The sequence below is a fragment of the Talpa occidentalis genome, unplaced genomic scaffold (genome assembly GCF_014898055.3).
Source record: "Talpa occidentalis isolate TD23 unplaced genomic scaffold, MPIMG_talOcc4v2.1 talOcc4.6, whole genome shotgun sequence".
Classification (NCBI taxonomy): Eukaryota; Metazoa; Chordata; class Mammalia; order Eulipotyphla; family Talpidae; genus Talpa; species Talpa occidentalis.
In genome coordinates, this window is record NW_023604972.1 from 121,197,982 (window position 1) to 121,425,852 (window position 227,871).

The 227,871-nt window shown below is 35.3% G+C and overlaps 1 protein-coding gene and 1 pseudogene across 1 annotated transcript; one reads left to right on the forward strand and one right to left on the reverse strand.

Annotated features, from left to right (window-relative positions):
* Positions 1-551: 551 nt before the first annotated feature.
* Positions 552-171,314, reverse strand: NIPBL (NIPBL cohesin loading factor). The gene is made up of 47 exons (XM_037529284.2): positions 170,843-171,314; positions 100,401-100,543; positions 97,870-98,035; positions 95,646-95,773; positions 93,314-93,413; positions 92,669-92,820; positions 88,665-88,825; positions 87,703-87,799; positions 83,168-83,794; positions 75,767-77,392; positions 65,411-65,593; positions 60,461-60,658; positions 60,138-60,209; positions 59,955-60,044; positions 58,388-58,491; positions 55,003-55,089; positions 52,437-52,668; positions 51,215-51,366; positions 50,587-50,667; positions 50,102-50,202; positions 47,640-47,778; positions 45,817-45,899; positions 44,823-44,955; positions 43,877-44,020; positions 41,261-41,350; positions 39,838-40,052; positions 39,635-39,737; positions 38,964-39,062; positions 38,715-38,861; positions 36,245-36,379; positions 34,596-34,694; positions 33,745-33,798; positions 23,069-23,177; positions 21,443-21,579; positions 17,781-17,921; positions 17,577-17,670; positions 16,847-17,001; positions 16,253-16,343; positions 14,132-14,305; positions 13,526-13,716; positions 11,015-11,122; positions 9,921-10,121; positions 7,015-7,161; positions 4,937-5,211; positions 3,630-3,804; positions 2,416-2,604; positions 552-1,848 (listed from the first exon to the last, which is right to left on the reverse strand). The coding sequence occupies exons 2-47, from the start codon at positions 100,462-100,464 to the stop codon at positions 1,483-1,485; spliced, it is 8,415 nt and encodes a 2,804-aa protein (XP_037385181.1). The 5' UTR covers positions 100,465-100,543; positions 170,843-171,314; the 3' UTR covers positions 552-1,482.
* LOC119260288 (protein S100-A10-like) lies at positions 126,196-126,490 on the forward strand (annotated as a pseudogene).
* Positions 171,315-227,871: the final 56,557 nt, after the last annotated feature.

Sequence of the window (227,871 nt, forward strand, 5' to 3'; positions counted from 1 at the left end):
GTTTAATAGGTGTTCACAAAAAGGTATTTTGTGGCAATGTCATTCTTCCTCACAAACTGAATTATCTTCATTTATTAGCCAATTTCATAAAACTCAGCAATCCAGAGGTCACTCTTTAAAAACTGACTTAAAAATAAGTACACATTTTTAAAAAGTTAAATTTGAAGCAGACCTCATTCCCTGTATATTTTAGGCATTACTATTTTTGAGCATCAACTATGCAAATCAACTGATTAAATAAATACCCACCCAACCTCCCCATTTGTAGTTAACAAATAATTGCTCCCAAAAGATGTATAAAATTTTTAGAATAGAAAATGAATAAACATCTCAACTAGTAAAATTACTTCTTTTTCAGCATTAAAAAATAAATTGTGAAAAGTGTAAATACGAAGTGTCATACTCATCTCTTTCTAAAATAACACGGTACAGTTTTAACTAAGACAAATGCTAGTTTCCCAAAATAGTATGATTGTTACCTTTCCCCAAGGTTTAAAAAATAAATATTACCATCATGACATCACTAGAAAGAAATTGAAGCATACAAAGAATAAACTATAGTTTCTTTTTATATCAAAATGTACTCTTGAAAATGTGTTTGGCACAGTGCTAAATCATATATAGTTAATACTAAATATTGCAGGATACAATAAAACCCTGGAGTTAATTGTTTACACCCTCATATGGGATTGAAAATAATAGATACCAATTATTCAGAAGTCAGCCTATACAAATTGTATAAACAATATTTTGTTTTGCTTTGAAAACCAGTGATATAATAAATTTTACATAAAAGACTGCAAAATAATATAAATGGATTTAAACATATCTTTACAATAAGAAATTCAAATGGAAACAGACAAGTAACAAAGAGAAGTAAAAAAATTTATTGCAGTATTCGCTCCACCAGATTGCCTGGGGATCCCTTTTCTTGTATTGTTTTCAGGGTGACCTAATACATCAAAATCTACATTTACAAAAACTCCTTCTGCAGATAGGTCATAGATACTGCATGCTTTTTTTTTTTTTTCAACAGAATAAATTATATATCCAGGAGATTCTGTCATTTTACAGCCTGGAAAAAACAATGCTTCCCTGGAAACTGGGCTAAGCTAAAGAAAGCCATCCGCTGCTAGGTTAAACTCCAAGAACACTTTATTAAGAACATTAACAGACTAATTTCCAACATTCACTTGTTTATTTTTTAAACAGAAAGTTTTTTTTCCAAGATATAAACAATTTTTGTTAAACTATAATACAGTGGGAGTAAAAATGAACTGAGAATCTGTTTCTGCTGCACAACAGCGAAGGGAGCTCCCACAAAAATGTTTGCCCAACATTTCCTTCTTTTGTTCCTGCATCCCAGGTTCCATTCTTACTCTTCATAAAACTGATTTTTTTTTTTTTTGCCAGAATGTTGATATTTCAAGTTTTTCTGCCTTTAAAAAAATTCCTGTAAATTTGGCTGCATGTACAAATTCATTAGCTGGAAGTCCCATCCTTGGCGGCATACAGGGATCGTAAAGTCTGAACAACTTTATTAGTCAGCTTATTAGCACTCGTTAGAGCAATTTTTTTGTAAATTATGTCTGACTCTTTAATAGTGTCTACCCAAGGCACCAGTTTGCGGCCATCACGGCGCTTAGCCTCAGTCCAGGAGCCACTGTAGGAGCCTGCCATCCACTGAACACTGAAGCCATTGCTGGTTTTCTGTACTACTCTTGCAATTTGTGGTCGATCTTTGTACTTTGGACAGCAAATAGCGATGACATCCATGACGTCAACACTTTCATTCATCTGTGCTGCCAACTCCGTAGAGTCTGAATTTCGTTTTGACCTTCTCAATGACTAAAACATTGGGAGGGGGGAAAAAAGACCAAGTGTTACACAAAATAATTTTAGTGAAATTATTGTTTTTATTGCTTTTAATCCCTTGACGCCGGGAGTTGGGATTTCCCAGCACACTTCCATTGCCGGCAATGAGACGCACCGTGACCGCCAGCGCCAAGGGGTTAACATATACTTGTAAAACCATATAACTCTTAATTTGTACCCGTCTTTACTCTTATTGAGATATAAAATTATATATACATATGAACCATAAAGCTACATAAAACTTAGCAACAATAAAAAAAGGATAACACACATTAATACAATCCAAAGAAAAATTAACCCTTTATACTGGATAAATCTCATTTCTGTTTTTTTCTTTTTTTATTGTCTTTTATGTTAAACTTTCTACAAAAGGATGTATATAAATGATAAATGGTTAAGTAGAGAATCTCTATCTACAAAACGTTTTCTCTTATAAGTATTACATTACTTGTGTACATTTAATAGACTGACATGTATAAGCACATAAAAATCATTTTACGTAATACGCTGCGAAATACGTTGACTCCTCCTCCGCCTCACCCCTGAAGTGCCTCCTCCTCTATCCTCCCCATCACTTTCATCATCTTCTGTCTCTGCTGCTGCATTATTTTTAGGGCTGCCTCCTCCAAGCAGCGAGGTAATTGCTTTGTTCCGAGCATTTGTGCTAGCTGACACCTCCCCTTCTTCCTCCTCTTCATCAGGATCCAGATGTTCCATGAGAAGTTTGAACTACAAAAATCAGATGGTAATTTAGTGTTTTACATAAATATTTCAAGCAAGATTATTAAATTCCTGAAAATTTTTTTCTCAATGTTTTTCTAGGACAGTAGTTTGGTGTGGGTGAAATAGATTTTAGCAAGCAACAAGTGATTAATAATTAAAAATGGACATTTTTTAGTGTTATGCCCCCTTTGTTCTTTGTCAAGATAAGAGGATACAAAAAAGATGCAAAGACTATTGAAGAATTTTGAATGAGAATTAAAATAATTTTCAACTAGAGAATAAGGTTTACAGTGTATGAATAATATAAAAACAATTGTGAAGATTTCATCTTCGGTCAAAAAGTCATTACTAGTTATATTCAGCTACCTGCTTTAAGGTAGATTAAAATAAAATTAACTTGAAAAAGATAGTATCTGACAACATTTCTAAACATTAAAAACCATTACGTATTAGCTTCCCATTCCTCCTTCCCCACCATCCCCTGGTAACCACTATTTTATTTTCTGCCTCTATGGATTTGCCTATTTTTAAAAAAGAACATTTAACACACACACACACACACACACACGCTTGTTAAATGACTATACATGCAAGAGAGATACAAATAGATATACTTGTATTTTTTGTGTAAATACATGAAAAAGTAGTAAACACTGGCTGCCAATAAGGAGAGGAACAGATGGTTGAAGAAAATAAGAGGATGATTTTGTCATGGTTTTCCATTTTATGAAATATAGGTCATGTAATTCATTAAGTAAAAAATTCCCAGGCATGGCCTTTTCCTAAAACCTTTCATTTTTGTAAAAATAAAAATAATGATGGGATGGCACTTACTAAGAAATAATTAATAAAGCAGTGGATGAAACAGGAACAGCAAGCTTTAAGTAACTCATTACAACCAAGTAGAGAAAATAATTATGACAGTTCATAAAGCTTACCTTCAATGTAAACAAGACAGCTATGTCCCCCAAGAGTTTACTTTTCAAAAAAAGTCAACACAGAACGAAATACATTTTGATGTTACTACTCACGTCTAGATATTGTTTGACTATACTCCTCTTCACATCCTCAGTGATTTTGGAATTAGCCATATCACTCCGCAGGAAGTCCAGTGTTTGTTTGGGATGAAAATGAACTCCTGTTTTTCGGTTTATCGCTTTATCATATACTTTTGCAGATTCGGATGGAGAGTATTTCTGAATTTTACTGTTTGGAAAAACAAAACTATTAACTTTAAAAACTTTTCAGGCATTTACATTTAAGTAAATTCTAGTTAAATTTCACTTATTAAACTTTTTGTTATACAGATTCAACCAGTTAACCACAAAATAAATATAATTTTAAAAGAGAAGTTAAAAAGGCAAAGATTAAAAAGAATAATCTTGTTTCCATCATTATTTATCCTGACCAGAGTCATCATTTAAATGAAAGCAGTTTCTCATGTCCATTTTCTAATACCCATGACTGTGACTGTAAGACACTTTTAGTGTAATTACTTAGTACCACTTAACTGGTTTACCTCTCACTTCTCTGTTCTACCACCACAAACTTATTTGTTAACTATGTAGCAGCCAAAATGACTGTTTACAATCCTGTTTAATATTATTAATACCTCTCCCTAAATTTTTTTCCAATTTCTTAACATTGTCTTAAGACCTTATATATTTTAAATTAGTTGCCAATGTTTAATATCAAAATATTTCTCATAAAAAATCTTTATTTTCTAATTTCTCTTGAAAAAGTAGAAACTCTGGTCATATTGTGTCCACCTTCTGAGGCATCAAGCTTAAGAACGCCTGAGAAGTTTGATGAAACAGTTCCATCTTCTACTCAAGTCCACTTTATTATGTCATGTTATTATCGGCCCTTTATTAATAACTGATTTTGTGACTCCTAATGGAAGGTTTCAACAAATATGGAAAAATAAGCAAAATTCCATGGCATTCACAATTAGTACCTTTTTTAATCTCTTTATAGAGCACATTATAGACTATTTGGATCTGTTAATGCTTAGTCTAATCGATCTCCATCTAGTCTTCTTTCAGTTTTTAAATAGCTTAATTATCTAATATAAGTTTTAAGGAAATCACCAAAATAAGTCCTTAAAATATATGATGCATTACCATCAAGAAAAGGAATCTGTTTTTCCTCTCTTTAATAACAGGACGGGTGAATTATGGTATATCATATATCAAAATACCACACAATAATTAAAAGGAACAAACTCCATTTTTTAAGGAGCATTTTTAACATTACAGTATACAATTAAAATTGGGTTTGATGTTTCTTTATTATTTAAACAGAATAAAGGTCTTTCTTTTACTGCTTGTAACCTTACCTATCAGAAAATCCACAAAGATTCTTCAAATGCTGTTTTAACATCAAAAGCAATAAAATACCCTGGGAGACATTTGCAAACTCAATTAAAGGAGCTGAATTTTCTGGCAAACATTTCATCACCGAATTTATATCATCTTCTGAATCTGAATCTGAATCTGAATCTACACGTTTCCGTGACTTCCGAGGCCTGGAAACTTCTTCTTCACTCTCACTTGACTCATTTTCTTTATTGGGTGATGATTTTCTCTCTTTCCTTTTGTCTTTTACCATAGACTGAAAAAAAGAGAAAACTATTCTGTTTGAAAAACAATAAAAACAAAATACCACTAATAAATATACATAATGCTCCATTTAATGGTTTCAAAATACGTCCTTAAATTAATGTTTTCCGTATTGAAACTCTGACTAGACAATTGGAGATATTCATACCACCAAGCAACTTCCCCTGCTTTCCACCAAGTATCTTGTGAAATACCATTCAAAGGAAAACAACTTTCTTATAGATAGCAATGAAAAACAAGTTAGTGATATAAGTTACCAGTATGGTTTATAGTAAAGTTATCATAGAGAAGCAGTAATTATAATCTAACTGGAGGGCAAACAATGCCCTTGAACAATCTAAGCTTCTATCAAACTCTCCCTTTTAAGATAATATACAGCTTTTCGTAAATACTTAAACCGTTTCTTTGCTTTATGAAACATTTAGTTCTTAAAAAGAAAGAAGGGGGGAGGGAAGTCCAGATTACAAAGAAGTAACTCAAAACTTAACTATCAAGAAATAAAATGGGGGCCTCCCCGGTGGCGCAGCGGTTGAGAGCTGGGTTGCGAAGCTGCCCGCAGCCTCTGCAGCACCGGTTTGATCCCCGGCTGCTCCCTGGCCACCAGAGGAGGGTCCCACTTGGCACGCAGACCTCTCCTGCCGCCCGCTGCTCCCCTTAGCAGTGTACTTCGGTCCTTCTGCCTGCTCTGCTCCCCGCTCTGGCTCTGGTGAATTCTCTCACCCTCCCCCACTTCTGACTGTACCCAGTGCTTGTATAAATAAATAAATATTTAAAAAAATCTAATCTATAAAAAAAAAATAAAACGGGGTCCATATTTACATCCACAGGAGCAAATAAAATAAAATTATATGCTGGCAAAAGTTCCTGAGAAATTATTAATTTCCTAAACTTTATGCACATAACAAACACTTAAGGATTTTGTTAAAAACAGACTGTTTCAGCAGGTCTGGGGGTACCTGAGGTCCTACAGTTCTAACAAGCTCTCAAATGAGATTCAGTGCTTTGTTCCACACTTCAGGTAGCAAAGGTTTATATACTTCTGTATTTCAAACCTTTGGTACTAAAATAATCAAATTATTGGTTCAATCAGGTTGAGTTTCATGACTGTGTAAAATGAGGTCCATTTGCAACATCAGGCACATGAAAATATTCCTATTAATTTATAGAGAATTTACTGAGAGTCTACTATATGCCCAGTGTCACACCAGTATTGAAAAATCACAATAGAAAAGATATATGGCTTATAATGAAAGATGAGCAGCAGACATTTTTGGGTACACAATATGCCATTTTTGGGTGAGGAAATCAATAGTACTGTAAATATTTGTGTTTCCTTGTAAGCAAGCTTTGCGCGCGCGCGTACACACACACATTAAATAAAAAATATGTATCTTCAATTGTACTACTGTGATCTATGACATTATCAGATTTATAGAATAGCATGAGATTTAAAATGGAATTTAGATGAATACATGAATGAACATCAAACACTAAACGTCACTGCTTAAAGTGAAGGAATAGAGAAGTGGTTGCTTAGCAATACAATAATTGATATATAGTGTTTTATAAAATCTGCCTAGATGATATGGAATGGAATGGTTTTAGATCTTTTTAATAGTAATGAAATGGCAACACTCATCTCCCCAATTCAAGCACTGCCCAGATTTCAATAAATTCACTTAAAAATATTTTAAATACCTGTGAAAATATAAAAAAAAAAAGAGAGAGAAAACAGTGAAAATAGTATGCTATCACTTTGACAGATGCATTAAGAATAGTAATGTGTGTAACTTACCTCCTTGAATGACTGGAGTAGGTTACTACCAGAAACTGAGAGTGTAATGTCTATATGATGCATTATAAACAACGGTTCTTCTTGTGTCTGGTATGGAAAACAGGCTAGATTGTCTGCTATATACAAGAGCATATTCACTTCTGTTTTCTGTAAATTTTAAAGAAAGGTATACATATTTAGTGGACAATCTAGAAATCCACCCAAAAAACCTTTTCAAAAAAAATACTTTCACCTCAGTTAATGTTTGGGATGGGAGGGTGGAGGTGGGGAGGTGGGGAAGAATAGAGAGTGAAGAAAAATGGAGGAAGGGGGAACAGAAATGGATTTTATAAAATAATCTTATACCCATTTTAAGAGATTTCATCATGTTACTTTATACCATAATACCTGTCAAACTTTTTAGTACAGTTAAGCAGAATTCCTTGAAGTCTCTTTATAGAGTATATTAAATCTGTTATAAATCATAATTATTTGCCATTGTGTTTCTAAACCGTTTAACCCATATGGAGATCAGTTACACACAATTACTATTCTGTCCTCAAAATAACTAGTAATACATGGGTTAAAAAAAACTCATATACTTATATAAGAGTTGTTAAGTCAGTGCTACCACAATTTCACACTGTAAAAACTGAGGTATGCAAGATTTAAGGGGAAAATTATGGTAACTACCAGTTGATTGCTTTAAATAGAAGAGACTATCAGCATTTCGTGATCACAGAATATAAACAGAAAGACATGTACATAAATTCCTTTAAAAGTTAGTTCATAAAAAAGAGAAAATCTAGCAATCAAAAAGCATCTCCCTTCTTATCTTAGCCTCTATCCTACCATCCAAACAACATAAAATCCAATAGCAGCAGCAACAATAAAATAAAATCCCACAGGACTCATGAAATAAACTTGCTATTAATAATTATGAGGTTATTTTTTTATTTTTCAATATATGCCAATACTTACATGTTGATGTTGAGAAAATGCAGGCAAAGAACCCTACCTTTTCTATTAGTTTTATATATCAATATATTTCCTCCTAAAACTGAAAATGTTCAGGAATCCTCTAAACTGTCTTAAAGCCCTGAAATTTAACTTGTCTTAAAAGTTCTATATTGCTCCATCCTTTCAAAAACTAACTTCTCAAAAGAATAGTTGAACGTTGCTTCCTCCTATGTCTTCCCCACCACGCATTAATTACAATAATTCTGCTGTTCCTCACCACTTGAATTTCTGTCTATCAAATATTCCACCCTGTTTAATTAGCTTCTTATTATCCTGGGCTTCTCTAACATCAGACACTATTATTCATCTTCTTGAAATGTTCTTTTTTCCCTTAGTTTTCTCTTTGTAACTCTCTGGTTATTCCTCTTTACTTCCTTTTCTAACCAATTCAGCATTTAATAAATTAAGTGCTGAAAATATTTTCCTAAAATGGCCTGTGGAATTTTATTCAAACACTTTAAATTGTTTTCTATTACCTACAAGATATTCCATAATCACACTTCACTATGACCTTTCTGCTCCAGTCAGATAACAAATTTATTCAATATTTTCCATACATATTTATCTTTGTAATTTTATCCATGTTTTTACCCTGCCTAAATAGTAGCTCCATCTCACCTAATCCCCTTTGGTCTTCTTTAGTGATTTTTCCTCCACTGAGGAAAAATTCTTTGTTACACTTCATCAGAAGAAAGCACTGCACTATGAGAGCTGTATTTCCAGTTTAGCATTTCACATGTTCAGGGGACAGAACATTGAGCTAATGACATATAGCAGATAATGAAATCACATAACAATGAAGTTCAAGAGAGAGATGAGGACAAACGCAGAATCACTGTTACAAACCATCTGACATTCAGGACATGCTAACCTTAATTATTATTTATTTCCCTTACTCTGTCTTGTACCTCAATAGAAGATCCACAGAGGGTGAGAGTACTACATCGTCCCAGTATGTACTTCAAGTACAATGTACTACACGCAATGAAAGTTTAATACTGACTACAGAACGATGTTGATGAGATTATATTCTAATATTCTAAAATGTGTGTGAAATTTACTTGATACATCAGCTATCCAAAAGAGAGGTCTAGCAGGTATTTACGTTCTGGTAATTTAAATTTCGCCCCACCAATCAACTCTGGTGTTAGAATAGCAACAAAATCAAGCCATCAAGTTAATCAAAACAGAAAAAAATTCTTTTATTCTTTTTAAAGCTTTTATACAAGGACAAATCAGCAATATCTATGTGGGCAGATACCACATTTGCCCTTGTTTACTATTTCATTTTTACTTCTTAGCACGGAAGCTAGCACATAGCAGATGCTAAATAAATATTTATGCAAAATGAATGAATACATTAAGAAGGTTAAAGAACAGAATATTTTACTTTCTTTGCTCATGGTCCTGGCCAATGTAACTTGCTGTGTAACAACCCAAAGTTCAAAATTACAATTACATAAAAGTGGGTTCTTCATTAAGGAAGGCAAGTTGAGCAAGTGGAAATATTAGCAGCCAAAAACCTAAATAAAGCTTGAGCTGTTCTTCAAATATTATTCAAGTCCAATAAAAACAAGGACAATTTCATCTTACTTATTTAGGTAACCTAACCATGAAAATAAAAGTTTAGTAATGTAGCTTATTTAAAGGTATGCTTACAAGAACTACTATCAAAGTTTCTATGATAATCAATATGGCAACATAAATTTTATCCCTCAATTTATTTTCATACCAAGATTCCCCTTTAGTTTTGAATCTATCCCTTGTAAGTAATATAGGAGATTTAAATAAAACAGTTAATAGTCACTATTATTTACTGAAATGGTAACATTTAAAAAGTGCTGACTAATCAGGCATAAAATTTATTGAACTTTTTTTTTTTAAAGTAGTAAGTTTTTTATGCTTACTGCTGTATCATCAAAGAGGTTGAGTAAGGAAATTAGAAAGGCTCGTCTGTGCTGGCGGTTTCCACGGATCATGGAGTAGAGATGTGAACACAAAGCACTGGAGGATTCGTCTTGCCTGAAGCCCCTTACAGGGTCTTTTAGGCATGTGTTGATTGCCTGTTGTACCTGGTAAGACATCTTCATACCAGCCACTGCTTTCATCTGAAATAAATAAATTCCTCATTTTTTTGTCACAGAAATCAAAAGTCAAACTAAAAACATATATTTGAAGAGATGGGAAGTTGCACTTCTAAAACTTCCAGTATTATAAACCAATGTTTCTTTTTTTTTTTTCTTTTTTTTTTTAATTTTTCTAGAGGCATGTCTTATTTATTTATTTATTTATTATTTGTTTGTTTGGTTTATACATGCACTGGGTACAGTCAGAAGCGTGGGAGGGTGAGAGAATTCACCAGAGCCAGAGCGGGGAGCAGAGCAGGCAGAAGGACCGAAGTACACTGCTGAGGGGAGCAGCGGGCGGCAGGAGAGGTCTGCACGCCATGTGGGACCCTCCTCCGATGGCCGGGGAGCAGCCGGGGATCGAACCGGCTGCAGAGGCTGCAGGCAGCTTCGCAACCCAGCGCTCAACCGCTGCGCCACCGGGGAGGCCCCATAAACCAATGTTTCTTGAATAAAAAAATAATAAAATTAAAATATACTTTGAGCATTACAGTCTGAGGCTAACTTCATTATTTGGTTTCTTATTTAAAGTAAGGTTAATTGCAGACTGCAAATACTAGAAGGAACTTTAGGGATCATCTATTGCCATTTCCTCATTTTACAGAAGAAAAAAAATCAAGACCCCAAAGAACCACTGCAGCCACATAGTATACACTAGAACAGAAGCATGCTGATTTTTAGTTGGATGTCTCCATTCTTAAATGTTATCTTTAATATTGAACAAGAACAAACATGTTAGGGGACAAACTTAGAAGTAGTTAGTAGTAAGCAAAATATTTTACTATAATTGAATTGTGGGTAGAACATTTACCAAAGAAATGGTTTATCAAAGAAAGCTTGTTTACATTTAGGTTATATGGTTTAAAAATACATACGTGAATGAACCCAGCATATTTTTTGTCTATTTCCACAAGTTGCTGATCAGCCTTGTTCCGCATAGCTGGCTCTGGGTCTGTGCCCATAGCAATTAAATATGGAACACACTAGAATAAAAATAAAGGATTTATAAGACACTGGATTAGTAAAAGCCATATATATGTAACATATGTTAAGAATCAGTGCATTAACAATGAATTTAGTTCTCCGCCTTCCTATAAATACCATGTTTTTAAAAAATAATTATTAATCTTCCTTTAGATTTACCATAAAGCATGAAAGTACAGGTCAAATATCAGCAAATACTGATATGATGAAATTTAAATAATTTTAGCATGAGTTTAAAGGTCTCCTATACTAAGAATAATCATTTGAGATTATGATATGTACTACAAATCAGGCAAGTTTGACTGAATTTACTATGTAAAGCTAATATAGGGCAAAAAGAAATGTGTCTTCCATACTCAAAACTAGGAAAATATAAACTCTTTCCTCAAAGTTGATTTTAGATATAGCCTCAATGATCCAGAGAGTCGGACCCTTAACGTTAGATAACAGTCATATCTGTTATATTCTAAATTCCAGAAATCCCACCATTTAATGTTAAATTAGTATGAAACAGAGAGCCGTGGAGGCCAGAAAAACACCACCACACTAACTTGAAAAAAATAAAGTATTAACTGAAATGGATGGTTGCTAGTTAAATTCTGAATGGGGAGGGTAGAGTTGGGGGGGGGGGAAGTCCATGAAGAATTTTATTGGTTAAATTGGCATAATTTGAAACTGGACTATAAATTAGACAATAGTGTATCAATGTTAAATTTCCTGAATTTGAAGACTGCATTACTGTTTCTAAAAGAATGCCTTAGGTTTTGAAAATATATGCTAAAATGTATAAAGGTAAAGAATCACAATAGCTGAAACTTACTATCAAATGATTCAGAAATAACTATGTACAAACAGAGATAAAGCAAATGTGGCAAAATGTTCACAAATGGTGAATACAGGTGAAGAGTACAGAGAAGTTCATTGTATAGTTTTTGTAGGTGTTAAATTTCAAAGAAAAATTTAAAGATATAGATATGATTTAAAAAAAAAAAGACAACCACTAAAGGTCATTTCGAATATAAGCAAAGAGCCTTAAGTTTCTCAAATGTGAGTCTTAACATACTCCTGTATATTTCAGTAAGTGATTTTGATGATGATAAACCACTATCATGAACAGACTAAATATTCACATTCATTAGTTTATTTTGTTTTAGGTCACATGGAAAAAAAGCAGCATATTTTAATAAAGGATGTTTTAGAAAAAGTTTGATAAAAACAGCTAAAATAAATTTTTTTAATTTTATTTTTATTTATTTTTTTTTAAGATTTATTTTTTATGCATACAAGAACTGGGGTACAGGACAGAGACAGATTGGGGAACAGAACAGGCGGATTGACTGAAAAATACTGCTGAGGAAAGCAGTGGGCGAGAGAGGAAAGGTCTGCTACGTCATGTGTATCATCTCCCTGGCCCTGGCTGGGGATCAAACTTGCGTTGCAGTGGCTGTGGGTAGCTTCACAGCTCTGTGTCTTAATCCCTCACGCCACTAGGGAGGTCCCTAAAATAAAAATCTTGAAGGAAATATAGGCTTTGTTTAGCTAATAAATTCATTTCTGTAACTCTGGTATTCTCTTGAACATGTCAAATGATGAATACTGCTCCATCAGCATTAGATGTTAATTCTTAGTAGTACCAGTTTTTTTTTTTTTTTTAAAGATTTATTTATTTATTTATTTATTTTATTTTATTCTGGGTACAGTCAGAAGCGCAGGAGGGTGAGAGAATTCACCAGAGCCAGAGCGGAGAGCAGAACAGGCAGAGTGACAAAGTACACTGCTGAGGGGAGCAGCGGGCGGCAGGAGAGGTCTGCGGGCCATGTGGGACCCTCGCCGGGTGGCTGGGGATCAAACCGGCACTGCAGAGGCCGCGGGCAGCTTCGCAGCCCAGCGCTCAACCGCTGCGCCACCAGGGGAGGCCCAGTAGTACCAGTTTTTATTACATCAGTAATCCTCATATCAATGCTTTCAGGTAGTAGATAGCTGATTTACCTCCAATTTATATATGAGGAATTTGAGATTAGATTATATAATTTACTTTTTCTCCATGAATTAAAAACTACCCTGTTTAAGTTACCTTATATTTATAATCGCAGTTAATTCTCTTGACACTGTGTGCTGTTGATTCTTAGGGATAAAAGGCAACATGGATTAAAACAAACCTCTCATCCCTACTTAGAAAAATGATTCCAAGTGTTTAGTCTATAAAGATAAACAGGAAACTTGTTTAAGAAAGGCACTATGAATATCTGAGAATCTGGCAGCAAAAACAACCTAAAACTTGGAATCTAAATAGTTTAAAACAATAACTAAGATGAAAAAATAGTTATTTTCTAGTTACAATGTATCAAATGACATCAACTCTGCCTCTTTTAATACATTCTGCTGCAATAAAACATACTTACCTGAACTGGATGAATTAGACCTTGGTTTAGAGTCAATGCAATGACATTTAGGGCAAAGTGGCGTACACTTGATTGGGTGTGAAAAAACGCCTCAAGCACCTGTTTGAGGTAAAGCTGCATGATGGAACTACTCATCCCTGAGGAAACATCACCCATCTCTTTTAAGTCTTCCTGTTTTGCAACTTTCTTCCCTACAAAAGAAGTAAACATACTTAAGAACAAATATATCCTGACTTAAACTAAATATACCAATTAGAGTACAACCCAAAGCACAAAATATAATAGGAAGTGCTCTAGCATAATGGCTTTCAATGTTTTTTGGTTTGGTCACTGTCAGAGGCCCCTCTGAGAGCCTGCTGAGAACTACAACTCCTCTCCTACCTCAGAATGCTAATCTGCACATATATTAAAATTTGCAACCTATTTTAAGGAGTTTAAGACTACCTTAGTATCAAGCCACAGAAATGAAGATTCATCTTTAACTGAATTCCTTTACTGAATAAAGAAATTTAGATATCTGAATTTAAAAAATGTCCGTATCACAACAGGTTGTATTATTTAAAAAAAAAACAAAAACAACAAAGCAAAACACATGTTTACACTTACAGTCTCTATCTGCCTGCTGCATACGTGTATCCTCTTCTTGTAGGTAGGTCTGGAGATTTTTTAACACTTGTATTTTTAAATTTACTGAGGAGTTCTTATCAGATAAAATATTATTATACAGATTTTTCACCTCTTGCTCAAACATTAGACTTGGATGCTGAATAAAGGCAAATCCTAAAGAGAGGAGAAAAAATATCTCTGGAAATATTTATATTAAAATTAAACATAACATTTAATGAAAATGTCAATAAATTATATAAAGAGCTCCTTATTTCAAAAATGTAAACTTAAAATGACTGGAAGAATATGCTGGTGGCCTTACCTAGAGAAGTATTACAGCAGGTACTTCTTTCCCCATGAATTAAAAACAAGAAATTGCATTTCAAAGGAGAATTTCACACAAGAGGAAACCTTGAGGAGGGAGCAGGGCCTAGTGGCTAGGGGAGTGGATTAGGAGTCAGGAGTCTTGGGTTCTATTCCTGGCTCCACCACTGACTTGTAGTGTGACCTTGGGTGAGTCACATAATCTCTCTGTGCCTCAATTCTCCATCTGTAAAATGGGGACAATAATATTTACCACCCACCTACCTCAAAGGGATGTTTTCAGGATTTAAGAGGTAATGTCTGCAAACATTTTTTAAATCCCTAGCAGAAGATACTATATTAGCATTATTTTTAAAAAGTTGAAATATATCTATTTGATGAAACAAGAATAATTTTAAAAATAAGAGGTAAAAAATAGAATCCAGTTATTTCTCATATGGCATTATAATGAAGCCACAATGCTAAATTCTAACCACAAGTTAATAAGTAGCAAAATAATATTATCCATGTTTATTTGCACAAAATGGTTATTTTCATATGAAAATAAGATTCTTGATGACAGAAAACATTATTGATTCCAAATAACAAATTAAACTCAAAGCATAGAGTGATCAGATAACTAGCCCAAGGTCACACAGGATAACTATGGCCCAGGCAAGATGTCTTTATTAACTGATCTGGAAGCACTCTTTTCTGGAGAGTGATGCTTAAGTTAAAATATCCACTATTTGTTCTCTGAATTAGATAACACAATTATTTTTGCCACTTTATATAACTTATGTCCAGATTGACTATTCAAAGGAACACAAAGACTTGAAGGTACTAATGCATCAGTACAACTCCCCAGTAAGTTCTACATGAAATTTAACTATAGTTTGTTATATGTGATTCTCTGAAAGAGATGGAGTAATAAGATTTAATTTTTTAAAAATTAAATCAGTAAACATTTAAGGAGATTTGAGTAATTTAGAACATTTTATTACTCATTTTTATATAATTAATTATAATGTAAATGATATTCTAAGCATATTAAATTATAATGCTACCAATATCAAGTTTCCAAATAAGTTACTAACCTCATTGAGTAACTTTACATGTACTGCACAAAGTAAAATCAAAAACAACAAAACAAAATATAGAGTTCATCATTCAATTCAGGCACTTTAATTCTATTCTTTTTATATTTCCCCCAAATCCCAGTATTTTTCCAGATAAACCCACAAAGACCTAAACTTCTGTATAGATGATATGTGTCTATTACATCAATGCTCCTGGAAAAATAATATAGATATTATAAATGGACAGGTATATGTAAACTGTCCCTTCTAGGTTGCTTACCATATGCTTCTATATAAATAAAATGAAAGTATACCACCTATTGTTTTAACTGGAAGTGGCAGATATATGTGACAAATCATGGCAAAGAAAAAGAATAACTGAAAAAAATCCAACAGCAAAAAAATTCTTCTACATAATCTTTCTTTTTCAAAGTGCTTTAAATAAATGTTGTTATGAAACCCTACGAAGTAGATGTAGGAGATAGTACTGTCATATCTTTTTACTAACAAGGAAACTGATGAACAGAGAAATTATGTGACTTGCTCAAGGTCACCCAGGAAGTCATTGGCTGAGCCAAGAATGGAACCCATGTGGCTTTAACCCCTGTCCTATATTCCATACACCAGATCCTACTGAAAATAGAAACATACTTAAATAAGTCAGTAATTTAGCCTCACAATATTTTAAAGTATTGCTCTACCTCTAATAAAAATTATAAAGAAATTATATTTAACTTACCTAGACCGATGATGGCTTTTGTTTGTACTTCTTCATCTGAGTGTTTTGTAAAATACATCAATAGTTCAAGAACTTTATCCTTTATGTTAACCTAATGAGGGGTGGGGGAGAAATCACATTAAAATGTATAAAGAAGATAATTTTGATCAGTTTTCAACTGTAAAGGAAAAAACTAAAAGAAAACAATGAGAAATTCCATATGTGAACTTAATTATAGAACAAATCACCAATAAATTTATAAATTCATAATTTTAGAACAATGGCATTTAAAATAATGGACTGTGACAAAGAACTTCATGCCAGAATGTATGTCAGTATACTGCTTACCCATTGAGAAAGTTAAAAAAAACAACAAACAAGCTGATAGAAATAGTGTGTTCACTGCTACAAATTTGACAAAACTTTTATGTAAACTTTTAATTTGTTACAGACCAGTAACAAATACTTCATGGATCAGAAATCAGTCGGTGAACCACATTTTGAGTAGCAATGTTTCAAATTTCTCTTTCCTGGGTTATTACAGTTATTTCCATTTTAGTGTCACACAGCTCTAATTTTATAGCATACAAATCAATTAACTATTAGACTTTTTACCTTACTGTTGCCTTTAAAATCTTCCAGATCAAAATCAAAATGCCGACACAGTGCTCCAACAGTGAAAAGGGATCTAAGAAGTGCTGGTTTGTTTGTTAGAAGTGAAGTGTTATTTGGGTCCTCTTGGTGCTGACTTTTTAATTTTGAGATGGCACCTGATAAACATGAGTAATATTTTTGATAATAAACCCATTACCCTTGAACTATTAAGTCCAAGTAATTTCCATTATTGAGTTACAATTAAATTTTACCTATGGTTTTAAGTATTAGATATATCTAAGAATATGAGGGTACTACTCAGAGTATAAAAGAATTAATACTGGGACCCCTCTGCTGGCACAGGGTTTAGTTTTAGTGCTATCACTGCTATGCCCTGAGTTTGATCCCTGGCCAGGGAGCTAACCTACATAGGGTGCAGCAGATCTCTTCTGTCTCACCCACTGCTCTCTTCAGATTTCAGTAGATCTGTCTGTTCTGCTACCCACTCTGTCTCTGGAGAATCCTCTCACCCCCTCACCCGCCTCTGGCCTACACCCAAGGCCAGAGGGTGTAGATAAATAAATCTTTTAAAAAAAAAGAATATAAGAAAAAACATTTAAATTCTACTTTGTAACAATGGGCACAAAATTTGCCAACATTTACTTATGAGGGGAGAAATTTCTGAACTAGATTATTAAAGGGATACAAAATAATTAGCAGAGTAATTTTAAAATCTAGGCACTGAACTTACCATAGTATCGATTGAAGCAGGCCCATACAAATTTAAAATTCTGTGTCACTTTATTTACAACTGCCCCAAGACAACTCACACAATGTTGCACTACCTAAAAGATATAAAAATGTTACTATTTAGATAAAGGTAAAAATACAAGATTAGGTTGCAATTTGTGAATTATATACTAGTTGGTACAGAGATGGTAAATCAAATGCTTACAGTCATGCCATATTTGATGATAAGCTTCATTAGATCTTCTTCAATTGTGGCAAGGAAAGTTTCACTTGGATGTTCCATTAGTGGTACAACCAGCTCTAGGATTTTTGCGACATTGCAGATAACCATGAAATCATTTTGTGTCTATAAGGACAAAATTAGTGTTTTATGAATGTCAAAATCTAAAAAAAAAAAACAAAAAACTATACACAAATTTATGTATTGGGGGTTGAGATACTATGTATGAAAAGTTTCAGTAAAAAAAAAAAAAAAACTATTAGAAAAGAACTTTTTTAAGGTTTGGAGGGAAGAATACCAGACAGTGTCAAGAATCTGGATTCTAACTCTGTTACTCACTAATTTACCATGTAACCTTTGGGCCATTTAATTATAATGCTATAAAAAAATTATTCTTCTTTCCCTTAAAATACAGCACAAGTCAATTCTGAACAAAGATATTTGACAAAATCACACACATCACAGAATAAACTTATAAGGCATAATAGATGTACTGACATATCTAAAAGTAATACCATAATGGGTTTAGTTAACATTTATCATCATCATATATACACAATAAAAAGAATAGATAAAAATGTTTTCACTGTGATGAAAGTGCTTAGATCTACTTAACTCTCTACTTAACATCACACAGCATAACATATAATGTTAACTAAAATCTCATTATTCTATATTCTATCCCTAGTACTATTATATATTATAATTGTTAGGATTAGAATTATTCAAACTGGGATATGTTAACCCTATAGCTCTCAACTGGGGATGAGTATATCCTTTAAAGGATAGTTGGCAAATCTGGAGTTATTTTTGATTGCCAAGACAGGGGTGTGGGGTATCCCGTTGGATAGAGGGTAAAGAGCTGCTAAATCCTATAATGTTCAGAACAGTTCTTGACAACAAAGAATAATTAGGCCCTAAATGTCAATAGTGTTGAGGTCAAGAAGTCGTGTGTTAACTCTCTTTATGATAGATGAAAACATAGAATTCCAGAACTAGGTATAAGATCATTTATTTTAAAATTTAAAGCATTTCTGAACTTTAAAGCATTTTAAACTTTAGTTAAAAATACTAAGCAATTTCAAAAATATACACAAAGCATTTTTAAAAAAAAACTCCAATACTATTAGAAAATTTATAATTAAAGGTCCCTGTCCTCTCTAGTCACCTAGATTCTTTGCCCAAAAAGAAACCAAAACTGTTTTGTTTTTTGAAGGAATAAGGTTTTTAAGATGTTTTTATCTAGCATTCCCTATTCTTAGCAAGATGTGCCCCTATTCTTAGCAAGTAGTGCCCCTCATTTTTTATTTTTAGTTTATTAAAATCACTAGTTACTTTCCCACCTTACATTCATTCTTCAATTCCATATTCACAGGATTAAAAAAAAAGGGAAAAGATGAATACTTTTAAGAACCAGAAACCATGTCAGTTCATGACATCTCCCATTCCCACTTCCTTAACAAATAGGGGATCAGTTAAAGAGGTAGGTTTAGGGAATGGAAGAATGTTGTCCAATAAGATAAATTCATTTGAAATCACTGCCAAGATTTTGAAACCAATTTTAAAAATCCTGGAAAACCAAGTAAAATGTAATCTTAAAATCCAGAATAAAAGTTTAAAGAAAAGATGGAAATCATGAAATAAAAGAGCAGCAGAATATAATGCTAAATCTGAAATAAATATCCATGTAACATAACATGGTTCAATATCTAAAGCAGTTAAAGTTTTCAAGGAAATAAAAGGACAATTCAAAGATAAAATGGGTAAATGATACAAATGGCTCCAATCACAGAAAATCAATTCAACTGGCTAATATAAAAAAGCAACTCAACCATCTAAAAAGTCTGGGAAAGCAAACTGAAGCAACAATGAACTATTCCTTTACACTTATTACAAAAACAACAGATTATTACGTACTGCTCTCTGATTTAAAATATGTCCATCAGCAATCTGGCATGATCTATAAAAAATTTCCTCAACCTAGCAAGTCCATTCCTCAGAGTCTACCCCAAAGAAATAAAAGCACCAGTATTTAAAGGTATAAGAATATGTTTGTTAAGGAATTATTTGTAGTGGCTATTAATAGGAATTAATGTGAATACTTGCCAAAATGGGAAATGATTGCATATATCATGACATCAACAAAATGGATAATATGTAACTATTCAAAAGAATGGAATATATCAATATCAGGTGACTTAAGATTATAAAAATGCCTAAAAGTTATGTATATAACATGATCAGATTAAAAAAAAAATGGTTGGTCAATTTATAAATGAATGCCTGTGTTTACAATTACAGAAGCATGGATAAAGCATGCAAGGATACTACAGGGTGCTTATCCTGAAATGATAAGGAATAAAAATGGAGTGGGGAATGTAGGCTATATAAACCCCCCAAAAATTAGAAAGTATTATCAGATATAAAATGATCTTGTTTATATTTATATGTATATATACATATATGTATTAAAATTATACAAAATGTTTTCAAAGTAATCTTGCTTTAAAAAAATAATTGTTCAAATGAGGATTATTTATACAGGTTAAATTACTGTCCAGAATCTAGATACAAAGTGACACAGGACTGAATTCTAGCTTGGGACTGGTATTAAACAGTGGGCACATTATATTCTCTAAGCTTTAGTTTCCTTTGTAAAACTAAGATAATAATTGTAACTTTTTCACAAAGTAAATGAGCTAATGCAGGTAAAATGCTTCACACTGCTTAATACCATGCTGAATAAATACTGGCTATTATCATTAGCACAGATTACACTTTAATCAATTTATTTCTGCAACTAATATAAACCAAAAGAATTAGGGTCTCAGAAGTGTATCTATTTTTAATGCAATTTATTTATCATATATTGTGCTTTTCTCAGTTTTTAAAATTTTTCAGGACATCTTGAGATTTTCACTTAGAATCTGTTCATTTAGATCACCAAACTCATAACTGCAAAATAAACTTAGTAAAGTTAAAATTAGCTCCAAAAGAAAAATGGGAACATAGTAAAAAAAAAACCTATTTAAAAAAAACAACCTATTTACATTTACAGTTTTTAGAATGTTTTAAAATTTAGCATTTGTAATGAACCACTTAACATATTGTCTTATAAGATCTGGATTATATTATTTAACTAATGATTATTTAATTTTACACCTGATTTTATGAAAATGTAGTGTGTGTATTAGCTTGAAACAATAGCCTAACATAGCTGATAAACTAGTTTTTTCTGTATTCAATGTTAGTGTATCATAAAAATGAATAAAATGTATTTATTATATAAAATGTATTAAAAGTGCTAAATGCAAAGCAAATTCAGAATCTGTAAGATACTAAATTTTTTTATCAATAGGAACTCTGGCATATTTACAATTACCTTTGTGGTCTTACAACAGTTAGACATTATTACAACATTTATTAAGTATTTATTGAGTTTGGCTTGAGACGTTAAAGAGAAATGGAATCTGAACTTTATAACAGAAGAACAATGTAGATAACTTGCCATAAATATTATACTATATATATGTGTACGTGACACTGTTGATCTGTTAGTGATAAAGTGGATGATAATATGTGAATTCTAAATTTAAAATACTACGTGATTTATGTAAGACAGAAAAATAAGACAATACTATACTTACACTACATTTAGTGGTAAGATATGGTTGCATAGTCATGGCATGTTTAACCATGAGCTGGGGTCTTATTTTGCTGAATAAAAATAAAGTGGTTATGCAAGCTACCAATCTTCCAGAATTCACACCTTTATTGTCAGAGTCTGGAAAAACAAACAGAGAAATAAGACACTAAAATATAACAAGGCAAAGGAAATTATACAGATTATTTAAATTGTTCAATATCATCCCCTGAATAGATTTAGCAGATGCTTTAATACAACAGATTAGCATCCTACCATACCAGACTTCCTGTATTTCATTTCTTAATAAACTACATTGATTAAGAGTATAAACAACATATATTAAGAACAAAAGACAATGAGGCTGTACTATGGAAGGCAAGTTTTACACTGAAGAGAGTAGGACTGAAGTTAAAAAGTGAATTTAGGAAGTTCAGGCACAGGTTTTTGGGAATAAATAGCTGTTGGTTGTATCTAAAATGGATGGAAGTAATTATGGGAAAGAAAGTTAGCAAAGGGTGGAGACAAAAACAATTTAGCTAAGGATACTAGGGGGAAAAAGATGCTGCTGTGACTGAAGAATGGTAAAAGATGGGTGACAAATTAAGAAGTTGGACCAAAGTTACATTAGAAAGGGAAAGTAAATAAAATGTTATTCTGGAGGGAGGAAAACGTTGCTAGGTAGGAGATACAATAGTTCTTAGGAGGAAAATTAGTTTTTAGAAAAGATTAACACTTTTTAACATTGTCAACAGTATCACCTTTAAAATTCAGGACAGGGAAAAATAGGGTAAACCGAACAAGGAAATAAAAAAAAGAGGTACATATGAAAAATGAAAAAAAAAATTAAAGGAAAAAACTGTGTAAAGAATATAAAGTATATCAGTAATTTCCTGAAGTCCCTCTTATTAGTACCTCTGTTAGAGGTAATTCTATTAGAGGCTCTGGTCCCCAATTCTGGAGAATGAGCAAGGCTGTTGTTCCTCATTTGTGTACATTAGGACAGGGGAAGTTATGTTAATCTTGTGTGCTTTAAGCGGTATCAACTATGACTTTTATAGTTTTATATAATTTATATTTTGATTAATAACATCAGGATTGTGACTGATAAATATGATAGATAATAGAAAATTAGGTATTTAAAGAATCTGTCAATTAAAAAATATTAACTTTCTAATGCAAGATTAAGCAACATTTATTTAACAATTATAAATAATATTAGAAATGAACTACAAATCTTTAAAAAGCATTTTTATAGTAGTTAAAAAATAATTTCATTTTGAGAGAAAATTTTACATGATTTAAAAGATACGAATTTTTTTTTTTTGATGAGTGCCACTAGTTAAATTCATAGTGGGTCCTGAACTTTTATTTCTGTTCAGTATGACATTTAAAATTATATGCTATTGAAAGATACGTGGAAAAGATGAGGTCTGAGCTTTTATTAAATTTCTCTAATAATCTCAGTCAATCTTAATAACATAATCTAAGATGCAACATCAAAGAAAAACATTTAAAAATGAAGTATTTAATTATGAGGCTAACCAGAGGCAAAAATGAGAAATGTGCCTGAAGTATTTTAAAATAGCTTATAATATCAATTTAATGACCAATACATAAAATGTCTTACCAGCTAGAGATTCCTCATATTTAAGAATGTGCTCAACTAGGTTATCAACAAGTTGAGTACAAGCTTTCTTCACAGGTTTATATGAGGAATCCTCTTCCGACTTCAACAACTATATATGTATATATACAAAAAAAAAAAATCCAGTATAATTAATAATTAGGCAATTATATAAATGCATTAAATGTGTTCATAATAATGAGCTTTTAAATATTCATTAACAATTTAATGCTGAAAATGCACATAAATAAAACAAAAATATTAAGAAATGTTTTAAAATATAAACCATTGATTTATAAATATTTTCAAACAATTTTAATATGAAGCATTTAAACTGCTGTGTGCAGGACCTGGAGTAAAATATGAGAGAAATGAGAAATGTGACCTTCCTTTAAGAGTATCATTCAATGCCAATTTTAATTTTTTTTTTAAGAATTAGAATTCTATTCCTCATTTCAAGTCCTCTGATATCTCAAAAAAAGTATATTATGGGTTAATTACATCTTTTATATAATTATAACTACATATGAATCGCACTTAAAATTCTGCAATTAGAAAACAATTATAAGCCTAGTTTTCTGCTCTATGCTATCTTTTACCAAATTATTATTAATAATGCTAGAAAAGTATTATGAATAGTAAGACTGGGAAAGAGATCTAACTAAAGCTGAAAAATGAAATCAATCTAATTTTACACACCCACAGGTCAACAGCAACATCTAAGATATATCTGTTTTGTTAATAAAAATCAACTAAAACAATTCTGGGAATATTAAAGTTGAAATGCACATTTGATTTCTGTGACGAGTTCTTCCACTATTATTCAATATAACTTTCTGCAATGATAAAAATGTTCTATATCTGTTCTGTCCAATATGGTTGTCACAAGCTACTTGTAGCTACTAGACACTTAAAATATAGCTAGCGTGACTGAGGAGTTAAAACTAAGTAAAAATTCAAATAAAACCCACCACATATGGGGGCCTCCTTGGCGGCCCAGGGGTTACAAGTCAGTGCAGTTCAATCCCAGGCCAGGGAGGTGACCCACAGGGCACAGTAGACCTCTCCTGACTTGCCTGCTGCTCCCCTTAGCAGTGTATTTCATTAAATCCGCCTGTTCCGCTCCCCACTCTTGTCTCAGGTGAATCCTCTCACCCCCTGCACCTCTGGCCAACACCCCAGCTTTTCTACACAAAAATAAATAAAAATCTTAAACAAAAAAACCCCATCACATACGGCTAGTGTTGGAAAGCACAAATTTAAGCTTTCACTACAAGAGGATTAAAATAACTTAGAGCAATCAACAACATTCATTGCTCTCTCCAAATCATTGCTCTCTCCAATTTAAAAGACAAAAACACAAAATAAAGCAGAAAACTTCATTTTACTTAGTGTCAATCCTGAACCACAAATTTTCCTTGTTCTGCTCCAGACTCAACTCCTCAAACAGCTATTAAACTAACAAGCTAACCTGGTCTTTTTCAGACAGACGTAGAAAATAATCCCGTTATCCCTGCTTTTTATTTTTCCTCTCCAAGATACCAAGTATACACAAAGATAATAATCATAAATTTTGGCTCATGACACAACATCAACACTGCTATGTGCCCTTCTAATTTTTTACTTACAAATATAATGATGCATGGCAATCAGATTCTAGAAATAGAATATGTCCTATGATTTATATTTTCCAAAATGCTTCAACCCTTATTCCATCTTCCTATTTCACTTTCAAAGTAACCAATGACAGGAATTTTATTTTCTTGCTTCAAAAATTGTCTAAGTAGTACATTGTTTATATAGCTTTCTTCGATTTTCAACTTCTGAAAATATCATGCTGGATGTAGTTTCCTAAGACCTGCCTTTTTCACGCAACATCATGCCACTAACTGTAATCCAGATTGTTTTGTGTAGCTCTATATTTTATTCATCTTTACTGCTATACAATAGGCCATCACATATCTATACTGCAATTTATCTATTCATTCCTCTGAAGATAAGTGAACAATTTTAGTGGTATAATGAGCATTCTTTTGTTTTCTCCTGGCACGCATATACAAAATACCTTGAAGTGGAACTGCTGAGTCACACAATATATGAATAGTCAGCTTTATGAAATAATGCTACATTGGTTTTCAAGATAGTTGTATATTTTCTGAATTACTAGCAGCTTTTAAGAGATAACTATTTAATCCATTTCCATTATTTGTTATCAACTGACTTCTCAATTTCGGCAATCAAATGGGTGTAAAATCTGATCTTGATTTGTCTATCCTATATTAATAAGGCTGAACATCTTAACAGCCAAATGTGCTACTTCCTCTATGAAATGCCTGTTTACGAATGTTATCTGTTTTCCTGCAGGGGCTCTTGTGTTATATAGGAGAGTTCTTTATATAATCTCAATGATACTTCCTCAGTCATATGTGTGTCTAATATCTTTTTCCAATTTGCAACTTTGAAAGTTTTCACTTTCTTTAGGATGTCTTTTGATTTATAAGTGTCTTCTGAAGGCAGTGAAATTTATCCATCTTTTAGGTTAATTTTTTTGTGTCAATTGTTTAAGGTAAAAAGATATTCATATATAGTCTTCTAAAAGTTTTGAAGATATCTTATAATACATATGGAATGAATAAGATCAAGAAGAAATCACTATTTAAAAAAAAAGAATTCCCTATAGATAGCCATATATCCCAGCCCATTTAATGAAAAGTTTACATAATCTGCAGTGCCATTTCTGTTTTATGAGAAATATATCCTGTATCTCTGTAGGCTTATTTCTGGGCTCTTGAGCTTATTTCACTAATTTATTACTGTAGTAACTTAATTACTATATCTTTAACATTTTTAGAAGTGATTTAATTATCTATGGCTCTTTGCTTATCCATATAAATTTTACAAACTCCCGGATATATTGGATGAATATTTTTTGTTCTTGAATTTGATGAGATCTCTTAACATTTTCCCATTTAGCATGATTTTCATTTTGGGCTTTGTACCTTTTTGGGTCAGATTTTATTACAAGCTATCACTCAAAAGGTATTATATTTTACCAAAAATTTTTCCTGTGTCCTCTGAAATTACTTCTTTTTTAATCTTAAATATACATAAATATACTCCTGAACATGCTAATGTTAAACCAGCCCTGCACTCATGATATACATGTATATGTGTATGTATATAAGCATACATATATAGACATACACATATCTCTATCCATCTTATTTTTGAAGCATTTCAAAGATTGTAGAGATCAGTATATAGCTTTTTTTTTTCCTTTTGAGATGAAATTACATGGAGTAAAATGAACAAAATGTGTTTTTGCTCAATTTTGTTAACTGCTTTCACTATTATAACTCAAACTTTTACCAAGGTACAGTGGTTTTCCAGTTTTAGCTTGCATCAGACCCATCTGGACAGACTATTAAAATATAGAATAATGTACTGCACCTTCCAAGTTTCTGATTTATTTTGTGGTAAAAGCCTTAGAACTTGCTTTTCTAACAAGTATTAGGTAATCTTGATAATATTTAGAACCACTGATAAAGATTATTACCATCGGCCTTGAAAGTTCCCTCATGTTCCCCACTAGGCAGATCCAAATGGTGCCTAACCTGGCATGACATAAGGATGCTCTGAAGTATTAGATGGGTGAACCTGTGAAGTATAAGGCAGTCCCCATTGGTGAAACAAATGTAACCCCCTAAGAGTTTAGAAGCAAAGCCCTGCCATCCTCCATGAGTAACTACTCTTCCTTTTGAGAAACGGCTCTTGGTCTGCTACTGAGCCTCAGTCAATATGGAATGTCTACCCATGAGACATCAAATTACCATGTAATCTGAGCTGCTGATCATGAACTGGGTGTCAAATTACCCACCAAATCATACAGTTGAGTGTGCAGGGCAGCAATCTATCACTCAAATGGAAATGGCGTATATGTGTGTGTGTGTGTGTGTGTGTGTATAATGGCATGTGTGTGTGTGTATATACATGTATATATATGTATATGTGTATATATACACACATATACATTTATATGTATATGTATGTGTACACACACACACACACACACACACACAAGTATGTGTATATATATGATTAAGCCAGAGCAGGCCTAAGTGCACAAAAGAAAGTTACATAAAGGAGTGATGCAAATACCTATGATCCCCATTTTTGCCACAATACCTATTCTTTTCCAGCATGTTAACTATGGCTTCATGGCAAATTCCCATGATCAGCAGGCAGATGAAAAGAACACTTGGGTATGGTTTACAGGTGAGTCTGTACAATACACAAGTACCATCAGAAAGTGGATAGTTACAGCACTATAGTTCCTTTCTGGGACATCCTGAGGAACAGTGGTGAAAGTCTCCCACTGAGCAGAGCTTTGAGCAGTATACTTGGCTGGTTACTTAGCTTGGAAGAAGAAATGACATCCATGTGATATATATTGATTCATGGGTTAGGGTCAATAACTGGTCTGGATGATTAGGGACATGGAAGGAACATAACTAGTAATTCAGTGACAAGGAAATCTGGATAAGAGGCAAATAGAAATACATTTCTGAATAAGTAAAAAAGGATGAAGAGATTTATGTTCCATGTAAACGATGACCAAAGAGTAACTTCTATAGCAGAAAAGGATTTTAATAATCAAGAGGATAGGATAACCCTTTCTGTAGATACCTCCTCTAAAGATAATAATCTCAATATTGATTCACTGATTCACAGATATTGTTCTCTGGGTAACAAGTCAGCTACATGTTGGCAGGTTGATAACAATGGACCACACTTCCATCATGGAAGAGGCAGTTTTTTGTTCTTACTAGAATAGACACTGTAGCTACAGATTTATATTCCCTGAATACAATGTTTCTGCCAAAACTACCACTTATAAATTTATATAACGTCATAGTAAATTCTGACCAAGAAACTCATTCACAGTAGGTTCTCGTCAACAAACTCATTTCTCACCAAAAGAAATGAAGGAATGGGCCCATGCAAATGCTTATTATGTTCTTCACCATTCTGAAAGAGATGGCTTGATATGAAGTAGAATGGTCTTTTGAAAACTGTTATAGCACCAGATAAATGGCAAAATCTTGCATGGCCAGGACAAGATTCTCTAGAAGATGTTTGGTCCAAAGCCAGAATTCTAAGTCCAGTAATCAAGGGTAGAAAATGGGAGAGGTGTCACTGTTACTCCTACTAACATACTATCAAAACTTTTGTTTCTTGTTCCAGTGACTTTATGTTCTGTTTGTCCAGAGGCCTTAGTTCCAGAGGGGGGACTATTTCTATCAGGAAACACAACAATGATTCCACTAACTAGAAGACTGCCACCTAATTACTTTGGGCTCCTCATTCCTCTGAATCAACAGGCAACAAATTCAGTTAGGAAGCTGGCTGGGGAGATTGATCTTGATTACCAAGGAGAGCTGGACCACTATTCCACAGTGGAAGTAAGAAACAGTATTTCTGAAATATAGGAGATTCTTTACAGTATTTCTTAATATTATCAGTCATACAATTAAGGTCAGTGGAAAACTACAGCACCCCAATTTAGGCAGGACTTCTAATGGCATAAGATTCTTCAGATATAAACTACAATGAGCTAAGCTAATTTGCTTGATAATAGCAAAGAGAATACAGAATGGGGTTTGGAAGAAGCTAGTTTCAAACACCAGTCATAACCATATTACTAGTTATAGAAACAAGGACTTTAACTGCCATTTCCTACTTATTTTGTTATGAATACATTTTGTATGTGTATACCTTACGTACACATATAGGGGGATAGAGAGAGAATGCAAATATCTTTGATTTTTACCCCCGTCTTGTTCTCTTACCATGTAACATAAATTGTACTGACTTCATATCAGTATTTAAATGTTGCTAATCTGACACCACAGGATTTTAAATTATGGGATATCAAAGTAAAGAATAAATATCACTCAAGGATGTTAACTCTTCTGGGAAGTGGTTAGTTCATTTTTGGTTCTATACAGGATGTTGTATGTTATGTGAAATTATGACCTTGCTATTGTCTTTGGAGATTAAGTGTGGTTTAAGGAGATCTGTATAAGTGTGCCAAATGAAAGGTAGATTTATGATGGTTAATTTTATGTGTTAACTTGACTGGACCAAGGGATGCCAAATTACCTGGTTTAACATTATTTATGAGTGTGTTGGTTTAACATTATTTATGAGGGTATTTCAGAATGAGATTAGCATTTGAATTGGAGGAGGATTCAGTAAAGCAAACTGTCCTCACCAATATGGGTGGGCACCATCCAATCTAGAAAAGCCGCAGGAAGGAAGTATGCAATCATTCTCTGTCTGACTATTTGAGCTGGAATATCCTTCTCCGGCTCTCAGAATGGGATTTACACTATCAGTTCACCTGGTTCAGGTTTTCAGATACAGACTGAACAACCCAGCAGTTTCTCTGCCTGGCCTCTAACATACAGATGGCAAATCATGGGACTTTTTTTCTTTTAAGATTTATTTATTTATTTATACAAGCACTGGGTACAGTCAGAAGCGCGGGAGGGTGAGAGAATTCACCAGAACCAGAGCCACTGCTGAGGGAAGCAGTGGGCGCAGCAGGAGAAGTCTGCACGCCATGTAGGACCCTCGCCGGTGGCCAAGGATCAAGCTGGCGCTGCAGAGGCTGCGGGCAGCTTCACAGCCCAGCGCTCAACCGCTGCACCACTAGGGGAGGCCCCAAATCATAGGACTTTAGAGTCTCCAAACTACACAAGCCAGTTCCTTATATTATATCTCATTTTGCCTCTCCCTTTCTCAGTATTCTGTTAGTTCTGTCTCTCTGGAGCACGCTCTCTCTTTCCAGTTTATCTCTGCCCCCTAAAACCATTCTTTTGATTTTTAAAAATATAGATTAATTTTTATTCTTCTAGAACTTCATATAATGGAATTCATATACAATGTTTCTTGTATAAGACTTTTTTATTAATTAATCTATGTTGTTGCAGCTATCAGTTCCTCTATATTTGAAGTATTATTAAATTATCTGGATAGATCAGGTTTTCTATTTATTCACTCTTTGACAGAGATTGAGATTTTGATTGTAAATTTCAAGAAGATCTTGGTTTGGATTACAAAGGCCGGGAACAAATGAAATATGGGTCACTTGGTTTTGTTCATTGCCTGTATTTTCACATAAACTAAAGGACTATGTAGTCTTGGATTATAAGCTATTGAAATAACTGGCACTGTAAAATCAATTCAATTTTTGTGTATCTCTCATAGGCTATGATAGTGGTTTGAACCAAGTGCATCGCTTTTTAGAAATTAAAAAAACATGTAGAGAACCTTCATAATAGAACTTTTTCTTTCACACACTACTGAAAAAATGACCACTCCCCCATCAATTTATTAAAGGTTATAAAGGAAATGATATCTCTATACATTTAAAAAGTGTGTATATGTATATATTTATGTATATATGACTTAACAAACTTATTTAGTCAGTAACATAGTTTGGTGCAGGTGTAAATTTGAAGCTATTTTATGTAGTATGACAAGTTACCCTAGGAAACCACATTGGGAATCACCAATATGTAAACATACCAACCCAAGACAAAAATAATAAGAAATGCATGAAATTGGATGAAATGAATTGTGTGCATATATGCTTATGTGGAAATGGTGGGCTCTTAACTCAAGAATTGACAATTCCGGTAGCCTATTGTCTACATCCTTTCTAGTTTCTCTTAATATTTAGGCACATACACTGTTTCAGTTGCTAAGCGTAGACATGGCACTGCCACATTTATGTATATAAATATTTCTGAGCTTTCTCTTTTCATTAAACTGAACTCTTCTAGGTTAATGATAACATCACGAAGTTACATCATCACTGGTAAACAAACTGTCAAAACTAAAGCAGGAAAGTATTAAAAGGGAACAAGGACTCAAAGAATAACTGGGATTTTCAGATAAAGAAAAGATTTCAACAATATAAAAATACTACCATTAAGAGATCATAAATCTAATAATGTTCTTCATGCTTCTAACTTGCCATTAACACATGGGAATATTATCCATAAATATTATCCATAAATAAATATTCTTTAGTAATATTAATAACATTTCTGATAGTTACACTTCATTTTTACTTAATTATTTATTATAATTATCAGGTGAAAATATGGTTGTAAAGCCTTCTAGAAATCATTATGTCTCCTATGGAATTTCTGACAAAATTATAACTAAGATGTCATAAGGTCCTATAATAAAGGATTAATTATTTGATTTGTTGATATCAATACATAATGTAAAAGTGGAAAATGGGAGATGATTTATTATGACAGGTCAAGACATTGTATATTGGATAACATAAACAAACATCATGAAGGATTTTTAAAAAAGGTATCTTGAAATATTTTTAAGAGCAACATATTACTAGATACCATCAGAATTGCTAAAGTTAAAAAGTCTGATACTATCAAGTTTTGGTAAGGATATGGAGCAATTGAAAAACTGCTGGTGGAAATGCAAAATAGTTCAGTCATTTTTGGGAAACAATCTGTAGTTTCTCACTTAACCACACAACTCAGCAACTGCACTCATTGGAATTTACCCAAAAGAAATGAAAACACACATTCACACAAAAACTATACATAATAGCTCAAACTAGAAATAACCCCACAGTCAAAGTCCTAAGTGAATTAATAAACAAAATGTGATACATTCATATTATTGATGCTACTCAACAATCTTTAGTGAGTAAGAAAAAAAAAGAATTACAAAAAATTCTTAAACTATATGCAGTAATATTACTGTTCCAACAGCAGGGCAAAGCAAATAAGAAATTATATACACCAAGAACCAATATTTTTAGCCTAAAGGAAAGAATAAAATCAAAGAAGTAGGGTCTTATAATCTTAAATTTGAATTAAAAATATCAATATAAATTCTTCATTTTATTTTTCCCTTTCTAAAAAATACATATTTCATAACTCTCTTCTCCAAAGACTCAAACCTATAATAATCTATTAGTAATAGCTAAAGCACCCAGATTGATTCCAGTGAAGGGAAATAATAAGGTACTATGGAAAAATGGCTGATTTCAGTTTTTGGTACAGGGAAGATTTAAGAGAAGTCTGTGGTTCCTTGTGAAGGCAAAAAATAATCAAGTTACAAAAGAGTAGTAAGGTTTTATCAAAAGGTTAAAAAACAAATTTGAGGGGACTACCACTGGATTTAAAAAAAGCAATTTGAGCTTCACAAAGAATTATGACTAAAATAAATGAAAGTAATCAAAGATACAAAAATCTGTTGGCTTCATAATGGTACTGAAAAATGAACAAACTCATTAGTCACCTTTGGAGTTTGATAGAAATGGTCATTATTTTTAAAACTGAAAAGTATTGAAATCAAGCATTTTCCCTACCTGTACAAACTATACGTCATCACATAACCAAATAATCAGATCAGATTCTTTTTTAAAGAATCCCAGCTAATTAAACCCTAAGTAATGAAATAATTAGAAAAACTATTCATTTTACAACTTTCTAAAGGAAATAATGATCATTTGAAACCAATAATGAAAGATTTCATAATAAATGTATCAGGCTAAACTCAAAGATCACTGAAAATGGGACACCAAACATTATGTCTCCCTTGAAGTGATGTAATAAATAATATTCAGAATGACTTATGAGTGAATCTTGTCTAAGCCCCAAAACTGAACTTCATTATTATTAAGCCCCTACATCTATGAGTTTATGGGGAAAAAAGGTAGACAGAAGAACAACTTAAATTACATGAGAAGGGAGAGTCGATGAAATCCAGAATGTAGGACAATCTCAGGAAAACAAATAAATGGCATGAACAAAGGAGGGGTGAGGTGTCAGCTATTATAGATTATGAGACATATGAGCCAAAGCAACTGCAAACCATCTGTAATCCTACATTTTTTAAATAATGAGGTAAATGTGAACATTGTCTAGGTATTAGATACTATGGAATAATTTATTAACATCTAGTTTGATATAGATGATAATGATATTCTGGTTATTTTTTAAAAAGTAATTTCTATTGGAGACAGACATTATTTTTGGGTGAAATGAGAAAGTATGAAATTTGTTTTAAAAGTATTACAGTTATAAAAAAAAGATGCAGGGGCAGGACAGAGAAAATAACATTGAGAAAATGCTGGTAATTTCTGAAAATGGATAAGGGTATTTCTATGTATTTAAAAATTTTGAAATCAAAGAAAAACTCATACAAAGATAAACATTTCCATTTATAAAATTTAACAAAAAACACTGATTATAGTTTAATTCTGCACTATAAGAAAATCTACATATTTTATAATGCCAAGTAATATAAATACATATTTAGTCCAATATACTTATAGAACTCATGTAATCATATAGATTAAAGGGATAAGAAAAAACAATTGTTTGGAAGGAAGGGAAGATAAAATTTGAATTAGTGATTTAGAAAATTTACTTTGTAACAAGCCACTGAATAATAAGATAAGGATATTAACCAAAACATTCAGCCTAAAATACTGAAATAAAATTCTCTATCAAATGGTAAATACTTGAGAAATAAATGATTAATCTTTTAGATCATAAAGTCTACAAAAAACTGACCATCTATTAAATTTCATGTTATATGTTATCAGTAGTCAAAATAACACTCACATTTTGAAGGAGTTGCTCAAACCAGTCATATCCAGTATCTCTGCATGCTGCAACCTAAGGGGGAAACATGGCAATCTATCAAAGTCAGAAGTTTAAAAATCTGAATAAAAATATACCTTTTGCTCTGCTTTCACCTAAAGTATAAAAATGTCTCAATGCTTATAATTATTTTTTAAATAAAACTTTTTTCAGTAAGTTAATTATTTACCAATGAAAAATATTTAAGATGTTCAAGAAATTAGCCTAATGCCAGGAGGTTTAAAATTTTACTGAATTTTGAATAGCAACGTGAATTACTCACTGTTCAGAAAAATCTGTAATATCTAAAATAATAAAATTGGTAATTTTAAATTTTCTCCTAAATTTCAGAATTAAAGATATCAGTTATACAATCATGCAATTGATACCATTTTTTTATGCTCAAATCATGAAATGTAATCTGGGTCAAAAATAGATACCGCTTATATATGTTTCATTAAACATAATGAAACTAATCTTAATTTAGATTTTCTGAAAAAGTTAGGAATTATCTCATTGCAGGTTGCTATTCTTAGGCTATTCTACCTATTCATCCACTTCTTTCCCCCCTTCTCAGTTTTCAATCACTGGAGGAATTTGGAAAAATTCATAATCAGTACTTATGTCAATAAATGCGAATAAGTGAAACATGTAGAAACACACCAATCTCTTTTTACTTGCATCCTTGGAGTGGCATGTCCAGAATTAAAGGAAGTAGTACTTACTAACTGTTGATATTAACTATCTCATCACGGTCTTTCCCTTTGTAAGACTACACAGGCCACAACTAGATCTGCACCCAAGGGGCCATACTTTGGTCCAGTCTTTCTTACCACATCGGTGATGTTTAAAATTTTCCTTGTCATTGCTTCTTTGTCATTGTGTGGTGTTGGAGTAAACCAGAGTTTTTGGAATGTTTCATTTACTAATTTCTAGAAGAAAAAATTCAAATAATAAAACTACAACAAAATGGGCAAAATTCTCTATCCCAAATACACATTAAAGTTCAAAACAAAGCTATAAAAAAAAACCAAAAGAGTAACTACTGGGAGTTTTTTCTAATCACTAATTTCTCAAAATTGTAATCTTTTTTCAATTTCAGTAAAGATTTTAAATGGGTGATTCTATGCATAGACTGGAATTTATGCATAATACAGTATGCTCAAATGTTTGTGATCCAAAACAATTTTTTTATGAATTTTGAGAGAGAAGTTGCTAAAAAACCAAACAGTCATAGTGACAATCATATCAATTAACTAATGCACTCTGGATTAAATTTTCAATAAATCATCTACTAATTTTGAAAACAAGCATATACCTTCTGAAAATCAAAACTTTCTGTATACTATTTTCTTTATAATGATACAAAATATAATTATGAAATAGGTTTGAAAAGATCAGATTTTATTAATTAGTATAATAACTAGAAATTAAAAAATTAGATTGTCTTTTTTAAGGATGGAATTTTATAAATCACTGTAAATTAGTAGAGATTTTGTTGAGTAAAAGGGCCCTCTGCTTGTCTCATTCTATACTCAATTACACATTTGTAATATTTTTGCAGCATATGCTCAATAGAAGGCTGAAGCAAGAATAAAAAAAGAGATCTAGTTGTAAGAGTTCTCCAATGGATGTCACTCACAGTGATGAGACATGTCATTTGAACAATAACTAAAAAAGTCCCTAACATGTCAAAACAATGTCCCTTTGAGAAACTTACAAGTGGATGAACGTTTTTTTAAATGGTTGGAGAAGCCAAGAGAAAAAATAGTTTGGATTTCCAGTTTACATTAACCACAAAAATGACTAAGCGTCAGGAATTTTAGAAACTGGTAATATAAATGTACAAAATACAACAGTAATCCTAGAAGTTTAATTCTATCTTACCTTAACCTGTAAGCACTTATCAAGTACACAGATTCGTCTGACAATAAATGTGAAGTCAACTCACCCAATTTTGTGTTTCTCAATAATTTTTTATTTCCCTTATGTGGTTTAGTATATCCTACTTCTTCAAAATAATTTTAAACCTTAAAAATTTCTCCAAATTATTTCAAACCTTAAAATCTTCCCACAAGTCTCCTAGGCATATATCTTCCTCCACTCAATTCAAAGAAAACTATCTTGAGAAAAACTTTATTATCAGTATTTGAACTACTGTAAATTTCTACCCTAAATTTACAAAAATATCTATTCTTCTATCATACATTTTCTTTCACAATCTTGGAAAGTAAGAGATTCTTTCTCTTGTTTAAAAAAAAAATAAAGCTCCGCATCTGTGTAATTCATCTTAGCCTTTCCTATCTGCTGCATTACTTGTAAAAGTATGCCTTTTTCTTTGCGTGTATAAACCAAAACTGCAGATTCACTTGTAAAGTTATAAATGAATGTAAAAGCAACAAAATTTAGACATGTTAAACATTTAAATTATTTAAAGCACCAATGAAAAATGAATTTTAAAGTACTCAATGCTTCAACTTACCTTAATGCCTTCTTCATCATTAACTCTGCGAATCATTTTTACACACATTTCTGTAATTTTTGGAAACGTTGGTTGTTCAATACAGATGTCTCTTAAGATCTTTATTACCCTTTTCCTGACGCTGATACCAGTATCCTAAGAACATAAAGATATTTTTTAATTTCAGAAAAATCAAGATGCCCAGGTGTATGAAATTTGATAAAATGAAATTAAAAAAAAAAATCACCAAAAAAAAAAATTCAAAAACCATGGGAAAAAGTGGAAATTACTCCCCCCCCCAAAAAAAAAGAATAAAAAGAATATATGACCTAGTGAGTGATTGCATTTCTGGGTATTTATATGACATATGCAAAAGTTTCACTCAAGTGGAAAAGAAACAAAGCAAATGAACTAAACAAAACAGACACTAGAATAGCGTCTGTTGGTTAACAGAAGGAAAAGGGATGGGCAGTGGTTAAAATGGGTAAAGGAGGTTAACTGTATGGTGGTGAATGAAAACTAGACTTTTGGTGATCATACTTGTGGACTACATAGATGTCAAAGTATAATGTTATATACCTGAAACTGAAAGTTACTCCAACGAAAAATTTAAACATAAATACATTTCTATATATTTCCTTCCTTATCAATGGTAGTATAAACGTGGATTATTTTATTATATTGTCAGTATAAACATGGGTTATTTTATATTGTCTTTACTCTTTTTAAGATTTTATTTTATTTATGCCTACAAGAGTTGGAGTGTAAGCCAGAGGTATGGGTGTGGGGGTGGTGAGAGGATTCACCAGAGACAGAGTGAGGAGCAGAACAGGAGGACTGACTGAAATACACTGCTGAGGGGAGCAGCAGGCAAGACAGGAGAGGTCTGTTGCGCCATATGGGTTAGCTCCCTGGTTGGGGATTGAATTCGTGCTGCGATGGCTGCCCACAGCTGGACAACGCTGAGACTTTAACCCCTGCGCCACCAGGGAAGCCCTATATTGTCTGTACTTTTAAAATATAAGACTTAGAAAAGTGTTAAAAGCACTGAAGATAAGACCAAAGTATAAGTTTACTAAAATTATATGGGATAACAAATGTCAGCTTTTACAACAGTGTCTGAGAGTTTATTTTATTTATTTATTTAAAGATTTTATTTATTTATACAAGCACTGGGTATAGTCAGAAGCGTGGGAAAGCGAGAGAACCCACCAGAGCCAGAGTGGGGAGCAGAACAGGCAGAATGACGGAAGCACACTGCTGAGGGAAGCAGGGGGCGTGGCAGGAGAGGTCCACATACCACGTGGGACCCTCGTGGGTGGCTGGGGACCGAACCAGTGCTGCCCAGCGCCCAACCGTTGTGCCACCGAGGAGGCCCAGTGCCTGACAGTTTATAAAGTATTTTTAATAAAACTGTTTAACCACTAATCAAATTGTCACTATCTCATGGTTTATAGGAAATACAAGAAACAAACAAGTTAACAAAATCATGAGGAAATAATGACATTTGACCTGGTCTTTCAAAATTAGTCAATGTCATGGGAGACGTAAAAAAGATTGAAAAAATAAAGTTTAAAACACCACCAAGGGGCTTCCCCGGTGGCGCGGCGGTTGAGCGCTGGGTTGCGAAGCTGCCCGCGGCCTCTGCCGCGCCGGTTCGATCCCCGGCTGCTCCCCGGCCACAGGAGGAGGGTCCCGCATGGCATGCAGACCTCTCCTGCCGCCCGCTGCTCCCCTCAGCAGTGTACTTCGGTCCTTCTGCCTGCTCTGCTCCCTGCTCTGGCTCTGGTGAATTCTCTCACCCTCCCGTGCTTCTGACTGTACCCAGTGCATGTATAAACGAACAAACAAACAAACAAACAAATAAATAAAAAAAAAAAAAAAAAAAAAAAACCACCAAAATGCAATGTCTGATCTTTGATTTAATAGTTTTAAAAGAAAAAGCTGAAAAACAATTTTTATGTCCAATTTTTGAGACAACGGAAGAATCTGAAGATGAAACAGTACTTAAGTATTAATTTGAGTGGGTGAGAAAATGTGTTTATAAGGACAGTAACCTTATTTATTTTTAAAGATTTTTACTTATTTTTGTGTAGAAGGACTGGGGTATAGGCCAGAGGATTCACCAGAGACAGAGTAGGGAGCGGAACAGACAGATCTACTGAAATACACTGCTGAGAGGAACAGCGGCAAGACAGGAGAGCTCTGCTGTGCCACATGGATCAGCTCCCTGGCCAGGGATTGCACTCAGGCTGTTGTGGCAGAAGCGCTGAGACCTAACTCCCGTATCCTCATTTTTTTAAGATGCAAGTTGAAGTATCCACAGAAATAGTAAAATGTTTGTATAATTTAACTTAAACGAATGTAACAAAAAACGCAGATGAAGTATGGTGGATCTATGGGTACTAGTTATACTATTTTTTTTTAACTTTATGAATTTTAATAAAGGCAAAATCATATTCATAAATGAAAATAAAAATGACAAACATACCAATATTCTTTCAATCAGCATATCATAATACTGTTCAGCAAGCTGAGGTCGACAAAGCACAAATCGACCCAGTAATTCAACTGCTGCTTCTCTGACACTAGTGGAGTTATCCATTAGACGTCCATGAACTCCTCGCTGCATATCAAGCTACAGAATAATATGGAAAATAATAATTTATACTAAGTAGAACTAACATTTTAATTTGAATAGAAAACTTAAATAAGAAGAATCATTTATGCTCCTCTTTACCCTTGCTAGAATACTGGGGTCTACAGCAACAACCTCAGATAAACACTTCATGGCTTTTGTTCGAACGGCAATTGCATTTTCACCGAGAACTCGTAGGATCTGCCAAGCAAACATTGACATTTTCACAATTTTAGGGTAATATTTAACAAAGTACAGTAGGAAAAAATGCAAAAGAAATGAAATACCATTCACCCCCTTTAATTTTTACTTATGTGAGCAAGCGGAAGATCTTACTGATCCAATGGTTTAATTAAAATCAGTACATTAAGTAAGGCATTCTATGTTTTAGGACCTTTTCATTTATCCTGGAATTCTTAAGTCTGTTTTTTACTGCTATGCTTCATTTCCAAGGAAAACTTGATATGTATAAGTTTAATCACAGATATTTAGTATCATTTAGTAGTTTGGCAATTTAATAATCATTATAACATCAGTCTACCTATATATTGTGTATATAATGATTCAAATAATATCCAGTTATCTGTAAAACAATATATAAAATATCTGCAGAACAAAGACATTTTAACAAGTATAGAACATAGAAATGCTACTTTTCATGGTTTTTAAAATGTTTTTTTCTCAACAATGAATAAATATTGTATACTACCCCATAAATTATCCAGGATTAGAAAAATCAGTATCATGGTGTAAGGAATTCCGGTTCAGTTTACCTGTGTCAAATAAATATCAAAGCTCTGGGCAAACGGCCTCATAGAGGCCAAGTATCGAACAATCAAACAAGCATCATCATAGTCCACAGTATCAGAGTTCATCCTGCAACAAAAAGTCATTACATTTTTTATTTTTTTTTGTAAAGTACATAAATAGACATCAAAGTGATAACTGGAAAAGATGTTTTGTCTCTGGAACTTACTTTAATGTGCTGAACTGAGAAGGTGTGGTTTTGATAATGCTTCTAAGAAACTTTTTCCGATTTTCAGCTCGATGCATAATTTGACCCGTTGTTTCAACTTCCTTCGCATGATGTGTTCCTTCAGATGTGTCTTCATCTTTTTGTGATTTCATTGCTTTTTCTGTTTCTAAAGTCGTGTCACGGAACCACTGGGCTATATAGAATTTACGAGAAAACTGGAAAGAAATTAGACAGACTTGAGTTTGATGGCAACAAAATTATCCACCAATAAAGTTGAAGTGCTCACAAATCAGGAATTAAACATTAGGAGTTTCTTTTTTTAAAAAAGATTTATTTATTTATACAAGAACTGGGGTACAGTCAGAGGCACGGGAGGGTAAGTGAAGTCACCAGAGACAGAGCGGGGAACAGAACAGGCAGACGGACCCAAGGCATTGTTGAGGGGAGCAGCAGGTGAGGCAGGAGAGGTCTGCCATGCCATGCGGGTTGCTCCAAGGCTGGCCAGGAATTGAACCCACACTGCAGAGGCTGGGGACAGCTTCACAGCGAGGCGCTCAACCCGCTGCGCCACCAGGGAGGCCCAGGAGTTACTTTAAATCAACTTCCATCAGGTAAACACCAGATTTTATGAAAGATACATAGTTTAACTATGATAGAATGATAGAAAACAATACTGTCCTAACACTTCTATCATGCCAAAGATAATTTGGTAAGCAAACTGCATTAAATTTAAAATACTATTATGAACTATTTAAATACAGTATCATGCAAGGAGACAGTAAATTTTGACAGATAATAGGTCAACTACAAAAGTTTAGAACAAATAAATAAAAAACCGAAGGTGGAAGACTAGCTATTTTCAAAATCTCACCTTCTCCAAGAAATATACAGCTAATTATTATTGAAATATTTTAACACTGAGTCAGACCTACTAATTTGCTCCTTTTGATTGATATAAACTGAAACCCTGCAATAGTTAGCTGAACAGCTTAGTTATCTCAACATGTTTTGCTTTTCTATGTCACCAATGAACCAAATATTAAAAAGTACTTTATTACATGTGTACTCTTTGCTAATAGTTTATGAATTTTAATATGAACTTATCTTGTGTACTATCTGGGTCATGCCCACTGTGAGGGCCAAAGATCTAGCATGGTCTCAAAGATAACCTCTGGAAAGACTTCAAATATTTCCTGTGTCACACAATGTTAGTATACAACAATAACTGTACCAAAACTTTTAATAAGACAAATCAATTTTTAACCATTTTTTTCCGTTTAGGTTACCAAGTAATCTTTTTTTTAAAAGATCAGTATTTCAAACAACTTTTTCTCTTCATGATACTTCTGGATTTTCTTTCAGAGCCACATGTTTGAAGAAACTATGTCTCAAAAAGAAAAAATGAAAAAGAAGAGAATCCTACCACTAATGAAGGGTCAGTCTCAGTGTTTTCATCCAAGTAATCAAGCAATGCTTTTTGCAATTGTTGGATTTCATCTTCACCTCCTGAAACCTAAAAAATAAACCAAGTAAGAGTCAAAAGATATTGCTAACGTACTTTAATAAATCATCTAATTGCAAATACAAATCAAAGGGAAAAAGCTGATAAATTATAAAAGTGAAAATATAAGTATGCAGCTAAAGGGAAGAAACACAAGAATACTAATTTTGAGGGGGACCTTTGTTTTATGAACTACATGTCATCTTTCTTTGAAGGTGTTCCTAAGTAGCTGAGATAAAAATTGTTAGAAAAATATGTTAAACCGTTAGAGGTAGGAAGGTCCTACCTAGCACTGATTTTCTGTTTGGATAAAGATAATTCCAATTTTTTAATTCAGTAAAAGGAAACTGTTATTAACTATATTATTATGTATTATAGATTTACCTTGGGATATTTAAAGGGAACATGCTGGAAGGCAAATGTTTTCATTTGTAATCACTGCTTGTGTCTATGGGAGGGTATTCCCGTCTTTCTTTTTCCTAACAAACCTGCCCTTTTAAAAAAATGTAAACAAACAAATAAAACCAAAGTCCAAAATGAACAGTGAATTGTCTCATGTCTACAGCTTATATTTCGCAGCTCTAGGGTTACCATGCGAAATTAGGCTAAATACATGGTTTAGAAAATATCTGAATAGAAAACCCAAGTTCAAGAATCCAAGTTCTGGGGCCTCCCCTGGTGGCGCAGCGGTTGAGTGCTGGGCTGCGAGGCTGCCCGCAGCCTCTGCAGCGCCGGTTTGATCCCCGGCTGCCGGTAAGGGTCCCACATGGTACAATAGACCTCTCCTGCAGCACCCCCTGCTCCCCTCAGCAGTGTATTTCATCAGTGTTCCCCGTTCCGGCTCTGGCTGATTCTCTCATCCTCCTGCGCTTCTGACTGTACCCAGTGCTTGTATAAATAAATAAATAAATCTTAAAAAAAAAAAAAAAAAAAAAGAATCCAAGTTCTTAGGAGTGGGGTGAAATGGAGACATTCAGAAACCTGTCAGAGCACTGTAAACTAATACATTGTAAACTTTGAAAAAGTAATTTGGAAGTATGTCAAAGCTAGAGAAAAATTTATGAATGATCCCTCCTCCCTTTATGTTTTAAAGTGTTCAATCTACATGGCATATGTGGTAAATAAGAGATTCTAGGTATTCTCTAGTAAAACTGAAAGTAACCTAGTCCCTAGATCTTGGTTTCTAAATTACTATTTTCTGATAAAGGAAACAGCAGGCCTTCTAAATGGCTGATTCCAGAACTGAGTTCAAGAAAGTAAAAGACGAGGCTGAAACACCTTGTAGTACACAAGATGAAAGGGAGCCAAAAGAATGCTGGTAAACATGTCAAAAAGAAAACAGCAAGCTTCAAGGGGCACTCAATTTGAACACTGAAATAATGATAGCAATAAATTATAACCTATTAAACAGAACAGAATGGTAACATTATTTAGATGGTTGTGCTACCTAAATTTAAGTTCTTGCCTTTGATACTTGTAATGTGGACATTTAAGTGAGAGTTCTTGTTTGTAGAAAATGTATATAAAGTAGTGGATCTCAAACTTCTGCATTCATTAGAATTGCCTGGAGGGTTTGTTAAAACAGATTTCTAGGCCTTACTCCCAGAGATTCTCATTTGGTAGGTCCAGGGAGAGTCCTGAGACGTGCATTTCTAACAAATTCCTAGGTGATCTTAATGTTGGTGCTACTTACCCATAGAATCACACTTTCAAATTTGGGAGGAATGGGACATCATATTTGATAAAACAGTTCAGAAAAAAACACATATATGGATACACATGCATGTATGTTTTGAAAGAGAATGATAAAGCAAGCGTACATTTTCAACAATTAAGGAAATTTGGGCAAAAGGTTTATGAGAGCTCTTTGTACTAGTTTTATAACCTTTTTCTAAGTATAAAATTATTTAAAAATACAAAATACATTTTAAAAATTTGAGGTATTTCCAATGGTCACCACAGATATAGTTATAGACATTAAAAGAGTAGAAAGAGTAAAAACAGTTGTATATGGTAGTATTAAAGATAATTTGCCTATCAATTTAATTAAGTAGCTTTTAGTATTACTACACTTCACACATACTTAGAAAGTGAAGCAATAAAATATACCCCTCAATATGAAATTGAACACATAAAATGAAAAGAAGGCATCTTCATTACTCACAATATAAAGATTACACAACATTTACAAGTTACAAATAAATTAGACTGGACATAGTAAATCATCATCTCAATAAATTAAAGATTTCAATAAAACTTATGTTAAACCAAAGAGAAAATAGCATCATACACACTCATAACAATAGTTCGAAAAAAGAAATTAAACTACTGATTTGTTTAAATCATATGAAAGTTCCTATTAGACATAATTCACCATAAAGTCTTAAATTTTTATGTGGAGTTTTTAAAAGGCTGCTTTTAGAAGTACAGTTCTTATTTTGAATCTACAAAATGAAATGCACACCAATACAGGAGAACACCCAAAGAAAGTACTTAATTATTACTTATCCTCATAATTTTATTTCTTTATTTCAATACCTGTTTTAAAATTCTTTCTATAGACCCTTGATCCATTTTGCTTGTAACAGCATCTTTCCTCAGTCGTGCAGCAACAGTTCCAAGGTAATCAAGAGATGCCACTCTTAAAGCCATCTCTGTTGACTTGTTACTGAACTGATGAACCTACACATCAAAATAAAGAAGCTTTTGATTAAACTTAACTGATTTATAACAACAGATATCATAGCAATTTGTCGTATAAATTTTAAATCAATGTTACACTATTTGAAACTTTTGGGGTGATATTTTATCATAAAGTGATGGCCTTTTGAGTTTCTAACATCTGAAAATTTTCATTAAAAAATATTACACAATAACATTCTTAACTGCTTATATGTACATATGTTAAAAAAAATAGGGTGGAATACCGAAGTCCAATGAAACCTAATCTTGGTTTTAGAATAGTATTAATATATTTTTCAGTTCACAGAAAGTTAAGGTCACAAAAGCTTTGTAATAATTTGTATTGTACAAGTTCAAATGTAATTTAAAAATAGAGAAATCACAATAATATATCTTTGAGTTTCCCTGCTATATTAGATGAAGAATAGTGTCATGTTTTTGACACTTGTCATGTTCTCAACGATGAGAGTTCACATTTATCAGTTTCATGCTTTGAATAAATTAACTATAACTTATGACTTAGTGTTGTGATGCTTTTAACTAATACAATTCTTGCAAACCCCAACAAGTAACTTCAAAACATTGTTATCTTATGTAATGAAATGAAAGCATCAAGTCACAAGATTTCAGTTTTCTACAAGGTACTGACAATATTGTGTATAGTTATGCACATGCAAAAATAAAGATGCAATGGTCATATTTCCTTACACATTTTTAAAGAATTCATCATCTGTGAATCAGAGTACATCCTCATTATGTTGTCTTCTAGTAATCTAATAATCTTTAAAGGCTATACTCTTACCAACAGTCTCCCTAACAAACTAAGGAGTAGTTCAGCAGCTGGCCATTCAGGCTTATTGACTGTTGAAAGAAGGTCTTGAACAAAATTTTCAAATAGTGGTCTGTAATCTTCTTCACCTTGTTTACTACCACATCTGTTCACAGATAAATAATAAAAAAGCTGTGAGTTTAGGTGACATGTTAACCAATGTGACTGAAATTTTGTTAGCAAGTTTTCTTTGTATTTAATAACAAGGTATAAAAGATGCATTAAATAAATATAGTTTAAGATCAATCTATTTCTCAAACTTAATTTTCCTCCACATTATAGGAGATTCATTTATTAACTAGTGTTAACATTACTCCCTGACAAGTGTAACACATTTAAAAAAATTACCCATTTTGTCTCTATGAGATTACTATAAATTCTTAGGAAAGCTAAGTAAACTTCTGTCCATAAACTGATTTGTTCAATTAGAATGCTCCAAAATTTACCAAAGGAAAATTACAGAATTTCAATTTAATTTTTGGAGCCCAGCACATAAGCAATTTAACAAAGATGTATATTTTTAATACTTTAATTGTCTCATTTTTATTTTTTTATTATTATTTTAAAGATTTATTTATTTATACAAGAACCAGGGTACAGGCCAGATTCGCGGGAGGTTGAGAGGATTCACCAGAGACAGAGTGAGGCACAGAACAGGCAGACTGACAAAATAACCTGCTGAGGGGAGCAGTGGGTGCGAAGGAGAGGTCTGCCACACCATATGGGACCCTCGCCAGCGGGCCGGGATCAAACCGGTGCTGCAGAGGCTGTAGACAGCCTCACAGTGCTGCACTCAACCACCTGTTCCACCAGGGGAGGCCCTAATTGCCTCATTTTTAAATATTAGGAATCAAGGGCTAGGGAGACACACTGAAGGTTCAGAATAGATTGCAGGAAATTAAGCTTTTACTTAAATGAACTTCTCTCTATATTGCTGAAATTAACAATCAGAATACACAATTCTCACTTTTTAAGGAAGATGGAAAGGAAGTTTTGGGCTGTTCGCATGGCTGTTTCATAAGAGTTGGTAATGACAACATCTTGGTCAACCTAGATTGAGAAAAATGAATTTATACAGGTATAGGAATTAACCAACAACCAAAGTTATTTGCTATCACCATGTTATTACTGAATAGAATTAATACAGTTAAACATTAAAATGCTTAAACTATTGATATATGTATAAAAGAGAAGCTATAATCAGCACACTAAACATGTTTTAATACTATATAAAAACAAATATAATTGTAGTTTTTTTAATTAATAATCCAAGAGTGACAAATGTGTTAACATATGTAATATTAATAGTGTTTATTATGATCTAGATTAGAATAAGAAGAAATTATACGAAAATACAAAAGAATTTAGAAGAAGCATTTTACACTCAAAGTTTATGAAACACTGGAATATAATACAAAAGAAAATTCAATGTCTTCATTAGAAATATAGAGACTGGAATATAGTCAATTCTAAGTTGTGGAAATCTAGGAAGTGAATAATGAAAAAGGGCTTAAGTTTACTAGCAACCAGGCTAATGTGAAATAAAACATTTCAAAAACAAAAAGAATTTATACCGGAACACTACCTCATTAAACAAACTGGCAAATTCTAGTATAGCAGGAAAAAAATGCATGTAAGTGCTGATTGAATAGTTAATTCTAAGTAAAAATAGAGAAAATCTTGCTTTAAGTTGTGGTATACGACTTGTCTAACCCAACCAAAAAGAACCTGGTATAAGTTATAAATGTATTAAAAATGATGGCCCAGGAATCTAATTTCAAGGAAATGGCTTTACAGTATTGCTGCAAACCAACACTGTTTTGAAGCTTTAGTGAATGGTTAAATCCTTAAAATATCATTTTGAACCTCCTTTATTTTGGAGGGAAATATGTTAACATTAATTTTGTTTCCAACCACAATTCCTTTGTCAACTAGTATGTGTAAAAATAGCAGATTCTTGGCTTCTGTAGCCCTCCACTTGATAATTTTAAAAATTTGGTTAATACATACTTGAAAAAAAAATGCATGAAAAATTGACTGCAATATCACTATATCATCTGCGTAGTGTTATAAACACAATTTCTATACCACATTTACGCAGACAGATAAGTAAATAAAGCACTATTGGGGCACTGCTCACCAATGGAAAGGGAGGGAAGAGAGGAGAACAATGGGATTAGTTAGATGAGGGGGAGAACAAGTCACCTCAGCTTTTTTGAGATGCATTTTTCAGTTAATTTACCATATAAGTTTATTATTTCACACATACACACTTTTATCTGATTATGAAAGAATAAAGAAATGAAATTATTCTTTTTTTTCCTTTCCTGAGGTAATCCTATAGAACCTAGAAAAATTATAAATGTTGATGGGGAAAAGCTACAAAACCAGAAACAAATCTGACCTATGAGTTACTCAATAGTGAAGGAAAAATTTCCTTATGAATTGTATTACAATTATATATTATCTATTAATATAGCTATTGTGATATTCACTTTCAGATTCAATGTCTCATATGGATTTTACAACTTGTTAGCAGGCTTGAAAGGCATTACATCACCCACATTTTATAGCTGGAGAAACAAACTCAGATTCAAATGATTCATGTGTTTCATGACTGGGTAGATATAATAGTCAAAACCAGAACTCAACTCTCTTAACACTTAATCAAGTGCTTTGCAAAGATCCTAAAGCCTTAATGATGAAATTCAGTTTTGTAAGAACGGCAAAGAATACAGGTGCTTCTTCCTATAAAATACAAAGTTATAAAACTTATAAAAGGGTCCTTACTTTTTTATTTGAGTCCTCTTCTGAATTAGAGTCCTTCTCTGATGATGGTAAGTGGACTACACATTGAATGAGTTGTAAGACCAGTGCTGTAACCATCTGAATATACATAGGTTCTCCATCCATATCACTACTGTTTAACCTTAATTAGAGAAGAAAATATTTAAATCACGCAGAGTATGAAGAGAATTTCATTTGCTTCTATCAAAGTGTCAAAATATTTTCTTACCAGTATTTCTAGGCAATATTTCTATCTTTACACCAATATTTCTAATCTTGTTGCTTATAATAGTGTCCTATGCTTAATTTTTTTAAATTTATTAGAAAACATACCAAGTCTATTCATACTTAGGCAATAAAAATTTAAATATTGAAGGAAAAATACAATATTTAATATGAAGTTCTACACTACATATGCACCACAAGACATTTATAATTTAAAAATATCAAATATTCTGAAAAACGTTATTTAAAATGAGAAAAGTCGATTTCCAAATGCCCATGCATTCTGGTATTCATTTTCTTATTAAAATCTGCTACAAACTCAGTTCTTAATTATCTGTGCTCAAGACACTGTCATAGAATATGAAAAATCAATTTCTAAATCCTTTGTATTAGAGATGCTGAAAAACGTAAGCATTTTTTTATATGTAGATAGCTTTTTTTAGGTTTAATAGACAATATATGTTTACATATACTATTAGTCCAAGAAACTAAAAAGCTATTATTTTACAGAAGACAGTTTTCAAAACAATTTAAATATAACCATTTAGGCCAAGTCAACATATTTAATCACTCAGGATTATTATGATAATAGTTATGACAATGATTATTATGATAACAAAGGCAATAATACTAAGCACAGCCATGGATAACACTCTGTAGTTTCTCTATGCTTAGTGATTTAAAAGTATTTAATCTCTATGTGTATTTTCTATACTGCTGTTAGAATAATCTTTCTGCTCTCTTTCAAAAATATCATTTAATGACTTACTATTGTATAAAGGATTAAGTCCAACTTCCTTAATATGGCCTATATAATTCTCTTTGAACTGCCTCTGATTCTTTTGAGCCATATTTCCTACTGCTTTTCTTTTTTTTTTCTTTTTCTTTTTTATTTTATAATAAATTTTATTTTTATATTCCCCATACAATTGCAACCCCCCCATTCTGACCCCAATCCCTCCCCTCCCGCCCCCCACCCCCAAAAAGTGTCTCTGGTTCATAGTTTTTTGTTGATTTTGATTTTCACTTTCTTATAGTTATTCATTTTCCTGGTCCCTTATTTAAGTTTTCTAGATTCCTGCTATGAGTGAGACCATCCGGTATTTTTCTTTTTCTTTTTGGCTTATTTCACTGAGCATGATCCCTTCCAGTGTCATCCATGTTGCTGCAAATTGCATGTGTTTATCTTTTTTGAATGCTGAGTAATATTCCATGGTATATATGTACCACATCTTCTTGATCCAGTCATCTATTTTTGGGCATTAGGGCTGTTTCCAAAGCTTAGCTATTGTAAACAGTGCTGCTATAAACATAGGTGTGCAGGTGCTCTTTGGAATTGATGTTTCTGTGTCCTTTGGGTAAATACCTAGGAGTGGAATTGCTGGATCATATGGAAGTTCTATGTTTAGTAGGTCCAGAAATCTCCACACAGCTCTCCATAGTGGTTGGACCAGTTTGCACTCCCACCAACAGTGCAGGAGAGTTCCTTTTTCTCCACAACCTCGCCAACATTTGTTGTTGCTAGTTTTTTTAATATGTGCCATTCTCACTGGTGTAAGATGGTATCTCATGGTAGTTTTGATTTGCATTTCCCTGATTACAAGTGATGCTGAACATTTTTTCATCTGCCTGTTGGCCATTTGCATTTCCTCTTCAGAGAAGTTTCTTTTTAGCTCTTCTGCCCATTTTTTGACTGGGTTATTTTCTTTGTTGTTGTTGAGTCTCATCAGCTCTTTGCAGATTTTTGTGATCAGTCCTTTATCATTAGTGTTGGGTGCAAAAATTTCCTACTGCTTTTCTAAGATCAGTGGTTCTGAACCAGTAATGATTTTGCCCCTTCGAGGATATGTGCCAGTGACTGGAGAAAATTTTTGTTGTTACAAATGAAAAGAGGGCTTTTCCTCTTTGTATCTAATATATACAGGTCAGAAATGCTGCTAAGCATCTTGTCATGTACAGGACAGACTGTATAACAATGTATTGTCTGGCCCAAAATGTCAACAACACTAAGACTGAAAAACCTTGTGAAAGATCTTTATACTTTTCAATCACTGAACTTCTTTGAGTGCCCTGAATTTGCACTGCCATTTCACACATCTATTCTTCATGCTGCTCTAATGAACTGTATTTCTTATATTTGATCATGAAAATAAAAGTCAGAAAGAAATAATGAAGAATAAATATATGACGGTTACAATATAATGGAGTTCTTCATTATACTTGGTCTTTGCTATAGTTACCTGAAATTCCTTAAACTCCTCTTGCTGGTTGGTAATCTTGCAAGTGAAGTAAAAATTTCTTCCAAAATTAACTGTCTATGTTTTTCATATCTTGAGAATACCTGTTTAATAATTATAAGATTCCAAATTAAGTTTGTTATAATTATTTGAAAACAAAAATACACCATGTGATAAAAAATATTTCAGTAACTTCAATATCAATGACTTAATTTCCTCATCTTTTCTATTATGAAGGATAGCATTCCTTATAGACCTCAAGAGTATACTATTTTCATTTAGATGGGTATGGTTATCTCAGATATGAAAAGTAGGACAAAATTTAAATATTAAATAATTCCAATTTTATTGTAAATATTAAGGAATTATTAAATGAAATATTAATCAGTGTGGAAGATGTGAATCCACGTTAACTTTTGGAAATTCTTATTAAATATTAGTATTGTTTTTATGGGGATAATGAAAACAATGAATTGATAAATACTTACTGCAGTGACTAACTTAATGGCACACAATTGTAGTTCACTGACATTTTCCACAAAAAATGGCGTTATTCCCATTGATGATACCTGCACACACATGCAAAAACAGTAATTAGTCCATATCTCTGGCTAATTTCAGTAACATTCTACCTTATTAAACTCCAAAACATTGACAAACTTACTGGGAAATACTGAGGGGGTAGTTTCTTTTCCCTCACAAATAACTATCTAGTTTTTCCTCTGCTCTTCAAGTAAGATTAGTACATATGTCCTTCATAGCTGTCATATTAACCTAATCTTCAACTTTTGAGTTATTAAATGCTACAGCAATATAAAGAAAGAAAAAAAAAGTTTGTTGTTCTTGATGAAAACATTCTGATAATTATCACTTCCTCTAAACATATCTTTCAGGAATATAGAGTTTAGAATTTATACTACATTCACCTATCTCTTGTTTCTTTTTAAAACTTCCCTGAATTTTCATTTCTTCTATTTATATGTTAACATACTCTGAATAGAAAAAATTAACTGAGTGCTATTATTATTACTAACAAGGTTATACTGAACTTTGTAAGAATCTCTATTCTTTAACTATTTGGTGTGGAAATATACAAAATGCTTCAAAAGAGCTTACCTGAAGAATTGTTGTATCTGTAAGCAGTTGTATCTCTAGCAATTCTGATAAGCTGCTAACAATGTCACATACTTTATTATAAAGCATCACTATTACTCTCTGTTTATGGGTAGAACATTTGGCCCGTTTTGCCTTTGAACTTAATAAGCCCCCTAAAGTGAAAAAAAAAAAATTCGAAACAAGGAACATATTAACTTTTCACAGTTTCATAAATGGTACTAAAATTTTTCTGAATTAAAAGAACACTTTTATTTGGCCTACTTAAAAATACAAACTGACAGATAACGTTGGCTCTTTATTTAAAAAGAAAATTATAATCTGGGAATATGTATAAAGTAAATATTCTTATAAAAGGTCGTCCGTGGCACGTTTTGGTGGCTATGAAATTTTTTTTTAAAGATTTATTTATTTATGCATACAAAAGCTGGGGTATAGGCCAGATGTGTCTGGGGTGAGGGGATTCACCAGAGACAGAGCAGGGAGCAGAATAGGTGGATCTATTGAAATATACTGCTGAGGGGAGCAGCGGGAGAGACAGGAGAGTTCTGCCATATCATGTGGGCTAGCTCCCTGGCCAGGGATCAAATTCATGCTGCAGTGGCTGCTGGTAGCTTTAGAGTGCTGAGACTTAACCCCTTGTGCCGCCAGGGAGTCCCCAATTCTTGTATCTAAAATATTGATCTTTATTTCTTTTTTTCTCCATTGGAGCAAGACAGTAACATTGTATTTCCCTTTAAATTAACTTGCAATTATTAAACAATAGGTAGTTAAATACAGATTTATGAACCTAAGCTTGTTCTCCTTCCTAAAGTGTGTATATGTTAACAATTTCACTGTTCATTTATAAAGGTTATAAATAAGAGAACTAATATTAATCTTAAATCCATTTTGCAGATAACTAATATTCTGAGTAATACTAGTGGGGGCTGATAAATGCAACCAAAAGAATTAGTATCTGGAGTTTACCCTGACCAGTAGAAGTTACTTCCATTATGCAGAAATAATTGCTTAATAAATGAACCAAGTATTAGATTAACTAAAAGTTCTATATTTTAGTCAAATCCAAAAATCAAAGCCAGTGTTTATTATAAATTTATATAATTCATAATTTTGGTGCCATTTTAATCTATTGCATTTTGGAATCATCCAACATGGTAAAATTATATAACAAATAACTTTGATGTTCTACTCAAAAACAATCAACATAAAATGGTAAACTAACCTCCATGAGGATCTAATCTGTAAACAGGATCATACTGAGGATAAAGTGTATTCTGCAAATGAAATTTAGTGTATTGTATAACTCTTTCGATTACATCCTCAATATATACAGCTTTTGGCATGTTAGGGGATGTCATAATGTTGATAGTTGTAAGACAGGCATCTGCTGATTTTGTAACTCTCTCCATAATAAGGTCTCTCCATAATCTTTCTTCTTCTTCAGTATCATTATTCTATAAAACAGCACATTGTTAAGGAAATGAAAATAAACACACCTATAGTTTTAAAATACATAAACATTATGATATATCTGCTATTCATTAGTGAAAGACAAGACAAAGATTTGATTTGTATACATGCTTTAAAAATATAAGGAATGAAGTACTACTATGGGATTTAATATTTGTTTCATTGTTTTCAAACACAATATACTCTCCTAATTTCACAAATAGATGACATGTCACTGCAGAAGTTTTAGTTACATTTATGTTCTGTGTACTTTACTCAAATCTATGATTTTAGCTAAAGAATAAAACTATATGTAAATCATCTTGTGTATGTGTTATAAACATTATGATAGTCAAAAAACTTTGTTAGTTCTTATTGGTGTTGTGAGAACAAAGCAAAAATAGCTAACATAGGGTTGAAAGGGGAAAGGTGAGAAGAGGGAGGGATGAGGGAGTAGAAGCACACAATGCACTGTGGTCGACAAATGTGGTGCTTTGGTGGTGGGAGTGCTATGATGACTACATTTGAGGGGGGAAATCCTATACTGTCAAAACACTAGCAAGGATGTAAAATAATGGTATTTCAGTAGCAATAATAATAAAAAAATACTTCTATTATATATTTAGTTCTGAAGTATCAACTTTATATTCTAGGTACACTTTCAGCTTATACATTGGGAAAAGGAACAGATAAAAAGCATTAATATATGGAAAGCACAGAAGGACTTTCTAATGACTAATGCCCAAAAATTTGACTACATTTTCCTAATTCTAGTTCTCCCTCATTCAAAAAATAAGATTAAGTAACTTTTCTTAGACATTAAAATTTCTTTTCCAAGAATCAGTTAAGGAGGTTCATCATGTATGCTAAATATTATGGCTACCTCCAACACATCAAATAGTGCTAAGGTTTTCAGGAATGAAAATAGTTTCATTAAGCTGAGTCATCAGCTCTCCAGAAGTTTATTCTTTTTTTTTAAACTGAGAAAACATAGGTTTACAACGCTGTTTGCAGTTTAGAGGTACTGGATCTTCTCCCTTCAGATGCTGTTACAGAACCACACCCACCACCAAAATACTCATCGTCCTCCTCCATTATCAGTGTACTCCCTCCCTACTTGACTTTTTCCCCCTTCCCCCTCTTATAGAAGTTCAGATTCTTGATATTTATCACAACTTCTTACTAAAATGTTTTAAACAAAACTTGTACATTAAAGATGCAGTAGATTACGACTACAGATTTCTCCATAATCCAAAAAAGTAATTTAAAAAGAGGACACTAGAAAAATACTGACATATTTAATAGCCATAGAACTACCACTTGAGATTATTTTCTAGATATTTCATTCCAAGTAGATTACTTTGCAATCCCATGGCTTCTGAAGCACAAGAACATGTCACTCATGGGATAAAATCCAGTGTAGCTCATAAATATATATAGTATATATGCATATATGAGAATGAAAGTATATATATCAAAAAGGATTAAATGTGGTTTTTGCCAGACCTATTTGAGCTCTGGACATTTTCTACAACAAATACACTACTTTTGTAATCAGGCTTTTAAAAATAAAGAAATTTAAATAAATCAAAACCTTCCCAAATTCTTACCTCTTATATTAAATGACTATAAACATTAGTGCTTATATTCATTAGAACAGAAATATCAACATCAACTTGAATGTACATGATTTTGAAAGCCTGCTGCAATGCTAAGAAAGTAGACTCAGCAATTTACTTTAATTAGTTCATAAATCATTATACCATGTTGCTACTGCTTTTGATATAAACATACAAAAATACAATAACAGCTGCAGTTGATATCTACTGAGAACTTCGGATGTGCCAGTCACAGTTTAGCACTTTACATGAACTGATTTATTTAACCCTTTCAACAACCATATGTTAGGTATAAATATGGTACATAAGGATCAATGTTTTGGGATACATTAGGAAATCAGTAAAAGGTTTCTGTTTCTCCAGGGAAGTTCAAGAAGAAGAATACTACCATCAATCATTTCATAAATGAAATTCATTTACACACTGATACACTTACACAATGAAGAACATAATGATAGATTAAAGAACAGTCCTTTAAACTGAATTTACATACTTATTTATGTCAAATCTGTAAGTTAACACTGTAACATTAATTTTGAATATCTAAAAGGTGAAATTCTAAAAGCAATGCTAACGAATGTAACTTGTAAGTAGTGGTAACAAGCTCAGATTAATGACATTTGGAACTTTCTCTATAAATCAAAGTTCCTAATGAAAAATTTATATCTCAGCAATAACAACAATATATGTCAAAATTAAAAGTACAAATATTGAACTTACATGATTTAACAAAGTGGAAAGCTTTGACCCATCCTGAATATTCTTCTCCAAAATATTTAAGACTTTCACAGTTTTATCAGTAGAAAGCTAAAATAAACAACAAATTCTTTCATCAGTCATTGGTAAAAATGAATTATTCAAGAAACAATTACCCTCTTTAGGCTATGGAATATAACCCATTACCACCCTCTTGAAGAGTGGGAAAAGACAAAGCTTCTCTCTTTGAAATATGTAAAGAATCACTTGCTCTGAAAGAAGAGCAAACACAGAATGGACACATATACGTATTACTAACTCAGCTCTTACTATACAGCTAATCAAGACTCAGTTTGTTTGAATGTTTGGTCTCTGCACTTCTGGCAGTGACAGTGAACATACATATGAAGACACATACACACATGAGCTGTCTCTCAAATTTTCACTTGTTGACTTAATTATAACATGGTTTCCACACTATAATGATATTCAGTATCTTAAGTATATTGATTCAGTATACCAAGATAGTATACTGAATAACAGAAGTATGAAAATGTGAATGACAAAAGTTACATTATGTGAAATAATATGCTTTATTTAATAGAAATCTTTTCTTTTAAAAAATATCTATTTAATTTCTTACAAAGGATGCTTTCTCTATTTAAAAAATTAATAGTTGATTTAGAGGTTCTGCCGGGAGACATGTTACTAATCTTCTCTTAATTGAATAGGTTTGCTATTCTAGTAGGCAGTCAAGGCTTCTAACCATATCAGGCACAAGAGTCAAATGGGAGGATCATTAGAGTAAATGACATTAAGTACATTGTGATTATTTAAGCTTGAATATAGAAGCAAGTTCCCACAAATATTGCTTTAGATAATTTCACAGCAGATGAGACTACTGAGACTTTTGGTAAATCGTCCTACTTTGAAAATACTCAGCAAGTTCACTTGGCAAATTTTAAATAGTTAGAAATAAGTAGTTATGAAACTTATAAAACAAATCCCTATTATCACTCATTGCACATCATAGTAATATCAATGTAAGTAATAGCATCTTAATTCTTGGTTAACTCTATGCTATATATGTATGTATGTCAAATTCATGGGAATCTTTGTGTCCTGTTCGTGGAAATACAAATTGGAGCAGCAACAATGGAAAATAGTATGGAGGGTCATCAAAAATTAAATACAGAACTGCCGGGCCTCCTCAGTGGCGCAGCGGTTGAGCGCTGGGTTGCGAAGTTGCCCGCAGCCTCCGCGGCGCCAGTTCAATCCCCGGCTGTTCCCCGGCCACCAGAGGAGGGTCCCACATGGCGCGCAGACCCCTCCTGCCGCCCGCTGCTCCCCTCAGCAGTGTACTTCGGTCCTTCTGCCTGCTCTGCTCCCCGCTCTGGCTCTGGTGAATTCTCTCACCCTCCCGCGCTTCTGACTGTACCCAGTGCAAGTATAAACAAACAAACAAACAAACAAATAAATAAATAAAAAACATGCCTCTTAAAAAAAAAAAATAAATAAATAAATACAGAACTGCCATGTGACCTATCAATTCCACTTCTTAGTATATATCAATGGAAATAAAAGCACTAACTCAGAAAGTTACATGCACCCCCGCCATGTTCACTGCAGTGCTATTTACAGCAGCCAAGATATGGGAGCAATCAATGTTTATCAATGGATGAATGGACTAAGAAAATGTGGTAAACAGTCATGCATCACTTAACAATGTTTCAGTCAATGGCAAACTGCAAACTTGATGGTGATCTCAACAGATTATACTACACAGCCTAAGTGTGTAATAGGCTATACCTCCTACCATATAGACTTGTGTAATTATACTCTATGGCATTTGCACAGTGGTGACATCACCTAACTATGCACTTCTCAGAATGCATCCCCACATTAAGTGATGCATGACTCTATACACAAAGAACTGTTACTTCACCATAGGAAGGAACTCTTGCCATTTGCAACAATATGAATGGACCCTGAGGATATTTTGCTAAGAGAAATAAATCAGACAGAAACAGACAAATACTATGTGATCTCACTATGTGGAATCTAAACAATAACAACCAATACACAACTGAACTCATAGAAAACAGATTGTTTTCCGAAGCAGGAACTGGGGTGAGAGAATGGGTAAAGGTGGCAAAAGGTACAAACTTCAGATATAAGATAAGTCAGTCCTTGAAATTTATGTAAAGAATAGTAACATAGTTAATAAACACTATACTGTATGACTGAAAGTTGCTAAATGCAGATCTTAAAAGTTGTCACAAAAAAATTTATACTTTTGTGGTGATGATGTAAACTAGATTTATTGTTGAGATCATTTCATACTATATACTAATAATGAATTATGTTTGATGCTTGAAACAAATGTTACATGTCAATTTTATCTGAATTTAAAAAATCAAATTTATGGCACATTTTTACTTAGAACATGGCGCATACATAAATAAGCAAAAAGGAAATAACTGATTATTTTGTAACTAAAAAAATAAAAAAAAAAAAATCAAAAAAATCAGAATCTTTTCTAGCCAACTTTAAAACTGGGTAATTGAAAAACTAAATTGCTCACAATAAATTCTACAGGTAAACATAATCTTTATTCTCTTAGTATCTTTGAAGATCAAATCATTACTTCTCTATTACAGATCAGGAAATTTATGAATTGGAGTAGAAAATTCTGTGTAAGAGAGCCTGGTTAGAAGAGGAGTTGCATTAAAATTATTTACACAGCAATCATGCTATAGTTTATGGGGTAAGAGATGGTTTTATAAAATCATGGGATGCAGTCTCTTGATGCTGTCACTATTGTTTGAAGTTACTATCATTAACAAAATATTCTACTATTTAATTAGTGCAAAAAAACTATTTAGCAAGACTTCAAAAGAAATAAAACTCAAAAGTTATTATAAAGCTTCCAGCAATGAAACTATGCTTATCAACTGTTTTTGAAACTATACCTTTACTCTTTCACCACTATGAATGACTACAGCAAATATTAAAGAAAAATTAAGTGTATTTTTGCATTGACATAATCTAAATATTTGAGATAATCCAGGTCTTCCATTTTTCTTTCAATATGACTTTCTTTGGAATAATGTGCAGAATGCTACCTTGATTCAAGTTTGTTTGTTTATTTATTTATTTAATTTTGGTGGGACCCTCACCGGCGGCCAGGGAACAAATCGGCGCAGCCCAGTGCTCAACTGCTGCACCACCAGGGGAGGCCTGATTCAAGTTTATTTTTTAAAGAAATAGCTCACTGAAGATTCTCACAAAGCAACCATGAACGTTCTTTTAATTTTTATCTTTTCATAAGCTTTGCAAACTACCTTAAAACTTTAATTTCAAACACTAGTAATTACGTAAATTTATGGATTTGACTTTAATGAGTTACCTTATCCATTATACCCATCGCTTTAATTTTAGCGGATTCACTGCCAAGTTCATTAAGCTGATGTTTTCCTAACAGCAGTTCTTGAGGAATTTCATCATCATCACCTGAAAAACGAAACAAACACAACAATTCATGTGAAAGAAACACTTCAAAATAGTAAACTTAATTTTTAAAATTTCTGGACTCACAAACACATTAAAACAAACAAACAAACAATAATAACCTAAGAGTCTCTGGAAACCTCGAGAAAACCCTGAATGAAAGAGCACAGGGATTTTAATTAAGAGTTCTGTCTAAAATGGGAAGAGATAGAGATATCTTCACTACTTTAAGTATACTGTGGACCCTCCTTAACCATGGTCTTGGACGCTGGAGGCTGACCTGTATGGACTACATCAACAGTCTCCCATGCCCTCTGGCTTCTGTTTGGGTTCAGCCAGTGGGGTGCCCTGTCAGAAGATCAAAGAGAAGGAAAGTGAGGTCAGGGTATTTATATCCCTGACTCCTTCCTTGCAAGGTTTCCTCAGGTTGCCTATGTCCACCGACCAGCTTTTTCCCCCTAGGGCAGTATGCTGTACAACTTTTTCCTAATGAGAAAATTTTGGTGACTTCTTTTTATCCTTGTTTCTGTGAGTGTCAGGGTTGTAATGGTTCCATAGCTGTTAACCTGTTAACCAGCACTACTCTGTCCCCAACATTTGTAATGGATCTCTTTGTAAATAATTCCCCCTCAGATTATCCTGATTTGAGAGTGCCAACTGTCTTCCTATTGGGATTGGAAATGACATGGAAGACAGTTTCTCAGAACAAAACTGGAAAATTTTAGAAATGATCAGATACTCCCTCCAAATACTGCAAAATGTATTAATGATATAGAAGTAATGCTCACAAAACAAACAACTAATGTTTGACGCACAGCTGAAGGTGGCAGATAATTGTTTAGAGTAGTTCTAAACACTATAGAAGTGTTTCATAAACTTAACATTTTAAAAATTTACAAGCAAGATCTTTACATATTATTATAAAAGTAATATATGAATATTACATTAATCCCACTGCATTGCTGTCCATATTAGATTCTATATCACCTAAAAGTCAGGGGCTGGGATATTTATCTTTGCATCACTAGACTTTAACATACTATAGACAAAATAATAAGTATTCAATTAATATTTGCTATTAGAATAAAAGAACAGATGGATGGAGTTCCTATTTCTGCATCTTTATTCATATTAGGACCTTCCTTATCTAGGATCTACTCAAATCTCATCTGTATAAAGGCTTTCTTAATGACTCTAATTAACTGTGATAATTGCAATCTCAGCATTCTTAAGACAATATCTAAATCTTAACTAATTCAGTGCTTGATTTTTATACTAAATTTTCAGTTTCTTGATAACACAGGATAGACTTTACTCCACAGCTACATTTCAAATTTGGTATACAGATCATGCCTCTGTTTCCTCTATAGTACAATGGCAGAAAGCTAGATACATAGGCTAATAAATATATTTAAAATTGATTTTATATCTGGAGGTAAGAAAATATATTTAAAAACTGCTTTTACCAAATGCAGTAAAATCCATATCTTCTAAGTTGTCTAAAATATTCTCTATTGAGGCTGTGAATCTCTTAAAAGTTGAAGAATCCATCATTTCTGCAACAGAGAAAACAATGCGAAACTTATATCCACATTTCAAGTGGAAAACAGAAGTTGAACACTGTGAATAAAGACAAACTAAAATGTTACCTTCAGGTGTTAGCTTTGGTTCATAAGCTTTCCTCTTCTTCTGTTTTTCTTTTTTCTTCATTTTTCTAGCAACTAAAATTAACAAACAGAAATACTGAAAAGCAGTAATGACAACTTAAAATATTTCCATTTTTATTTCTTCCTGAACATTAAATACTTAAACAATAATCACTGCTAATCAAAATATATACTTCTGTCTTGATTAAAAATTATTACTTGTTAGTAACAGAGGATGGTATCAAAGTTAGATCAATATTCTTCAAAGTTAGAGCCCGAAATTTAAATTGGCTTATGTAAGAAATCCGTTGACACTGATGAATTACCCTCACTAAGGCTGGGAGGAGGAGAATAATCTTCCATGTCAGAATCTGATGGACTTCGGTTTCGATAACGACCACCACCTGAACTCCTTCTTCCTTCATGAGAGTGGCCACTTCTCCTATGATCCCCAGAGCTTCTTCTGTCACGCTCTTCATATTCCCAAGCTTTATCATCATCTTTTTTATGCCGTTTCCTAGAGGCTAGAAGCAAATCCCCATGACAAATAATTTACCTTATTTAAAAAGACAATTAAAACTTGTACTTTATAAATGTCCCACATGTACCAAATGTACTTTATAAATGATAACACTTATTTTAGTGTTATCTATTTAGATTTAAAGATTTTTACATGAAGTTGCATTGCTAAAAATATAGATAGGAATATTCTGGGAACTGAACCACAGTGCTCATTTTAAAGAAAGGTACTCAATGAGTCAGTAAAGAAAATATCTAAACTTCAGCATTAATTAAGACATGTAAAACAATCTATAAAGATTTTGGATGAGAAATAGAAACACCTTAAAGCATCTAGATTACTGATAGGGAATGAGTTTTGGAGGAAAAGGAAATTTTGAGAAAGTGTTACAGAATATGGGTAACCATGTATAGCAATAATTAACAGCTAAGTTAAACCCCTAATTTAAGTATAATTTCCACACTCTGCTAACCTAACATCACAAGCCTCAAGACAGAGAATAAATCTGTGTATCTGCAAATACTCATTTAATGAATACAGTTCTCTTAAGAACAGGCTTGCCGAAACCCAAGGAGAAAGCCTTTTTAGATTTATGCATCCTACCTTCAATGCCTCTTTTGAGAGGTCTTAGTACTAATGCTAAAATCACCAGTATGGCAGAATCCTCTAGGCAGAATGGGCAAACAAATTTCATCTGACATATCAAGTCTAATCAACTGGTTAAGAGTTGCCTGGAGCATTAGTAGTTGAGAATAATTCTGAGTCTGGAGGAAGCATCATAGTTCAGTAAGAAAGACTGATTAGAAATGTCAGTCCAATGAGAGTTGGAGGACAGAACAAATGACAACTATTTACCACACCTGCTCTTGGGTATCATTAAAACAAAACAGAGAACTGGTGTGCACTACATCTTGGGCAATACATGGGTTGTTGTGGTGAATACTTGTTGCTAACAAGGAAACACTTTCTAGTCTGTTAATCATTTGACTCCCTTGCATTCTGGTGATTGACTTTTATTCTGAATCCCTAAATATGATCAATACATAAAAACTTAAAACTCTTGAATCTCCCACCTGGCTTAGATTTAAGGATGCTAAACTTTGGTCCATGTACCATAAATGCTTGTGCTCATGTCCTCACGTCAACAGCCAACTAAGCTACACTTACACACTACCCTAGCTATTCCTACTCAAGATTCTAGTTTGGTTCAGATTCTGCACACCTCTGTTCAGTCTACTGAAAACATAGCAGAGAAGGTAACTTTGTTCCCACTTTTTTGTGGTCATAGGTTTGGCACAGTGAGAACGTTCATAAAAAAAGAACAAAGGTAAACGGATAAATTTAATATTCAATGATTTTCTTTATAATTCAGTTTAAATTTGAGTGAAATATATGGGGAAGAGGAAGGGTTCTGCCCCTCCTTCCGTATTCTCTTAGTGAGGGGCTGCCTCATGTACTATACAAATAGGCTTGTGTGCAAATACGTGTCAGAGAAACAGGTCATTTATGTATATAACATACATGAAAAAATTTTTCAACAAGTACTGAAATGTATATTAAATATGAAGAATGATAACCAACATACAAGCTTCTTCAGAGAAAAGTATCTATGACTTCAACTTTGACTTTAGTCTTTTTGAATTATTTTTTTTAGATTTTTAAATTTTTTTTATTTTTATACAAGAGCTGGGGTACAGGCCAGAGGCATGGGAGGGTGAGAGACTTCACCAGAGACAGAGCAGGGAGCAGAACAGGCAGATGACAGAAATACACTGCAGAGGGGAGCAGCGGGCACGACAGGAGAGGTCCGCTGCACCGTGTGGGATTCTCGCTGGCCGGCAGGGATCAAACCCACACTGCCAAGGCTACGGAAAGCTTCACAGTGCGGTGCTCAACCCGCTGCGCCACTGGGGAGGCCCAGTCTTTTTGAATTTTATTTCACATATTGACTGTATTATTTTTATTGAGATAATGCTGGTTTACAATATTATATATCATTTATATTTTTAAAAGATTTTATTTATCTATGCATACAAGAATTGGGTTGTAGACCAGAAGTGCAGGTGTGGGTGTGGGTGAGAGGATTCACCAGAGACAGAGTGGGGAGCAGAATAGTAAGATCTACTGAAACAGAGTGGGTGAGACAGGAGAGGTTTGTTGCACCATGTGGGTTATCTTCCTGGCTGAGGATAGAACTCATGTTGCAGTGGCTGGCGAGAGTTTAATAGCACTGTGTCTTTAACCCCTGTGCCACTAGGAGGCCCCATATTATATTGATTTAATGGCACAGGTTCACACCGCTTCAGATGTATGTTACCACATTTCACCCACCACCAAAACACCCATTAACCTCCAAAAAGACATTCATTTCAAGCATTCAATTCTATAATTGGAAAATGCTTGAAAACCATATAGCTATTAGCAAATACATTCAGGATAGTAATTGGTGGTAATTTATGTAGGCATTAGAGATTTGTTTCCTATTTATTAAACTTTAGGCATTTTGGATAAAAATGGGATGGCAACTTAAAATGACAACCCCTCACCTTTTATGATACATTGTATATCATCATAAGGCTATCAATAGTCCAATTCATTATGACTGGCTTGTGCTTTTCTCATGTCTCTCATGACACTTGAATAAGTAGGAAAGCAGTTCAATAATGAGGTATGTAAAATGGCTTAGATGTTTTCCACCCTTCCTTTCCAAATTTCACTGTACCTCTTTTGCTAATCCTCCCAATAACCTAGTAATTGTACCATGGGTATACAAATACGTGTGGTCCAACTTTGAAAATGACCCTTTGATCCTTCCCCTTATCCTTCAATAAAGAATTTAATGAGAACAACCTGATTAAACTGCAGTAAATCTTAAGTTTCAAATAGTCTCTTAAATCAGTATAATAGTTGATACTTATGTTCTCAGAGTACTTTCACAACTTGCATTGTACTATAATTTACTACATTGCTTTTGTTCCCTTTTTCCTAGTGGGGGTTAAAGCACAGGTTCTCTATTATTAGCTTGTAACATACTAGGACATAGATATAATGGGATCCATGGCTTTAAAATGAATCTATGTGCTTCCATTTGATGAGACATTAATTTCAAAATAAAAAGCAAAGACACTGATGTACTGATGACAAGAGGAATATGTGGTTCTCTCCCCTGTTTTACACTTGGTGAGCATATATGATTAAGCTCTCCTTCCCACTTAACTGTGATGCAGCTTTTGAATTCTCATCAATATAGCAAAGCAGGCAGCCACTCTCAAGTTTATGGAGTTGAAATATGATTTGAAATCAATCTACAATTAAGGAACTCCTTCCCCAAGGCTATTCCCTTTAGAAAGGGGCAATGTATCAAGGGAGAGAGAGAGAGGGAAAGTGAAGGAGAGACGTGCATATATAACAGTGAATATATAAGTGAATTTCTGGGCCACCAAATCTCCTTTCTCCTCTCTTCAGAGCCTATGTTCCCATATACCCAAAATATTCAATTATAATAAAAAAGAATTTAGCCATTGAAATGTAATACATGTAAATATATCTCATGATGATACAAATAACAATCATACATATAATTAAATGTCAGGTTAGCTTTGCTATATATTTTATTTCAATTTTAAAACTTTTTGTTCAGTCATAGTCTAGTGCTCACAGCTCAAGAGCTCACAGTTTTAAGAAGATCAAAGTAAATGAACATTGATTAAAAACTCTGGAGGTGAAGGGCTTCCATTAGCAATATACATTTAAAAATGGCAACATGCATCTGTCCTTCCTGCCCTTGCTTGTCAGACCTCAATCTATGGACACTAGGTGGAAAAGGTAGAACACACTGGTGGTCTTCCCACTTCTTTTGGTCATAATGACTAAGTCAGTTGGCACACAAGTGAAGATCTCCCATAGTCTGTTTCCACTGAATGCCGTTTAAGTCAAACAAGGTTGCTGACCCCTCTTGGCTAGGCTCAATTCTCTTGCTCCAGAAGAAGGAAGATAGGGATAAAAGAGAAGAACTTTTTCAGTGGACCAGTAGGAAGACAGGCGAGGTATAGCAAGTCTAGTGCAAAGACAGGTGATCACAGTGTTGTAGAGAGGTAGCTGTGTAGTGAAGAAGCCAGCTCTGGAAAACAGTGAAACAAGGGAGGAATTCCAGGACACAGCTGGGCAAAAAGGAGAAGCCAGGTCCAAACCACAGAGATAATCGGCAATGTGGCTAATCCATTCATAATTTAGTGAAAGTATGGTTTTAAATATTTCTTCAACTGGCTATGTCCTGTCGTTCAAGACTCAAGTGTCACCTCTTTCAGTGTTCCCTGAACCCCCACTATGATTCTGATGCCAATCCAATGTGTTCCCATAGCACCCTATTATCACTGTACTTTTCTCAGTGTACATAATGGCTTATATATTTCCCCCAACACACTGAAGGCTCTTCAAAGACAGGGATCACATCTTATTTGTATTTTTATTATTAATGTCTAGTATAGAATAGGAATGCAATAAATGTTTGCTAAGTGCATAGAGACACATATTTGTGTTATGTGACACTAATTAGAGCCCAATAAATTTTTTTTCTTGGTGCCAACTGATCTCATTTTTTACACATATTTTAAGTGTAAAGAAAAAAAAACTAGCTACAGTATATTATTAAGAATTAGGATCATTACAATCTTGCTAGTCCAAAAAATTATGAATGAGACAAACACATCAATTTGCTTTTTAATTCTAGGTAATAATAAAGTTACGTGATACTTACATTCAAAAGCTTCATCACTATCATTATCTTCATCTGAACTGATTTCAGCATATTTTGGCTTTTCATTAACTGTGCTACGCTTGCGTTTATTCATTTTCACACGTTCACAAAGTGGCATGGTGGATTCAATTTCTGCCAGGAGTTCGGGGGGTAATTCTTTTAACACTGATTGATCTATACTGCCTATTAATGAAAGGTAAGAAAAAAATTACATCTGAAGATAAAAGGGAAATTTTAACAGTATCAGTGCAATAAAAACAAAATAATAGTATTGGTGTTTTCTAAGTCACATTTGTATTTTAATAAAACATATTCATAATTATAATGGTTTTACACCTAAACCGAAAATATAATTCTTATACATTATCATTACATAGTAACTTTAAAAATGATACTTATTACTATAGTAGTGAAGAGTTATATGTATCATCAATTTTTTGTATGCCTTCCTTTGTTTTTGCACTGATTGAAATTTTCTGAAACTAGAGTTCCGACATTTTCGTATATTTGCAAGTAGGGAGAACATCTCACAATCTTGGTACCACCCAAGTTTGTTTCGTAAAGGTCTGGAGTAGTTATAATTAAGTAAAAAAGTAATGCTGTTACTCAATACAAATGAGAAGATTTTGAGGACATTCATCACCTCCTTTTCCTCTATGATGTTGGTGGTCCTGTATGGTGGCTGGGACAAGACCTTTATATGCTAACACCTATCACTGTTTGAGAGGCATGGTAATGCCTTTGGTATTATGAAGAATTTCCTCATACAGGTAAACCAACATATGCATATAACTAAAGATAACAAAAGAAGAAAGGCAGGATAAACAGGACAAAAATACCATATATATAAATACCACTGAAAATAGTAAATTCAAGTCTATTATGAAATAAGTTCATTATTTCCTCATGAATGAGTAAAAATAGAAATATATCAACATAATACAATAAGAACTATTAACATAATACTACTTAAACCTACATAGAAGTACACAAATGCATACAAAAACAGTTGCTATTTAGAAATAAATTTTTAATCTCCTGTTGGTGTCCTAAAAATAAAGTAACAAAAATTATTTATTCAGCACAATTCATCCTTAATGACTACTGAAGATGACAATTTTAATTTGCTTTACTTACCCATTTAAATCTTTGAGCGGAAGTATAAAAATGATCTCTTACCTGCTAAATTTTAGGAACTGGGAGGAAAGAATTCCTTAGTGGTTTACAGCAGGGAATATTAGCAACTATAGTCCAATTAACACTATGACATTCAAATGATAATAGTGCTTATTATGCAAAGAACAAAAAATCATGACAAAAATATACAGGTACTGATTAAGATAATTTCAAAGCCTCAAAAATATCTAATACTAATTTAAAAATATAAACCAAGAATTATTAATCTCAAAGGAAAAATAATCCTTTTTAATTCTTCATGAAATAATTCAACAACATAAAGGAGTTATTTCAGTAACTGTCAGCCTTTAATTCTTCTAAGGACATGCACTAAAAAAATTTTACCCTTTAACAAAGACGTAATATTCCTAAGACTTTATTGCTGAGATTCTTGACACAGAATTTAACTTTAATATGTCATTTTCAAATCATGGAAAATTTCTCTGAATTGATTTTCTTAATTAAGCTACATTTTATCAATAAAGTCTATTTTTAGAGTATTTTTACAGGTAAAAGAAACCAACTTTAGCTATGGATTGTCAATATCTTCAGTGCCATCCTAAAACACACTTTACATCTCATTTAAAAGTCTTTAATGCTTTGAGCACTTCTAATTAAATATGTGATTTTCTGATGGAAGGTCATATGTTCTAGTATCCAACTACCCTTTCCACATATCCTGTAATATTAACAATGTTTACATAGAGGTCAAAAACATTCTGTATCTCCCTAACTCCTCTCTGTTTACAATTTCTTATGTTCATTTACAGATGTGGTTTCTCTCTGGATAGTTTCTGAATTGCTATATTATCTATTTACAGTCATTTCCAAAATGTTTTAAAATGGAAATTCTTTACTGCAATTTTCTTTTACCTGAAATATTAGAATCTTCTGGGGTCCTTAAATATAAATAACCCAAAGTATCTGACCTTTAGTCCATAATGACATTTTTAAAAAAGCAGATTTACAAACTGATTATGTTCTGCTTAAATTTCAAAGACAAGCTGACTCACTATTAAAATCCTGGAATTAAAATTGTACCGCAGATAAATATGCAATAGATAATCAAGGCTTAAGATATGTACTGGGACTTGTTCTTTCTTTACAATAGCTTATTATATCCCAGAGCAAGGAACCTGCTTTCTTCTTTCTCTTAAAAATTTTTTTAAAAAATATTTTTATTGCGTTAATATAGCATACATCATTTGCATTAAAAAAAATTCCTCACAATAGCCAATTACAGAAAACCTGTTTTAGTCAATAAAGCAGGGCAAAGTTCATTCATTGTAGTTTAACATCACTTGATTCATAAAATAAAAAGAATATTATCAGATTTAAGAGTGTTACTATTCTGTAGATCATTTGAACTTCTGCAAAACTCTGAAAGTTATAGCAACATAATTAAATGACCAAAAGTTTCATTTCTGAAGATGATCCAACTTAAAAAACAAAATAAAACCCAGTCACAGTTAATGTCAGTTAATGTCTCTTAATGTACTATCCTCCACAAGTGAGTCTTGTTTCATTTTGAGTAGAAATGTCTATTAAACAGATTCATGCATTTTCTGAATTAATCCTATCCTTTTTAAAGCACTTTATAAATTGATTCAGCTAAGGTCGCTTGTTACCAAGAGTAGGAAATAAAATTCGTGACTTTCCTATTTCACATTCAGGATCTTTAATATACTACTAAAGGCTAGATAACTGACTCAATTTCGATACAAATGAATAATTAGTATTTTTCTGTGATTCCTATAATGCATTTTGTTATGTTTTTTCCACTAAATAAGAATTCTCTAAATGAAACATAATGTCTTGTTGATTTTTTTTAATACACTGATGATTTTAGAAGTTATTGTTGCTCATCAAGCTATTTGTTGTTAAATATTTCAGACTATTAGTTCTTTATGATTACCTTTCTACCTCATTTCTCCCAACCCAATTTCTTTAAATCAGGTGCCTGAATTACCATAAGATTTTATATTCCTGTGTTAAGGGACAAAGCCATGAAGTGAACAGTTTTGTAATATACCACACGCACAGCTTTTATTGATATATATTCCATTAGATATAGTGCAGCTCTACTTTCTGACACTAACAAGGCTAATGAATACATTTACTTCTAGATGTGCTACATTTTACCAATCTTGGGCTTCCAGTATAAATCATTCATACTACCACATTTACCAGATTATTAAAACCATAAGTCACCAAAAGACTTAAAAGTCCCAATGAGTCACTGATTGACACCAACAATGTGTTTTGTTTTTTAAACAGGAAAACCACCCCAAGTTTAAAATAAACCATCCTCAATGAATAAATCTTTAAGGACTGAAGCTTCAGATAATGTAAACTAGTTACGTTCAGAAACCAAAAAAACTTACATAATCCTCTAAAATTTTTAAGTCACAGAAAACATGTAGTTCAGTGACAATCTGTACAGTAACCCACCCATATTACTAAAGAGGAACATCAAATGGATCTTTAACTTCAAATAGGGGTAAAAGGAAAAAATGCAATAGCCTAGGTTGTCAGTCTGCCCTCTTGTGATTCCTAGGTAAGTTAATATGGTTTGAAGATACATATTTTAGAAAACAAGTAAGTTCCTAATGCCAGCCAACTTCTTTATTCAAAGTCACTGTAAGGAAGGGCATTCAAGGTCTATAAACTGATGACATAACCCTGAAAAATGGTAAATACTGGAGGCAGAAACAAAAGGAGGCAACCTGAAAAGAAACAGAAAACATGAGTCTCAACTATGAGACCAGAACACCTCTTTAGAAACAGAAAGATCAAACCAAGGGTGGGAAGAGCACAAGGGACCATGGTGATATGATAGTTCACAGGTGAATGGGTGGTGGAAATTTTAAGGGGACTATAACCAAGATGAAAATGCATACATTGTACAAAAATGAAAAATAATGTAAAAAAATACATAAATTAAAAATAAAAAAATAATAAAAATGGTAAAAAAAAAAAAAGAAAGAGGAAGATCATTCTGGTAGAAGAGGTCTTTCTAAATTAATCTAAAATAATGTGTGGGTTTAGCCCAGTGTTTCTTAAACCACAAATTCAATGAAAGAATATACTCAAAATTAATAAAACTGACTACTCATAAGCTGATAGAATACTGTCTACCTTGTGCCAGAGATCTTATTATAATTCTGTTATAAAAGTTGCCAATGTTGGTTTTGAAGTTCCACTACAATACAAACTTGAATTTCACAGAAATTACTCTTAATTACTTTTGCTGTTTCCTGTTTCTTTTTTTTAACCAGGCAACTTTTTGATTCATGATCATTACTGAAATGATCAAGTTTCTCACCAGGCTAAACATGGCAATGCCTATAGGAGTTAAGTGCTAAGCACAAAGCTATTTGAGATGAAATATAAAAACTCAGGCTTCTGTAGGTGTGCTTGTAATTTGTTGAAATTTGTACATTCAGACGCTGCCTACAGTGTTCAGACCCGTTAGCCCCTTTATACCATTCATGGAAATTTAACCCAAGGAAATTTATACAATGAAACAAAAAGGCTCTAAGCAGATGTTTAGATTAGTTGTTTTTTTTTAAAGATTAATTTATTTATTTATACAAGCACTGGGTACAGTCAGAAGCGCGGGAGGGTGAGAGGATTCACCAGAGCCAGAGGGGAACAGAAAAGGCAGAATGTTGAAGTACACTGCTGAGGGGAGCAGCGGGCGAGACAGGAGAGGTCTGTGCAGCATGTGGGACCCTCACCCAGCGACCGGGGATCCAACCGGCGCTGCAGAGGCTACGGACAGCTTCACAGCGCAGCGCTCAACCGTCTGTGCCACCAGGGGAGGCCCTAAATTTATCTTTTTATATTCTCATAAAAACATACAAATGGCAGTGGGAAATGTCAATCTAGTTTACAGAATCACCTATATAAAACTTCAATTTTATACTTATGTCAGACTAAGCAAACTACAGCCTTCAGAATCAAATATGCCCTACCACCTGTTTTGTACATAAAGTCTTATTAGAACATAGTGACACACAAGTACTTACAACAATTCCAGAGGAAAGTGGCCTACAAAGCCTAAAATTATTACCTGGGCCTTTACAGAAAAATTTTGCTGTCCCCTGATCTATATCATGTCACACTTTTATGCAGAATGGAACACAGTGTCATATACCATGCAACTGTAGTTACTACATAGTTATATTTTGAATAATTTTAGTCATTTCAAATTGGATTATTTAATGAAACAAAATACCAAGGAAATAGTTGGTAGCAAATGACAAAAACTATTACAAATGAAGCAGGCAGAAAAAAAGATTAAAAAAAAATCCAGTTTTAAGCACTGGTTTTGATATTGACACCAGCACTAGAGAGTATTCATTAACGTGCAGAAATTACGTAGCAATTACAATGAGAAGCACTATAAAAAGAAACATACTTTCTGGGAAGTTTATTATGTAAATGACAATTTACTACTATTTAGTATTGAAAGCAGGAATAAAATGATCCTTTCCTGAATATGTATACACAATGAGATAAATAAATGGCACAAACTAACTTTACATCTCCAGAAACTAGAAAAAGAACACTAAATGATAAGTCCAGTGGTAACAGAAGGAAGAAAATAATAAAGATCAATGCAAAAACAAATGAAATAGACTAAAAAAAAAAAGAAAAGATAAATGAAACTATGAGCTGTTTTTTCAGAAAGACAAAAAAAAATTTGAGCTAGACTTACCAAGAAAAAGATTCAAATAAAACTTAAAAAGGAATGTTTCATCTAATACTACACAAATATGAATGACTTTAACAAACTAGAACAATTACATGCCAACAAATTGGACAACCTAGAAGAAGCAGATAATTTTCCTAAAGACACTAACGACACAGACCAATTAGTAGTAAGCAGACTGAATTAGGACAAAAAGAATTTACTGATGAACTCTAGCAAATATTTAAAACAGTTAACATCAATTCTTCTCAAATTTTTCCAAATGTAGAAAAGGAATACTTTCAAACTCATTTTACAAAACCAGCATTATCCTGAAGACAAAACCAGACAAGGACACTACAAAAGAAAACAAATTATAGGCCAACATCCCTGAAGAACATAGGCCCAAAAGTCCTCAACAAAATACTAGCAAACCAAATTCAATAGTATGACAAAGGATCAGAAACTATGATCAAGTGGAATTTATTCTAGGGATACAAAGATGGTTTAATATCTGCAAATGAATGTGATATCCTACATCTGACAAAATTAAACATTCCTTTATGATAAAAATTCTCAATGAATAGGATCTGAGGAAACATTCCACAACAACATAAGTCTGCATATGACAAATCCATAGCTAAGAACAATGGTGAAAAGCTAAAAGTTTTTCCACGAAGACCAGGACCACGACAAGGACGTCCACTTTCACCACTTTCATCCAACACAGTATTGGAAGTCTGTACTTGCCAAGAAAGTAAATATGAAAGTTCTCATCACAAGAAAAAATTCTGTAATTATGTGAGTTGACAGACGTTAATGAAACTTATTGTGGCAGTCATGTCATTTCACAATATATACCAATATGAAACCATTATGTTGGACACCTTAAACTAACACAATGTTATATATGTACCAATAAAACTGGAGAAAACTGTGGCAGCAATTCTTCAAATATACATAGAACATAAAGTACATATACATAGACAGTTTCAAAAATGACTTCATCACATAAATTAAAAACGAAATTTCATTATATTACAAATCTGAACAGATTTTAGCTCTTACTCTAAGACTCATGTTGGTTCTCATAACTGGGTAAGTATGAAGGAAATTGGTTTATCCAAATAAAAAAAAAATGAAGACTTTGTAAGGCTAAGATGTGTTCAAGGTTCTGACTCTAGCATATTTCATACTACTACTTACAATCTGTTTAACGGAGACACAGAACATATGTTTCCAAATTAGGGTTTACAGACTAATATTCTGAGTAAAAGTATTTCATAACATTTTTTCATATTTAATATACTGATTTTGGTATATTTACATTAAAAGCTTTTACAAAAGGTAAGGAAGAAACAAGCAGATGATAAAAAGACTGGGAAACTGACAGAAGCAGGATTAGCACTGATACTGAGCTAACAGCTACAAAGCAAAATAAAGGAAAACAGTAAATTAAACAGACATGAATATGAGTAAGTCTCTTTTAGATCTTAACAAAAAATGAGGTAGTTGCCAGATTGAGGAGTTATCACAAAATTTAGGGAACATGAAGTTGAAAACTATGTAGCTTGTAAGCTAGGTGTATTGGTGGGGGCACAAAAGATGAATACACAATTTTAATCTGCACACAAGAAGCCTTTTCTGAAAATGGAAGCAATATAGTCTATTCATCAACAGGAATTTAATATGCCCTTAATATGTACCAAGTATTATGCTAAGTCCTAGGGATATAGACATATCCCCATAGAAATCAAATTTAACAATGTCACTATACATTATGTTCACACCAAAGAAAAAAATGATTTATATTAGGAATCATAAATCCATAACCCTACCATTCAAAAAATATCAACTTTAAGAATATTAAGGAATTTCAAATTAACCTAAAGAATGAATATTTCAAATATAAACATCAGGTAAAGTATTTTAAAAGGATGGAATTTTATGGTACTTTCAAAAAAAGAAAACCTACCAAGAATTTTGGCCCTAGGAATCAACCACAAAAGTATCCAGGCAATATTCCATTTATTATTTAACTTAAAAAAACACCAAAATGTAAGAATATGTGATTTTCTATGACTCTCCAAAGAAAATCCCAAGTAATTTGTACTAGAGAGGGCTACTAAACCACAACTGGGCTTCCTGCCCATGTAATGAATAAAATCCATAATGAAGTAACTTAGCTATTGATAACTTAAAATCAAAGTTAAAAATAAATCAAAACTAGTTTATTTTTATTAATAAAAAATAACTAGAGATCAATCCCAACGCCATCTGTAGAGCATCCGGAAATGAATCTAAGCACTGAAATGATACTTTTTTATGATAAGGCCCACTTACTAGATTCATATTTGTGTGTATAACATACATGCACATGCACACACACAGACATTCTATTTTAACAGGCAGACACCCAGCCTACTTATCCACTAAGATGAGCATATCAAGTATATACATTTGTGTTAGGAATACATGATGAGAAACATGAACTAGAAATTCATAAGTAATAAAGTTAATTGTGAAAAAACCATGGGAAATAATACAGCAATTACTAATTAGGAGCCGTATTCATTTCTTGATGTTCAGTTGTAAAAGATTCTTTGTTAGAACAGAGCTTAGAAAGCAAGGCTAGCATAAGCTGACAGAGGGCAGGGGAGAAAAAGATGATCCAGATCAAGGGGACAAGAGGGTACCACTTTCCATCTTTTTATCTGACTCTTCTAAACTATACTCTTTAGTGTATATGTGTACGTGTGTGTATAAATATATATGCTATTCCTAAACTTTCAGTACAAATTTTTAAAAATAATCTTTACCTAAAAGAAAACTCAAGTTATTACCACTTTCTAACAGTCTTTTTACATAACCCATTTTGAAAAGATACATTTAAGTTAAACATAAAGACTCTTAATTAAAGCTGAAGTCTTAGTTGCTTTTTTATAGGTCTGATTGCCTTAACTTAAAATCTGAAAGCTTCATTAAAAGAATGCAAATATTAAGAGATTCAGAGGTGATTTTTTTTTTCATTTTTGAAAGACAAAGCCAATAAGAGAAAAATGTAACTTCTGATAAAGACCAAGTAGAAGCAAAAACAGATTTGTTATGACAAATCACTTCTTTGAATAAAAAAATTTCTTAGCGGCAATGTTTTTAATAAACTTGTTTTGATAGGTACAACAGCTTCTTACAAAATAATAATCACGACACCTTCTATATCACCTAATACACTGCAGTACTTATACAACAGAACTTCCTGTGATAATGCAAATATTCATTATGTGTGTTAATAAGATAGCTAGCCACTTGTCCCAAGTGGCTACTAAAGACATGACTTTTGAATTTTAAATTAAATTTAATTTAAATAACCAAAACGGGTTAGCAACGACCATAGTGAACAGCACAATTTTACAGTTCCATATATTTGTTTATAAGTATAAATCTAAGTTCTTAATGAACCTCTTTCACAGAATGAGAACTTAAAAATGAAATAAACTTTTACTCTACTGCTATAAAAAGTATACCTCAATCTATATTGAATGGGCTAAATAGGTCTTGCCACACAGCATCATCAAAGCAAGTATTTACTTTAAAAGTTGCATACAAAAGAAAACCAAATTTTGTCTTATGCAATTTTATTTTTATGTCATTGTATTTTCAGGACTTAAGGACATTCTCTCTCTGAAAATACTACTACTCAAATGTAACCTAAGAATAACTCTGCAACTGTGCAACAACAACAAAAAAAACCAAAAAACCTCACAAACTAATGATTTAACCCAATTTAAGCGATAAATACCATTCCTTCCCTATTACTATTCCATAGAAAAGGGCATACCTATATATTTTCTAAATTAAAAAATTTTAACTAATCACCTCCCCTCAAAAAGGGAAACAGCCTTTTATCTCAATTTCTAAACTATATAAATTTAAATATTCATCAACAATCACCTAATTCAGAGACAGGTCTGTGAGAAAATGAGACACCTAATATTCTTAAAAGAATTTATGATACTGATTTTTATATACCATATAGCTTTACTGAGATGTTAGATATTAAAAGTAAATTTATTGCCTCATTGAAGAATTGACTCTCTCTCCACAGTCAAAATAACTTTTTTTGAAAGTTGTTATGTACATCCATTCCAATTACATATTCTAATGATTCACTTGATTAACTACTTTTAAAATTCCTGAAATAACTGAACAGTAAAAGAATTATCTATAACAAACGGCAAAAAAAAAAAAAAAAAAAAAAAAGTCATGACTAGGACAAATAGTCAAGTAGGGTTGGAGAAAAAGGGTTTTCACTGAGCACTCTGAATCTATATCCCTGAAAACAGTTCACTATTCTTTTATATAAATGTGTTTTCACAAAGCAGCATTCTATTTTTGTAAATTTCCATTTAACAAAACCCTTAGCAAGCCTAAAACTAGAAAGAAAGTTGATTACAATACAAATGACATCAGTATAAGTATCTTACCTTTATTTGACTTTGATGGTTTATTCTTGATAGGTTTTAGGGAACTTCTTGATTTATCCTCTCTATCTTTAATAAGTTTCTGAACATCGTCCAAAGATAGTTTTTGCAGGACAACTACAGGTTTAGCTCCTTTATTTAGATCTTCAACTAATCCCATCTTTTCTACTTTGTCTTTCTGCTCTGCTTTCATTTCCATCTTCTTTGTCTCCTGAGTAATATTGCCATCTTTATCCCTTTTGATTTTTGGAATGACAAAATTTTTCAATGCACCAGACCTGCCCCCCAACAAATAACTTGGAAATTCTGCCTTATTGTCAGGGTGCGCTTTATTACTATCTACTTTACTTTTATTAGCTTCTGTCCTTTTGTCATCTTTACTATTTGGCGATTTAAAACCAGGTTTATCAAGTCTTGATTTAATAGAATCTCCTTGTTTAACACGAGGACTGTCAGGCCTTGATCTTTGCTCCCCAGAAGATGGTCTTTCCCTTTGCTCCCCTGATTCGTGCCTGTGTTTTCTTTCTAGTTTATCGGGTTTTGAACCATCAGATTTAATACCATGTTCATTTCTACTAGAGGATCTCAATGTTTCTGGTCTTCGAACCCTAGACTGATCCCCCCGATGTCGCTCTGATTCATTCCTGTCATCTGATTTTTGTTTACCATCATGGTCTCGTCTTAGAGACTCAGAAACAGATCGCCCATCAGGTCTCTGCTTTAAGGCTTCAGCTCGTTCTGATTTTAAACGAGGTGAATCAGATTTAATATCCTGTTTATGTTTAGACACTTCAGGTTTTTTCTCTGTTGATGGCTTTCCAGAATCCCTCCTATTTTCATGCCTATGTTTTGGTGTCTCAGGCCGACCTTCATTTTTTTGCTTTGGAGTTTCAGGCCGGCCTTCACCTTTCTGCTTTGGAGTTTCAGGCCGTCCATCACCTTTCTGTTTTGGGGTTTCAGGACGTCCATCACTCTTTTGTTTTGGAGTTTCAGGACGGTTTTCACCCTTTTGCTTTGGGGTTTCAGGTCTTGACTTTGTTGTTTCTGATCTCCCATTACTTTGTTTGTTGTCGTTTGGTTTTGCGTCAGACAGTCTATTTTCATTCTGTTTAGACTCTTCGGTGGTGCTCTCATTTTGTTTGGATTCAATTGCTCTGTTCTCGTTCTGTTTAGGTTCTTCTGTTTGTGTCTCAATTTTAGTTTCTAACTTACTTTCGCTTGATTTTGTCTCCACCAATCTGTTTTCATTTGGTTTAGATTCTGCCAATCTACTTTCATTTTGTTTCAATTCATTCTTTGAAAGCTCAGAATCAGACTTTTTTTTAGGAGTCTCAGGATGGTTTTCTGGAATAGATTTAAGATTTCCAATAATATCTTCCTGAAGAACAGAAATAGGTGCATCATTACATTGTTTGATTTCTTCAGACTTTTTTACGGAATCTGAATCCTGAGTTATAGAAGCCTGAGAGTCCACTCTTCCTGCCTGATGAAGATCAATGCTAACCATTAATGCTGGCCTTGACCCATTTCCCGTAGAACCCGTCTCCTGAGAAGCTGGTCTATTACCTCCTGTAGCACCCCCAGCCTCCTGTGGGTAAGAATCTTGTTTTCTTTTTTTCAAAGGCTTATCTGAAATTTAAAGATAAATATTCAGTATCAGTAATAGACATATATTCTTATTAAAAACCATATGGACTTTGACTATTTTTAAAGTCACACTTTTTTTAAAAAATGTGGTGAATCCAAATGTCAATCTGCATATATGAAATAGTAGGCATGAATGAAATGAGTTTTAAACCCAGATTTGAGGAAATATTCATGTATGCTGTACCTCAATAAACGTTAGCAACAATAAAAAGAACAGCATAGCTGTTGAGCATATAAATAAGCCCAAGATATAAAATAAAAAGAACTTTTAACACATTAAATACAAACACAGTCTTATGTTTGTACATGTAAGGGATAAACCAGATTCTTTATATAAGAATAACACAACCAGTTATAAATCAAATTCTCATTTAATTTTAACCGTTAACCAAAAAAATAAGAAAAGCCTCAAATCTGATAACATACCAAATAAGAAATGTTAAGTTTTTACTCCAGGTAAGAAAAGTATGGAAAAGAATAAAACCTGAAAGGACAGAAAGCACGCCACTGGAAAAAAGATAAATGAGGATTAGAAGTATATTTGAAATAAGAAAACCTTAAGTACCAAAATGAGAAGTATACAAGGACTTTATAGATAAATCCTATCTCAAGCAACTTCCACTGAAGAAAATGTTTCAGCTCCTCAACATAAAAGTTTCAGGGCCTAAGTAAGAAAAAAAATTATAATATTCTGAAATGTAAATACACAAAAATACAAATCCATCACTACAACAGTCTCAAGGTATTTTTAACAGCTATGTTTTTCTGTGCATAATTCCACTTAACTCAAGAGGCTAATAGGTCATTCTTTATAAACTGAATCTCCATTTACTTCTTGGAAATAGTTATACCTTGAGGTTTTGCAAGTTTAATATTTACTCGCTAAATTGTCTGACTATAATTTAAAGGTATTTTTAATCATATTTACAGGAGAGCCTCCAAAATTCTCTTAAAATATTCATTAATGTGATATAATATCATTCAAGAAGGCTGGCATCATTAGGTTAAGTCAAACTAACAACTAAAAAAAACTACCTCTTGTTATCAGGGAATCAAGTTCTGAAAAAATTTAGTGATAATGCTTCTTTTATATATCAAAGTTCCATTATTCTGTTTTTAAAGTGAGAAGTAGCAGTTTATTTCAGCTTAAATCTAATCAATATTTCTAAAATGTATTCCAGATATTTGCTAGTTATTTTTTATAGAACCAAGTCTTTCTGCTTCTACAATTATTCAAAAGTCAAATCTATTATCACGTTTCATTTGCAAAACAACTGCATGAGGATGATAATATGGTATATTACTGAACTGTCTCCCCTAGTTAAAAACTAACCTGGTATGAATCTATATGAAGCTTTCTATATTAACACCTAAGAAAGAAGCACTTGGAATACTAGATGCATGTTTACAGAATTGTAATTTTGGAACTTTCTGCCATATGTAACAATCTTTATATCTTGCCATAGAGGCACACTGAATAATGACTATTTCATAAGTAGAATGCTGTATTGCCTAATACTAAGCCCTTAAAACTTTAACAGGAATTTAATTTTTTTTTTCAATGAAATATGCTTTGTGAATGACATGAAGAGGAACCTAAGCACACTTAAGAATGATAGTAACACAGATCTTAGGCAGATGAAGATTTCTCGTAGACCTGTGGCTCATTCCTTTATTAATATGAACAATATGTCTTTCAGAAAAATATTAAATTATCCTGAAGATGAAGTTTTAAAGGATTACAAAATACTTAAGAGATTATTGATCATTAACCTCACTCCAATTTCTCTTTCATCAATGAAATGGAAATCTAGCAAACAGTTTTATTTCAGAAAAATTATGATTGATTTAGTTACCTTAAACTAAAGCTGCTATGATTATTGATAATAAAAATGTTTGAAGGCATTTGTACATTAGTAATGAATTAACTGGGAAAGATCTTATAATTTTTCCATGTGCATAAGATGTTGCTAAATACAAATTTCTAATTTTTCAACTGTTAAAAAGTACTGCAGTTCTTTTGTAAAACCTGAAAAAATTCCATGACTGCTACAGGGATTCTTAAATCCAGTAAGACAGGCAGGTTCTGATTCAGTACAACCATAAACTTATTCCTATAAAGTGTCTCTGAATCTGCTCACGTTACCTCTTTGTTTACCCACTTTTGATATCAATCTTTATTACATTAAAATCTTCACTTAATGATGGAAAGCCATCTTCATGAAGAATAATTTTAATGTTTGGGACACTGATTACCTTTAAGGCCTCTTCAGCACTGAGGACCATAAGATTAATTATTAGAATGCATATATTCCTAAGGAAAATGCATATAAAAAGATAAAACTTCAAAACCAACCCTTGTTATCTAGATTTTGATGTTTTAAAAGCAAGATCCAGACCTTAGAGAAATTCTGAGTTCAGTTATTCTTAAGAAACAAACTTCACTTGCTTAAATCTACTATAGTGAAAACTAAAAAACAGTTAAAACAGAAAGTGCAATTGTATACAGAGTAGCCAATTAAGAAAAATGAAAATTCTACTCCTAAACCATCATATATAGGCTAAGTGGTTAATTGTCTATGCCTGTCCAAATCCCAGTTTCTTATTCCAAATCAGAGTAGGCACTAATTGACTTTTTATAAGGGTTACAGTGCAAGAATATTATAACATTGTAAAAACATTAGTGAAGCTAGGCCATTCCTTATACTTGCTAACATGGAAAGTGGACCTTGGGAAAAGACAAAATAGGCAAAGATGAAAAAAGCAAATCTTTGACAAAAGAAAGCAGGAATTTTCAGCACACAAAGAAGATATTAATGTCTATGATAGGTCATCCCAGAAGCAAAGGTGAATACTCTTACAGAAGTAATTTATATAATTTAAGATGTTAAAAGTATGAGCAAAAGATTGAGAAAAAGGTCCTTTAGGAATATCATAAAAATAAGGCTACAGAAAGTTAACCTATCAGTATACAGAACACTATTCAAAGAAAGGAGAAAAGAGAAAAGGGACATAAATATCTCACAGCCAGAAACATGTCTTCGGCATATGGAAAGACATACATTAGATTATACTAAAGCCTAGGTAAAATATTTCTTAAGACTACTATTTTTCTCAAATTCCTTAATAATTAAATAAACATGTTGGTTGAACTTTTTAATCTTATCTACAGGGATTTAATACAAGGAGCAGTTTTAAAATTTCTGCTCCACTGAAGGGAATGCTTCTCTCTTAACAAATGAACATTAATGGGAAAAGTTCAAATCCTAGAACAGTGCTCTCAGTAAAAAAGCCCTGTAGACCAGACAAGTAGTCTTGTTTGTTCCTTACCATCATCAACACAAGTTCTAAAAAAGTTATCAGTGCTAAATCTTAGAATGATGTAAATATCAATTTTATAATTTAGTCCTAAAATGCAAAGGTAACTAGTAATAAATTCACTCCAAAAGACTATTTCATCTCTCAAGGGCTAACTATAAAACTACCATTTCAGAAAATTTTGTTTTTACTTATGATCTCACCTACAAACTTATAGCAGTATACTAAACCTTTAATTTTTCCAAAATCTCAAGATAACTGCTTAGATATAAAATACTAACCCACCAGACAATACAGAAACTGAATACAATTAACAAGGTTCAAATCAAAGGTGTTAAGCGGCAGCTAAATTCCAAAGGTTTTCAAATAAATCCATAAAATAATGGGAACATGGCTTTCAGAAAACAAGTTAGAAATGACAGCATTAATATGAGGTCAGGAAAATTACCATAACCAGTATGGGAAAATGCATATATTAGATAATCTAACTCAAACTAATATTCACATAACTCCAATATATTTTTCCCTTTAATATCATAGCAAAAGATACTTCTTGTAAGCCAGCTTACAGTGTTAAAATATAAGTCAACTACTCATACTACGCATTACAGTTCAATTATTTTTGCAATAGCCACACCATCACAGATTACACAGAAAACTGATTAAATAAGTAAAATATACAAGTTTCTGCAAGAACAGTATAGTTTGTTGATTGTTTCATTCTCCCAAAGAAAAGTTAGTCTAAATAAAATGTTTGCTATTGTATACTTATACACTACCCTTATTTTCATTCAGTTTTTAAAAGTAAAAAACACTATCAACAAACTTGATACAATAAAGTTCAGAAAGTAAAAACAAAAAATTCATCATTTCCTCTGTTTTTGGTCATACCAACAATTAAAAAAAAAATCATTAAAAACTTAACACTCCATTTTTAAGAAGACAATTTGCCAAAACATGAATGGTAAAATGTCATACCCCAATTAAAAATAAAAATGTCATGCAAAAATTTAGTTCTCAAGGCAACTAGTATTTCTTAGTCAAGAAATTACAATTTTATGTTTCTTACAAAACTGTAACAGGAGTTAGGAATTTGAGATAGGTTACTATTCTCAAGAGAAGCTGAACAGTAACTGTTCTCTTCATAAGACACGCATATACTCATAAGAGGTTAGTGGAACCCATATAATTTAATTTCCTGAACCCCACACCTCTAAGCAAGATAAAAAGAATAAGCAACACTTTTATTTCTTCCTTAACATCAAAGATTTACCAGTTAAAAAAAAAAAACCCAAACCAGTTCCCTAGTCAATAAAATGAAGAATTCTAGAAATCTTTTATTTATCTCTATCTGTATTTTATGCACTTAGCAAATATGAGACAATTACTAAATACAGTCTGTTTTTTTCAATAACATTAAATAGAGCCATCATGATAGATAGGAAAAAGAATGCAAAATTTCAGCATGCGCATAGAAACACAATTATCTAGAAACGATCCTGTCATACAATGGTAAGATCAAATATAAGAATTCTAACCAATATCAAGAAGTTTTGCTTTATAATTACCAAAAAGAAAATGTAAGAACTTTAAATTGATTTAGTGTATTTAATTTAAAAATTAAATTACAAAGTATGCTTTGCTGTGGATAGTCAAATGCGCAAAAGCATCTGTAAAGACATCAAATTCACAAATCAGTTCACTAATTTCAATTTTTGATTCATTAGCTCTGAAATTTTCAAGTGACTTTATACATAGTATTTACCAATATGTCAAGAATTCAAACAGGGATTTACACATATTTGATTATCATTTTTTATAGAGGATGAAGAAAACCCATAAAAAGGTATCTTGAAACTCCTTTCTAATATACTAATAAGACAAAAGGAAACATAAAACTATGATCACCAACAACAATATTCTTGATCATTAAGGCTTGCTTTTCAATATTAAACGTTTTTACTTAAAAAAATCACATTAAAAATTGGTAGCATTATTGATCAAACAAAAATCTAAATGCACAGTAAACATAGACACAAACTTCTTAATGTACTAATGCAAAATAATTCTATAACAATTAACATTTTCTGGGCAGAGAAAAAGGCAAATATGTATAACTATATCACTGAATATAGTAATATACTGAGAAAAATGCATGTAATGTAAACATGTTGACATTCATTTAAGTAGGAAAGCAATGTCAAAATACCTCGATACCTCGGTATATAATAAATAGGTAATAGGCCTGAATATGAATGACCATATCTCAGGTTAAAAAACGAAATTAATATTTGACTTCTGAGTGTGAGCGTCAGTAATAAAATATAATTGAGAGACAATTTAAAATGGGAACAAAAATAACAACTTAAAAAAACCTTTTTGACATTATAATTATACATCTGCCCAGAGTAAAAAGTAGTAGTAATGAAATTATTTTACCTTTATCTTGAACTTCTTTTGAAAAGCGCTCCCTTTCAATAGCTGATTCTCTCTCTATTCGTTCAATTTCAGCCAATGCATCCAATTCCACTTCATCATATATAGGTCCTTGTTGTGATACCTGTTGCTGATTCTGTACCACAGAAGTCTGGGGCTGTTTTGTAGCAACTGAAGTGTTCTGCTGTAAAACAGGCACTTGATTTGCTGGAAGGAATGCTGTTTGTTCTTGCTGCGGCAAACATGGAGCAGCATTTAGTGGGCGGTTTACATCCTGTGGAGTAATGGGTGTTTTTGAAGTCTGTCCTGGATACTGCACATTAAAAGGAATATCATTCTCTGAAACATTGCTATTTTCTATACCAGAAAGCATATCCTCTTGCGGGTCCATGTCTGAAGACCTTACGCGAGAAAGTCTTAATGTAAGCTTAGTAGAATCCTTGGACGGAGAACTGATGATATCATACATTGCGGCTTTCTCACTCTGGTCTTTTTCATCTTTGCCTAATTTCATTTTCTTTTGCTTCTTTTGTTTTCTTTCTGGAGAATCTAGCAAGATGTCTGGTGGAACATCTCGAGGTGACGAACAAGGTAAAGGCTGAGATTGTAGGATTAAAGTTGGTCTTGATCCTAGAAAAACAATTCAACAGGAATCTGATTTTACATTTTCTTACACTGTGACAGAAATATTAAGAAAGCCTCAACAACCAACCCCATGGATTTTTAGCTTGCTGGTAAATGACCCAGATTTGAATTGAAGTATGAGTACTCAATATTTCAGATTAAGCATTGTTTCTATTTTTGTGCCCATACTTAGCATGAGAACAGCAAAAAAAGTTCATTTTTTCCAAAGATGGCAAATACTTTGGGCATGATAGTATCTGTTCTTTCATTAATAATCTAGGAAACCTGACACAGATAACTAAGAACAAGTCTATCAAATAACAGACAATAAATTAATCCTAGAGACTACACTCACATGAACACTTAATGGAGTTAAAAAAAAAAAAAAAGAAGTTTGGAAAAAATGCAATTAAGTCTTCACTTTATTATTTCTTCACCTCTACCTAGTAACATTCACAGACTCCTTTCAATTTGCTAATCCTCTATTTAGAAAATTATGCGATTCCGTCAAATTTCAAGACCAAAATATCTTCAGCCCAGATCCCATTAAATTAATCAATGCTGTATAAGTATTAAGCTAATCAAATGGAAAAATTTTCCTAGTTAAAAAGCTGCTAAATAAAGAAAAACAGCATTGGTATGTTTCAGAAATAAAAGTATAACTGCATCTGAGTAACATGCACATTTCTTATCATTAGTCTATAAAGTTTAAAAACAGAAATTATAAAGATAAAAGTGAAAATGCTTTAACTTCATCTTGTTTATCTTCAAAAGAACTTTAACTTAGACTTGTCTTAAGGTTTCATTGTCTAGGGCCTCCCTGGTGGCATAAGGGATTAAGCACCGCACTATGAAGCAATCCAGCAACCCACATGGTGAGGCAGACCTCTCCTGTCCCGTCCGCTGGTTCCCTCAGCAGTATATTTCAGTCCGTCTACCTCTTCTGTTCCCCACTCAGTCTCTGGTGAATCCGCTTACCCCCACCCCATCCCCGCATCTCTGGCCTGTACCCCAGCTCTTGTATGCATAAATAAACAAAAAGCAAAAAATTTTAAAAGTTTCATTGTCTAAATATATACAGGAATTTTGCATGATACAAAAATCTGTACTTTCAATTAGCAATGTTAATGTACTTAATATGTTAATGTAAATAAATGTTTACATGTAATATATGTTAATGTATATGAAGTGCTGGCAATGTTAAAGTGTTAAAAATAAAAACGCATGTTTCTAAAGAACACTCTATTGAATAGGATGTGATATACTACTGAATCAATGTACTACAAATGTTAGTCCGAAGTTAACAACAGTAAATAGTGTTTTTATATGTTTACATAGGAGGTGAAAAAGAAATTAACATTTTTTGACCATTTATATTTGTCAGAGCTTGTGTAAGGTGCTTTGCATAGCAATTCATTTAGCTGTAATACAATCTTGATCAGTATTACTGTTTTGCAGAGGAACAAGGTTAAAAATTGTCCCAAATTAAATAACTAGCAATTCTCACAAATTTAAAGCTACATTTGTCTGAAAACTGAATTATAACAAACCATATTGTCTTCTTATTTGAATTTTATATTTTAGAACAAACTTCAAATTCCAACAGTTCATCTAAAAATCAAATCTAACTGATGACGCATTAAATCATCAAAACTAGTTGGAAAACAAACTCATGGACAGAACTAGAGGTTTCTGATGAATACTGTCTTCAGGAACTTGTTCTAAAGATTTCTCTCTTAATCTGAAGTTATCCATCTATCCATCCTCAAGAATTAGAAGGGGCTTCCCTAGTAGCCGAGAGGTTAAGTCCCAGTGCTATCACCTCTATGGCCAGAGTATGATCCCTGGCCAGGAAGTAATCCACACAATGGCACAGCAGACCTCTCCTATCTTGCCTGGTGTTCCCTTCTACAGTGTATTTCAGTAAATCCATCTGCTTCCCACTCTGTCTCTAGTTTTCTTCTCACCCTCGCGACCCAGCCCCATACCTCTGGCCTATATCCCAGTTCTTCTACGCAAAAATAAAAATTAATTAATTAAAAAGAATTAAAAGAAAAATGGGCTGGAACCAGTTATCCTATTGGTAATCCTTCACAGAAGTCTGATTAACTTCATACCCTGAAAATATCTGCAACTGTGACACCTAACCTACAAATAGAATTAATTTGGAAGTTGCTTTCTTTCAGAAGTAGGGTTATTTTTAATCCCTGAAAATTCATAGAATTATAGATTTAGAGTAGCTCAATTAAATTCAACTTCTGCTTCATGCAGAATATCCCTGATTAAAGAGTTGAAATGTTAACTGTGGAAAAAAACTTACACTAAGAGATGGATGAGTTCATATTGTAGAAGGTTATAATTAGAAATATTCAGGGATAGAAAAATTTATCATCTGTATTATAATTAACTGCAAACTAATTTTTAAAGTAAATTACAATATTCCTTTTCAGCAAACTCTGATAACTCAAATTATCAAACTTTAAGTAAACAGTTCATACCTAGACTTAAATTCATAACTTGTGAATCTACTATATACCAAAGACCATATGAGGTTCTTTGGAAATTTGAAGATAAAATGAAATTCATGATAGTATAAGTAATTTAAAAAATATATAAACTAATGGCTTGAGGAAATTAGAGGAGGGTCATTGGTGATCATCCATTTAATCTTGAAGAATGGACAATTTTAATAAGCAGAGATGAAAGCAGATGTAAGAGATTTAGGGAGGTAATATAGAACATGCCAGATTTTGATAAATGGCTACATAAGAGGTGAGAGAAGGCTTTAAGATGATTCAGGACAGAAATAAAATAAAGAGAAGTAAGAATGGCAAAAAGAACAGTGAGAACACAATTTTGAATATAAATTTGAAAACAGTTTTATACCAGCTAGATATAAAGACAGTTTTGTCTGGAAATGAAAAATTATCACTTGGGAGAAAAACTGGTGCCAAAGATACTGATTTGGGAGTCATGTTTAAAAAAGTAATCAGGGCCTCCCCGGTGGCGCAGCGGTTGAGCGCTGGGTTGCGAAGCTGCCTGCAACCTCTGCAGCCGGTTCAATCCCCGGCTGCTCCCCGGCCACCGGAGGAGGGTCCCACATGGCGCGCAGACCTCTCCTGCCGCCCGCTGCTCCCCTCAGCAGTGTACTTCGGTCCTTCTGCCTGTTCTGCTCCCCGCTCTGGCTCTGGTGAATTCTCTCACCCTCCCGCGCTTCTGACTGTACCCAGTGCATGTATAAACCAAACAAACAAACAAATAATAAATAAATAAATAAGACATGCCTCTAGAAAATTAAAAAAAAAAAAAAAAATAAAAAAGTAATCAATGCTATTACCAAAACTGGTAATATAGCCAAGAGGGGCAAGGGGGAGGAATAGGAGATTAAAATGTCTAATGAGGGCCTCCCCTGGTGGTGCAGTGGTTGAGCGCTGGGTTGCGAGGCTGTCCGCAGCCTCTGCAGCGCCAGTTCAATCCCGGGCCACCGGTGAGGGTCCCACAAAATAAACAAACAAATAAATAAATAAAATGTCTAGTGATAGAAATCTTGAGAAATGAGAAAACAGAGAAGAGGCAATCAAGAAAAAAAAATGAATGAATAAAGTAGGAGGAAAACAGGTGGATGCATAAAATTTGAAGTTTTTCTGGTAGGTGGAGCATAGGAAAAGCTGATTAACAATAACTTCAAATGTTTAAGAGAGGGTAAGGAAGTTGTGATTTATAAGACCACTGGATTTATCAGTGAAAACAAAACTGTACATCCCTGAAAACACTTTCAATAATTTATAGGATAAGTACAGTTTTTCTATAATCACTAAAAATGACAGAGAACAGTGCTTGGTGTCTATTTTAAAAGATTTGAGTTCTCAACTTGTAATGTGAAATGTTGAAGGAAATTTTAGTTACAATAATACCTTTAGGAGTTCCCTCACTTCCAGCAGGGGAGCAAACTGGTTGTGGAGATCTCAAAGGAAAAGATGCAGCATTCCTCATTGTTGAAGAATCTCCATCCTAAGAACAGAATAAATGTTATTTTGAATCAGAGAGGCTTCAAGGAAACCTTAAAGAGACCCAAAACAGGACAAATTCCTGAGAGACAATATGTTGGTATTCAAAAGCATAATTCTTCTGCACTTTCCGGTTTTCTTCTTGGTATAGCTCAGAAGAATGGAAATTTTATACAAAAGAATCAACAGCCTAAGCATGGCAATAAATAAGAAAATTCGTACTAACAGTATGTTCCACTTCATTTCCTATTTTCTACAAAAGGAGCAGTGAACCCCTCACCACGTTGTCAATGTCTTCAGGCAGAGTCAATTGTCATGTCTTTTACTTACATATATGTAATTTATGTGATAATGCCACCAAACAAATAGTAAGACAAACTTCTAGTATGTTGAATGTCTTAACATCAAAGCCAACACTAAATTTCAGGGGGAAAGTTTTGTACTTGCCTTAGAAGGAAAAAGAGCTAAAACTAAAGGTTCATTATTTAAGAAAACTTTTTGTAGACCAAGTATTTAAATCTGAATTTGTATTTCACTAAGACACTAAACCTCTAGAACAAGGATTGGTAAATTTTTTTTTTAAGTGACAGATAATAAACATTTTATTTCTGTCAAATAATGTTCTTATTGATGATGTTTTTTAAAAGACACTTTAAAAATGAAAAAAAAAAAACAAACACAAACACTCTTGCTTTATGGATCAGAGTACTGGTGAGTTTACCTGCTGTAAAAAAGTAGATTTCTCAGATCCACTATAATTATTGATAAATAGCAGATAACCCTTAAATTATGAAACTGAAATACTCAGTTATGAAGACAAGTATCAGAACTATCTTATTACCTTAATTATAACTAATATTATTACATACGTCACTACTTAGCCTGTGCACCATGTGTAGGTAGTCGTCACTTGAGCCATGTCTAGGATTATCAGCGTGATGATTAGCTGAATTGCCAGACAACGGACCAGAAACTTTATTATCATGTATGTTTCTCAAACCACCTGCAACAATGGGACTTGATACCGATGCTGAAATAAATCAGAAATAAACTTTGTTAAAATTGCAGTAGGACTACAATAATTGCTCATTGATATAGTTCAAGCATATAGAAATAAGAATAATATAATGACCACTCCTGTGCTGCCTATACAGAGCTTGATCAAATCTTACTCTGTGCTAAGTCATTCAGATTTATTAGGAAAAGAAGTAAAATATTATACATGGCTGAAACTCTCCATTTACCTACTGATTCCTCCTTTTTCATTCCTTGTTACTCCCTAAAACTATCATATTGAATTTAGAGTTAACTCTTTATATTTTTGCTATAAATAAATCTTTAATTAATGTATAGCACTACTTTGCACATAATTATATATATACTGTATCATCTTATATATGTTTCTGCAACTTGCATTTTTAATTCATTATACTGAAATAGATACATTTTTATAATGTAGCTTAAAATCTACTTCTTTCAATAATTACATATTTTCCGCTGTATAATATGCAGAATTTATTTATTCTTATGTTGGATATTTAGACTGCTTCAATACTTTTGCTGCATAAAAAATGTCATAATGTTTATTTTTGTTCATGACTTTTTTACACATGTCTAAGCATAACATTGCTGAATATGCCCATTTTTTGGTATATTTTAATTTTATCTAAAAAATTTTGAAATTATATTGATTTGTAATATGTTTCAGGTATACACCATTAATAAATCAACACCTGTTTGTTGACCACTAAAAGTCTAACTCCATTCTTCATCATACAAAGGAGCCCTTTTACCTTATATATTCATCTCCTCTATCAGCCCTGTAACCACTAATTTAGATTAGAGGCTTAAAGTTTATTTTTATTTTACTTAACTTATAGTCATGTGTTTTGTTTCTACATGTACTGCACGAATGATATCATACGGTCTTCCTCCACCTAATTTATTTCACGAACATGCCCATCTTCAGACCTTACTAAATATTAACAAAGAGTTTTCTAAATTACATGTGTCCATCTGTACTCCACTGGTATTATATGAGAGCTCCTACTGTTATATATCCTTGCCAACAATTTCTGTTAACCTAAGGATGGAAAATGTCTGTGACTGTCACTTAAATTTCTATTTCTTTTAACAGAAAAGCCAAGCATCTTTTTATTGTAGTGGTTAGTAACATTCCTTCCTTAACACAAATACTTAACAAAAGCTTTCTAGTTTTGCTTTGTAACATTTAGGTCTTTAATACATATAAAATATGTATTAATTTTTGTGTGAGATAGGAATCCAACTTCACTTTTTTCCAAGTGTCACAGTCTCAATACTATTTAATAAAGAAACTATTCTTTAAGAATGATAGTGTCTGGGCCTCCTCTGGTGGTGCAGCGGTTGAGCACTGGGCTGCGAGGCTGCAGCCTCTGCAGCGCAGGTTCGTTCCCTGGGCAACGGCAAGGGTCCCACAAAAAAAAGAAAAAAAAAAAGAATGATAGTGTCACGTATCTTTAGTTCATGACATAAGTTCCTAGGCTCTTTATCAAATTCCACTTAGGAGTCTTCCATGTCTTGACCAATACTATAATAAATCTTTATTTTAAACATTCCTTAGCTTTATTAGGTATAACTGACAAATATGGAATGTATATATTATATAATACAACTTGATCTTTTGTATACATTGTGAAATAATCACCACAATCAAGCTAACTTATTATAATAAATCGTGATTCCTGTTAGATAGAGCTTCTACATCTCATTCCTTTCCAAAACTCTTTTTCAGTCTTATACTTACATTCTTCTTCCATATGAATTTTTAGAAGAACCTTGCTGATTAAAAATCCTGGTTATTATTTTATTTTATTATCTGTATTCTTATTGACATTACATTAAATTTACAGATATTTGGAAAATTCCAATCTTCACCACCCATGAAAGTGGCTAACTTACTTTCTGAGATTTTCTTTCAACTCTTTCAAATTAAAAGGTTTCATAGTTTTCTCCATAAAGTTCTCATACATTCCTAGAAATCTTATGGTTTTCCTTAAAGTTGTAATGATGTATTGAAAGACTGTACTTATAAACGGTTTATTTTGAATGTGCAAAATGCAATTAAATTCATTATAATTATCCTTTTATTTTGTCTGTAGCTTCTTTTAAATTTTCTATGAATATACTAATATTACCAAAAAATGACTTTTTTCCTTACCCATAATTATATATATTCTTATGCTTATCTTTCTGTGTTTACTAAGACAACCACTATCACACTAAATAAAAGTAGTGATTATAGGCATTCTTGTCCTATTCTTGGTTTTCAGAAAACTAATGTTTCTAATTATTCATCACTTAGGTGGATAGCCTTTACATATCAGGATAAGACTGTACCTATCTAATTCAGTGAAAGGCCTTAAAGTTGTCAATGTAAGTTGTATTTTTTTTTAATTCTCTTTTGGCACATATTAACAGGGTCACATGATCCCCATCTTCTTAATCTGATATGTTAGTTGTCTAATATTAATTATTCCATGTGTTCCTAATATATACTCAATTTTGTCACACAGGTTGATAATGCTGTTTATTTGGTTTGGTAATATTTATATAGACATTCTGAGTCCATCTTAATAAAGATTGATCTATAATTTTCCTTTCTCACACTTTCTTCACTTCGCCTGATTTTGGTATCCAGATTATTATCTAAGTCTACAGAAAGATGTGGTAGAGTGCTGAATTTTTGTTTTTGGAAGTTTCAAGATGAGAGTATCTCTTCCTTGAAAGCTTGGTAAAACCTGCGGATCAAATTGTCTCAGCATGTTTTATTCTCCTCCCTTCCATCTAAGGGATTAGATTTTGAACTACTAAGGGAAGTATAAACATTTTAAGTTATGACAGATATTATCAAATTGCTTTCTTAAAACTCCTCTTATAATCACAGTTACAATGTTCCTCTTATCTTTATGTGCTCAAGTGTACTAATAGCTTATAAGTATGAATAGTATATACCATACATACATAAGCACATTTCACATTAACATGGAATTCTATGATATTGTCAAGTATCTATTTTGCTTCCTAATTTATCCTTGAAGTAGTGTGTGAAATAGTCCCAATCTAGTATATTATTACCTAGCACTGGGAATCCAGAGATAGTTGATTTGATAGATGACTGAGGAGTTTAAGTTTAAAAGTTTAATGAAGAAAGTTTTAAATCCATGATTAGTAAAGAGCAAGAATACACACAAAAAAACTAATGACTGATCGCAAATGGTAAAGTTCTACTATTATGGAAGACAAAAACATTAATACTTGTTTTATTATCTCTTTGTACCTTTAAAAATTTCTAACAAATTACAACTAAATCTATACCACTAGTACCTACGTTATTTAGCAGACAATACATCCCAAGGCAATATAACCTTTAGAAGATGTATCAATATTCTACTTCAACTGAGAACTAGCAAAAATATAATCCCAGAAATTTTTGCATCTAAGATTATTAATTTTCTTCTAATAGTGCTGTATCCATTTTATAGTAAAATTTTCACACTATATGCACTTTACCAATTAAAATATAATTCTTCTTTGGCTTAGTACAGCTTGTAAGAAGAAAGCCTAACAAAAAAAAAAAAACCAACAATAAAATCCTCATAGTTATTAATCTCTTAATTAGATACAGTTGTAGAAAATCTAATCTGAAGAGTCAAAAGAAACTAATCATTTTATGTCCTAAAGGAACAGATGACAAATGTAATATATCTTTAACAATTTAAGCTAATCCTTTAAAAGTTTGACATCCAAGTAGACAGTACAGTATTATAGTATGTGTTTTAAAAATTTAAAATGTGTAAGGCATTCCCTATAAGTAAATAACCAACTTTCTTACCTTGCTGCATCTGTGGGTGTGTTGTATAACTTGAAGGATGGGAATATGGCATGTATCCTGCAGGGCTTTGTGGGGCATATGGACTAGGCACTGGGCTATTTTGTTGTGGCATAAATCTGTTCCCAGAGCTTGTCTGTGGTGGCACAAACCGGCTGAAATATAAAATTGAAATGAAAAATATCATAATAAAGTAAATATTCTATTGCTTGAAATTTCACTGCCATTAAATACTCCAAACTCTAATATATACATAATAAAATCTATGCAAAAAGAAAAAAGATTGAGAAATAATCAAATATTATATAAGAAAATTCACAATTTTCAGTTACACTAAAAATTCTGTATAAAGCCATGATTACTAAAATAAATTCTATTCAATAAATTTTATTTATTTCAAACACATTGGTAATTTGTATGATATTAATTTAAATAGATGGCAGCTACTTCAATTAGTATATTAGATTATTTTCACATTTAACATTTGAAGCAAATGTTCTCACAGGTTACTACTTAAGATTAATAAGCATTTCAACTTTTCAATTACATATAACTTACCATTACCTAAATGTATGTATACACAGTATACTCATAAGCATATTCACTACAGAAAACAATAGTTAAAAAAAATACATACATATATATTACCTGGAGGGGCTATGTGAGATAGTGGTTTGTTGATAATTGGAAGATGCAGGACTACTGTGCATGGAATTCTGAGAAAGTTTATACTGAGACATCATCATTCCTACATAACACACAAAAATGGTAATTATCTTATTTTCTTCTAATGGTAAATTACCCTTTAAATCAATTGCCTTTTCATAAACATTCAAAAGTTCTTTCTTTTTATGACCAATATGACCATAATGGAAAGCAAAATACAGAAACTGTAAATTTCAAATACAACCAGTTTTTACCCAAACACATTTATCATCACCAGCACCAGAGATAAATATTTACTCGTGTATATAGGTCCAACCAATTAGTCGTAGAATCAAGAAGAACTTCTAGAGTTCACATTACCTAACCCCTGACCAAAATACTACAAACTTTCGTCTACAAAAGACCTTCGGTGGTTTTTCTAATACATCAAATATGTTATTACATATATATCCCACCCTTAGGAATTTAACAGTGCTATTTGTTTTCACTGTGACTTGGACCTAGGTTTTAAAAAGTACTTTACTTAAGGGTTCAAAAAGTTTGAGATCCTACAATTTCCATCTGAAAGTCTTCTGATGCAAAACAGGATAATCCTACTTTTTCTTCTACAATAATTCTTTGCCAAGTAGTAGTAGTAGTATCAATCTATATAATCAAATGAATATTTGTTTAATGAATGAAACTTATAAGGATGGCTTTCAGATTCCCAAATTCTTTTCAAGCTAGACACTATTCCTTCAACTGATATACAGACGGAATTTTGCTATACAGGATATGCAGAAAAATTCAGTTATTTAGACATTTTAAAATCAACATAAAAATCTATCATTAACACTGAATCACCACCTATTTTTTTTTTAAAAGATCTATTTTTATTTATTTATGTGTACAAGAACTGGGATGTAGGCCAGAGGTTCAGGGGTTGAGAGAATTCACCAGAGACAGAGTGAGGAGCAGAGGCAGATCTACTAAAATACACTGCTGAGGGGAGCAGTGGGCAAGACAGGAGCGGTTTGCTGGGCCATGTGGGTTAGCTGGAATTCATGATGCAGTGGCTGGTGATAGCTTGATAATGCTGAGACTTTTAACCCCTAAGCCACCAGTGAAGCTCTAACACTGAACCTTTTTATGGTATATATAATCAATCTCTTTTTGGGAACTTCAAGCATCACATTATAATACCAAATTTTATTTCCTACTGTTGACACAGAAAGTGTCTTTCACTAGAAACATTAAGTGGAAGTTACATACTCATTTGCCAGGAATACTACAGAGGGGATTCTAGTTTTAAGACACTGAATGAAATGAGGGCTCAAAATCACCTCCCAGTATGTTCTTTTGTATCTAATTCAAATTTCAACCTTTGAGCTTTTCCTTCTAATTCAGAATCAGTACCAATCATATGTTCAATAGCTTAATTACTACAATTATTATTACTACGGCTGGATTTTTTTTTTTTTCCAAAAGGGAGAGTAATATTCCATGAGACGGGAGTTAAAAAATTTTTTCCCCCTGATAACAGTCACCACCTGGACAAGTTGTAATTACTAGTATGAAAGTAGTGGCTTTACAAATAGGAGGGTAAATGAATTCTAACAGTCCTTTCTGATTATCTCAAAGTTCCAAATACATATGAATAAAGAGAGCTTCATGTTACTACATTTTGTCCATATGTGTGACTCACATTACATTTAGCAACCAAAAAACACCTTTTAAAATTTTAATGCTATACATCACCAGAAAATCAGCGAAACTCCGAACAGGACAATGCTCCAAACTTAACGGTACAATACTACATCTGTGTTGGAGATCATATTTTTATGATATTTATAATACTTTTTATTGATTTTTCTTTAATAAAATTACACTTTATAAACCAAATTTTCTGTTGCTAAGGCAACAGAAGTGTTAAGCCAATTACCACTTAACCATGAAAATAATCATCATTAATACTAAAACTAATATCAAGTATATTCATGTTATTGCATGATGAAAAGCTCTACATTTTTATTATTTGGTTAATAAAAAGATTTATATCAATTCTATAAAAATACTAAAGCTCTCTGAGTAAACTAATACATTTGGAAATAGCTCACAAAATCACTGTTAAGCTTTGTCTAATTCACAAGAAAATTACATATTAAGCTGTAAGAATATTAACATTCACTTAGTTTTCCTCTTGCTCTTTACGTCATTCAAGGTATCAACATGGCACTTGTAGGGAAAGAAACTTGAATTTAATTACATGTAAAACAAGTTCTGATATGGGATCACTAAAAAATATGCTATGAATTTCAATTATTAAGACTCTCACCACTTTGTACATATCTGTTCTGCATGCTTTTCTCCCTGAAGACATTAGGACTCCTTGCCAGGACGGCCTGCAACAAGACTGGTATGTCACCTTCTGGATCATCACTGCCAAGGTTATCTTTCAACTCTCTGGCATTGAAAAAATAAATATAAAAATTAAAATAGTGATTAAGAACTTTCTGTTCTATATTATTTAGACATCAATTCACTAGTGAAATTCAGAAATAGTTGAGGTAGAAAATCAAGATTTATGATACTAAAATAAATCATAAAAATATCTTCAGCATTATCGAGGAGTTTTGAAAATGTTATTCCTAGAAGAAAAAAAATTATCAAAATTGACGGAGTTCTCTGAAGGACTTTTTTTTTTTCCATTTTATTTTAAACAGAAAGAAAGAAGTTCAAACGTTATTTTATGGAACTATCAGTTTTTGTTTAGAATGCTCATATTAGTTTCAAAGTAGAAAGTAAACAAATCTACTCTAAACCAGCAAAGGCAACAGAAGGATTCAGAGGTGAAAATTATACACAGAAACTGGTATTTGGGATTGGAATATATTTTCTGGCTTATATCTGAATATGAATGTATCTGCCTTTTTGAGAATGGCTTCCAGATGAAATACTGCTGCCACACTGGTTAAAACAAGACCCAAGCTTATGTAATTTTTCTCTCTTATAGTTTTTTCTCAAATAGTCAGGGGCTGGGGGTATGGAACCTCAAGCAAGTGATTAAGAATAGTCACAATTTTCAATAAACTTAAAAAAAGTAGCAAGCTAAATTCACAACTATGGAAGATAAACAATAAAATCAAACATAGGCAGTGTTTTTAATTTTATTTCCACAAGGCACTGTTCGCATTAAATTTACTAAGTATGATATAAAGATAGTGTCCAGTGATAACAGTAAATTTGGAGGGGACAATCTTAAAGCAGCTCTCTGTAAAATCATAACTATGCCACTTCTCTTATCATTTTAGACACCAGTGACAACAATTAAGTATGCACAGAGAGGTAAAACTAACGATGTATTTAAACACGAATTTCTAGAGTAACAAAACAGTATTATACTGCTTTCTGATTTTAACCAGTCACTCCTCCTTCAGAAGATTCAGATTAGTGAGTATTTCACCTTAGGGTCATCAGGTTTTAAAACTGTCCCAAAGTAATGTGCTGTACCTAAAGGCTAAGCCCTCTCAATTATGATGTGTTTTATTCTACTCCCTACATAACAAATCTTTAAAAAAGAAAGAAATATAAAGAATGGATGAACACAAAAGTACCACTGTATAGTGGCATGTGAAGTGTGAGCAGTTTAATCATTTGTACATTTTTTGTGTTAAGATTTTTAAGTATGCATTCATTTTGTAGATAAAAATTAAATAATAGAAAGCATACTTACATGTAAAATTTTGTAAACAAACTATACAACTTAGTATTATTTTAAAAAGACTATTGTATGAAAATATATACCTATGTTCAAATGGTACAATAAATCCTATGAAAAATTAGACCCAAATTTTATATTCCGTGAAGTTAGTCCTTGAATTCTTGCTACACTTGCTATAAAAGCATGTGAGCCCTCTCTAAGTAAGTCCCTGTGCCTGGGAATCCTAACCATTTTAGCAATACCAGAAGAAAAAGGAGGTAGTCTCATCAGCAACTTAAGACCTCTACACACTTGATGGATCACAACATTATCCCAAAAAACTTGAAAAGATCTTTATAGAACAACATAGGTCAGAACTATCATCTCAAAATAATGTGGACTAAATCTCATTAATATGTCATCACAGTAATTCTTTTTTTTTTTAAATATTTATTTATTTATTTATACATACAAGCACTGGGTACAGTCAGAAGAGCGGGAGGGTGAGAGAATTCACCAGAGCCAGAGCGGGGAGCAGAGCAGGCAGAAGGACCGAAGTACACTGCTGAGGGGAGCAGCGGGCGCCATGTGGGACCCTCCTCCGGTGGCCGGGGAGCAGCCGGAGATGGAACGGGTGCTGCAGAGGCTGCCAGCAGCTTCGCAACCCAGCGCTCAACCGCTGCGCCACCGGGGAGGCCCTCATCGCAGTAATTCTATATTCTAACCTGGATACTGATATATTTTAAAAAATAAACTATGTACCTAACTGATTTTGAAAATAAAAGGTAAAACCAGGAATACAGACTCTCTTAGTAAGACCAAAATATCTAATTTTATTTAGGTATAAAATTATACTTACATGTGATCTGTTGATACCTGGTTGAGGCTATGGACAAGTTGTGTAACCAAATTATCATCCCTACAGGTCAAAAGGCAGTTCACTTCTTCTGCTATTCGTGCATTAAAGAGAAGGCTCTTTGTAGTTGTAGCAGGTAAAGGGGATGGAAGAGGCAGCTGGTTCAGGACTATTTGGAATAAAATCAGATTATTAGAAGTTGAAAGACTGTAAAAAGTTTCTTTAATGCTTAAATTTGGAGATTAAAATTATTGTAAATATCAATGTAACAAATTATCAAAAGGTATTCCTTCTCTCCACTAACACACCAATCAACTCTACAAAAATACTTCAAGTATCACTTTGACAAAATAGATCATACTACTTTCTAGAATAAAAGTCAGCTCCTTTATTCATGATGATTTTTCATATATTAAATTCTTATTAACTTAATATATGAGTAGCCAAATGGTAAGGTTAAAAACAGTAACTTCCATGGTCTCAATATTCAGACTACATTAATAGATCTCATTTATTTTTGCTTAAATTTATCATAATCAATAGTACTCTTAGGTAAACAAAACAAGTAACAATACCTGACACTTCACCAGACAGACACGTAATATGCTTTTAAGTACATACAAAAAATACATAACTCACTTTGGGAGAACGTTCATAGAAAAAGATTCAGGTGGAAGACAAATATCTAAGGAAATCTGTTATAACTACTAAATATCTCTCTCCACTCTTCATTTTATTCCAATAGCAAACAAAATAACATAAATGTTTTACAGTAGTTTAAAAATGAAGCAATTTTAAAATCTCTTCATCTAAAGGATATTCTTTTGTCCAAAATGTAAGGTAAGGTAAGAATGTTAACTTAAATGTCTTTTTGGTTTTGGCTTAATTTCTAATCACCTATACAGTATAACTACCATTCCATTCAACCCCCATGGAGAGTTAACAGGTTCTTTTATTGATAAAAACAATAAATGAAATAAACGATTACTTAAAATATAGGGCTAATTGGACAAACTTAAAATATGAAGTACAGCGAAGATGAGGAAGATAAACAAAAGAAATTACTGGTAGTACACATGATTTTCCACTCTTATGTATTATATAGGCTAATGCCTTATTTACAACAAAGTAAAAACAATAATTAAAGGCACTTTTTTTGCGTGGGGCAGGGGAGCAAATATTTTCTTATTTGAGCTATCCTAATGCCATCAACTACTCTCCTGTTAACTCAGACTTCATAAACTAGTGAAGTTAATTTCCTAACCTCAAGATGTAGTCTTGTTATCTGTTTTACTCCCTGTAAAATCAACAGAAAATTAGTATTTGGTGGGATACTAAACACAGATAAAAACATTTAAGTTCTTTTCTTTTTTAAAAAGATTTATTTATTTTTTATTTATGTATTTATGTATTTATTTATTTATTTATTATCGAGGCATGATTTATTTATTTATTTGTTTGTTTGTTTGTTTATACATGCACTGGGTAGTCAGAAGCGCGGGAGGGTGAGAGAATTCACCAGAGCCAGAGCGGGGAGCAGAGCAGGCAGAAGGACCGAAGTACACTGCTGAGGGGAGCAGCGGGCGGCAGGAGAGGTCTGCGCGCCCTGTGGGACCCTCCTCTGGTGGCCGGGGAGCAGCCGGGGATCGAACCGGTGCCGCAGAGGCCGCGGGCAGCTTCGCAACCTAGTGCTCAACCACTGCGCCACCGGGGAGGCCCTATTTATTTTTTTTTTTTTTTTTAAAGATTTATTTATTTATTTATACAAGCACTGGGTACAGTCAGAAGCACAGAAGCATGGGAGGGTGAGAGAATTCACCAGAGCCAGAGTGGGGAACAGAACAGGCAGACCGACGAAATATACTGCTGAGGGGAGCAGTGGGTACAGCAGGAGAGGTCTGTCGCACCATGTGGGACCCTCACCAACAGCCGGGGATGGAACTGGCGCTGCAGAGGCTGCGGGCAGCTTCGCAGCCCAGCGCTCAACCACTGCGCCACCAGGGGAGGCCCTATTTATTATTAATTTATGCATAGAAGAACTGGGGTGTAGGCCAGAGGTACAGGGGATGAAAGGATTCACCAGAGAGAGTGGGGAGCAGAACAGGGGATCTACTGAGATACACTGCTGAGGAGAGCAATGAGTGAAACAGGAGAGTTCTGCTGCACCATATGGGCTAGCTCCCTGCCCAGGGATAAAAATCATGCTGCAGTGCTGGTGATAGTTTGATAGTGCTAAGACTTTAACACCTGCAACACCAGGGGGTCCCCTATTGTTTAGGACTTTTAAAGAAAAACATTCTGCCATTTCCTATTGTGTCTTTGGGTGAAATGGAAATTAAGTTCACATCTGTTATAGGCTGAGTATACTCATTTTGTTACTTTCACATGTATGCCAAAAAAATCCAAAAGAAATAATGATGTATGCCATTTAAAATCTTAATTTTGTTGTTTATGACACTACAACGTTAGGCACTCTCTAAAACTAACTGATAACACAGAGTATAACATAAATTAGATATAGCAACCGAACTTACGGTCTGTGAGACTAGCAATCCCCGCAAGAGTAGTGATGGGGACATGGGGCATATCCCCATTCATCCTGAAGTTCTGGAATGGTGTTGCTTATAAAAATACTTAGTTCAGGTGCCAGCTGTCATTACTTCCCATTTCCCAAACACTGCAAAACAAAAAAGGAGGTAATTATTTGTAAAAATACATGCAAAATACATTACTTGGGAAATGCTTAATTATTAAAAAATTTTGCTTTTGTTTTTCTGTCCAACCTTATAACAATAGTTATCATTCATATACCATTATGTTATGTTGAGCCATGCAAAATACTTTACAGATATTAACTCATTTAGTCCTCACAATGCCCAAGTAAGGAATGTACTCTTATTTTCTCCATTTTGCTAATGGGGAAATTAATTTACTGCAAGTTTAAAGTAATTTGTGGAGCAAAGATCAAAACCCAAGCAATGTGCCTCAAGGACCTGTGTTTTAAACCAGTAGACAGTACTTTGACAAGCAGCAGAATTTTTTCCAGATTATAAACACAAAAAAATCTAACTTTTACTTGCCTTTCTACCTGTTTATCACTTTTCTACATAAAGCATCCTTTCCAAGTTCATCAGATTCTCTTTAACTGACCTCATGTTTTCTCATTTCTATTTATTTCCTTACATTTATTTCCCAATCTCAATTTCCCATCGTACTTTAGTCAAAATCCTGTAATTATTCAAGATCTAGGTCAAGTTCCCACTACTTTGTGAAACTTCAGACAAATTCTGCCAAAAGCTACCTCTTCCTTAATCTACTCTGAACTTATAACATTTATTGCCCAACATGCTTTCATAAATACATATATATATCTAACATATTAGATAGACAGACACATAACTGGCATTTTTTGAAATTGTTCCTATTTCACTCTTGTATGATTACTTAATATTCATGTAATTACCTTGCATCACTATAAGCTTCTTAACATCAGTCACATAATCAATATACAACCACATGAGAGACAGAGAAAGGCATGTATTATTAACTGTTTCTATAAAAATGACTTACTTGACTGACCTAAATATTCTGTTTTTTAATTATGATGTAATTCTCTCTGTGTGTAGACATTCTGTAAAATCCCTGCATGTCTCTTTCATTATTCTGTCCAAAGCCCCCCAAATTTTCTCATCTTAATTTAACATGTAACTTTTGAAACTTTTATGTTTTCTGTAAAATAATTTTTCAGAACTTTTTTGAAATATATAATAATTTTAATAATGTGTACATATATCAAAGACATGCTTTCATTAGATAACTTTATAAACAAATCAGCAAATAGAAGTCTATCCCACATCAACTATTTAAGACATAGTGCTAGAATAGAAAACAGAATTGCAATTTTTAGTTTGAATAGTTTAAATGTTTCTTTCCCTGAGGTTGTTCCGACTAGTCAGTGACTAAGTTGTCTGTGTTGTAAAATTCAAAACAGTAAAATAATAACTCCCTTATTCTTACATCACAATTTAACTTTGCACATAAGCATTTTTAGAAGTACACAGTAAAATTAAGAATTTTCTTTTTCTTCAAACACACACACATATATATATTTGTACAGTTTACTAGTTATGAAAAAAGTATCCACAAAAATCACAAGCCAGAGGATTAGCAACTTAATTCTTTCCAAAGGTGAAAATTATCCTGTCTTTTGATAATCTTTTTCTTTATAGTTTAATTACCTTTATAATATTCAAGTCAAAGAAAAACCAATGCTTTCCTTTGATGAATGAATGACTAAAATTTGTGGGCATCCCCGGTGGCGCTGCGGGTTGAGCACAGCGCTGTGAAGCTGTCCGCAGCCTCTGCAGCGTGGGTTCCATTCCCCGCCGGCCAGGGAGCTACCCACATGGAGTGGCAGACCTCTCCTATCTCACCCAATGCTCCCCTCAGCAGGTTTTCAGTCCATCTGCCTGTTCTGCTCCCTGCTCTGTCTCTGGTGAATCCTCTCATCTCCCACACCTCTGGCCTATACCCCAGTTCTTGTATAAATAAATAAATCTTAAAAAAAAATTTACTTGTATAAGAAGAAAATGGCACAGGAAATATTGGTTACCCTATATTTGTCTTTGTACTATATTACACTACACTGTGGACTTTATTCTTTAAGTCACCAAAACAATGAATTTTTCTAAGGATGGGCTAAATAAGAAAATTTCAATTTGCATTTAATAATTGGTTTAAAAAAAACCATTGTATGCACATTCTGTACAGAATAGCACAAGAATACTTTGTTACCCATATTTATTTTCCTGAATTCTAGGTGAGAAACAAGTGGAGCAAACTTAACACTAAATGAAGATTTTTTTTGTTTGGCTTAAAAATGATTTACATAATTAGTTGCCACATATGAATAAGATTAATACACCTAACCACAAGGTTATGCTTTTCTTAGTGACAAAAGGCATCTAAATATTCTGATGTCTACTTAAAACTGAGATGAGGAAGGGGAACAATAGTACATATCTGGTTTAAAGTATGGATTGAGTAGATGACTACTGACAAATATATTTACACCTTACTGCTGAGCTATGCTGACAATTCATTGGAATCCAAGATTCTGAAGAACGGCATAAAACTGATAGAAATGGACTTACAGTGTTAGTTAAAGTCATAGATTTTAATGAATATGAGTAATCTAAAAAAATGATGCTGCTTTAAACTGGAATGTGATCAAGATACTGCATTCCTAGAATTCTAAAAATTAATATACACACCCCTATCTATTTAGACATGGTATTTCTGGTCCTGGATTGGGCAATGTTTGGTCTACCTGGGTCTGAGAAAGCACTCTGTCTTTCATGAAACTGAAGCTGAAAATCACTTCTGAGGAACAATGTGTTCAGAATGAAACGGCAACCAAATGGGAAACAAGATTATGGAGTACTTTAGGACTGTCACTTAAGTGAGGGTTTTACTTAAAATTTGTGAATGGTGACTCATTAGTGGATTATTAAATAAATGTAATAGGTTGAGAGGAATGACAGGAACAGAAATATAGGGGTACATTGCACAATGCTTTGCCCTAAGGCAAAGCACTTTGAAAGTTGCTGATTTAAAGAAATGGAGGGGTAAAAAAAATAGCCTACCTCATAAGTGATAATGAGAATGAAATAAAACAAATGTATGTAAACCACTTAATATACTATCTGTGACATAGTATGTGATCCAGAAAATTAATACTGTTATTGCTAACTGGAAATCAATGTTTAGGGGAAAAGAGAAACAGGTGAATTAGGGAAAGCAGGTCTTTTCAATCAAATAATCCTATTTCTGGAAGATCTGTTATAAATTACTCGAAATTCCAATATATATGTCATCACCATATTATAAACTGTAATTAGCATTAAGCATACACACCTATCATTACTCAAATGATAAGGTAGCTGAAATAAATACTGATAAAAAAGTTGGAAAAAAGGTCAAACTGTTGTAATATTAAGAATTAAATCAAACACACAAAGCACGAGCAAGAGATCATTTGTAAACTAATTTTAGAATGGTCTGAGGTTTAATTAATTTAATGCTTAATTAGGAGAAGATATTATAGTACATTCTCATTCCAGCCCATTATAATGAGTCTGAAGGGAACAACTAAGCACGTGCCAAGATTTTTAAAGAACCTAATCCTTTTTCATTTAATTCTACTTCAAAAGTTACAGCTTTTTCATGTAAGCAAAAGCATGCAAATAAAACATTACTGGTAGAGACATTATTTACCATCATAATCTGATGATAAATAAACTTTCTTGGATAGCCACTTGCACCATATAGCCAAAAGCTGTGTGGTCTTGTGTCAACAATTTTGCTTTTTAAGTATGGAAAAACTGGTAGAAATAACATTTATTGAGCACGAATTAAGTAATAAATAGTTAAAATACTTTAAGTGCTCGTTTAATACTTTTGCCACTGAGGTACTAACATTCCAGTTTTATTTAAAGGGGAACTGACACAGAGAAGATAAATAACTTGCCTAAAGTCACACAGCAGGGAGTCAAACATATGCTGTCTGTCACATGGACATTGCACATAACCACCTCAGTGCTTCTCAATAGTATAAGTTGACTATTTTGGGTAGAGCAAAAGTTGTTACATTCATAAAGATTACTATACACCAATTAAAAATCATTGTACAATCCATATGGATGTGAATAAAGGAAACAGTTACAATGAATGACCAAGGAACAAAAGGATAACAGCCTGCCAGGTTTAAATCCAAACTTCTTTGCTTACTATGTAACTGTGGAAAAGTTAACTGAATCTCTTTGTATCTCAAGTTCTTCACCTCTGTAATATTATTAATTCTATTGTAAGGGTGAGATCAGTTAATGTAAGGGTATTTAGAACTGTGTCAGGCATGTAGTAGTTGTTCGGTAAATGTGAACTGCTATGTATTACACACTTTTCTGCATCGTGCTTGTCATGTATCTCCGAAATCTCTCATAAATGCAAGCTGTCTCATTTTCTTTTTCTTAGGCTTTATTCACATACAGCTGTAGTTTGCAGGCTTTTAGCAACCTCTCCCCATCCTTCCCCCCAGACCCTGACAGCCACCACTATCCTACTGTTTCTCTGTAAAAGTGATACCACGTAATATTTGTGTTTATCTGGCTATTTCACTTAGCATAACACCTTCCTGCCAATTTCATCCATATTGTCACAAATGACAGGATTATCTCATTCTTTTTACATTATTTTATAATTTTATAACTATTGAAACATCAAACTTAAATGAATGTTATTCAATAAACCATACCATATAACTAAAGTAAGGCCACTATAACTTTACAAAATCAGACTAAAATTGTAACTACTAGTACTCAGCAGTTCACATTTTTGTGGTACTTTTTTTATTATTTTAATATTAATTTTTTTTTAATTTTTTACATCATTGTTCATTTTTAAAAAATATTTGCATCCCCCCACCCTGTTGTGGTACTTTAAGTACTATTTTACTTTCTCATTGATATGCACAATAGCAGTAAGCAAAACTCACTTTGAAGAAAATCAGTATTGGACGAAAGATTATAATGAGAAAGGGAGCACCTTGATATTTTTTGTTAAGTCTATAATTTTTCATCAAAACTGGTATAGTTACATTTTAATAAATAAATTTTATGAAGCACTAATTCCTTGTTTTCTCCATTTCTGAATGCATCAATGATGACATAAATGAATGCTAAATATAGTACATCAATTTGGTAACTCTTCCTTCAGCAACTATTCAGTCTGCTTTTTTTTTTTTTACATAATTAAAACTTTTTCCTTTTACCTAAGTTAAAAGAGTTTTAAAATGTCATCTAGGTTACACCAACAGTTCATTCAACCTCACATGGATGTCATCTAGGTTACACCAACAGTTCATCCAACCTCACATGGGTGCTCCTGAATTACAAATGGTACCCCAAACAGCACACTGAGTTTCTATAGCACTTAGTCCTTCGTAATATTGCATCCAATATATTTTGTGTCACTGTGTCAGAAACCATGCAAGGCAAGCAAAGTCCAAAAACTAACAGGACTCAGTCTTTACCCTTCTAAATTTGAGTCTGCTCATTTTGTTGGCATTTTTCTCTGTAAAGTGGTTATATCTTTCAGGGGAAGAAAGGGAAAGAATTACTGAATTACAAGTCTGACCCAATATTCAATAACCATGTCATATTTTAATTCCTACACAATCTGTACCAAATTTATTTGGAAAACAATTGCAAAGATCCTCAAAGTTCTAATTTAAGCTAATTATTGCTTAAAATACATTTTTGTACAAATTACAGTCTAGAAATTTAAAAAAAATGCTCTAGGAATATATTTTTTATATCTTTTTTTAATTTTAAAATTTTTTTTTATTTTTATAGTCCCCAAACAATTGCACCCCCTTATTTTGACCCCAATCCCCCTTTTCCCGCCCCCTCCCCATAGTTTGTCTCTGGTTTATAGTTGTTTGTTGATTTTGATTTTTTCTTTCTTATAGTTATTCTTTTTCCTGATCCCTTATTTAGTTTTTCTAGATTTCTAGGAATATATTTTTAAACCATTAACAGTAGCTAGGGATGGAACATATTCTGGGATGGAGAGAATCTCCATATTTGTAGTATTTATATGTGAAGTGACTAAACTGGTTGGAAATGCAGCTAGGAAGTAAGCCACACAAGGTTGACTACAGTTAACTTTTTTTTTTAAAGACTTATTTGTGCATACAAGAACTGAGGTACAGGCCAGAGGTGCGGAAGGTGAGAGAATTTACCAGAGACAGAGCGGGGAGCAGAACAGGCAGCTGGACCGAAGACACTGCTGAGGGGAGCAGTGGGTGAGGCAGGAGAGGCCTGCCACACCATGTGGGTGGGCATCTCCCTGGCAGGCTGGGGATCGAACCCATGCTACAGAGGCTGCGGACAGTTTCACAGCACTGCACTCAATCCGCTGCGCCACCGGGAAGGCCCGACTACAGTTAACTTATAATAGCAGACGAGATAGGCAAGAGAAAAAGGTAATATTATAGAGGGGATTTTTTTTTTTTAGCACTTATTTGTTAGACATTAACACATTCTTCCCTAATCCTAAAAACATGAAGATTACTTCTATTTCACAGATGCAAAAATGAAGACTAAATGCTTGTCTATAACCACAGAGATAGTACATAGAAGAGTCAGAATTTGAATTCAGAATTTTCTAACCAAATTTTACATTCTCAAGCATACATGAAGGGTATAAAACCTAGATACAGCTAAACTGCTTTGACAGAAATATAAACTAGAAAAGGTAAGTTATGTTGTGCCTTAGAGTAACTAAATGTTTGTTTAAAGTCACACAGATATAATAGACCTAGTCAAGAATACAAATGCTTGCACCTCTAGTTCAGTACTTTTTTACAAAATGTTGTCATCTTGTATAATTATAACATTGTATTGAGTAAACCAAATTTCTTTGATGCGTGGAATATTTAGCTAATACTTTTCTTCCTTAGTAATGTTAATTTTTTTCTGGTGCGAGAACACACAAAATGAAAACTAACATTTTTATTGTCTCCTATATTGTACTTAATAGTATAGGCTGCATCAAATTCTTTTTTTTAAAGATTTATTTATTTATACATACATAAAAGCTGGGGTGTAGGCCAGAAGTGCGGCGAGGTAAGAGGATTCACCAGAGACAAGAGTGGGGAGCAGAACAGGCAAATCTACTGAAATACACTGCTGAGGGGAGCAGTGGGCAAGACAGGAGAGGTCTGCTGTGCCATGTGGGTTAGCTCCCTGGCTGGGGACAGAACACATGCCAAAGTGGCTGCCCACAGCTTTATAGTGCCGAGACTTAATCCCTTGCAGCACCAGGAAGGCCCCTGCATCAAATTCTTTTGGGAAAAGTGTAGAATATAAATCCTAAATAGCTAGAACAGTGAATAAGCAAACAATTCTATGTTGAACTATTTATTATTTTAAATAGGTAACAGTAACACCCTAGAAAATGGCAACTCTCCAGCAAAATCCTTCCACTTTGGTCAAACTACCTTCATATTCTTTACTTTTTATGGTTCAAGAACAAAATTTTCACGTTCAAGTTATAATACTTCCAAAAGCTCCTCCTCAAATCTTAGCTAAAAAAACAAGTAATTTTCAACAGCTGCACATTGTGAAAATTCTCGCATCTATAAAATATTTCTACTTTTCTATAGTTATAAATTATTTCCATTAAACAAGAAGAACGCAAAATAAAACAAAGCTCTGAAGTTTACTTAGACACACGTTTGCTTTTGGTTCCCTGAGCTCCCTGCAGTCAATATGCTGCATTACCAATAATGTATGCATGTGGTCTAATAATATAGCTAATAATATAGCTATATCTAATAATATAGCTATATTTACTATATAACAGGATACCTATTATAAAGTACTATTATGAAGAGATTTCTGTTACCAATAAATAAATCAGGTGAGATTTAGGGTGTCTCAAAAATCAGCTATAGAATATACATATTTTCAATGAAAAGTAAAACAGCAAAATTTTACGTTTCTATAATTAGTTTTCTTGTTCTTATCAATTAAATTTACCTACATCTTAATGCAAACCAACTTTAACAAAAGTTCACATCAATTTAAAAGTTCCCAGCTAATTATCAAAGTTAAAATGACTTGCAGGGCCTGCAGAGTAGTTAGAGGATGTCTAAACATAACAAAGCAAGCAAAAATACTAGCTAAACCAAGGAAAAACAGTACCAAGTCCTGAGATTTTATTATCTAAAAACTTCTTTTTTTCTTTATACAGACGTAATGAAGGAAATTTCCAAATGCCATTAAGTTCCTAGTCCATGTCCCCACACCAAAAATTTCATTTCTCATCTTTTTTTTTTTTTTTTTTTGTGGGACCCTCGCCAGCAGCCGAGGAACGAACCAGCGCTGCAGAGGCTGCGGGCAGCCTCATTGCCCCGCGCTCAACCGCTGAGCCACCAGGGGAGGCCCTCATTTCTCATCTTTTCTGCTGCAAAAGTAAAAGCCTATCACAAGACCCTAATAAAAGCAAAACCATGAGGCTATTTCCTACAGAATGGTATTAGAAATGTAAAAATCAAGCAGTGACAAGCTGATTTCATTCCAAATTAGGTATACATTTTAAGAAACTATTGCATTTAAATGTAGGTCTCAAATTTTGAACATAACATACATTTGATGATACAAATTAATTTAATCTGACATCAAGAACTTTTATGTAAAACTACGGAACTGTCCACAAGAGGGCACACTTTCAAATGCGGTAAAAAAAAAAAAATCTTAATTCACATTTTATTAGTCCATCAAAGTTTGGAGAGATTCTTCTAAATTGACTATTCAAAATGATGAGAATGCAATAAAATTTGAAATTTGTTTTTTTCTGTTTAAACACAGAAATCTTTTTTTCAGACGCATATGAAAGAAAAATCTGGATATAGCAACACTTTTATTTAATATTAATCATAAAAGTAGGTATTAGCGTTACCAGTTGTCCTGGTTCTAGACAGCTATTTGAAATTTGGCTCCCCCCAAGACTCTTTTCAAGAAACTGACTACTTTGATTTTTGATCCTCATGTATGACATAGTCCCTCAAACAATGAATTCTTAAAGACGACTCAATAGAACAAATGGGAAAAAAAATCAGAAACATTAGGAAAGTCTTCAATTTCAACAGGTTAAGATCATTCAAAGTACCTGAAATAGCATGTCAGAATGGGCACGCACAGAAGATATGCAAAGAAAATCATGAATCATGTGTACATGATCTGCTTACTGAAGGCTTTACTGCCCCAGCACATACAAAGATATTCTGGTAATTAATTCTCTGCCCTCTCTTGCATCAATTTCCCCTCTTATTGGATCACTCCAATAGTACAGATACACCCATATCCTGATAAATTCCCATACTCTCACAAAAACAAACCAAAAAACTGCATCTTGTCCCCTACACCCCCCTTCAACAATTGCTTGATTTTTCTGCTCCAGTTCATTGCAAAATTCCTTTAGTTGTCTATATCCCTAATTCTTCTACTTTCTCTTACAACCACTGTATTTTCATTCTTATCATTCTATCAGATGTCTTGCCATGGTTAGTAATGGCATCCACTCATTGCTAAATGCCATCAATAGCCTCAAATGTTTGACCCAGCATTCAACATTTAACCACTCTCATCTTTTGAACAATTCGTTGTTTTCCAGAATAACCATTCTCCTATTTTTAACTCATAGCACACTGGCTTCTCCTGAATCCTTTTTTGGTTCTCTCTATCTTCTATTTTCTTACCCTTACCCTGTTATTGATCTCCTTCAATCTCACGATTTTAAAACAGCACCCGTTGGCTGATGACTACCAAACATACATCTCTTATTTTGACTTCTCCCCTGTACACTAGACTTATATATACAACTGCCTACTCAACAGCTCAGCTTTGAAATTCATTAAGTACAAGTAGAGCAAAGGTGGGCTTTTTTTTTTTTTTACTTTTGAGGGTATGATTTATATGCTTTGGATAAAAGGTCTTTATTAGATATGTATCTTGCACATATTTTATCCCAGAATTTTGCATGTCTTTTCAGTCTTTGAACAATATCTTCTAAAATTTTCATGAAATCCAATTTATCAACTTATTATTTTATGAATTGTAATTTGGGTGTTGTACCAAAGAAATCTTTGTCTGATCCAATCTCACAAAGATATTTTCCTCAAAGTTTTAAGATCTATGACCCATGTTGAGTTAATCCATGTATGTAATATGAGGTGTTAATCAAAACTTTCAATTTGGGGGAGGATATGGCTATTCAATTATTCCTGTACCATTTGTTGAAAGGATATTTTATACTGCATTGTATTTGCACAGTTGCAAATCATGTGTCTTTATGTAAGTGGGTCTATTTTGTTATTCAATCAATATGTTCATCTATCTCGCAAGCAAATACCACACTGACTGTAATGAGAAAGAACTCCCAACTCATATACCAATAGTGATACTGGTATTACACTGCTAATCAAAAACTGGCAAAATCATTACAAGAAAAGAACTAGATTAATATCACTCATGGATATGGAAGTAAAAAATTCTCAAAATGTTAACAAATTAAATTCAAGACCAAGGAATGTTCGGTATTTTGACTGAAGTCAGAGAGTCAATTATTAGCCAAAGTCAGCAAATTCTCAATTCAGTGTTCATCAAGTTTCTGCACTTAGATTATTTATTTACAAATATTAATTGAGTGCTACATAATGCATGGTATACTGTTGTGGCTGGGAATATAGCAGTGAACCAAACGACAACAATCCCTGTTCCCTTACAGAGCTCAGATCATAATACTTCACATGAAAAGGTGGTTCACTTATCACTTTTTAGGGAAATGCAAAATAAATATAACCACAATGAGATACCACTATATTAAAATGAAAAAAAAAAAGAAAAAGAAAAAGAAAAACCAACTGTCATAATGAGAATATGGTAAACAACAGGAATTTTCATATAATGCTAATGGAAGTATACAGAATTGGTACAACTGTTTTGGACAACTGCTTAGACATTATCTTTTAAAGGTTCTGCAACCTCACTCCTAGGTAAAACTTAGTGGCTTAAAAACAACAGTTTCTCTAACTTCTAGAACCAGTGCGCCATACAAGACATGCTTGTCTGCTAAAATGGAAGGATATAAACCCAATCCTTTAAAAGCTTTTCAAGTATGTAGTCATGTCACAGAATGTTCTGTGGCCAAAGACAAAGTCAAGGAGAAGAGAAATATTCTCTGGCTCTAGGGGAGCAGGAACAACTACAAAGTCACATGGGAAAAGGCTTGGAGACAGGGAGGGGCAAAGAGACTATTAATGCAATCTATCAATCAAAGGTTTCCAGGTATGGGAGCTGGTATTACAACAAATCCTCCAGGTGACTGATGCATGCAAAGCTCGAAAACCACTGAGCTAAACAGACTGCTATACCTTCTCCCCTAGAGTTTCTATTCAGGAGATTCTGTGAATACCCAAAGACGAGCATTTCTAATAATTTTCTGAGCAGATGCTAATGCTATTGGATCTAGGGACCACAATGACAATGACCAAATTATCACACAGGGAAAGACTTTTAAGGAAGATGTTACCTGTAATGAATTTTGTGAGCTTGGTAGGAAATGCAAGATAAAGAATGGGAGTGTTCTAAGTAGATGGAAAATCAGTTATAACTGTAGAAAAGTGTGAAAATGCATGGCAGGTTTCAGAAAATTCAAGTCTTTCAAGATGAACTGAATGAAAGGTATGGACAGTGAGGAGGTTTAAAAAAATAGGCGGAAGTAATCCAAATAAGGAAGAATGTTACAGGCAGCCATAGAAGGATTTTATATCAAGAGAACATGACCAGATATCCTGGTATTAGAGCATGCTCTATTATTAGCACCGTGGAGGGAGCAGAAGGTGCTAGTCTATAGGGATAAAGAAAAGTAAGTAAGAAAATATATCAATGAAGCAATGACAGTCTGAAACAAGATATGACAAGAAAGAGACACACACACATACATATACATATAAAGATAAAATACTTGGGAGACCGCTAGGATGTGGAGGGAGTACAGGAAGCATGTGGGACAACTAAGCCACATACACACATTCATTCACAAATATACATATCATATTCTGTTTTCATTACATATGCATTTGGGGTGGTTTACCAGAAGAATACACAGGATAAAAAAAGAAGTAAAGGATTCAGGGCTAAGGATACATTTGGATCATGAAAATAAATAAAAATGGTACAAAGAAAAGCATATTATATTGTTCTCCTAAATTCCAAGAGCTGAGCCTCAATGTGTCTAAAGTTTCCTAGTTACTAGCAAAGCAAAGATGAAAACAGAGTCTATACAATAAAAATGAATCAGGTGTCCAGAGCACAGCTTTTCCCTGATACTGTGATTTCAGAGAAACTTCACCAGTGAGTCCTCATAGATTCTGGATAATATATAATGAAGAAAGTCCTTGAAAGCATCCCTTAAAAACTCCCAAGTGTTTGGGGTCAGTTACTTTTTCTTTTTTTAAAATCATATCTTACATGCAAATTTAGCAAATTTGCAAAAGCAAATCTAGAAGAGTTAAAAGAAAGCAATCCATGCACACAGATCTTTAAAGTATGGCTTAATCTAAGACCAAATTTTAAAATAGCCAGAGGAATGGCTACTCATTAAGCAGTACTCCATTAATACATTTTCTCAAAACTGGGCTTCTAAAAAAATGATGCAGCGTAGAGTATATGATTGAACAGAAAGGACTGAGAAGAAACCTTGAAACTTACCTACTGTGTTGTGTGTTGGCAATGGTGTTGATACAGCAATTCTAATACAATATGGTCTTAAGTGAAGGAAGTCTTAAATGTCAAAGGAATCATCAACTATGCCACTTACTATTAAAATCTGAAGCCTGGATTTGGTAACATGGAAGACACTGGTCACCCTGAGAAGACTAATTTTTTTTAATTTTTATTTTTTTAAAGATTTATTTATTTATTATTTAGACAAGCACTGGGTACAGTCAGAAGCGTGGAAGGGTGAGAGAATTCACCAGAGCCAGAGCGGGGAGCAGAGCAGGCAGAGGGACCGAAGTACACTGCTGAGGGGAGCAGCGGGCGGCAGGAGAGGTCTGCGTGCCATGTGGGACTCTCCTCAGGTGGCCGGGGAGCAGCTGGGGATCGAACTGGCGCTGCAGAGGCTGCGGGCAGCTTCACAACCCAGCGCTCAACCGCTGCGCCACCGGGGAGGCCCCAGAGAAAAGACTAATTTTTAAAGTGGTAGAACATAATAATCAAAATCTGTTTAGGACAGGTTTAAGAAATAATGAGAAGAGAGGAATAAGACAGTAAAGGGGAGTCAGGAATTTGGGCAGCAGCAGGAGGGTAATAAAGTTTTCTTTTGTTTTTGTTTTTCTTAATCAAAGCGGGGGAAATAATTATTTCATGCTCATGAAAATGATCAAGTGGTAAGAAAAATCAAAATGCTTTAGGAGAGAGGGGAGAACTATCAGGAGAGACATCTTTGAGTATGTGAGGAAGTGAGACCCCAGGGAAGAAGTAGAAGGATTGGCTATAAGAGCTTACACAACTTATCTATAGTAACGGAAGGGAGAGTATATATAAATACTGATACTAGAAGATCAATAAAAGCAATGCCAGGTACTCTCTTCCGATTGTTTCAATATTCTCACTGAAACAAGACATGATATCAGCTAAAATTAAAGATGGAGATGCTGGAGGTTTTGGGGAGAGGGGAGAAAATACAGAAAGTTACTAAGGGAGAGTGAAAGGACAAGAAAAGGTGGAAGAATGCTGGGAGCATTAAGAGTACAGTGTCAGTAATTTAAAGTGAGACCAGCCTCCATGTTTCATTATTTTCCTCCAGTTCCACTGACCTACAAGAGAGACTTCACCAAGGCTGTAGTTTTGCCAAGACAAAAAGAGAGGAGCAAAGGAAGAGAAAATGTGTGCAAAGGAATGATTATTACTGACCTTTAAACATTAGGTATTGAGAGAAAAACAGGGATGTCTGAAGAAGAGAAAAACAGTATTGCAACATTTGATACATGCTATGAATAAACCTTTCCATCCTGCAACAATGTAATCCTTTGACTTCTGTAACTTTATCATCTGTCTTTTTACCTTTCTGAGACTCTTCATTGATTTCACTTTCTCCAAGGTCTCATTATCTTTCATCATTTCTCAAATTTATTTGGTTCTGCATTAATTTATTTAATGGCTCTGAAGACCTATAAGGCTTGATTATCTGAGAATTCATTCATGAGTCTTTCAGACACTACAAATGTATAGTACCAATGCATCAATATGCCTGACATTCAACAATCACTTCCCTCAAAGTGTTTGCCCCTCAAATAACACTTTTTAAAGATTTATTTATTTATGCACACAAGAGCTAGGGTATAGGCAAGAGATGGGGTGGTGGTGGTGAGAGGATTCATCAGAAAGAAAGAGGGGAACAGAACAGGCAGGCAGACTGAAATACACTGCTGAGGGGAGCAGTGGGCGAGACAGGAAAGGTCTGCCTTGCCATGTGGGTTGCTCCCTGGCTGGCTGGGGATCAAACTCGTGCTGCAGAATGCTTCACAGTGTGGTGCTTAACCCCTTGCACCACCAAGGAGGCCCCTCAAATAACATCTCTAAAATGGAAATCACCTCCTGTAATCTTAAGATTTCTATACTGTTCCCATTTGTTAGTAATCCAAACTCTCAGTTCATAAACCTTTACTTCTTTTAAAATCCTGGTCATCATCTGTATATGATTGCTTACTTCTTCCTTGCCTGTTCTACTGTTCTAATCCCAATTAAAAAAAAATCACTTCAGATACCTGGATTATTGTAATTACCAATTAGTCTTTTTTAAACATCAGTACTTTTTCTTTCAGTTGTCCTTCATATAGTTATGCAATGAATTGCTTAGTGATTTTTTATTATTCACTTCCATAATTAACCACAATAAGAACAACATCTATAAACTGAATCCCAAAGTCCCTATCTTCACATTCAATCTTCTCCATAATTTATAGTTCCGCTTTCATTATATTTTTCCCTATACCTACATTAAAAAACCCATTTTTGCCACATGGGTCTTTCAGTTTCAATACATCCTCCAAATATTGTGCCAATAAATTTCCTTATAATGCTCGTTTTCCTTTTCATGCTTAAATTCTACCCATCCGGGGCTTACCTGGTGGCACAAGGGGTTAAGCACCGTACTATGAAGCAATCTGCAGCCTCTGAAGCATGAGTTCGATCCCTGGCCTGCCAGGGAGCAACCCACCTGGTGTAGCACACCTCTCCTGTCTTGCCCACTGCTCCCCTCAGCAGTGTATTTCAGTCCATCTGCCTGTTCTCTTTCCCCACTCTGTCTCTGGTGAATCCTCTCACCGCCCCCCCCGCACCCCCCGCCCCCCGCCACACCTCTGGCCTGCTCCCCAGCTCTTGTATGCATAAATAAATAAATCTTTTAAAAAAAAATTCTAGTCATCCTCCAAGCTCTACCTCTTTCTTGAAACTGTCCTGTATTTCATTTTACAATCTTTTCCTTTAATGAACTCTTGTATTACATCCATACAAGTCAGGATCTGGTCATGCATAGTTATATTTTCTCTAATCATTTCACTGACACCTTTAGGGCAAAATCGTATTGCATCAGTAATTTTTTCATTTTCCCCTAATACCTAACACAATAATGGCTATATGGCTAGTAGGTTAAAATTAAGTGAAAACAGTGGGAAACTGCTGGAGAACATAATACTGCAGATTAAAAAAAAAAAAAAAGAGTACTAAAAATGTTTGTAATCTAGATGCTGAGCAAATTCATATATTTAAGATGACAACTGCAGAGAGTCATAATCAAACATAAAGTAGGTGATCTTAAAACTATGATTGCTATATTGTGATCTTATAAGTGTATGCACATGTGCACATGTGTGTCTGTGTTTTTTCGGTCTTCATTCACAATTCCTCATAGCTCCTCCCAAAAGTCTTGGAATTTCCTAAGTGCTGAGAGATTGAGGGCTGGATGCCAGAGAACCAATCAACTAACATGAATGGCCATAGAATGTCCAGTCACCACCCATTCCGCTCCTTGCCAGGGACAGGACTGAAGGTTGAGTTCAATGGCCAATGGCTAATGAAACCTTCATAAATGTTTAAAAGGAAGATCCTGGATTGTAGAATACACAAAGATTCTGTGTCGGGGAACACGAGAGATTTGGGAAGAATGGTGTGTCTGGAGAGGACATGTAAACTCCACATTTCCCCCCAATCTTGCTTTTTTAGATCTCTCTTCATCTAGCTATTGATTCATATTTTTCAATATCCTTAATAAACTGGACATCTAGCAAGTAAATGGATTTCCTGAGTTGTGGGCATTTCTAGAAAATTAATTGAACCTGAGGAGGGGATTATGGGAACTTCTGATAGCCTGTCATTCAAAAGCACAAATAACGTGGGTTTGTGATGGGCACTTTTAAGTGTGAGGAGTAGGTTATCAGAACCTTCAGTTGGTAGTGGATTGGTCAGGAGCACAGGTAACTAACCTGCCTGGCTAGAGTCTGAGGTGGAGGGTGGTTCTGGGGAAGAGGCTGGTAGAATGTGATGACATCTCAGGGTAGACAGTATCCAATTGAGTACCATTTTTGGACATTCTGCTGGAGTCTGTTGGGGTGTGGGGGAGCTTACGCTACACCACTATTGCAATTGAGCTGTACATATCAAAAATGCAATGGTTTTCACATGTTACATTAGCAGCCTCCTGTCTGTTTTTATTAGAAAGGGAATCACATTTTAACAGAGACCTATCAGTTAAATTTCCAATTCGTCCCTTTCATTATTTTATCAAGACTAGGAAAACTGGATTGAATTAATTACAGATTGCTAATTTAAAATCCTTGGAAAAATCTAGAAGGAAACCCAAAACAAATACATAAAAAAGCAAGTAATACTACTAATGTTCTTAGTTATCAAACATATATTCTGTAAAGCTGATGAGGGAACAAGAAAAGTTAAACAGTAAAATCCATTTGGTGTTTTATTGTGAGTTAAATGGACTTTGGTAATTTTACCTAAAACCAACACTCCATACTAAAATCTTCCAAACCATCACTAAAAATCTGCTCAGACTTAGATGTGATTACTATATTAAAATAATCAAAATAATTTGATTACATTAAAATAATATATTATATTACATTAAAAATTAAATTTTTCATAAAAATTACCATTAAATTGATTGTAAAAACAACCTTCTACTTTCAGTATGCTGTGGTTTCTAAATTTACAAGCCCCCCTTCTTAAAATCAGGTTAAATTCTCACCTTTCTAAGACCAAAGTCTAAAAATAAAAAACATCTCTACTACTATTTGATCAAATGTCAGTCAATAATGGGTAAATGTTTTGAATACACATTATGCAAACACACAGAATTAAATATTATAATTTCCCAAGACACTTTTGACCAAAGAGAACCACAGAATTTTAAGAGTAAAAAAAATGTTAAAACTTACTAGTTCAACCTCCCTACTATAAATAAGAAATAAAATGCTGCGTATTTATAGTTTTTGGGTACAGCAGTGAAGAGAAGTATGACTGCTGGCATAATGAGGAAATTGGGAGTTTACTATAACTATGAAACTCACATAATAACAGAACTTAGCATAGATTCTGTTAACACATTTAGCTAGACATAAACTCTACTACATAATGGCAGAGAGAGTTAACTACCTTGTAAAATACACCAGAACTGACAATATCATAGCTTAGAAATAGTAAAAAACAGAATTATAAATGCATAAAAAGACAATTATTTAGACAATACATTTTCTTAAACTTAGTATTCTAGACAAACTGTCACTTTCCACGGCTTTATTGAGATGAAATTCAACTCTAAAAGTAGACTGTGGTAGTAGATAGTAGGAAAATAGATTGTGATAAATCAAGCATATGATAATACTTACAGCAGTCTCTAAGAAAACTCTCTAAAATGGTTAAAAAATCAACAGAGAAACTTAAATGATACACTAAAAGAATATTTTCATATGCCAAAAAAAGTAATCAATAATGACAGGTATAAATCCAATCTTATCAACATATACATTAAGTGGAAATAGATTAACATGCCACTTAAAAGGCAGAGGTTATAATACTGTATAAAATATCAAGGCCTAACCACCTACTTCTACAAAAGACATTTTAGATTCAATGATATAATGGTTGAAAATATAATGGATAACATATTCCATTCAAACGGTATCGGTACGAACAGTGAAGTCACTATATTAATAGCAGATGAAACAGACAAAGGGACTATTTCACAACAATGAAAAAGTCAGTAATACTGGAGGAAGAGGTAACATTTCTTTCTAAAAAAAAAAAAAAAATTATTTATTTTTATACAAGAACTGGGGTACAGGCCAGAGGCGCAGGAGGATGAGAGGATTCACCAGAGACAGAGCAGGGAGCAGAACAGGCAGATGACCGAAATACGCTGCTGAGGAAAGAAGCGGGCGCAACAGGAGAGGTCTGCCTCGTGGGAATCCATGTGGGAATCTCCCTGGCCGGCCAGGAAGTGAACCTGCACTGCAGAGGCTGCGGAAAGCTTCAAAGCACTGTGCTCAACCCTCTGCACAGCCAGGGAGGCCCCCAAAGATATAATATTTCTAAATGTAATCTCCACATTAACAACAGAATCACCAAATACATGAGGCAGAAACTGACAAAATATAAGAAACAGAATGAGAGAAAATGAGCACAGACATAAAAGACTTGAACAACACTATTAACCCAACTTGACCAAATTTACATTTATAGAACACTCCCCCTGAAGAATGGTGAGCATACACATTCTTTATAAACACATACAGAATATACTCCAGAACTGACCACATACTGGATCATAAATCTTTAAATATTTAGAATCATAAAAAGGGATGATCTGTAAAAATAATTGAATAAAACTGAAAGGCTATGACAGAAAGAAATCTGGGGAAAACCCATGAGTCAAAGAAGAAATTAATTATTTTTAATAATCCAGTCAAAAAATGGGCAGAAGAGCTAAAAAGAAACTTCTCTGAAGAGGAAATGCAAATGGCCAACAGGCATATGAAAAAATGTTCAACATCACTTGTCATCAGGGAAATGCAAATCAAAACTACCATGAGATACCATCTTACACCAGTGAGAATGGCACATATTAAAAAAACTAGCAACAACAAATGTTGGCGAGGATGTGGAGAAAAAGGAACTCTCCTGCACTGCTGGTGGGAGTGCAAACTGGTCCAACCACTATGGAGAGCTGTGTGGAGATTTCTTGACCTACTAAACATAGAGCTTCCATATGATCCAGCAATTCCACTCCTAGGTATTTACCCAAAGGACACAGAAACATCAATTCCAAAGAGCACCTGCACCCCTATGTTTATAGCAGCACTGTTTACAATAGCTAAGCTTTGGAAACAAGCCAAATGCCCAAAAACAGATGACTGGATCAAGAAGATGTGGTACATATACACCATGGATGGTGCTAGAAAGGATCATGCTCAGTGAAACAAGCCAGAAAGAAAAAGAAAAATACCGATGGTCTCACTCATAGTAGGAATCTAGAAAACTTAAATAAGGGACCAGGAAAAAGAATAACTATAAGAAAGTAAAAATCAAAATCAACAAACAACTATGAACCAGAGACACTCTAAGGTGGAGGGGACAGGGAGGGGAGGGATTGGGGTCAAAATAAGGGGGTTGCAATTGTATGGGGAATATAAAAATAAAATTTATAATAAAAAAAGAAATTAATTATTTTTAACTGAATAAAAATGAGAACATAACAAATTTTATGGGATATGGCTAAACCAGAGCTTGTTGGAAAAGTCAAACATTTAAATGCTTGTATCACAAATATCATATAATAAACTTAAATCAGAAAAAGATCAAAATAAATCCAAAGCAAGAAGGAAGAAATAAAGATTTTTTTTTTAAAGAATGAAACAAATCCCAGAAAAGACCAAAGAGGAATATCAATGAACTTAAAATCCAGTTCTTTGGGGGGAAAAAAACTTTAATTGACAAACCTTTAGATACCTTACCAAGAAAAAGAGAGACACAAATTACTAAACAGGAATGGAAAAGAGGGTATCACCACTGACCCTTTACAATTACTATTATTAATTTTAATATATTTTTTAATATCATTGTTCATTTTGTACAATGTTTGATTTCTCCCCTCTGGTGTAATCCCTATAAAAGTCCCACCACCATATCAGCCATGAACTGTCACCATAGTCTCCAGTGCTACTCCCTCCTGTTTTGACCCTTCTCCATCCCCCTGCGCTGCTGCTTTTGATGCTTTATAATTAAAAGGATTATGAGAATATTATCAACAACTTTAAACCAACAAATTAGAGAACTTATGTTTTAAAAAGAAGTCCTAGAAAGAAAGAAAAATTAACCAGAGCTGACTACAAGAAATAGAAAATCTGAATAGATTTGTAACAAATAAGGACACTGAATAATGTATTAAAAATCTTTATACTGATGGCCTACCTGGTGACACAGGGGTTAAAGTCTCAGCACTATCAAGCTATCACCAGCCACTGCTGCATGAGTGCAAGAATTCAACGCCCAGCCAGGAAGCTAACCCACATGCACAGCAGACCTCTGCCATCCTGCCCACTGCTTTTCAGCAGTGTATTTCAGTAGACCTGTTCTGCTTCCCACCCTGTCTCTCGTGAATCCTCTCACCCCTCCACCCCCTGCACCTCTGATCTACACCCCAGTTCTTATAGGCATAAATAAATAAATCTTTAAAAAATGAATAAAAATCTTAGAACTACAGACAGTTTCAGCAATATATGTAAGAAACAACTCATAGTATGAGCTATTTCCCTGAGCAAAGCCAGACAACACAAGAAAATTACAGATAACTATTTCTTATGAACACTGATACACAAATCCTTTAAAAAAAAAAATTAACAAACCAAATTCAGCAACATGTAAAAAGAGGGTTATATATTATTACCAAAAAAGATTTGTCAATTGAGACATTTGATCCACTCCCACATGTCCTTGATAATTTGGTCCTGTCAAAATCACCGAGGCTTATAAAACACCCCTGGGTTCAAAAAGCCTATAACATTTATTTACACTTTTGGTTGATAGGTTTAATACCTAAAAAAAAAATTACCAGGCTTTACTGGCCCAATTATTGTGTTGAGTTTATATTGCCAATTAATAATCCTTTTTGCCTTGGTGGTCTACTTGGTAAAGACCCATGGAGTTAGGTAAATGGGTCAGGGTTTGACTCTTACAGAAGAAAGGGATTTATATTAAATAAATTAAATATCAAGGACCTTTTGGCAAGAACCAAACGTCTCAGTGAATATTTTGAAAAGGACTAAATGTTTTGTAAGATAGCCACTTTGAAACACAATTTGACAGTTTCTTAAAAAGTTCATTATCACACAACTCAACAATTTCATTCTTAGGAACCTTATACCTAAGAGAAATGTCCACACAAAGACTTGTCCATGAATAGTCAAAGAAACATTACTTCCGAAAATTGGCAATGATACAAGCATCTAGCAACTTTGAAGGATAAACAAAATATGATATATTAAGACAATGAAGTATCATTCAGCAATCAAAAGGAACAAAATACTGAAACATGCTATGCCATGGCTGAACCTCAAAAACATTATACCAGACAAAAGAATCCAGAAAGTCTACATGAATGATTCCTTTCAAATAAACTTCCCAGAAAAATTCATAAAACCAGAAAGCATATCAATAATATCTGAGGCTGGGGAAGGGATATGGGAATTGATCATAAATAGGCCTGAGAGAAATTTGAGAGGTAAGGGGAAAATTATAAAACTGGACTGTGTTGATAGCTGCACAACTATATAAATTTACAAATCACTGAATTGTATACTTATAATAGGTGAATTTTACATTATGGAAAATTATATCTCAAATTTTTTTTTTAAAGGTGGTTGCCAGGAGCTAAGGGAAGAAGAAAATGGGGGGTTATTGCTTTATGGGTATAGAGTTTCAGTTGTTTTTTTTTTTAAAGATTTATTTATTTATACATACAAGAACTGGGGTACAGGCCAGAGATGCGGGGGATGAGAGGATTCACCAGAGACAGAGTGGAGAACAGAACAGGCAGACTGAAATACTGCTGAGGGGAGCAGCGGGCAAGTCAGGAGAGGGCTGCTGCACCATGGGGGTAGCTCCCTGGCCTGCCAGGGATCGAACTCATGCTGCAGAGACTGCGGAATAGCTTTACAGTGCTGTGCTTAACCTCTTAGGTCACCAGAGAGGCCCCTCAATAAATTTTTTTAAAGGCAGTTGTAGGTGTCAATATCAACACGTATCAGGTTGTCAGAAAAGTCATGATTTATTTTTTTCTATGTCTTTCAAGCAAAAATGTGTCATGACTTTTCTGACAACCCGATAGCTATACACATTTTCCACAGATCGATATTTTTTCTTAAAAAAGATAACCATACAGGGCCTCCCCTGGTGGTGCAGTGGTTGAGCGCTGGGCTGCGAGGCTACCCGCAGCCTCTGCAGCGCCGGTTCGCTCCCCGGCCGCCGGTGAGGGTCCCATAAAAAATGTACATATTAGTTATATATTAACAGTTTCTGGAAATGAAAGCAACAACATTATGATTTGGTGGTATTAATTAGTTCTAAACTGCAATGGAACTAAAATTTCTTGAGAGGAATAAGAAAAACAATGCTATTTAAGAAGTTCACACAGGGCCTCCCCCATGGCGCAACGGTTGAGCGCTGGGTTGCGAAGTTGCCCGCAGCCTCTGTGGCGCTGGTTCGATCCCTGGCTGCTCCCCGGAGGAGGGTCCCACATGGTGCGCAGACCTCTCCTGCCGCCCGCTGCTCCCCTCAGCAGTGTATTTCATCGGTCTGCCTGCTCTGCTCCCTGCTCTGGCTCTGGTGAATTCTCTCGCCCTCCCGCGCTTCTGACTGTACCCAGTGCTTGTATAAACAAAACAAACAAACAAATAAGTAAATAAATAAATAAATAAAAATGCCTCTATTTAAAAAAAAAAAAAAAGAAGAAGAAGTTCACACAGTAAACTACATGTAGTTGAAGACTTTTTCATTTACCCAAAGAAAGCAGTTACATTCAACATTACCTTGATTTGAACAGAATCACTAACACATAAGAATGGGAAGTTTCTATTAAGTATTGTACTCTAATTCCTTTCTTTTATATATGAAAGGAAAAAACAGATGAAATGACATGTTTAAGAGTACTTTCACAGTTAACTGCAAAGCATAGTCTTTCTCAGTCTCCTGAGTTTCCTGTTCTCTGTGCACTTTGATTTTATTGAAAGAAAATGGTAGATTACAGAAAATGACCAAAGAGCAAATATTCAGTCACCAGTTAAGCAGATGATTAATTTTTCATTCTATGAACAAATCTCTTGAACCCCAAATTGTTGGTTTCTTTTGTATTTACAAAAAAGGAAACTAGAGAGCATTTTATACATTTATTATCTCATTTAGTACTCAAAACATGTCTGTGAAAAGAATTACCTCAAAACTGGGGAACGTCAGATTCAAAAATAATTAACGTGTCATATCATTAGAAAGGTTATCAGTAGTAAAGCAGACATTTTAAAAACTAAGTTTATTTCAAAGCCACTGACCATTTGCCCACATTTCTTTCACTTACACCAGTGATCTAGCAAACAATTTCATTAATAACATTGCTTATGCTTTCAATATATAAAAGTTTTGTTTACTAGAAGTCACAGGCTAGATGTTTTGAAAAGCTACCCACATGGCACAGCAGACCTGAGTTTGATGTTATATTATTTAGTACTTGGTGGCATGAACATTATCATTTATTTTTATATTCCTCAGTGCTTACCACAATACCAGGCAGTTTTACATATAGAACAAATGTTATGCTCAATTGTTGGCCTGCTAAGCACTCTACCTACCACTCACATACATGATATATAAACTTGATGTTTTAAAAAGGCTTTTTCCTCCTATCAAAATAGGATTATCTGATCAAAAGCTCTTTTCTTTGTGTTATCTGTGTTTGGAGCTCCTAATGCCTGAGGCATTCAGATGTACTAATATTAAAGTAGGGATTACAAACTCAAATGTCCATGGTGACCACAAAGTCACTCCAAGTGATTAAAAGCAAAGATGGATATAAAACAAGAGAAAGTAGTGGCAATCTGGAGAGCGAATGTCTAAAGCAGCAACTCCACGGATGGCAATCACCTGGGAATCAGGTCATGAGGCCAAAACTTTTTTTTTTTTTTTTTAAAGATTTATTTATTTATTTATACAAGCACTGGGCAAAGTCAGAAGCGCGGGAGGGTGAGAGAATTCACCAGAGCCAGAACGGGGAGCAGAGCAGGGAGAAGGACCGAAGTACACTGCTGAGGAGAGCAGCCGGGGATTGAACCGGCACCGCAGAGGCTGAGAGCAGCAACCCAGCGCTCAACCGCTGCGCCACCAGGGCTGCCCGAGGCCAAAACTTTTTAAGTGTTAAAGAGAAGTTGAAAATCTGCCATTCCTACTCCTTCCCCCACCCTCCCATTAATTTGGTTCCCTGATTTAAATGTTAAACACTTACTTTAAAAAATAAATAAATGCACACACACGAAATTTTAAACATTTGTATGTGCCAAGGAAACCAAGCCTTCAGGGGCTTTGGCCCAGAAGGCATCAGACTGTTATCTCTGAAAAGAATGTAACTTCTGAAAGAGGAATCCTGAGGATCAACCTCCCAACCAACTCCATAGTAAAAGCTGAACCCCGCCCCCTGACTCTTTCAAGGCAGGGCTGCTGGGAAATTAAGGGTTGGAGTGGAGCCTCCAGATTTATCTTAAAAGTCTGAACAGAGGTGCTCGTGGAGTGAACCAAAGGGATTAAGACAATAAAGATATTTATTCTCTGCATCAAGAAGCTGTGGTATAGATACACAATGAAATACTATTCAGCAATCAAAAATGATAAACTCACTCCACTCACAACATGGATGGAGCTAGAAGGGATTATGCTAAGTGAAACAAATCAGAAGAAAAAAGCGTCAAAAAAAATGAGACAAAACTAGCAGACAACCTATATATCTGAGTCATATAGCAGGGCAGGAGGAGGGAGATGGGTCAAAATAGGGGAGGGAAAAACACAAGAGACTATGGAGACAGTTCATGGATGATGTGGTGGTGGGAGGTTTATGGGGACTATGTCTAAGGGAGAAATCAAATATTGTACAAAAATGAACAACAATGAAAGAAAATAAAAAAGTGAACTCCTCCCACCCCCAAGGATAATTATTCTCACAGTTAAAATGGTATGGAGAGGGCCTACCCTGGTGGTGCAGGTGGTTGAATGCAGCACTGTGAAGCTGTCCGTAGTCTCTGCAGCGCAGGTTTGATCACGGCCGGCCCAGGAGGGTCCCACATGGCGTGGCAGACCTCTCCTGTCTCGCCGGCTGTTCCTCCCTTCAATGTGCTTTGGTCAATCTGCCTGTTCTGTTCCTTGATCTGTCTCTGGTGAACCCTCTCACCCTCCCGTGCCTCTGGCCTGTACCTCGGCACTTGTATAAATGAATGAATGAATGAATGAATGAATGAATGAATGTTAAAAAATTAAATTAAAAAATAAAAAGGTGTGGAGAAAAGGATGAAAAAGTTACTAAAGTAGGGTGTACTTTCCAGCCAACCAAGCATCCCCCTTGCACTTCGTGGCCAAGGTTTCAACAGACCTCACCAAAATGCCTTCTCAAATGGAACATGAAATGAAATAATGATGTCCAGCTTTCACAAATTTTTCTGGTTATAAAGACTACTTAACAAAAGAAGACCTAAGAGCACTCATGGAAAAAGAGTTCCCTGGATTTTTTTGAAAATCAAAAAGACCCTCTGGCTGTGGACAAAATAATGAAGGGCTGAGGCCAGTGCCAAGATGGCAAAGTGGGCTTCCAGAGTTTCCTTTCTCTCATTGCTGGACTCATTTTCGCCTGCAATGACAATTTTGTATTGCACGTGAAGCAGATGAGAAAGAAGTAGGCAGCCAGGAGTGGAACCCCTGAACCATGGGAGTCATCCCCAAGAGTCCCTTAAGGAATATGCCCCACAGAGTCCCCTCTATAAGGATTTCAAGAACAGACTGGGACTCCAACTCAAATTCAACCCCTATTTGACCAGAAGAGAATGAAAACTCAATTCAAGGCAGACAGGCTTTTGATTTTTATGTTGCTTGCCTCTCTTTACCCTCAAAAAAAAAAAAAAAAGAAAAGAAAAAAAAGTTACTGCACTAAGTTATCAATGAATGTGATTTTGGTATACCTACAAAAAAATGAGAAGAAAATATTCATCAACGATAACTAGTAAAATGAACAAAGCAGGAGATTTAAAAAAGTATATGCTTAGATGAGAATACTGAATACTATTTTCCTAGTCTATTAGGACAGAAGAAAAAAAAGGAAAGGAGGAAATGTGAACGGAACAGAGGAAAATGTACAGACAACAGGAATTAAAAGTTAAGAATGATGTAGTGCAAAGAAGAAATAACCTCTAGTGCAAAGAAGAAATAACCTTCAAACAACAGAGAATAGTGGCAAGTGTACAGTTTTTAATTATAATTCCACCATTTACAAATGAATGACTTTGGGTTATTTACTTGGCCAATTTGAAGTTTTTGTCGAAAACAAATTAAGGGTAATACTACCCAAGTCAAGGCCTCCTTGGTGGTGCAAGGGGGTAAGTCTTAGCATTATGAAGCTATTGCCAGCCTCTGCAGCATGAGTTCAATCCCTGGCTAGGGAGCTAAACCACAGGGTGCAGCAGACCTCTCCTGTCTAACCCGCTACTCCCCTCAGTAGTGTATTTCAGCAGATCTGTCTGTTCTGCTCACCACTCTGTCTCTGGTGAATCCTCTCACCCCCATCCTCACACCTCTGACTTACACCTCAGCTCTTGTATGCATAAATAAATAAATCTTAAAAGAAAATACTACCTAATTCAATTATTTTAATAAGTAAATGAGATAATGCATGTAAAATTACTATTAAAAAATAAATAGACATATTAATAGTTTTGAGATGCAACATGATAAAGCAAGAAATGTTTTAAAATGTTAAGATCAACACTATAAATAAATAGCACCATTCACTGAATACCCTCTATATACCAGGCATGTGCTAGTTTACTGTATATAACTATATTAATCTTTTACATTCTTGCAAGGTAGATATTAACTTCTCTACATTTAAGAAGTATCTGTCAAAGCTGACAAAATAATTGGTTAATAGCATTGTAAATTACTTTCCTTAAAAATGCAATTATTAAGACAATAAATATATAAAGTTACATAACAAAGATACTGGTATGGAAGTAAGGTCAAAGAAATAGGCTTTGACACAGGCCCCCAGAAAATATAGAAGACTGAAGCAAAACAAAAACATCTGGGTGGAGACGGGGAAAGAAAATCTTGAAAGGGAGTATAAGAAATGAAAATCTAAGAGAAAATCAATGTCACATGATACCTAGACAGGGATTTTCTGTTATTATTAGTAAGAGTAGCTAATACCCGCTACGTAGGTTATAGATGATTTACATTCACATTTCTATTTAATTTTTATGGCAATCTTGTAGTTATTATTCACCAAAATTTATTGAGTACCTACCAGGTGTCAGACATTGTGAATACAAGTAGAGTAAGACAATATAGTGTCTCTGCCCTAACCACTTTGTAGACTATTGCAGAAACTGAACCTCTTTAAGAGGTTAAACAATATGCCTAAATTCACACAGCTAATAATAGACAAAGCAAAGTATAGACTCAAATCTGTAAGAACCATTCTCTTAATCACCTAACACAATAAAAACAACCTACTATGCTGACAAGCTTCTGCACTTGATCTTAGCCAAAAGGCCGAGAAGCAATTATGCGGACAAGCTTCTGCACTATATATAAAATTATACAAAATTTCCTTGAGGAGCAAAAATCATGTTTAGTAATTTATAAATAATAATTAAAATTTAATTTTAATTCAGTAATATTCTGTGCTAACTTTGGTTGTTAACAGTTGGTTATTTAGGAGAAAAATGGCTGCTACCCAAAATTAACAACTACAATCACTAGTTTGATATTATTTGCTTTAGTTTGATTACTCTAAATTGATTAAGCAATTACATTAACAAATCACAAAATGCTAAAGATGAAACACTAACAGATCTTTGTGAAAAGCCAAAAAAACGTCAGCAAAGAAATTATAACAATGCCATCTATAGGACAGCTAATAGAATGCAGACAATCAACTTGAAATTTGCAAACAATCTTAGCCACCTTCATTAGGAATTTATAAAATGGAAATTAATCATCAATAAACATGCAAAATTGGATCTTACCCTACACATCTGTAAGACTAGAAATTGGCAGGACTCAACTTGTAATTCATATATACTACTACATTAAAAGTTTCGACAAACTTAAGTGAATTATTTCACACCTACCAGAGTTAACTGCTAATAAATAACTTCTGTGCCTGAAGAAAAAGCTTCTCCTACATATGAAATTTTGTAAGTGACAGTATTCATTTGAACACCTAAGTTGTAAAGTAATATAACCAAAGTATGTTTCACATCAAATATAACCAAGTATGTTTCACATCAAAGGAAAAAAAATTAATGTGAAAAACCAATTTCTCCCACAAAAACCCCACATCAGTGATTTTGAATAAAATTTAAAGACTATTTTAGTTACTAAGTTAAGAAATATCAGTAAAAATAAGGGCCTCGACTTACTCATCAAGGCGGGAAAAAAGTGTGAAATTTCTACCTCAGAATATAGCACCATTGGCCCACAGAAGTCAGCTTTGATTGGCTTAATTACAACAAATCATTCCTTTAAAATATATTTTTCATTAACTAGGTTTTTATTAAAAGTACTTAATTGTGAAAATGAAAACTGTAGTTCAAATTTACACTACACTGCCCTAATGCTGTCACACTTTAAAATTCTTTTTATCAAAGGAAGGGTAAAGAAAGGCAAACCAATTTCTAAGGAAATTGGTTTTAGCTTTTCAACATTTCATTTATACTGTCAAAATTCCCATGGTAGGGCCTCCCCGGTGGCGCAGCGGTTGAGCGCTGGGTTGCGAAGCTGCCCGCGGCCTCTGCGGTGCCGGTTCGATCCCCGGCTGCTCCCCGGCCACCGGAGGAGGGTCCCACATGGCGCGCAGACCTCTCCTGCCGCCTGCTGCTCCCCTCAGCAGTGTACTTCGGTCCTTCTGCCTGCTCTGCTCCCCACTCTGGCTCTGGTGAATTCTCTCGCCCTCCCGCGCTTCTGACTGTACCCAGTGCATGTATAAACAAAACGAACAAACAAACAAACAAATAAATAAATAAAACATTAAAAAAAAATTCCCATGGTACATAAAATTATCAAGTCTAGCCATAACAACCCTCTCAGATAAATAGGGTGTTACATGAAAAGCAAAAATATGGACTTCAGAGAGGCTGTTACTTGCCCAACTTCATAAAATAAGTAGGAAAGTCAAATTCAGGACTTTCTGGAATAAAACTTAGTACAAGCTTCATATTACTGCACAGTAATCCTAAATGCTAGTTAAAAAATCAGAGTAATCTCAGGGTAATTACGTACATGCGTGCTTCATACATCCCACATTCTGAACTAGGTTAAAAGTATCATACTCATCATAATGGCCAAAGGAAAACAGAACTCCAATTTGGTTTCACACATAGCTCATATAGATTCAAACATTCCTTTCTGAGACTATACAACCAAATTGGGTAATGTCAAAATGAGATTTAATAGTTACAATGAATAGCATGATTTTCCTAATTTAACATCAGACAGACAGGTTTAGGGTAAAGCAAAAAGAAATAATAAAGGCTGAAAAAATGGATCAAAATCCAAGGTCATTACATAGAAATAAGAGAATGGCAAATAGGCAATGACAGAAACTGGTCATAACTACACTGAGGAAAACACTGTACTTCAACAATAGAAGATTAATGATTTCGTGTTTCCCTTTATTAATGAATTCTAATGATTGAAACAATATAAAATTTTTTTAAAAAATTTTAAGCAACAATTGTGCATGCTTTTCCTTCCCCACATGGGGTGTTTCTGGTCCCAATGTCATCCCAACCCCATGTTGGTTTGGAAGGCACTCTACCTAAGTGGCAAAAAGAAGCATTTCTGAGTTCATCAGTAGAGATGCCATTTAAAGTTGGAGAAGTAAATGAAGTGTCAAAGGAGGTAAGTTTCAAGTGGTGACTATACTAGTCACATTCATTTTGGAAAACTGGTACTTTTATAAAAATAGTTTCCTAGGGCCTCCTTGGTGGCGCAGGTGGTTGAGCGCTGCACTGTGAAGCTGTCCGCAGCCTCTGCAGCGCAGGTTCGATCCCAGGCGGCCAGGGAGCAACCCACATTGCGCAGCAGACCTCTCCTGTCTCGCCCGCTGCTCCCCTCAGCAGTGTATTTCGTCAGTCTGCCTGTTCTGTTCCTTGCTCTGTCTCTGGTGAATCCTCACACCCTCCCACGCATCTGGCCTGTACCCCAGTTCTTGTATAAATAAATAAATCTTAAAAAAAAAAAGTTTCCGGGCCTACCCGGTGGCACAGCGGTTGAGCACTGGGTTGTGAAGCTGCCCGCAGCCTCTGCAGTGCCAGTTCGATCCCTGGCCACAGGGTGAGGGTCCCACATGGCGCACAGACCTCTCTTGCCGCGCCCACTACTACCCTCAGCAGTGTATTTCGTCACTCTGCTTGCTCTGTTCCCTGCTCTGTCTCTGGTGAATTCTCTCACCCTCCTGCGCTTCTGACTGTACCCAGTGCTTGTATAAATAAATAAATCTTTTTTAAAAAAAAAGTTTCCTAAAATACAGGATTTTACTGAGGTAAACTAGTTCTTTACCAAACTGAAGGCAAACTAAAATCCTGGTAACCTTTTTAATGACACTACAAAATTGGGAAAGTAATGACAACATGAATTTAGCATGATTAAATTACCAAATCCTAAATCATCTCTTTTGATTCTCATTTGGCAAGAATACAAAGAAAAAGGATACTCGGAAAAAGAATAAATATTTTTATGAAATGTCAAAGGAGGTACGCACAATATTATAAGAGTTCCAAGCAAAAAGAGTATTTTTAATTTTGCTTTGGTGTGACTACTGTAACAGGATATCATTAGACTATTACGGTTCTAATGCAATTTTCAAAAATACTCAAAACAAAAGCAATATGGACTTATGGAAATATCAGTAATGATTTTTGCTGGAGATGAAATATCTCTTAACGTATTTATGAAGCAAGGGTAAAAATGTTGTATCAGATGAGTTTCTCTTGGTAGGTGTGAAAGGTTAGGGAGGCACTAAAATATTTGCTAAGAGAGTTGGATTATCATTTGGTATAGAGTTAATTTAGTAAAGTAATCTAAAAGTTTTTTAAAGATGAGACAAATCAAAGAGCTGAAGTGGTGAGGCTATGGTGGAATAGAGAGACGAGGTTGAGAATACAAAAATCTATTTCTGAGTCTAGGTATGACTTCAATATCTCCAAAATTTGATTAAAATATTATGGTACTTATGATTGAAAATTATGGTTTAAATGCAAAAATTTCTGAAAACTAGTCAATAATTACTACAAGATGAGGAAATAACTCAGGCAGTCTTCTAGGAAAATAAATGATAAGAAACTAACAAAAACAATATGTAAGGCTTCAGACACAGGTTAAAGATACCAGATAAAGCACATAAGGTAAACCAAGTTATTGAAATGAACAGTGCAGCGGTGGTGATCATGATTATGAACAACAGTTTTCTTTCCTGGAAAATAATTATGAGTCCATTTTAACTATGGGTGCTTTGGTGGTGGGAAAACTATGGTGTCATCTGAGAGGAGAAAGCCTATACTGTCAAAAGATTAACAAGAATATTAGGAAAAGGCATTTCATTAAAAAGATGAATAATTTTTTTTAAAAAGTGAGTCCATTTTAATCGTTAATAGCAAGAATTAATATATTCTATTTTCCAGAATAGATATCAATTTTGTAGTTACCATTTAAGAAATTTGTTTCATATTGTGTCTTTATTATTAAAAAAGTCAATAGACTCCAAAGTTCAGCCTACTAAAAAATTAAAGCATCAATACTGATCTTATACAGACAAGTATCAAAAATTGAGTCACATGTGTCCTAAAACAATTTGCTCAATGTTCAAGGTCTACTTATACAATTTCACCATATCTGTGTATCATCTGTGTACACTTATTTACCTGATATGGTTCTTTAAAATGGCTATTTATTGAAATGCTGGGACAAAGTGATAGGATGCTTATAACAAGTGCTTCCTGAGGGCACATACATAAACAACCTCCAGGTTCTGTTATCAATTTATGCTTTCCTAGTTTTTGAAAACTTCTGCACTTGTGTCACTTAAACTTTTTTTAAAAAAGATTTATTTATTTATGCATACAAGAGCTGGGGTACAGGCCAGAGGTGTGGGGGGTGAGAGAATTCATCAGAGACAAAGTGGAGAGCAGAATAAGCAGATGTACTGAAATAGACTGCTAAGGGGAGCAGCAGGCAAGGCAGGAGAGGTCTGCTACGTCATGTGGGTCACCTCCCTGGCCAGGGATCGAACTTGTGCTGCAGTGGCTGCAGACAGCACCATAGTGCTGCGTCTTAACCCCTTGCGCCACCAGGGAGGCCCAAGAAACTTCTCCTGTCTTTATTTTCCTGTATTTCTTTCCATTCCTTACACTTCCCCCAAAAAGCTAAAAAATTATGAGAGCCTGTGTCCTGGCACTAACAAAACAAACAAACAAACAAACTTTTAGAGACTTCAAATTCAACGATTTATTTTACCAGTTTCATAGTAAGAAGCAAAGCTTGGATTTAAACCCAGAAAACCTGGGTCCAAGTCATTCATCTCTATACCATACAGCTATATATTCTCTGCCACAACCCATTTTAGAAATCATAAAATAAGCTAGAATACTTGACAACAAATTTTAAAAGAGCTATATCCAAGGTATTTCTGTTACAGTCTGTATTCAGCTTAATGAGACACCTGCATTGATAGCTGCAGACAGCTGTTTGCATGGTACTTTAAAAATTCTATTCCTGTGAATATTGCATATAACAAGAATCTGTATATAAATGCCATTCAAGGTTTTTAAAATCATATGTAAGATCAATTTACTGTTAGAAAAAAAGCTGAGAATTCCCTGCTTCTGTAAACAAATAAACATCAACTTAAAAAGTGTCTTTCTCCTAGTCATGTACTTGTCACACAAAGACTTTCCCTACTAAATCAAAAAGTTTTTTCTATTGCAATAAGCACAATAAAGTTCCTCACAGGAAATGTTCAAAAAATCATGTTTTCCAAATAAGGATGAAAATAAAGCTGACAGAAGTTAATAGTGAAACAAGAGAAATAAAGATAATGCAAGACAAATACATAAATTGTGATACTATCAATTAACATATGGAAGGACTGTCTTCTATTCTGGTCTTTTCTACCTTACCCCTTTAGTGTTAAACTGTTCCCTTTTAGAAAACATAAAAAGCTGGTAATCACAAATTAAATTTTAATGGGTTGTTGAAATTTACCTAAAAATCAAGAACGTTCTGAAAATTGTTCGGGTATTAGACACCCCACATTTCCAATACAAAAATGAAGACATTTTTGCTTCAGTCAGGTGCTTACTTGTATTTTGGAAAGTTTCAGAAAAAGTGTTTCTTTCCAACTACAATAATAGTTTAATAAATACCTTTGAGCTAAGAGGACCTCTTAATAGGAAATTTTAAATTTGGATTAAGTATACTGAGAAAAGAAATTTCATTAACTAATTTTCTTTAGGAAATAGATGGTTTGGAGAAAAAAAAAGGAAAAATACCACAAATGAAATGGCAGTGACAATTCATTTGTAACAACTGACTGGTATCATTCCACATATATTTTTCCTCTGGATTAAAGCTGTGATAAAGAAATAGATACTCCAGGTTTATCCCCTTTTAAGTCTGTCTTACCAATGATAATGATTAAATTTGATTTCACTGACTTATAAGTTTGATTTCACCACTTATAACAGGTGGATCTTAGAGAGCCAGACAGAAATGCAAAGAATTGCTGATGTGTTCAGTTAGCATCACTTCCACAAAAGAGGAAGGCAGCTCTGTAAATCCTGAGACATGTCACCACATAATACTACATATAATACGATTTATAACATCTTTATATGTCAAAACAAAGATCAGAAACCACCTAAAACCATGATGAAATTGGAGTGGCTATTATTCAAAAATTCTCTTTGGATTATAACTAAGCAAAATTTAAAGAAAGTTAATGTTTTAACAAACTGCTTCAAGTATGGAAGCTTTATGTATCCTTAATCCTTAGTATTTTTTTTTAAAGATTGTTTATTTCTTTTTTTTTTTTTAATAGAGGCATGTTATTTATTTATTTGTTTGTTTGTTTTTTGTTTATACATGCACTGGGTACAGTCAGAAGCGCGGGAGGGTGAAAGAATTCACCAGAGCCAGAGCGGGGAGCAGAGCGGGCAGAAGGACCGAAGTACACTGCTGAGGGGAGCAGCGGGCGGCAGGAGAGGTCTGCGCGCCATGTGGGACCCTCCTCCAGTGGCCGGGGAGCAGCTGGGGATTGAACCGGCGCCGCGGAGGCTGCGGGCAGCTTCGCAACCCAGCGCTCAACCGCTGCGCCACCGGGGAGGCCCCCAAGATTGTTTATTTCTTTATTTATTTATACAAGCACTGGGTACAGTCAGAAGCGCGGGAGGGTGAGAGAATTCACCAGAGCCAGAGCGGGGAGCAGAGCAGGCAGAAGGACCGAAGTACACTGCTGAGGAGAGGAGTGGGCGGCAGGAGAGGTCTAAGTGCCATGTGGGACCCTCCTCTGGTGGCCGGGGAGCAGCCAGGGATCGAACCGGCGCCGCAGAGGCTGCGGGCAGCTTCACAACCCAGCGCTCAACCGCTGTGCCACCAGGGAGGTCCTGTGTCCTTAGTATTAAAAAAGAATTCTCTTTCTTTGATTCTACAGATATGATAAAGCTTCAGTGCTATTTTTCTTAAGGGTACTGTTTTGAGAACAAAACTCTCATCAAGATTACTGGGACAGGGGCCTCCCTGGTGGTACAAGAGTTCAATCCCTGGGCCAGCCAGGGAGCAACCCACATGACACAGCAGACCTCTTCTGACTCACCTGCTGCTCCCCTCGGCAGTGTACTTCACTCAATCTGCCTGTTCTGTTCCCCACTCTGTCTCTGGTGAATCCTATCACCGCCCACCCCCCACCTCTGGCCTGTACCCAGTTCTTACATGCATAAATAAATTAATTTAAAAAAAAAAAAGATTACTGGGGCAAAAAACCTATATTGAACCTGCAAAGAGCTCATCATTTCATTGCCATAATCTACCTAATTTTATAAAAATAAACTATTTAGGAAGAGTTTGGTACAGGGATCAACTCAACTGAGACTGGTTAACTGATTTTGTCTATAATAGATCAAAAGTATTTATCATAAGATTATATATTCAAACAAGCTTTCTATTGTTTGTAGTTCTATGCAAAATTATAATATTAAAAATTACCTCAGAAATAAAGAAAGCTTATATAGTTGTAACTAACCTACATAACCACTTCAAATGTTTTCAATATAAGCAAAACATTTTAGATACTTGTTCAAAAATACAATAGAATTTATACCTCTAAAAGTAAAGTCAAGTTAAATACCCAAGAATAAGAAAATGACTACATATAGGTTTATTTACAAGTAATCAATATATCAGACTCTGAAAAACACTAATGCTATTTTTAATGTACATAATGTAAACATTAAAAATCTCAAAAAAATTTGAGGGTAAAATAGTATTTAGAAATAGCTACCATTAAATATAAATGACAAAGCAAAACTTCAAAACTCAATAAGCTTTCCAAATGATGTATTCTGTAACTAGGCAAACTACTAAACTTCCCACAAATTCAGTTTTCATTTACTATATAATTTTTAAGGTAATAAATAATAATGGGTTATGATATGAAAGCAGTAAGTCACTTCCTGGAACTAAGTGATAAAAATGTTTCTTATAATTTAATAAGCAGAATTATGGCAATAAGACCTTTATCCACAATGTAAAAATTACACTCTTTCTTGGTATGAACTACAAAACATGACAGACATTTACTGCTCACCAAATAGCCATATGCTCTCCACATGTCCCAGACCCTTACCAATAAGGCAGGATCATTTAACTGGTTCTGGTAAATGGTCTGTGAGTAGAAATGAGCTGTGTGTCATTTCATGGCTGAAATATTTAAGAGTCAGTGGAAGACCCTCCAGCTCTTTTTTCACTGTGGTCACTGTGAAGGTCTAATGTTCCAGACATGCAGATATATACACTGTCAAATATTCTATTAGTCTGACTTCTTGGGGTACTGGACAGAGTACATCTCTTCCTAACAAACTGTATTGCATAGGTAATGTGACAAAGAATAAACCTTGGTTGTGATCAGACTGCAGTGTTTAAAAGATCACCATAATTCTGGTCTCTCTACTTCATAGGCTTCAAAGAGAGGAACCTCATGAAAATTACTGTATTATTTCCCATAATCAATAAAAAAGGCACAAACATGTAATAAACACAATCTTATTCAACTAATATATGATCATACCAAAAAATATCTTAAGAAAATTAAACACTTTAATAAAAAGAGTGTCACAAAACTAAAAATACTCAACACAAACCCACATTTATTTTATTTTTCTTTAAAATCCCTTTCTCTATTTGCATATATACCTCTTTTTTTAATGCTGAACCGTTATGTTAAATTGCATTAGGACACTTCACCCTGAGAAAGGGTGTTCTACACAGTAAAAAAATTGCCACATTTACCACCTAATACACAGCCCATTTTAATTTATCCACTTTTTCCAACAGTGTCCTCTAAGGAACAATTTGGGATCCATTAATCAATAAATCAAGGATCACACTGTATTTGATTATGATGTCTCTTAGTTTTTTTTAATCTAGAGCAGCTACCCACCTGTTTTTAAAGTTTCATATTTTGAAGCATTAATCACAATAGTTTTACAAGTCTTCAAATTGAATTGCCTTGATTTTTTTTTTACCCCTCCTGACTAGATTTAACTTAAAAGAAATTGTGTTTTTATAATTTAAAAACTTATAGTAAGTAAGCTATGATAAATAGCTAGTGAGACATCAGAGAAAGCACAAAGAGGGAATGGGTTTTTTGTTTTTTTTTTTTAAATAGAGGCATGTTTTATTTATTTATTTGTTTGTTTGTTTGTTTATACATGCACTGGGTACAGTCAGAAGCGCGGGAGGGTGAGAGAATTCACCAGAACCAGAGTGGGGAGCAGAGCAGGCAGAAGGACCGAAGTACACTGCTGAGGGGAGCAGCGGGCGGCAGGAGAGGTCTGCATGCCATGTGGGACCTTCCTCCGGTGGCCGGAGAGCTGCCGGGGATGGAACCAGCACTGCAGAGGCTGCGGGAATGGGTTTTTTAAATCTCAATACATACTCTCCAGGACTAACATTAACCACTCTGACTTTGATGCTGTATACTAATGTTTCTGGGTCTTGACCTCTCCCTAATCCTGCTGGCTTCAAATGGCCGTTATACAAACATTTCAAATTAAACAAGTTCAAAATTTAACAAATTTAACAAGTTCAAGTTCATCTGAACTACAAAATGTATTTAATGTTATTCTATTTCTTCCTATATTCTTTCTCTCAGTATCAGCACTTCATTAAATTGCTAAAGCCTAGTAATAATGAAACATCCCTCTGCCTTACCCCACTTCAAGTAAGACACCAGAGACTTATCAATTTAATCTGTATATCTAATCACCATGCTCTTCTATCACTCTGTACTATATTGTCTGCTATCCTACTATAAATGCCCTGCTGCTATCCCACTATATAATCCTTCTAGGCTATACCTCTGACTTCAAGAGATGCAAGGTTTAGCTAAAGATCTTAGGCTTTTTCTGTGTGGAGGACCCTCAAAATTACTAAAAATGGATGTATCATATGACCCAGTATTCCATTCCTAGGAATCTACCCAAAAGGACAGAAAAACATTAATTTGAAAGGAAACCTGCACTCTTAGTGCAGCACTATTTACAATAGCTAAGATATGAAAACAACCTATACACCCAAAAACAGATGACTGGATCAAGAAGATGTAGTATATATACACAATGGAATACTACTCAGCAATCAAAAAAGATAAACTCATGCCATTTGCAGCAACATGGATGGAGCTGGAAGGGATTATGTTGAGTGAAATAAATCAGAAGGAAAAAGAAAAATATCGGGCGATTTCGTTTATAGGGGGAATATAGGGAAACTGAACAAAGAGTCAAAAAAAAAAAAAAGACAAAACTTGTAGACAACTATAAATCTGAGGCTTAGAGCAGGGGAGGGTGAGGAAGAGGGACCAAAACAGGAGTGGGAAGAGCACCAGGGACCATGGTGGTGGATCAGAGGTGTTGTGGTGGTGGGATATTTATGGGGACTACACCTGAGGGGAGAAACCAAACACTGTACAAAAATGAACAACAATGTTAGAAAGTTTTAAAAAGAAAAGCTCTTGGGCATCCACCCCTACCCCTTTCCTAAGCTCCTGCATCGTCTAATTAGGTGCCATTGTCTAGCTTTACCATGTTTAGATATAGCGTCCTCATTATATCGGACTAATGTATTTAAAACATAAATTTGATCAAATCACCTCTTAGAATCCTTCAACGGACCCATTTAAGAACAAACTCAGCATCACCTATGAGGATTTACAAAGTTGTTTATCTACAACTCTAGTTACTTCTTGCACTTGATGTTTTTTTCAGTTATAATGTTTTTCCAACTTTAGTCTTTGAATATCACCTTCATAATTATTGCCTAATTCCTCTAGTACAAAAAATATTTCATGGGAGTATAAGCACAAAAACATGTTAAGTTCACTAACTTTCTCGTATGTAATTTTCACAACAAAGAGTTGATCAGAACATATTTTCTTAGCCTTTACATTTGTGCAAGACATATTAAATACTGTGTGAATACAAGAAAAGTTAGACATATGGCTTCTTGAGAAGTTTCCAGTATGAAATGTAGATTTTTTTAATGGCACATATAAAATTACAGGTAAGCAGAAAAGCAAAAGAGTTTTAAACAAAACCCAAGTTCAGTTCTGAGGAGAAAGAAACTGTTTCTGAGTAGGAAAGGCTGGAAGTAAATCAGGAAAGACTTGCCAGAGAAGATGGCAGTTGGCAGCCTTGAAAATATGAAAGGTTGGGGCCTGAGTGTGTAGGAAATAATCATAGTTATTGCCCAATCACTTTTTTGAAGGCAACTATTCTAAATAAGTGATCCGTTCCCACACACATGAGAAATATGACACATTCCTTTAATAATAATGATTCATTAAAACCAATTCTCTGGGAGAATAAGTGGGATGTTATCTCAGAATCTGAGGAGTGTCATTTGGGCAAAAGCTCTCAAGGTGCTTTGCCCTCCCTATTACTTTCTCTAAAGAGGAAACTTGGTTCTCTAGAGAACACCTTACTAACTGATCAATTTCTAACAAGTTTCTTCAGATTCCAATAGTACTCATTTTTCCTCTTAGTTCAGCTGAGAATTTCTTAAAGGGAAGATGAATGACATCAAAATAATAAAGCAAACCATGAACTTACAGATATTAAAAGATCAGACCTGCTTATTCATCACAGAATTCCTATTCTAAAACACAACTCACCATGCAAATTCTTTCCATAAACATCCCCATTTAAATCTTGCCTATTATAGCATCCTCCCCCTGGAAGCGGCAAGTCAGTGTGCGAGTTTATATAATAATTATTTAGAGCTAAACCATGACTAACGAAACAGTAGTGTATACAGCTCTCTATCTCCTTTCCTCTTTCCCTTCTCTCCCCACTACTAAAAAAAGGTAAGATAAAAGATTCTCTCTTTAGTGGGTGAAGAGACAAACTGCAAAAGCAGTATTTTTATTGGGGTATACTATTCACACCTAGAAATACCAACATAAACCTGTTTCTTCAAAATCACATAACTAAATAGTAGTAATCCTGACTATCATACACTCAGAAGATACTTTTCAGCATGGAAAAGAATGGGGCAGAAGCGTAAAAAAGGTAAGTTTCATAGGCTACTACAGCAATCACAGCATAAAGTAATGAAGATAGGAATAAGGGTAAAAGCAACAAGGTATATATGGGGAAAACAAAGATACATATAGGAAAGAGGTTTACAGTTTGGGCCCAACAAGAAGACGTGAGAGGAAAGGAAACAGTCAAAACATGACAAATTTTGAGTGCAACGGGTCCGTGACAATAGTGTTGCGCACTGTCCCATTACTGACTTGATCTTTTATAAAGTCTTTTTGAGGTAGAAATTAAAAAGACAGGTTTTTCACCCAAGAAGGTCAGGGCTAACATCCTAAAGGGCAGCTGTCACAAACTCAGTTGACTTGCCTGCATCGCTCACCCCAAGCTTGGGAAACTTGTGCACACCCACAGTGCCAAGGGTCTCACGCTCTCCCAGCCAAAAACCAAGGTTCAAACCCTGACCAATGATGTGGCTACAGTGCAGGTTCCCAAGGTTACCAAAGGTGCACAGGCCCCGAGAGAGGCTCCAGAGTAGAGAACCCTGTCCGGACATCTGAGTACAAATGGACTGGTGTGACACCTGTGCTGCTATCTGTAGGGCACTGGTCTTTCCTTTGTGCATATAAATCTGAAGCACAAGCTGGGGTGGTAAAAAAAAGACAGGCTTTTCTACTTAGTGAAATTGGGTAGTAGGAAGGAGGGAAAAGGAAGAAATAAAGGTAAAATATGGGGCAATCAATTGTGTGCTAGAAGAACAAACAGTATTATTTCTTTTTTCTCAACCTTTAAATGTCTTGGTTCTACCTTGTTATTTATTTGTTTAAACAATATGTTTAAAATTTCAGCTTCCAGGTCCCCCCCCACACTTTTATTGCAAAACTGGGATCACACTTGCTTTGCTTCCTTTAATGATACACTGTTTGTTAACGAATTTATCAAGTATATAGTGTCCTACTTCCTTTTTTAAAAAACAAATGTACATTATGTATCATAAACAACTCAATCATTTCCCTATTGATATCCACTAAGATGGGTGGGATTTTTTGCTGCTGTCCAGTCTTTTCTATTTACTTATAGTGTGTTATTACCAATAATACTGCAAATGCACACCCTAAAACACAAATTTTTATATCCTCCAAGATTTCTACAGGCTTGATTTCTTGAAATGGGCATATGTGCTTTATGTCCTATCTAATCTATTAAAGGTGGCAACTAAAGCCATGTGGGTGAGTTATTTGTCCAGTGGGTTACTCAAAACCCACTGGTGCTGGGTTTCTCCCATGTATGCAGCAGGTATACATATTATTAAACTTCTATCTTGCATTTTCTCTTATGAATCTCTGATGCTTATCCTCTTATTTATTAGCTTATAAAAACACAAGAAGGGTACAGCATGATTTTATTTGTGCCCCAACAATTTGGAAACCCAGGCAGGGGAACGATCAGATGGTTGAAGCTGTCTGTTTGCCCGAGATGGCTGCAAAGAGAGATGTAGGACTTCTCAACAGGCCAACAAACAAGGTAAAGTTTTACCATTTCAGACTCCTAATTTGTCTCTGCTACAGGAATCTAACTGAAACCATTTTGTGAGGAATCTTTTTCTTTCTTTCTCTCAATTTAAGATGGGGTAAAAAAAAAATAAAGAGGGTTTGGGTGAAATGGATCTTTGGTATTGAGATTTCTGGCTTTAAAGGATTTTGTCCTTTAATATTAGTTGCTCATCCCAAGAAGGTAACAGCTTGGTTTTTTCCTATTTGTATCTTTAAGATTTTGTTTTCAAAGCCACTACTTGCTTATGGTTGAATAATTTGGTATTCTTCTGCCCAAATGTTTTTGGAAAGTAATATTTGGATATTAGTGAAGCCAGCTTCTTGGGCAACAATTGGGCAAAAAGATTCCTGGGCGACAATTTGGGCTTCAAGAATTCTTTTTTGTTGTTGTTGTTGGAAATAAGCATGATTCTGAAGCAGAGCAGAATCATCTCTGCCCACACTTTCCTGGGTTTTTTGTTTTTGTTTTTTTTTTTTTAAGATTTATTTATTTATTTATACAAGCACTGGGTACAATCAGAAGCGCGGGAGGGTGAGAGAATTCACCAGAGCCAAAGTGGGGAGCAGAACAGGCAGATCGACGAAGTACACTGCTGAGGGGAGCAGAGGGCGCGGCAGGAGAGGTCTGCGCGCCATGTGGGACCCTCACCCAGTGGCCAGGGATCGAACTGGCGCTGCAGAGGCTGTGGGCAGCTTCGCAGCCCAGCGCTCAACCACTGCGCCACCAGGGGAGGCCCAAGAATTCTTAATATTGTCCTTAATATTGACTGTTCCATTGATTTTGGTTTATCCTACTGCTTTGTTTTTTCTGAAATTTCAGATCAGTTTATGTTTCATTCATATTATGTGTTTTATGCTGTTTTATGACATGTTTCCCAACACGAGGTTTGGGTATAGATGTCTTCTGCCTTGGTGCTATTTTGAGCTATTCCATGGGCAGGAAATTAGGGTTCCATGTTCTTGCCATTGTCCCCCATGTTTTTCCAGTCTTGAGGTCTGGGTAAAAGGAATTGCTGCCCTCAGATTCTTCTGTGTTATAATAAGAAACATGCACTAAGGTAATAGCTGTTGCTAAAGAAATCCTGGAAGCCAAAAATGCCAATTTGGTGGGCACGGGGCAAATGTTTAAAAGCTAGTAGAGAATATGCAATCTCAAAAAAATAAAAAAGTCTCCCATGTGAATGAAGTGTAAGTTGGTCAAGATCTAGAGAACAGTTAGCAGCCACCGACCACAATATAATGTCCATGCACCTGAAAAGTACAATGGATAACAAAATAAATCCCAACTCCTGCTGCATATTCCTCCTAGTTATAGCTCAGGCTTCAAGAGACTCAAGGCTTTGTTAAAAACTGTTAATATGTACTGAATCATTCCTTTTGTTATGTCTTACTAGGAGTAAGATACTCTGAATTTTCCAGTAAGTTATAAAGAATGCTTTACTGGTTGGCTGAGTCACTATTGAATTGGAAAACTTCTAAATTGGTTATTAGACCTGTGAAAAATTTAGAGCTCTCAATCTAAATTTTTTCTTTAAAAAATGAATAAAAGGGAACTGTAGAAAAGAAATATTTTAGCTAACCTTAGGGTATATTTTTAATAAGAAAAATACAGAAATTAGACCTAAAATCATGCCTTAACAAAAATTATGGCTTGCTTTTACAAAATCTTATCAATAAATTGGCTCATTAATATCAATGATACCTTAAGGTTGCCAGGGCAACTAGGGAACTCTTGAGTTTCCAAAACTTGTCCTTTTTTTTTTTTTTGCATACAAAATTCAAAACTATAGATTTAAAAAAGTTTTTCTGGGGTCAGTAAACAGAAGAATATAAAATATCTCAATCTATCCCCTTTTTTGTTCTCCTCATGTACCATTACTGCTAAATTATCTTCTGTGTTCTTCATAAGAAAAATCATAGAGTTGGATGAAGTGTTCCTTTACTCATTCAGAACTCTAGCCTTGATCTCAATATTGCTGAACAGAGACAAGAACTTGACTCCTTTTGAGGTCTACTGCCAAACTCTCAGGGAAACTATCTAAAGACTTTTCTTTTGTAACCTCCAGGATAGTACTAGTCTTGGATCCTGGAGGTTTTAAGTGTAAATTGAACAGGACACTTATTCTAGCATGTAAGAACCTTAGTTTCCATCTATATTGGAAACCTCCCTAATAGAAGTATATTAGAGAAAATATATAGTCAAGTAAATGTATCAACCTTTTCATCATAAGGCTACATAGAACCCAAGTTCTTTGAGGAGTTAGACTCCTTGTCTTAGAATCTTTTACAAGACGAGGAGTGTGGGCTTGGAGAAACAGTTCCAAGTCAGACCCCAAATCTCTACTGGGAATTAGAGGGGAAAAAAATCTGACCATAAAAGCCATTCTTTGAAATGCAAATTAAAGGAGTGGTTTCTTATCTGAATGAATAGGTAAAGACTATTTAAAAACTGAATGAAAAATAACTCAATGTCTTCACAAATACAATTAAAATACTTATTATTTATCAAAACAACTATATATGGCTAAAATTTTCAGTGAAAACTAAGAGATCTGGTGTCTATGTATGTTTATGTCTCCCCCTTTGTGTTTTATTTTACTTCCACAGGTAATATTAGAATTCATATATAAATGGTGCCTATATAAATTTCTAAACTCAGGAACAGCATATATGACTTTAGAGCTATAATATTAGGTGTAGTATTTTACTTTTACCTGTGTTTACATTAATTAGATTTAGATTTAATTCATGGTTACCTAACAAGGAATAGTTGCTCACTTGTGTCTCATAATATTTTGTGGCTAAAATAAAAGGAAACAGACCCAAAATGACCTCATTCGTGCTAAGCCCAAGTCAGGAATCTGTAAGTGTTCTGATTAGATAAACTTGCTTGAGAGGTAAAGTTTTGGGTAAATGAGTTACTTTTACTGATCTCTCAAATTTTTGGTAACTTGAAGCTTTAGAATTGGGTTAAATTAAATAATGGGATAAAGTTAACAAAAAAGGATTACCTCTGGCAAAATGATTTTACTGGTTTAATTCCAAAGGACTGACTGGATTGGGGATTCCGCCAATACTTTTCTCTTGAAAAATGGATTATTTGAAAGTACAAAATTGCCCCCCAAAAGACTGTAGCAAGTCCTCTCCTGCATTTCCAGGCTATTAATTTTTGGAATGGGAAAAAAAATTCAAATCCCTAACACTAATTCCTAATCCTTTTCATTTGTGCCAATGTTTAGTTTGACTCTAACACTACAACATGAAATTAACCTATTTTTAAAAGAGCTACCTGGCCTCTTTTATAGAGTAAACGAATAAATTCTCAACAGAGGGTGGTATTTGCTTACCAAATTGTAGAAAAATTTGAGAGCACTTTTTAGTATTTGTACGATCTGAGAGTTAGTTACAACTGGCAGTAGTGAGTGGGACACTAAGCCACAGAGTCGTACAGTACAATGAATGCCTTGCCCAAAAGACCAATAGCACTCACCTACCCTGACTAGGAAATGCAGAACTAGATTATTGGTGTGTGCTCCCTGGTTTCAGTTGTAAGTATGTAAAGATAGTCAACAAGGTTGAACTGGGAACAGCAATAATTTTGGGGTGGGACACTCATAAAATAATAGCTCTACGTAGTATATGCAACACTAAAGTTTCTTTTCCTTTATCTTATTCATTCGATAAGGCTTCAAGACTCTAAAGAACCTACATCCGACTTGACTACTTCTAAAATTTTGTTGAAATTTTTTACTGTTGTGGCTTGTTGGTTTTTCTCTTTGCTTTCCAAGATTTAATGAATATGTTAGTAGTGACGACATTACATTAGATGCAACCTTAGACACTGAAAAGAAGAAACTGAAATCAGAACTTACAATTTTTTTTAATGCCCAAAGTTATTCAGTCATTTCTGGAATACTAGCTCTAATATTGTCTATCCCCTAAGTCATAATTTCCTTGCAGCCCTAAACCTAGTGCCCTGGACAATAACTGCACCCATACAAGATTATGCTTAACATAAAATATATTCTTGTTAACATTAAATCAAAGAGTCCCAAAATGTCATAATATTAACAGCACTACTGTCATTATTTAAAATTGCTTTGGGAAGTCTTAAGTGTATATTTATCACATGTTATATACTGTATATTTAAATAGAGTATGATTCTGATTACATATTTAATTTGCAGAGACAGAGTGACAATTTTAGGGTTGTTCTGATTCACTGATTTATCTATCACAATATACTGTATGTGACATTTTAGCTAGTGTAACTTAATGTTTAACATATAGTAAGGTTATCTGTCTTCTACTTCCATTAATCCATAGTTCTCAGAATTTTGTTATTTTTAGATAAATTATAGAAATATTATTTTAAGTTTTCCCAATATCTCAATGAAATCCTCACTGTAACAATATTAAACCAGTAAATAATTGAGAAACAGGCATCATCAAAATATTTTATTTGCCTCTCAAGTTTTAAAGATGTCTTTATATACCAAACACATTCCTCATTAATACTGATTTAGGAGGGCCACCCTGGTGGACTACCGGTTAAGTTTTAGCACTATCACCACTGTGGCCTGAACTGGGAGCTAGCCCACATACAGCACAGACCTCCCCAGTCTTGCCTGCTGCTCCCCTCAGCAGTGTATTTCAGTAGATCCACCTTTCTGCTCCCCACTCTGTCTCCGGTGAATCCTTCTCATTCACTGCACCTCTGGCCCACACCCCAGTTCTTCTATGAAAACAATAACAACAACAACAAAGCTGATTAAGAAAGAGAAAACCAGAGGAAACTGCCCTCTTCACACATGAAAAACTAAATTTAAGAATGTATTTCCTATTCAAGTCCAACCTAAACCATAGGCTTTTCGGCTCAACCACCTATATAAGAATTCTGTAATAGCAAATCTCTCTCAAACAACGCCCCCCCCCCAAAAAAAGAAAAACAACACTTGTATCAGAACCAACATAGAAATGAGAGAAGTCATAGCAAGGGTGAACTATACATGAGCACACACATTGTAACAATATTGACTTTAACAAATTATTCATATTCACTCCTTATTTCCTTTTCCAGTGAACGCCTGACAAATAATATATATCTGTTCCTGGCTAGTAATTTTTTGGCCTTTATGTACTAAAATTATGTTAAAAAAAAAAAAAAAACCCAAGACAAAAACAAACCTCAACTTGCTCCCTGCACTTAAATCTATTCAATTTTTTCACTTTTGCAACACTCAACCCCTTATACTAAACCCATAACACACTGTGGTAGGCAGCCTCTAAATGATCCCTAATGATGCTATTCCTCCTGGTACTTACACATGACCTTGTGTAATCTCCTCTTCAGTGTGGACTGAACCTAGACTTGCACTCCAAACAGAATATGGCAAATGTGATGGTACGTCAACTGTGAGATTAAGTTAAAAAGAGACTATTGCTTCTGAGTAATAATAATATGTGCTGCTTAGGAGCACGGTTCACAATGACAATGAACTGACACACCCAGTCAACTACCACTCAGGGACTGTAGCCAGCCAACAGAGAATGAGCAGGGCTTAGAAGCAGATCCCATGCCAGTTGAGCCTAGTGACCACTGCAGCCCTCACTGACAGCTAGAGTAGGAAGATTGTAGCTTTATGGGAAAATGGAGTACAGCAAGTGCTCAGTTAAGCTGCACTCAGATTTCTGCCCCACAGGAATTGTGAATAATGTTTACAGTTTAAGTTACTAAATTTGGATTAATATACATAGCAACAGATAACTAAGATAGTTTTTAAAAAACTCAAGAATCATTTAATTTACAGTATATCAACAGCTTAAATACCTTTTTTTTTTTTTTAGAGGCATGTTTTATTTATTTATTTGTTTGTTTTGTTTATACATGCACTGGGTACAGTCAGAAGCGCGGGAGGGTGAGAGAATTCACCAGAGCCAGAGCGGGGAACAGAACAGGCAGATGGACTGAAATACACAGCTGAGGGGAGCAGCGGGTGGCAGGAGAGGTCTGTGCGCCATGTGGGACCCTCCTCTCAGTGGCTGGGGAGCAGCCGGGGATCGAACCGGCACCGCAGAGGCCGCGGGCAGCTTCACAACCCAGTGCTCAACCGCTGCGCCACCGGGGAGGCCCTAAATACCTTTTTGCAGAAAGGAATCATCTTTACTGAATCTCATAAACAATCTTATCCAATATGTGTTACGTATTAACAGTAAATACAGTTCTAACTTATACTCTATATTAAGGAGCCGAGAATTTAAATATGTTCCTTTCTGTACTCAAATCCTTAAATAACTTGTTCATTTATAGATGTCTGGCTTATCTATGACTGCATCTTTTGTAAGCCTTTTCCTCTTTCTTAATTTTTTCGCTCAAATGATAAGGATATCAGACACCTTAAAAAACCATAGTAGCAATCTAGATGGTAGTGTTCCCTCAATTATTGATATTTCTGAAAGAAATCAGCCTGAGGAATGATTTCTTATAATCTAAGAAGCAGATTAAAACCACAATGCAAACGACAGTGATGCAGAGTGGACAATGAAATAAGTACCTTAACATTCATCTACAAGTTTATTTTTAGCTTATTTGTACAAATTCATTCAATGCAAACATTTAGTGAGCACATAAAGTACTAGTAACTGTATACTTAATTTTATATTTAATTGAGATGAGTAAGGCACAGCCCACCACAGTCCCTTCTCCAGATCTATGCAAGATTCCCAGCAAAGGGGAAGAAGAAAATTACAGTATGATATGATAGGTATTATAGTAAAGGTTAAAAAAAAAAGTGATAAGAGAACAACCAATCTTGCCTAAACGACAAAAGAAGGCTTCACAGGAAAAAAATAGAATTATGTTGGAACTTGAAGAATGAATAGGAACTTTCCAGGTACCCTGCCAAATATAGAAATGGTAGTCCAAGGAAAAAGAGTAAGTCATGAAATGCAAATGAGACTTGTATGGATTCCCTCCAGAAGGTTCATGGCTAAAGCTAATGAATCAGCCTCTCAAAACCTTACTTACTCATCTTAAAAAGGGAATAATATACCATATGTCTGGCACTACTGCAATAACGCAAGTTCTGTGTTAGGAAATAGGAATAAAGCAATAAACAAATTACATTCTTGACCTCAGAAAGCTTAGCATCTAATTGAAATTAAGGAGAGTTATGTGTTCATTTTAAATATGCCAATTTTGAATTGCTTATGGGATTTTCTTCCTTTATCCCTTGGGTGAGTCATATTCCTTATAAGCCATCATTTTTTAATTTGTATGGTGGGAATATTAAATATACTGTACACCTCAAAAGATTGCAGTAAGGATTAAATAATGTAATATTAAAAAATATTCAAACCAGTGATCATGATAAGTATTAGCCATTATTGTTTTTCATCATTATTGCTGGGAAAAATTCAATTAAAAGTTTTAGTGAAGAATTCTTATTTTCTGAATCATAAAAAAAGGAACAGAAAGGACTTCTTTCTGTTTAGACCTTCTAGATTCTATAAGCAAAGTATAAATGATTATATTATTTACTAAGTATTAAGTACTCCATGTCTATCATAATACTCCCCTAAAAAGGGGACTGAAAACAATACCTAATCTCAGCAGATATGTCTCTGATAATACAATTCAGGGACTGATTTTATTTGAGTGCAAGTAGGATTTTAAACTCTGTGTATATGTGTACTTATGAAATAATACTCAGTAACTCAGCCAGAAAGCCTTAATTAACTAGCTTTGGGCCTAAAATTTAAAACAAAATTAAAAATAAGAAGTAAATATATACACTAAAAGGGACATTTTTGAATGGGATAGAGAGACTTGTAGTTATTGATAAGCAAAAGAGAAAAAAGAGGTGCCCTGAAATGAAGAAATAAATAATCATAGGAAGGGTGACTGAGATTTAAAATTAATAAAAGTTTACAAAATCAGGGGCCCAAAATTTTGGAAGCAATACTTTGGGGGCAGTCCATTATCAGTTATCTCAAACCTATTCAAAAATTCATTTTTAAAAGGGCACAACATCATCCAAAGTGTTAGATGATTTTCTTAAGTTAAATTCTCTCCTACAAAAGCCAATAAACAAATCCAGAATCAATAAACTGAACACAATACAAAGGTTTTCACTGAATGTGAGATTCTCCCAAGAAAGGCACAACACACAAAAAAGGCAAGTGATATAAAACTTACACAGAGGCTCAATCAAAAAAAAAAAGGAAGCACATTCGAATTGTTTAAGTATCTAGAAGGCAATCACATTATACCTGCTATTTTTATGCTGGTAAGAGCTAAGGTGGCGCCTCCCCTGGTGGCACAGGCGGTTGAGCGCTGAGCTGTAAAGCTGTCCATAGCCTCTGTAGCACAAGTTCAATCCCTGGCCGGCCAGGGAGCAGCCCACATGGCACAGCAGACCTCTCCTGTCTTGCCTGCTGCTCCCTTCAGCAGTGTGTTTTGGTCAGTCTGCCTGTTCTGTTCCCCACTCTGTCTCTGGTGAATCCTCTTGCCCCCACATCTCTGGCCTGTACCCCAGCTGTTGTATGCATAAATAAATAAATCTTTCAAAAGAAAGTGTGGCTCAGATTAAAAAACAGAATTTTGAGCTTGAAGAATAATCCATTATCACTATTTTCTTTTTAATTTCTAATCAGCATATATACCTACTTAAAACCTAATATTGTCTGCACAAACAAAACGCACGTTATTAATCTTGCTTCCATGCCTCTCTTTCCTCTTTTCCTAACCCCCTCTTAACCTCTTTGCCTAGTCATCTAGTACTCCCTTCCTTGCAAATTGAGCTTTTCAGATGCACTACCAAAAATCACTTGACTAGAAGAAAATGAAGACTTTAGAAATTACTGAACAACAGAATTGATTTTGCATCCATACATACACACTGTTACATAAGTATTTGTTTATTCCTGTAACAAACGTTGGAGATGGCCTTTATTTGAGGTAAAGCACATTGTTTTAAGTAGTGGGCCACAAATTTTCCAGTTTTAATCCTAAACTACTGTTAGATAGCCCTAAAAAAAAATATTGACATAATCTGGGTGGCCATAACTTTTCTTCTGAGCTGTCTAATTTTACTTTTCATATGTGCACATATTTTTTTCAAGACACAGAGCAGCATCACTGGACAAATAGAAACAACCTGTCATATAACTACTATTAGTAGGTATTATTTGCCATTCACCATAGTATCAAATAGAATGAAATGTTCAGGAACAAATGTAACAGGAGAAGTGCAACATTTGTACACTGAAAACTACATAAAACATTACTGAAACAAATCAGGCATAAAAAAAGAAAAGGTATTTATTTCCATGCTCATGAATGGAAACATTTAATACATTAAGATGAAAATACTATACAAATTAATAGATTGAATGAAATCCCTATCAAAATTGCAGCTGCCTATTTTGCAGAAATAGGCAAGCTGATCCTTAAATTCATAAGAAAATGCTCAAGAATACAAAACATCGAAACAATCTTTAAAAAGAACAAAGTTGGGCCTCCCCGGTGGCGCAGCGGTTGAGCGCTGGGTTGCTAAGCTGCCCGCAGCCTCTGCAGCGCCGGTTCGATCCCCGGCTGCTCCCCGGCCACCGGAGGAGGGTCCCACATAGCGCGCAGACCTCTCCTGCCGCCTGCTGCTCCCCTCAGCAGTGTCCTTCGGTCCTTCTGCCTGCTCTGCTCCCCGCTCTGGCTCTGGTGAATTCTCTCACCCTCCCGTGCTTCTGACTGTACCCAGTGCATGTATAAACAAAAACAAACAAACAAATGAATAAATAAATACAAACATGCCTCTATTAAAAAAAAAGTTATTTAAAAAAAAATAAAATAAAAAGAACAAAGTTGGAGCACTTACACTTCCCATTTTCAAACCTTCTACAAGTTATGGTAATTGAGACAGTGTGAGACCAGCATAAGGTCAGACAAATAGATTAATGGGATACAATTGAGAGTCCAGAAATAAACTCTAATATTTACATTTAATTGATTTTTGACAAGGGCTTCAAGATCATTCACTGGGTGGAAGGAGTCAGTCTGCACAACAAATAGAGATGGGACAACTGGCTAAAAATGTGTATGAATGAAGTTGGTGTCCTACCTCACATCACATGTAAAAATTAACTCAAAATAGATTAGAAACTTCAATATAAGAGCTAAAATTATACATAGGTATAAAGTTTAAGGACCTTTAGATTAGGCAATGGCTTTTTAAATATGACATCAAAGGTAAAAGCAACCAAAGGGGGAACTCAGATAAATCAGACATCATCATAATGAAAAGCTTTTGTATTTCAAGGGACACTATCAAGAAAGTGAAGATAACCCACAAAAAATGAGAAAATATTTGCAAATCATATATCTATAAAGGAATTTTATCAAAATACATTAAAAACTTCTAACATAAGAACTAAAAAATATGACCCATTTTAAAATGGGTAAAAGATTTGAGTATTTCTGCAAAGAAGATATACACATGACCAATAAACAAATGAAAAAATGTCCAATATCACTGGTCACTGGGAAAATACATATCAAAGCCACAGTGAGATACCACTGCATACCCACTAGGATGTAAGAAAAGTGTAACCCTCAAACACTATTAACAGGTATGTAAAAATCCATGTAGACTTTTGGGAAAACTGTCTGACAATTCCTGCGTTAAACACAGAGTTAGTACATGACTAGAAATTCCAATCCTATGTTATCTACCAGGAAACTGAAAACAAATGCTCACACAGAAACTTACCCATGACTGTTTACTACAGCATATTTATAACAGCCAAAAGATGAAAACAACCCAATGTCTATCAACTGACAAATGGTTAAGTAACATGTGGCATATCCATACAATGGAATATTATTTGCTCAAAAAAAGAAATGAAGTACTACGAAGTACTAATACATAATACAATAAGATGATCTAAGGAAAGAAGTCAGATACAAAAGGCTGCATTGTATGATTCCACTTATATGAATAAGGAAATCCATAGCAACAGAAGATAAGTGGTTGCAAAGGGGTGGAAAGAATATGGAGTGACTCCTAAAGGTTATGAGGTTTTATGAGGGGTGGGGTAATGAAAATGTCCTGGAAATAGTGTTAATGATTACATAATTTTGTTAATACACTAAACCACACTGATTTCTATCACTGTACATTTTAAAGGAGTGAATGTTATGATTTGTAAGAATGTCAGATAATTTTTAAACCTTTTCAAACTAGTTGAGCCACATAAGCTATCAGGAAACACTTGTTAAGAACCTGCTCCAAGAAAGACACTTTACTAGGTACCACTGGCAGTTTATACCCTTAAAGAGTTTATAATCTGGGTGGACAATACAAATAATGTGAAAAACGACACAAAATAAATTGCAGCATGATATACAATAAGTACAGCACAACACCGCAGATAACACAATTTATTTGAGATAGGGCAGGAGTCAAAAAACTCACATATGTAGAGTAATTATCTGCGATACTTCACTTCATCTGTGGTGTACACCCAAGCTGTCTTATGCAGGAATACTTATATTTCAAACCCAAATACATTTGAATTGATTTGATTATGCTTCCTTTGCTTATCAAGTATCTTCCTTCCCAAAAATCACTATAAATATCACAAATTATCAGGCTTTCATTAGAAATATGCTGGTGGTGCAAGGGGTTAAGCAGACATGAGGGGGCGGGGAAGCTATGGGCATGTATGGGAACTGTTTAACATGTCTGTGAGGGAGCAGGGAAGATGAGCCCAGGGGTACGGTGGGCACGCTGACAGCTATGCCGTTGTAGAGCTCGGCATAGCAATGAAGCAAACCACAGCCTCTGTAGCACAAGTTCGATCCCCGGCCGGCCAGGGAGAAACCCACATGGAGAAGCAGAACTCTCCTGTCTCCCCCACTGCTCCCCACAGCAGTGTATTTCAGTCGGTCTGCCTGTTCTGTTCTCCACTCTGTCTCTGGTGAATTCTCTCAACCCCCCCCCCCCACATACCTCTGGCCTGTACCCCAGCTCTTGTATGCATAAATAAATAAATCTTTAAAAAAATGCTTGAAAAGTATATGTATTCACTAATTCATAAATAGAAAGAGGTAGCTGTCAACTAACAAAAATACTGAGGACTTTATGGAAAGTGTATGTCACAGTTTAAAGCATTTTACATTTTATTCTTAAGATGTATATATCCAACATTTACAAGATAATGGAAATTGATTTCTGAGTCAATTTTTTAAACACAAGGCACCTGTAGGATAAGATATGTCAGTTTACAATTTTAAATTTTATTCTAAGGACTGTTACTAATTTGTATTTGATGTTTTTAAACTTCAATTTTCTCTTCTTTTGTCAATTTACAGTACCTGCTACTCAAACTTCTTTCCTCGATTCTACTCTGACCTCTCCTGTATCCCTTTCATTCTTCAGAATTCAACATATCTATTCTGTTTTTAATTCTAATTCACTAATGATTCTGCAGGCCATGATTCCTTGCTTTCTTTATGACTCATAGATGATGTTTCTAATAGAACAGAAAAAAAAAAAACACACACAAAGGAATCTTTTAGATAGCCAAGTAAAATCTAGAAGTTGAAACAAAAGTCCTAGCATCAAATGCTTAGAATTCATAAATGAACACAAGTAATTACTCAACTAATTCTTGTGGAAATATTAAAATGCCAAGGGACTAGCTAGCTAAAGAGAAACTTATAAACTTATCTTAAATCTCCGGAAGGGGGTTATAGTTTGAAAAACATTCCTAGGTGATTCTGCTATGCCACCTCTCTAACAAAAAAATAAAACAAAGCAAGTACTTTTTGCTTAAATGTACTTAGATCCTAGGAAAGCATTAATTTTCATTTTGACATTATGACACCTGACCAATTATTTTTGATGAATCAGCCTGATTCCTTTATAATTATTATTCCTGATATATTTTTAAAAAGCTACTGCCATTTTAATTTAATTATTCTAAAAGTAGATCTTTAATTATATTTGTAAAGATAATACTCTCATGAATAAACTAACATATTCACTAAAAGATCTATCACGCATGGTTTAGTATAAAACTAAAGAAGTGGTGTTCAGATTTAGCTGGATTAAAAAATATATATACCAGGAAGGACCTAGGAAAAGCCTTGTACAACAGAAAATCCTACAAGAACATTCTCTTTGTTATTCTAAGATCACGGTAGTATAATCAATTGATTGGAAAACAAAGCCTCATCAAAAAATAGTATTATTAGTTCTGACAATTTAAACCACGTAAGATTTTAAAAACAACAACCACGTAGTATCTACCATACTGTTAACCTTGATTAGAGACTGCTCAATCTTCTAGGTCAGCCTTGAAAGTAATTTCCAAATAATTGTTAGGATGGCCAACAATCCATTCCATCCAAAATATGAAGAGTGTTTGGTAGACTGTATTCTTATTCATAAGTAGGTAACGCATTTACTTATATTGACTTTAAAAGCTATATGCTAATTTTAATTTGAATACCTATACCAGAATTACATTAATAAACTGAATGTTATTATCTTGGATATTCTCATTTGGGGTAATAAAAACCCTAGCTTTTCAAAACAGGTTTAACATTAAATTTTATACATCCTTTTCAAAAGTCTACATAGATTTAGCTATGCCTCTCTCATGAAAATAATCCTTTGTTAAACCAATTCATAACTATGTACTTTGTCAAAGATAAGTCTGAGAATCTTCTGAGCTCTGAGAATCTTAAAGTGTTTAGACTCCTATACCATCATACACCTGACTACATCATAGGTCAGTTAATCTCAACATGCCTAAAACTGTAGCATTACCTCCTGCCCTTCCTCCTACCCACTGTCCAGTTCTTACAACTGTCCCTTATATTCCTGACTTTAGTGAATGAACTCTTCATAGTCCCAGATCCACAAATGAAACTTGAGAATCAAAAAGATATCTTTCATTTTTTTCATTCTCCATTACCCAATCTGCCTACATATCAACACCAAATTATACTCAGTCTAACTCCTTAGTATTTGTTACAGATGACCTCCTCCACAGTGTGTTTTAATGAATGACTTTATCAGTTCCTAAATGGCATCACTTGCCTGCTATCTAATTTCTGTCAAAATATTTTTTAAATCTAAAATACACTGCATTTCTAAGTTTCTTTATTCCCATGCTTTTAAAATAAAATGCAAAACTCACAAAGGTATATACATTTGTTTATAATATGGGCCCTCTGTCCCTCTTGCAGCTTCAGACCTTTCTGGCACACTCCTTTTCCAACCACAAGCTCAAAAAAATCTAACTAATGGCCTTCAACATTAAATTTACACACCATTTCTAGTGTAAATTAGGTGATCTCCCCTCAGTGCTCCTACTGTACTGTTAACCTTGATATTGTGACATAATCTTTGTTTTTCTGTCCACTTTAGACTATGAGATCTTTGAAGGCAAGGCTCAAATTTTATTTTATAATTTCTAATGCCAGATAGTTCCTGAGACATAGGAAACAATGTTTGAAAAATAAGAGAATGAATGTGAGGTCATAGCCATGTAAATATCACATTAGCTGTCTCATATCTCAAATATTAAAACTAAGTAATAGGACCTTAAAATTGACTTTCTTTTTAGTATGTTCTAAACCGAATCTTCTTACACTTTTTTTCCCTGCAGATAAAGGATCTATGATCCCTTACCTTCTATAACCCTTCAACTGTATCTGTAGGAATTATTCTCCTTTCATTTATCTAGATTTCTTCTTATTCTTTGCTTTGTGTTTTCAATAATCCACAAAAATCATAAATTCTGAGAACCTCTTCAGTTTACAGTTGACGAAATGGGATTTATGACTGACCTAAATGTCACTTGGCTAGTAACTAGATTAGATTCTATACTAACTTCATTAAGCAATACATACAAATGATAATCCCAGTTTGAAAAGCCCATAATTTTTATCAAGAAGTTCAAAACTATACTGAAGAGAGCACAGCCACAATGGCGGGGGAGAACGCAAACATTTCAATAATCTAAGAATAATTATAATAGGAAATGTGCACCTATATGGGGAAAAGTTCATTTACTGAATGAATTAAGGCACAAATGACTATAAAGATTAAAGAAAGGTAAAACTATTTTTTGAAATACATATTAAGAGTTACAAAAGTGTTCAAAGCTTTTGGTCCAACTTCCACTTATGAAAATCTACTCTAGTTGAATAAAGTCCCCCAAAAAGAAAAAAAGCTGTAGGTAGAAAGATATTCCACTGCCTTATTTTTATACAGAAAAAGAGTGAAAGCAAACTAAATATCAAACAGTACAATGACTAACGTAATGCATGGGTCATCGGTTGGGGGAAAAAATGGATTCTAAGTAACTATGAATATGGTACAGGAAATGAGGAAACATTTTTATGATGCAACCTTAAAAGAGGACTAGTATGAATATATACACCATGAATATTTATTTAACCATAATTAAAATTAAATATTTTTATTAAAAACTTAAGTTGGGAAAACAAAATATAAGATAATAGATATTTTTCCTGTTTTCCAAATAGCATGTAGTGCTTTCCACATTCCTTCTATAAGTGGGGAAAGAATTAAGAGAAATTTTTAACTTAGGTTCTTGAAAATTTTAAATTCTAAAATTCACAATTTACTTCAACAAACCAAAAAAAAACTGTAAGTAGCTTTGGTTTCCACAAAAACTAAGGAAATGGGGAGCTGCTGAGCTATGAATTTTTTGTAAAGAACATTAAGATTGTGGTAGTTATCTTATAATTGAAAATATTAGAGCCACTGAAACCATGTAATTAGTGTAGACAACATGGCTTAACAGCTAGGTAGTAGCATTTTAGAGATTCAGACACTGAACTTCATTGCAAGTTGTAAATCATGCCAATTTGTAGTTTTCAGGACCCCTCATCTGATAATTAAGGATATTCAATGGCACTTTGAGATACACTACAATCAACAACTGAAAAAGACTGAAGAACTTTAACATCTCCCTCGCTTCCCCACCAAAACCTCTATATCTGGATTATGCAAGTCATTGTAGCCCTGAGCCTACCAATTTGTACCCAAGCAGCAAGGATGAAAGTCTAGAGGTAATAACTGAAATTAGAAGCAAAGATGGAATGGGAATAAAAATGTAAAAAAAACCCGAAACCACTTTTCTATACATATATTTTTCTTTTATCCAGCTAAGCAAAACTTATTGTATAAATACAAGTAATTTTAGGGCCTCCCTGGTGGAGCAAGCGGTTGAGCACAGCGCGGTGAAGCTGTCCGCAGCCTCTGCAGTGCGGATTTGATTCCCATCCAGCCAGGGAGATATCCACACGGCATGGCAAACCTCTCCTGTCTCAACCGCTGCTCCCCTCAGCAGTGTATTTCATCAGTCTGCCTGTTCTGTTTCCCGCTCTGTCTCTGGTGAATCCTCTTACCCTCCCACACATCTGGCCTGTACCCCAGTTCTTGTATAAATAAAATAAATCTTAAAAAAAAAAAAAGAATAAAAAAAATGCCAGCAATTTTTAAAAATTATACCAATTTTTTTCTTAAATGCTGTGTTATCTTTTATGAACTGTGTTTTCTTTCCTCTATCAAACATGCTCAATATCTAGCAAGCCCCACCCCTCTTCTGTCATGCCTAGATTCCAAAGCTGGAATATACAAATTGATTTACTCGACAGTAATTTATTGAATACTTACTATGTTAAAGCCACTACCAAGATACATTAACTAGACAGGGTTCTCGCTTCAGCCTTAATAAAATGTCTTTGGATTTACCCCATTTTCTAGAAAACATGGTAATCAGCACTAGAGCAAAATATAGCATCTATTATTTCTTTATTTTATAACTCTAGATACAGTGAAGTAAATGTTTACTTTGTTTTTCAAGACAGTATCACACTTTGAGATGCCATTCACAAAAGAAATGCTCAGATTTATTTAAACCATTAACTCTAAGTAGATCCTTTTGTTCAAATTGGGGAGTGAAGGAGAAAACTTCTTATTCTAAGAAACACTGTAAAGTTATACAAAACCATGAGCAATAATTTCCAAATTCACAAATAAGTAACAGTTACAAAATATCTGACTCCTCATTAAAATGTTTGCATGCCTAGCAACTGAATGGTGAGATCTTACTGCATCTGTTTCTTTATTTTTCTGTTATTTGCAACAAAAAATGAAAATGTTACTCAAATGAATTTGTTTCTGCTGTATAGGAAAATCAATTAAAAAAATCAATTAAAAAGCCCTTTATTATTTTTCCTCTACATTCCCATTTTCTCCTCAACTCAGACCCTGCTCCTGACCACATAAAACACCGAGTATTAAAATGAATGAACACATGCATGGAATGTAGTACTCTCAAAGTAAGGTATGGAAAGACAAAACTAAGTTCAAACTAGTGAGATGTCCTAGATTCTAGATATAATGGAAATATGTCCAAAAGAGAGTTGCATTTAAGCTATAAAGCGAGAAAGTCCCTGAAGACTACACCTTAATTTTAAATACCAGAGTCCAATCAAATGAGCAAAAGAGTATCCTAACACTAAATAGATACTTCTTTCACAATTACCCCTACATCTTTCTTAAAATGCCAGTAACTATTCCACCTGGTAAGCTGTATGTACACGCCCACTCACAGAAGAGGAGGGGTGGATTCAAGTGACACTTAAACGCGTGTTATGTCAGAAATGGGTGAACAACTAAATTGGAGATAAAATAAAGGAGAAGAATCAAACATCATCACCAAGGTTCTAGTTTAGGCAAATGATGGTGGAAACATTAACATCCTAATTCACAAAGTTATAAGAAGAGTTCTCTTTTTGGGTGGGAGAGGGGTTCGAGTAGTGAAGGACTGAAGGATGACTTCAGATGTATCTACTTTGGAATTTATTGTATTTTTGGGAAATCAGGAGATGCTTGGTAGACAGCTATACTGTCCCGGGAGAGAAATATATTCTGGAGAGAGATATTTCAGCCATCAGCACAAAGGTAGAAAAGCAAATAAGAAGTCATGTGCATAGTTAAGATCAATAGGAACAGAATAAAGGCTGAAGAGCCACCTTGGGAATACCAATATTTAAGGGATAAGTAGAAGAGGAAAGACTATCAAGAATCTACAAATGAGAGGTGAAATACATAGGGGAAGGAGACTGATATACCTGGACCCAAGGGAGAAAGAAAACAGCTTTAAAAAGGTAGTGAGGAAAAGCAAAAAATGTGGTCAAATAAAATGATTAGGAAATGACCTTTTTCCCCCACTGTCTGCCCCAACTTTCAATATTAGTATACTGTTTCTCTGCTAAGCATTTGAAGGGTAGGCAATGACTATTCTTCACTATGACTTTTGCTCTATCTTTAGTATAAACAGCATACATTAAACTTAAAGCAAAATATAAACTAAATATTTGGTGGTGTTATTGTATCATGCCTCATTTCTTGTTCCATGTACTATATATTTAAAATACACGATAGCCATCTACTTTAATTATAATGGAAAAGAGGGCAATGTCTAATTTACCTGCTTGGTAGATGAGCTAACCTAAGAGCATCAACTAACATAAATAAATGCCACTTAATAATAATATCAATTAAAAGGTTTTTTTTGATAAATCTTTTTTTTTTTAAGATTTATTTATTTATACAAGCACTGGGCACAGTCAGAAGCACGGGAGGGTGAGAGAACCCACCAGAGCCAGAGTGGGGAGCAGAGCAGGCAGAAGGACAAAAGCACACTGCTGAGGGGAGCAGCGGGCAGCAGGAGAGGTCTGCGCGCCATGCGGGACCCTCCCCCTGTGGCCGGGGAGCAGCCGGAGATCGAACCTGCACTGCATAGGCCGCGGGCAGCCTCGCAACCCAGCGCTCAACCACTGCGCCACTGGGGAGGCCCCAATTAAAAGTTTTTAACATGAGGAGTAAAAATGAACAAAAATTGTGTCCAATAATAAAGCAACTGCAGGATCTCAGAGAACTATCTAAAACTGTATTTTTTGACAGAGTAGCACAAAAATCAAAGATTATATTAAGTTCAATTTCAAAATTCAATGACCAACAAACTACTTGTACATGCAACAACATGGATAAATATCAAAAATCTTATGCTAAGTGAAAGAAGGCCAGATACAAGAGCCTACAAGACTGTGCCATTCCATTTACATGACATTCTACAAAAGACAACCCTGGGGACAATAATTGGGTCTTACTGGCAAGGGCTGGAATAGAGGTAGAAAACATTACAAAGGAACATATGGGAACTTTTGGGGGAGATGGAAATATTCTATGTCTTGATTGTGGTGGTAGGTATGATACTGTATATGTTTGTCAAAACTGATCAATCTGTACACATATAAGAACGAATTACACTATGTAAATTGCACCCCAATAAATAAAAAAAATCAGTCATCGTATCACAATTCTTGTTGAATAGCATTTTAATGTACTGTAATGTATTTCTCAGTAGAGTTAATTTAGCTACATTGCTATTTTATATAATATTTAAGTTAGCAAAGAAAATAAAAACTACAACACTCAAAAATAAAACAGAACAAGTATTTAGATATCTTCCCTCTAGCAGTAAATTCCTGTATCTTACTCCCAATTCCACAGCTCACCGGGCCAACACAAAAAACCCTACCTATACTTTACAATCTCCACTAACAGCTGAAAAGGATTTGTTTTTCATTTGATTACCTTCATACACCAGTTAAATTATGTATACATTGTTAGGAATGTATATAAATAAAGTGTTCTTACCCAAAAAGCATTGCTGCTCAAGGACAATATCTATAGCCAAGGAAAGTATATCTTAAAATTAACACAAAAATGTATTTGTGACTTAGATTTAGAAATATATTAAGAAATATCACACAGCTCAGTTCTAATTATTAGTTCAACAAAAAAGTAGTGAACGCTACAACATACAACAATCACTATGATGATGACATAGAGATGAAAAAAAAAAAAACTGTCTCTTTGCTCACATACAGATGATGGTTTAGTACAGCTGAAAAACAGGAACAAATTATTTTATCAAGAGATACAAGAAGATGACAAATGCTCTAAAATGGAATGACCAGAGCAATTTTCACAAGAAAAGTCATGCTGGGCCTCCCTCGTGGCCCTGGAGTTAAGTCTCAGCACTATAACCCAAAGGCCTGAGTTGTTTGATTCCGAGCTTGGGAGCTAGCCACATATGTCATGCCTGTTGCTTCCCTTAGCAATGTATTTCAGTAAATCTGCCTGTTCTGTTCCCCACTCTGTCTCTGGTGAATCCTCTCATCTTCTTGCACTCCTGGCCTATACCCCGCGGCACAAAAATAAGTAAAAATTAAAAAAAAAAAAAAATAGGAGAAAGGTAATGCTTTGTTTCTTCATTAAAACAAAAATTTTGGTCCTTGAACTAATGTTTTAATAAGTAATGCATACCTACAGAAAAAATAGAAATGCTATACAAATGTACATTTACCACAGTTAATGTCAATGATTTTTCACCAGCAATATTTGGAACTTATGACATCTCAGAATCTAGGGCCTTTCAAACTGTTCAAGGTTTCACCAGGGAAAGTAATACATAACAACAACACTATCCAGAAGTCCTACCACCTACATTAACATTGTTAAGTTAAAATTTGCTTAAGGGGGGGCCTCCCTGGTGGTGCAAGGGGTTAAAGCACTGCACTATGAAGCAAACTGCAGCCTCTGCAGCATGAGTTCGAGCCCCGGCCGGCCGGCCACTGAGCAACCCACATGGCGAAGCAGACCTCTCCTGTCTCGTCCACCGCTCCCCTTAGCACTGTACTTTGGTCCATCTGCCTGTTCTGTTCCCCACTCTGTCTCTGGTGAATTCCCTCACCCCTCGCATCTCTGGCCTGCACCCCAGCTCTTGTATGCCTGAATAAATAAATCTTTAAAAAGTAGGTAAATTACAGCATAAATATTGGATTCCAATTCCTTTTCTCAAAGGGGAAAGAATAATAACAGTAACGTTTAGGCCATTACAATTTCAACTTTCAATCTTAAGAGTTTTCTGAGGCATAGGCAGAACCATGGAAACAAAAATTATCTCATGTGCGTTAATTTCTTAAGATTAGTTAAAAACAGGAGGTAAGAGTTATGCCAATTTACACCCATGTAAAATTTCAACTTGGTCATTACCAAGGAAAAACAAAATCACATATAAAGACAACCAGAAGCTGGTTTTAAAATCCCAAAGAATTGCCAAGTAGCAGTTTTGAGATAACTCAGTGATGTAATTCTTTGGTAGGTTTAATTTCAAGGACACTTTTGTTTTGCAAATATAAATATTAAATACACATTCTTAGGGCCTCCCCGGTGGCGCAGCGGTTGAGCGCTGGGTTGCGAAGCTGCCCGCGGCCTCTGCGGCGCCGGTTCGATCCCCGGCTGCTCCCCGGCCACCGGAGGAGGGTCCCACATGGCGTGCAGACTTCTCCTGCCGCCCGCTGCTCCCCTCAGCTGTGTACTTCGGTCCTTCTGCCTGCTCTGCTCCCCGCTCTGGCTCTGGTGAATTCTCTCACCCTCCCGCGCTTCTGACTGTACCCAGTGCATGTATAAACAAAACAAACAAACCAGCAAACAAATAAATAAAGCATGCCTCTATAAAAAAAAAAAAAAAAAAAATATTAAATACACATTCTTAGAGTAAACTATAGTTTGAGTTTTAATAATTGTTTCAAGCACTGTTAATTTTTAAGGGATATCGAATCAATAACTTTTTAAAAAAGCAGTACTTGTAGAAAAACAAGCATGCACTTCATTAGCACAAGATTAAAGACTCAAATATGTTAACTCTAATAATAAGGAATACAGCATTTCAAAATTATGTCACAGCTTCTGAATTTCTCAGGAGAGGCAAAAGTTAAAAAATTATTTTAATAAATAGTGTTGTTAATTTCATTGTTTTGCATACTGACAAAGTTTTTGCTTTCTGCCAAAGGACAAATATATACAAAAGACCACTCTAAAGAGTCTGGTATAGGGCTTCCCCGGTGGCGCAGCGGTTGAGCGCTGGGTTGCGAAGCTGCCCGCGGCCTCTGCGGCGCCGAGTTCGATCCCCGGCTGCTCCCCGGCCACCAGAGGAGGGTCCCACATGGTGCGCAGACCTCTCCTGCCGCCCGCTGCTCCCCTCAGCAGTGTACTTCGGTCCTTCTGCCTGCTCTGCTCCCCGCTCTGGCCCTGGTGAATTCTCTCACCCTCCCGCGCTTCTGACTGTACCCAGTGCTTGTATAAACAAAACAAACAAATAAATAAATAAAACATGCCTCTATTAAAAAAAAAAAAAAATTAAAAAAAAAATAAAAAAATTAAAGAGTCTGGTATATTCATGTTAAATGACACATTATAGGCATATAAGATAAAAAAAAAAAGTTTACCTATATAAATTATGTTTGATGTTTAACGTACATTGGGAATATCTAATGCTTACAATTTTTATAAAAAATAATCACAAAAGGGCTTTCCCTGTTTTAAAAAGTACTGCAAAGAACATGCATACAGTTAAAAACCAGTATTTTACTTAAACACACATTTGGACACAAACCGTATGCTGGTTAAACTACATGTGATGTGAAGTTTTTTAAATGTATTTTTTAAAAGACTATGTGAACAAGGAATCAGTTATAACTAATCAAGACATTTAAGAATTCCTCTTTAAAATTATCTTCAGCATGTCTTTATAAGCTACACAAGACACTACTTTATAACCAAAGCTACCCTTTTTATCAAAAAAAAAAAAAACTATCATAAATCTTGGAAGAGTCAGGGTGGTAGAACGGAAAGAATAGAAGTTGTAGAATTAGTTGTATCTGGGTTGAAATTTTATCTGTAGAACTTACTAGATTTATACCTCTGGATATGATTAGCCTCAATTTCCTTGTCTGTAAAAATGAGACTACCACCATCTCAATGGGTATTTGGGAGGGTCAAATCACCACACGGAGTATAGCGGTTCAGGCTGATGGTAAAGCATCAACTCTGGAGTCCTTTCTCTACTTCCTTCTGCTCATTACCTGGGTGAGCCTGCACAAGTCACTTAATCTTTGTATACCTCAGTTTTCTCAAGCAAATTAGGATGATAATGACAACCAAACTCACAGTAAACCTTGAAGAATGAAGAAAATCTATATAAAGCCACTGGCACAATTTTTGGCACATGGAAATCACTCAAAATATTACAGATTACAAATGTAAAGCACTCAATACTGTGCATGACACACACACAAATGACTTATTAAATTTTAATTTTCCTAAACTGAGTTCTAAAGTCCATTTTACTTTTCTCTAAAATTCAAAACAACCCCAAAGACAAAGTTGTCATTAAGAATAAGAGACTATCTCAAAGACTCTAAGGATAATTACTAAAGTAATTCCCTTAAGGTCATTACACATATATATTTTTTATATATATGATATATCTATGAATACATATCATATATATTAAACGGCAGCAGCTCTGACATGAGTGCATAACTTGCCAAGTTGATGATGTTGAAGGAATTAATATTCATTGACTATATAAATACTAGAATAAAAAAAAATCAGTCATACTACTTTATAGGGTCATCTACTACACAAGTGGTCATAGATATTTCTAGGAATGAAATCACTCTCTAAAACTGAACTTTTCCTTTCCAGAATTAGAGGCTTTGACAAATAATTGCAACTAAATCTAAAAAATCGGAAAGTAAAAAACACAGATTGCTAAACAAACTCAAATTTAAAGTATAAGAGAGTAAAGATTTGTTGATTCCAAAAATATTACAGAAAAGACATATAGTCTCTATTCTATTTTAGTTGTCTGAAGTATATATACAATATCCTCGACTCCATGATTTTCAAGCACTGAATCAACAGAGCAATCAAAATGTAATGATATCACTAAAAATGAAAATGTAGACTCTCAAATGGAAAGAAAAATATGAAAAATATGTCAGACTGATCATTTACTAATTACAAGACAATGGGTAGGTTTTCCAACCTTTACCGTCTCTGTTTCTAAATCTACTTCATGAGCCTGTTAGAAGAATTAAATGAGATAATACTATGGAGATATACTTAACACATTACCTGCCAAATAGTAAGCCCTCAAAATCTTATCTAGTTAGCAATACTCTATCAAGAGGTAATAGCTCCTAAAAACACCACTTTGGGACTAAAAAAGAGTATGCTCAAAACAATGTAATCTGACAAAACTCCATTCATTAAAACTGATGCTAGATTTATACCAAAACAAAACAGTATACTAGAGAAGTATCTAAAATATGTAAAAACACTTTTATTACTTAACTTGCTTGGGCAAAAAATTCTGATCCCAGAAAAATGCCTTTTATTTAACATAACAATGAAGACCTTAAAAAGAAATTTTAAAATTGCTTTTAAATCAACTAGAAACACTAAAATTCCATTCTACTAGTTTTTAAAAATGGAATTTTAAAAGCAAAGCTTTTATTTTTCATTATTTACCACACACACACACACACACACACACACACACACACACACATATAAAGCTAGTTCGCTTACATTTCTTAGGAGGGTTAAGTATAAATAAACTCAATTGTTCAAAGACCAAACACACGCACAAATTGTTAGAAGTGCTATTGTAAAAGTACTATTCTGATAGCAGGAAAATACAACTAAGAGACAGGTATCATATCTCTCCAAAAGATGAAGGAGAAGCACCTTGGACTCAGATAATTGAAAAAAGTCACAGTGCCAGCCCTGAGTAATACCTTGCTCACACATTTCTTAAAGCAACATAATCTAATAAAAAACTAGTAAGAATCAGGGAAATCCTTATTCTCCCACTGACTCACTACTTGAGCACACACTACTCACTAAACAAATCATGTGATCTCTGAGTGTCAAGTTTTTCCTCAAAAAAATGAAAATCATACTGGTCACTTCTCTAAGAGGGAAATGAGTTTATAAATGAACTCAGGTCACCTTGAAATCAGACCAATTTAAAAATACAAAGAATAATTACAAATGACAACTGGTAAAAATAGGAAACACTTTACTTAAAAATATTTTTAATGGTATGAAATGCTATATAAAACCATAAATTACCAACAAAGTCATCTTGGTATGCTCAGAATATTAAAATAAACATCTCCTATTAAACAGTTAATTACCAGGCTCCTATAAAGTTCCTAGTCAGCAATTTTCTACACATTTTATAGCAAGTAAGTATGATGAACAGAAGTTACACGTCTCAAAAATGAATTATTTCCTCAGTCTTCCAATCACTACATGTAAAAATGAAATATTAGTTTAAAATTTCAAAATTACTTATAAATTATGCTTTTACTAGTAAGCAACGGGATGTGGAAAGTTAAAGATATTACATAAAACTCAAACTTTTTAGTTTTTATTTATGCTTGCTTTATTAATTTTCACATCTAAATTGGAGAGAGTAAAAAATACCACAATAGGATATGTCAAAATATAACACAGATGGGTTCAAATGTTGCTAAGGCAGTTTGATGGTGGCTTGGTATGAAAAAATTAAATATGAAATTAATTTAGGATGCTTTCGAAAATACATGTTTTTTAATTGGATAGTCCAGTTCCAAATAAAGAAAATTTCATGTTGAATTGGTATGGCTTTGATCATAATATTGTTTAAATTTAATAATGATCACTACACACAAACAAGGCTTACAACCAGACTGAAAACTTTCACTTTTATTCCCCAAAGAGGTCTCAAATAGACAATCTTTCTTCCAAATATAACTTTTTTCTTCCTAAAGGAGGACAATATTATAACGATCCCCATCACAGGTTCAAACTTTTAATAAATTATTGAACGACTTTCAAAAGTAAGCATCCTATGTAGCATCTCAAAGTACCATAAATAGTTAAGCATTTAATATTTGACATTCATTTTACTTTAAAACTGTTATCAAGTAACTATTAAAAGTTATAGGGAACTGTAGACTCAAGAGCAATAACAAACCATACTGTTGAAATTTCTTTTAGGTATGTCAGCAAACACTTCTCCAAATAATATAACTAGACTATAAAAATTGCTGTAACACTTACGATTATCTCCTTTCACTGATTAAAAAATAAAATGGAAATACAAGATTAACTACTAGTGACTATCTCAACCAATATCGAGAGGCAGAGTACTCTTCATAATCTCTAGGGAAAAACAAGTTATTCCATCCAACTAAATTATCAAAAATTTAAAGTTTGAGTTTAGGTTTTATCTGTGTTGTAGAATGTTTTCTCTTTGAAAAACCTGTTCAATTGGTCTGAACCAAGCCAAAAATAAATTTCAGGGCACTTTCAAGAAATGTTCATGCTATCTCAATGAAAGTTATCACACAAGTTTGTATTACTTAGAGATTACTAAACAGGCAGGATTGGGAAAATACCAATTCCCTTTAATTCCAAAGTCACAAGGAAAAAAATGAATCACGTAAACACATATCTAACACACTAATTCAAACGACTGTGTGAAAAAGCGCCCTTTAACTATAAAACTCTAAAAATAAGTTGCTTCTATTGAGGAAAACTAAGCAAGCAGAACTATTCTTTCCACTACCTTCAGTAGAAATGTGCTCATCCTTACACCTACCTCTCAGTATGTTATTTAAATAAAAGTTGCAAAGACAATCACAGGAACATATAAGGGTCTTTAAAACATTTATATTGGAAGCCCCCCCCCACCCCAAATCCTCTGCTTTCTTGAGTGAAATGTTCCTCCTCCTCTAACCCCCCTCAATATGCGCCCCCCCCCCCCCCCCCCCCCCCCCGCGCATGCCCCCACCCAGAGTAGGCTTGAGGCCCTGTAGCAAACAGTGTCTAACAGGAGCAGGCAGCACAAAGACAGGAATGGGAGATTAGTGGGAGGGAGGGAGGCCGGGATTGGGGCTCAGCAGGAGCTTCAGGCTTTTTAAAATTCAAACTGCTCCCTGACCAATACAAATCACGGACACGCTACTGACTACTACACGGATTTATAGCATTAAAAACATGCCTAGTACGTGACAGCTATATTAACTTCACTCTTTTAAACATTTATCCATACGTTTGGGGGAAATGTGAAGCCATTTATTTTAAGCAGAATGTTAAACTCAAAAATAACCTTCAGAAAACTTACTTATTTCACAACGACAATAATTTAATGAGACACAAAAAATTCGAACTCATGTAACACCCCCTAGTAAAAGAAGGGACTTTGTTGAGCGGTGTGGCTTCATTCTAACCAATGAAAGTTTTCCTTCAGTGCCTATGAGACAAAGTATCAAAACAGTCCAAGCCAGGTACAGCTATTTTTTTTTTTCTATCAATCTGTATGATTTGAGGACTTCTAAATTGGTGGCTTTCCCTTCTACCAACCCAGGTCACCCACGCCTCCAGAAGCAAGCTTTAAACTCCTAACTTATTCTTGGGCTAGAATTCGTTAACACAGAACTGATATTTTTCTCCAGCATTTACAAATACATTTGACCTATTAAAATGACACCTCTCTCATTACACAGTCAAACATCATGGGCACAAACAGCCAATGACAATCCTGGGACCTCGAGAAGATCTGCCCTGACATGAAAGGATGGCACCTTCTACATTTTTTTTTTTTAACCTCACAGAGATTTGAAACATAACTTCATTTCTCCCCTCGAAAAGAAAAAAATGGGTTTTCCCTGCATCTCTGCACAGTTCTCAGAACATTTCGAATTCTTTGTCGGCTTCTCCACCTTTAAATCAGGAAGTGCCTGAGTATTTCACGTAGAGTCGTTTAAAACTGTCCTTATATAACGAACCCAGAGATAAAGTGGCGGGGCCAACCTGTCAAGTACTTTCTCCTCGTCTGAATCAAAAAGTCCATGTGCGGCCCACACTGTCAAACCACCAAATAAACGCTCTTGGGGGGGGGGGTAAGAACTCGGGGGCTCGGGCAGCGTCTCCCACAGGGTGGTTTTCTAGATTAAATATTCATGTGGACGGTTTCATTCTTTAAAAAAAAAGAAAGAAAGAAAGAAAAAAAAAGAAAAAAAAAGAAAGAAAGAAAACGCGTCTTTCTTAACTTTCCAACACCCAAACAAGTTTCACCCAGGGAAAGAATCACCCCAGGATCCGCGTCTGAGTATTTACATTTGTCTCACTAACTGAAACTACTTCCTCCCTTCCTGGGGTCACAGGGGGAAGGAGGGGGGTTGTTTGTTTCACTGGGACGTTCCCCACTCCCGGACCGGGAAAGTTGTAAATATGGGGACGATCAGGGCACATTTGCTGTTAGTTGTATTGTTTCCGCCTCCTCCCGGGCTGCGGCTCCTCTCCCGGCGAGGCCTGTCACCGACCGGCCGCGGCTCCTCAGCCCGGAGCTCTCCTAATCCCCGAGCTCAAGTAGATTCCGCTGGCCCGCGGCCTGCACTCTCCGCCGGGCCTACGCCTCCCCGGCCGCCCGGCAGGAGCCCCGTCCCCGCCGCCGGAGCCGGCCGGGAGCGGGGAGAAGCCACCGCCACCCAGGGCGGCTGCCACCACCACAGAGGAGCGAACTCTAGACTCGCCCGCGGAGGCGACGCGGGGCCGCTAAGGAAACGGCGGGGAGGGGAGCGAGGAGGAGAGACGCTGAGGACCTGGCGCCGCCGCCGCCGCCGCCGCCGCCGCCGAAAGAAAGAGCAGGAATTTACCTGGGCGAATCGGCGTCTGGATCCAAGGGGAGGCCGAGGCCGCTGTGGCGAGAGACTATAATCCGGGCCGGGAGGGGGGTGGCTACGGCTCCTCTTCCGTCTCCTCAGTGCGGGGAACATGTAGAGCCGGGGGGAGACCAGCCGAGAAGACAAATCGCTGCTTCTTCTTCCTCCTCCTCCTCCTTCTCCCACATAGAAACACTCACAAACACCCGAGCGGGGCCCGAGCTACCGGGGGGGCATCGCCGCGGGCCCGGGAACCGATCCTCCAGTCGGCGGGGGCGTCCCTCCCTGCGGCTTGGTGGTGTCGGGTGAGTCGGTACCGACGGAGGGAGGGGGGGGAGGGCGGGGGGGGAAGGAGCCCTGTGTGTGTCTCTCTCTCGTTCCGTCTCTCCCTCTCAGAACAAAATGCCGACCGGAAGTGCAGCTGCAGGAATGACTCCCTCCGCCGGCGCCAAACACTAACAACCACCCCCTCTTCCCCACTCCACTTCCGCCACCGCCGCGGCCGCCGCCGCCGCCAGTTCGGCTCGCGTCCTCGGCTGCGCCGCACCCGGAGCCCGCGGCCCGGCCGGGCGGCCTTGAGGCCTGCTGCGGCCTTGAGGCCTGCTCCCGCGCCTCACGCCTCGGGCCTCAGGCCTCACGCCTCGGCGCGGCCGTGGATGTGGCCGGTCACGGTCGATGCTGCCGGAGCCGTTTCGCTGCGGCCCGGGCGGGCCCGCGCGCCCCGGGCTCGATTTTCCCGGAGGCCGCGGCGGCGGGGCCCGCGCTCGGCGGTGGGCGCGCGCTGGGGGCGCTTGGGCCTGGCCCGGCTCCGTAGGCCGCGCGCGCCGCCCGGCTCGTCGGCGGTGGCTTTAGGGAGCCGCGCTCGGGGCCGCCTCGTAGGGGACGCCGGCGACGCGACGGCGAAGGTGCTTTTTTTTTTTTTTTTTTGAATGGTGTCCCCGCAGCCGGGTGGATGGATGTACCGCACCCCCGTTTCTCCCGGCGGGAGGCTGGACGTCACGCCCGTCTCTGCATTATTTCTGCGGAGGGAGAACGCCACCCTGGGAGGCGACGAGGAGCCCCGGCCGGATTGGAGTGGAACCGTGTGTGTGACGCTTTTATTTCTGGAAAGATGCGCTTTTCGGGCCTGGCTGGCTGGCGGCGGAGTTCGGGGCGCTGCTCCGGCGGTCGGGACCGAGGCCTGTAGGCGACGCTGTGCCCGCGAGCGGCGGGCCCGGGAGCCGGGTCCGCGCCCCCCTGAGTGTGGGTGGAGCCGCGCCGAGCCGCGGGCCGGACCCCGGGCGACGGGTGGGCCTGGGGCCCGCAGATTTCAAACATCGTTTTCCTCGGTGCGTTTGAAGGAGCGAGGCCCCGGACGAGGCTGGAGTACAAATGGGATTCCGGGTCCCGCCCGTGCTTGTAGCCTCGCACTGTAACCCAGGAGATACCCTTATTGGCCCACGGTTCTCTGTTGCGCTTTCTTTGTAAATTAATAGAGGGCTGTGGGTGCTCTTGGTTAAAACGTGCCGTAGGTAAGCGAATTTTCCTCAGACGGGCTGCAGTGTGTGCTCTGGCTCATGGGTTTGGTGAAAGTGCACGTGAACGGTAGTGTTTGTGTCCGTGTCTGTGGCCCACGACGCTGCAAGTGAACGGGAACGTTTGCCTACAGGTTATTTGGGCTCCAAGATCTCTCGGGAGACTAAATCAATGTCACTCCGTTATTCTGGACTCTCAGGGTTTTGCATCTAGTTGACAGCCAAAGCCAAAGTCTTACGCGCCAAGGGCTGGGGCGGGGGGGAAGGCGGGGGTGTGGGGACGGCAGCTCTGGGATCCTAACCTCTGACGGGCTCTTTCCACAAATATCCACCGGCTACTCCCTCACCTTCAGGATTCTGCTCAAATGTCACCTCGGGCTTCCGCTGGCCACTCATTGAACTGCAAGTGGGGCTCTATCCCTACCCTGTATCCCACTGTGTCCGCCAGGTAGGGTACACTTCTTAAATGTTTATCTTACCAGTTTTCTCCCAGGAGAAGATAAGCTCCAGGAGGGCAAGAGGTTTTGTTTTGCTCCACTGTTTTGTATCGTGCCCAAAATAATACCCGACACAGAACTGTGTGTTCTACTTAATAGAATGTTATAACATTTGGTTAATGAATGAATGATGATTATGAGGACCTTGACCCTCGTGCTTCCCCCCACACACACACATACTAATTTCTGAACTCTATCCCTTAATTTTATATGTTACAGAGAACTTTGTCAAAGATGGTGAAAACAAAATCTAGGGGGAAATACAAATTTACTAGAGTTCTGGAAAAATAAAAAAGGCAGTACTTCTAGACATTTGGAAGTCCAGAAGCTCACAAAATAGTAATTACTTGTTTTTAGGTTTCTGTAAATGGACTTGGGGACACTGCTTAGTAGATCACATGATCATACTGGGCTAATCAACTTTGAAGTCTTCCTAAATCATAGAGTCAGCCTTCCATATCCTGGTTGCCCTCTTCCTTGCAAACTGCATGCTCTTTTCACTAAATTAAAGTGTCAGGATTTGGTTGGCTTAGTTTAAATCCAGCACTACTGGAAAAGTTCGGTCAGCAAGTATTTATTGGGCAAAAAGTGTGTGCCGGGCACAGTGATTCAAAAGGTGTTTCTGAGACCTGATATAAAGGACCACATATGGCTACTTTGGTTACTATTCAATTATGCTGTCAAGCAAAGCAAACGCTAGTGAGATTTATTTTTACAGTTTCCTTCTGAAGAAAAGATTCAGTGCAAGCTAAAGTCAGGCTTAATATGGATGTTTTAATCCACCCTTTAACTTGGTATGTACTTACATTTACTTAATTTTTGATAGCACTAGATATACTCATAAATTGATAATGATTTTTGAGAACTATGAAAGTGAGGATTTTATTTCCTAGTAGCTGGGAAAATTGGCCTTTTCGGTTAAAATATGTATACCAGTAAACAAAAAACTGCAATAAGCCTTGACTATGTTACTATGAATAATCATACTTTATGTATGGAATTTTGAACAAGGAAATAGAGTTTTGATAGGTAACTTATAAAAATATAACTAATTAGACATTGTTCAGTAAATCCAACAACTTTAAGTAATATACATATGACTTGGAACATGTTTTTCACTGTTTCAAGATACTAATAATTCCCATTTGCTTAAGGAAGCATAATTACACTATATAGTTTCTTAAATGTTACTGGTAAACTAATCATTTGAATGTCCAGATAATGAAAGTCTTGGCATTATATAGTTTTATATTGAAAACACTTTTTCCTAAAAGTTAATTTTAGCGCAAACATTAAATTTAAAATTTTTGATATTTTACTTTTCAAATTCTTCCTCATTTACTTATTAAGGACTTAAGCAGGTGCTGATTAACTTTATGGTGGTCTTCTAATACATCAGTGAATGAAAATAGACAAGGTCTCTACTTTTGAGGGTTTTAATTTATATGTATTTATACCAGTTTTTTCTGTCTTAATACTAAATTCACTGCATACCAAAATATTTATTAAATCAATGTTTTGCTTGCCTAAATTTAAGTATATAAGTTGAGATCTTTGTAAGAATATGTTAATCTAATTTTAGTGTTTTCTTGATTTCGTTACCTTGTTTCTTGAGGGTTTTTTATTTTCTTAGTAATTTCTTCAACACAGTCCATTTGTTTTGCTCTTCCATTTTAAAACCTTTGCAATTTAAAATGAGATGATTTATAGTGACCTTACCTTTCATTGTTAAATCCTTGATTTGTCAATTCTTAGTTTGTAGGTACCAAAAGAAACATTTAAGGTGACCTAATATTGCCCCCTTGCTTTAAGTACTGAGTAGCACTGCTCATTTTATTTGCCAGGCATATTCCTGGATAGTCCCATATGTATTCTTGATCAATAAATTGCAGAAGATTTAATCAAATATTTAAAAATGGATTTTAAGTATTTTTTTTTTTATAGAGGCATGTTTTATTTATTTATTTATTTTACTTGTTTGTTTGTTTGTTTTTGTTTATACATGCACTGGGTACAGTCAGAAGCGTGGGAGGGTGAGAGAATTCACCAGAGCCAGAGTGGGGAGCAGAGCAGGCAGAAGGACTGAAGTACACTGCTGAGGGGAGCAGCGGGCGGCAGGAGAGGTCTGCGCACCATGTGGGATCCTCCTCCGGTGGCCGAGGAGCAGCCGGGGATCGAACCGGCGCCGCAGAGGCCGCGGGCAGCTTCGCAACCCAGCGCTCAACCGCTGCGCCACCGGGGAGGCCCAGATTTTAAGTATTAATTATTGAATGTCATCAGCAAAAATTGGTACAGCTGACAAATTATCATTTTTATTGAATAATATTTTCAATGAAATGAACAATTTTAGAACAATCATTTTCTCATTTCATGTCTATCAGTTCTATCCTATGTTAGTGATAAAATCTTTTTAGGAAATAATGTTTTCAATATAAAAAAAGTAAAGGTTATATAATATATATATAGTAGATTATTTCAAACGCTACCAAAAAATCCACATATAACTAAATTAGGATAATTTTTATCTAAAGAAATTTTGATAAAAAGTTATAAATGTTGATTTGACAGTGAACTACAAAATTTTTAAATTAATCTGTAAATATGTTCCTATTTTAAGTCTTCAAAGCAAATACTTTAATCAGATTTCTGATGGTATTTTTGAAGGTTATCCATTTTTGCCATGAAGATAGAAATTAATGGTTTTGCCCCTGAATTACCTGTCTTCATGGCCTTTAAGAACAAACTTTGGCCTTTCCTTAATCCTCACTTCTAGTTAGGATTTTATTTAAACTCATAGATTTTATTTTCCACGCCATTCTTTTATAATCCTATCACTTTCCTATGTTGTTATTTGCATTTTTTGTGTATCTATAACTTATGTTCTTAAACCAAAGCAATCATTTATGTGTTAGACTACAGTTGTACAGCGTAGGGCCCTCAAAAGTGCATTTCTAAAATATTTCAATATAAAATTATTTAGGCTCATTAAATCTTCATGAAAGCCTAATCTTAATGGAACCTACACATATGCTGAATGTGAATCATAATTAATCTATATATGTATTTTAGTACTAACCTGGAACAATATCAATTAAAAATTATTTTATCAATGAAGAAAAAATACAAAATCCACTGAAAACTTAAAATTTAAAGTAGGTATTAAGAGAGTGCTTATGATGCTCATTTTAAAGTATCTCCTCTAGATCAGTGTTTGTAACTCGGTTATGTACCATTGTGGGTGATGAAATTTAGTAGGTTGTAACTAGCATTTTTTATTTAAAATACAGAAAATAGAAATACAGAAGCTCTAAGAATATAACTCACATGGTAAAGTCTATTTTTAATAAACATTCCATTTATTTTCAGTTTACAAGAAATGTTTCTTCTCCCCCTTCCTTGGAAAATGGAAAAAGAAAAAAACTAGACATTTTGGATTGCCTATGAAGTAGGAAATTTGAGAGAGATTTTATATTCAGAAAAGTGATCTTAAGGTAAAGCACTGGTAATAAACTATGTAGAAATCTCTTACATGGTTCAAGTGATGAGAAGGAATTATTTTCCTGGAGGAGCAAAATTTGGCGTGTTTAGGTTTATTGCTATTGTCCTATTTGTGTAGCATATCTTTTAGTGTATTTGCTGCTGAAGCGAGCACTGTAAGCATATCTTAATGCTGAATGACCGATACAACAAAATAATAAATATGAGGTAAAAGATATATTTGTTTTTGCCTATTTCTTCCACTGTTTCTTCAATCTTGAAATAAGTGTTTATTAACCAGTTATAGGAATGCTAAGCAAACTATTACCTTCACAAAATAATTATAACAAGAAGTTATTCCCTGAAAATGGAATTTTTCCCTCTCTAAAATAACAAACTTTCAATGAGGTTTTTCTAGCAAAAGTAATTAATAATTAAGGTCACTTAATTATTAATAGCTAACTTTCATTTGCCATCCAACTCATTCTATATAGTTAAATAGATGTACTTTAAAAATTATATGCAGAATTTTAAAGGTGGTAGGAAGACAGAATTGTGTATAAGAATTTAAAAGGGAGTTAACATACTGTGTAAATGGGATGAAAAAGAACTACCAAACAGAAAATAAGTATATTTTATGTTTTAATAAAACTTAGACATGGCAGAAAATGCAAGCATTTCATTACGGTTTCATCTTTGGTATAGATTTCAGTACTGTAATACAGTATTGTAATACAGAAAGCCTGTTTAAGAGCATGAATTAAAGTTTTCAAACATCTGATGCCAGTTCCCTTTCAACTGTAGACACTTAAGGCTCCGGTTGGTTAAATCTTAGCTAAATACAAAATTTCCTAGAGAGCAAAAAAAAGAATCGCTAGCTTAGTTACTGAAACAAAGTTTATTCACCCCAAACTTTTCACCATTGCAGTACATATACTATCAAACTAAGAAAGGAATTCTATTACTATCCAGCAGAGGGAGCTAAGTGAGTCCTGAAGGTAGAAGTACAAAGGAAGTCCATGACTTCCTGTTTTGAGATGACTGTTGTGGCAGCTGTTTTCTTTCTGAGATTAGTCTACCAAAAAACCAAATAAAATGATAGAAAAGTTGCCCATGTATCAGATGTGAATAGGGTGACAATTTTAACTGTCAAAATTACCTTGCAAGAAGCAAACTGTTAGAGAATATGTCTGCTCAAATTAAGGACAATCTAGGGAAGATTATATAGCATAAAAGAATTCTTTTAAAACCATTAAAAATTAATGGTTTAAAAATTAAATAAGTAAAATATGCAGAGTAAGATTTTCTTTCTACTACAGGTGGTGAAACACATGTGGCTCAGAAGAAAGCAATAATTAGCTTATCAACCTTTAAGCAGATGAAATTCAAGTAGCACTATAAAAGTGAAAATGTCTCAATCTTATAACCTAAGATGGAAGATCAAATAAAACAGTACCTTAGGACTATGGTTAATACTATCCAGGTGTAATTGAAACATTTCTTAATTACATTTTTATTTAAAATAGGCTCTGATAGACACATTTAAGATTTTAAAGTTGGTGCAAATAAGTAAAATAAACTTACATAAAATTTACATGCACTTTGACAACCTAAGAGACAAGGGATACAATTTTGATAAAAATTATTTTAGTGAAGTAATATGATAAGGTGCTTTTTTTTTCCACTTAAAAATAAATAATAGAAAATATTCAGCTATAGGGGCCTCCCTGGTGGTGCAGGGGTAAAATCTCCGCACTATCAAGCTATCACTGGCCAGGGAGCTAATGTTACCACATGGTGCAGCAGACCTCCCTTGTCTGGCCTACTGTTCCCCTCAGCAGTGTATCTCAGTAGATCTGCCTGTTCTGCTCCCCACTCGTGAATCCTCTCAACCCCCGCCCCGGCACCTCAGTCCTGTGCCCCTGTACCCCAGTTTTTGTTATGCATAAATAAATAAATCTTTAAAAAAAGTTCTATCACAAGAAATAAAATTTGAATGTGTGGTGATGGATGTTAACTAGAGTTATTGTAGTGTTAATTTGCAACGTATACAAATACTAAATCATTATGTTGTACACAATCATTATGTTGTACTAAATCATTATGTAACTAATATGGTATATATCAATTATACCTCAATTTAAAAAAATAGATAATAAAATTATTACCACTACCCTTTATAAATAAAACAAAGTTTATCTGTTTTGTGAGAGACGTTTGGAAGAATTTAGTAGCTATATGATAACTATACTAATAATTACTATCTTCTAAGGTACATAAAATGCTTGATAGAGTGGTTACATATTGAGTGAATTAATGTTATATATTTACTATTGTTTGAAGTAAAACTGTAAAAGCTGAATCTTACCTAAATGAATCAAAAAATTTTAAAGGTGCAAACAGTTTTAATTAACTAATAAACTAAATTACATTAATTTAGCCACTTACTCATTGCAAGGTTTATGGAAACATACTATCTAAAGGCAAGGACAATGGATTTGGGCAAGTTTTAGCCAGGGGTACATTTACTCATGTTTATTCATTCCAGAATATGTTTCTTGAACACTTACTATCTTACATGGATCTTGTCTTCATTTAGAAGTAGACAAAATACTTAAATGTTGTTGAAATTTTTAATTTCATCAGTGTTACGTGACCAGTCTTAAGAATTCAATCTGCAACCCACTGGATCCTAGGAGATGGAACTTAGAAGCAAAAAATTTAATATCAACTACTAGAAGGTAGATTGTAAACATCTATAGGTCTGTTCTTTTATAATGTTAGATTCTATGTTATAGTATAGTGATATTATTTACTGGCATCTGGTGTTAAATCACTAATCGTGGCAATGATAGCCAAACGTAATATTCATTTGGTATCAGTCCTAGTAACATTTAATGCCAAAAAAGCAATGCAACCAAAAAAGCAATACTACTTCTGAACTATGTGCTAATTTTACACACAAGTTGTAATACAAGAGTGAATATGCACTGTTAGAATTGTATAAACAGCTTGATCTTTGTAATTGTATTTTTATTTAATGTTTGTATCCATGGAAAAATACTATATTTCAAATTTCATTAATAAAACGGTGATAACTTTGCTATGAGCCACTTATGGATAAGATGAAAAATGGGTTAATCATATCAAAGTCCAATAAAAACTGTTAATGTCACCAAAGTCACCATTTCAGAATCTAAAATGTCTAGTAGATATTTTTCTGTTTTATCTAGCTTTTAATAATCTTAGTCTCTGGCAGTAATAATGGTCCCAAAACCAAAGAGGGAGAGAAAATAGCTCCTATCTTGTCTTATTCCAGAGCAGGGAATGATGACAGAGTAGGAAATGCACCAAGAAATTATCTTCTAGTGAACAAAAATCAAGAGGTTTGAATAAAGAATTTAGCTCTCTCTAAAAAAAAATTTTTAAAAATTTAGTTTGGTATTATACATGAATACTATTTTTGACACTGCTCTTCAAACAGTTGAAATATTTTATTTTCTCTTTGGAAAAACAGCACCAAAATTCAAATTAATAGTCATGTTTCTAATTTGTGAGTTTCTTTCTGTCTCATTATTTAATTCTGTACCTCTTTTAAAGTACCTCTGATGTAAATTTCTTGGTTCTGCTTTCTTCCTGATTCTATCACCAACATTCATTAGTTTTCTCTAATATATTCAGTTGATTCCTCATGATCATATCCTGGAAATTATATAACATTCGATTGAGTTAAGGGGAAGTACCTTACATTATGAAGTTAGAAGGATTATAGTAGTATTGACAATACTTCATATATGCAGAAGTATTTTTAAGTTGAAGAACTTGTACATTTTAACAGGCTTTCTGTAAAAGTTATTATCATTTATGCTGGAGCTTAGAACTGATAATGACTTAATGATTCATCTTATGCTTACATTTAAATCTGTTGGGCTTTAATTCTACCTATGTTTCCATAAAAACATAATGAAATCTGGTTCTTTAATAAATGCTCACCAGAAGACTGGTTTGAAACTATTCTGACTGATACTATTTTCAATATGATGAGTTCTGAGTCTCAAATTTGCCATATTTTTAGTAGTAGTATTGTATTCTAAGACGGTCATAAGACAATATGCTTCTTAGAGAAAATTTGAATTTGCATGTCTAGAGTAGGGAAATAAATTGTTCTTGTGAATGTACAGTATTTTCATCATTGTAAACTATAACTCCTTTGTTCAACAAGCAAGCACATGCCTAGCACCTATGTATTTGAAACAGTGAAAACAAAAGGGTAAGTTTGTCTCTATTCTCATGTAACTCACAGCCCAGAGGAAGACTAAAGCACTAATTGAACTCCCAGTTCAAAAGGTAGAATAGGCAGTTGAAAATACGTTTTTTAAAACAGTGAGATAAATGATGGTGACTTGTACCAAAAGTGCTATGAGAGTACCAAAGATATGTATGTTTTGAGAAAACCTTCACAGGAAAGTTGGAATTTGAGTATTAGTGAAGGATTAATGATTTTTCAGACAGGAAGGAAGGAAATTAGCTATTATAAAGAGGGTGAGGAATATAAAAAAGATACAGGTGCATAAAAAAATTCCTTGTACTTCATGTCTGAAAATTGGTTTGGTTAGACTATAGATTAGGTAAGGAAGCTAGGATCTGCTACTCCAGTGTACAGTGTTGGATTTTACCCCACACTCAATAGATATTAAAGAATTTTACATTCAAATAATATAAAATTTGCATTTTAGAATAACTATGTTAACATTAAAAAGAAATACTCATTATATTTAAAAAATTATAATAGTGAAAGTGTGGTGAACCTGGAAGCTTCATACAATTTAGAAATATGTATTTGCTGAGTATTCTTTCTCTTTATATTTCTACTCTGACGCAATACTTTCTTAACCTGAACTCTTGAGGTAACTATATTACTTTTGTAATTTCGATGAAAACAAAATGAAGCCAGACATTTGAAGGCAAGATGGAATGTAAGAGAGACTGAAGAAAGTTAATAAAAACTAATGTAATTTTTAAAGGGAGACAGGGCTGGGCTATGAAAGGACTGTAGAGGAAGAGGTAGATTTGAATGATAAAGTAGAATTGAGGACTTGTACCAATAAATATGTAAAGTAAGAAAGTGGGGAGATGAGGACATAAGGGCTAGTTTTCTAGATGTACTCTGCTGTCAAAGTGTAGACTGAGAGGAGAGTGAAATAAGGATAAATTAAATGAGTTGGTTATTGAACTCTCAATTAGAAAGGTAGAATAGGCAGTTGAAAATATGTGTGGACACCAGGAAACAGCAAGAGATAAAAGATATTAGTGTCATCTTCATATAGGTGGTTCTTCAAGTCATGGAGTAAAAATCAGAGGGAATTTATAAAATGAGAAAGCCAAAGTATTTTAAGGGCCACTGAGGAAAAAGCAAGATACGAAAGTTTGTTATGGTTTAATAATCCACCACATTACCCCACATTAGGAGATTTGAAAAGTACCCTTTTTATTCACCACAGTCAATTAAATATAACAGATGCTTGACTCTGAAATCAATAGCCTATAAAATCTTACCTAATCCTGAATTTTATTCAATTACTACCGCTCTTACATTTTACTGAAAATGGGAGAATAAGAGAACACAAGCTGATTTCCTAAGAGACCAGGAGAAAAGATTAATAACATTTTTAAGTAAATTCTTTCTAACTTTAAGTAATATTTACAACCCAGATCTAGAGAGTTCAGTTACAATGTCCAAACTTTCCAAGTACCATCTGTCTGTACCACCCCCATATTTCAATCCATTCCATGCTTCTACCTGACTACTGTTGCTGCTTCAATTTAAATCTTTCCTTCTTATACCTGCTTTTCTTACTACCTACACCCTCATACCTAGCCAGTCACCACCACTGGTTTCCATGACATTTTGATTTCCACACATTGTGATTTCTTTAAGTTAAGGATAATAGAGTTTTCACTGTTCCTGTCACTTAATAGTATAATAGAAACTAGTATAACAAGGTGAAATGAAGGTTATTATACAAAATATAACATATACTAGAGATATTCATGTTTTCCAGCAGTGACCCATATAATCACAAATTCATACAATCATGGGCCACATTTTTTAAAAAACTATTATATAATAATAATAATGCAATTATAGTCTATTAGCTATTCGAAAGTATTTCATTTTATACTGTCCAAATAGTTCACTCAGCTTTATTCATGTAAAAGTGCACAATTATAGGTCAATTACTAGTCTTCAATTAGTTTGAAGAATCATTGAAAATATTGTTATACGTTAGATCAAACTTTGCTCAAGAACTGAGTGAGGACTATTCAACAAATGGCCCTGGGGCACTCGATAGCCACATGCAAAAGAAAGAATGAAACTGGACCCTAAATATGAAAGCAAAACTATTACACTCAGAAAAAAAATGAAATCATAGGGGGAGATATTTTTAGCTCAGATTTGAAAAAGGATTCTTAAATATGACACCAAAAGTACAAACAACCAAGGGCCTCCCCGGTGGCGCAGCGGTTGAGCGCTGGGTCGCGAAGCTGCCCGCGGCCTCTGCGGCGCCGGTTCGATCCCCGGCTGCTCCCCGGCCACCAGAGGAGGGTCCCACATGGCGCGCAGACCTCTCCTGCCACCCGCTGCTCCCCTCAGCTGTGTACTTCGGTCCTTCTGCCTGCTCTGCTCCCTGCTCTGGCTCTGGTGAATTCTCTCACCCTCCCACGCTTCTGACTGTACCCAGTGCATGTATAAATAAATAAAAATAAATCTTAAAAAAAAAAAATTACAAACAACCAAAGCAAGTAAACTAAATTTCACAAAAATTAAAAACTCTTTCCTTCAAAGGATACCATCAAAAAAAGTGGGATAAAAACACACAGGATGGGAAAAAATATTTGCAAATCATATATCTGACAAGGGACCTATATCTAAAATACATAAAGAGCTCATAACTCAAGAATAAAGTAACAAATATCCCAATTTAAAAATGGGCAAAACATCTCAATAGATGTTTCTCCAAAGAAGAAATACAAATGGTCATTAAGCATATAAAAAAATGTTCAAAATCATTAGTCACCAGGGAAAAACAAATCAAACCTGTAATAAAAAACCACTTCATACCCACCGGGATGCTAAAATAAAGATGTCAGATAACAAGTATTGGTAAAAATCTGAAACTATTGGAACTCTCATACACTGCTGGTGAAAATGTAAATTAGTGCAGCCACTTTGAAAAACAGTCTGACAGTTTCTCAAATGATTGACAATCTAGTTACCATATGACCCCAGAATTCCACTCCTAGTAGTAATTCACCCAAGAGAAATGAGAACGTATGTCCACAAAGAAACTTGTAGATAAATGTTTACAGTAACATTATTCAGAATCACCCAGTGGTGGAAATAACCTAAAAGTCTCTCAACTGACAAATGTGTAAACAAAATGGTGTATCCATATAAAGGTATATCATGTGACCATATAAAGGAATGAAGTACAGATACACACTACACCATGAAAAAATATTGAAATCATTGCACTGTTATTCACAAAAGACCATATACTATGTGATTTCATTCATATGAAAGTCCAGAACAGGGAAATCTGTAGTGACAGAAAGTATATTAGAGTTGCTTTAAACTGGGGTTTTGGGGGATGAGTGAGCTGGAGAGGTAACAGCAAAAGGGTACAAAGTTTGTGTGGTGATGAAAATGCTTTAAAGGTGACTGTGAGAATGGTTTGACATATCTGGGAATATATTAAAAACCATTGAGTTGTACACTTTAAATGGGTGAAGTATATGGTATATTGATTCTCACTCAATAAAACTGTTAAGTAAAAATCAAAACAAGGACTACACATATACAGGGCACATGTCAATCTACACTCCAGGTTTACATTACCAAAACTGCCCCTCCGAACTGACTTCCACAGTTTCAAGAAAGAGAATGTAATATACATTGAGTCGGAAGATTCAAATACTGCAAGAATTTGGCAATAGCGCCAAAAATTTCAGAAAAGTAATGTGCAATGTATATATTCATCTTTGATGTCCTAAGGATTCTATGGGCTCTTGGTGGGCAGTTTGTTTTCAGCTCAATCAGTTCCTCTTTAAAGTAGAGCCATGTTGACAAGGCAGATGCTTAAAAAAAGTCAGCTGCAGAAACAAAGCATAATTCATGCTAATGAAAATTTGTTAATTTCTTTAGAAATTCTGATTTTATTTCTACTAAATAGCTCAGCAGTCGTTCTAATTCTATGACTTCACTTACCACAAGAAAGTTCTGAAATGGGACATAAATGCATATCCCAAGGAACATTTACCCAGTCCCGTATTCTGGTCTGAATATTAATAACCATGGTTCCTTTACTAACTCATCAGTTCTTTTATTGTTTTTCCTCTGCAAACTCAAGTTCAGTGTATTCAGATAGCTTGCTTGTAATACCAAACAGAAAATACAATCTCGTTAGCCATTTGGGTTCTATTATGGCCTGAATATTTTTGTATTGTCCCCCCAAATTTCATGTGTTGAAGACTTAGTTCCCCAATATGAGAGAATTCAGAGGTAAGCACTTTAAGAGGTAATCAAGTTTAGATAAGATTATAAAGTGGATTCTCTTGATGGGCACCCTTATAAGATGGGTGCCCTTATAAAAAGAGGAAGGGATTTCAGAACTTGTCTCTCTGCTATGTGAGGATATAAGGCAGCAGCCCTCTGCAAGCCGGCAAGCGGGCATTTACCAAGAGTCAAATCTGCCAGCACCTTGAACTTGGACTTTGCAGCTTCCAGAGCTGTCAGAAATAAGTGTATGTTGTACCCTAATTTATGGTATTTTGTTTAACAGCCTAAGATGACTAAGACAGGCTCAGTCAAAGTTGGATCCCTTTCAGTTATCAAAAGTTTTAGATATGAAATAGCATCAGTATAACTCTCTTCAGCAAGTGTCCAAATCTACCATTTTTCTGTATTAAAATAAACTAGACTTATTAGAATAGCACAATAACAACAGTAATAACAACTTACTCAAAATAATCCTAACAAGAAATATATGGCCTTTGTTTTACAGGAATAGTATCTATAGCACATTATTGGTTATTGCCTATTATTACTATATGCTCTAGCAAAAAAAGATTACTAATATTCTTAAGAATATTAAAAGAAAGGATTAAAAAAATGCCTTTCACATCTTCAATTCCGCTTCAATAAAAAGCAAAAAACAAAATGATATAATCACCCTAGTAGGAAAGCAACCTGAATCCCAATGCCTACATTTTCATTTTGGCCGTACCACAAACAAGTAATGTGACCTTATAAATTAATCTCTCTGGTTAAATTACTCCAATTTAAAATGAGGAAGATAATATAATGGCTGGAGTCCTTTACTTACAGACTTGTGGAATCTATGGAGAGGGAGGAATCCCACGAATTTAGGAGTCAGTCCATCTATAATTCCTATTGGTTGTGTACATTTGAGCAAATTAACTTCTCAAAGTGAAACTGGCCTTGTTCAGTGAAAAATAACACATATAAAGTCTCAGGTACAAAGAGTAGTGCTAAATAAAAGTGAATACCCCCAGTCAAAGCTACATTTTTCTTGTTTCTTGTAGAAACCTCTACTTTTTTTTTTTTTCTGACTTCAGCTAGTAATCAAAAATCTGGGTACATGGCTATTTTTCTGTTTATTTTAAATATTAAGTCATAAAAATAAAATAAATATAATCACATGCTTAGTGAAGAGTCATCATGGAAAATAACACATTGACACAAAGCCAGGAGAATCCAAGATGTATGGGTTTCCTCCTATTATTCTACACACCTGCCTTCTCAAGAGTAAAATATCTCAGATGTAAAGTTTAAATGTAGATTCTATTTATAGTGTCTGAGCCCATCCCAGGGACCCTTCCAGCCCTGACCTCGGCACCCTCAGGGGTGAATTACCAAAAAAAAAAACCATTTCCATTAACTATTGCAAGATGTGGGGGATTCGTGAGGAGCGTGAGTTACGTGCTTCTACTTCTGGAAAGAGACTACTAACAGGACCTTAGTGACACAAGAGAATTATCTAAATTATCATTAGGGAGGATGAAATCCCTGAAGTCACTCACCTGAGTGGGACACCCCAGGTTAAACCATTCCTCTTAAGGAGTTCCTCCTGAAGGGAGAAAGAGATAACTTCAAAATATTAGTCAAGGGCCTCCCTGGTGGCGCAAGGGTTTGGGGACCTCACTGTGGGGCTGTCCGTGGCCTCTGCTGCACGAGTTCTATCCCTGGCCTGGCCAGCGAGCTTCCCACACAGCGCAGCAGACCTCTCCTGCCGCCCGCTGCTCCCCTCAGCAGTGTACTTCGGTCCTTCTGCCTGTTCTGCTCCCTGCTCTGGCTCTGGTGAATTCTCTCATCCTCCCGCGCTTCTGACTGTACCCAGTGCTTGTATAAATAAATAAATAAAATAAAATGTTAAACTTCAATAAACCAGTTTTTCTTTTTACGTGATTGACAACAGGGATTAAATGGATTTCTATGAATGGTCTTCTAAATATAAAGCATTAAATGTAGATTAATGTTTATGAAAAATAAAATGTGATGTGTTTTTTCAAATGAGAATAGCTTTATATTTTTCTGACTCTAATGCATAATCATTGTTTAAAAATCAAGTCATTCGCAAAGGCAAGTGAAGAAAATAAAATTACCTGAAGTCTCACCACTCAGAGACTAAGCACTGCTAAACTTTTGCTGACAGTTCTCTAGTCTCCTTATGACATGTGCACATATACACACACACATATTTGCATATAATTTTACTTACTGGGTCATTCTATATGGCTACTGTTTTTTATGATATTTTCCAATATGCTGTGTTCATCTTATGTCATTAAACATAGGTCTACGCTAATATTTTACAAAACTGGATAGTATGGTTGAATAGTAAGTTATTTAGTCAGATCTGTTAAAAGACAATTAGATTATTTCCACTTTTTAACAGCATATAAATAAAATTATACATTTTTGCTAATTATACTAAGAATATCTTTGTATAATTGTATAAAAATAGTTTTAATATTTGTTGGGTTATCACCCAACAAATTAAGATAAATTTCTAGAAATGGAATTGTTGGAACAAAACAGAAATCCATGAAAAATTTTGTACATATTTTCAAAAATTATACATAGCACAGATTAGTACCTTATTGATCTTATGTTCTCAGTTCTTCGTACAGTGGCAATTCAACAATGAGTATTATAAATCCTTTTAAATTTTGATGACCTAGATTTTTTCATATTTCTTTTACTACTAAGCTATATATACAGCTTTTGTTATCTGGTATTATATTCAACAAATGATATAATACCATTAAAATTGTGTTTTCATTCCATTTCAACTTTAATAGTTTTAAGTATTAATAACTACTTTTGCTAGTTTGCTGAGCATAAAAGAGAAGGGGTATTATAGTTTTAATTCAAATTTCATTTTCCCACATAATTTAGATTTCCATTTTTGTGTTGTTTTATATTAAATTTTAAAATAATGATAAAATTTGCTCTATATCTCTGAAGATTTAAAAAGGTAAGAAAAACAGAATAATTCCATTTGAAATAAAAAATTACCTTCTTAAGCAGAAAGATAAAAAATATAAAACAATAAACTCTGTCCTTTATCATTGGATTCACTTTCTATTAATCTGTGAGGGCATCTCACAAGTGTAATCATTTAGAATTGGGCTTAAAATGTATTTATTTTCCACATTGCAGCTGGAATGATCTTTTTAAAATATAAGCTTATAATTACTTTAAAAGACCCAACACCTAAACATTGCTTTTCAGCCTCACCATGACCCAACCTCTGTCCATGCTCCCAGTTGAAGTATGTGAACCTCTTTCTCAATGCTGACCTTCCATTAGTTTAGGAAATCTAATCTTCCATTAGCTTAGGAAAATTCAGTACACTTTGCCTTCTGCCTGAAGTCATTTCCTGTACCCTCTTTATCTAACATATTCATTCAACATATTTCATTCAACATATCATGCAGTATATTCATTCAGCACATTTATTAAACATATTTGTTTGGGGAATTTTTTTTTAAAAGATTTATTTATTTATTTTATACAAGCACTGGGTACAAGTCAGAAGCACGGGAGGTTGAGAGAACTCATCAGAGCCAGAGCGGGGAGCAGAACAGTCAGATGGAGCGAAGACACTGCTGAGGAGAACAGTGGGCGGGCGAGGCAGGAGAGGTCTGCTGTGCCATGTGGTTATCTCCCTGGCCGGTCGGGAATCGAACAGACAATGCAGAGGCCGCGGACAGCTTCGCAGCGCAGCGCTTGACCGCTGTGCCACTGGGGAGACCCTCGTTTGGGGGTTCTTGAGACCCAATGTAGTTTGGTGTAGAAAGTAAAGGAAAATAATGTGGAAATGTATGGTTGGGGCCTCTCCCAAGAAACCTTATGCAATTAAAAGATGATATTTAAGTTTTATAATGAATGTACCTCTGGGTGTGAAAACCTGCCTTACTTCTATTATAGGGTTCTGGAAAACAAATGAGATTATGTATCTGGATACAAATGGAAATTCACAGAGTACCAACCCAGTGATTATCATTTTTCTTAATATTTTTCTTTTTATAGTGAAAACAACAAACATTTAATCTCAATAAATTGAAAAAGTTTACCTAGGTTGACAAACAAACCAAATAAATCAGTTGTTCATTTAATTTATGACTACTCCACTCCCTGGGGGCATATATAACCTATCTGCACTGTGCACACATCAGTTATGGCAATACATTTGCTTAAATGAATGCATTTTTCCTTGAGTCTGGTAGTTGTATTTAGAAATATATTTTTATGTGCATGTGGCATCATCCAAAGAAAAAGTACTTAAAGGATTAGATGTAAGAAGTGTAAGACCAATTTTCTGCTCATTGATAGATATTGGTTAGTTCTTAGATATTCACTAAATAAGTACTGGTAAAAGGAGATTCAGCTGATCAGTAGAAAAGACAGACCCTATCCATAGTGGGCTGAGCAGAGGTCAGGAAGATTCTTGGAGAGGAGGTGCAAGAGGATGAAGACAATTTCATCTACTTTGCAGTCTGTCCATGGATTGGCTTGGGACCAAAGAATGTACTGATGAGTGTCATTTTTTTCTATATTATTATGAAATATTCTTAACATTTTACTTTTCAGTTGCTCTCATTGTAGGCAAATGGAAGTTTATTTTATTTTTTAGTTCAACACAAAATAGGCAAATGGAAGTTTATTTCATTTTTTAGTTCTAAGCAAAATAAAGTTGTAATAGGTATTCATCTTGAGAATTTATAAGTATTTAGATATACCTTGTGCTTTTGCATCCCAAAACTTATTTTGCAAGTATTTCTTATAGCTATTTAACAGATATTTATTGAAAATCTAACCGATATTTATTGAGAAGTCATTTTAAATGCTGGGGGTGCAGTGGTGAACAAGAAAGAGTTTATATTTTAGTGGGTGAAAACAGTCAACAAATAACAGAACAAATAAATATTGAATATACAGTATGATTAAGTGTTGTGAAGAAAAATAAAGAGCATGGAGAATGATGGCAGCTGGTCAGGGCAAGGTCTGTCTGTGGAGATAGCATTGGAGGAGAGACGTGAATGAAATGAAGGATGAGCCTTGTAAGTGTCTGGGGAACAGTTTTCCAAGCAGAAGGAAAACAAGAGTAAAAGCCAAGATGAGTAAGAGCTTGGCATGTTCCAGAAATAGCAAGAAGACTATTTTGTTTCTGGAAGAGTGGAGTTTCTGAAAGAGTGAACCAAACGACATATCCCTGTTCTCCTGGAACTTACACCATATGGGGCGGGGGGGGGAGGCAAATAAAATGATTAACCATCATATGTGCATGTTGGGTGGTGATAAGTGCTGTGGAAAAAAAGAGCAGATCAGAAGAAGGGGGAGGAGAAAGACATGAGTGTTATTTTAGATAAGGTGGGGAGAGTAGTCTCCTTAGAGGAGATAACATTGGAGCAGCACCTTCTATGAAGAGGGGGAAATGAACCACACAGATATTTGGAAACAGTGTCATAGGCAAGAGAAAAGTGAGTGCATGGCTCTTCTGAGAGACTTAGAGAAAAGTAAGGAGTCCAGAAGAGAGTTTGCAAAGAGGAACATATAGACGATGAGGTCAGATTCATTGCCCTGGGCAGAATTGCTTGGGCTTATAAGCCTTTATGGGGATCAGTGGGTAGATATGACTTCTATTTTATTTTTTTAATATTTTTTAATTTTTTAATTATTTAAATTATTTAAATTTAATTTTTTTAATTTTATATATTTTTACATCATTTTTCATTTTTGTATAATGTATTCATTTTCATCTTGGATATAGTCCCCATATAATTCCCACTCCCCTTGTTTTGATCCTACTCCCTCCTCCCCTACCCCCCTAGTGTGTCTCTGGTTTATAGTTGCTTGTTGATTTTGATTTTTACTTTATTACAATTAGTCTTTTTCCTGGGCCCTTATTTAGAAGGAACATTGACTACTATTTAAGGGACAAGGATGATAACATGGAGACCTGTTCGGATGTATTTGTATTTGGATGGGGTGGTTTGGATTAGTGAAGGTGGGGGGAAGGGGTCAGAGTATGAATACATTGTGAAGGTAGAACTCACAGGATTTAAGAATGGGGTAACGATGGGGTATAAGAAAATAAGTAACAATTGTACAGCACTTGGAACACTCACTCAGACTTATGTATAGATTTATAAATGTATTTCATTTTGAAGTGCTTAAGTTACATTTTGAATATTTGAAGATATCAATAACACAAATGTAGATGTGATAAATCCGTTTGACTAAATTCCTTTAAATGAAGAAGTTTGGTTGAAATGTGACAAATTATTCTCTTGTTTTGGCTTTTATTTAGCATCTGGCCCTGTGAGCAACATTCACAATCAAATCAAATATTTGCTGAATTGGCACTGTACTAAGAACTGAGAACATAAGACCAATAAGGTACTAATCTGAGTTCTGTATAATTTTCAAAATTACTATTTTTCATAGATAATCTGACATTAATATCCATGCCAGTATCTATGAGTTAGTATTATATAATATTATGCAACTTAGTAGTTGTGGCCTTTATTTATAATTTGATTTAGTTCTCATAGGATGGAGTTTGACTCCCAGCATCCACGTAAGGTAATAATTAATGAAACACATGAGAGGAATTTTTGTGTACATTTGATTCTAGTTAATACACTGCTGAGGGGAGCAGCGGGAGAGACAGGAGAGGTCTGCTTCACCATGTGGGTATCTCGCCAACCAGCTGGGATCAAACTCACGCTGCAGAGGCTGCGGACAGCTTCACGGCACTGAGCTCAACCGCCTGCGCCACCAGGGGAGGCCCTAAATCATCGTTTAAATTAGGACCTGTGCCATTTTTTTCACCACCTGTGGCTTTTATCTTTTTTTTTTTTTTCAGTAAATAATTTATCTGGAATTATTTCACTATTCTGATAAAATTTACCAAAAGTCCTTTCCTATCTACCACCTATCCTTCAACAACTGAATCTTCAAGAACAACTCTGAACTCATTATTAAGCAAAATGAGCGTTGCAGAGGAAAATGCCATAAACCTTCTGCATCGTGATGGTTAGTTAGTTTGACCACATTAGCCAAACAACTTACAAACAAACAGCAACAAAAAATCCCACTGGAGTGTTCTGATCAATCCTATCCATGGAAGTCACCTTTCTAACTTTTGATTGTTAAATCTGTGAAGCATGGAAAAGAGAAAGAAGCTGAAAATAGAAGGGAGGTGGGCAAGACAGAGAGAATGGTGTAAGAGAGTTACCAGAAGTTAGAAATGTCAGGAAGATGTGAAGAACCTCTGGATATGGGTGGTAATAGAGACTCCCTGAGCTGCAGCCCCCTGCTCTGGAGCTCTTGAAAGCATAGGACAACTCCCTGGAGAGACATTCTGGCCTAATCCCAGACTTTGCAAATATGACAAAGAGCACAAATTTTAAGACTAAGAAAATCATCCTAAATTGTTCGGTTAGGCTCAATCTAATCAAGAGAGTCTAAACTTAGAGCTTTCCTTGCTATCATCAGAGAGAATCCAAAAAGATAAAAACCACAGGTGGTGAAAAAAAATGACACAGGTCCAAATTTAAAAAGAAAGGTCTTTTATACTGAACCCCCTGAAATTGGTAAGGTGCAATTCAGGTTTTCCTCCTGTATGCTGATTCCCTGTGGTCCCCTTAAGTCTCTGTGCTTGTAAGAGGTTGGGTTCTCCTGAATTTTTTTTTTCAAATTTAAGTAATATTGCATGATAGCATTATATAAGTTTCAGGTGTGCATCATTGAGAAACAACACATTATACTATTATATTAAATTCATCACTAAATGTCTAGTTCTATCCTTCACCATACAGTTGTCTCCTTTTATTTAGGATTTTATCGGTTGTAATTGGGTATAGTTATTACTGGAGCTCTCTGTTTCTTTAACTTCCTTTTCTGTGTGTGAACCCAAAGCTGCCCACTCTACCCACCCCCATGCCTCGTCCCTAAAAATAATGTGAACTGCCTGTCTTACCGTCAGGATGACCATGGGGTCCTGATTTTAGCATTTTTCTCTCCTTCACATTTAACATTCTGGACCAACAGAAATACAATATGAGACACATATGTCACTAAATTTTTTTTAGTAGCCATATTAAAACAGTGAAAAAGCAAAGCAAAGCAAAATAAAAAAAACAGGTGTGATGAGGCCTCCCCGGTGGCGCAGCGGTTGAGCGCTGGGTTGCGAAGCTGCCCGCAGCCTCTGCAACACTAGTTCGATTCCCGGCTGCTCCCTGGCCACCCGAGGAGGGTCCCACATGGCACGCAGACCTCTCCTGCCGCCCGCTGCTCCCCTCAGCAGTGTACTTCGTCAGTCTGCCTGTTCTGTTTCCTGCTCTGGCTCTGGTGAATTCTCTCACCCTCCCGCGCTTCTGACTGTACCCAGTGCTTGCATAAATAAATAAACAAATCTTAAAAAAAAAAAAAAAAAAAACGAACAGGTGTGACGAATTTTAACAATATACAGTAAATTTTCCCTTATCATCCATAGGTTCTTAGAAATCGTGACTTAGATATACAAGGCAAGTAGATTCTTTTTTTTTTTTTTTAAAGATTTATTTATTTATACAAGAACTGGGTACAGGTCAGAGGCATGGGAAGGTGAAAGGACTGACCAGAGACAGAGTGGGAGCAGAGCAGGCAGACTGAGGGAAAGCACTGCTGAGGGGAGCAGTGGGTGAGGCAGGAGAGGTCTGCTGCACCATGCGGGTTTCTCCCTGGTTGCCAGGAATTGAACCCTTGAACTGCAGAGGCTGAGGACAGCTTCACAGAGCTGCACTCAACCTCTGAGCCACAGGCGAGGCCCAAGGCAAGTAGATTCTTGAATAACATTTTTCATTGGTTTTTCTCATCAACATTTAATAGAATGACATCATATGAGGACTGCTGTATTTTATTTGATCTAAATAGGTTTCCTCTGCTGTCAGAAAGTAAAGCCTTCCTGTGAAATGTCTTATAAGCCCAAATGGGATAGAACAAAGAAGCAATTACTATTAATTTATATGGAAAATATAAAAATAAAATTGAGTGTTCCCAGACCCCAAAACAACCTACCAAATCATACTAAATAACACATAAAACCAAAAATAACACTAATATATAGTAAAAGCCAGCTTGATTCAATAAATACCCAGCCTGCATAAAGCAGTTCCTGGAGAACGAGCTTGGTGGTGCCACTCTTGTTGCCCTGGGTGCCTCGGTGAGGGCTTGCTGCAAAACAAATACTGAATGCTATTTTCACTTTTTGTTGTTTTACAAAGAGTGAAAATTCTCTTTGGATTCCTTCTGGTTAGCAGAAACAAGTACTAATGTAGGTCTTCTGTAAAAGCAAAGTGGCATAACAACTTTCAGGAAGCAGGGATACCTAGAAGTGTAAAGTGTTATCACCTCAACACACAGTCAAAATTTAAAATTATTAATGAAGTATTAAAACAATATTTTGTTCATAATGTCTTGTAAATCCAGGGAGTATTTTACACTAGCAGCACATTTGATGCAGGCTAGGCCCATTTCAAGTACTCACTAACTGCATGTGGCTGGAGGCTGCTTTGTTGGATAGGGCAATTCTAGATCTTACTTCCATTAACTTTTGAGACCTGGTGATTCTGATATGCTTTGTTCTGTGGTGACTGGGCTAATTGTCTTGGTTCTGACATGACTTCCTGTTTCTACATTTCTGTTCATTGAAATTTTCTCTTAAATTGCTGATTTCAGAAATGGACCATTTGCCTGACTCTCACTATCTGCTCCCTGCGAGTCGCATGGTTTTGCTGCTATATGCCTTACTTAACATGATGTTGAGTGATTATTTAGGCTTTTCTGCGTGTGATGAAAGTTCTATTTTATAGGAAAAGTATTATTGAGTGAAAAAACATGCTGACTTTTCTATGACTCATCTAAATTACCTGTGGGGAGATTCTTTAGAATATAAAACTATTATCTGATTACCACATCCACTTATTGCTACTTACTGCATGGTGGTAGTACACAGAAAATAATCCTTTTTGAATATCAGAAGCTGAATATTACCTTGATCAACTCTTTAATTTTTTTCTGCAAAAAATTTCTAATCCTTCTCTCAGGTCAATGGATGATTCTATCCTGCTAATAGACAAGGACCAATGTCAAGCACTCATCAAGGCCAGGGGGAGGGGTGCACATAACTCATTTTCAAAATATACCTGACCTGATCCTCCCTTCCCCTGTTACCTTGGAAATCTCAGTATTCTTACTGTTCTATTTTGCCTTTGAAGAAAAAAATCCTGTGTTGGCAACTGAAGGCTCACAGGCCAAATTCAACTCTGAAGATGTAGTTCATTGGTTTAAACAATGTTTAAAATTCTGTTGCGTCAATCTTGAGAAATTAGGGGTTTTCTCATAAACATTCAGATTTCTAGCTTCCCCTAAAAATTCAAAGATGCATCTACATCAAGCAATTTTCTTGCATGGTAAATTTTGGCTGAACTGGAACCAAAAAGATCTATGTCCTTTCTATTTTGATATGGTCAATTGCTCTGGGCCCATTTCTTCCATGTTTTAGACATATCTTTCCTCATCTAAACCTCTGAATTGACAACCCCATAAATTATCATAACTGTCTATTCTTTGTCTTCCATCTTCTCTTCGGCTTATGTTGTCCTTGCTTTTGAGAGGCCTTTTTATTTTCTGAGTCTTCTGAAGGTTTGGGGAGGGCGGAACATTGAAGGTAAGCTGGTTAAGTCATTTAGGTACCTATTAAGTCTCAGGTGCTACTCAACCAAATTTCTTTATGATCATTTGCTTAAGAGAATTTTGGGTCAGTGCCTGGGGATATTCCTGTTCTTTGCTGGATCCCTGGAAATAATAGGTCATGTTATAAATCAATGAGCAAAAGATTCAGATGTCAGTCAGAAATAATTCTCAGCAGAATCTCTTTGTTGTCAACTGGATATTCAAAATAATGTTAAAAAATAATGAAATGGTATTTTTACTAGTTATTCAACCTTCTGGTGGTGAAGTCTTTTTTTCTAATTGTTGAACTATTACAAAAATCCAAATGAGAATCAGACATGTGAACCTATTCCCCTAAATCATACACAGTGTTGTAAATAAATGTTACGTCAATAAAAAGCCAAAAAAAAAACAAAAAAATTAAAGTCTTCAGGGGTAAAAAATGAATTAGAAATCCCCTTTTTTCTATCCCCTTTTTAGGGGAGGCAGAAAGAAAAGAGATTTGTCTAGGCGGAACACTGTATTAAATTGATTGTTGCTTTCTTTCCATGAGGAAACCAGACTCCTTTTTTAATTCTCAATGTAACAGTGACAATTTTTATTAATATATGTACTTTTTCCAAAGGAATATTGAAAATTACCATCTATCAGAGGTGACTCAATGTAAGCCAAAAAAAAAAAAAATTAGTTGTCCAGAGATTGTGTTATTTCTTTGTAATCATTTATATACATGATTTCATTAAAAGGGGAAAGTTTGGGGCCTCCCAGGTGGTGCAGCAGGTTGAGCGCCATGCTGAGAAGCTGTCCACAGCCTCTGCAGCTGGAGTTCGATTCCTGGCCGGCCAAGGAGAAACCCACATAGTGTGTGTAGGGTAAAGAAATTGTCAGGCTTCTCTGCCCTCCCGCCATCAGCATAGATGATGGATCTTTGAGGTCCTGAATGCATGCCTGAGGCGGGCACCTGGAGTAGGGTGTGGGCATAGGTAGATGGGATTCACCTGGGCTGAGACTGTGCTTTTTTAAGGGTGGCATCACGGGGATGCCAGCAGAAGCAGAAGAAGCCAAAAGAGAAGCCAAGAGAGAAGCAACAGAAGCAGAAGCTGAGAGAAGGCCGGAGAGCCCAGTTAGAATGAAGACTTGCTGGGGGCTGGGAGGCACCCTTACCTGCTGTGTACTGGGTAAATCCCAATAAAAAGACCTGCAAAAAGCCATTAAGGACTCTGATTCCTCCTTTACCCGGTCTGCTGGATTAGATAACCTGCCCAGTGTCCTGTCCTGCCTCTACAGTGTGGCAGACCTCTCCTGTCTCACCTGCTGCTCCCCTCAGCAGTGTATTTCAGTCAGTCTGCCTGTTCTGTTCCCCACTCTGTCTCTGGTGAATCCTCTCTCTCTCCCGCGCCTCTGACTTGAACCCCGGTTCTTGTATAAATAAATAAATCTTTTAAAATAAATAAATAAAATAAAAGGGGAAAGTTTTACCCAAGTCGTGCTTTTCTGATGATAGTTTAGAAGTTCATATGTTCACTGAAAAGGAGCTTTGTATCATGGCAAGTGGCCAATAAAGCCCCCAGGCAGCTCATTCTTTAGGATTATTTAAGGGTCTTCAGAGCCGGATCTCAAAGTCTCCTTTAGCTCTAATCCACCTCTATTCAAAATAAGTCATCTTACACCGATGTCTCTTAATCTTTAATGCGGAATTTGTTACAATGCATATTCCTGGATCTCATTTTTACAGACTACAGTTTCACCAGTTCTGGGACGAGGTTAAGAATTCTGCGCGTTTAACAAGCTTTGCAGGCAATTCAGATGCAGGTGATTTTTGTATACACATGAAAAATGCGTAAGGGCATCTAGCATCTTGATTTTAAAATCACCCTAGGGATATAACTGCCTACTATACTTTGCTGGAAACACATTCTAATGTTGATAGTGGGGTTTGGAAAGAGATTAAATACTTTAAAAGTTGACATATCACAAAAGTAAGATAAGCTGCATAAAAAGGAAAATTTAAGAGTACTTAATTCTTTATAATTTTGTAAAGCTTCCTTTATTGTAATAAAATCTAGTCAGAAATGTGAATAGATACACAGCATAAGTGGGAAAAGAATGAAAGATGAGGGACTCCCCGGTGGCGCAGTGGTTGAGCGCTGGGTTGCGAAGCTGCCCGCAGCCTCTGCAGCGCAAGTTCAATCCCCGGCTGCTCCCCGGCCACCGGAGGAGGGTCCCACATGGGGCGCAGACCTCTCCTGCCGCCCGCTGCTCCCCTCAGCAGTGTACTTCGGTCCTTCTGCCTGCTCTGCTCCCCGCTCTGGCTCTGGTGAATTCTCTCACCCTCCCACGCTTCTGACTGTACCCAGTGCTTGTATAAATAAATAAATAAATCTTAAAAAAAAAAAAAGAATGAAAGATGAAAACATTTCTCTTCAAAAGGTATCATTAAAAGGCATTAGATAATATTTTTGAAGTTAAGTAGAACAGGCACGATATCATCTTTTAATTTTCAGAAAATCAGTTAAGATTTTCTACTGCGAGTAACAGATTACGCAACCATAAATTTCATAATTCATTAAGATAGCCAATTATCTCACAAAGCAAGAAATCTGCAGATAGGGGACTCCAGATATGGAGCTCAATGCTCCAGGCTCACTTTTTGCCCTCCTCAGAACATTGGTCTATTGTTCCAGACTTATCACCTCATAATCTCAAGATGGTTGCATCTTCAAACATCTAAAGGAGAATGAAAGGATCAGCTTTGAGCAAAATCCTTCCCAAAATTGTACCCAGCAGACTCAGCCTCAGATCTCATAGTTCAGTATTAACCAAGAACTGGGTCACACCAAACATTAACAAAAGAATAGGAGATCATATTCTTTGTTTATTCTGATTATGGTTCATATTCTGATCTGAAGGGAGGGTCCACCTTCTCTCAAGGTGCTGCAGTGAAAAAAACCTCTCAAGATCCTTTACACTGATACATAAATTATAACAATTGGGGAAATGACAATGGAAGGCAAACCATGATACCTGCCTTGGTTTTGAAGTTATCTTTTGGATTTTAGTAGTTGTAGAATCTTAGAAATGCATGAGTGGTGTGGTAGAGTGGGAGGATGAGAAAAAGAAACGAGAATCATTGCTTATTACCCCTGCAGGTTCAACGTAGAGCTTTTCTAAGGAAGATTTTAGGATTAAAGACTGTAGGTTTAATGAATTCTAGAATTTTAATATTATCTGTGGATTTCTATAATGCCAGTTTTCTATTCACCAGGTGACATCTCTAAAAGATATCAGTTTGTTCATAGTAAAACATTTTATGAGACTTTACACACTTTCTGTCCATAGAAATAATAAATTTGAACTTAACTGTAAATTTTAATACATAGTTTCTGGCCTAACAAATAACAGATGAGACTCTGTTCTTTAATTAAAGCTAGGATAATAATAATTATCACAATTTGTGAAGTGCCAATAAATTCACTGAATGCCAGGCTCTTGGCTCAGTGTTTTGTTTTTGTTTTTTAAATAGAAGTAACATCAGTTTACAGTACTGTATGTCATTCAGAGGCACAGGATCACACCTCCTTAGATGCCTGTCACCACACCACACCCACCACTAAGGCACCCACTGTCCTCAACCATGCTTGACTCCGTGTTTTTATGCATTTATTCACTTAATTCTCATAGTAGTCCATAAGGCAGGCAGTATTTCCTTAATTTACAGGTAGAAAACTGAGATGTAATGATTTTTTTTAATCTTTATTAATGGCCCTCCCAGGGAGTTTTATAAATTAGAAATTTTTTAAAGATTTATTTATTTATGCATACAAGAACTGGGTACAGGCCAGAGGTGTGGGGGGTGAGAAGATTCACCAGTGACAGAGTGGGAAACAGAACAGGCAGACTGACTGAAATACACTGCTGTGGGGAGCAGCAGGCTAGACAAGAGCCATCTGCCATACCTTGTGGGCAGCTCCCTGGCCTACCAGAGATTGAACTGGGGTTGCAGAGGCTGCTGATAGCTTCACAGTGCTGTGCTTAACCCCTTGCGCCGCCAGGGAGGCCCTATAAATTAGAATGATATTACAAATTCTGGTTTGAATAGTCAAAAGACAAAAATACAGAATGGGGCGTTTGCAATTGTATGGGGGAATATAAAAATAAAATTCAATATTTAAAAAAAAAAAAAAAAAAAAAAAAGACAAAAATAGTATGCATACAAATGGCCCAAACTAAATAAATCATGTGCACTTGAGAATGAATGCTGGCTTATGAAAGAGAATATGTCAGTGATTACAGTGGCTTTATTGTATGAGTGGTTTCTGAATAACACCAGAAACTCTGGGCAATAACAGGACAATTTAGCCAATAGACAACTGGTACCATTAGGGCACATGTGGGTAAGAAAGCCTGTGCGAGAAAAGAGGAAAGAGCAGTCACTTATTGTTAAATGTAGTGTACTTTTTAAATTAGGTAGTTCAGCCTTTTTTACTCTCTGCTTTATATTTTGAAAAATTTTGAACCTATGGAAAAGTTGAAAGAATAGTACAACAAATACCATATACTATTCACATAGGTGAAAAAATGTTAACATTTTATCATATTTGCTTCTTTCTCTATAATTAAATTTTTTATTTAAATTAGTTGCAGACATCCTGATGCTTCACAAGTCTTGGCATCCCTCAAGAATAAGGACATTTTAGATAAAACAATCCATTGATAACAATTTTAATATGAACTCATTATTTTTATCTACTATGCAGTCTATTTTCAAGTTATCTCAAGTCCCAGTAATATTCAGTGTAAATCATTTTAAATTCTGATTCAGTTTAAACCTAAGCACAGATCCTATACTGCATTTCACTGTCAAATTTCTTTAGTTTTCTTTAATCAAGAATGTTTCGTCAGTCCTTTTTGAATTTCATGACATTGATCTCATAATTCTTTGTCAAAATACCTTCATGATAGGAGTAATTAATAGTTCAAATCTTCACCTAGAATCTGATTTTAATTTCTGTGTGGTCCTCTACATCTGATGTGTTAAAACAACACAATTTGTAGAATGAAAAAATGGAGTGTCTGAACAAATTTTCTCAAATGTTGTCTTTTAAAGAAATTTCTCCAAATGTCTGGCTATGCATTCTGATGGAGACAGGCCTGTGGAAAAAAGAATTCTGAGCATAAGTACATGCCTGAGGGATCAGAGAAAACCAGGGCCTAACCTGTAATAAAAGTGCAATAATTCAACTCATTTATTTAATTTGATGATTTAAAACTGTGAAAAGAGGCAGGCAAAATGTGGTGTCAAATTCAAAACAAAGTGTGGTGATCTGCCTTATTTTTTTTTTTTTTTTTTTATAGAGGCATGTTTTTCATTTATTTATTTATTTGTTTGTTTGTTGATACATGCACTGGGTACAGTCAGAAGCGCGGGAGGGTGAGAGAATTCACCAGAGCGGGGAGCAGAGCAGGCAGAAGGACCGAAGGACACTGCTGAGGGGAGCAGCGGGCGGCAGGAGAGGTCTGCGCACCATGTGGGACCCTCCTCCGGCGGCCGGGGAGCAGCCGGGGATAGAACCGGCGCCGCAGAGGCTGCGGGCAGCTTCGCAACCCAGCGCTCAACCGCTGCGCCACCGGGGAGGCCCGATCTGCCTTATTTTCAACTTGTTGCTATCTGATGAAAACACTTTTCTGCAAGCAAGACTGATGAGCAGATGGTGCTCATAAGGCCAATTAAGTGCTAAGCTTCTAGAAATGTTTTTGTTGAGTGACATCTTCAGACTGGTTTTTGCTAACATACATCTTAAACCTTGTGTTTCTAAGGCGCAATGGCATTAATACTTATGGTCACTGGAATTTTCATTTTCAACAATACAGACTCAGACAAGACAGATAATCTCCTGTCCTAACGCCACAGACAGTAAGCGGAGTTGAGTGTTGAGATTCTAACTCTTTTGGGAATCTGGGGGGCTCAGTTTAGGTCACTGGTGTCTACTAACTCATGCATGAAAAAAATTTCTCCTGTCTGCAATCATGGAAAAAACAAAGAACTGCAGTCTTCTTAAAGTAAAATTGTGCGGAATAAGATGACAAAGCAACGTGCTAAAAAGTTATTTATTTGAGTTATAATTGTGCAAGAAATAAGTATTACCTTAGTGAAATATTAGCCAAATAAGCAGATTAAAATGGTTTATATGATCTCAGGGGAAAGAATAATCAATATTTAAAGCCCTAAATAACTAATTCTAAACACAGAAACACTAGCTTTCGTACATTGCAAAAGCAATGATTGTGTCACTGTGAATATTTCAGTTAAGTAATAAAAACAAAACATTTTTTTATATTGTTTATCAATTCTTCTACTTTAGTTACTCATCCATGGCACCAATTCATGAGTGCATTTCGATATTTTCTACTACTCTAGGTTATGTGGCAGAGTTTTATCTTTGAAATTTCCTGTGGAATTACATAAAGAAAAATAACATCAATCGCTAATTTATCATTTTTTATTAATCTCTAAGGGGATTCCTGGGAATTTTAATGATGCACTTAGACTGAGGATTTACTAAGTCTCATATGAATACAAAAGAGAACTAAATACTTATGGAAATTTCTTGGTAGAGTACTTATGCTCTAAAAGGAACAAAAATTCATATTTACCTGATATGTATAATTTCAATAGCTGGATTAGTGAGTAATAAAGTGCATACTAGTTTAGTGAATAATGTTGCTATCATTTATTACCTTAATTGTACATTTTTTTCAATAGTATGGAGTGTGTTCATATAATGAGATAAATCAAGGTAAGTGGACTTTTTTTTAGAGATGAAGCATTTAATTTTATTTATTTATTTATTTTTAAGATTTATTTATTTATTTATACAAGTACTGGGTACAGTCAGAAGCATGGGAGCGTGAGAGAATTCACCAGAGCCAGAGCAGGGAGCAGAACAGGCAGACTGATGAAATACACTGCTGAGGGGAGCAGCGGATGGCAGGAGAGGTCTGTGAGCCATGTGGGACCATCGCCGGTGGCCAGGGATCTAACCAGCCCTGCAGAGGCTGCAGGCAGCTTCGCAGCCCATCCCAGTGCTCAACTGCTGCGCCACCGGGGAGGCCCTAAGTGGACTTTTTTTTTAACCTTTATTCTATCTGGTATTCTAGGAGACTGTGTCACTCAAAATTAGCAAAAAAAGAAAACCTTAGTAAATTGTCTATCCTTTGTCTAATTTTGAATCTAATTGTATCCTTGATAAAAAGTAAAGTATTAGTATCATGTAATTTTTATCTAGATGCATCTTTTTTGCATATTTTTTAATGTGGTAAAATACATGTAACATAAAAGTCCCCATTTTAACTATTTTAAAATGCACAATTCAATTATTAAGTACATTCACAATGTTGTGCAATCATCACCACTGTCCATTTCCAAAACTTTTCCATCATCCCAAACAGAAACATTGGGTCCATTAAAATAATAACTCCCCATTTGCCTGATAACCTCTATTATTCTTTCTGTCACTATGAAAATAATATATTTAATTTTATTTATCCATTATCTACTGATGTACATTTAGTTTATTTGAACCTTTTTGCTATTGTAAATGAGCAATGGTGTACAAATATCTGAGTCCCTGCTTTAAATTTTTTGTTTATATAGCTGGGAATGGAATTATTGGATCTTATGGTAATTCTATGATTAATTTTGTGAGAAATTATACTGTTTTCTACAGTGATTGCACCATTTTACACTCATACCAGCAATGCAAAGGGTTCATTTTTCTCCACACCCTTTCCAACATTTGTTATTTTCCATCTTTTCAACAATAGCCATCCTAATGGGTGTGAGTGAATTCTCATTGTGGCTTTAATTTGAATCTATCTAATGATTAGTAATGTTGAACATCTTTTCATGTGTTATTGGCCATTTGTATGTCCTCTGTGGAGAAATGGCTATTTAAATTTTTTGTGTATTTTTGATAGGGCTGTTAATTTGTTGGAGTTATTTATATATTCTAGATGTTAATCCCTTATATTTTTCTGATCTATTTCAGACTTCTATTCAGATTTGCAATTTTTTCTTCCTTTCTGTGTACTGTCTCTTGATAGTGTCTAAATGTACTACTTTTTATACAGATGTTTGGCATTTCAAAGACAAAACCAAGAACTCACCTCAAGCAGGCGATAAATTATGTGTAAAATTATCCAGGAATCTCTCCATAAATAAATTGCTTTTCAGGATGATGAAATGCATGCTTGGGGGTTATATACTTCTTTTGGGCCATGAGGTGTAATATACTAAATCAGTAATTAAAAGATAATGGCCACATGACCTCAGTTAATATAACTAAACAAAAGCCACTCTGTATTCTCACAAACTGGATTATTGAGGCAAAAATCTGACCCAGGGTTTAAATACAGGCCTCTCATTGGAATGATTTGACTTAACATTTTTTAACTTTGTGATGGTGTGAAAGGGATAAGCTCTCAGAGGATAACCCTATTTTGAATTTGAATTTGATCTTTTCCAGAACTAGCATATGTGATACATATTTTTACGTTTCCTGGGTTGTGGTTCCCAGTTAGCCAAGTGATCAGGACAGTTAGTAATCAATACTCCACAGTGTATTGTGTTGCTAGATTTTTTTGACTTAGGATATTTTCTTTTCTTTTTATTTATATATATATTACATCATTGTTCATTTATGATATTTTCTAATTATCATGGGTTTATCATAACCACATTGAAAGTCAAGGAAGATGGTACTTTTGCTTTACCTAGTTTATTTCTTTCACTCAACTAAAAATGAATGGAAGGGTAAACTAGTAATGATTAAGGAATGTAAATTCAAGTAGCATCCTCGGGTCCCAATCTTAAAAGATTTAGAATTCCAGTGTGAAGGTTGGCAAATCAGAATTTCAAGTGTTTCCCATACCATCTTATCTACAGGAAAGCATAAATCAGAAAGTGGAGTTCCACAGAAAAGAAACTATTTCAGTAAATTCAATTAAACATGCAGATAGATTTTCGCCAGTACTGTCAGGCACCACTTTCATCCTCATGCCATACCTTACAGAAGTACTAAGATCATACTTCATTTGTTTCTTTATTAGTGTTAATTAAAAAAAAAGAACATTGAGATCATGGTGGTTTGGGGTAAGAAGTCAGCATGATGCAGAAGAAAGAACATGAGCTCAGGCAGCAGACAGGTACAAAATCACATCCTGTTCTACTTACCATGTGACTTTTAGAGAAGCTGTGAATGTTGGTTGAATCATGAATGTGAAACTCATCAATACAGAAGGGAGTGTAAGTGGATCTGCATTGTTCAAACCTGTGTTGTTGAAGGGTCATGTGAACTCAGGGAGCAAAAGTTAGCGTCGGAGAGTGAAACAGGAGGAAGGAAAGCCAGTGCAAAGATGTGTGGCTTAATTGGTTGCTGCTTTGGAAGCTTGCTGACATCTTCTGAGGACCCCTAGGAAGTGCTTCTCAGAAGTTTCCACCTGGGAAAAAAAGAATAACTTATTGATTGACTTCCATTGGCCGTGGGTAGCTTCATGGGCATTAAATGTTTTTGTGCATTTGGGTTTTCCAAGCATGACTGCTGAACATGCCAAGGAAAGGTGGTTACATCTGCATGATGTTTCTAGAAGAGTGCATGGAACAACTTATAACAGAGCAGATTTGTAAGGATCTGCAAAAGGAATCTAGCATGTCTGGAAATGTCTGGCAGAATTCAAACTGTAATGCGATATAACCCACAAATTTCACTTACAGAAATTTATTGTACAGAAATTTGTGCTAGTAGGTACAAATATCGATATGAAATAGATGGACTCCTGGTCAGGTTCTGGCACTGTAAATAAGGTACATGAAAACTGCTATGTCTGTACATAGGATTCCTAAGAGTACTAAATAAGTTAAAGCATGTAATAGTTTCTCAACAAAGCCTTGCATGCACTAAGATCTTAAAGCATGCCAATGCAGGCTATTTATTAAAGCTGCTGTTCACAGTAACTAAAGATCAATTAAATACATGACCATTTATAAATAAATTATAGTATGGCCACACAGGGAACTATGATATGCAACATATGCTGTAAATAGAAAAAAGGGAAACAAAGTAGAGAGAAACATGTCTAGTAAGCTTTCATTTATGTAAAATGCACATATATGTAATGGAGATGATTAGTGTTTGCCAATAGCTGGTTCTCCTTTGTATCTTAAGCACACAGCCAATGACTCTGTGGTTAAATGGGCCAGGTTTAACAACCTGGCTAGTGTGAGTCCAAGCAGGGGAGAACAAGCTCCTGTGCAACCTTCCAGCTCTTTCTTCCCTGGAAGCCACATGCTGAGAGGGCTGCATCACAAGGTGAAGCAGCTTAAACATGTGGTTTGATGCAGAGTCAATTCCTCTCTTGTATTTAGTTACTGAGATTTTGGGTTAAATTTGCTACCACAGAATAATCCAGCCTCCCTTGACTAATAGAATGTGATTCCATGAATGAAACAGTGAAAAATTAAAACACCAGTTGTCCTTGGGGAGATGAACTGGGGGACCACTCCTTCTCAGTGGGAAGACTTATTTTGTCCTCTATACATTTTCGTTATTTTAAATGACAAGTGTTAAAACATCTTTAAATTTAACTTAGAACCATTGACCCTCCCTAAAACTTCAACGTTGCAGCCTTCATCTCAAATCAAAAGCCAAAGCAAAGACAGAACAATTCCCCTGCACCCCCAAGAGAAAACCACAGATAACTTAGCATGATTATGTTTTTTTTTCTCCAGTAATTTCTCCAACTTGAATAAGGAAGCTTTTGGGCAAGGAAGGCAGAAAAGATAAGAGAGTGGGATGTGTGTGTGTGTCTGTGTGTGTAGCAGTGGATAGTGAGGAAGTGGGGGAATACTGCCCTGGAGGTCTCCAAGGGGTAAAGAGGAAGGTGGAAGAATAATTGCTGGGGCCTCCCTGGTGGCGCGGCGGTTGGGCGCTGGGTTGTGGGGCTGCCCATGGCCTCTGCAGCGCCGGTTCGATCCCCGGCCACCGGGTGAGTGTCCCACATGGCGCGCAGACCTCTCCTGCTGCCCGCTGCTCCCCTCAGCAGTGTGTTTCGTCGCTCTGCCTGTTCTGCACTCCGCTCTGGCTCTGGTGGGTTCTCTTGCCCTCCCACGCTTCTGACTGTACCCAGTGCTTGTATAGATGGATGGATCTTTAAAAAAAAAAAAGAGTAATTGCTGGTAATCAGGGAGTTAGATACATAAGGGAAAGATTTACAAGTTATGATAGGGTCTGTGAAATGGCAGGTGGTAAAGTAACAACAGGTAGCATGATTTTGATATTTGAATGCAAGTACCATAAAATTTGGTGTTACAATGGTTTGGATGATTTCAAAATACCTGGCATATTTTATAACATACAGTTACAATGAAAGAAATCTATCATTTCTCCCCTAGGAACTTTTGTAAAGAAATTTCAGATTTTTCTTTAAATTTTATCTGCAAGAGTTCCTCCCTGGTGGCGCAAGGGGTTAAGACGCAACCTATGAAGTTCGATCCCCAACCAGGGAGATACCCACATGACACAGCAGGCCTCTCCTGGCTCTCCCGCTGCTCCCCTCAGCAGTGTATTTCACTCAGTCCACCTGTTCTGCTCCCCACTCTGTCTCTGGTGAATCCTCTCACTCTCCGCACCTCTGGCCTGTACCCCAGTTCTTGTATGAATAAATAAATAAATCTTTAAAAAAATTTTATCTGCAAGAGATGCTATAACCTAGTACTGATCAATCATGACCAAGCTAGATATTTGTTAGACAGTTATGGCCAAAGAGGATGGCAGGTTCACACTAAGGATGAAAAATGGAAAAGATAAAAGATAACCTTGACAGATAACTCAGTTAAGAGGGAAATGGAAAGTATTTAAAACTCCTGATTCATAAACAGGCCATTTTTGGGATTACATCTAAAATTAAAAAATGATATCTGTATAGGTGATTTTCCTTGAGTCACAGAAAATTTTTCTTGTTGACTAGAGAATTATGGCATTTTGGAGAATATAGGTAAAAATCTTACTAGCAAGATAATAGGAACTTCTCAATAATACTGTAGCAAATGTGGGAGAAAATGAATCAAAGTTCCTCAGCACCTACTGTGTGACTAGACAATGGAATGGATACTATTTGAATAGGTGCATGATTAAGATCAAGATCTTAAGGTACTTTTCATTCATTTGGAAAGAACTGGAATAATGGAAGATTCCTTTTAAGAATGATAGAAATCAAATAAACTGGTAATCATTGGTGAACTGCAAGGTAAAGAATAAAAGTAATATAGAAATTGAGAGACATAAAAGCCCAGAGCAGGGCCTCCCTGGTGGCGCAGGCAGTTGAGGGCCGCACTGTGAAGCTGTCCGCAGCCTCTGCAGCGCTGGTTCGATCCCGGCCAGCTGGTCGAGAATCCTATATGGCGAAGCAGACCTCTCCTGTCTCTCCGCTGCTCCCCTCAGCAGTGTATTTCCTCAGTCTACCTGTTCTGTTCCCTTCTCTGTCTCTGGTGAATCCTCTCACCCTCCCGTACATCTGGCCTGTACCCTGATTCTTGTATAAATAAATAAATCTTAAAAAAAAAACAAAACAGAGCAGTTGAAATATATGGTGGAGGCTTGATGGACATTATTGCCAGCTGGGTTTGGAACTAGAAGACCTGGATTACAATAGTGTTGTCATTTGCCAGTTTGTAACTTGTCTCTATTTCTTAAATTGTAAGTTAAGAATGATAATACCCACCTTGCAGTCTGAGAGAAGTGTGTCAGTCCTGGTCTATTGTGCTCAGATCTATTTTTTGCCCTTTCTGTATCACAGTGGAGAGGGAGGGGCAAGTGACTATATTTTCTGTGTCTTATGGAGTGAATGTGTTCCTGTGTTGAAGTCCTAACTTCCAATGTGACTGTATCTGAAGGCAGGATCTTCAGGAGGTAATTAAAGTTACATGAGCTCATGAAGGTGGGCTCTAATCCAATAGAACTGTGGCCTTATAAGGGGAAGAGAGAGAACTCTCTCTCCCCTCCATGTGAGAACATGGCAAGCAGGCAGCTCTCTATAAGCCAGGAAGAATTGTCACCAGAAACTGATCATGCTGGCACCTTGATTTTGGACTTCCCAGCTTGCAGACCTGTGAGAAAAACATTTCTGTTGTTTAAATCACCCAGTGTATAGCATTTTGTTATGGTAGCCCGTGCTGACTAAGACATCAGGAGAGCCAAGCCAGCAGCAGGTTCAAGAGACTGAAAAGTGGAAGAAAAAAACAAGAATATTTCTCTCCTCTCTGCCTTGACAGCATCTCCAGTAACAGTCATGCTTCTTTCATGACCTCATCTGTATTTAAGCTGACTGTGCTTCTAGCTTCTTCTGGGAAGCCTGGCCCTGGGCTAGCTACCTACTCCTTTTGTCTTTCATGCCTAGGGGTGCTAATAGCTTCTGTTGTTATTAATCACTGGGTGGCTTCACTGTCTTCCATTTCAGCTCCTTTATCGCCTGTGTAATTAATTTATGGTATTGAATTCTCATATCAGATAGGTAATTATGTTCTCTATTTAGAGAGTGAATTTTGATGAAGACAAAAAATAATTTTAAAATGTAGCATTGTGAAGCTATGATGTGTCACACAAGTAATAACTCCACTTCTACACAGATGTTGTACTACACATATCTGTCTTTGCCTGTCCTGCCCATGATGCTTGTGTCACCTTGTTTGTGATATGTCTTCTTTGACCTAGTTAATTATTCCAGATGACCCTAAGATGGCCCTTCACACATCACACAGCTGACCTAAGCATACTTTCTTTCTCAGAACTGATATTAAGAAGCACAGAGAGAAATTCTCGTTGGTGGTGGTCACTGCAGAAGGGAAACTAAGCTATGAAGTCATGACTGGTGACAATGTTCTGATAATTAGAAGAATCTAATTAGATGGAAGAGGACCAAGAGTAGGTCATGTGACTCCTGAGTAGTTGAGAGTGTACTGTCCATTCTGATAGCGTTCCATTCTCCAGGACTGGTTTTATACAAGGCTTGGTATTCCAACCCTCATATTCCATGAGATTCTTTTAGATGCTTTCCATAAATGTATCTTCACTAGGACTAAGCTATTTGGATATCTATGTGGGTTTTTTTTGCTAGAATAATATATGCATTTGTATGCATACACACACCCCTCTCTTAAGATTTTGAGCTGCCTTTGAAAATAGTAAGCTTGCGTGGGCAAAGATGCAGTTACATGGAATTGTGTTCAGGATGAACAGCATGAGCAGAAGTTCCTGGATGAGAGAGATGAGAATAGATTTTCTCTGACTGCTCTGCTTCTTAAATAACATAGAGTGTATCAAGATGTCCTAAAGGTTCAAGCAAAATTGTTTTAAATGCAAATATGGTTGGAATTTTATATCCTTTACTTTATATAGTTAGCTAATAATGTTGGTGTTCCCTAAAGTCTACTTTAAAATAATATAATTATAACATTCAAAACAGAGCAGCAGAGATGATTACATGAAAATATATTAAAAAGTAGATTTATAAGCAGCAAGTTTCCTCCATGCCCTGAAGGTCATGAAAACGATGGGAAAAAATTCACCAGGTTTCTGAAAATGGGGTTAGGAAGAAAATACAGTACAGGAATCTTTTCTGTGGGGCTTTCCTGGTGGTGTGAGGGGTTAAGTCTCAGCACTATGAAGCTATCCGCAGCCTCTGCAGCAGGAGTTCGATCCCCAGGCAGGGAGCTAACCCACATGGCACAGCAGACCTCTCCTGTCTCCTCACTGCTCCCCTCAGCAGTTATTTCAGTCATTCTGCCTGTTCTGCTCCCCACTCTGTCTCTGGTGGATCCTCTCACTCCCCCTGTACTTGTGGCCTGTACCCCAGCTCTTGTATGTATAAATAAAACAAATATTTAAGAAAAAAAAAAAACAAAAAAGAAATCTCCTCTGTGGTAACTATTCTGCTTGTAATTTCCTGGAGATATATTTTTGAAACTCAGAGCACCTAATGTATCTCAAACACCTTATACAACAGATTTGGCGTGCTGGCTTTTCCAGCTATTAGGTGTTTTGCATCATTTACTCCTTACCCACAGAATATGAATATGTTATGCATATTTGCTATTTGAAATGGTCAAATACTCAAATTGAGACATAGATTCTGAGATGAACACCATTCCTGGGTTGATCTACTGGTTACATCTTTAAAACAGGCTGGATTCTGTTTTGTGATTTTAATTGAAATATAACCAAGAAAGAATTAGGATGAGAATGTGAAATGTGCCATCAGAGGAAAAGTGTCAGTTTCAAAATATTAAAAGACATTACAGGGGCCTCCCTGGTGGCACAAGGGGTTAAGCACCCCACTATGAAGCAATCCGTGGCCTCTGTAGCACGAGTTCAATCCCCAGCCAGCCAGGGAGCAACCCATATGGCAAAACAGACCTCTCCTGACTAGACCGCTGCTCCCCTCAGCAGTTCCCCTCTGCCTGTTCTGCTCCCCACTCTGTCTCTGGTGAATCCTCTCACCTCCCGCATCTCTGGCCTGTACCCCAGCTCTTGTATGCATAAATAAATCAATCTTTAAAAAAACAAATAAAAGACAGCTTCACCAGTATCTGAAATTTGTCAGGAAGTTGTTCCTTTTAATACAGAATATTTTCTGGACACAGTGTTTGTGAATACCCATCATGGGTTTTAGCCAATTACACAACTCTATTTGTTGTCAAAGGGCAAGGTTTAGCATAATGTATTTTTTTAAAGATTTATTCATGCATATAAGAACTGGGGTGCAGGCCAAGGTTAGGGGTGGGAGGGGTGAGAGGATTCACCGGAGAGAGAGTGGGATGCAGAAGAGGCAGATTGACTGAAATAACTGCTGAAGGGAGCAGCGGGCAAAACAGGAGAGGTCTGCTGCACCATGTGGGTTAGCTCCCTGGGCAGGGATCGAACTCATGCTACAGAGGCTGTGGCTAGCTTCACAGTGCTGTGTTTATCCCTTGCACCACCAGGGAGGTCCAGAAATTAGAGAATTCAGTCTTACGGTCTCTTATAGCCATAGAGTTATTTTCATTGGTAGGATCTACTTTGGTGGATATTACCTACTGGTAAGTCCACCAAGTAACTCACAGGATGACAGGTACCCCTCTCCACCTCTGCCGTATCTGAGTGATAGTTTTATGGTTTAATCTAGTTTATCTTAGCAATACAAGATTGCCAAGAATCTCCTTTCTAGTATGCTTGAGTATGCTGCAAGAGATATTTTCTGTGAGATTTGGAGGGTGGAGGAAGCAGCACTTTTAGCATACACAAACCTTCTCCCAGCTATTTAATCAAACACAAATCTTGGGGCTTTTCTGAAGAGTTCTTACAGATGTAAATAAAGTCCTTAATCAATTTACCTTTAAGCTAGGGAGATATACCTGCATGGGCCTGACTTAATCAGTTGAAAGGAAGGGGATTATTCCAGGTGAATCTGCCCTGGCCAGTTGTAAGGGTTTATTATTTTTTAAAGATTTTATTTATTTATGCATACAGGAGCTGGGATGTAGACCAGAGTTGCAAGGAGTGAGAGGATTCACCAGAGACAGAGTGGGGAGCAAAACAGGTAGACTGACTGAAAAGCAGCGGGCAAGACAGGAGAGGTCTGCTGTGCCACGTGGGTCAGCTCCCTGGCTGGCGATAGAACTCATGCTGCAGTGGCCGCTGATAGCTTCATAGTGCTGAGACTTAACCCCTTTTACCACCAGGGAGGCCCCAGTTATAAGGATTTAAAAGAAGGCATAGAGCTTCCTGGGAGAGGGGGTGGAGAGAGAGAGATGGTAAGGGCAGGAAGGGACACAGTGAAGGATCTTTATGATTCAAGCAGACAGGGTAAAGGAGAGAGTCCTGGAGCCCTCAGTGGCTTTTGCAGGCTTTTATTGGGATTTACCAGGTGCTGGGAGGCCAAGAGGCTGGCAGGCCTCCCAGCCCCCAGCAAGTCTTCACTCTATCTGGGCTCTCCGGCCTTCTCTGGTGGTCTCTGCTTCTCTCATGGTTCTGCTTCTCTCTGGTAGTTCTGTTCTCAACTTCTGTATTTCCTCTTCTCTCAGCTTCCGCTGGCGTCCCTGTGATGCCGCCTTTATAAATCCAGCCTTAGCGCAGGTGTACCCCATCTACATATGCCCACACCCTACAGGCATGCATTCAGGACGGCAAGGATCTATCATTATGCCTAATGGCGGGAGAGCAGAAAAGCCTGATACTTTTTACCTTACCCTACTTAGAGGCAGGAACGGGCACAGTGCAGGTTTTCTGATCCCATGCAGACCGGGTAAAGGAGGAGTCAGAGTCCTCAGTAGTTTTGCAGGTTTTTTATCGGGGTTCACCAGGCATATGGCAGGCATATGGCAGGCAGGGGTGCTGGCTGGGGGGCTGGGAGGCTGGCAGGCCTCCCAGCCCCCAGCAAGTCTTTACTCTATCTGGGCTCTCTGGCGTTGGTTCTGCTGCTTCTCGGCTTCTCTTTCGGCTTCGGCTTCGGCTTCAACTGCTGCTGCTGGCGTCCCCGTGATGCCGCCCTTAAAAGCACAGTCTTAGCTCAGCTGAATCCCATCTACCTATGCCCACACCCTACTCCAGGTGCCCGCCATCAGGCATGCATTCAGGACAAGGATCCATCATCTATCCTGATGGCGGAAGGGCAGAAAAGCCTGATATTTTCTTTACCCTACACCTACAGAGACAGAGGGAGAGAGAGAGGCAGAAATCACCATGCCCAAGGGACTCCAATCAGCTTATGGTCACCCCTTCCTGACATGTGACCAAGCTTAGCCTGTGACCTTGGGGTTCTAGCTGTTTATAATTTCCCCTTCCTCAGTGTTTGCCTGCAGATGCTGGACTTGCTTGACTACATATATATATTTCCTACTGTTCTGTGTCAGTGGTGAACCCTGCCTGATTGCACCCTGCAAGATAGTTAAGAAACAGTTCATGGCCTTTTCCAAGTGATTCCTGCCCTGTCAGATAAGCACATGTTCAATCATGATGGAGCTAAAGACCAGCCCCCCAAAAGAGAATGATGTGGGAGAAACAGGGATTATGACTTTAAAACATTTCTTTTCCTTTGGATCATAGGGTCTAGACCACCTCACAGTCGTGGGCCTTCCGAGGCTCTCACATGGATAGCCAGCTCTCACCAGCCTGCTCTCCTTCACTCTCTCTTCTTCAAGGCCTTGGTTTCCTTCTCAAAAGCCCTCCTTTAAGACCTGACATGGTATCACTTTTCCTCCCCACAGGAGGGGGCAATTCAGAGCTTTCCTTTACTTTCTTTTGTGCAGACAGCAAGGCCTCAGGTTTCCCCAGCTGCTGAGAGTTGCACTGCTCTGCTTAGACTTGAACTGTAAAGAGGGAGAAATGGCATGTACTCACTGAGTAGAGAAAACGGGTGGTACTTTCAAGCACCTCAGTAGCACCTCCCCCACTGGTGAATTATTTCTTCATCAGCTGCCTAAGAAGTAAATAGATCTCACCTGGAAAACACACCAGGTGGTGTGTTTAGCACAGCAAATTTCTTGTGCTCATAGGACTCCTCCTGATCCTTTTTACCTTACAAAATTCAGCCCGAGGGATGGTACTGAGACTTTTGGGAAGGCTGGTATAGATCCCAGTTAGATTCTTTTAGGTGTCCAGCTTTCTCCACAGTTGGAAGGTGACTGGAACTCTCGGTTCATTTTACCCAATTGTTTCTACCCAGTTTGATGCAAACTTGGCCAGAGCCTGATTTAGGGAGTTCCCCGAGGCCCTGGAGTTTGTTAATTATGTGAGTCTGTTTGAATACTCTAGCTCTCCTCCCTTTTGCTCATTTTGAGATTAAGATAATGGGGTGTAGGGCTGAGCCTGTTGTTTCCCCCACTATCAGTTATGTAATGATCTGAATAAGGCACCAGCACAAAATGGTTGCCTCCTTCTCCTCTGCAAAAAAAGGGTATAATCTGTAGTAGACAATGCGTGGCAGGGGTCATCAGTGTCCTAGGCACAAAATCAGTGTCCTAGGCAGGTGCCTGAAGTTTTCCATGTCCTTCCCTGGACTTTCAGTTGCCAGTATCTGCGTCTTTGCCTGAGGGTTCTCTGAACACCCACCCTAGCCGCCACTGTGGAAAACCATGTTGCCTCAAGACAATAGTCTGGAAATACAAAGAGGACTGAAAATTCTGTCCCTCACTTGAGGCATTCCTTTCCTTGCATCACTTTCCTGTTTCTTTACCTGTATTATTTCATCTCTAAAATAAGCTACTTGCATTCAAATTCTTCTCTCCAGGCTGCTTGTAAGAAAGTTATCTTATTAGAGTTGGTAAGATTCTTTCTGGCCCTGAACCCTACTCCATTCCCCTTCTGTGTTAAAACTGAATACTTTAGAAGGAAAAAGGCACTGTGAGCCAGGTTGGTTTGAGGAGTCAATCTAGCTTCACCACAGTTGCTCCCTATCCAACTTGTTCACCCTGCTTTCTGTCTTGTTCCATGCACACTTTATCCCAGCACCACCTCAGGACTGACAACTCTGGCCCGAACCTTGAGGAACTCATGGCATAGTAGGGGAGACAGCCATGTGAGCAGATTCAACTTGTTGGCAACAAGTACTAAAACAGACATGACTTAAGTATTACGGAAACAGAAGACAAAGCAACTAATTATACCAGAGGCTACTGAAGATGGATGAATGAAAAGGCTCTGAAAGATAAAAAGGAGTTTCTAAGCCAAGAGATAGAACAAGGATGTTTCAGGCAGAAGGACCACTGTGTCTACTCTGCTTCTTGGTGATTCTGAAATTTTCCTTTTTATTTTTTTTAAAGATTTATTTGTTTGTTTTATTTATACAAGAGCTGGGGTACAGGCCATAGGCGCAGGAGGGTGAGAGGATTCCCCAGAGATAGAGTGGGGAGCAGAACAGGCAGACGGACCGAAAGCACTGCTGAGGGGAGCAGCGGGCACGACAGGAAAGGTCTGCTGCACCATGTGGGAATCTCCCTGGCTGGCTGGGAATCGAACCCATGCTGCAGAGGCTGCGGACAGCTTCACTGCGCTGTGCTCAACTCGTTGTGCCACTGGGGAGGCCCTGGAATTTTCCTTTTTAGACAAGCAAACATTGTGGGACTGGTTGTGAACTTGAAAAGATTCTACATGAGTTCCTTGACAGATTGAAGAAAGAGAACATATTAAGAAAGTTAGCATTTTGGGGAAAAAAAATTAAACTAATTCCTCTTTGAGAAACCGTCTCTTCTATATAGCGCCTAAAAATGTAAGCTGTGTGTGTGTGTGTGTGTGTGTGTGTGTGTGTGAATTGAGAACTTTAATGGAAAAGCTACATAATTTAAAATAATACCCACTAGAAATGTTAATGAGAGTCAAAACACAAAGTCAACTTCATGTGTATATTGCTTTTTGATTAAAGGGATAGAATACTTGGAGTTCAAATTTCAAAAGCAATTATCAAACAAGTTGGGACAAGGTATAAATCCAGGCACAGATTTTTCATCTGAAAAACACCATATTTTCTTTTGAAGTACTTGCCACTCTTACAGCATCACTACAGAGTTAAAGTCTTCATTTTGAGGCATTTTGAGTAAGGTGTGGTGGGTGTTACTTTTGCTACAAAGCTAAACATAGATTGAGGGGCCTCCTTGGCGGCTTGAGGGGTTAAGACACTGCATTATGAAGCTATCCGCAGCCACTGCAGGAGGAGTTCGATCCCAAGCCAGGGAGCTGACCCACAGGGCGCGGCAGACCTGTCCTGATTTGCTCGCTGCTCCCTTCAGCCATTCTGTTCTGTTCCCCACACTGTCAATAGTGGGTTCCTCTCACCCCCTGCACCTCTGGCCTGTACCCCAGTTCTTGTATGCATAAATAAATAAATCTTAAAAAATAAATTAAAAAAACATAGATTGAAGACGCTTTCACTTTCTCTTTTGATGGGAAAGTTTTAAAAGTTTAGAAAAATTTTCATTGTACTTACAGTTATTATGAAAAATTTTCATTTGGATATTTGCATTTGTAAGTTATTAGATATTTGTAGATTAAATACTGTGTAGGAAAATAAAAATAAATGAGTATGTAACTCTCTCTCTCTAGTCCTACTATTTGTTAGTTTTCTATGGATCGGGTTAAATTCTCAATTACTGTGGTTGGTAAAGTCCTTTTTGGTCCCAAACTCAGCTCCTTTCTCCTTCTTCATCCATCTCTAGTGCTGGTAATGGGGAATTGTTAGTATAGGTCTTGAGAGTTATACCTTAAAATGTAATAAAGCTATTAGGGAACAGATTATATAGCTGTAACAAAGAGACCCTCCCAAATACAGTAGCTTAAACAAAATAAAATGATTTCTCTCTCACATAGAAATCTAGAGCAGTATTCTAATGATGTGACCCCACGCTCCTCCCCAGGCTATCGTGAGTCCTAGTTGGTTACTCTGACATTATTAACACTCAGATTGTATCCTTTGGTTGAAAATAGCTATTTCAGCTACACGCAGTGATAAATTCATTGTAAAATGAACAAAGATTCAGTGCAAGGATCCTTCCATATGTTATATACTGTTCAAGAAGCTGCAGGCTTTTCTGAGATATGACTGTAGGGGTTCTCTTTGGTAAAATCTAAAGGTCCCTTTCAGAATAATGTTTTAATTTTTAATTTTTAAAAAAGATTTATTTATTTATGCATACAAGAACTGGGGTGTAAGCCAGAGATGCAGGGTGGGGGGAGTAAGAGGATCCACCAGACACAGAGTGGGGAGCAGATCAGGCAGATTGACTGAAAATACTGCCGAGGGGAGCAGCGGGGAGACAGGAGAGTTCTGCTGCGCCATGTGGGTTGCTCCCTGGCCGGCTGGGGATTGTGGGGATTGAACTCGTGCTGCAGTGGCTGGCAATAGCTCCATAACACTGTTTAACCCTGTGCCACCAGGGAGACTCTCAGAATAATATTTTAAAGACTTAAAGTAAAAGACACAGGATTACAAAATATTTTTTTAAAATGTGATCTAGAAATATATGTGTATCTTTGTTCATCATTAAATAATAAGATTTAGTGATGGGTTTAATAGTTACTATAATCTTGAAGTAGTAATGAACACAAATGACATTTCACATATTTACATTAGTTGCAATGTCATATTGAACATATCTAATTTCTGTTGGTGACAAAGTCACAGGTAAAGCAAATACAATAATGTTTTATTGCCTTCAATTATAGAAGGAAAAATTATTAAAATTATACTTCCCACAGTAGGAGATCTGAGTGTTGCATTTTCATAAACCCTATACTGGTTTTCTATTTAAGAGAGAGCAATTATCCTTGTATTTGATTGTCTTTATTTTCCACCTCAGTTAGTTTCTCTCTGTGTTAATCTGTTTTAACTTTTATCTATATATATTATGATTATCTTAGGGCTTTCCTCTGTCAGTAATTCAAATTTTTAATAGAGACTATTCTCTTTCTTATATAGTTATTTGTTTTCTAATGATGATATTTTAGTCCTCCATTTTTCATTGGCTCCATAAGCTCCCTTTTTATTTCATTTTGGTCTTTTATTTGATTTCTTGCTTTCTTTACTAGATATTCATATTTTATACAGAGATGCATATTCAAGGAATTTCCTCTTTTTCCTTGAATTAGGTTTCCTTTGGTTATGAACAGTTTGTTTCTTTGCTCTTTTTCTGCCTCCCTCTCTATGTTTTGCTTTTCATTCTGGCATTCTTCCTTTTTAAAATTTGCCAGATTAGGTTTTCATGAAATTCATTTCCATGTTTCATTCTGTCCAGACCTATATTTTATTTGCATTGATTTACTTGTGAGTATTATTTCTAAGACTATTATTATATCTAAGACTATTGTTCCTTCTGAATTATAATGGGGGCCGGGAGTTTTGTTCTTCAACACCCTGAGGAAATACAGCTGAATGTATGTGTGTTTGGAGAGGAGGTAGTGTCTTTGTTCCTTCATCTAGATTTTGTTAAATACCACAATTCACTTCACCACTTTAGAGTGTGTATACTATACCAGAGGGTTGTGCCATCTATGGTATTGAAGATTTTATGTCTGTTAAGGAACACGAGTCTTGCCATTCACATTCCTTGTATTATCCTCTTCCAGTTTCCATTACTCCTCAATGAGAAGAGGAATTAAAAGAGGGAGAAGAGAAAGACAAGGGTGATCACTAAGTTTGCTTCTCGCCATGAGATGAGCATATTCAGGATCCATTACAATGTCTGGATGGTTGAGGTGGTATTAGGACCTGAGCCAATTGCGCCTCTGCTCAGCTCCAGAATCAGTTTCTTTACTGTGTCACTTAATTTTGAGGTTTATAGCACTAACTTAAATACCCTTTCTTATTTGGTGACTGCTTGTACATTTTTTGGATCATTCTGTTAGGAGAAGTAGGATAGAAATTTTTTGAAGAAGTTTCAATCTTCTACCTTTTCCATATGTTTGGGTCTCAGTTTTTTTTTTAAGTAATAAAAGGGGCTTAAGTACACCTAATTTAAAGAGTTAAAATAATGATAAAATGCATTAGTATTTCCAAAGTATCTAGCACAGTATTTGGTGTGAAAAAGGTAGGTGGTAGCTAATAAAATGCATTTAATTTAAATAAAATGATTATTTGGTCAAGTATAACTCAACAAATCTGGAAAAATATATAAAATGAATAATTTTAATAACTTCTTTATATATACTATTAAACATGAAATATATACATCACTTACAAATCTCTCCATCAGAATATATCCATATTGTTAACACTTAAATATACCAACATTCCTATTACTAACAAAGGACAACAATATTTGAATCATTAATTCAAGCTTTCAAAATAAGTATCATATTTAGGACACAGGGGTCATTAAGATTGACCCCTAATGTATTTCCTGAATTATGATCCTTTTAGGTGAGTTGGGAAAATCAGGAAAAATCACAGTCATCTGCAGAAAACATGTCAATACATTTGCAGCCAATTCTTGATTATCTACATGAGGGTTTTGTGCATGTTTGATTATTAGTGCCTTCCAGATGATGTCCAGAAAACAAGAAAATATTCTGTTCTTTGGTATTGTGCAAATTATTTTTTTTCCTATTATTGAAATCTAGACCAGATGGTGATTCCCAAGCAAAGTCTTCTGTTAAGGAGAGTTTGTAAACATACCATCTCTTTTCATACCAAACCCATGTTAGAAATCTGTGCTGCTGCTTCTGTGAGTCTTCTGGAATAATGATATACTTACCTTTATTAAATGGAATGTGAAAGGGAAAGACTTGTAGTATTATTTGTTCAAAGAATTGAATAGATGTGGACTTATGTAAGTTTGATAAAAAATTTTTTATTAATATTTAAAAAGTGACAGAGCAGAGAATGAATATTATTATCCATGCTTTTTCCCTCTGTGTTTCCACTCCCTGCCCCTTATATAACTGTAAATTCCTTTGGGGGGAGAAATTCAGTCTTATCCATTCTTTTATTCTCCTTTTTGCCCCTATCACCTAGCACAGTGTCTGGCACATAATATGTGTGTAAATATTTTTGGAAAAAAATCAACATGTATATTTGACGTGTGAGCTGAATAGCCACTCTGATATGACTTACAGACACCATTTCTTGAGAATGTCAGATCTAAAAGCATATATTTCATTTTTCTGAGAAACCACATGTAATAGGAGCCTGGTACTATAAGTTGGTGTCTCTTGCTACCAGAGCAATTGTCGCAGTATTCTTGGAGACAAGACTATTTCTAAGCTTCTTGATAGTCAGGGTCTGGAGTATCATTTTGCCACATCCTATTGGAAGGACTAGATTCTAGAAGCCATTTGGAGAGTACATTGTGTGTCTGACATCCTCTGCAGATATTGATATTATTCATAATATGATTATTAGAGAGCCCTTAGATCTCATGTCTATGTCCTGACAATTGCCTTTTGTCAAAAGGCAAATGACTCCTTTTTTATTACTGAAGTGTGTGGGTGTGTGTATTATACAATGTGCTCAACCAATAAGATTCTAGCTATAGAGCCAAGGAAAACGCATGACTCATATTTTCTTGGGTGTTCCCATTTTGGGTTGATGGGTGGCTTACGTAAGTCAAGGCTATTTTATTCTCCAAAATTAACAGGTGTTTACCTACTATTGTGTTTTACTAGACCTCCTTTCACATTGGTATTATTTTCTTAGGACTAAAGGGTATTGAAGTGCTGAAAATGCTTAGCACTTTCTAGTCTCCATACCTTTGCTTATTTTCATCCTTATGTAGTGAATGCCATATGTTGTCCCCACATAACTGTCGAGGTCATTTCTCTCCTTTAAAGCCCATGTCAGGGCCTCCCCTGGTGGCACAGGAGGTTGAGTGCAGCGCTGTGAAGCTGGCCGCAGGCTCTGCAGCATGGGTTTGATCCTGGTCGGCCGGCAAGACAACCACATGGCGTGGCAGACCTCTCCTGTCTCACCTGCTTCTCCCCTCAGCAGTGTATTTCAGCCAGTCTGCCAGTTCTGTTCCCCACTCCGTCTCTGGTGAATCATCTCACTCTTCTACACATCTGCCCTGTAGCCTGTTCTTGTATACATGAATAAATAGATCTTCAAAAGAAAAATAAAGCCCATGTCAAACGCACTCCTATCTTATGCAATGCTTTCATTATAGTGCCTTTTATCATAGACAGCTTTTAAAGTGGAAATTGCATATATGTATTTAGGGTGAAAGTGTAGGGAATAGTCTGATAGGAAACCAAGAGCAGGTACAGGCAGACAGGCATAAAGTACTTGAAAAGACCAATTAGTAATAAGAATTTGATGATCCTGTACTGGGACTATATCTTTAGGATTCACATTTTATTTGCTATTAGCTTGCATGTCCTAGTATTTTTCATTGATTAGGCAGACTGGGGTGTATCTTGTGGTATTTAGCATATCAGTCCTGAAAATGTTATGGATTCACACATTTGGGGCATAAAAGAAAACCAGTCAGATCAAGCGAAATGAACTGAGATTTTCTATTAATTTTGAATGCTTGCCAGCCTAGTTGAGGCTACTCTTCTTCAGGTGATCAGATCTCACTCTCATTAGTTACATTAATCCATTAATTAATTCAAAGAAATTTCATGGCACTTATTCTATGCCAATAACCATGTTCGTTGATTCACACTCTACTAATGCTTTGACATGGGGACCTGGAAAGGGTTTGGGCAATATACACAGCATTTAACATATTTTATATTTTTAGAGATTTATTTATTTATGTATACAAGAACTGGGGTACAGGACAAAGGTGCTGGGGGTGAGAGGATTCACCAGAGACAGAGTGGGGAGCAGAACAGGTGGATCTACTGAAACACACTGCTGAGGGGAGCAGTGGGCAAGACAGAAGTCTGCTGCACCATGTGGGTAGCTCTCTGGCTGGCAAAGGATCGAACTTGTACTGCAGAGCTTGCGGACAGCTTCACAGTGCTATGCTTAACCGCTTGCACCACCAGGGAGGCTCTTAACATATCTTAAATTATGATTTGGGACACTAAACAAACAAAAACAGCCAATGCAGTCTCTGTTTTTGTGACATGACTATAATTTGTTTGGAACTTTTGTGTACTCAAATTGGTTCTGAAATATCTTGCTTAATGTTACTGTTGCATGAAAGTGGTCTCTGTTCAAAAAATGGAGGGTATGCTCTCTTTCACATGGTACTCCTTTAAAAATAATTTTACTGCTTCTTTAAAGATAATGACTTAAAATTATCCCAAAATGTTTTGATCCACCTCTTCAGTGAATTCAGTAGAATAACTCAAACCCTTCTTGTTCCCTTACTCTGACACTTTCAAGGTACTCTACCTAAGTTTTCATTACCTTTGGGGAATAATTGTAGAAATTTATTTTTTACTGATGAAAAGATAGGTCTGTGGTCATTGATAATTATTTGGTGTGAAAACCATGATACCCATAGTGACTAGAGGGACAAATCCTGCTTTTACATTAATCTGAGTAAGGAGAGGCAAATTGAGCTTCATGAAACCTTGCCTTCAAAGAACACTCAGGATGATTAAAGAAAGATTAAAAATGTGACCACCTGCAAAGAGTGAAGTGATAACCTGACTGGGGTTTATTGTATGCATGATGGAAAAATATTTTTGCAAATGCAGGGATTATATGCAAACTGCAGGGAAAAATATGCAAAATATTGTACTTTCACATCTGTGGTAGTTTAAAATATGTCATCTTCTCTGACACTCCTCCCTTCAAGAAGTGGAGCTTAAAATCCCTCTCCTCTACTGTGTGCTGGACTTAGTGATTCACTTCTAATGAATAAAGGGGAGGGTTGGTGTGTAACATGGGACATGAGGTCATTTAGGGCTCTGCAGCTTTCTTCTCTCTCTTGGATTGCTTGTTTGAGGGGAAAGCCAACTGCTATGTTTCTAGGATACTCGGGAAGCCCTGTGGAAAGACTGATGCAGTGAGGAAACGTGGCCTCCTGTTAATAGTGAGAATCTAGGCATTTGTCAAAGGCCTGTGAGTGAGCCATCCTGGAAATGGATCTTTGCACACAATCAGGTCTTCAGATGATTGCAAGCCTGACTGATACCTTCACTGCAACCACGTTAAGAACTCTGAGCCAGGAGCACCAAGTAAATCTGCGCCCAAATTCCTGATCTACAGAAACTCTGACATGACAAATATTTGTTCTTTTAAAACACTAAGTTTTGGGGGCAATTTTTGACATGGTAATAGATAACTAACATACATTCCATAATAGGATTAATTTTCAAGAACTAAAATGAATTCCAGCTATTTTAATCTAAAGGAGGGCTAATGTAAGGAGTTGCAAGGACTGGAGAAGGGATATTTAGGCCACATTTGCAGAATAAAACCACTATACTTGCCTGAAGGGGAGCTGCCACCTCTTCTGTCACTATTAGGAAAGTGAAAAATTGAGGTTCCCCTGGAATTGCTGACTCCAGTGAGCTCTGCTAAATGAATCACAAAGTCTCTGCCACTATTGCCGTTGCTACAGTATCCATAAAGTTCCTATCTTGATACAGGAATGTGACTGCAGAATAAAACCAGTGTGTGTATATCTAGAATCAACTAAAGCTTCAAGAAAAATGTCTCTGCTTTACTGCTGTCTTTTGAGTCACGTGAAAATATATCTGGCTGACAAAAATATAACAAAACAAAATCGAAAAAAACTTGCCTCCAGGACCCCCTAGCTTGAAGGGAATCTGAGAAATGCCATTTATAGATTTCTAGCCTCTACGATGTAGGAAGCCTACCTTGCAGGCGCAGATATTTCTATAATTCATGAACTTTGTCCTTCAACACAGGGTAGTATTTGAACACATTTAATTCTTTTGAGTCTTGCTTTTAGAATTTGTTAAGCTAAATTATTCTAGGACTAATTATTTCCCACTACCAAAGATAATTATTTCCAAGCACCCTGGCCAGTGTCCTCATCATCCTAGGGATGATGAGGTTTTTCATTCTGATTGATGGCACTACTCCAGACCCCATAATGGTGCCTGGCACTATCCCTTCTAATCCTTTCACATAGTTTCCTGACCTACGGCATTTTCTGACCTAAGGCATTTTAGTAGACCATACATGCATGGTCTACTGCACACTAAAGGAATAACTTCTCCAGGAGATCTTTCTCTAGAGAACTTTCTATGCAACTCTGTGCTCACTGGTGTTCCAGCATGTGAATTCTGACACCTTGCCTTCCTGGGTTCCCAGTACCATCTTAATTCAAAGAGTTCATCAGGCTCCACCTAGGTTTCTTCTCCTTGCATGACAGCCTGAAAACTCTCTCAAGCTTGTAAACTAGGGTAATAATAGGGTTTACCTCACTTGTTTCCTGTTTCTCGGGATCCCTTTCCTTCATTGCCTGATGTCTGGTGTCTTCAAAAATGTTTTTTCAAACACTCTATTCTTTTATTCTTAATGTTTTAAAATTTGGTTGTTACCAATGGGAAGGTAAAACTGGTGCCATCACTCCATCTTGCCTCCTTATTGATTTTTCAATCAGAGCCCATGTCACATGCTGTAGGAAAGCATGCCAACATAACATAGCATTATTTCCCAGGTGACACTATAAATGAGTCTTCAATAAGTCATTCTACTGTTTTATATGACTTACTGCTTTTGGATGACATGGTGATTGCCATAGGCATCGATTCATCACATACCTTATTTTTCTGTATCTTTAGCTCTTTGGTCAGTAGTTGAGCGAACAAGGTATTTAGTAAATCTATGGATGAGACAGTACTGGCAGAAATATGACAGATGAGTAAGAAAGTTCATATCCAGAATACATCTCTAGTCCTTTAGAACAATTTCTGCTTTCTGTAATGGAAAGTTTCCAATGGAGTCAACTGCCACCAGGTACTACTAGTATATGCTACTATCTCATGGACTCATTGCTGGTTTTTGCTGAGTCCTCAGGAGTGGAAGTTACCAGATCAGCCTTGCTGAGAGAAAGTCCATGTCTGATACCATGGCTACCTGTTTGTTTACAAGTTCACTGAGCAAAATTACTGTGTGGCTAGGGAAAGAATTTGACAGATATCCATGAATAGTTCCAATTACCCACCAGATGTTTGAAAACCTCACCTGCAGTGGCTGACTTTTGGTTAGCATTTACAAGGGCACAAATGATTTTACATTTTGAATGTGGGTTTTTTTTTTTTTCACTTTTGTTTGTGTGTTTGCGTGTGTGTGTGTGAAGAACTGGATGTAGGCCAGAGGTACAGGAGGTGAGAGATTTCACCAGAGACAGAATGGGGAGCAGAACAGGCAGATTGACTGAAATACATGCTCAGTAGAGCTGTGGGTGAGACAGCAGAGGTCTGCTGCGCCATATGTGGGTTAGTTCTCTCACTGGGATTGAACTCAGGCCATAGCAGTAATAGTGCTGAGATTTAACCCCTTGTCCATCAGGGAAGTCTGGTTTTTTTGTTTTGTTTTGTTTTGTTTTTCACTTTTGAGGAGATATTTTGAGATGTTCTGGTCTACTGGATCCCCACTGAAGTAGCAGGCCTCTGAATTTATCTGCCACATGTGTGCCTTGCTAAGGCATTCCAGTCCTGTTAACCATTTGTTTTATATACTTCCAAACCCCTTTATTTTCATTTATATATACACAGACATTCTATACTTAAGTATTTCTCATCCAGCTGTTCTTCATCTTTATTTTTTCACTATAAAATATACAGTGGTGGGTTAATCAATTCTGACATCTAGACTTTCAACCCCCTCCCAGAGTCCCCTGTGAATTGAATGAAAGAGATATTCTGGAATGAGAATATACAATATGATAACAGGCATCCTTGTTCAAGCTCAGTTAAACCAGATGCAAAAAGAATTTGTTATTAAGCATGATGGGCGTGGCTTGTCCTTTTTTGTGCAGATTGGGGAATTTGCAGGTGGGTCTGACTACTAGATTCTTTTATTTCTGAGCCAGATGTGCTCACAAATAGAAGTGGGACACGCTTACTGTGGGGATGTTTGCATGAATAAATTCCTCCCTCATTAAAAACCGGGATTGGAAAACTCAAGGCCATATCCTTTTCCTTCCTTCGACAGGCACAACTAGGTGATGCATTTATCCTTCAATGTAAAATTTTCACAACTAAAATTTTTCATGTCTATTGTGGTTTTGTTTATTTGACTCTAAGCCAGGATATTTACAAATCCATTCATATACGAATTCAGATGCCTCTGAAAGCTTAGTTCTTTGAAAACAGTTGAAAAATGAAAGAATATTCATTGGTTTCTATATCTTGCAGTGGGAAAAAAATGGTTAAACTTGAAACATATGCCTGCAGATTTTCTTTTAATGTAGGACAAATAATCAGAGGGTTAGTGGAGACTCTGAGATGCTAGGTCCTTAAGGGATATAGGGGGGAGTTTTCATTTTCTATATGTACAGGAATAAGAATATGATGGTAAAACAGCCAAACTGAATCCATGAAGCAAAAGGCAAGGATGGCCAAGTGAAGAGGCAGAAGATTTCGGACCTGATGGCATCATAAAGCCAAGATCCCAACCCAGAACCATCTAAATCCATAACTCTTTTATGTGGAAAACAACACCCTTACTTTGTTGAGGCACTTTACCCCCTACAAGTTCCTATTTCTCATAGTTGAAGGCAATTTCTAAAAAAATGCCCAAAATATTTAGGGTTTTTTTTTAATCTCCTGAAAAAGAGAACTGTACTATGTTGAGTATGTTTGAAAGATCTAATAGGAAACCACATGGAACATGAAATATCTTAACTTTCAACCATCTGCTAGGCTAACAGTTACTACCTTCTCATTAGTGAGCAAATTTCAAATTAGTTTAATAGTTAAATTAGAGAGATAAAGACTTTTTAAAAAAGTGGGCAATGATGCTCACAAATGTTCTTATCCAATATTACTCAAAAAAGTTTGAAAGGAACCTTGATTTGTTTGCCAGCACAGTTAGCCATAAAGAAGCCTTCCACTGTGATTCACTGGGGTAGAGTTCACAGTAAAACCATGGGTTTTCTTTCCTTGTAAGTGTTCACACATGCAGACTAGCCAGGTGCCTCTAGCTTGTTAGTCTGTGTTGTCCATGGATGTGCTATAATAGATCTGTGAACTATTTGCTACCAAAGAGCTAAGAGACAAAGGGATAAAGAACTTATCCCTGAATATAAACCAATGATATCCTTAAGCACAGTTTAATTCAGCTCCTCCTCCTTTTCTTTCTCCTCCACATGCTTCTCATTTTTCTCCTTCTATTTGGTGGCAAGACTTCTCAGTGAAGAAAACAGTGTGCTGGTTTACATTCTGGCACAATCTCTTATGGTCAGTTGGCTCTGTGAGTAGTCCTGCAACGAACAATTCAATTGGATGCAGTCACTGTGGGAGATACGACTGTCCGCGCTCGCCCTCTGTATTTCACCAGCCTGAGCCCAATTAAAATCATATTTATAGGAAGTCCAGTCTGTAATGACTCTGAACTCCAGCTATCTGCACAAGAACTTGGCTGTGCTTCTGAGAGTTCCTAGAAAAACATCTCGTATTTGTTCGGGCAAAATTTGCTCAAGTGCTTTCACTCTGATCTGCGAGCCCAGTCTTCCCTGCATGACCTCTGCTGCCTTCATCACTTTCAACGACGAGGGTGAATTGCTGTTATCTAGGACACTTTCGTCTGCAAGTAACGAACTACCTACCTGTAATA

What these genes read in the sequence shown, in the direction of transcription:
- NIPBL (XM_037529284.2), bottom strand. Translation starts at nt 100,464, where the DNA reads ATGAATGGGGATATGCCCCATGTCCCCATCACTACTCTTGCGGGGATT. An exon ending in ACCTCTTTGATGATACAGCA is followed by an intron (nt 7,162 to 9,920) that starts GTAAGCATAAAA and finishes TAAAATTTACAG; the next exon opens with AAAACAGAAGTGAATATGCT. An exon ending in TACTCCAGTCATTCAAGGAG is followed by an intron (nt 5,212 to 7,014) that starts GTAAGTTACACA and finishes TCTTTTTTTCAG; the next exon opens with TCTATGGTAAAAGACAAAAG.